The 288,358-nt window shown below is 42.0% G+C and overlaps 5 protein-coding genes across 6 annotated transcripts; 3 read left to right on the top strand and 2 right to left on the bottom strand.

Annotated features, from left to right (window-relative positions):
• Positions 1-167,330: 167,330 nt before the first annotated feature.
• hscb (HscB mitochondrial iron-sulfur cluster cochaperone) lies at positions 167,331-172,678 on the bottom strand. Its single transcript, XM_083979578.1, has 6 exons — positions 172,191-172,678; positions 171,965-172,061; positions 169,016-169,105; positions 168,698-168,842; positions 167,874-167,921; positions 167,331-167,711 (listed from the first exon to the last, which is right to left on the bottom strand). The coding sequence occupies exons 1-6, from the start codon at positions 172,592-172,594 to the stop codon at positions 167,617-167,619; spliced, it is 879 nt and encodes a 292-aa protein (XP_083835704.1). The 5' UTR covers positions 172,595-172,678; the 3' UTR covers positions 167,331-167,616.
• Positions 172,679-173,528: 850 nt separating this feature from the next.
• On the top strand, positions 173,529-179,861 carry lrrc8ab (leucine rich repeat containing 8 VRAC subunit Ab). Of its 2 annotated transcripts, XM_083979373.1 has the most exons (4): positions 173,529-173,638; positions 174,248-174,373; positions 176,854-178,975; positions 179,140-179,861. In XM_083979373.1, exons 3-4 carry the CDS (start codon positions 176,861-176,863, stop codon positions 179,413-179,415), a joined length of 2,391 nt encoding a protein of 796 aa, XP_083835499.1. In that variant the 5' UTR covers positions 173,529-173,638; positions 174,248-174,373; positions 176,854-176,860; the 3' UTR covers positions 179,416-179,861. The 2 variants fall into 2 exon arrangements, with proteins under 2 accessions (XP_083835499.1, XP_083835500.1); XM_083979374.1 differs by lacking the exons at positions 173,529-173,638; positions 174,248-174,373 and adding an exon at positions 175,001-175,078.
• Positions 179,862-184,618: 4,757 nt separating this feature from the next.
• On the top strand, positions 184,619-187,151 carry ppil3 (peptidylprolyl isomerase (cyclophilin)-like 3). The gene is made up of 6 exons (XM_083978532.1): positions 184,619-184,626; positions 184,896-184,970; positions 185,879-185,972; positions 186,069-186,136; positions 186,231-186,349; positions 186,613-187,151. The coding sequence occupies exons 1-6, from the start codon at positions 184,624-184,626 to the stop codon at positions 186,737-186,739; spliced, it is 486 nt and encodes a 161-aa protein (XP_083834658.1). The 5' UTR covers positions 184,619-184,623; the 3' UTR covers positions 186,740-187,151.
• Positions 187,152-187,388: 237 nt separating this feature from the next.
• Positions 187,389-191,027, top strand: LOC310991096 (3-oxoacyl-[acyl-carrier-protein] reductase FabG). Its single transcript, XM_083978669.1, has 8 exons — positions 187,389-187,479; positions 187,646-187,816; positions 188,496-188,674; positions 189,159-189,252; positions 189,327-189,396; positions 189,485-189,521; positions 189,697-189,760; positions 190,558-191,027. The coding sequence occupies exons 1-8, from the start codon at positions 187,456-187,458 to the stop codon at positions 190,714-190,716; spliced, it is 798 nt and encodes a 265-aa protein (XP_083834795.1). The 5' UTR covers positions 187,389-187,455; the 3' UTR covers positions 190,717-191,027.
• Positions 191,028-192,520: 1,493 nt separating this feature from the next.
• col27a1b (collagen, type XXVII, alpha 1b) lies at positions 192,521-268,813 on the bottom strand (the record flags this gene model as incomplete). The annotated part of the gene is made up of 61 exons (XM_083979190.1): positions 268,466-268,813; positions 265,755-265,819; positions 260,363-261,669; positions 255,788-255,841; positions 250,305-250,358; positions 245,725-245,778; positions 245,566-245,619; positions 236,891-236,935; positions 232,916-232,969; positions 231,151-231,195; positions 230,354-230,407; positions 229,364-229,408; positions 227,135-227,188; positions 225,235-225,279; positions 224,510-224,563; positions 224,326-224,370; positions 224,096-224,149; positions 223,860-223,913; positions 222,693-222,746; positions 221,901-221,954; positions 221,763-221,816; positions 221,603-221,647; positions 220,486-220,539; positions 220,205-220,249; positions 219,986-220,039; positions 219,629-219,682; positions 219,352-219,405; positions 218,800-218,853; positions 215,085-215,138; positions 214,558-214,602; positions 213,851-213,895; positions 213,579-213,632; positions 212,817-212,870; positions 212,672-212,725; positions 211,789-211,842; positions 211,460-211,513; positions 208,548-208,655; positions 208,385-208,438; positions 208,050-208,157; positions 207,925-207,978; positions 205,695-205,748; positions 204,608-204,664; positions 204,446-204,499; positions 204,271-204,324; positions 204,108-204,161; positions 203,941-203,994; positions 203,685-203,792; positions 203,493-203,600; positions 202,572-202,679; positions 202,413-202,466; positions 199,459-199,521; positions 199,247-199,300; positions 199,106-199,141; positions 198,535-198,552; positions 198,333-198,368; positions 196,343-196,369; positions 196,163-196,228; positions 195,314-195,482; positions 195,069-195,178; positions 193,479-193,697; positions 192,521-192,667 (listed from the first exon to the last, which is right to left on the bottom strand). Exons 1-61 carry the CDS (start codon positions 268,516-268,518, stop codon positions 192,521-192,523), a joined length of 5,100 nt encoding a protein of 1,699 aa, XP_083835316.1. The 5' UTR covers positions 268,519-268,813.
• Positions 268,814-288,358: the final 19,545 nt, after the last annotated feature.

Raw genomic sequence — 288,358 nt, 5'->3', positions numbered from 1 at the left:
CACAGTTCACTGTCACTGGTTGATACCGTCGACAGAGCACAGAGGACGGTGCAGAAACTCAGATCATAACAATCAGGATGTGTCGCTTCCCTATTGCTGTGCGGCTGCAGTTGAGACTTTCATTTCTGAAATAGAGAACGTTTGAAGTGCTTACACACGGATGTACAATGACAACACGCTGAGGACAGTGAAAATAACACCACTATATTGGTATATAATTAAAATGCTTTCAAATGGAGCATGCAGGTCATAAACTGCAGTTGAAACTAATAACCCTGTTAGAAGAAAGTGCAGAATCATGTTGAGATTTTGATTCTGTCTTAATAAAACCTAAATCTATGACACTCTTGTGGTTATGGTGGCTTCATTTTCCAATAACAGAAGAGGAATTAATGCACATGAGTTAAACTATGGAGCTAGAACAGTCTCATAATGAATAAATGCACACAGAAATGAACAAATGCACAAAAGAAGATTTACAAATGTATTTAAGGATTTACTGTATATGTGACTAAAAACACAAATACATTTTCAATGCCACACAAATATGTTTCATTCATCATTCCATATATAAGTAAAAAGTATTCTCATATAAAAAATAAGATTCATGAAGATATTTCAGATGCACACGCAAATAGGCTACTGTAGAAAAAAAAAGAGAAAAAAAGTATGGTGGATTCACAGTGGCAGTTCCACCACTTCTCCAAACAACTGACTTTGGTGAACATAGTGATGAACAAATGAGATTCCTGCCACCAAGGTCATTCAAACTGTGATTGAAAATAATGATAATAAAGATAGCTGAGGTTTGCCATGAGGAGAATGAGAAATACACAATATGTTTTTATTTTTTCTGAAATTCTGACACCTACTCCCACAAAATCATTTCTGTCAGGGAAGTAAAGAGGTTTGGAGGCGTTATTGATGCTCTGAGTCATATTCAGACATTCAAACAGATCTGTGTGTGTGTGACTGGCATGTCTGATGAAAATATTTTCAGTATTGACAGGGCATGTTGGTGCACCAACATCAAATCAGAGGAGATAATTACTGTAACTGAGCACTACAATAACAAAACAAAGAGGATTCATTGGAAAGTACCAATTTCTGATACTCATGCTAAATGGATTAACCCCTAAACAGTGAACATCCAATCATTACTTACTGTAGCAGATGTAAGCATGCCGAATGTTGAATTAGAAGTATGATGAGTTTTTTATGTTGTTTCCATAAGCAGGAACATATTATCTGTTTATCTTAATGTAGCTCCTGCATGCTATTAAAATTTAAGCTAACATTGTTCAGTAACTCACAGCCACAGCTTTACACAGCTTATGTTTGATAAACACTCTGGTTGTCAACCATAAAACATTATCAAACAACCCCCTGAGCTAACGTTAGCCTAGTTAGCTCGCTGGCAACAACAGAAACACGCAAATTTTCCAGTGGCAGTCAGAAAAATCAACAGCTTCTGTTTGAAATGAATCCACACACTGCTTCAAAAACGTATTAACAATCTCAGATGTTGAATGGTGAATAATGGACAGCTTGACAGGTGTGGCCACCGCAAACGAAGCTTAGCGAATGCTCAATCCCATGATTTCTATCCAATACAAGACAATTTATGTAAAATCAATTCATTAATTAAAAAGAGCGCCACACGCTGTCCATCTCTCACAAACCCTGTGAAGGATGATGACTTATGTCGGCCAAAACAAAGCATTTGGTTTAATTAACGGTCAAACTCGAGAACAGAATATATTAAAGCTGTGTATTGAATATTAGCCTTGTATAAAACTGAAAGGAACTAAAAAAAAACTTTAAAAAAACAGGTTGTTCTCAAGGCCACTTTCTGGAGATGATGATGAAATTTAAGAAATGTTGTGTAGGCTATTTATCTTAGTGTACCTATGTATGTCTTGCTCGATTCGTGGGACGTCGTTATATCTTGATTTTCTTTCAGACCACGGCACAGGAGATCTGTCATGGTCACAAACTATGAAAAGTCCGCCCTCCTTCCACCGCCTCCTCCCATCCACATCCTCTACAGCCTAAATTCTTGCTTTATGGGGCAGAGAGGCTTGTTCGCTCTTGAACCAATGAATAATATTTAAACTGTGCCGTGCTTCACTGCTTTCTTTAGACAGCTGCACTGAGACTTTTATCTACTGATTTGTCCCATCTTGAAAAAAGGGGGTGAGTTTTCAATCCCTAACAAATATATTGTGATCATTTTTAGCTATTTTACAGTAAAAAACATTAAATGTTGCGAGGCAGCCAAAGAGGAAAATCTAAGTTTAAAATATTACCTCTATTCATCGTCGCTGCAAAACATGATGTTTTCTTTTCTTTTCTTTTTTTTCTTTCTTTTAACAATGGGCAACTTCAAGGTTTTCTCGTTGAATACCACCCCTCCTCCACCCACTGACAAGCTGTGGGAAGGAAACAGCAGTAAGGAAACATAGTGGATGTAACAACAGCGGGTCAAAAGTGCCATGTGCCCCTCGGCCACTCGATAAACTCATTTTGCATGCTGACCATGTTGGAGACTGCCCCGGTCACATTTGCATTTCACAGGTGGAAATTGCAGCAACTTCAAGCATGACACATCAATACTTCTTTGTTGCTAAGTGAATAAACCTCTATTCTGCACCCTTTTCAGTAACAGGTGGTCATTGCTGCCTAAAAAGAAACCGATGGAAAGGTGTTAGAGGTGTGTAATTAGCTTATTGGACACAAGTATGTGCAAAAAAAAACAAAAACATTTGGGTGCTGACTCTGGAATAACATCAAGGACAAATACAATGTGACCTGAAATGTGCAAATCTCCTTTTTCCTGTCGAATCCATTATTCATTCGCACACTATTTGATTAGGTAATTAGTATAGGTCACGGATACACTTTGATTAATAAAGAGTGCAATTAAAGTCTAACAATTACAACTATAATGTTGAGACATTTGGTGTTAATGGGTCTTAAATGGAGTAATTGCACAGAGGAGCACAACACAGTAACATACTGTGCTGCATCTCCAAGATAATTATCTCAGTGTCATTATCCAACCTGTTTATGGTTTTCCTCGGTTCCTTTTGTGTTTTGGGCCCTTGGACGCAGCCTTGGTGTGCGCTATGTGAAATAGCCAGGGCGTCAATGAGCTGTCATGTAACAGCCAAGAGAAATGTGGTGCTACTCTAATGCAGAGCTGTTGTCCAACTAAATGTCAACTTACTGTAGAAATCAAAGAGAGATCCAAAACAGGGGCTTTCCTTCGATGGGTAAAGGGGGGAAATAAAAGAATGTGAGCCTCAGTAATATGAGGCCAGATGACTTAAATACATCCTGGCAAGGTGTTTCATATATTACCATATTAAGAGGATTATCAGCGCAAAGGAGATAAACAAGACAAGGCTAGAGGGATGTGGTGAACTTATCTGCAGCAACGTGAAACGTATTCAATCCATGTACCTGTCTTTTAAGAGCATATTTTCACCTTGGTTATGAAATCGTCTCGTCATTTTTAATTGAAATGCATAGGCTAACCTCCAAAGGGTAATTGCACTGGATAGGAGTGTTGTCCTAGCTGGAAAATGTAATCCCTTCAATTCCTTTAATCTATGGAGGGAACTTGCCCTCCCCTTTTGATGTGCACCCTAATAATGCATGGATAGACTGGCCTCAGAATCCACAGTATACACACAATATAGATTTTTCGAGGCACACGAGTTAACTTGTGCGTCAAGTCAGGAAGATGTGGCCAGTAAGCATTGTGGGAGATTACTGCCCACACCATCCACTTGAAGTCGTACACGTGAATCTCAGAGGCGCAGATTCAGTTCCTGCAGCGGAGACGGTTTTCCCTCCGCCCTGTGTCAGGGATTCAGATCATCAGATCATCTTTAAATTCAGAACACAGTCTCTGTGAGCTTCAGTTGGGATTTCCACTGTGGAGAGGTATTTCGGTGGAGACAACACGGGGATGTACTGGAGTCATCCAGCTCTTTTGACCCCATTTGAAGCCTGTAGGTCTTTTTTATTTCCAGAGACGAATTGCTTGAACTTTTGTTGAGGAAGGTCAGTATTTGTGCATTAAGACAGAACATCAGAACTCACAGAAAATACTGATGTATGAACAGGGATTGGTTTCTCCGTTTTGCTTGGAATGAAATGACTGGTAAAACACCAATGTCATTCACAACATATAATACATATGACAAGAAATAAGTTGCATCACCCTTGCAAGTAGTGAAGGACCATCATCCCAATGGGACAAACAGCCACACTCTTTGAAAGGTTGACCCTTTTGACCTGTAAATAGAGTGCCTTTATCTGACCAAATAATAAAGTGTGCGTTGTGGTATAGCTTCCTCATTCATGCATTTCATCTTTACGGAAACTGTAGAGGCTGGAATTCTAGACTTTGTTAAAGAGAACTGACACGAGATGAAGAAAAAAATTATGGATTACACTGAGATTGCCCTGCTGGCATCTTAAACGTCTACAACCTTAACCAAAACTAACAGTATTAGAAAACATATTCAAATATGTCAAATCATTTTCATAAAGATCGAACTGTTTTAGTTCAAAATGTGATGCTAGATCATGGTTTTAAAATGTTTAATTGTCCACTACTTTTTCAATTTCAGTTTAGTTATAAATTGATTTTAGGGGGATTAGGGTGAGCATTAGGTGGGATAGACACTTCATTTTATCCACTTGGATATTAAAACTGTAAAATATTGTGTGCCACAGATAAATATAGACATCAAACACAGCACCCCACCACTTCAGTTCCACCCTCGGGGTTCAATACGAGGACGACAGCTAGTAACGTATGTGGGATAAAATACTCACTTGCTCAATTGCAGGTAATCCTGTTTGTAAATCTACCACATAATGACCATAAAGTCTTCACATCTTCTTCATATAATCAGTTTTACGGCCCGGTGGTTCAGTCAAACTCTTTCCTTCTCTCTGTGGAATTGATTGATATCCAAAGTTAAACAGCAGGGTAGAGTGCACAGCCAATAATCGCAGCATGCACAACCTTTCTCACCTTCCTGCCTCTTTTGGATGCTCTGCGACAGCCATAAAGAAGTCTGTAAAACAACTGCCAGTCTCCATGACCTCCTGCCAGAGACGGCTCACAGGGCCGACTCCTCTCACCTAGTGGGCATGGCTATTTTATCTCCACGGGCAACCTTGACAAATGAATACCAAAACTAAAAGACTGAGGATGAGGAGGGAGGCTGTAGCGGAGGGGGAGTGAGATCGACAGACAGAAGCGGACAGAGAGAATAAAAATGGGGAGTGAGAGAGCATAGGAAAGAAAATGACTTGGCAGTCACCCAAGTGGATCATTACCTTCTGCTCCACAAATGTGATGTAGTGGAGAAGGTGAAACTGATAGTTTGGAAATGAGAGGAACGCGCTGGACTGATACTTAATCATTACCACCACTGCACCATGGCAGATAGCGGCTGCGGGCTTCAAGGTGTTCTCCCCTGATGTTCACTGGAACAGATCGACAAGCTTGTTCTCCGCCTCCAAAATGGAGGAGTGTGGCATGAAGCGATTAAAAACACTGCCCACTTTGTAACTGTCCACTGCGCGCTCGGGCTCTGCAAGAAAATGTTTGCGCTGTTTCTCGGCATTAGTTTGATTTATTGATCCCACAGTGTGTAAACACCACATGTGGTGGACGAGGTACGCGGACCTCTTCATATTCATGTCCATGTTCAGTTTGTGTTCTGCTGAATGCATGTGAATCACCAGTTGCATGTACACATTGTGCCACTGTCAGTGCACAACCACAATGGACATTCATGCAACCGTATTTTGGCAATGCGACAGTCTAATGAAGCCTGTAGGAGAGTTGGCATGTGGCATAAAGACAGAAGCAGTGAAGTCACAGTGGCCTGGATGTACTGAGTGATGGTTGGACAGCGGTGGATTCTGACAGGCTGATACGCTTCAACCTGCTGGGGGTTTGATGTGTGTGTGGACACCCACAACATATGTTGCCCTTCAGTGAATGGAGGAGGCAAGAAACACCAGATATTTCAGTTCAGTGGAGTCAGTTCCTGCTGAGGGTCGGGTACATTTTATCTTTTAGAATTACAATCTTAGAATAAGTTGAAGTGCTACTGTTTTAAATTTAATTTTACCTTAGTATCAAGGTTTATTTTTCACCTTGTGAATACACTTCTTGATTACTTTATTAGCAACCTGCATACCTGCTTTTCCATGCAATTATCCAATCAGGCAATCACGACGCTGCAGAGTGATGCGTACTGTATAATCATGTAAATACAGGACGGGAGAATCAGTTATTGTTGTGGGATCTCAGTGACTTTGACTGTTAACATCAAATGGGCTGACCTGAGTGTCTCTGAAACTGCTGATCTCCTGGGATTTCCACACACACAAGTGTCTGTAGAGGTTTTTATTCGGTCAGGAACCCATAGAAAAAAGAAAAAAAAACATCCAAAAAGCAGCGGTTGTGTGGATGGGAACACCTTGTTGACGAGACAGGTCAGAGGAGAATGGTCAGACTGGATCAAGCTGACAGAAAAAGCCCATATAACCTCTTGTTACCACGATGGTGAGCAGAATATCATCTCAGGATTCACAATACATCAAACCTGGAGGTGAATGGGCTACAACAGCAGGAGGCCATGTTGGTTCCACTCCTGTCAGCCAAAAACATAAATCTGAGGCTGCAGTGGGCACAGATTCACCAAAACTGGACAGTCGAAGACGTCTGGTTTACTGCTGAGGCGGCAGATGGCAGGGTCAGAAATTGGCGTCAACAGCACAAATCCATGGACCCGGCTTGCTTCGTGTCAACAGTCCAGGCTGCTGCCGCTGCTGCTGCTGCTGGCCGTGGTGTAGTAGTGTGGGGAATGTTTTCTTGGCCCCATTCATCAATAATGATTTGATTCATGGTTGAGTCGTGGTTTGGATGCCACAGCTTGTCTGAGCATTGTTGCTGATCAGGTGCAGTTTACTTTCTGCCAGCGGTTGCTCTGTGCAAGATGATGTTCAATCTCAAAAAGACATCTCAAACTGCTTTGATGAAACCACTAACTGTAATTATTGGACAATAACTGGACTTAAAAATACATATAAACATGTTAGTCTGATGATTTCAGTCAAAGTCGGACTTGGGGGTTGACCTGCTTTTGCATATTCACTTCAATCTGCTTTAAATGGTCCAGGCTTTTGACTCAGAGGCTATACAAAATTTGATTCGATTAAATTGCTGGTCATGCTATAATTTGGGCGCTATTGTTGGTCTGTGATGCAATAGGACACGCAGAAAAAAGTCCAATCCTAATAAACTCAAAGAGGTCATATCACCACCTCTCACAGCAGAGTCAGACTTTACTTTATAGTCAATAAATGGATTCCCTTCCTATGCTTGTATACTGGGACAAAGACAATTGTCTAATTAAATGGCCTAGTGGAGCTATAACTATAACTTGATTTAACTGAGCATGTAAATGTTCTGACTATTGCCCTCAAACTCCCCTAAGAGGGTCCCCTGATGGTGTGTGTCTCCCAAGAGAGATATCAGCAGCACAGCTGGCTCTACTCCACCTGCCCAGGTAAATCAGGACATCCAGGTAGAAAAAAATGAACCAACTCAGGTTCACCTCAGGTAAATCTTCCATTAGAAAGCCTCATTTCACCTCTTTCAATCTAACTCATTTTTGGCCTGTCTGAGTCACTGTCTGTGTGTATGTGTGTGTGTGTGTGAGAGAGTGTGTGTGTGTTGTGTGTGCAGTGTTAAGGGGATATCTGTAAATTGTAGCTACACAAAATTACACTCCCCCTCTAAATTGCATGAGTTCTCTGGAGGCACATCGGTCACACACCACGCCACCAGTAAATTCTCAACCTGTGGGACCCGCTGCAACATCTCCTCTGGTTACACATTTACATGTCGCTCCTCTGGGATGTGGTAGGACGTGGAAATTGGCAGCATAAATGTGCAGCTGACAAATCTGCAGAAATGATGTGATGCAATCATGTCAACGTTTTACATCCTTCAAAGGAATATTTCCAACATCTTGTGGAAACCATGGCATGGAGAACCGGGGCTGTTTCGAGATCAAAGCAAGGCCCTACTCACTACATATTAGTATGCTGTTCCTAATAAAGTGCTCCATGAGTGAGAGCTTCCAAAACAATCCTATAAGTCAATGATGGCTCATTAGGTTCTGAAAGCTCCAGAGAAGCTGCCACTGGGGAGACATTGTTCTGCCGTCTGTTGTTGTTGTTGTTTGCTTGTTTCAGATTTGTCAAGAAAGAATGACACGCGCAAGTGTGTGAATAAACTGTGATCAAAGTAAATTAAACAAGTCAAGTCAGTGTTGATAATGGCAAATAGTCAGATTTCCTGCAAAAGAAAAGTGTACGATGCTCTTTTCTTTGTGTAGGCATGTGGTGTTTTTGAGAAAGGTAATACTGATCTTCAGTGAGATTTCATGACAAGAAACTCAGACAATAATCAAACGGTAAACATCTCTTTCTTCCAGTCAAAACCATGCTAAATTTGGAATCCAGGAAGTTTTACTCACAAGACCACTTAAGTTTTTCTGTGATTCATCAGCCGAAACAAGACTCCGACGAGTGGCCGTTGAATTTACCATTCTTGAGTTACCTTCCCGAGAAGATGTCGATGATAAAATGAGAGTAGACACGAGGACTGGTCCCAGCGTGGAGGAAACAGATACCACTGGAATGGACCATAATGGGTTTCTCTAAGCAGGTCTCCCCCCTTGACACAAGGTTGGCTCAATGTGAGCACTAGTCAGATAGCAGCAACAGACTCACTCATCTTGATCATGCTGGACACGCTGAAACTAGAGCTTTGGTCAATGGAGGGATCACACCCGTTAAAAACAAATGTTGACTTCTGAGAAATAGTGCACGTAATTTTTAAATGGCAGCCTTTTGTCTGTGGTTTAAGTACAACTTGTCATTTTTCCAAATGCTTTTTTTGTCTTTGTGTTTATGTGCCATTTACTGAAAACTGCATGGCTACAAATTGGTATTTGGTATTTGAGGCATATGTGCACGTCTGGCAGGTGCAGTAGTTTAGCATTTGGAAATACGAAAGCAACGCTCCTGAAGTAATGACATTTCATGGCATTTAAAAAAAAGGCAGAGAAAAGTCTCTTTTGTCTCATTCAGCAACAAAGAACATTTTCAGTATGTTCGTGGTGTGATCCAGGATGCTGTGTGTCTCTAAGTCTGAGCCGCCACAGGAGCTTAATCAAGTCTGCACTGATGAGCAATCGTGCATGCGATTTACAGGTTAATAAGCTTTGGATTTTGACAGTGTTAGGTCTATTACAATGTGTAATATGACAATCAAAATGAGACACAAAGAAGCTTACGTGGTTTTAAAGGTCCCATGTTTGTACTTTTCCTGTGGTTTATATGAAGTGTTGATGTTAAAGAAGATATATTTGTGGTTTTAAGCACCAAAAACCATCTCTGTGTAGTTTTACATGTTCTTTCTCTTCTTTCTGGAGCTCCTGCAACAACAGTTTAATGAGCCAATCTGAAGAGACCCTGTGCCTCTCTTACATAAGCCCTAATGGGTCATTTCAAGGCTCAGTTTCTGAATACAGGCCATGTGCATTTCTCAGTACACTAAGGCTTTGATGCTTTCACAGTGTTAACATAGAACCTAGACTTTATAATAATAATAATAAAAAAGACACTTAACATCTAACATCTGGGACATTTAACATCTTCACTGGACTCAATTTTGAATGTGTTAAATATAGTTAGAGTTATCTCTGAATTTCTCCTGATTTCTGAAAATATTTTCCAATGGATGTGTTTACATTTTCCAAGTTTCATCATCTTCACTTGCTGAAACTGAGCTGATGATGCAATGTGTGCTATATCGAATCTGCAAGCTCAAAGGTTTTGCAGCTGTGGTCAATGCAGTGCGAACACAGAAACATGCTCCATCCATCACAGAGCTCACTAAGATCAATGTTGTACCTTATCATACCATATCAATCAACAATGTAATTTGGATACAGGGCACATTACCATTGTAGATGAATGCATGCACATCAGACAGAACGTCTAAATGGTCCTTTGCCTTTGAGGACAGTGCTTCTCTGTTTCTGTGCAAATTCCTTTCATCTTTTTTATCCATCGTGTTTCTCTAATGATTGTTGAGCTCATAGAACTTGATTTTACAATCCCTCATTTGATGATGAGTGGGGTAGGGGTAATTGCTTCACTGGGGTCTTTCGGTTGGCACCCTGCTTCACTGGTGTTTCGTGGATTGGCCCACGGCACCTCCACAGGGCTCAATGGCGACACCTGGCGTCCCAGGTGTGCCCCCCTCCGCTTTTACCCCTTGCTGATCACTTTTCTGCCCAGTTGATGTCCTTTCTTTTGATCCACAGCCAGCTACTGCTTCGCTCAGCAGTTTCTGACAGTGTTTTGACGGCTTGTTGGAAGGCCCATCCTCGCACTCCCAACCCCTTCAGAAGCTTGGTTGTGGACGTGGCAAGAAAGCCTCTGCACCCGACCTCAACAGGAAGTACCTGGGCCCGCCAGCCTTGTTGTTCTGCCTCTGCTGCTACTGTATGTTGGAGTACTTCAGATGTTTTCATTCATATGCTTCACTGAGTGCAGCGCATCCCATGGTACAGTGAGTTCCACAATGAAGAGCGACTTCTGTGAGGTTGACCACAAGACCAGGTCCAGCCTGAGATAAGTTGTGAAAGACAAGCTTCTGGTCTGAATCAGCTTGCATTTTCCAGTCCCGGGCAGAGTCCAGGAGGGTCACTTCCACTCTAGCAGATGTTGTTGCTGGGAGTTGTCCTACTGGTGGTGTTTGGACGTCTGGACATCGGGGGAGGAAGAGCATTGTTGGTATCCCTCCTTCCTTCGAGATGTGACAGTAGAGGGTCCTGTCACTATGCCTCCAATTGATCATGCGCCCTGGCTACTTGGCCAAGGGCATGTCCCTTTGGCCAAGTGGTTAGCGTGCATGACTGTTACCTGGGAGTCTGGGGTTCGAAGCCCGCCCGGGCCCTCTTCACCTTGCCACACAGGGTGATTGCCAGCTGTTGCAGGACCTGGTTGTGTCTTCAAGTGTTTTTGCAGCTGACGAGGATGTGCTGGAGTGATGCAGGGGTTTGGCAGAGAGCACAAGCTGGATCCTCTCCTAGCCACTGGTTTAGGTTCTTGGGTGAGGGAGAACACCATAGTTGGCTCTGATGATGAAGCTGAGTTGGCTTCCTTCCATCTCCCAAAGATCCTTCCATGTGAGCTTACGATGCTCCAGGTTTTCCCAGCTAGTCCACTGGCCCTGTTTAGACTGTGAGACTGCTTTTGCGTATCTTACTGCCACTTCCTGCTGTCGAACCTCTGCAACCACCAATTTTCTCTTCTGGGTTGATGTTGCCTTGTGCCATGTGGGTCGACTTACTCCAAGTCCAAACCCACCTCTTCCATGCTGCACCTGTCCTACAATGTCTCCATGCCTGAGAGCAGATTTTGCTTGCTGTACAGCCTCATATGGAGTCCATTTTCTCCCAGTTGCCAATCTGGGAGCAGTCGCTTGGATCACATCAGCCTGAGACTGAGTCAGGGTCATGATCATGATGTTCATGACAAGAATGATGCCTTAAAGTGCACCCAGTGCTGTATTAATGGATGCACGGGTGCCTTCACAAACACCAATCAATAAACTATAGACACTTTAGAAAATGACTTGACCCTGGCCACTCAGGATGTCGTCTTTTCTCCTGTTTAACTTCCCTGTAGTTATCTGTTTAAGTGATTCCCGCCACAGAAGATGGAGACCCTCCAAAGCTGACTTTATTATGCGGCTCCTTAAGTTCAGCTGGGGACTGGAGTTGAGAGTGGACAGCACAAACAAACAATACTGCTCCCTTAAAAAGTCAACATCCTGCTGACTGCCAGCTAAAATATTACTGCAGAGAATCTCGAAGTCTTGAACTTCAATACACAGCATCTAGAAAAAAAATGGCAGGATTGAAAAAAAAACATACAAACAAACAAAAACACAATGACAAAATAAGTTGTTATAATCTCCCAGGAAAAAGGGGCACTTTGCACTCTGGATACACTCGCCCGATGTTTTTTTACTGCACTCAGCGGCATTTCTTTGCCTCTTATTTTCTCCTTTTACATGTCTGTACTTTCAAAACAAAATGGCACAAGGCAATCTGAGTCAGTGCTGAACTGGCTACGTGGCATCTCCATTAGGTTGTCACGCAGGGATGGAAAGAAAAATGACAAAGTGACATGTTCTGAATTTAAATGAGTTTCAAATGGAATCATTAGACATGTAGATTTCCATCCCAGTTCCTTTTTAAGTAAAAATGTCACACCTCAACACATCAGGGACTGACAGACTGAAGTCAGCCGATCAATTTAAATTGCCTGGAGTGGATTGTATTACACTGAAGAACAACTATGGCATTTCGCAATGTTTTAAATGTTACATCACATGAAAGATTTTTGTTTTAAATGCAGATTAAACTTTATCTTCTGCATGAAACAAAGCTGTGACAAACAATAGCTGACAATTACAGTATATGATCTGTAAATTCCCCTCAGTGATTTTCAGTTTCATTTTAAAGTTGGATATCCATCTGGAAACATAAAACTGTACTAACTGTGGGCATCGAAGTAATGCAACATTGTTATGATCAATTAACAGTTTATGGAAACCCAATCCTGAGGCAAGGTAAGGGAAGCACATTTGTAACACAAACAGGTTTTACATGAGACAAAGGCAGAAATTAGACCAATACTGACAGTACAAGACATACAGTATAATATATTGAAACAGAAATAAAGTGACAAAAAAATCATTATGTGCATATTCAAGTGAAGAATTAGGGTTAATAGCCCCAAACCCAGTGCCTCATTGGTTCATCATCTACCACTGCAGAGAGTATTGTGTGTCACTATCAGTGCTACTGTCAGCTCCACTTGTCAAAAGATGATGGATACCACAGTCTTTTCCAAAATCACTGCTGGTAGCACAGCATGAAAACAGTGAAAACAATAAACCCCTTAGCTCTTTCTGTGCTGTATAAACCTTTCTCAACAAGACAAACCTCTATCTTTATTTCATTCTTCTGATCTCTGTCAGAGAAAGAGCATTTGTACAATGTTTTGAAGATGTAGTTTTGGAGGGACGATGCCATGACAAAGCAGCAGCAGAAGTAGCAGCAGCAAATAATTTGAACACTCTAAACTACCCAATACTCTGAACTGGCACCAGCCTGATATCTGCAGGCAGACAAATATGGTCTGAGTTTTTATTAAACAACAAAAGCAATTTTATGGTCGAAAGCATGAGTATGCTTAGCGTGGACACTGAACCCTGGACTAGAAATGCCAAGACTATGATGTCATTTCCCTGTTAAGCTGCAAATATTTGTTGCTGAATATGTGGAAAGTGAATGATATTTCCTAACACCCATAAAAATGTCCTCATGCACCTGTTCACTACCCTTTAGAGTCAAACAATTAATGTTACAGACAACTGCTTAGAGTCGGAAAATCTGGATTTTTTTCTTTCTTTCTTTTTTTGTTTTTGTTTGGAGGCCTGATTTCATAGTAGAAAAAGATAAATACCTGAAGCCAGTCTATTCAGAAAGAATGCAATGTCTCCATGTGACTGACAGCGGACAGAGTCTGCCCCTGACAATTTTCTTACATCACTGTCACTCTACTTAAAAAAAGACAAGGAAACAATCCTCGGGTAATAGTTTCCTTACCTGTTATTCATGTAAACGTCTGGACCGACAAAAATCCAATTTAAAACAAGTGTTGAAACATATCTAGAGTGGCTCTGTGTGTGATTGTCCTGTAGGGAGGCAGAACCGACTATATTGGGTTCATGTTCTGAATATGCCCTCAGTGTTTTCTTCCACTGGGAATAAAACACAATGGTTTTGTAGGCATGACTGCATTTGTTGTTGGCACACACGGTATGCTACTGTATAGCTGAAAGCTTCTTGTGTGGCCTACAATTTAAAGAGTCCCTGCTCTGAAATTGAAATCTGAGGAGTACTCCTGGCCACTAGGGGGCAGTATCTTATTAGTGCTACACTGGCCCAGTTAGTAGTCGGCCATTTTGTGAGTATCTGTTTATTATGTTCCTGCTATGGTGGTTGGAGGTTCATCTCTGTTCATATTCCTGTAAGTCTTAGTATTTTATTTGCATTACTATCAAGCTTGGTTAAGCTCATACTGTTACCTTTGCTACACAGTATCACATATTAATTAGCTATTTGTTTTAGCTTATGTTGCTATTCTGTGTATTGCTGCAGGGCTCCTTCATCGTTGTCATTAAATACCTGACCTGACATCGAGGAGTGTGTTTCTTCATGAAGGAGCCATGGTGATCATTCAGTGCTCTGTTCCCAACTGCACGTTCAAGACCGGTGACGTGTCTGAAGCACTCGCCATTGCTGTGTTGACAAATCATGGACTTGCCCATCAGAACCCACCGCCTGTCATGGCTGCGCTGGCCCAAGCCCCAGCTCCTCAAGGCCCGAAGCTCGATCGACCTAAAGTTGATGTTGGCGTATCGATAGAGGAATGGAACGTGTTCATCCGTCGCTGGGAGGTCTTTTGCACCGGCTCAGGCATAGGAGCGGCCCAGGCCCCTTTCCAGTTGTTTCAGTGCGCTGGGCCTACACTCGGTGATAACCTATTGAAAGCTAACCCCAACGCCACTTCTGGGACCTTGCCGGATCTGATCGCTGCCATGCGTTCACTAGCAGTCATTCCAGTCGCTACATGTGTCCTGCGCACCGAGCTGCTTCAGTTACACCAGGAACGCGACGAAGCATTCCGCGCCTTCACCGCCAGGGTGCGGGGTAAAGCAGAGACCTGCGCCTACAAGGCGGTGTGCGAGTGTGGTAAGGATGTAGACTACACCGACCACATCATCCGTGACGTTTTGATCAACGGGATTTATGACTCGGACATACGCCGCGACATACTGGGGACGCCTGACATCCTGACAAAACCAGTGAACGAGGTGGTCGCACTCGTTGAAAACAAAGAAATGGCCCGCAATGCGCTCCCGTCGTCCACCCTATCAGCCATGTCGTCATTCCAGCGCCTGAAGAAAAATCCACAAACGAGCCCCGCCCCGACCCAAGCCCCTGCAGACAAGGCTAAGCGAGCCTCGTGCCCTGACTGCAGGAGCACCTTTAAGGTCTTCACGGAGGGGCCTCGTGGATGGAATACCAAGCCTCACCAAGTTTGTATCGACTGCTACAGGACCCGCAGACGAAAGAGGCGGGAACAGCCATCGACTGACAGTCAACAGGCCGCCATTGAGTCAGAGCCGATCTCCCAGATTTCTTCAGTTCAATCTGGAGCCCGCCCTGGCCCACACTACAGGAGTCATCGTCGACGCCGTACTCAGACGACACTCAGCAATGTCAACAAACCCACACCCGTCAGGCTCGAGCACCACATTTTCTCTAAGGGAGGATGGAGGCGGGCCAAGCTGAGGGACCACCCCCGCGTGTCGATCACCATCTCGATCGACGAGCCTGTTGGACCGGGAAGCCGACCCAACACCCAGAGCCCGGACCACGAGGCGAACATATCTGCCATTGCAGACACCGGGGCGCAGTCTGACCTTTGGTCTCTGGAGGAGTTCCTTGCCTGTGGGTTCTCGCACGATGACCTGTGTCCAGTGAAACTCAGCCTGTCAGCCGCCAACCGCTCCCCCATAGCCGTTGAAGGAGCGTTCTTTGCTAGGCTCTCTACAGCTCCCTGCAGCGGTGGCGTGAAATCCTGCCGCTCCATGGTCTACGTGAGCAGCTCGGTCCGTGCCATGTACCTCTCCTATGAGTCATTGCTCGACCTCGGCCTCTTGCCTAAGGACTTCCCGTCGAGTACCAGCGCAGGAGGACCCAGAGACGAGCACGGCCCTGGCGCTCCTGACTCAACAAACAAGCCCTCGTCTGTCAATGCTACAAGGTCCACCAACAGCGGCTGTAAGTACCCGAAGGATCTCCATGACGCCCAGTGCTCATGTCCCCTGCGTGCAGTCCCCCCGCTTCGCCCAGTGACATTACCATTCCCTTGCACTCCAGAGAACAATGGCCAGATGAGGGATTGGCTACTTGAGAGATATGCTTCATCTACATTCAACACTTGCCCTCATCGAGCTTTGCCATGCATGGATGGGCCTCCCGTTGAAATACATGTGGACCCTGGAGCCACACCCAAAGCATGCCACACCGCGGCCACCGTGCCTCTGCACTGGCAACAGAGAGTACATGACGACCTCCTCCGGGATGAAGCCCTTGGTGTCATCGAACGTGTCCCGTATGGTGAACCGGTGACATGGTGCCATCGTATGGTAGTCACTCGAAAGCACGATGGTTCCCCCCGTAGGACTGTGGACCTCTCACCTCTCAACAAGTTCTGCCTACGTGAGACTTTTGCCACCGAGTCCCCATTCCACCTCGCACGTCGCATCCCAAAGGACACCTGGAAGACCGTCACGGACGCCTGGAACGGCTATCACAGTGTGCCTCTCCGCGAATCAGATCGTCATCTGACCACCTTTATCACGCCCTTTGGCCGCTGGCGCTACACCAGGGCTCCGCAAGGTTTCCTATCGTCGGGTGATGGCTACAACCGCCGTTTTGATGCCATCCTCTCGGACTTTGAGTGTAAGGAACGTTGTGTGGATGACACTATCCACTATGACTCTGACCTGGAGCAACACTGGTGGAGGACCATCGACCTTCTGGCATGTGTTGGCCGGTCGGGCATCGTGTTAAACCCGGATAAGTTTCAGTTTGCGGAGAGGTGCGTCGATTTTGCTGGTTTCCGGGTATCAGACACTACCATCGAACCACTCCCGAAGTACTTGGACGCCATCCGTGACTTCCCCACCCCGGACTCTACGACTGATGTCAGAAGCTGGTTCGGCCTTGTCAACCAGGTGGCCAACTACGCCCAGTTGCGCGACACGATGGCACCATTCAAGCCGTTCCTGAGCCCACGCTGTAAATTCTCGTGGTCCCCCGACCTGGAGGAAGCCTTTCGGACGTCCAAACTAGCCATAGTTGAAGCCATCCGTGAGGGCGTGGAGATCTACGACATGCAGAGACGCACCTGCCTCCGCCCTGACTGGTCCAGGCGCGGCATTGGTTACTTCCTACTCCAACAACATTGTGGATGCACCTCTGGGGTGCCAGACTGTTGCACGGGTGGATGGAGGATCACCCTTGCTGGTTCACGTTTCCTTTCCTCGGCAGAGCAACGCTATGCGGCCATCGAGGGAGAGGCCCTGGCCGTGGCCTGGGGCCTGGAGCAGACTCGGTACTTCACACAAGGATGTGACAACCTTGTCGTAGTCACTGACCATAAGCCTCTGGTGAAGATTTTCGGCGACCGTACGCTGGATGAGATAACAAACTCACGCCTGTTCAGACTTAAGCAGCGTACCCTCCCATGGCGCTTTGACATCGTGCACCTGCCCGGCAAGAGTAACCATGCCGCTGACGCGACTTCAAGACATCCCTCCCCCTCAGGCTCGGCAAATGGCCTCTCTCTGGGATCACCAAGCGTGCCCGACGCCGTAGAGTCAGCACTTATGGCTTCCATCCGTGATGATGCGCAGGACCTTGGGGCTATCTCGTGGTCCCTTCTCGCACAAGAGACGTCGGCTGATGCATGTCTTGGCCACCTTCTGCACCTGATTGAGCACGGGGGCGGGATCGACGCGAACGACCCTGCTCTGATGGGTCTGTCGCCGGTGTGCGAGTCCGTCTACGCGCAGGATGGCGTCCTACTATTCTGCGACCGTGTTGTGGTTCCTCCATCGCTGCGTGAAAGGGTCCTTCGCCACCTTCATGCCGCCCACCAAGGGATTTCTACGATGGAGCAGCAGGCTCGCGCCATAGTCTACTGGCCCGGGATGTCGAAGGACATCCAAGCCACCAGGCACGGATGTGCAGACTGTAACCGAAATGCTCCATCGCAGGCAGCCACACCCCCCCTACCGTCCTCGCCACCGTCGACCCCATTTGAGGCGGTGTTTGCTGACTTCTTCGACTACGGGGGCCGGCACTACCTGGTTGTTGGAGACCGACTCTCAGGCTGGGTAGAGGTCCTGAGCTCTACAGCGAGCACCGACCTGGGAGGCTCGGCTGGCCTGGTTCGCCACCTGCGCACGTTCTTTGCCACCTTTGGCGTACCGGAGGAACTTTCGAGCGACGGTGGCCCGGAGTTCAAGGCAAGCCATACAGAGGACTTCCTCCGCCTGTGGCACATCAAGCATCGCGTGTCCTCTGTTGGCTTCCCACAGTCGAATGGAAGGGCGGAAGTTGCAGTGAAGGCTGCTAAGCGCCTCCTGATGTCCAACACTGGCCCGACAGGCTGTCTTGATAATGACCGTTTCCTGCGTGCCATGTTGCGGTTGCGGAATACGCCTGACCCCGACTGCAACCTCTCACCAGCGCAGATCATCTTTGGTCGACCTCTTCGAGATTCGTTATCCTTCATCAACAGACTCGAGAAGTTCTCAAACCCGCATGTCCGACCGCTCTGGCGCCAAGCATGGGCGGCGAAGGAAGATGCCCTTCGGACCCGGATGTCCCGCACCACGGAGTCTTTGAGAGCTCATTCAAGGCCTCTCCGCCCCTTGGCGCTTGGTGAGAGGGTGTTCCTCCAGAATCAGCAAGGCCCGAGCCCTCGCAAGTGAGACAGATCGGGCGTGGTGGTGGAGTCGCTGAGTCATGATCAGTATCGGATTAAGGTCGACGGGTCGGGGCGCCTGACTCTGCGCAACCGGCGATTCCTCCGCAGCTACACGCCAGCCTCCTCGTACACCCGACAGCAGCCAGCTGCGCCGTTGCCGCCGCCGCTGGCCCTGGAACACCAGTCCGTGCCTGCCCACCCTGGACCTGTGATTCCCCAGGGGGTCGTCCCACGGATATTGGATGGACCCTGCGACACCGCTTTGGACACCTCCCCGCTGGCGTCCCCTGATGAGTCATCCCCTGGCCATGGGACCCGAGGTGACCCCGTTCCTGCAGATGTCACCCCGGAGGCGTCTCCTACGGTGTCACAGTCGCCACCGTCGCTGCCCCTGCTTGTGCAGCCGGGCCGCACGAGGAGGCCGCCCAGGCGCTACGAGCCTGAGACTGGTCATTGGATAAGGGACTGAGTCCGTTAACCTATTCCTGTTCATAGCTTTACGGACTGGGGGGGATGAGGAGTACTCCTGGCCACTAGGGGGCAGTATCTTATTAGTGCTACACTGGCCCAGTTAGTAGTCGGCCATTTTGTGAGTATCTGTTTATTATGTTCCTGCTATGGTGGTTGGAGGTTCATCTCTGTTCATATTCCTGTAAGTCTTAGTATTTTATTTGCATTACTATCAAGCTTGGTTAAGCTCATACTGTTACCTTTGCTACACAGTATCACATATTAATTAGCTATTTGTTTTAGCTTATGTTGCTATTCTGTGTATTGCTGCAGGGCTCCTTCATCGTTGTCATTAAATACCTGACCTGACATCGAGGAGTGTGTTTCTTCAAAATCTTTATTCTTGCTAACGTGTTTATACATTTTATTTAATTCAATCTTGAGTAACAATACCATGCATTTCCACCTTGGAACTGCAGTGAAGCAATGTCAGCCTCAGGGGTTTGGTATATCATAACGTACAGACCAAATCCCATAAAACTGTCAGAATGGGGGTGGGCAAAAAAACAAAACAAAAAAACAGAATACCCTGTCAGTCACAAACAGCAATAGTTTGCATCGATTGTCTGTTACAAGCTAAGAAACAGCAAATAAAAGATGCTAACTGTGCTAGCTAATCTGATGTGCTTTTTTAATGGCTGGTCACAACAGACTTGTTTCCTCTAACAATGTCTCCAAACACTCTGCTCTTCCGCTGGTCATCAAAACCTCGTTAGCACACTGAGCGAGACTTTGCATTAACACAGCTGCTAACACTGTGTCACTGCCAGTTGTGTTATTTGGTGCACAACAACAATCTCCTCAGGCTCAAACATGTGTGGCTGAGTCTCTCATGTGTCCTCCACCAACCATCCTGATAGCTACTGTATGTGCAGCTCTTTCATCTGACCTAGTCCAAGCGGCGGCAGCGGTTGGTGGTGGTGGGTGGGGCAATATAGGCCTGATCCAGAAAGAGGAAGTAAGCCAAGACGAGCTTCCAGCATCAGTTTCTCTCTTTTTTTTTCTTTTTACAATTTTTATGTGGGGAAGACCATGTAAAACAAAATATGACTCACAGCAGAGTATTTTTACATAGTTTAAATGTCTGGAGAGGAGCTTTAACTAATAAAGCAGCATTGCTTTTCAGGCTTAATTAAAGCAGCATGGCACCAATCTAAAACACTCAGTCTTTCTTTTTTACTCGTCGTCAGCCCATGGCTTGAGATCACTGTATACTCAAGTTATCCTTGCCCCAGTTTTATTTCATATTTCACCCATTCATAATTGAATATGAGTTTGAGAAGCAAATGTGATTTGGAGATGTAAAGATGTACTTAAAAACCAAGAGTGTGGAGCTTTTCTCTTCCCCTGAAATGAAGTAAAATTGGTTCAATTAATCTCCACGATCACACAAGCATGAAGACATCTGATGAGGTGCACGAAAGTACTGAGAGATAAAATTGACAGATAAGATGGATGCATATGAGGCCCCCTAATGAAACAGATGTGCACTTTAATTGGTTCAGTGATATTTGTCAGGCATTTGGAGAGTCTGGCAGTTAAAAAAAAAAAGATAGATTTTGAAACTAATATTGCTTTTGCGGTCTCATCTCGATCATCAGTGTGAAGTGGTGCGGGACGTCAAAGTGTGAGCAATATGTGGTGGTGGTGGTGGTGGTGGTGGTGTGTATAAAGCTCCCATCTGAACAGCACTGCAGCTTTAATCAAGATAGATTATTACACCTGGGAAAAGTTCAGCACAGCAATGTTTCTCAGCAGAAGTCTGCAGTAATCATGATCACTAATAGATTAAAAGCGGTAAGTGTACATGTAGTTGATGAATTTATACCTAAATAGTTACAGAACGCATTTGTAGCAGGTTGTGTTTTGGAAAAAGGTCGTCTCTGTCTTTGTGATTAATATTTTGATATTTGCTTTGTAGAAGGTGACTTGATGCCACTGATGCAAACTACAAACCTCTCTTCATTCTACACGAATAGTTGTGGACTGATGTTTATTTCTACAGAGTTTGCTAGTGTTTTGAGCTGTGAGATACCAGGTTAGAAGTTCATACATCACAGCAGCAGAGATAACTGTAAAAATGAAAATTACTTCTGGGTTTTACTCACTGGAGCACAAGACCCAAATGTCATTGGTTCATGATGAGGGCTCAAAACAGCAAACACTTCTTCACTATGTCTTACAGTACCATTTACCATTTAACCACTTAATAAACAAGTTCAAATGCTATAAATCACCCATGCTGCAATTTTATATGAGAACCCAAAGGCCCCAAAGTTTCCTAATAGAACGGAACAAGCAAAACTTTTCTAATCTAATAGAGTTTAAATTCTTGTACATTTGCTCATTTACAATGCAGAAGAAAAGTAATTATGGACCTTCTAGGTATGCCTTTCCTCTGTGTGCACACGCAGTGAATTGCTCGGTCCAACCTCTTGTAAACTGAACTGGCTGCAAAAAAACAAAACAAATCAAGAAATCTTAAAAAATAGGCACATGAAGCAGACTTCAAATAAAAACCTGAGGCAAAAATCATTAAACAAAAAAAAAAAGGTTTGTTGGGCTAGAGTTGCACCTTTAAAAGTGAACTCTTCATCTGAACCTGAAGAATTTTCTAACTCATTTTGAATATCTGTGAATAAAGACAGAGGAATATCTTTTAAGTAAATTATTAACATGCAATTTCCTCTTGCGATTATATATCTTACAAAATACTATTATCGTAAACACTGCAGGAAACACAATTTATCGCATCATAACATAATCACCTACAGTAATAGAAATGCGTTGACCATTTGCATGAATCATCTTGCCAGCTTGCCAAATGAACTCCCAGTCTGCAGGTTATTTGGCCCCAGGTGGTGACAGAGAGCACCAGAAATGACTGTACAATTCAAATCATCTTTCAGACATTTATAGTCCAGTTTTATGGTACAATTTGGCTGTAAATATGAAAAGTCAGCACCGTGACATCACAGTGAGGATTCAAAAATGACATCGGGTGGTCAAAGGAGAATTAACCTTAAAGCCGTGGGATATAAAATCATGTTGACATTTTTGCAGCTTCTATCACATTGGGAAGGGTTGGGGGGGGTAGAACCCAAGTGAGCGTCCCCCGGAGATCTGTCTAGCATGCTGTTTGTCTCCTGAAGGTAGCTCCAGGAAGTGGGACAGAGAGGCAGAGTTGTGAATAAATACTTGTTCAGAGCATAGACAGTACAGTGTGTGCAGCAGAGTGGAAAGGGGGGGCTCGGGTTTGAAGGTTACGTGGAGAAATGGAAGATTTATCAGTTGCTGTTGCTTAGAAAACAAAGCAGAATGTGTGATGGGGATCTCTTTGTTCATAAGGTCTGCCAGGGCACAAGCACATGTGTGTTTTACTCACCTTGAAGGAAACTACACACCTGTGTTGGTTTTTGTGTCCTTCCCGTCTGAGTGCATCGAGCCCCCCGTGTGTGTGATTCCCATCATCCCTACTGGGAATTTGAATCCCGTGTCTCCTTGTTCCTGCTCGGTTGTAGACTTGAGTGATTTTCAGCACCAGACTGTCTCCACTGCTGACAAACAAGAACATCCAGCGAGAGAGAAGAATAAGCAGATACTGTATGAGAATTCATCTTAATGAGGAAAAGTCTGCAAACTCCCCGGCTGCATCTACTTAAGCACATTTTCATATTCACAAAAATGTCAAAATGAAGTAAAGTTACAAACTGAGTCATGCAGACTCAATGCAAATGTAGGTAATGCAGCTTATTGATCTGGGTGAGCATTACTGTATAGTCCACACATTTCTTTATTCAGTATTTACTGTATATCCAGACTCACTCTCATGAAATAAAAAAAAACTATAGCTAACAACATTAATTTGTTGTGTGTATTGATACTGTATTGATTTTGCTGTCTTGCCCTGCATTTATAGGCTGTAAACTTGCCTGGTGAGAACTAAGCTGCGATTAAAAGTCTGTTTTCGGCTTTTAACACAGAAATTCTGACACTATCTATCTGCTTTGCTAGGAATCACAAACTAGAAGCCTATAATATTCAAAGTTACAGCTGTACTGACGGCACAACACTTGCAACTTTAGAAAACACATGCAAATATTTACAACGTTGAGCAAATAGAGATATAAAGAAAAGCACTAGCTTTATTTGCATGTGTTTTCTAAGGTTGCTTTTTGGTGAGCTCCCAGGGCCACTCTATATAAAAATGTTTACTTTGCATATGACACAAATTATTTTTAATTATATTTGTACTGACAGAAGAGAGGCAATATTATTGGAACTACTATGACTGTAGCTATTTTATCTCTGTGGATGAACTCATATAGAGTTGTCCTCTAGATATTGACTTGAGGTCAATGCAATATTCACTTCCTCAGCACTTATGCCCATTCAATGCCTACTTGTTTACAGGCTCTGATTAAATCTAGTTATAATTGATTAGCTCATTAACATGTTTGGACTGTCTTATCTCTAATTTTGCAGCAGTCATCCTGTGCTGCCTTGTTTCTAATAGCCCGGTTTCATTTGTATTGTTCCGCTGCTGTCTGAACAACATTAGGAGTCTTGGGACGAAGCGCCGATGGACAGCTTGCGATGGTTTCTCTCTGCATGCAGCTTGAATAATTGATGCCCTGATTGCCTGGGTATTCGTAGACACAAAAAGGCTTTTCCTATTCTCTGTCTAACACACTGCTTGAATCTTAAATAGTCCTCCCCGGTGACACGATGCACAGGGAAGCAAGTTATGTGGCTCACAGACAGTACAGTACAGCCAATGTCCTTCATTGTCTGATTACCTCAGCTGCTGTTATTAGGCATTAACAATGTGACGAATTTACTCCATTCAGCCTGAGCTTCTTCATCCTGTAGAACCTCACCGCTCTCAGAAACGACTCAGACTCGGTTACATCATAAACAGTATATGAGATTTTTTCTTTTTTAAATCACAATAGTGATTTTGCAACTGTATCTGTTCTCCCAGTGAAGGATATACTCTGTACACTTAACTGCCTCTCAGGAGCAAATATTTTTGCTCCGCTTGAGATGTCTGCCATAAGCTCCCCGCACCTTATCTGCGGTGACCTTGCAGACTCTCACGCTTCATGGATGCATTAACTGGCTGTGTTTGCCTCTGCTGCTCTATAGTTATTTATTCATGTTCGCACTCTGCTGGTGTATAAATCCCATAATTAAAGGGGATTTGTGTACAAAGAGCAGCAATGTGCTGGAGGCTCTTAATGGAGAGAATTAGTGGCGAAGAGTGCCATGCAGCATGAGGCCCTTTACAGCACACAAAGACAGCCAGTGCTTTATGCGACCGACGGCTCCTAGCGCGATAACAATCTCACCACTCGGTGTCACGGCGTAATAGACTGAATTGTCTCTGTGAGATACGAACATGGTAGAGGCCTCATTGACTGACCATTAAACAATTAAACCATCAATCCTGTGTCCTTAAAGGCCAATTACCTAGCCCAACATTACAGAGCCCATTGACATGTAATGGCTTCCCTATCAAGCCTCCTCCAGGGTACAGATGATTCAGCGTGACACTATAAGCCTTGTTGATGTGACAGCTTTTGCCACCTCTGTGACCCAAAGTGTTTAATTATTGCTCAGAAACAGGGAATGTGTTTGTCGTACAGTACACACATTTAGATGATTCTCACATCACAGAAAATGGAGATTACAAGTTTTCTGAGCTCCCTCCCCCTCTCCTCCCAGTGGGAGACGCTGAAGCTGATTTTCAAATCGTCTGCCTTTTTATTTTGTTTTGTTTTGTCTTTCGCTCATTTCTCCTCCTGCTGAAAATAGTGAGGAATAGTAACAGTGTTACTCCCCAACCACAACCACTGACAGGGGCTCCCAGACTCAACTGTTCCAATTATGATAATAAATAAATAAATACAAATGGAAATTTCTGATGTGATTATCCAAACTGAACTAAATTTAGCAGCTGTATACATTTACAGTCTCTTGAATTGTTATTTAAAAAAATATATATTTTTCATTTTATTTATAAGGCTCCTCGTTAGTGTCACTGAAGTTGTGCCATACAATACAGCATATGTGTGACTAAAATGATGTGATACAAGGATAATTTAAGAAAAGAGGTGGTGTTAGGGCTGTCTTCTTATTCTTATTAAGGAAATCCATGTCAAGGTAACAAGGCCTGGTCGGGGTCTTCTTTTCATGTCTTTTAAGGCACTTAAGTGCCCATTAAAATGACACAGCATTAGGGAGCTAGGTGAGGTGATGTCAGTTCATGTTTTTAGCTCCTCAACAACAATGCCACAGAGATACACAGCTGGCAGTTAATGTCATATTGATAGGTTGTGAGATTGGGAGACCAAAAAACAGTGTCAATATTTTGTTGGTTTTAAGTTTAAGTTGTTTTGAAGCAAACATAATCCAACTCCATCTTCTAAAGGTCTCATGTCAACTCTATCTCGATCTATAAAATACCAGTTTTCTCAACATGTGCAAATCAATCAAACTCAATTCAATTTCCAAACACTCCAGACTCCAAAATCGTAGACGTCTCTCTGGCGCCACAGTATATTGACAACTGATGAAATGTGTTGCAGTAAGTAATTCACAAAACCCTGTTAATGATGCCTCTTGACTTTGTAGATCCAATAACCTTTGATGTAGTGATACCTATGATCATTCACAATATGCTTTGAAATGTCTATTTCATCAATTGATTTCATCACAATTTAGACATCCACAGTCCCTGTACAATGCATGTTACTGTTCATAGTGTTACTAGACCAAATGGGTTAACCATAACTCCACCTTCACCCTCACTGTAACCCTGACCCAGTCCTAACCCTCAACACTGTGTCCAACACTTTGATGCATGACCAGATCCTCACAGCTCAGCAGCCTCAGCTGTTTTCTCTATTTGGTGCTAATAAGCGTTTTGATGCATTGTCTTGGTGCCGCCTCTCAGAACCACTGTGGCTGCTGAGCTGTTTAATGTATAATCCAAAAAAATGAAACACATAAGCCAGTAACCAACCTGTCTGAACCATCCTTTACTCTTTTTTTTTTTTTTACAGAAACAGCTTTGTGTTGAAGTCTCAATTCAAGCCTTTGGAGAACCATTTAAGTCTTAAGTGTCAAATCAGACAAAACCTAAAACCCACCGCTATTATATGGGTGAGGGCTCCATGCAGAGTCAACCAACCATTGGACTTGTTTGACAGTATTCTGGGAAATGCATAAAATAACTAAGTGCAGTATAAATGAAGCCAGCAGAATAAGAGTATAAGCTTAACAAAAAAAGTAAATTACAATATTTCAGCACGAAAAACAACTTCCACATGGCTTTAAATATCAGGGTTGATGTATAACAGAGCGCGAGGCTGGCAGCTCAAACTAAAAAGGGAAATCTCAAGTGTGTTTTCAGGCTTTCAGAAAGAAAGAAAAAATGATTGAGGTCATAAATGTGTCTTTACACGATTTCACTGTATAAACAACCCTCTACCCAATCAGCATCTCCAGTGATAGCTAGAAAAAGATATGACCACACACGGGGAGGTGTTACTCATCTGGGAGAGGAATGAGGAAGAAAAGTGTGTCTTCGCTCATCAAGCCTTGTTTTGGCCTTGGGGCAACTGTGCCACTGTGACTCTCAAGTCAGCCAGTCAAGGCTAGAAAACCAGGCACAAAAACAGATAACTGGTATAGAAGAGAGACACACAGAGAGAGGGAAGGGAGAGGGGGAGAAAGTGGGAGGTGGGTTGAGAGAAGAGGCTTCATCCCAGGATGAGTCACGTCTCCTCCTCATATTGTCCCCTGCACAGTGAGTGAAGGCTGGGGGGAATCGCAGAGCTGGTGAGATGGGAGTTTCCCCAAGCTTGTTGCATGGCTTAGGACAGATGTAGAAAAATACACACACAGAGACAGGCAGCAGGCAGGCAGGCAGGCAGGCAGGCATGCAAGCTGAATTTTGACATACACCACAGATGCTCAGAATTGATCCTCCCATTCGTCACACATATAAATGCAGCAGAAAACTATCTAACACCCTAAAACAGTGATTTTATAGTGACTTTATAATGGATTATGATCAAGCCTCGGTTACAGCTGAGAGCAGGTTACTTAGTAAAAATGCTCTGCTATGACTATTTTTTGATTAAAATTGCTTTCCCCCCAAAAAAGTTGTTTAAAAACTCTCAAAGAGGCTAAAAAGGCCCGACTGGGTGCTCAAAAACTGAATCCAACTTTTTAAAACTCTGGCTTTGAAACTGCAATTTCAAATATAAAATGTTCAGTTATGGCGTGCATTAGCGACTTCGCTGCTGAAATGTCTTGTAGCAGATCCCAAACACTACATTGACATGTTAATAATTTTTAAAAATCAATTTTTAGTTTAGCGGGTCTTTAAGGTTGAGGGGAAAAAAAGTCCTACAACAGCACGTTTACACATAACGTGCTGTAGAGTCCCTCCCCCTCCCTGTGCCCACTGGTCCCCAAGACGAGTCTCATAACAGAAGGTCTTTCTTGGCTGGCTTAGCTATTATTTTCAGCATCATGACAAACTTATGCAGAGACTCATTTCTAAACTTAGAGGGAATGTCTTTCTTTGGCATCAGCAGTTTGCTAGCTGATGCTAAAAGAAGTAACAATCGGCAGCCCCTACTTAGCCAAAAGTAGCTGGCACACGCAGGCTGTCTGGGCTCTCTCCAAAGCTTGTCGGCGCACAAACACTTTGCTCTCCACCCATCCACTCGACTACTGTTAAAATATGTGAGCAGGCATTAAAGGGAAGAGGAGAGAGCTGCAGTGGCTGCTGGGGTAATGTGGTGGCTGCACAGACATGAGGGATCAGTGCTCAAAAAGTAAATCTTAAGTGTTTGATTTGAAGCAGGACAACATTATCTGCAGGCCAGCAAACCTATTGGTTATAAGCTGAACCTAATACCTTAGTTTGTCTTTCATACAAGGTGAAGTTTGTTAAATTGTCACAAAATGTAATGTAGGTATGCATGTTTTTTGTTTTTTTTCTGTAAGAAAGAAATGTGGTGCTCCCATAAATGTGAGATAGAATAGTAGATAGAAGTAGTAGAATATGAATGGATATAAGTTTGAAGATATCAAGTTGGAAGTTGTCACCATATGTTAACAATATAAATACAGTTTAAATGAATCAAGTTTATCAAAACAACATACACATCAAAATTCAGTATGCTCTATGTATGTTTTCTTACCAATTTCTCATAAATTTCCAACTTCCTTTTTCTCATTCTGGGAAAGTGGTGACTTTTGGAGCCAACTGGAGGCCATATCATCTAAATACATTCACAGGCTCTGTATTTTGCTAAGATTTGTCATTTAATATGGACCTCCATTAGCACCAGCAAATTAGCATAGCTATTCTTCCTGGAGTCCAAACATGAAGTCAAATTTGTCACAACACATACGATACGATCATACAGTAGACACATGTCCACACTATAAGCATGGGTATCTGTATGGGATACATATTAGGCTATGTCAAAATATGAACATGTTCCAATTTTGAATATGTTTCATGTCTATTTTCTTTTTCTTTTCTTTTTTTTTTTTACATGTAATTACTTGTAAAACTGCACTTATTAATGGCAGTAGTGTTGCTATACACCATTGTCACACCAGAGACAATAGTGGTTCACACTATTCACACACAGTCCAGATTTAGAATGCAGAGGCTAAAGCTAGTGAAAGATTGATCCATTTACACTAATCAACTAATTACACATTGTAACTATTTTACAAACTGCTGTGAGACTGCATGGGCCCTGAAAGTGTTTATGACCCCGTTAATGAGCCCCTGTTACTTGTGCGTGTCACAGTTGCCGGAAGCAGCACAGAGGAGGTAGAGGAGGAGGAGGAGGTGGAGGACCCAAAGGCAGACACGCATGCAGGCTGATACAGAGAAGAGGCTTTAATTAATGAAATAATATAATAAAAGAAGGCTGATACTGGCAGACAAAATGACAAGCAGTGGAGGAAAGCAGGAACAGGAAAAGGCACACCGGTAGGTACATGGGGAAATCACACACACTGGAACATGAGCAGACGTTGTGACACTGATTGGAGACAAAGCACGGGTTGGGTAGTAGAAATTTTGGCTCTGAAACTGGGAACAGGTGTGCGTGCGGGCAGGGAGGCTCAGGCGATTGAGAGAATGGAAAACAGGTGAGCACATGCATATGGAGACAGGCGGGAAAAAAAGTGCAGGGACATCCAGTGGGAGGATGGAGTATGGCAGTCGTGTGTCCTGGAGGAAGGGGAATGGCAGGTCCAGAGGAAGGAACGAGAGAGCCAGCACAGGGATGGATTATGACAGTTCATTACTTGAAGGCATACTGTAGCTTTAGAGAGCTTTTTACAGTGCTTTTTGTACGGAAGTAAAGCGTGGTATGCGGCTACACCTCAGTGACCTAACATCTCTCTTTGGATGTTGGTTTTGCTTTGGTCCCAACAGGCACATTTACACTGGATTGCACATTTTGTGGATTACTCTGCATAGCACTACAGCTTGTGTGTGTGTGTGTGTGTGTGCAGCTCCCTGCTTAAGTGCCTGTGTGTAGAGTGCGTATATTTGTCTATGAGAGGCCAAAAAACCGGCAACATCTGCTGGGAGTTGTGCACCGCAGATAGCCGAGATGCCTGGTTGCATGTGAGAGGGAGATCTTGTGTGGTTAGACTAATGAGGCTCTGCATACAGGATGGCTGTTGAGTGACAGAGATGATTTACACCAGTAGGATGGACCGTCCGCTGGGAGGAAGCATTCGTCTTACTGCCGAGCCGCTGTCACGGACGGACACGCGGACGGACACACATGGCAAACACACACGAATGGTGACGGACACGCAACACGCGCGCGGTCTTGGTCTCGCAATCAAGAGTCCTGACTGAGCTATCACCAGAGGTCATGTTGAGAGTCTGAAAGCAAACTGACCGCTGTTCAGTGGTGGACTGAGTGTTAAAAGGGGTTTAAGCATAATCACTCTGCATTAGCACTGAGGCCAAAACTACTCTAAGTCTTTGCAGGATGCAGGATGCAGTGATATTTTAGAGACCTTTCCAGTTCAAGGGAAACTCGTTGTTCAAGCAGCACTTGCTGTGTTGTATTCTTATTTTTTGTGTGGCCCGTTATTGTCCATGATAGACATCAGACCATTATTTTAGCTTTTAGCTGCTAAATGCTGCACTGTGTTCATCAGCTTGTCACTACCTTTGACATATGGTGCTACACAGGCAGCAAAATTGGTCTTTCAGAGCCATTAAGTGAAAACAGGGAAATGGGCAAGAGTGAAGTGGCGTAGCAAAAGCAGTTAAGTTGTATAAAAGATGCTAAAAAGCTCCACAGATTCACTGGAGAGTACTACTACTGTACGAATTACCTCTTTCTTATTTCCCATAGTCATTTGATCCATTGCTGTACAGCATCTAATACTAAGAATCCAATCATCTTAATGCCAAGATTCCCATATTCAACTGATCTCTATGTCAACGCAAAGACACAACTGGGTCCCAGTAACAAAATATATTAACCCTAACCCTAACTACTTGTGCAGAAAGAAATGCAATACTGAGATGCAATGGGGAGCAAACAAACAATGTTAAGTAGTAGTTCATTTAATAAACAATGGAATGAAATGGGAATTGGTTAGAGACTGAGCTGTGTAGTGTATCGCTGCACTTCTAATGGATACCGAGATTTCTGTGGATATAATTGAGGAAGAAAATGAACTATTATCTCCACAACAACCCTTGTACAGGAACATGGTTGTCCTTTGTCCTGTGAGCTCTGTGGCTGATGGTCTGGAAACCCTTTTGGCCATAACCCCAAATCAGTCGGTGTAGAAATCTGTAACCTTTTCATGGTGGACTCGCGGGTGGTCCTCCCTGAGGCATCGTGTGGTTTCCCAGGTGACAGGATTTGCCAGCGTCTCTCGGCTGTTCCAGTCTAACAGCAGGCTTTCCTCCTTTGCCACCGCTGTTGATCTCTCAGACGAGGTGTCTCTGTTGTGTGTCTCTGTCTCTTGTGGTTTGATGCAAAATAATGCAGTACTTAACTTTTGCTTGGTGGCTTTAGAAATGGATTGGCCAGATGAAAAAAAAAAAAAAAACCATCAAAAAGTCTCAGAGGCAGAATTGTATAAATGATCAAAAGTGACAAAACATTCTCAGCTATTTCTGATTCAGCTGACTTGACTTGTTAAACTAATAAAAATGAAGATTATGTATGGAGATTAAGGAAAAGTAACTTTTACAGAATAAAAGCACAGTGCAACAAAAGTAAAATGGTAGAAAAAAGAGAAAAACAATCCCACCGGTTTTATTTTACAAAAGGGCAAAGTGTGTACCGGTGCCAGTGTTCTCTCGTTTTGTTTCAACCAGAGAATTGAGTACGACTAATTCCTCCATAACTTTTACTTTAGTTCTCCATCGTGACCCATTAAAGCATTAAATAAAAGATACATAAACCTACTAATATTAATGAAGGGAAAGAAGGAAAAAAATACCCTGTGATTTTCATAACAATACATCATTCAAACCCTCAACAGAGTTTTGATTGACTTAATAGCGAAAGAATCAACAATTTATAAGAGTATTAATAAATGAATGGAGATTACACAGAAGTCCTTTGATTAATAATAATAAAGACCCTGCTGTGAATGTTTAATGCCTGTCGCCTTGTATGGAGGATGTTTGCTGAATGATCGCATGGTAGATGTTCTATAGGATAAACAAAATCTAAGGAGCCACCTGATTTACATCTGTTTGATGTTAATAACTATGTCTTTGTATGGCAGAAATCTTCAGTCTGATTATATTAATAGAGCTGTAATCTATTCACATTGGTATATTCCCTCGGGAAGCAACAATAAATATCCATCAGATATTTTTGTTTTGTTGTTACACAATGACTTCCTTTTTATTCAGCACAGATTTCCGTTGTGTCCATGTCGTTGATCTCCTGAAGCTGCTCATAAATCTTTTTGCTCTTTTGTTAAAAGCTGATTTGGTGGTGAAAAATGAGGCTTTAGTTTCTGTTTCCTGTCCACGTTATAGCATAATCGGTGGCAACAGTAAAAGAAGAGCTTTTGGTTCATACTGTACTCTGTAACAAGTGAATATGCTTACCATGACCTATAATATAAGTTTTAAATATAGTTCATTATATATACTATAGGCTATATGTATGTATGTTATCATTGCAGCCAAAAATATGCTTAGACAACATCTGTGCCTTGTGCAGAGCAGTGATGAGCCTCCATCGCTGCCAACAGAAGTGGTTCTTATGCAGCAAACAGCACAAGTGGGGGCACTGTGGCCTGTTTGCATTGTTGTTGATTCCACCCACTCAGTCCCCTCTGTCATTTCCCCTGTTACCAGGACCACCAGGACAGACTCCAATAGGTTGCTTTTACCAGCCAAGTTTGCATCTTAACCAGCCCTCTCCGGCGAATAGAGGCTGTATTTAAAGACAACATCACATCATCCCAGTGCAGAGAATATGGCTGCCCCATTTTATTGGTGGCAAAGAAATTGCACACAGTCTTTTTCTATGTGCGGATCCTTTACGCATGGCCAGAGATGGACAGAGTACTTGACCCCAGTACTTGAGTAAGAGTACAAATACTACTGGTCAAAGTTCACTCCGTCACAAGTAAAAGTAGCTCAGTCGACATGTTACTCGAGTAAGAGTAAAAAAAGTAGGTAACACTTTATTTTAAAGGGTCCTTGTTCCTGTGTATCTACCTAATTAATTACAGTGTAATTACCTATGTAACCGTATGTAATAACATACTTACATTGTAAATACATAGTGTATTTTGGTGTACTTACAGGTCCTTGTTACACTTGTAATAAGAAATGCCAAAGTGGCCTCTCTCTTTGCACAAGCATTTCTTATTACAAGTGTAACAAGGACCTGTAAGTACACCAAAATACACTATGTATTTACAATGTAAGTACATGTTATTACATACGGTTACATAGGTAATTACACTGTAATTAATTAGGTAGATACACAGGAACAAGGACCCCTTAAAATAAAGTGTTACCAAAAAGTATTTGCTTTTAAAGGTACTTAAGTATCCAAAAGTACATGCTTTTAAATTTACTTTAAGTAAAGATAAGAGTAAAAGTAAATTTCTTATTTTTCTCATCAATGAATTAATTTTTTCTAAATGAATTTAAGGACCTTTTAACTCTTGTTTCTGAGAATTAACTCTTTGAAACCACCTGCACTGATGTGCTGCTTTTAGGGGTTAGAGTTTCCTTCTTTGACAAACACAGCTTTTGTCAAATAGTATTTTAGAAAAAAAAAAAAAAAAGAGCAGACCTGAAAGTAATGAGTACTTTTCAACCTTCCTAGAAATTAACTTGAGTAAACGTAAAAATATTTGTCCTGGAAATGTATTCAAGTAAGAGTAATAAGTACCAAAGAAATCTAATACTCTAGTAAGTAAATTTACTCCGTTACTGTCCACCACTGCGCATGGCACAGCCTACATGAAGTTTCATTGTGATCCAGTAATGGAAGTAATAGGCGACCCGTTAATTTGGTTCATCCCCTATCATCTATGATGTACAAAGGGTCACGCCTTTGTACACAGTGCATCCTATGCAGAGGGCCAAAACGTGTGTGTGCCTGTCAGTCAGGAAGCACTTGAGCACTTGCTCACTGATGTGCAGCTTTAAGTAGAGTTCTTTAGATAATCTGGCCTAAGTCTGTAAGCATCCTGTCTGATTGTCTGACTGCTTTTATTTTTGTTGTCATGTTTCCAGATGACTGCAGTTACTTTGAATATAATGTCATAATAGCCGGGAGAAATGAAGCCCGAAAGTACAAGAATAAGAGCTGAGTTCTAACACACCAGACTTTCCCTCTAACTTAATTTTGTCTTCATCCCCCGTCCTCCACCTGTCTGTCTGTTTACTCCTTTGACTCATATTTTCCATCTTTCCACAGCCTCTCTCCATATCACCACTATATTCTCACTGCACCACCTCTCTCTCTCTCTCTCTCTCTCTGCCTTTGTCTGTCTCTTTTCTCCAGGACAGATGAGGTGAACAGGACTACTCTTCTTTCAGCCCAAGATGGCCTCCTATCCACCAAGGGCATAGTTGTGTGTGAATAATGTCTGAACTGAGGAGTAAATATCTTTTCATGACAAGTTGTTTGGATTGGTGCTCATATGCAATCTGATGCCCTATGTATCACAGCTTAGACGTCCCGGCCGCCTAGCCTTGCAGGAGAAGGGTTGTCCTGTCAGTGCCCCTGAAACACTGAGAAGGGAGAAAAGGGCCTTTCAGGGCAGGCCTAGAAATGCAATGCTGCCTCGAGTGTCACTTTGACTGTGAGTTGTTCTGATGAAGTGCCTCGCTGAGGAAATACATCTGATACGGTGCAGATTTACAAAAAAAAAAAAAAAGGAGTCCATTCAGCCACGAGGATCAATTTTGGGTTTAAATTACTGGGATATTAAAGGCAGCAGATTGGTATCATGTTAATCCTGCAGAATGACATGCTCTGACTAACCGCTGAGGTTAAACTTCACACTGAAGCGTCTTGATATTAGCTTCAATTAGTGTCACACGTTGACCTTGCAGGGAACTGCTGCAAAAGTTGTTCAAGAGTTCATCAGGATTATTAAAATCATCCTCATGGCTTATCCCCCTCAGACCCCCCCTTGATTCTTACCATCATAATCCATGCATTGTTTGCCTGGATATGGTGCAGGGTCTGTATTTATCATTCCATTCAGCAGCCTCCTATATTTATCTAACACTAAACCAATCACACCGATCAGCAGAGGTAATCAACAGTGAAATCGCATCACTCACCTCACTGGAATATGGATAAGCATTCATCCATAAAACTATTTGCCGAAGAGGTTTCGGTTAAGGGCGTCAGAGAGGGCAATGTGCAACAAGCTCCTCCAAAAGCTCCTCACTCTCCCATTGTCATAAACATTCAAACACGGGGGCTTCGGTTTATAGGAGCACTGTTTAATGGGAGTCATCCGCCGCTGTTGCCCGTTGTGCCTTTATAAAACAGCATGCGTTTAAAGGTGTTAGTGGCAGCCACCGGCCACGGCACTTAATTTCATCCTCTGGGTGCAGTCTATTGCTGGTTTAACTGCAGTGGGCTGTGCAGGAAAACACCCACATACAACATAACAACTTTTCAAGTGCACAGGCTGATTATTCAACATATGATTGTGCGTCCATGTAAAGGAAGGTCTCACCTACAGACCTGGGAAAATGTGATTCCCAGGAGAATAAATATGTTGGGTGGGTGGGTAATGCAGGCGTGCAAACCGCAGCGGCAACATGTTTCATAAAGTGAGCCATCGATGTCACTGAAAGACACAAATGCAAGCACATTTCACTGGAAACATAACCTTGATATCGGGAAAACACTTTAATTTCCGCAAATAATCCACCAACAAGGTGAATAAATCACAAGATCAAACAACTTCTTCAGTATTTCTTAACATCAACTTTTCTCTTTCATGTCTGAATTCAAAGCTTTGCAGGAACTCCCACGTATGTCTGATTCTTAATGTCACAGTTCGCCCTCATGAATTGATGTTCACATTCTGCATCCTTAACAGTAAATCTAACACCTTAAGCTTAGTGGCGTCTCTTATTGATCACTAATTAAACACCCATGTGGGGCAACATTTCATTACCCAGTCTTTTTTTTTTTGGCTGTCAGGCTGACACCAGAATAGTTAGACATTTTACCACCTGCAGCTGCTTTTGTTTTAACCTATAGTGAGTCTGCATATGAATGTGTGATATATGGAGAACCCTACTGTGGTGAGAAGTTTCACTTTGGCATGTGTTAAGGTTCCCCTCCAGACATGTTTGAAACTAAAATGCTCTGCTATGATTAATATTTTGTTTGAGATTTCCCACTTCCCACAAAGTTTCTTTCTTTCTTTTTCTTTTTTTAATCAAAAATTTTATCTGTAAGTATACTCCACTTTGTTCCTCCTCATTATGAAATCTGGAACAGGACACATGTTCCACCACCGACCACCACAACTGCAGCTGCCCGTTTCATTTTCATTAGCAGAGGAAATGTGAAACAGACTCTGGTCTGTATTTGAGCATCTGTCAGACCCAGTCTGTTTGTCAAACACCAAAATCGGTGTCTAGAAGACAAATCAGAAAGGTAAGCAGGTTGTTTTTTGTTTGGGTGTTTGGCTGCTAGGCAACATGATTATGTAACGAATGAAACCTTGGGTGTCTGAACCAATGTGCCATTGGTTCCCTGCAGTTCCAAATTCACTTGTATGACCTTGACTGCTTTTGTCCCTGACATGTCCTGTATTATATAGAGACCATCACATCTGGTCCACCAGAGTGTTCCTATCGGGGAATTGAACAACACCAGCTTGCCATGCATTGTTTTATTCCTGTCACTGTTAATTCTCTAAAGGCTTTAGGCAGATAAAGCTGATTGTATTTTTTCTTCATTGTGTTTCCTTTATTGTATCATTGTCTCCAATTTATATCATTGCAGAGTAGTGACACGATCTTAAATTGAAGTTGCTTCAAGTTCCCTTCAGCATAACATGTAATGTGTAATGTCACATGCTGTCTCATATCTTATTGGCTGCACTACTTGTTAACAAATTCTTACAGGAGGCTGCTTCCACTCTCAGAAACAAAATCGCTGAGGTGAAACCTTTTAAAGATTTCAGCTTAGCGACGGATAACAGAGGACTCTTAAAACTCCCAAAGCTTCCCGTCAGTGTTTTGTCCTTCCAAGAAAAATTATACATCCATTCAAGGTCCAGTTAAAGAGCAGGGAAGGGTTACAGATGGTAATCACCTTAGTAGTGTAGCCTGTCTCCGATCCCCCATCTAATATGCAACGTTGATGACTGATAATATATTATTGATGCTCCATCCTGGCTGATCTTGAAAGGCCAGGTTCGACCATGACTATCCATCTCATGGATATTTTAGTACCATTTCTTCCAGAATATGACCACTGCACTTGCAGGGGTTCAGATGATGAACAAATAAAGTGCATTTACTGTTATACTGGCAGTGGAGAGATCACTGAAAATACAGATTGAAGCATTTGTAAAATATCTCGTCCAAATGTTTGATATCTGTGAATCGTATAATGTGTTTGAAACTAATGTAGCCACAGATTTCTCATGAATTAATCAACCAAAACCAGACGAGCTAAATTTTAAACCCGCCAAAAGAGGCTTAATGACACCGGCGACGTTCATTAAATACAATAAATCACTGATAAAGTTAAACCAATGTTCGTAGATGTACAACATAAGGTGTAGCTTTGGTGTTTAAAATGCAAGGAATCTCAAGAGTAGAGCTCAGTATGCTGAGTCACAGAAGTGCAGACGAGGCTCTTCAAACAGAGACGGGGCCATCAAATCATTCAACTGATGTGAAAACTGAGGCATTAAAAAAAGAATCAACAGTATACCTCTCAACTGAAACATACAGTATTTAAATATATGTATAAAGACACTGTACTATACACAGCACATGCATTTTTCATTAAAAGTAAGACAACTTATATTATTAATAAGATATAAGAATGAGATATTTTTTCTTTATTTAAATCTCTTGACTTCATTAGTCTTCTATCAGTGTCTTTCTTTGTATTTCTCAGACTCTCTTTGCTTCCAGATTCCATTCAAATAGCACTCAGAATAGAAACCTTTCCTCTTCTGCTTATGATTTCTCATCTGTTTGTGCAAAATCCAATATGTGTGTCTTCACACTTGTCCTCGACATGTCCTCGAAATATCTGATGTCAAAAGCAGCCTGTGAGATGCAAAAGCCTTGTCTCGCTCCTGGCAAAAGAAGAATTATGAACATTTGTTTTAACACAGCCTCAACTGTCTGTGCATGCCACACTAAAATATTTCATGGCTGCAAATCACTTGTAATCCCATTGAAGCACATTACAGTTCTTGGTGGATCTGAAATAAATTTCAGACTCCAGACAAGCTGCTGGGAATACTCTCATTGTTCCTCTCTGCATATAAATTTTCAACAACGCTGGAGAGTTTAGAGCATTGCGACCTACCCACCAGATGCAGTGTATTCAAGATAATCAGGTCAGGGTATGCTGATAGACCCTGATCCTTAAAGTTTCATTACACCAACCATTTCATGAGCCCCATCCTTCTCTGCAGCTTTGATCTATTTCACTGTCATGCAGGACGGCTGAGTAGCTTCTTCTTTTTCTTTTTTTTTGTTTCACTCCCAGACTCGTGTCCTTGTGTGTTGTTGATTCATTGCATAGAAAATAGCTTATTTTACAGCACGTGATGCTGAAAAGAAGTCTGGAGGCTGAATCCAAGTTGGTGTCTGTCCCAGACAGACTAAAGAAAAAAACCCATCAGCAGAGCTGCTGCAGCCACGTGAAGGTTTTGGTAAGTCAGACATTGTGAAGTGGCCCTGCCATTGATATCAAACAAAAATCCCAGACAGGCAAAGCGGCACTTCTTGAGAGCTTTCTTTTTACAGGAGGGACACTGACTGCAAATATAAATGTACATGTGAGGAATTCTAACTATCACATGTGCTAACGCAGAGTATCTTTCTGTATGATAAGTATGAGCAGTGTTTCTACAAAAACAGTGCTTCTAATAAATAAAAAGGATCAGCTTGGATCATTGGATTATTGACGTTGCTGATTGTTGTAGTTACAGGCGGGGATGACCTGATGTGGGGCTTTTGCAAAGCTGCACAATTGATACAGTATGAGTCTGTAAATGAGCTCACATGTTTATCCAGTACACCACTCCACCTCCTCCACCTCCGCCACCTCTCCCTGAGGTATTGTCCTCTGCCGCGTGCATAACCCTCAATCTGTCATTTAGGTGCAGTCACAGCCGGTACTCTTAGCTCGAGTACAAGACTCCCATTCTTTTGCTTGAGTTTGTTTTTGTTCTTTAGGCAAAATCCAATAAAAGAGGATTCAGTCATGAGAGCGAGGGAGTTTATTTCACCCAGTTGAGTGCTAAAACGCCTCTTCACTTGTACAATTGAGATTTTTCACTTTCAAGTCAGGAATGCCACAAGGCCGAACTTGTAATGAGTTTTGGGAAGCAAAGGGAGGGAAATATTTGATTTCCTCCCTATTAAATTAAGCTTATTGATAATTTAACCATTTTATCAATCTAAGACATGCGCCACATCCTGTGTTCTCACTCTCAAAAGCTTCCAAGGCAAACTTCCAGCAACATCAGTCAATCCACTTCTGCCGTTTACCGCCACTGTCTCGGTAACATCCTCCTCTTATCAGCTTCCTCGTCTGCCCGTCGAGCCACTCATTTCCCGTCTTTATCTTTAGCATGCTAATTGTCTGCCTTATTCATTATACATAACATAATACAGACATGATGGTTGCACAATGCATCAAGCGAACGTGACGCGCCGCTTTGTCAGAGCTATCTACAACGTCATCCCATGAACGAGCTGTTTACTTTTTCCAAGCCGTGTAACTCATCTATAACCAAAAGTTGTTTGTGCCCAATTGAGTAATTGCACTTGAATGTTTTTCACCTCCTCTGTCCATCTAGTACTGACTTAATTGAATCCCAACCCCTTCTGTGATACATTATCACTCAGATTTTGCAGTTGATGCTGATCTCTCTCCCTCTCTCTCTCTTTTTTTCCTCATCATGTCATATTATTTTTCTGCAGCATGACTTGCCTTGCTCTGTTTTTTAATGATGGCCCCCTACCTGTTTCATTGTGCATAATAGATTTGATAAGGTTCCTGGAGCCACCCCTTTGGCTCAGACCATCACAGTGCTCATCAGGATAATTTATGAGCGTCGGTGAAAGATTCCTTCAACTGCTGTCGACCTTTTAGGACTACAGATGTGCTTCACCGCTGCTCCTTGAGCGCAGACACACTCATAAAGCGGTGTCACCACATCTTCATTTCTGATTAATTCCAGTGTATAAAAGTCCCATTATGCATTTGCCGTATCCTGACCTGACTTCTCCATTGACCTTGTAGTTGATTACGTGTCGCATGCTCCAAAGCCTGCAAAGGACGGGTGAATAATTGGACTGGGGTTAGTGTTATTAATCTTTCACAACATTAGGTCATTATTTATCAGATATTTACATTGTTTACCCTAAATATAGCCATGTATCCACACAAATTACAGTTTAAATTATGATGCTGCTATATTCAGAGGCCATTATGAAGCTTAATGGTCTCTATTGCTCACCAGTCTCCTTTTTATCCCAAATCATATCTGTGTTTTGCAGCTTCACCTCATCTTTTTCGAAACTAAAGGAGGCGCTGGATATTTTGGGAAATATGGTGATTTCCTTTCTGGCTGAATGTTAGATAAGAATACAATAATGCTATTCATAAATAAGTCTATTAAATAAGGAGCTCTATACTGTAGTCAGCATCCAGGTAGAGTAAATTACTATTACTGTAGCACAGCTTTGTCCTGTTACTGTCTGGCAGGGCCATGCTAGCTGTTCCCTGTTGTTTGCAGTCTTTTTAACCAGGGCATCGGCCATAGCTTCACATGTAGCAATGAGATTGTTACACATGAAGAGCAGAGATTGAATGTCTCATGTTGTGGCTCAGTTCTCACAGCAAGAAGGGGTCTGGACCGGAGCCATGGAGTTTACATGTTCTCCCTTTTCCTGCAGGTTCCTCCCACAGTCCAGACACATGCAAGTTGGTGGATTGGTGCCTCTAAATTCCCTGTAGGTGTGAATGTGAACGGTGTGCCTATATGTCGGCCCTGTGATAGTCTGGTGGTGACCTGTTCAGGCACAGTACTCTACACTCACACTGCAGGGATAAGTGGTATAGCTATAGAGACAATGGATGGATAATGGATAGATGGATGGGAATGGCTCCAAATGAAAAAAAAGGTAGCTATGTTGTACCCTGGGTTTCAATATCTCCCAGTCTCCCCATCAAAAGCAAAGGGTCTCACACTCGATTATATCCGCACACAGTTCTGCTGTAATTGCTTCCTCAAGCGCACTGGCCACTGCACACTGGCTGAGACAGGACAGCCCATACAGACACTGGAACCCACTTTACTGGGCCCTCATGACATAAGTCTCAAACTGACAGTGGCTGTTGTTTCAGGGTTCCTGCTTGGAGACTTGGTATTGATTTCCTCCCAGTTCTCCTTCCACAAGTAATATACAGCTTTAATCTAATTGGTGTGCTGGAACTTCGGGGGAGTGATGTCTACTGAGACATGTGTTATGTATTATTGCTACCTTCATACTCTGACTCACACTGACCCGGTGTCAGCTGTCTACACTGCTGACAAAGCACCTTTTATCACGGGGGAATAATGTCACACAGGCTCAGAAAAATGGTAAAGAAAGGGGAAAAACACATTATTGGATCATTCAAATAAAGCTGGAAAGTTACATTCACACTTACGGCTTTGTTTTTGTTGTATGTTTCTGCACATCAGCAAAACAGAGGGATTAATGAATGTGGTACCTTATCATGTAAAATATCTTCCAGTTGCAGCCTCTGCAGCACATTAAGCTGTTTCAAGTTATTTCCTTCTTGCATGTTGCTGTGTTGGTGCGGGGGAAAACACCCTGTAAAGTTCAACATACCCTGCAGATGGAGTAAGTTCCTGAGCTTTGAAGATAAAAAACTCTTCCACAGCCTCATGTAGAGAACTCCTGGTGGCATTTTACAGTATTTCACATGGTGCTCGCTCCACAGACTGTACACCCCCCCCCACCAAAAAAAAAAGACTCCCTCTGAAATGTGTCTCACAAATGTACTTCAGACTCTAATTTGTCTTGAGAAGCCTTTAAACCAAAATGAAATCCCTCAATGTGAAGGTACAATATTTTCAAGAGGAATACCAACACTTACACAGAAAGAGTAAAAGTCCAACACACTAACGGAGCACTGACCACGAAACAGGCCGCTTTTTATTGTGTATTCAGCCCTGGGAGCAGACAAATTGCATCAAATGCCAGGTTCACCCAGGGGCCACTGTCTGCCAGACAGATATTCTTCATCCAAGGGCAGTGTGACAGCCGCTATGTCCTGTTTGGCTATTTACATCTTCTTAGCCATGGGTTTTTTAAAAACTATATAAATGTGGCTCCTTCAAAGGGCAGCATAGCTTCATATGGTGAGATGCCAGACGAGTTCAGTGCACATTTCCCCTAAGAATAGAGGCATTTTGATGTAGCCGCCTCCCCATGGCATTAGTAAAAAGTCAACTTTGATAAAAGGCAAACATCTTCCAGATTTACTCGGGCCTCGCCTCCAGATACCTTCAGTGGGTGTCTGTACCATTTCCAATCTCACGCTCTTGTACCCCTTGAATCTGGAGCGTGTTCTTCGATGTAAGTGGGAGACATATTGAGAGATGCTGAGATTTCCATTTTATGTGGCTTAATGCACTTCTCAATGCAGCCAAGCCTGTAATCATCTCCCGGTGAAACAGTGGCTTTAGTATATGGTAACATTTGCTTTTAAAGGCTCTCCTTCAGCTGCCGTCACATGCAGTCAAACAACGATCCGCTGTATTTTCCTGCAAATGTTGTGAGTCAGCTCCTCACTGTCCATTCAACCGTGTGCTGTACTGAAGCTGTGTGGCTCGTCTGCCATGTGAAATGCTATCACTACACCCGGGTCTTCATCAGACTGAATGAGGCCAGGAGGATCAATGCACTTACACTGGATCGCTTTACCCTGCCGTGTGCATAATGGCTTCATAGGTGGTTTCATAGAGCTCTCAGCCTGTGTGTGAGTGTCCTGTGTGTGCGAGAGAGATAGAGAGGGAGCGATGTTTGCATGGCATGTGTGCGAAAGATGAGTCGTGCATGGATGCATGAGCACATGAATGTTTATATGTAAGGGATAAACACCAGCACTTAAAATCAATACCATAACGTCTCAAGGTTAGCGAGCTCTTACTAGTAGCACAGTGAAACGCCGCACCACTGCATTAAGATTCTCATTAAAGAGTGTTTGGCCACATAAATTAAAAGATTTGAATCCAAATTTGCTCCTTGTGTTTGGAGCATAGCCTATTACTCATTAAATCATATAAGCAGGAGACCTCCTCCAGTCAATTAAAATGTAGCCTAATCCTTTAAACCAACATATAGATTCACATCATGGATTCAGAGACACACAGCAAAAAGGGGGAATGGACCCCTGATAGTATTTACTGTGGAGTCTGTGCCATACCCCTCTGTAATTTACCCCAGGAAGCAGGGCAGAGAGGTGGCAGGTGTTAGCAGAAAAGGTAGGCGGGTGGGTTTCCTTTTTTTGTGTTTTGTTTTTGGCACTTGATACAAAACGGGAATCAGCGCAGGGGTCTGCCCAGTCAACAAAAGGACACGCCAAAGGTCTTCTCGAAAGTTCAGTGAACCCGACCTCGCTCGCAACCCGTAGGCCGCCACCCATCTGCACCGAGCGAGCGGCAGGAGCAAAAAAAAAAAAAAAAATCAAGAGCCTGGAAGCAGTGGCGTCGGGCCAGAGTTAGCAGCCGCAGCATTCAGCCTTTTTTTTTTTTTTTTTTTTTTCCTACCACCCAACATGAGCCAGGAACACGTGAGACAGAGAGAAAGCTCTGTATCTCTGTGGGGGAGGGAGGGAGGAAGGAAGCACAGAGAGGGAGATGGAGAGATATGGAGATACGGGGCGTAGATAGAAAAATAAAATATATACTAATACAGTAAAATCAGGGAAACATAAAGTGTTTGCAATGGAAACCTCTTGGAGAAGCGATGCACCTTCAAAAAGCAGAAGCAGAAGCAGTATAGCCGTTCTCCGCTGTGTAAACTTGACTGGATATTTAAGAGCTACATTATACCACCTCAGTGTCACTGCCTGTCTCTTGAAAGGAATCCTCTGAAATACCCATGACAGGCTTTTTTTTTCTTATTCTTCTTTTGTTTTTGAAAGATGTTAAAACGGGGTCTGTAGTCACAAGAGGATGCCCACCACCACCACCACCACCACCACAGCCACTTCTTCCACCATCTCCAGCTCCGCCACCCCCTGCTTGTTAGTGTGATCACTGTCCCTTTGCTGCTTTGGTCTGCACATAATATATGTTCTCGCTGCAATTAACTGCTGCAGGGCCTGTGTAGGAACTTAGAGGGATGTCCCCTCCGCGGAGCCGGCACCCCCCGGGGAGTTCATGTAGGAGAGAGAGATGGAGAGGAAATAAGAATGCAGGAGGAGAGAGTAAGTACATAGAGGGAGAGGGAGAGGGAGGGGGAAGAGAGAGAGAAAGCGGGAATGCGGCGTGCCAAAGCTTCCCACCCACCGCTTGTGTGTCTGTAATCTCCCGGGGAAGGGGCTGGATATCACGGAAAGAGTTGTTGTGTTGTGAGGAGTGCTGACAGCTTCGTCTCTTCTGCCCCCTACTGCAGAGGAAGTGTTGATGGAGGAAGATCTCAGAGAGAAGTGTGGGGGGGGGGGGTGTGGATGTCCAAACGTCTGCCTCATTTCTCAGCAGTAATAATAATAGAATCCCGGCATCACACTTTTGCAATTGCTTTAAATCTGTGGAGGAAGAGGGGGGAGGAGAGAACAGGGTTTAATACTCCAGAACAAAGATTGGCCGATGTATATCATCAACATTGGCTTGTTAAGTTGCTAGTCGATAGCCTTGACTCTGATTACACTGCCAGTTTGCTTGTTTAGATTTTCAAAGGGCCACTGATGAAACAGAAGCGTCTTTGAACTATGTTGTGTTGCCGCTCACTCACTTATTCCAAAGGTTGTTGTTAAGCCAAAATAAAGAGAAAAGTCCATCCATCCATCCATTGTCATTATCATCATCATCATCATCATCATCATCATCATCATCATCATCATCATCATCATCATCAATTACAATTTTAATTAGATTTGTGTTGTGTTAATTCAATGAACTCTTCTTTTCTGTACCTTTTGTTGTTCATGTCTGTTGATTCTTATTTTTTCTCCATTGTTATGAATTGTATTTGTATTTTAAGTCCCTAAAAACACATTAGAAAAAACTGCCTACCATAATAAGTATAGGATTCTTACTGTAGACTGTACGTAGAGGTAGACATCGCCTCTGTGACATCACCCATAAGAGTTTTTTTTTTTTTAAGCTAAGAGTGGGCTGTTGCACTATTGCCATCTTGGCACAGTTTACCTACTGGCCACTGCACAAATGGGCAAAGAGGTGCCAAGACTTTGGTGCATGACAGTTTAATTGAGCGGTGGGTGATAGTATGCTTCAAACAAAGTGGCACAACCTCGATTATTCATAAATTCAAGCCTTAAAAAAATTTAAACCGGTGGGTTTTATAAATATTAACACTTGTAAAAAGAAAAAGAAAAAAGTCCTGAAGGAGGAAGTTAGCCATAGAGACCAAAACTGTCTCTCTGGACCGGGCTGCAACATGTTCATCTCTGCCGTACAGTTTGGCATTTTAACATAGGAGCCTATGGGGACCGACTCACTTGTGGAGCCAGCTTCGAGTGGCCATTTGAAGGACTGCAGTTTTTTTTTTGGCACTTCCCTGTTGGCCCCAGTTCCCCCCATAGGAGGCTGCTTAATTGGCTCTCACATGAGCAATTTTCTGCCAAACTGTGGAGGTATTTCTTATGAACAGCTTTTGTGTTGATTGTTTCTCTCTGGGCTTTTCTCTCTGGAACGATGTGGGTGGAGCTCATTTAGGAAAAGTCACATGCAACCAATCAGGATTCAGGGTATGTCACATGTCATAATCTTTGCTGGGGCTGTTTTGTCCCTGTCAATCAAACGCGGCAAGGCCATCAAGCCACACCCACGCAGTCATGATAAAGCTGATAAATTGAGTTTATGGGAATTAAACTTTATTAAATTATACTCATAATAACATCTCAAGATATTTTTTTCTCAACTTGATTGATGATTATTAAGTTGAGGATATTTAATGATATAGAGATACTTAATTTGAAAAGTTGGTGGAGTGTTTAATTTAAATCAAATTGCTTTATACATAATTTATCAACTAGACTCATCAGAGAAAATGCCAAAAATGCTGCTGTGCTTGTTTTAATGTGACAAGTAGATTTCAAAGATGAAACGCAATGGAAACAGGTTCTCACTTTTCAGAGTTCATACACCAGTTAATATATGTTCCAATAAAACCATTGTAGGAGTTACTTTCCATCCAGCGCTTGTGCTAAAAGAATGAGACTCTGGTTTCCATGGTTGAGAAAACTAATAAAGGTAAATGAGATCAAGAGTATTTGCTAACAAAGCGTTGATGTGTTCCAACAGGGGCTGGTTTGATTAGCGGATTAGCAAGTGTGTTGACAGTATTAAGAACTTAATATACATGCTATCCTCAAACTCACACCTCAAAGGGTATTGTTTCCTGACATATGCCTCTCACCAGCTGTTTCTCCATCTCCTGGGCTGCATGTCCTGAAAATTAAACTCCCATTTGTCTCCTAATTGCTGCCACAAAATGATCTATTTTAATATCTTCATTTGCCCCTCTCCATATTCCTTTGTGCTGCACATCCTCTCTAGTTCCAGCTATACAGTCATAACATAATGTATGCACAACCATCCATTACAGGAAGTCACTGTGGAATACATGTTTGCAAATTGGAACAATATAGCAGCAGTAAGCTAATCCACATGGGGTGATTTAACAATAATTCAGCTCGACTTTGTGAAGGTTAAAATACAACACCCTCCACCGCCGCCATTCCCCCCTCTTCCTTTTCCTCCCCAATGCTTCAGCAGACTATGGTGAACATCCATGGCGGCGGTGGTGGTGGTGGTGGTGGTGGGGTTGGGGGGGGGGGCACCGGTCCTGCCTTTCAGTCCTGCAGAATATTGGCTGTCAAGAGACAGACATGCAATCAATCATGAGCAAAGTCACAGCCAATGTGAAGGATACCAGTCCTGCTTAGGCCTCGTGGCTGTGACAAGGCAGCGGTTGCGTAAGGCTTGACATCGCACTGCTGTAGGTTGAGATTAATGGGCACTGAGTATATGCACTTTAAAGGGCACTAGATAATAAAAGGTGCCCGCCCTCCCATAGGGGGAAAACAGATTTGAGCGCACCTTGATCACCTGTGTCTCTGTGTGGGAGATTAAAAGTGGAGATACTGTAACACAAAATCAAAATGCGGGAGATACTGTAGGACGCCTCGCTGAGATTTTTTTGCTTAATGGGCTCTGTTTCTTGGCGTGTTGTCAGGATCATGCCTCACATTTTATCTTTGTTGCTTTTTTTCCTCTTGAGAATTTGGCATTGTCCAAAGTATAACATGAAAAATAGCATCTGCTGCTCGCGGATTCCTTTGTGTATGTTTGTTCTCTGCGCTGGAGCCCACATACATATTCTTGTGTGTATTCCTTTGGAGTCGTCGTCTTCTTCTTCTTCTCTTTGCTTTGACAAACCAATTCTCTTATTTGAAATTCCCTTACAGTCTGAGAAAAGGATCTGATTTTTTTTTTTTTTTTTTGCAGAAACTCCCATTTCTCCAGCTGAGGCAGTCACTTGATGCTGTTTTTTTGCTTTGGGACATTTCAGCTATAAAATAACAGCTCAGACACAGTAGTTCAGGAACTCGCTGCAGCAGGAAACACCCAACTGTGTTACCATCTCGAAATTCAAGAGTTTACGTCTGTAAACCTGCTATTTAATCCCCAAGTCATGTTGTTCAAATGTCCAGCTAAAATACATTTAAACGCATCACTCCTCCCATTTCAATCCCATCCTGACCGTGCAATGTGTCTTACCTCATGTTTTTTACTGTTTCAAGGGGTTCCAGGACGCCCACGTATTTTTTTGCTTTGATCCTTGCTGGGACTAGCAATAGATTGCTCTGGATTTAGATGTGATCGGATACTTAGAGGATTTATCAAGCTTTCGCAAGCTGCTCTCTACAAACACAGCCATGGTTCAAATCATGGCTCTGTGTTTGCAGCCCTGAAAAAGAACATCATGTAATTCACATCTTTGCCAAATCCATGGACATTGTCAGTTGGCACATTTTGCGCACTAAACTCTAATCCCCGCCAAAAGCCAGTCAGTATTTTGAGAGTCAACACAGCGAAAGTTGTTCACCAAAACATCCTGATTATAGTTCAAGACTGGAGTGATAAAAAAGGCTCAGAGTGGCTCAAAAGTGATGAGTCAGTGTAGAAAGATCGGAGGATATTTCGTTTCACTTTAAATGTAACATAACAGTATTAATTGCAATTAAAATCAATTAATTTTTGAGAAATAAACACAACCACAGTAATAACATCTGTGATTATACCTCCCACTTACTGTATTTACTCAGCTACACAAGTGAAACCAATAAAGAAGCAGATACTTTGTCTCCTGTCAACAATGTTTGCAGGCAAAAGCTCGAGCACCAGAGCAGGTTATAACAATTACAGTAGACTCCACATCGCTGACAGATAATTCAACCTAATGAGCTCATGACATTCGACATCTATAGATAGCAGCGGTGGCTTGTTTCTAAATAAAGAAAGCAAAGAGAACACACAGGTGTTTATAGTTACCTTAGAGTATAGAGAACGGTTGTATACTGGGAAACATACATGTCTGAATAAAATATACAAACATTCTTACATGATCTCAAAATACATTTTTCAGATGTAAAATCATGTAGTCGCTCTCGCTCCAGTGTGCAGCTCACACACACACACACACACACACACACACACACACACACACACACATCAGGAAGTCGACACAGTCCTCTATCTCCCCTCTAAATTAGGCAGAAGCATAACAAATGCACACAGCAGACCGAGATAGTGAGCACACACAGCTATGAGAGGCTTCTATCCATCAGTGTCACACTATCACCACTTACACTGCCCCGCTGTTCAGCGTCGCCCTCAGCATGGCGTGGATATCACACACACACACACCTAACACGTTTTACCTTTACAGGAGAATGTGCAAGAACACAAAGACGTCATTGCTCAAACACACTTAGCTTACATTCGCACTGATATGTTTTAGTCTAAATTATGCATCTCTTTTCTTTGGGAACAATGCCCTCTGATTAGGTTTTGATGGTGAATGCAACGTGGATAACAACATGTAATTATTGCCTTTGTTAGCAGCTGTGGTGCAGCTAAATTGTGCACAACTACTATTACAGCTGTTATTGTTGATCCTCATTTGTAGTATTTTGGAACAGAAAACCTGATGGTGTGAAAGTGTGAACGGAGATAATTCCTGAAACAGAACTTGAGCCATCGTCTGGATGGAGATTGTTGAAAACATGTTTGTGTGGATGAGGCCTCGAGTCTGCCGGCTTAATTACAGTATACTTCTGTTTTCTGACACCGGCAGTCATTTTTGTATTATTTGTGTGTATTTAAAGCAGAAGTGAGTGATCCGGTCGTTTTCGCTAATGCTGCGTTCCAGGCAGGCTTTTGAAATCGTAAATTACAGCTTCAAGTCACAACTTACGACTTTGTAGCGTTCCAGGCAACCCACTCGTGTTTTTCCGACCTGTTTTACCGGTGAAAGTCACTATAACGGCCACTCGTAACTTCCGACCGGTGAACTCGTACCAGATCGAACTGGTACCACTTCACGGTCGGAAAAATACGAGTTTCCTTGAACGCACCATAACAGTCCTCGTCGCTACGTCACCACATTCACGGCGTTCCTTGGCTGCACACACAGCCCTGCATGCCGTTCTCTCTCCTCATTGGATAAAAACTGTAGGATACGATAAATGTTTTCTCCTCGGCTTACAGCAGAGCAGAGTGACTGACAGACCCGTGTTTCAGTCCAAACACTCTATGTAAGTGATTGCTGTCGAAAGATATAACTATTTAAGACTTATATTAACACAAATATATCACTCACTTCTGCTTTAAGGATATTCATCTTACACATTCAGGGGAAAACACACACTTCAGCAATCACCGGTTCCACATTTCCTCGTTCCTGACGTCTGCAGAAGCTCCGCAGTCGACTACACTTACAGCTGTGGAAGGCAGAAATCTTCCCATGGAAAAAAAAAAAGAAAAGCCCAAAAATTGAAGGTAGAGTTCCCCTCCTGTAGCTCTCCTCTAACAAGCATATGCACAAGCACATTTCATACACACATGCAACACAGCTACAGTACACTCATCACCTGCTCTCATGGTGAATCTACCTACGCCACCAACCACCTCTTCAACACGCTTAGATATTTCGCCTGTTCAAGGAGTAGAGCAGAGCAAAGTCTCTCTATGTTGGAAACACAGCCGTCTGAAGTGATGTGCACACAAATCTGCATCTGTAGAGCAGCCAGCCAGCCAGCCAGCCTGGAGTGTGACTGGCCAATGTCTCATGTCACGGACCAGATTTCCTAAAGCCTGAAAACAGGAGCCAAGAGGAGCTGCAGACGTCTAGTTTGCTCTCAGACCACTTGAAGTAGAGAAATGCTGAAAGGTGATTAAAGTGACTGCCTACCTCTGTGATTCCAGAGGGAAATCAAACCACGCTATCTAAACAGCTCCAAACACTCTCCACCCATTGTTCGCCAGGCTCATACTGTGTGTTTGCACTGTATACATTGCAGTGTATTGGGGGGGGGGGGGTCTACTGCTGTGAAAGTCACATGCTCCTGCCTAAAAGTTTCTGCAGCAGTGTCAACAGCGTCAATCCTCTGTCTTGCCTTTGCTGCTTCGGCAGGAAAGTCATAATTAGCATGGATCCATGAGATGACTCACCAGGAAAACATAAACATTGCTTATTTTAAGCACTTGAACAAATGACCACTGCTGTCGTTGTATTAGCGAGGACAAGCTCCACATCTTTGCATCATCTTGTGCCAAACGTGACCCTGCATATTTCCACCGCTCACTCTTCTTAATTCAAACACGGCACGAGGACAGCAGGGCAGCATCGGCGGCATTCCTCTCCCACTGTTAATTAACAGCCCGAACTTGCGGCTAATAAACAGAGCTCCCCCTAATTGAACTGCCAGCTGCATTGTTCCTGGTTGTTTGTAAGGAATGGATGCCATGTTGGCGCTCCTCAGTGTAATTACCAGTGTCTGCCCCACTGGGAGAAGGGATCAATCTGGGGGCGACATCAGTGGTGGATACCACCTCTTGTATCCTTGGGTATTGGTTCTCTGTGGCAGGGAAAGTTTATCATCATGGATAGAGAGCCTCCTCCATGACTACAGGCCGTGCTGCAGCTTGCCTTGACCATTTGTAACACAACAACAGCTTCTCCAGATCACAGTCATTACTTCTGCCACTCAGATTGCAAAGAAAACAGAGTGAATTACAAATTTATGAACACTGCCCTCTAAACACTATGTCATTTGATGGACTCCTAAACGGTTGAGGGAATTCAATTAGGGAAGGAATAGAGTTTTGAAAATGTGGCACTATGCCTGCCAGTTACTCAAGGGATGTGATTGATGTCTGTGAGTGGCATTTAGCACAGCTGACCCTCATTCAGATTACCATCTCATTAGCATCAATAGACTGAGACACACAAAAGAGAGCAGCGCCGTCGCCGGAAAGCCGCTCCAAGGGACCAGCCTGGGGGAATTTCTAGCTACAAAATACTTTAATTCCATAGTTTTAGAGTGACATTAGGGGAGTGGGAACGCCGCTGCATACAAATCAGATACAAAATCCCTACAATGTCAAGAAATATGCCCTCAGCCCCAGATTTCAACGCTAATGTGAATTATGTTTTCGATAGCGAGGCTGCCATGGATGTTTTCGTCGCTTCTAATTATGACAGTGAGTCCCAAGTGGGATGTGAAATTTTGTCTTTGTGCAACATAAGGCCTTTAAATGAAAGTGTTAATCAACATTATGTATGAAAGCAAGTTATTTGTGCATCAATAATTGGGTAATATGCATGAAATGTTGTTTACATGTTCTCCTTAATGCATTACAGCGAAGCAACATAACCCCCCACCAGACTGCAGCCCGTCAGAACAGTGTGTCAGCTTTTTGAGAGAAGCCAGAGACGAGAGGGTTTTTTTTGTTTTGTTTTTGCAATTGATTGCAACAGAAAACTGTATATCTCACTTAATCAATACCTGCCTTTGTTTATTAAAGTAAACACCATTTCTGAGTTTGAGACAATTCAAGCCTGAGTTTTAAAAAAAAAAAGGCCAGTCTCTCACATTCATACATTGATGTGTTTTTGTCGAGACAGCGCGTTATATGAAAACAGGGTATTTTTCTTGTTTCATTTGAGGAGCTGCTGCAGGCCCAAATATGGCCTACTTTTACCTTTCCCACTTCCCCCTGGTGGCGCAGATGTTATAAGACGAGGTTTAAATATAGTCTGTGCAGATGTTTGTGATGCCGTGCGATGTAGGTGTGGATTTTGAATCATCTGTGATTCAATCAAGGTGGTAAAATAAATATGAGAAGTGAAACTTGGAAGAAGAAGAAGAAGAAAATAAAGGAGGGTGCAGAGGAGAGAAGATGAAGAGAGGAGGAGGGGAGACGAGATGAGGAGAGGTGAGAAGCGAGAGAGGAAGTGAAGAGAATAAGAGACAAATGGAGAGTGCAAGAGGAAAGTGTGTGTTTGTGTGAAAGAGAAAATTAAAAGAGAGTAAATATAAGAGGAAGAACTAAAAGAGAGTGGGTGGAATAGACAGAGAGAGGGAGAGAATAAACACGGGTCTTGATTGTATTCGCTGCCGTCTCCTGTCTGTCTCTGATCAATAGCTGCTGTCGCTCAGCGCTGGCTCAGACTCCTCCTGCTCACAACCACAAATGTAACCCCAGCCAGCCTCGCCAGGAGCTTTATTATTCATGTGGACCAAATACAAGACCAGAAAACGGGATGAGCGCAAGCAGAAAGCTGGACTCACTGTCATGCCCTCCCTGACTGTGCAAGCCACAGGAAACCACTGCTGGGACAAATACCCTACGGTGTCTGAATTGTCAAAAAGCCACTGCTCCCTGTGTCAGAGTGAGTGCTACGGCGGCGATGGGAGAAAAAAAAAAGAGACACATATTTAAAGATTTAAAAAGAGTGGGGTGTTTTTGTGTCCTTGTGGTGGTGTTATTTGTGCTATTGCAGGGGAAAGAAGAGGGGGGAAAATACCACCGCCTTAATCTTCAAAACTCCAGTTTCAAAATCCAGTGAATATTGCACCCACCGAGTTTACACATGAAAAGTGCGTATTCACAAAAAGGTGCAAAGCGAGGAGCAAGCAAGGCCAACTTTCAGAGGCCTCGTCAGAATACACAAAACCCCGGGAGCGGTGAGTTGAATGTGAGCTGCCGAGTGTAACGTGAACCAGCCTCAAAGACGGTGTCAGCCTGGAGAGTCATGTGTTGGACTACACAGATGCATAGACGGCCACACAGGCATGAAAATACACCACCGACTTCCCAAGTGGACTTTGAGTTGTGTTTACACCTTGTAAGTAGTTTACGTATATTAAAAGCTGAAATTAAACTTCATTTACATTTTTAAATAATAATAATTAAAAAAAAAGGGACAAGGTTATCCGGAGGGAAATATCTCATTATATATTTTAATTATATCACAGAGCTGGAATGAAATTAATGCACTTGTTGTCCTCCATCGACATCAGATAAGAGCCACTCCACGCAAATAAATGTTTGATTTCCCCCAAATGCTTGAGTACTTTTGCACTCAACACTTATTACTGTTAATCAGCTTGACGTGTGACACCGCATAACCGTCTCAAGAAGAGACAGGGTTATTTCCAAAAGGGAAAAGAAAAATAGATAAAATAAAAATCCCTAAGGTCTATCTAAGCAAGCAATTACTATTTGCTGTGCATCTGTTTTGTTCCTGTTTCTTCTCCGGTGGTAAATGTTAGCCGATGAACCATGTACTGCACTGATATGGCTTCTCTCTCTCGGCTTGTGGACTGTTAATTCACTTTAAACCTCCTCCAACCTTTACTCAGGCAAGAGTACATCTGCAGGCAGATCAGGGGAGGTCATGTGTGCACTGCAGCTACTGTAGTATGTCAGGCAGGCTCGTCCTGGCATACTTCTTATTCCTTTTGGCTGCTCTGCTACGGCATGCACCTCCCATTAAACATGTGAATGTTTTGAACAAAGGCCACAGGCCAACTTGTGCATGTTCCATTAAATGAGAGTCATGCCTTGACGTTATGTCGGACGAGATAGTTCCGTTGCTGGTCTCACGTTTTTCCAACGTGCATCCTCCGGATCATGAATGTCTCTTTTATTGGTCTGCCAAACTGCCAAAAGCAACTGAACAGGCAATTCACCAACTGTCAGTTTCATCTCTAACTGCCACCATCAAAATGTTTTTTTTTTTTTTTTTTTTTTGAATAGTCATCTACAACCCCCAGGAGAAGGGAGATCCATGTCTTAAGATCTCATATTTTCTAGTAGAAGGCTCCTTGAAGGATTGACTCACCATCTTTCCCAGGAGGAAACAGGAAATGACAAAAGAGCATGGCAGTCTGGAGGAGACAGGAAGGAAACAGCTGTCCTGGGACTCTGAACTCCATCTATAATTCAGAGGAGGTATAATAAGATAAGTTTTCCCTTTTGTCATTTGCTGTAAGTGTGATGAAATCCAGCCCAAACGAGGAGGCTGGCTCCAGTGCAATAATAATGAAGACATATTTTTCCCTCATCAGTCGAGAAAGGCTGGGCGCTTGATTAAATATTGACTTGCGATTGTCTGTGTTCTTGTCTCTGTGTAATCAATAATTCATACAAGGTAAAAAGAGATTGTTGGAATCATCTCAGATGTTATATGTTTTGCCCAACATCTGCGCTGTTTGTTTTCATGCCCAAACCCGAACAGAGAGGCGACAGCTAGCCGTAAATGAGCCCTCCTTAGTAGGCTAGCAACAGTGACACTCTATCAACACATTTAGCATCACTTCACCGCTGTCAGGTTCATTTATTTAGCATTCAACGAGAGAGGAACACCTCACAGAATTGGCTCCATTATACTCCATTTGTATACTCTGTTTGAAGTCTGCCATACCATCATTAAATTAACATGAAAATGTAATATTCTCTACCTGCAGTCTTTCCCTATTAAGTTCAAAGTCAATAATGAATCAGTGCTGACAGTAATAATTGATAAATCAATGTCTGGACAATTTATATGAACAATATGCAGGTTTTAAGCTGCACGATTGTCAAGGGAAATTCTATAAACCACCCATGGATGGAGACTTGTTATATGTAAGTGGGGCGAAGCTAAATTGACTGTTATCTACTCAGTTGTGGACTTATATAAACACACAGAGGGTTGCAGCATCCGCGGTAATCCGACCGTCTTATTGGACAAACACTGTTATTGTCATTGTATTATTTGTATTATTCAGGCCACCGTTTGCCTCTCGGTGGTTGCTCATCTGCAACCCTGGCTCCTGTTGCGTTGCCACAGCAAAACAAGCAGTGTCATGAATCTTTTATAAGAGTGTGAAAAGGTTGATGATGAGTACAGTCCCTGAAGCCTGTTTCATAATGCAGTCCCTATAGATTGGGAATAACATCTAGAGCATGCCAATGCACAACGCCCCCGATGCCATTGTCAGTGATCACTCACGGGAGCGCTGGCATGTTTGCAGAACGCTCATATGTCGGACCATTTTGTAATCGCTTATGTTGTCAAAACAAAATAGACAAAACGTATGCAGTGTCCATGACAACAAATTTATGGCATTAGAGGAAGGTAAGGTAAAAGGACAAATGGTGCTATTTTAAAGCACAGCCTCTGGACCTCCCACGGTGATATTCATCCAAAGGATACAATATTTTCACCTTTTACTAGCAGCATATGTCAAATGCATATCCCTGGCGAGCATCCAGGAGCCCCCTCTGCACAACAGGGTTCCTACACACACACACACCGACCGACTATCCTTAACAGAGATACTGACAGCTCGGCTTATTCTCCACTTTCCCCTGATGTCAGGACTTATTTCTGGCTGGCCTCTGACACACACATATTGGATTTTACAACCATGAAAGATGCCTCCTTATTGACACGTGGGGATTTTGTGGCCAAGTTACACCTTGACCTAAAGGGAGAAAAGCACATGGGACAAATTTTAGGTCCTGTTTTCTTAGGTCGAGGTTCATGAGGCAGGAGTCACACCGGATATAAAGAATATAACAAATAATATATATAAAGGTCTAATAACTGATATCACAGTGGCCAAATTGCAGATATTAATGAGTGCATCGCCAGAGGAATTGCTATGTATTTGTGGCCTGTTGTTGTTCAGAGTGTGTCATTTTACTAATTTTGTTTTATATCCCCATATTTAAATAAAATCAATTAGTATGAATTTGTGTAATGCATTACAAATATCATCTGCACTGCATTTCACATTAAATGAGGTTAGTTCATTTAAAATTCAAATCAGGAATATTGATTAAAATTATATAAATAAATGTTTTAATTTATGACAGCTTGAATTTGATAATTGAATGCATTTCAAAAGAAGGACAACTCGCAATTAAATTTGTATGAATATATAAGGAACCAGTATGTAACACAGACGTTGATGTTACAGCCTGTAGTACAAAACGTACCTGTGCCTATTACACACAATGGGCCCTAGTTTGCTGGCGCAGCGCAGGTGGCGCAAGGTAGTGCAGCCGGTCTAATGCAAGTTTCGACCAGCGCAGCCTAGCGCAAAGTCAGATTGGGAGATTTGTAGATCGCGCTGCGCTGAGATAGGCGTGGCCGCGCAGCAGGGGGAGGCGTCACAGATTCAGCTTGGTGCAGTGGAAGTTTTGTGCAAAAATGTCTCGCCGAGGTTGCGCTGAAAGCTCGCCACCTCCAACCAGGTCTAGTCTCAGCGCAGCGCGGAGCGCAGCAGGTGCAGTGGAAGTTTGGCTGACTGACCTGCAGTGCACACACGTCACCAAGACCTCACAGGCAGATCTCCACAGTTCCAGACACATTTCAATGCAATAAATATCCACAATAACCACTATTTAATGCAACTAATGGAATCAACACGTGAATTTATATCTATATAGATTGTCCCGTCACATCTGACGTCAGATCAAAGCAGAGATCAAAGGCTGTGGCACGCGTAATGGAAACTCCACCTGAATTAACACAGCAGGGACGAACTGGCACTGAAAAGCAGCTGTGGATGTCCCAAAAGCAGGACTGAGGGTGGATGACTGCATGTCGCTGCCGTGTTGAGATACCACTCTGCCCTTGTGATGATCGTTTTATTTATTTATTTATTTACTTATTAATTCATTAACGCCAGCGACCGCATCAGGCAGCCGTAATGAAAAACAAAACACAAATCTTCATCTCTCTTAGTCCACCACCACTGCCTCGGTATCAGATAGTCAGTATATAGCCTACTACAGTATACTCTCTATCACAGAAAAAAAAGAGAAAAAAAGAGACGGACAGAGAGAGAGAGAGAGAGAGAGAGAGAGAGAGAGAGAGAGAGAGCGTCCTTTACGCGGATTTCATCCGTTACGCATGGTGTTTGTTTATCTTTGTCTCATCATCTTGCACAGGGTTTGAATAAATGTGAGTTTCTTTATTAGTTTATTAGTTGTTGTTTCTTATACTATTGGGCAGGGGTTCTCAGTGTATCAGATCAAACCTGATTAAGGATATTTGTATTATTATTAGTAAACTCATTGTTGGTCACTCTGAGCTCGGACCTCCGGGGAAACAGCTGTTTCCTCCGGGGAGAGGTTCGGCCTCTGGCGTCGCTGTTTCCTCCGTCCATGTCCAAGTATAAAATGACAAACTTGCAGCGCGCATCGCCCTCCGCGCAGTTAAAGGTGAGGAGAGGAGCTCATTTGATTAGTGAAGATCTGACTCGGCTGTGTCAAACCCACTCCACGCCTTTCTCTCCTCCTCCTGTCTCCCTCCCGCCCTCTCTCCTCCCTCTTCGCCGTTTGCGCCGGTGGGAGGGACGAGGGGAGGGTTTACGCTGGTCTAAGTCTGACTGCGCGGCCCACCAATCTTGCGAAATGGACCTGGACCACACCCCATTGGCGTGGCGAAGCTGCGCTGAGGTTAGACTTCGCGCGGTCTACGAGACTAGGGCCCAATATTTTTACTTACTCTGTATCTTATGTGGGCAGCTGTGCACTTTCACTGTGCCTACAGCAACAATTTTTTGGGAAGATCAAGTGAAAGACTGGGGTGCATGATGCAAGAGGGAGAATTAATGGGTTGGTAGAGATGGTTAAGGGGGAGATGGAGCTGGTGAATGGGGGGAAATGATGAATAGGTTAGAGAAGGTCACTGAATGTTATCAGATTCAGCTACTCAGCCCTTCTGCTGTATTTTCCCATTTAGATTCGTAAAGATCTAAAATTATGGAGAGCAGTTGGGCAGAGAGGAGGCATGCACTGTACAGAAATCAACCATATAACCCCATCAGGAGGCGGAAAGCTGTACCTTGCGAGTTTCTTTTTGAAATATAAAAAAGCTCACTTTGAACTTCTACCTTACAGTCTCTAGAATTAGACACAAAAGGGGTGTGTCGCAACACCTGTCCTATTTTTTGTGTGTCTAGACACCTTGAACTTTTCTGCATTAACCAGGTTGTGAGGTCAAGCTTTGTTAAAAATCCAAAGAACTTTCAGATGCTAAGGCACATGTCAAACTCAAGTATAGCGCTCACACTATACTCACACTAAAAATCCCATATACTGTACAACTACGCTCATGACCAAACAATAGATCAACAAGCATTGTTCCCTATCTGCTGCCCTGTTGACAACAAATCAGCACACAGAAGTTGTCTTACTGATGTGTACCTCCACTCTATCTTGAGAGTTTCCACAGCTCAGAACCTGACCACAAACATAAATGAACTTGCAGCCAAGAAAAGATGCCAATTATCAAGACAAAATGGCTTTTTTTTACGCCCTTTTCTGAAATCACAATACAGTTTTAATGTTTGGCCCATGACTTTGTGTTATAAATGTTGCCCCCTTATGTAATTGAGTTTGACAACCCTGTTCTAAGGGCACACCAATTTTTGAGTTTCTAAGTGTTTTAAATGATAAATAAGAACATTTCTATTTGATGCAATAGTCCAGCTACTAAAATAGGATTTGAATATTCAAGATAAACATCATGTAGCCTTGAACAGTAATATATTTTTTACAGTCCTAACATGAATTATATGGGAAAAATAAACAACATTCTTAGGGGATATGTTTTAGGTTTGCTGTTTCGTAAACTTTAAAGGTCAACTTTTAACAACCCCTGAACATTTTGCTTCTCCGCCCTCAGTGGTTTAATTTCCCATCTGCAGTTGTCAGTACACGGGGATGCGACTGTGTGTACATGTGCAACAAAGCACCTTCAAATGGTAATTGATGAGACTTTATTGGTACAAATGTCATTATCAATTCAAGGGCTGATTCTTTATCAATTCCCTCAAGGATCCTTGATCTATTTTCTGTGTGAAAAACCGCAGGTCTACACAGGTTTATGTCAAGTCACACCTGCCATAGCTTTGGCAGTACAATATAAACATACTGTAAGCCAATAGACTGTGGCTGCAGCTTTATTCTATTTTGTCTTGGCTGGATCCCACAGAGGCTGCTGCTGCTGGAAAGCACAAGTTTCAATTGTGCATATACGTACATGGACATAAGCACATGTGTAAGACGGTTGTGTTTTCCAAGCTGCAGTCTTTTTTCTTTTCTTTTTCTTTTTTACCAGGCACAATTCACAGAGCAGCCCTTGAAGTAGCAAGATACAGACCATAAGCTAACATCTTAAAGGGAAATCTTTTTTCTGGAGGATTTTTTAATGTAATTACTTGTAATCCTCTTCACACCCCGATTGCAACTACTTAATTAAATGCTTTTTCACAAAAATTAAAAATGACAGTCACCTGTGGAACGTAACAATCCTGTAAAAACATCATCCAATCATTTTAAACATGCTAGCTATGCTAGCTTGCTAAATTCAGTGAGGCAGTTGCAGCAACGTTGTGGCGGGAAAAAATAAGCATTGCATGTTCCTGTGCTCTGGAGGTGCAAGGTGTGCTTCAGAGAGAAGTCTGAAGAAAGGGGCTTGGACTTTTGAATTGTGTATTTAAAATGTAGCCAGCTGCTCAAACCGTTTTTCCAGGATCTCCTACTCCACCTTTAATACAGTATTAGCTTCATGTTATGTATTGACAACAATCTCAGAGAGGATGGAACAAGTTTGATTGTTGTTCAAAAGGCAGGTCCACTTTCTCATATGATTGCATAGTCATGCAATTATGATGGTCTAAATAATTGGAAAACTCGATTCCCATCCCTAGTCAGACAAACACCAAACCACAGCCAGGTCATGGATGAAATATATTCTCAAACAGATTTCATTTTCGTCGAAATTATATATAGCCTTTTTTTTTTTTTTTTTTTTTTACTAGTAACATTACATATTTACCATATTCTCCCAACCCTGAAACACATCTTTTATGTTGATGATGCTCTGCTTTCCTTTAAAGACTTAGCTGACTGAATTGTCTGGTGAACACACTAGGATAATGGAAGCTGTGTAGATACAGGGCTTTAGTTTTGCTTCAACAAAGTCAAACAACAGCTCTCACTTATCACACCAAGCAAGATGTCCTCAGAGCCTGAAAATCATTAAGCCCCACTATTCATGCTTGAAGTTAATTCTCCCTCTATTTTGCTAAATTTGCCAAGCTACGGGGATTTACTACTCTTTTCAAAAAGCTACCCCTGGGACTTCCATCTGATGCATCTTTAGTCCACCGGCACAGCTTCACGCTCATATGCTTTTCATGCCACTGTGATCAAACTTTATATTTGCTTCGCACATAATAGCAACCTAAAGAAGCATCTCATGAACGACTTTTCGAAACATAATGAGCAAAAAAGAAAAAAAAGGGGGGAGATATTTAACAAAAGTAGGCTAATCACATTATCCTGACTCCAGCGGTAACAGCTTCAGAGGAGGCTGGTCAGCCATAACACTGCAGTCCGCCCTAATGGTGCAGGAGAGAAACCAGGAAATGGATGAGTGCTTTCCCAGGAGCATCACAGCTGTGGACTAATTAGGGAGCATGGCTCAGAATGGTATAAAGCGTTGAGGCACTGTTACCTGCTGTGCCCCAGCCTCCCCTGCTCATCTCCTCTGAGGAGAAAATAACCTTCACCTGGAGGAGACAGAGTGCTCACAGGCTGCAGTCTCAATGCCAAACATCCAACAAACTGTCACTTTCATTTAGCACGTTTGACAACTCAGATAACTTCTGTGGAAGTGTTAAAATCTGACTGCAGCATATTAACTTTTATAATGAGATTTAAAAGACGGTGAAATAGCTGTTAATTTTAAACAACTTGTCTTTGTTTTATTTGAAATGTCTCTGCTTTGACAGGTGCAAAGTGATTTAATGATTCTATGACATTACACAATAATACCGTTGCTCAGAAAGAGTAACATTCAAAATGTTGACTTGTGATGCATTTATGTCTTATCTTGTTTATCTTATCATCTGACAGGTGTTTTCTATCCATTTTTTTCTAGTACAATCAATAACATCATACAAATAAATATCTGTAAATAAGAAATGCTGCATTCAGAAACTGATATTTGCTCAGTTCAACACTTATTTTTCAGTAAGTGTCTCCTGAAAGCTTTCGGGTTGTGCACATGATTGATTTCTCAACATATCACCGATCACCCTGGGTGGTCTATATACAAATAAAAAAAAACTCTGCTGAGTGGATTCACTTGTCTATGGATCTAACACTCTTGGCCTTTTTCAGTATTCAGAACTGACCTCAAGTCAATGCAAGTCAATTCACTGAAAATGTAAACAAAATATTTCATAGAGACTTACACACTGCTCTCTGATCTCATCTTGTTTTCATTTGAGCATTTGGCAGATGAATGAGGGGGAAAATATGAATTTGACAGGTGATTTTGCCATGTGCAGCAACACAAATGATGCTGAAAGTGAATACTTGACACCAAATATTTATTGATCTTAACTTCTGCTGACTTTGGTTAATAAAGTTAATACCAATTTGATTACAAAGGATGTCAGGGGGGATTCATTTAATGGGAAAAAGTTCAAATCAAATCAAAACTTCTAAAACATCTTCTTGCCACATAATTCACCTGTCCTCTGCTCATTTATGTGCCAACTACATGACAATCACTTGTCATTTCACCATGATATGGCTTTTTTAAAATTTATTATTCAACTATCTCTAACTCCAACAAGGACAATAACACAAGGAGAGAGACAGCGACCAGGCCCAATAACAAAACCTTCATCTGTTGACCGAGGCAACATAGTGTCTGTCAAATGGCCAAGAAGCCCTGACTGGGATTCAAACTCCAAGCCCTCAGCTCCATCATGTTATCAACTTACATTACACTTCCTCATAATACTTATCAGGAAAACAGACAGCAGCCCGCTGGCCATGGTGGAGCCTGCTGCCAGTCTCCCATTTGCGAAAAGACACGGCAGCCGGGCCCAATAATAAACCCAACATACTATCCATGAGTGGGATTCAAACCCCAGTCTCCCAATCCACAGTCAATGTCATCACCCAGTGACCTCCCCAGCTGGATGCGGGGTAAAGCACATCCCATAAAAGCTCTGGACTCCCAACCAGCATGATCATTTACTGTGTCTGTCTGGTTTGTTCCCCCCTTTCTCTTATGCTCTCAAAATTTCTGCAAGGAAATTTTCTTGTTTTCATAATAACTCCATTCATTACAGAATCTATGTCCATCTATGTGATCAAACATCTAAAAGCTAAAAATTCTTATCAAATGGGGGTCAGTGATCTACTTTGCTTAAGCTTAGAGGTGCTGAATGAGAATAATTTTGAGGTGTTTCCCAACATAGAGTTCAGAGTGCCTCAGGACCTCAGGTCACAGGATAATTAACCATTTTACAAAAAAACTGGCTTGCCTCACATCTTTGCTCTTGCAAAAAAATAACGTGGACTTTCACCGGAGGCTTCTGAAAACTATTTAATGAAACAATCTGAGAAGGCAAGATCACCCTGGACTGGTCACAGCTCATGTGGAACAATGAGGGATTGCTATTCTTTAAGCCAGAAAGGGAAAGAAAACCTGAGTGAGATTACATCCATACAAGGGTTATAATCAGCTTTGGAGTATTCTGGTTTTGTGTTCCTGCTTTTGAGAAACATACAGCTGAGCTATAGAGGACTCATTCAGGTGCATCATCAACTCAAGTTAACTTCTAACAAAGAAATATGATCTTAAATGTTGTAATGTAATGTAAAGTAATGATGCTTTTGTGCATGCAAAGGCATTCACCAATTTAAATGATAACCTCAAGCTATGGCGAGCCGGTCTTATTTTCCGTTCTTCACTCTTCTTTTTTGCCACCATGTTAGAAGAGAAGCAGGCTTTACATAATGTGTCAGAATAGCCAGCCTAATGTTATATGAAATAAACATATTGTGCAACACAATACCGAAGGAAACTTAATCACCAGCTTGACTGCATTCAAATCATAACAACAGAGCCCCTGCACAAACACCATATGACTCCTGAACCTAATCTAAAAACAAATCAGGGAGTATCTGATTATGATGAAGGTCTGGCTTTGCATTTCAATTACGGGAGCACAAGTGATGAGGCTGCTGGGAAGGGGGAGTACAGACGTGAAGATTTTCTTCTTCTTTTTTTATTTTTTATTTTTTGCCAAAAGCTGACTTTTGAAGCAAAGAAATGGATGTGGGCAAGCAGCAGTATATAAATAGGCATGAATATTATGAGCCTCTTTGAGCTGAATACAGTACCACTCCGTCAGATTCATTTAGGATTCTATTTAACAGGGCAATTTGAGCTGTGTATAAATGGGTCAACCGATGCCAAAGGTTCCCATAAGTCTTAGCTACTGTATGAGCATCAGCATCTTTTTGTGTGTTTTTCTTTCTTTCTTCATGTTCAGTTCACAGCTGCATCTAAATGTATGTCTACTGAAAGAAATAATTAAATAGAAGAAAGTGCAGAGCGATGGTGTTTGACATAGAAATAAATCATTGTGAATCAAAGGCAGAGGCAAAACGAAACATTTCTACAAGATAAACTGCATATGGGAAACACAGCCAAGACACTATACTAGCCGTGTCCCAATTCATGAGCTCCGTCCTTTGGAGGCTCCATTTGAAGACCAATTGCGTCACAGTGACAAGGGTGTCCCATTTCCAAGACTCTTTCTAATGCAGCCTTCTTTTCCTGGACAGCAAAGGATCCAACAGGCAGATAATTTGTGGCCTGACCTATCCCAAGATTCACTGACCAGAAATTACCGAATGAATGAATGAATTTTAAACGGAAGTACTGCTTTTCATTTTGCAGCTTCATTTTTTTGTACAGCAAAAAGTTAGGCATTGTCAAAGTTGTAGGGTGTCAGGAGATGAATTTTTCAAAACAACAGTAAGGCTGGACCCCACGGGTGACACAAAGCAAAAACACATAAGTCATCCCATCTCATTTCAGTTCCAGCTTTGTGGTTTATGACAGCAATGTAGGGCCACACCGAAGTATGCAGTCACTGAATTGGGACACAGCACACATATAGTCTTATTTAATTTTATTTATTATATAATCACATTTTTTTGTTTTGTTTGTTTATGTGTATTTTTTCAAATTACATTTACCAGTGATACTGAGTGTCCAATATTCTCTCTTGTTTCCCCAAACCATTTATTGGTGTGTAGTTTAAACAAACTTAGCGCTATAAAGTTGACATGGCGTGAAATTACCTTCTGTAGCAATACATTTATTAACAAGATCAAATATTGAATGTGCAGCGACTGTAATTTTTGACGCAGATGTCTGCACGCATGTGTATCCTGCTGAGCCCCACAGTCATGTAGGAATGAGTCTTATTTTATCAGCAGTTGTGGAAATTGGGATTGGGATTTTTTTAAATGGCAGTTTCATTTTATGATGCAATAGCTTTGTGTTGTCCTGTTGCTTTGCTCAGGATTTACTGTGCATTGCACATTAGATTAGCACTAATGTTGTCTGAATGCTGCAGACCAGAACAAATGAGACGTGTTAAACCTTTTTTTTTACATAAACACAATGACAAAACCAAAAAATGTAAATGATTTTTATATTACAATGAACAAAAGCTGATTTTTGTTTACTAAACTTAATTTTCATAGATGTTGCACATACAACACAACAAGAGAGAGGCACAATGAATGCAATATTTACTGTCTAAGCTGTAATTCAAGGTGAAATTCGTCAACAGAATATCAATTCAAAGGTCAAAGTAAAAGCTTCAAAACATGATGTAAAGAATAGTCATAACACACTTCAGGTTTTAGGGCATAATATAGCAAAAGGTTTATTATCTGGAAGATAGTGATTGGCAAATTTTATATCAGGGAAAATAAAGCATGAAATAAAAGAGCTGGTAAAAAATAAATAAATAAATAAAAAACCTATGCAACCTTCTGAATAAAGCAAACAACCCAATTAACATCTTCCTTTATCACAACATCCATGTTTGCTTGTTGACAGCATTGCTGCTGCACTTGAAGGCATCACAAGAACCGTGTTCCACAGAAAATGCCAAATAAGATTAAAGTATTAACGTTTTTTTTTTTTCCTTTTTCTTTTTTTTCTAAACAAAAATTGATATGCATTGAAGCTGTCTGAAGAGCTGTCTGGGAAATGTATTAAAATGGTCAGCACTAATGTGAAGTAAATGACATAAAACACCATTATCCTGCTTTGACGCTGCAAATGCGAAATTAGACACGTGGCCTATGTTTCTGCCAGTCCAATCAAACATTTAACACACAGCCCTGTGCACAAGCCATATCTTAAAAAGTGCATTAATGTGAAAGAGATGCATTGTTGTTACATCATTTTTGCATTAGTAAGTATATGGAATTAATCTTCCACCCGTAGCACTAATCTGTCGGAGCCGCATTGTCAACACCAAGAATGTTGAAGTAATAGAGGCTCTTCGCTGAGAAATGGAAATCTGAATTTCAATGTTATCAAAGTTTTTTTTTTCACAGAGGCTTAATTTCTGATACATATAAACTTGCCGTTACCAGAGAGGGATGCAGAACACATACAACGAACACGCCTCGCATAATGGGTCTCTCATGCATTGCAACAGGCATGCGGTTATAATATCGGTTACACTAAGCCCCCCGTCTCTCATACAAACACATACACGCACACATACAACCAACAAACAGGCCAGTAGAAAATCCCTCATATATGAAAATATGATGCTGATGACTTGTGGCTTGTGCCTTGTTAATGGCTCCAAAGAGCATCCAGTGCCGTGAGCCCGATATCTTTGACATAAATCACACAAACTTCTTATCAGCTTAAATCAGCGTGTATGGATTTTTACTGCATATTACTCTATACCTCTGGGGATGTTATGCAAGAAGTATCCTAATCTACAGTAATACTGAGCATCAGTCAGATCCAGATTCATGCGCAGGCTTTTCCGGCTCCGGGTTTTGCTCAGTAGCCGCCATTGTTCCCTCTCTCTCCCGCTGTCCAAGTCGGCGCTGGGACTTTCCCGGTGAATATGATCGGTCTATAAACCAATGCATCCATCTCTCTGTGGGAATCCAACTGAGAACTGTCACCAAACAATGCATTATGAATCTGGGTTTCATAAATAATTGCTGAGAAAACACTGTGAGGCAATCCGCGGGAGGAATGGAAACGGATATCACCAGACAACCGAGGGAGAAATCCTCAAACAAAAGCTAAATATTGTGGTGAAATAGCTTTTCAAGAACATAACTAATTCAAAACATATTCAGCAACTATTTTGAGAGGGATGATGCCAGCCAGTCTTGCTCATTTGGAATAATTGTTTATTGATGACAACAGATTCTCGCGTGTGAAACAGTAAGCAAAACGCTGCACATAAATTAACAGCTAATCCTGGCAGATCCCAGATTGCAAACGTCTCCCCGCAGTGTAACACCACCGGTGTCACCCAGCCGCCTTCTCATAAACAACGTCTTGATGCATACTCCCCTCCATATGCCAGCAGAGCTGATGGCTGCACCAGCGAGGGAAGGGTAATAAATGTGACAGACAGAGGTGGAGCAGAGATTCAGGTCAGGGTGTCTGTGTACAGGCACATCAGGGCCAGCTCCTCGGAGCATCTCTCCTCACAGCCGTGGTGGAATATATTAGCTTAATGAAATAGCAAGGCACACACTGGCACCGACTGTAAATTCACCGGTAGTGCCCACCAGCCCTGTGCGTGCTGCACAGTGATAAAGTGGCATCTCGCCGGCTGTACGAGGGTCACATAAAAGGGCCTCAGTTTGTGTAATCGACATCATATATCCAATCTCACACTTCTAGGACACAGGTCTTAAATTACTCCGCGGAGGTTTTCTTTTCCTTTTTTTTTCTTTCTTGTTCCCACAAAAGATAATCATGACAGGGTAAAGCACTTATCCACCAAAGTTGATTCCCTTATTCTAAAGCATTTTGTGCTAATGGTGGAACATACTGAAAGAGCCTTGGGTAAATGGTTATAAAATGTTTAGTAAGTGGTTTAAATTGTCTGCAATTTGGCTTTGCAAGGAATCCAGGGGAAAAAGCCAGTTATGCTTTCCTTGAACTCTCATCACTGCCTCTTACTTATGTCAGATGTCTGCCAAAAGAGGCAGCTTTAAGCTGTTTTCCAATTTTTACAACCTGTTTAATGTACATACGATGTAATAAAACTTTGACAATACCAAAAAAGAAGCAGCAATATTTTTCGGCCATGTTACACAATGCACCTTTTAATAGAGTCTATTTTTTTAGTGTCCAGAGAAATGATTAAGTGTCATTGGTGTCTGAAAACTTTCATTTCTTCCACAGTAATCCTTTCAGGAAAAAAAAGTGTGTGACATTTATATATTTCAAACTCACAGCTTTGAGGGAAATAGACAGTATAATGCATTGCTTGGCCAATACAGCTTGACATTGCAATCCCCTTGCCACCGAGTCCTAAATTCACCCGACTAAGTTTTTTCCCCAAACAGAAAAGTAGAGCGGTTTTTATTAGACAGCACGTCTGCACTTTGATCCTCAAAACTTACAGGGTTCAAAAGCCGCCTAAAAACAGGGTGGGGGTGGTTTTGAGTTCCCTTTGAAGTGGCATCTATTTTTAGGTAACATTTGACACTTGAAGAAAAAACGTCTCTACACTGTCCGGTTTCAATGCTAAAGTCATTTAGGAGACTTCATTCTGAGTCAACGAATAAACTCTCATTGCCATGTTCAAAACGAGACAGGAAATGAGAGATTTTGGAGATTAGAGCATGTTTTGATGTTATGAGAAAATGGGCGAGGCTGGCTCGGATGTAGGAAACCCCACAGGTGGTGATGGGAAGAAGAGGATGCTGGGGATCTTAACCTGGTATATGAGGAGGAGAGACAGGAACAGGTTTTTGACAGCGACAACATGACTGGCTGGTTGAGGTTGTGATGAAATCTGCTGGTGAGAGAGCAAGAGAGAGCTATGAACAATGAGGCGTGACAACAGTTCTCCTGATTGAACTTTTTACTGAGTTTCAATTAATTTAAGAAATTGTTAAATGTTAATATTGCTCATGCTCACGGTTTTCTCATCTGAGACTCATGGAGAGAGGAATATATTTGAAACCGCAAGGTCTCCGAAAAGAAAACAGCCACCGGAGAGCTACGCAATCATGCACTTGTAAGTGAATATTTTCTTAAATGTGACTTTGTAAGTGAATATTTTCTTACATGTGACTAAGCTTTTACAGAACTTATCAAATAAATCCAATCGTTCACCAAACAGAAGAAGCTGGGGAACCGTCCCACAACCCTGAGTGCTCCGAGGAAATATATTTAATTTCCTTCCTTGTCATTGTCGTTGAATATTGCAGTGTTTGCCACAAAGAGGAGAGAGCTGGGAACAATAGTCCTGCAGACTCAGATTGTTTACTCAGTGCTGGTTAATTTTCTTTAATGAGCACCAGAATGAGTAATTGTGATGCTCATTAAGGAAAAGCATCCTCACAATTAACCCTTAAATCCCACGGAGGTCATCAAGAGAAACATTAACTCCCCTGCAACGTTGCGACTGCAGAGAAGCAGACAAACTGGGCCGGTTTGATAAGAACTCGGGGCCTTTGCCGCTCCAGTGAAACATCATGCAAATCACATTACGATGAAGAAAGAGGTGTCAAGCTGAACGCTGAAATCTGTTTAGAGCTTCTGACTAACACATGCAAAGGATCTCATAAAACAACTGACCTACATACAAGTTCTAAAGGCAAATAAAACATTACGTCTGTGCTGTGCTGCAGATTTGAACTGCTGTACAAAAAGGAGCACTTTGGGGAGAGGAACACAAACCAGGACATGGGGGCAACTGTCACCCTGGCAACACACACTGCATTGCTGCTGTCAGTTAAAGACCTTTCAAAAATGATGGATGAAGTCAAACAGAAAAGTGAGATGGTCGAGTTAAAAGCCAGTCTCTCTCGTTGATCCTGATAAATTGGCACAATCCAGACAGTGTTTTCACACAGCAGCAGCAGCAGCAGCAGCGGTGGTGGTTGTCATTTTAGGATTTGTCCCGAGCGATATTGACATTCTTGTTTATTTGACGCTGAGAATAACAACTTAAGATGGCTGCCGATGATTGGTGGCGAAGATATCTGTTCTCATGTAGAAGTTGATGTTATTCCTCTGGATCTCCCTTCGGTTTGATCAGGGATTTCTCTTATTCAGCAGGGAGCATGTCCTTCACCGAGCAGCCAGTCTCTAATGATCTCTCAGTGGAGCTGGCAGTCACACTTCTCATTATGAAATAGCTAGAGCCCGCTCACCAGTAGTACTCCTCTCCCACACTTTGAACACACAGGGTATAGTGAATACTTTTTTCCTGGAACTTGTACCTCCAACACCTGAATGTGTCGAGAGAGTAAACACACAGTCCTGAAGGTTATATAGCTTACGCTGCAGGAGCTGACACGCCAAAGTTAAAGTGACAATACAAAATGTTGTGTTTTCCAACAATGCGAGGGCATTGAGGAACAGTTCAGGAGCACGGCGAAGGACTTCCATTTATTTGCAGAGCTCCTCCAAATAAACACTAAACAATAAACAATGAAATACTTTGTCCTCCAGAATTAAACATGCAGTTTATAACAGCAAGTATTTTGGGATCGGATGCCACTATTGACAGGACGGCACTGTTTCGATGTATTTTTTTCTGTTGCGTTTATAATCTGACACTGCTATACCAAGGTTTCTTCAAATAAAGTATTACTTTTTTTATTAAGTATTATAAAGCAAAAAAATGTTGCTAATCTTTAGAAGGTGTTAAAGTCTGACCTTGTCTACAGTTTTTGTATTAAAGTCTTAGAAATCTACCTTGAGATATTAAAGGGATAGTTCACCCTAGAATGATATTTCGCTCATTATCTACTCACCCTCATGTTGACTAAGGGCTGGAAGAATTATCAGAGTCCACCGTCCCTTCTCTTAGTTACAGGGGGTCTCGGCGTAGCAGTGAATTTCAATGCAACGGTTGCAAAGGGACACCGGAGCTCTTCGTAAAAAAACACACACAAAAAAACATCCAAATACCTCCATGATGCTCGTATGTAATGTCCGTCTTGTGCTGAAGCCCCAAATTGCGTAATTGTCCCGAAAAAAATTAAATAAGTCTATATTTTAAGCTTGTTTGTAGCGGAAGCTTCTCGTCTTCTTCTTCTTCTCCTCTTCCTGGTCCGTCCAAATATCGCGTGATTCGCAGTAACCGCACTGACGCCGGCGCAAATCACGCGATATTTGGACGGACCAGGAAGAGGAGAAGAAGAAGAAGACGAGAAGCTTCCGCTACAAACAAGCTTAAAATATAGACTTATTTAATTTTTTTCGGGACAATTACGCAATTTGGGGCTTCAGCACAAGACGGACATTATACGAGCATCATGGAGGTATTTGGATGTTTTTTTGTGTGTGTTTTTTTACGAAGAGCTCCGGTGTCCCTTTGCAACCGTTGTATTGAAATTCACTGCTACGCCGAGACCCCCTGTAACTCAGAGAAGGGACGGTGGACTCTGATAATTCTTCCAGCCCTTAGTCAACATGAGGGTGAGTAGATAATGAGCGAAATATCATTCTAGGGTGAACTATCCCTTTAAGTACTAACTGGAAACATATACAACAATTTTAGTGTGAAAAAAAAAATTGGGCAAGATTGTAAACCACCTGTTTGCTTCTTAAATTTCCTGGTTATTTTCCTTTAAACACAGTGATGATTTTAATAACACAGTTAAAAGTACCTATACATCTGTGTGTGTGATGTGACACAATGAATTTAGCACATACTTCGTCCTCCTGCCCTGGTCCCCATTTTCACACATGATCGCTCCACTTCCTACATTACCAAATAGCCAAGGCAGTGACTGTTGAGGAGTGTCCATCATGTTACACAGAATTTTTCAACAGTTTTGAATGCACCACCTGGGTAGTTTGAGTGTGCTGCATGTTGCCGTACATACTGTGTACATGTGAACATACTAATGCAATCGAAATAGCAAGTGTGGGTATGGAAGTATAGTAATATCCCCATTAAAATAAATAGACTCAGATGGTTTTTGCATTTGGTGTTTGATCCTGCACCACCTTAAAATATGATAGTGTTAGGAAGAGTAATTACAGTGATTTAATTACAGTGATGCAGCAGGAATTATGTTTAGACCGTTCAGATACTCCCTGATTCCTCACCAAATATTTTCTTTTCATCTCTTTTTTTTTTGCCGAGGTAAACCAAACCAAACCTTACCACTGTTTTCCACAAACACAGCGGAAATGCAATAAAGTCAAAAAGTTGAGCTCTTTTATACATCAAAGACCTGAACACCGCTGTAGCCCATTTATTAAATCTAAAAAGTCGATTCATGATGGAGGCCTCTTTGCAGCAGAATGTTGTCTCGGTTTTTTTTTTTTTCCTACGTATTCATTGAGGCCGGTTAGCCTTGACAAGCATTTGAAACACTAAAGGAGAGCCGAGCTGCAGGTTTGCTGTGAACAGCATCCCTGAGCAAAACAACTTAACGGTCTATTCACAAGCTGATACACGACCTTGTCCTCCGTGTCCTCGGAAATTCCAAATACAGCTGGAATCGCCCTTAAAAGCCAAACGGATAGCTTTTCCATTAAAAGTGGAGTGACACTGGTTTTATGTTTTTTTTTTCTTCCTCCTTTGTTACCAACCGTGCAAGGGCACCGTGTTTTTCTAGAGTGCTGCATGAAGTAGATTTTTTTTTTTTTTAAGATCGTTTTGTAAGCACTTCCTACATAGAGTATCTGCGTGAGTCACTATATTATTCCACTCTGGAAAACAGTTTTTTGATTTTTCAATCCTGCAAGTGGGTTAAGTTTAGATTCATGAATTTGGTTTTACAAAACCGCCCTGACTCCCTCTTTGCTTTGATTTATGATCTAAATTTCTTGTTGTTGTGACATTTTGTGATCCTGCACAATCTTCCATGTCTCCCAGCAGAAAAGTCACTAATACCCAACATTTTATTTGGCAATGTTTATCACTGCAAGTAATTGGTAATGTAATATAATTTCTAACCACCCACTAATCCGACTGTAACATTCAGCATTAAGGTAGGACAATAAAGAAAAGATGTCACATGCCAAATCCACCTCCTGTATCTCCCTCCTCACCCTGCAGCTTAACACTTTATACATGCAATTGTGTGATGCTCCCTAGAGACAAAAACACTCCTAAGATGCTCGCTCACTTATCACGATCTATCTCCACACTCATACACACAAACACACACACACAAACACACACACACACACACTATCTGGGTTCCTCATGTGGGTATTTACTGCAGTAAAATGCGTGCGTGCAGAAATGCCAGGCAACTGTGGCTCATTATAATGAGCTAAAATACCTGGGGAAATAGATGGAGGCGCTCTATAAGAAGCAGCAGCAGACACAGGGCAGGTACAATATCTGATGTGTTCAAAGAAACCCCCAAAAAAGAAAGAATTTAAAAAAAGACTGAGGAGGATATACAGGTGTGTGTAATGTTAAATGAATGAAACCGTATAGAACTTCCAAAGGTATACCTGGACGTTGAAACTTTTATTTCAGGAAACTCTGCAGGGTTGCACCTCATCAATCTCTGCAGTGCAGTGTTCAGGAGAAATATTGTGATTAATTGTTGTAATTTACTTTCCAGGTTCACTCGTTTTGTGCTTTGTCTACTTCTTCCACATTTTCTTTTTCTTTTTTTCCCTTTTTTTCTTTTTTTTTTGTAATTCCCACAGCAACTTTTGACAACCTCCAGAGAGCAGACCTGAACTTGTTGCATTAAGCTGTGGGCTGCAGAAATTCAGCGGGTGAGAAGAACACAGAGGAATTGAAGGGGAAAAAAAGTCCCTATCAAAGCATATTGAGTGGCACTGCACCCACTCGCGCACCGTGAGAGGAGAAATTAGTGCCTCTGAGTTTCTGCACTTTTTTTTTTTTCTCCAGATTGTTGGAAATTGCTGCGACGTGATGAGTGCAGTAAAGAGGCCCGCGTGCATTTTGAAAAGGTTTCCGCCATCAAGTTGTGTTGCAGCTGCACTGAAGTTACACCAATAGGACATTATGTCATATCATACATTTGGCTGGCACTGCACAGCAATGAAAAAAAACTACTTAACAGGCCCAGAAATGTAAACTATACCATCAAAATATGTCTAAAAGGCATTTAAGTATTGAAAAGACTAGACACTTAAAGTCCCTCAGATATTTCCGTAGTTTGTGTGGAATTATTTTTGCAGCACTTTAGAAAAGAGCTTTATAAGCAAGATAGAAACCTTGTTAGGTGGCTGGAACAAAGCTGTTGCACCTTTTCTTTATAGTGTCAGTTATAAAACGATATAGACAATTCAGTTCTCAAAATTAGTTTAAACTAAAGTTTTGGCAGCTTTTCCAAATAAAGTCCAGTGTCATCACCTCTCAGTCTATCACGCTGAGAGCAGCACTGCTACCTTTGCTCTGCCAGGTCACTGCAGTGCAGGATGAAATCAATGGTTATTGATAATGACAAATAAAAACGACATGTTTCAATTTATACTTTCATCCAACCTGTACCGCATAGGACATGGACAAACTCTCTTGTCTTAACTTATATTTGCATTTTGATGTTTGGACACAATATTTCTGCTAAATGAATGATTAGTTGAAGTTGTTCATATTTGGAGGTTAAAAGAAAAATGTATGAACACATTCATTATATTGTTGTATGTATACAGCAAAAAACACATATATGACAAATGAGTGTCTTGGTAAGATGTTGAGAATTATTCTACAAGTCTTTTCCAACATATATTCTGTCCTTTTGGGTGTTTTGATGATGGTATTGAGGGACACTGTCCCCATCCACAATATCCTATATAGATGTTCAGGTGCGTTGAGGTAACATAGCATATAATTCACATCACATTCATACTCATCAAACCATTCAGCGACCCCTGTGGATTGGAGCATTATCATCCCGTTCCTCCACTCATACTGTATGTTCATACATCATAACTGAGACTGTGCAGCAGTCTCACCGCTTATATAGCACCTGCTGCCAATTCAGATGCACTTTACTTTATTGTAGCCAACATGAGTTTCCTGTCCTTGGTGAACTGTTCCCTGTGTCCTTAAAGTTGTTTTTTTTTCCCATCCTACCCTCACGCACCTGATCCAAAGCGATCAGGATAAAGTCTTTAAGTGAATCAGCTGAGAGCAGAACTGGAACACAAACTTGCAGAGTCGAAAGTTTGGGAAACGAGAGCAGTGTAAACGTCATCAAAAAATTTGACTTGACCTATTTTCTCCAGAGGCGATGTGACGTTGTGAATGATGTGCCGAATTGAAACCAAAAGAATGTGACTGTGTCTTCTCCAAGACTAGACAATTAAGTAAAAATAAAACTGAGATGTTCTTGTAGACTAGTTGCAATATGAGCTGTGACTGGTGGTTTTAACCAAGAAATGAAGAGACAAGAGCAGGTAGAACAGGATGTCATCTGGACAGGAGGCAGTGGAGGTTATTTTGTCAGGAACCTAATTGTATTAGACAATGAAAAGGTCAAAAGTCGGTGGAGGTAGAGCAGCTGGGTTTATAATACCGTGTTAACCATTGCTATCTGCGCAAATTGTTTAAATTACCCACTTAACTTGAGTGTGAACCCAGTCAGGAGGGAACACACCCCTACTATTAGCCTCCATTTAACAAATTACAGCTTTGGCACTTTCCACCAATATATTAATTTGAGTCTCGGAGTCGAGGCAGGGGTTTGTTGAAGAAGGAAGTGTTTGTAAGAGGACAAGTGAGCCACCATGTACCACAAGACATAATGCAACCAAACTCGAGTCATTAATAATACAGAGGATCTGTCAGGCTGAGGTGGACTGAAAGTCTCACTATAGCTGTTGCATTTTAGGTCCCATTTTGCCACCTCACAGCGAGATTTTTGCTGCCACATTCAATTCTCCCTCCAAGTGCAATAAACCAATTAAGGCAATCCAATTAAAACCCAATTCCAGCTGAGACCAGCATGCCTTGTGCCTAATGGTTATGCTGTAATTAGCTCCAGAGAGATAGGCCTCAGGGATATACCTCTCCGGATTGTTACTTGCACATAAACACACATATTTCATCATTTACTCTGGGCATATGCTATTACAACTCGAAGGGTATTGATCTGGATGAAGAAAAAAAAAAAGTTTTGCGCAAACAATGGCTTTTTTTTTTCTTTTTTTTTGCAGTGTCTTGAAGAAGCTGTCATATTGTCAGAGCTGTAACACTGTAATTGGCTCTCTCATATACACCCACATCCTTTTAAGACACAAGAATATCTGTATACAGCGCACACATACACACACATATACACAGACACCTTCAGTCACTATTCTACAGGAGAAAGAATACAGGGATCAAAAGAAAGCAAACCTTCATATTTACAGCATTCTCAAAGGGCCGTGACTCTTTATGAGGATAGATGACTTTAATGGCAACACTATATGCGCTCTGGCCGCACTTAAGGCTGTTAGACGGCAGCAGCCAAATGGAGGCGAAAATTACATTCTCACCTTTCACATATGTGTTCCACAAAATGATGAGTATTGATTTGACGCCTCATGCACAGCACTACCTGCACAGTGTGCATGATAATAAATTCCCCTCGGGCCCATCGCCATAATATCACTCTCATATTCGCCCATGACCTCCCGCGTAAGGGTCAGGTTTGAACGAGCAGGGATCATAATTAAGATAATTACAGTCAAATGTAGGCAAAAACAAACAAGCACATGATTCACGCCGCTTAGGTGTGGAGTGATCGGGAGAATTCACCGTGCTGCAGCGCGCGCCACATGATCGGTTATGATTTATTGATCGCCTTGCTTGTAATGCGTAATGCAATTGCTTTTTATTGCTTTACATAGACTGGGGCAAATAAAACATCCTGACAGTCCATGTTAAAGGTCTGGGAAAGTGCTGTGAGATTAAGAACTCAGGGAGAGTGTGTGAGAGCCCAGACAGACAAAGGTATTGATTGATCGATTGTTATTAAGATTCACATTGAAATCTGTCTCTCCTTCTGCTCGTAACATTTGAAAAAACTGCCTTAATCTTCAACAAATGTATTTCTTTATTCATTTTTGTTTAAAATATATATGTCCTGTCATTCACAAGTTGAATATTTGTACTTGCTTTACTTTAAATTGGATGCAAAAGTTTGAGCTGATGCTGGGTTATATGAGTGCACGTTGGGACATCAAAAACACTGCAATCATATACCACCCTGCGGTAAATGCTAGATGGACTTCCTTCCTGCATTAAGTTATTTTTGCAAAGCCATTACACTTAATTACTGCCTCTGAAGGTCAGTCACACTTTTGAAATACCGAAGTGAAGTTGTGTTTGCTAACTAATATACTGTATGTCTTTGGTATGTGCACTTAACTAGTCTGAGTCAGTTTTTGATGGTTCAGGCCCCCCTTGGACCCAATTACTTTCAGTGACAGGAAGCCTTAAAAAGGGGACTCCACTGATTTAACACCATAAGACTATAACATGGTTAGACTTTCAATGGACAGTCCTAATTAAAGAAAATAGCATAACAGATGCAGCAGAACCACAGACAAAGTTTTTTTTCTGTTATTCGTATTTTATCCTCCTTGTCAAAACCTGGAGTTTTCATTACCCACAATGCAACAATTTTAATCGTGAGAGCTGTGTTATGCTAGTGGTGGCTAGCAGAGCTTATTTTCCCCCCTTCTTTATTTCCAGGCCTCTTAGATCAGAGCAGTTGTTTTTAACAGCTCCAAGATCGAGGCTAGTGGGTCAGGGAGATTGTTCCTCTGTGGTGGCAGATCCGAAGCTTTGGAATAGCCTTCCTCTTCCTTTTTTTCCCCCATCTCTAGACAAAAACTAAAACGTCGTATAGTTTTCAATGGCCTTTGGTTGGTGATGTTAATATTTCTATGTTCTAAATTTCTTTTATGATATTAAGTGGCTTTATTCTGGATTCTGCTTTACATTTCTTCTGCCTTGTAGTTACCATTCATTGTTCTTATTCATGCTGCCTGTCACTACTTGTTACATGCTTTTCATCATTTTACTCTTTTGCATTGAGCTTAGATAACCATAACCCCGATTCAATGTAAGTAAGTATGTTTTTGATCTTGAACACAGTGTTTTCTTAAAGGGATAGTTCAACATTTTGGCAAATTGGCCCATTGCCATAATCCCTATTGTTTTAGGAGTAGGTTTCTTACCTTTATTTGTTGGTGCAAACTATTTTTAGAAAGCTACAGAGGCTAATGGAAATACCATCAGCCTCCGTAGCGTAGCTCTGAGCAGCTCGTGGGTCTGTTCGGATGTTCTAAAAAATAGCTTGCACCGACATTTACAAACCTACTCCTAAAACTATAGGGATTAAGGCAATGGGTCAATTTGCCAAAATGTTGAACTATCCCTTTAACCCTTGTTTCTGTTGTTGTACTGTAGAAAGCATGAATTTTCAAATTCTTGACAGCATGTTTTAATGAATGTTGTTGGAAACCTGGACATTTTTATTAATCTTCATTGCATTCTACCACAATGTTACAAAAATCAAATGTTTATATCATTAACCTGAGTCCTGAGCCACAGCCCTTCACTTTGTGTTTCAAGCATAATGAAAATATTCACTTTACACTTGATGCTCCCCACAACATTAGAGGCAAAGGTGACATTGACTAACATCTGTTTCAGCAGGCACCGTTTTGGCAACTTGTCATTGGGCAAACTTAGACAGCCAAGACAGAAATAAATCAGATTCCCACTGAAACACGATTACGTGGTTTGTTGCTTGTTTACTACAAATCAGAATTTAACCTCATCTTGACTCCCAGTGGCTCATTTTTGACATTTCATTCTTCGAGAAATGAGGAGCTGTCATGTTTCCTGTGGCAAGAGCGGAAGAGGGCTGAGACCTGCAGGTTCAGATGGTGTCACTGTGGATATTTGATGCTCTGCCAGGTTGAAATAAGCTTGTTTTCAGTTGCTCAAATGGTTCATAGTAAAGGAGCCTTAAGTTGAAGAAAAATGTGCCTGTTGTAAATACACTTGAAGAAAAAAGAAGAGGTTTCCAGGTTTTGGCTCGCTGATAGTCCCCCTGGTTCTCCCTCTTTATTTCTTAAAAATGCTAATGCATCCGTGTCTGATTGTATGGAGGATCAAGAGGAGGATGAGTAGGCGGATAAGGAGCGGGAGAGTAATGAATGCGTCGGTATAGGCTGCTTTCATTTCTCAGGGAGACGACACAGGAGACACACAGCCGTCAGGCTTGGGAAGTTGAGCTTGGGAAAGGCTTGACAGCAGAGCCCTGGGCAACTGAGAGGAGTGTATTCTCTGCAACAGCACCATGAGAGAGACAGAAGAGTGCGAATACAGATAGAGGAGTGAGAAGAGATAAAAGAAAAAGAAAGATGAAGTGTTGGTAGGGGGAGTGTAAGTTGTGGAGGGAAGGAGGGAGAAATGAAGGGAGAGAGAGGGGACTGTGTTCTGCAGCCATCTGGCCCGTTCACTGATCCAGAACGTTGACACTGGCAGCTGAAGAAGAGGAGAGGAAGGGGAGTAGGGGAGCAGAGGAGTCCTCAGTTCTGTGTCTGAAGAGAGAAGTCTGTTTGTATTACTTTAATCTTATTCACAGTGGTACACACTCTCACACACACTCTCAAACACACACACACACACACACACACACACACACACACACACACACACACACACACACACACACAAAGGAACGTATAGTGCACTGTAATAATATTAGCTGGCTTTTTTAATCTTATCCAAAGCTGTGGAAGTACATCCAGGGATAGAGTCAGCCAGACTGACAAGTGATTCCTCCCCCGTCATAACGACAACAAGCTGATCTGTTTTCACAGCTTGCAGTAACTTTAAACTAACCAAACAGGTGAAGATAACGCTGCAGGCTCAAGCATAAACTCAGCCTTTGTGTGAGTTTGAATTAATTCAAATAATGATGCAGCAGTGTGGTGAGGCTGAATTGCAAAGATAGCTTAACTGGAGTACTTTAATAGGTTATTGGAAGTTTTTTTTTTTTCCTTCATCATTTTCCAGACTGTTTTTTACTTCAGAGCTAAGTCAACTTTTTAATACCATTAATAAAAGTTAAATTAACCAAACAATGATTTAATAGGAATACATAAATAAATAGAAAATAGCCTAATTAGGTATAGGCGGGGGGGAGTTGGGTTTGGTATTGGAAATAGTACCTGTCCTTATGTAGCCTATATGATGTGCAATTACAAGGGTTAGAGGAGCTAGCCTATTTGTGCCATTGCTACAAAGCTAACATTATCATTATCAGAAGCTGCTGTTATTGTGAAATGTTGCAGGTTCAGCATCAAACTTTACTCTTTTTACTTTCTATCTCCAGCGGACTGATAACTGTTGTGCTATATCACTTCCTACTAATTGGAGGGTGGTAACCAGTAAGCCACATGTAGCATTAACTTACAGCACTGACCGAAGCTCTTAACCACACGGCATAAATGTCTCTTTTAATTTCCCATGTCCAAAGTTGTTATACTGCTAATATGCATGAATTAATCTTTGGTAAATTTGTCTTTTCAGTCATACAGATACAGTACAAGCCGGCTGGTTTTTGTTATCCCTAACAAACTTGTTCCCAAAAAATATTTTCAAGTTTTATTATTTAAGTCAAACTATTATTTGAGGTTTTCACAGGAGACATTAATACCGGACATGGACCAAAATAATTGATAAAAAAATAATAATAATAAAATTTTGTAACTTGTTCCCCACAGTCTCTCCAGCAACTAATCTCCTCCAGTTACAATTCTTATAAAGCATAATAAAATATATCTTGCTCACTTTCTAAGTAAATCCCCTCCAGTATTTTCATTTTGATGTATTAAAGTTTCCACTTAGTGAGTCTTTCCAATCTTGTGGTGGAAAGTTATTTTCTATTCCTTACTGTAATTTTTTTTTTTTTACTCTACAATATTGAGAAATTTCTTTTTGCCTTATTTCAATTTTTGTTCATCAGGTATTGTGTTGGATATTGTTTTTCATTTTTGTTCCTCAGAATGTTTCATGAGATAACTTAAGCTAAGAAGTAGCCTACAAAACACACTTTAATACTTTAATATTTTACCGAATCAGATGCAATAACACAATTTATTGTTCTTTGTTTGTGCCTGGTGACAAGTTGCATATTTATGACTTAGGATTTATAATCCATTAATGGTCAATTAGGATTTATTCTACGCTTGACTTTTTGAAATGAGATAAGACTGGCAATTAGGATTTTGTTTTGGTAGATAGCCCCAACCGTCCGCATCAGACAGTGCTGAGCCGAGGCTGTGTTGAGGGTTGATCACACACAGGATCGAGAAAAGGTGGCATATCTAGCCCAAACAGATGGCATGTGTATGCCTGCATGAATGAACACACACAAGTGCATACAGTAAACGCCCTCCCCTACACACACAAACACACACACACCACAGATAAAAAAGGTGTAATATCCAAAACGAATTGAACACTGTGATGTATCCAATCGTGAACAGAGGAATGAAAAGAATACAGAAATAAGTGTGTGTAAGAAAATAATTTTTTGGAATACGATACAAGTCAGAAAACTTAATGAATAGGATGCCATGAGATATTATATTGAGATTAATACACAAAATGTAAGCGGAGCTAAATAATGACGGTCATAAAGAGAGTACTCAGCTGTGAACAAAACCATCACTACAGTCAAACTCTAATTGGAAATCCTGGCAGGGCTAATTGTTGAATTACTTCCTGATAGAGAAGATAGGCCTATATGGATGGTTGCTAATCTCATCACACCTGTTTTTTTTTTTTGTTTTTTTTCCCAACCTTATTTCACGGCTGAGCTCCAATGCTAAATGTGCCCTCTCACTCTTTTCTCTACCTGGCTTTATCTAGTATGTTAAGCAGAGAAATGGTTCCAGTCCCATCCAGATCATAATGATGCCAAATCTAATTGCTCATATGATTGTAAATAATTTTAGGAGTTTCATCTTGATAGAGTCAGTTTAATTTGTAGCCTATACCACCAAATTACATGTTTTTTTATGAAGAGCAAGCGTGGAACAAACAAACACACTAGTGCTAGTAAGAACAAGCTAACTACAATAAGGGTTAACTAGTATGGACAAGCTAACCACAAGAGCAAGGTAAGTTAAAGTACCTTGGGCAAGCTGGCAAAAAATATGAGCAAGCTTACTGGAGTAAGCACAGGCTATAGCTCAGAGGCGTTGCAACAGTGCAGGCAACCCAGGCAATTGCCTATAAGCAGAGCTGGAAGGGCCCCCACAGACGGCTAGCACTGGTCCATATCAATGACAACATGATGTTGCCAATGGCTGACACACAACAAGGTTAGTGGGAGGTGCCTCCAAGATGCCTCTTGCCTGGAGCTTCTTGAGTGTCTACAAACACCCCTGGGCTTGCTAGATTACAGTTACAGCTACAGTGTACTGGCAAGGTAGCTAGGAATAATGTTGCGTTCAAGAACTCGCAACAAACAAAAAAACGAGCTACAAGTTGTGAAAAACTCAGAGCATCATCTCAGAGCTCTGATTTTTTTTTGATTTGACATCAGTGACACAACAAAACATCATTAATGGTAAGAATGGAATAGTAGCCTAACAAAAGTTATTTGTTGATGTTTTCACACATCTAGCCTACTTCCAAAATAAGCATCAGTTGCTGCTGCATATGTTTTTTTTTGTATTCAGCAATCAGCCACAATATGTCAAACTTCTTCCGGGCATCCATGTTTTTTCTCCTTCAATTAAGTTAACTTGTAGCATGAACACTATGAGTCGGAAGTTGAAAATTTGGAATTTCTCTGGTGTGGAGCTGTGTTTAAAATAGCCTACTAAAAAAAATAAAAGTAGGCTACTAAACATGCGGTGCACTGAGTAGAGAGCAGTTATTGCTAACCGCTAAGCTAAAATAACTAACAGTTTAATACATAAAAGTGGCTAAAAGAAGCAATTAAAGAGGAGAAAGTGCTTTAACTTTATTGTATGTCTAAATGCACAGTAGGTAATTACCCAGTGTAATAGAAAAAATATCCAAATTATGCTAATTGAGACAGAGCAGTACTATCACAATCTAGCAGAAGTGACACAATGTGCAGCACATCAGCAAACTGATGATGTGCTGAAGGGGAATTTCAATGTATCCGATGTTGTGACACCAATTGAGCAAACCGGTTTTTAGCATGCAAAACCATCCCTGGAGGTCTCACTGGTGTTTATGAAGTTCAAAATCTGAAGAGTTGCAAAAACATTTAATTGACAATGTTCACTCATTAATAAGCTGCAGTGTCCTTCAACTTCCTGGAAAATTTACATGACTAAAACTCACACATCCATCTGCTTGAAAGTTAACAGCTCATGTTTCTGTGTTTATGAGGTATCTGAATCACATGATCATGCTCCAATGTAGCCTAACTGGGGAAAGAGCCAGCAGTGATTCGGTGATGTCTATATCCTCATTAACAGCCCATGGCTAAATAACAACTCATGGGATCCCAAGGAATATGTCTTGTTTTTCTCTCAAGAAACTCTTGGGGGCTGAGCCAAAAAAGATTCTACCAAAAAAATGTTAAGACTACAACTACTAAGCACAAGTTAAAGTCAAAGCAGAAACTGTGTTTGAAGATTTCTGAAAGTTTTTGTCCCCATGCTCTAAGTGTAAAGTCTTTTATATGGATGGAGAATGGTTTGGTTTAAGATATGTGCTAACAGTGTTTGCCACTTTGTACATGATGTGGGGAGATGTAAAGCAAAGGCTTATCCGCACAATTAAAGCTTTTACAGTTAAAATTTGTGGTAATTAGGCTTCAAATGACTACAAAATGATGTATTCATGTCAGCTTTTGATGCAGTATAGAGACAAAAAATTATAGGATCATTTGCATTTGGCTGTAACAGTTCTATTTGAAGTTTCATATTTCTGTTTTGCATAACGACTACACAACTAGACCTACACCGCTCGTGTGACCTTTCAGTTCTGACATGCCGCTGTACTACACTGTCACTAGCACTGCTCTGCTTTTCCTCTCATTTTTGTCTCTTCTGCTCATGTGGGATCAGTCTGTCTTTGTGCATGCAGGCTGGCAGCTCTCAGCCATGTTCACCACCCCTGAAGGAGAAGCAAGCCTGTCCCAAAGTCGCTGAGGCGGATTAGTCCAGCCTCTCTCTCTCTCTCTTTCTCTCTCTCTCTCTCTCTCTCCCTCTCTCCTATTTAAACATTTTGGAGAGGCTAGGGCTGTGGAACAACAACAAGCTTATGGGGTTGCCAAAAGTTTATGCATTTGTCGAGGTGACTGAGGGCCTCTTTGTCTTTCATAACAAATAGGCCAGAATTTGAAATATTTACACAGGTTGAGATCCTTGATCTTTTCTGCCAATATAGCTAACTCATAAGACACATTTATTAGTGCATCTGAACGAAACACTTATATTGCTGCAGGGCTAACTTTTCTGTTTAGTGCTGTAAACTTTTGTTCCCATCAAAACTTCCACTCCGTCCGAACGGCCACAAACTCCAAAGTCACATTCAGCATCATTGCCCTGGCAGCCACAGCTACTGGGTTTTCACTCAAGCCATTTTCAGTCTGAACATTGGGTAACGATATTGTCGAAGTCATGACATCCAAACAGACTTATCAAGATGAAGAATAGAATAAAACATACTGTGAATTGCCGGTAATGCAAGTAGAGAAGACATTTGTCACTCATGCAACTAATTATATCTGCATTGAGTAATGAAAGCAATATTTGAGGCGATACAAAGTACTTGACTATTTTTAACTGCATCCCAGTATAAGATATAACTGCAAAAAGTTAGGAGTATATTTGTCTTTTCCACCCAGAGCTGCTGCTCATGAGCTCAGAGAATGACCTGAACACTTGAAACTGACAAGCAGAGACAGGTGAAAGTCCTTACTCATCTACTTCTTGATGCTGAGCAAAGATTGGGGATTATTTAAGTCACACAAGGCAGGTCTCAGTGAAAACTTAAGACACAAGCATCTCCCTCATATCCCTTCACGTCTCTCCCCGGCGCGAGGCAGAGACTCAGACAGAGAGACAAAATCATGTCAGGTAGTATCTTCAACACCCTCTTTTTTTTTACAGCTGGTGATCAACAACAAAAGGTTTAAAGCTCACAACCAGACAGAGTGTCTCTCCAGGATCTGCTCGCTGGTAAGATCAGCAGGAAGGTCACAAAAAGTAGCTGAGTCTAACACACCGGTCTGGATGAAAGTAAAAGCAGAGCAGGAGCCTCTCACTGTTAGAAGTTCTATAAAAAAAAAAGGGGGAGATCTGCCTCTCCTGCACTGCTGCCATGGGAGCCAGTGATGGACAGCAAGCAGAACAGACACCATGTTCAAAAATGTTACTCTTTTTGAGGCAGCCACAGTCATGGGAGACACATGATTTTGCTGTTTTTCGGTAGAAAGTTTGCTCTTTTGTGACAGGCTGCCACTACTGTCCCATCGTCCCAGCGGAGAAGGGCATAGCATAGGGGCTGGCCTTTGGAGGAACTTTGCTCTCTGTAGTCCCAGAGAAGCAGGAGGACCATCACTTCACTGCCCTCTCTTGGGACATGGGGAAAGACAGCCAGCAGCAGACATAACGCTCCTTACGACCTTTGAGTCGAGACTCGATGACAAGAAGGGTGGGACTGGAGGAAGCTGAAGAGATGACAAAACATCCTAATCTCCACCGAGCAGCATGTCTTCCACGTCATCCCTCCGTGTGGCACTGAGCAGTAGTAGGCTGAGCAGGTCTTTATTGGACATCGAGCTGGAAATGAGGGAGTTAGAGGACAAAGTCAGTGTTGAAACAATGCAGCGAAGGAGTGGGGTGGATTAATTGGATGAGCACACACACCTACTATACTGTAAATGTCACTGCACAAACTGAAAGTAAATCATCACACCTTTTAAAAGAAAGACCAGAAACAAAATACTAAAACTATTTAATTATCTTTGCCGGAAAATTAATATTATCACCACCGGCTTGTCAGTTTTAGGGACAATTTAGGAAAACAACTCAGCTCTGCTATGCTGCACAAACACAGTTTGCATTTAGGTTCACACACTAATTGCGTTTTTTTTCCCCATTAACTGGCACAGCAAGAAACAGTCAGACGGTGTGTCATCATACACTTTGCATTTTCGATCACAGCCACCACTTTTGTACCTTCGCGGCTGCCTGGTGGAGCCGGATTAATGAACGTTCAACACTGAAGTAGGATTTGGAATGGATTACATTTTAATCTCAGTCATTCCTATGATGTAGGAGGTAGCTGTGAGGTTTAACGTAGAATGGGTTGTCTGCTAATCAAAAGGTCGGCGTTGTTCGATCCCCGGCTCTTCTAGTCCAAGTACTTAAGTGTCCTTGGGCGAGATACTGAACCCAAAACTGCCCTTGATGTCTGTTCCATTAGTGTATTGGAATTTGTGAATACAGGTCAATGTGGCATGTATTGTAAAGCACTTAAAACGCAATATCCATCCAAGTCCATTTTTCTTCTCCACTGATTGATTTCTTTGGTGGTCCTGAGTGTCAACTCGAGCAGAAACCAGCAGGAATCATAAGAAAAAAAAAGGCCTTCACTTGTGAGACTTTACAAACTTTTAATCAAAGGCCAAATGAAAGGTTGTGTTGGATTGCAAAGTTGCCGGGTATAACGCAAGCAGAGGTCTGTCTCAGTTTAGCAATCTGTTGTAAGGTTTAGCTGAGCTGAGGTCATCTTAATTCCTCCCTTGCTGTTTTCTTTTCTTCTATTTCAAATCAAGTCCTTCCTATTTCCAATCAAAGCCACAAAAAATGTAATTAAATGGTTGAATATTTCAAATGATATCCCCTGTTCAAAAAGACATACAGTACCACTCCACCACACGCACCAGTTGCTGGATAAATATTACATTAGCTCTATACATCTATTAACCAAGCCTTATGCCTCCGAGCCCCGCCTCCAGTTAGTGACCTGAATGCAAATGTAAGCAGGCTGAGCTCAATATTGTGACCTCAGTTGTCATTATCTTCAGCTCCGGTCAGTTGGACAGGATGTGGCATCACTAGCAAGCGTATCCATAATTAACGACAGGGCCACTATGCAAGAGCACATGTCACACCACACAATTAAGAATAAAAGCTTAAAAGTTTAAAAGGTTCTTGAACTTGGATTGGTTGGGAACCACGTTGAGCTAAAATAACAAGACACAAGTTGGAATAAAAGGGGAGATACTGTTTATTCACAATAGAATGTGCATTTCTGGTGGGCTGGATTTAAGATGCAGTACGGCCGTCAATCAGGGGGGGGCAGCAGGACAATCTATTCCTAAAAGGACACAGCACAGATTAAAACAAGTCCAGGAGATGGTTTATAATAAAACCAAGATTGATAAAACAGAGGTCTCGTTACCTCGACTCTCGCTGGATTCCTCTCATCATGAGGCTAGTAGAACTCCAAGGGGGAAGGGGGTCCACTCCTTCCACAGTACTACACCGTCTGATGCCTCAGCCTTTGTTGAGCTTACTCTCCTACAGCCTGCTGATTTCTAGGAGAGAGTTAGAACCAGAGAGAGGTGAACAGGGAAAAGTATCCAACTTTCCTCTTCTTTAGGGTGCCAGTGATCCTCTGTGAGGGGGGGGTTCCAGGTGAATGGGGGGGAGTCCTCTTCTGCCCAACACAGTCCAGTCCAGCACAGCACAGCACAGCAGCCTCCTCTTCACAGCCAGTCTTCACACTGAACGTCTGAAAAACACAGCCTTCATACCACTCCACACTGATTAGTTAATTTAATGCAGCTGTCACCTCCAGCTCCTCATGGTGCGTTCAGGTGCACTGACACTGTTGTCCAAAACACACTAAGGCTGGTTCAAAACACCATGTTATGACACACACGGGGCCAATCATCTGTGTTTTTTCAGACAGCCCATCTAATGAAGACACTAAGTCGAGTTGTCTGTGTACATAGCCTCCCAAAGTGGTAGTTAGTTATTCCTATGCATGTCCTCAATTTGATTTAATTCACAAGTCTCATTTGAAGGAGATGAGTGGTGCCCTGAAATTCATCTCTCCTCTAACACATCATTTGGCCTGCCACCAATCACATAAATTGGTCAGCAAAAAGTTTCATTTTGTCCTTGTGAAGTTAATCAACTCATTGGAGCACCCATAACCCGGGAAGCAGCCCCATTCATTGTCTCCTAAAGGGATATTTTTCTTTCCACTGGCCTCCATGGCAAATAGGCGGAATCGCACATTAGTTTTCTCCCTGGGTGGACTGCCCGTTTCGTTGTGGGCTGGAGCCTGGAGTGATTGAATAGCTCCCTGAGGAAGAAGCAATTTCACAATGCGAGCTTCTCACCACCACCAAGAAAACGACTGTACAAGGAGGGTTGGGAGCGGCGGTGTCAGTGTGACAGGTGCTGTGTGGTTGCATGTGTGTGTGTGTTAAGTTTAGTTATGGTGGCTGGTGACGTTATCTAAGCCTTTCCATCCAAGCTGGAAATGGACGTATAAGTCTCCTCTGAGGTTTAGAGAGTGAGCTGTTGTGGGGTGCCCTGCATTAGTAGTGTCAAGTGGAGTGTATTCATCTCTGTGTGTTTGGTGTTTTGTTCTTGCTTTTCTTTGTCCCCTTTGCCATGCACCAGTCATTTGGATCAAAACACAGTGACAGCTGTGAGTTTGTTTTTGCGTTGTCAGTCAAAATCCAATCAAACCGTACACACAGGGCTCTGATGAAGCTGATTAACTTCAGTATTTGAAGCTATAAACTGCTCAGAGAAACTTTGATTGATGCTTATTGAAATAAAGTTTTCACTTATTATCTAATTGCGAGGAGCAGAACGACGGGAACAAAGTGACTGCTGGAGCCGTGCTGTGCAAACGCTTGACCGGGGAAGACAGAGAAAAGATGGTTACCCTGCAGCCACACACAATGTGAGAGGCACTGAAGTGGACCCCAGAAGTCTACACCCAGTGTAGCAATGCTGATGCAATGTTGCATAGGATGCCCAGGTATTCTTTGTGGAGGGATGAATGCACATTTTTTATATCCATTTTTTTTCTTACTTTTAGGCACCACTACTAATAGTCAATGCCAACTATTGTCTAAATCTGCCTCTACCACTGGAGCTTATGTAACTGCTTTGTGGCACTATTGAGGATAGACCTATGGTGTTGACTCTGCTTATATTTATTGTTCCTTCTGCATGTCCCAGTGGGATGCCATTGGAAATCCTCCTCTCAATGCCCAAGCCAGCCATCGAATGCAGATATTGAAACAATTCATTTTAACTGGGTCACATTTCATTTGAATAGTATGTACTGTTTTCTGTTTTTTTCCTGCACCCAATAAATCAATTTTAAAGAGGTGTTTTCCATTTCCCTGGATGATTAGACCTCTATTCAGGTGGAAATAAGGCAGAACTACAGTATTTGCAAGGCAATTACAACTGCTATTATTATTTATTATTAAAAAACAGGCCTTCCAACAGAAGAGTGAAGGAGATGTCAGTCAAGTCTTTACTTGTGCATGTAGTTCTTTTATTATATGTAAATGTGCAGAATTAAAGATCCCATATTATACTGTGTGTATTTTTTATTATAAAGCAGGTTGGGTTTCTACATGAATGATGTAAAAGAATCAAAAGGCTCAGTTCACATACTAAAGATGCACATAGCCTGTATTCAGAAACTGTGACTGAAATTGAGCCATCTGGACTTCTGCAGTTTTGTGATGTCACAACAAAGCACTCATCACTAACAGCCATTCACCAATCAGCCCACCATCCAGCCTTGCATGATTCACTTTGTCTTAGTATTTACTTGAAATGTCAAATATTTTATTTGATCAATGAGATAACTGTCAGCCAATCAGGAGAGAGACTGGGAGCCTTCTCTCTTCTGATTTGCCCCCTAGCCTGTTGTTGCTAGGGCTCCAGAGAGAAGCCTTAGGAGAGGAGGTGGAAAATTACACTGAGATGGTTTTTGGTTCATAAGACCACAAATATATCTTGTTATGGATCAATACTTCAAATAGCGCAAAAGAAAAGGTTTAAACACCTGTTTGGGAGAACTGCTGGTGTGTAACGGCTTTAGATGTATTGCATTTTACTGTACATGTTATTTGGACAAGAAAGTTTCCAAGCAGAGGCTCTTTCTCTTCCTGTACACCACATTTCACACCTTAACCTTGGCTTTTTTTTCCAGTTGAAACAGGGCGAAAGGAAATCCTAATTCTAAACTTTTGGTAAATTGTACAATACCACTGTTATCGGGTTGTGAGTGCCTTCCTGTATAAAAGTGAGAACTGAAAGAGAAATGTTTTCTTTTTCCCCTCACAGCCCGATCAACAACTCTGACACCTATGGACTTCAGACTGTTCTGCCTTTTATATGAAATATACCTTTTATTTTGAAAAGAATGAATGGTAAGTTTTATTGCCTCGGGCTTCTTCTGAGAGGAATGGAGACACGATGTGCTGTGGGTGCTTTCCTTGCCCTCTGCACTGACACCTGTTTCCTTTCACCAACTAACCTGTGGTATTTTATCATGTACAAAACACGGGAAAAGGTTTGAACAGTTCAGACAGTAATAAACACAGATCATGGGGTGTACATGATTACTTAGACACATGTCTCAAAAGATAAAGAACACGCTGAAACATCTGTGCCATTATGAATGTGTAGAGCTGGAGCTCAACGCTGCAATATCTGAAGATATCTCAAGTGCTTTCATTCCAGTGTTGTGACAGATCTTTAATTCAGTCAACTCCTCAGGGCGCACCATGCCAACACATTCAGCCTCTATTTTGAAACAAACTCATTTTGACCTTTTTGTTTGGCAACCTCTGACTTTTGTTCCCCTTTCCACCTCGTCCCGTATAGCTGGGTGACAGTTGCGAAGATCTGGGTAGACAGCTCTTCTGGCATCGTAGTTTTTTATTCCCCAGAGGTGCAGAAAAACAGAAAAACACAGCTCCCAACTACGCTCATGAGTAAGATTTGGTGTCCTTTTAAATGGCCTCGGTGACACAGTAAAGTGCTCTGTGCGCAGGAGCTCAAGTTTCTAAATGGGGAACATTTTAGACTGTAGGACTGCACTGGATCCACAGGGGATTTTAACTGAAATAACTTTCAAGGCGTAAAAAAAAAAAAAAGAACTTTCTGAGCAGAACCATAAATTTCTGGCCAGTTTTGCCACTGTCAGGATTTTCAGTAATAACCTGAAGGGGCATTATGTAATTTATTACCTTAATGGGGCCTCCTTTGGTGACTCACAACAGCAGTGACAGAACTGACCACCTCCTGAGTTATAGCTTCCTGTAATGACACAAACATTAAAGTCGCATTTCCTGCACAGATATGACTAAGCAACTGCAACAGATAAGCGAGCTAATTAGAGTGGAAACCCAACAAAAATGCCTAATGAAGGGATAATGTAGCATACCTGAAAATACTCCACCATAAAGCTGCTTCTCTCTTTGCTCTCTCAGCTTTAAACGTGTGACACGCCATCATTAAGTTCTCAGAAGTGGGTGCATGAGCAGGAAGGCTTGGGGGTGACCGAAAACATTTTGGAGAGAGAAGTGATTGTGAGTTCTGGAGCAAAGTAAACATTAACTCACGGTCAGTGATCAACAACCCCATCAAACCCCCTGCAGATATAATATTGTCATTTTGTGCTACGGGGCAATACAAATCAACAAAAGCCTGTTTTGGGATGACAAACCGGGATTTTCATTGCATTATGGTCGGGGGGAGATAAGCATGGGGTCAACACAGGACACTTTATTGCCCTACGAGCGTCACAGTGGTGTGCAAATGTCACTCTCCATGCTTGGGGGGATTGTTTACAAGGCTCATAGTTCAAATATGAAACTCAAAGCTGTTACAGTTCCACTCACCTCTTTTTACCTCTGTTCCCCTGCTGAGAGCCGGAGTAGTTTCAGAGAATGGTTCAATGGCAAGTAAAAGCTCACAACTTCATGCCTCTGCTGTGCTTTAACACTAACTCAGCCTCTGTGGAATGTGAAAGGCTCAGGCAGAGAATACAAAGCTGCACCTGAGCTGCTCTCAAAACAGACAATGATGCAATTGATCCAAACTTTTTTTTTTTTTCCCTGATCTGTGCAGAGATTTGCATCGGAACAACACTTGAAGCGGGGAGCTATGAATTTCAGGAGGTGAATATTTATCAGCTATACACAATGTCTGTTTGCCTTCCTGGCAGAGAAAATGAGATAGATGAAGACAATAGAAATGTTTGTGCAGACGCCGATGACAAAAGAAGATGTGAAACGTGTGTAATCTAAAAGCAGGGAGGGAAGATATTTGTGGGAGGTTTTCTAATTTTGCCTCGAAAGCACAAACCGGCTTTACAACCCAACCGGAGCCTCCTCCTGGTAAAAGGGAAAGCCTGGAAAGCCTCTTTGATGTCGCTGACAACTTAGGAGTAATAAAGAGATTGCTTTTCTCAGCGAAGCATGGCAAATCAAGTAATCAGGGGTCAGTTTCTATCATCAATTAGCAGTCACTTTTGTGAGTTGCTGCAGTGGACAGCGGCCGCCACCAGGTGAATCCCAATGACTTGCAGGCCAATTAATCATTCTTCACAAGCACAATGAAACGCCAAACAGAAGATCACAACCCTCGACAGACCACAGGGTTCGCTCCTCTTGAATGACAGGATGAAAATAACATTTACGAGACTCACTTCATGAAATGAGCAAATGTATTTCATTAAATTTGTTGTAGAAAACTGGAATATTGAGTGTACAGCTCCAGTAATTGATTTTTTTTTTTTTTTGGCAACATGGAGGCCAAAACAAAAAAATGTGGTGAATGGTGAGTTGAATAAATCAGTCTGCAATACTTATTCCAAATCAATTTGGAATAACTAGTATTTTACTTTGGCAACAGAGGTGCCAACCGCTGACTAGTGCCGACAATTCAAACAGTGCCACTGTTGCTGCTTAAGCGCCAATTTGTGCCAATAGGAAAAAAAAAAAAAAAACTTATATTTTTATGCAAAATGCTCCTGCTGGGTGTGAAAAAAACAAGACCAAACCAAGTCCAGATACATTGGCAGTGAATTTGAAGTGGCTCATTAAGTGGAAACATTCGATCAGTGTTTTTAAAGATCTGCAAGCGAATGATTAGCATAAGAAATCATAAATAAAAAGTAAAGACCATGAGCCAGTAATTGCAAAGTTCTTCCACATGAGTCAAACTCACAGCACGTTGAAATGAAACATCTCAGTCTGGGTTTTGTTTTATCTGTTGTTTTAGTTTACTCTCCAGTGTCCTGAGTGTTTCACATATTTATGTTGAATAAACCTCTATTAAAGCTATTTTTAATAGGATGGTGTCTTAGTGTGGGTATTTTGGCGGTCACTGTGGACCGTTGTGCACCCTCAGGGCCAACAAAAGCTAGGCCACAACAACTTATATGTTTTTATTTCTTGCTCTTTAAAGTAAACTCTGATTGTGACTCTATGCAATTTATCTAGTTTGGGAAGCGCCCATTACTGGGGCTAACGACAGATGAGTGGGATGAGACATACTGAAAAAAAAAACAATTCAAAACAAATCATTAACTTTAAACTACTGTAACTCTAAATTGTTAATTATGAGCATGAGCTGGTCCATTTTGACCTTTGTGAATTGAACTTTCTGAACTTTGAGCGAACTCTTGTAAAAGTTGAACTTGAACAACACAGTACAATATTTACATATTTATCACCTTGTAAAGTTGCAACTGCTGGTTGTCTGTTTATACCTGCTGAATCTCCTTCACACTCTGTTTTGGCCTACACCAAAACAGTATAGGCTATGTGTTGTTTTAACATCAGCTGCCTGAGAGTTTCACCTGTCTGCCATCTGGTATCGGACAGGTTGCATACAGTGGGTTTATTGAAGCTTTTTCTCTCCGAACAGCTGTGTGCTGCAGCTGGAAACGTGGCTGATAAGAATTTTAAAGCTCTAAATTTTGAATTCAGGCCAGAAAAAGCAAAACAATGATAAAAAAAAAAAAAAAGACTGAACCGGCTCAGAGCAGAGGGGAAATGTAGAGTCAGTGATAATTCTCTCTGGGTTCACAACCCCTGATCATTCACATATGCAATATAGTGCTAATATGACGAAAGTACAAAGTATGCAGCTTTAGGAAATTTAGACTGTTTAAAATGCATTGAAACTCCACAGATCTGCTGAAGCACTATTTGAGCAACTTAAACTCTTGACTATGATATTTAGCATTGAATTAGGACTCATACTTATTCCATGTATTTCTTAAGCAAACCGGACTTGATAAAAAAATATTCTAAATGGCCAACCAAATGGCTTTTAAAATGTATAGCCTATATCTAAATATCAATAAGTGAAGCCATTGGAATGAAAATTGCAAATTTAGGTGTATTACCTCCATAGGTGGAGTGTGATATGATGACGGTCGGTCGTCTCTGAGAGCCTCTGGCTTGGCTCACGGTAATTTTTAACAGATTCATAATAGCGGATTATTCTCAGTAAGAGAGTACAGCAACAGAGGGCACAGGAGAAGGCTCTGCCATTTACATGAGGTTAGTTAACAGAACAACACTTTGGTTAGTCAACAGACCAGAAAGAGCCGAGCACCCTTCATGCGGCTGAGTTTCTTTATCACAAACCCCCAGCAGCTTGTGGAGGAAACTTAGCGCAGCATTAGCATACTGCAGAGCATGAGTCAATACAGAGTATGAAGAATAAGAGAGTGGAATTACCAGGCTGAGGAACCAATCATTTACAATGTAAAGTACAAAAAAACACAAGCGTACTGTGTGAAGTGCTTCTGCTATTGCTGCAGTATCACTTCAGCTACAGTACAATACTTCAACACAGCCAATATGCTCTGATGTTGTGCTTCCACAGGGTCGGTGTTACTACTATATAAAAGTTGAATAATAACAAGGTCATTATTAACTGTATCACATTACCCTCTGACTTTGTGCAGGGCATTTATCCTCCTGCGCTACAGTGCAGTAAAACACAAATGTCATTCACTCGCACTTTGATTCATAGTTTCAATTAGCTGCTGCTCTTATACATCCTTAGATCAGGTTATTCTGTTGCCTTTGTAAACATAAACAGCTTTCTTTCTTTTTTTCTAAATTTGCTTTAAAAAGGCTCATGATAGAAGTTAATTTACATTTAAATTGAAACAACAATGCCAGAGGAGAGCAGTTACAAACACTGTGCGTTTCTACAAAGAGTGCAACACAGAGCCAATCAGGCTTGAATTTTGTTAATGTGCCACATAAAAACCTAAATTCTTGCGTTTGCAAAGTGGAGAAAAAAATATTGTAGATATAAGGTTGCAACTTTACAGAGCAACGTTCACATGATGTTAAAGGGGTAGTTCACCCAAAATTAAAATGGCACTCATTATCTACTCATCCTCATGTCGACTAAGGGCTGGGAGAAGTTTCAGAGTCCTCCGTGGCTTCTCTGAGTTACAGGGGGTCTTGGCATAGCAGTGCATGCCCATATAAGGGTTGCAAATGGATACCACTTTTCTTCGTAACAAAAAGACACACCAAAAAACATCAAAATACCTCCATGCTGCTCGTATGTAATGTCTGTCTTGTATTGAAGCCCCAAAATGCAAAATTGTTCTGAAAAAAATTTAATAAGTCTATATGTCAAGCTTGTTTGTAGCGAAAGCTCCTCTTCCTGGAAGGACCAGGGTCCGTCCTCTTCCTGGTCCGTCCAATTTGGACGAACCAGGAAGAGGAGCTATCTATTTGCAACTGTTATATGGACATGCACTGCTACGCCGAGACCCCCTGTAACTCAGAGAAGCCACGGAGGACTCTGAAACTTCTCCCAGCCCTTAGTCGACATGAGGGTGAGTAGATAATGAGTGCCATTTTAATTTTGGGTGAACTATCCCTTTAAAAGAACAAACACAGGGAAAATCTATCAAATCTGGCCATAAACCAAATGTTTTTTGTTTTGTTTGTTTTTTGAATTAAAGATCTCATATAGTATAAAGTAAGACACACATGTCAACAACAGGTTTTAATGCAGGTTTCCATAATACAATAAAATCATGTTAAATTAGCAGAGTGCTCAATCTACGGAGCAAAGACCACAGTTTGTATTATGAAACAGTCGTGTCACATCCTGCATTCCCTGTTTTATTTTGATACTCACCTCTCCTCTCAATTCAGATTTCCACTTCCTGTCCTCTGGTGCCCCCCATGCACTCGTGATTGTCTGCCCTGCCCTAATTAGTTCCACCTCTGTCCTGTCATCCCTGCCTCCCTTGTGTATTTAGTCTGCGTGCTCCCAGTCTCCTGTGCCGGTTCATCTCTGTACCTCTGTGTCAAACGTTCCAGCCGTCTTTCCTAGTTCGGTTTTGGTGTTTTTGGTTTTGATCTCTGCTCTTCTGTTTTGGACGCTGCTCCAGTTTACCTGCTCCCTGTCGGATTTGTTTGTTGCTTCCTGGATTGATTTACCTCACTACTGTCTCAGAGTTGTGCTCTTGAGTCCATCCGCTCTTTACCAGCCTTGACAGGAACATGTTAGGACTTCTGTGATTTTGTGATGTCATAACTATGAAACTACCTTGTTATTATTAGAGTAGCACAAAGGGCACAGCAGAGGAGATATTGAACTATATATAGATGCTTTATACTGTATATTTATATATTTGTCTGGATATCCCCATTTCACTTAAATATCAATAACTCTGTAAATGATGGGACCTTTAACACTGGATCATTTGACTGTGTGTCTCCACTTCCCCTCGTATCCAGAGGGCTGTTATTAGCATGTTTCAGTTAATTGTTGTAGTTTAACTGATTTGGTTCACTCACCACTTCATCAGCTTAATTTTCAGCTGCAGCAGGCAGCTGTTTTCAGCCGAAAGCTCTGATAAAACCCACTGTACACTACCTGCTCAACACCAAAGATAGTCAGAGCTGGCAGCACAGTGGAGCACTGAGCAGCTAAACTGACAGATATTTTTTTTCCTCAGGAGTTAATAAGGACAACAACAGAGCTAAGAGGGATAATATTGGACTTAGAGTCAGCAGATGGACAGAAACACAACTACAGATGAATGCTAATGTGGCTCCCTATTTACTGGGTGTGTGAAAACGTGTTTCTGAATATGTTTGCCATGTCGACTTAATGGGTGACAAAATGTCAGTTTTACGTCCATGACATCTTTCTGCTGCCTTCAAGTTGCCAAATGTCAGTCATGCATGTGTATTTGAAGCACAATAATTCATTTTTCCGTTTTCAAAACATCTAAGAAGTGATAAAGTTTCGTACATCGTCTTGTGGTGTCAGATGCGCAACCTCAGCCTTTATGGGAAAGCACAATCACCAAGCTCTAAGGCCACTGCAAGAGCTTCAGTGTCTTGAACTCTTTGCCGAATCGTGATATGCAGCAAAATTTGTGAGCTGTTGATTTTTTTTTTTCATGAATAATACTGGCGTCCTAGTGCCAAGGAGTATTTTTGTACCTTTGTGGGTTGTTATGTGATGTTGTTATGCCCATGAGTCAATGGGAGAAACACCTCACATTCACAGCGCTCAGTGAATTACTTGGCTCTGATTCAGGACTCCAAACTCAAATTTTTTACTGAGCCCCCAGTTCTTTTTAAATAGCTTCAACTGACCTGTCAGGTAACAATTTATCAGTCAGTTCCTGTGCACAATGCACATTTGTTAATAATGTCAAGAACTCAATCCCTCCTTTCTCTAGCTACTGCACATACTCAGAGGGGAAATCAATGCTCTGTGGTTTTTAATAACTCACACAGAGGGATAGGCTTAGAAGAACAAAATCTCACTGCCCCAATTTCTTCTATATTTTACATGTGCAAAGTGTTTGTAAACCAGTTAATAAATTATAAGGTGCAGTGTTTGTGTAGACAAACAGATCTGAGCTATATTTAGCTGATTCGCTGCTGTGAGATCAGTTGTCGGTCCTGTGTTCACTTGCTGGTCAACACATCCTCTGTAATTAAACTGGTGTCATACAAAAACATCTACATGTGTAAAAAGATTTAATCACATGTTTATTTTGGAATATTTCAGTTTTACTACCAACAAATCTGAGACTGAGATCAAATAAAAGAGGAGAACTGCCAGTAATAATGTGGTATTAGTTATTAATGGCTGCAGATTAAAAATTCCCAGGTGGAAATCTCAAGTGATCCAGATTTAATTAAACCTGGGAACTATGAATCTTGGCACAGCAACAAAAAGCACAATTCAATATGATTTAAAGAGCAAATGTCGAACTTTCTAACTCTAAAAGAAAATGTATCTACGCATTTAAAAAAAGAAATTGCAGCAGACCAGAGCAACCTGCACTATAAAGCTGAACTCAGCAGCCATCGATTATTTATTCACACATTTAAGCTGCATCAATATCCAAGTTTGAAAAAAAACCCAAGTAAGAGTTAATGTATGAACAGATCAATGTATACCACAATCTTATTTTTCATCATTGCAATCTTTTCTCTTCTGTCTCCATTGTGCGTTCAGTGCATGTACAAAAAGCAGCAATGCACATGTGTCAGATGAGGCGACATCACACTACATGACGGCGATGACTTGCGCTGCACTCCAGGCCTGAGTTCTGGCTGCAGACAATTAGCAATACTTTAAGAAAAACACACACAAAAAAGCAATGACTGGTTGAATTAGTATCAACTCTAAAGTGAGTCACATGGTTTTGATTCATCAGTTGGCGCACTCTGTTACTAAATGGCTTTTCTCAAAACTTTGAAAAGCCGTGGCTGCTGGAAGAGACAGCTGTTGCCAGAAAAATAAGGCCGACTGCTCATTCAAACAGATATTTGCCTGTTGTTGACAATTGACCTTTTGCAAATTGTCCCGTCTTGTTAGCAAAGAAATAACTAACACAAAGCTATGGCTCTGCAGAAACTCTGGTGTTAGAACATTTTAATACTCCTAATACCTCTAAACGTAATCAACAATTTATTTTTAAGTATTTTTGGAGGCTTTCAGGGCTTTAATGGATTGGACGGTTGGAGAGAGACAGGAGATGGTGAGACGGAGAGGTAGGGGGAATGTCATGCAGCGAAGGGCCGCCAGGTGGAATCAAACCGGGGCTGCTGCAGTGAGAACTACAGCCTGCTCAACCCACTGAGCTATATGATGCCCCTTTATCAACAAGTTTAACTCACCTTAAAGGGATTGTTCACCCAAAATTGAAATTTCACTCATTACTCACCCTCATGTGGACTAAGGGCTGGGAGAAGTTTCAGAGTCCTCCGTGGCTTCTCTGAGTTACACGGGGTCTCGGCGTAGCAGTGCATGTCCATATAACGGTTGCAAATGGATACCAACTTTGTAACAAAAAGACACACTGAAAAACATCCAAATACCTCCATGCTGCTCGTATGTAATGTCCGTCTTGTATTGAAGCCCCGAAATGCGAAATTGTCCCGAAAAAAATTAAATAAGTCTATATTTCAAGCTTGTTTTGTAGCGGAAGCTTCTCGAATCTCCTCTTCCTGGTTCGTCAAATTTGGACGAACTGGGAAGAGGAGCTTCCGCTACAAACAAGCTTGAAATATAGACTTATTTTATTTTTTTTGGGACAATTTCGCATTTCGGGGCTTCAATACAAGACGGACATTACATATGAGCAGCATGGAGGTATATGGATGTTTTTTGGTGTGTCTTTTTGTTACGAAGACAGTTGGTATCCATTTGCAACCGTTATATGGACATGCACTGCTACGCCGAGACCCCCTGTAACTCAGAGAAGCCACGGATAACTCTGAAACTTCTCCCAGCCTTTAGTCGACATGAGGGTGAGTAGATAATGAGATTGAGAGAAATTGAGAAATTTCAATTTTGGGTGAACTATCCCTTTAACTAAACCAACATACCAACGAGCATTGATGGGCAGCAGATTAGAAAATAAAAGGTGTGAGGACAGAGTGAAAGCTGGACTCTGATTGGTCCACAGGGTGTCTGTGGGTAGATTCTGTGTTTACTTGTTACTACTTTCCCAGAGAAAGTTTCCATGCCCGTTATTTCAGCGGTGCTCCGAACCCAGTGATCCGTAAACGTGAAGAAGCGTGCAGCGACTCTCCTCAGCTGGTGGCAGCTCAGTCGACATCTCTTTCTGTGTTTTTGTTATAATTTCTCATGATGAAGAAAAGTGGTTGGAGAGGAGGGAGAAATGAACTGGAAAGCGAAGAACACAGTTAATGAGAGGATACGGAGGGGGAGTAAACGATGCCTGAAGTCATAGAAGACATTTATTTAAGCAATTGTAGGCACTCAGCCACACTTGATCAACACCGTGGCTTAAACCAGGAACACTCCTACCACTTTAGTTTGCCCAAAACCATCAAATGTGTGATTGCAGAGGAAGGGAGAGGCAGACTTGTTTGCACCTGATGATTGAATGACCCCTGTTGGTGTCTCTCTGTAGATCTGAGGTAAACTGTTGAATGCCAGTTAGGAAGCCGACGGAAGAGAGAGCGTGCAAATGTGTGAAAGGTGGGAAAAGGTAATACTTTGCTGATAATAAAGAATCTGACTCATGACACCTCCATTCATTTATGAGCTTGATGTTTGATGGGGTTTGATTTGATGTGACTCATCTCAGTGGCGCTGCAGACAGCGGGGTGGGAATGAAAAGTCGATGTGCCACACTATTAGGACCATAGAGAGGATTCAGTGGGAGATAAGCTATGATTGTGTCTCTGTTGGTGGGTTTATATTTTTTTCTTTATATAATTATTTGTTACATCCCAGTTCTCGGCTTCGGGCTCTTATGTAGCAGTCCTGGATTCAGTGTTTTTTTTTTTTATGGCTCATATGGACGATTGACTCTTTATTTTGAAATCTCTATGTGGGGTCATCATAAAGCAGTGGAAGTAGAAACAACAGAAGCAGATATGATGCCTTCATTAAAATGTTTTGATGACTAAATGCTCTGGGTGCTGGGCTGTTGATTTTAATTTGTCCAAAAAATTAAACCGATCAAATTACCCATTTGACTGAAACTACTGTATACACTCTCGGTAATAAATCAATACCCTCATTCACCAGTGTGGAAAAAAGACAAAAACAACTGTAATAGTGATGATTGACTTAAACTTACACAGTTAATCATATGACCAGACTTCAGAGACAACCCACAGAGAATATTGATGGATTATAATGGATATAATTAGAGCCGTAATTTGTTTGTCAGCATTGTATCATTTCACACATTTGTCATGTCACAGCTATTAATTTCTCATTTAGCATTCTCTCCTCTCTTTTTTTTTTTTTTTTTTTTGCATTCTGCTCACCACATTTCTTCACACTTTTAACCCTGGAGCTACAACTGACAGCTGTCACAGGTTATTCAAAGGTGTGTGACCTGTGGTCCCTGACATATTTGAAAATCATAACGCCCATCTGAAAAGAGCTGTTTCACTGTTATGTTAATGCTTTTTCGTGGCTTTTATTGGGAGAACGGAAAATTAAACAAAATATTCTACTATAATTAATATTTTGTTCAAAATAGTTGCCCTGGCCCCCGCCCATTACTACTTCTTGTGCATGCTCGACAAGTAAAAGAGCAGTGTGTGACACAGGTGGTGACTGGCTACTGATCAGAATGGTTGGCATATTCAGCATCTTCATTGATTGTAAATGCTTTATTCATTTTATTATCCTCTAACTGGCAGTGGCTGACACAGTAATATTAGTTCTGCTAAGGCAAACTCTCTGTACTGACAAGGTCTTGGGATTATTTTTCCAAACCCTCCCTCCAGAGACTGCCATAGTTACACTGCACTTCCAAGGTCGTGGCGTTCGTTCGCTGCTTGTTTTGTTCATGAAATGTCTTGTATTTTATTTAAAAGAACGCCATAAAGACACGTCAACAAGGTTAAAACCTTGATTTCCATCTGAGGGAGTCTGTAATGATGAGATCCATATGGACTGATCAAGGACAGAAGGGAAGTTCACGACCCTCATTAGACCCTGGATAAAGGGAATTACACATGATGCCGTTGCTTTTAAACAGCAGAGTACACTACATTATAGCAAAGTACACATTTATGTTTCCTCTGAAATATTTCTCTAATATCTTGATCGTTTGAAAACACTCTTCTATAAAATATGCACATAAATATTCACAAATTAATCGTAGTTATTTTAAACCTTGTTTGCCATTATGGTGACACACAACAAGAGGTCTCACACAGCATTGATGCATTACAGGACCTCGCAGGTATAGTGGGCACAAACTGTTCTTGCACACTTGTTTTTTTGTGTGTGTGTGTGTGTGTGTTTACAAAAAAGACCATAATACACAGTGGAAATGTAATTTAATGTCACACATGCTGCGTTCAGAATAAGCAGACCATGTGGTTCAGAACACACTGAAATGACCTTGGGATGCTTCATGAAACTCGCCCGTGCAGTAAACTAGTGCACATTCACGGTTCTTATCTCTCTATCTGTGATTTTTCAAAACATTTTTCAAGCCTTGATCCAAACAGCCAATCCATAACAAGATTATCTTTGGGATATATGCTGCAGTCAGTTTATCTCACATGGTAAATTACCATCGTGAAGGTGCTTTTAGATCTGTTATTTAAAATGCTAATGATGTCCATAGAGTGTCCAACCTTGTCTAATGGTCCTGTGTCCATTAGTCCTGTTACAACACTGATTATGGCCTCAGAATATTTTTCTTTTCTTCAGCATAATTCAGATAAAATAACATCAGTGGTGTTAATGTGCATAAAGCAAGCTTTGTGCCAGACTTTCTACCCTGAAACCTTTCCAACACAACAGAACCAGCGTTGTCTTCAATTAGACCAGATTTTCCGTTTTTCAGTGTCCTTTGAAAATTGCTTGTTATGACAGGACTGATGAATAAATGAACTTGAACTTGAACCTAAATGATGGATGCTTCAATACACAGTCCCTAATGTATAACTATAGATTTTTTTTTTTTTTTTTTTACTTGTGCTGTTGACTTTTTCCACTTCACTGGCAACAGGTCTCTTGCTTTATTAAAAATTATCATTGAAGACATGAAGGTGAAAAAACATCTGAAGGCAGACATAAACGTTAAGAGTCTGTCTTTTATATCATTCCTAGTATATTGTTGAATATGTTTCCTGACGACTTCTATAATGAATTAAATCATGCTTTTCCAGACAATGATAATTTTATTGTGCATTTCAAATGTTTCCCATCAATGTTTAGAAATGTTAGGCTATTTGAAATCAACAGTCTTCCTCCTTCACTCAGCAGGTCTCCCTCATTTGAATGAGACGAGACAGTGTTTTGTGCCAGTCAGTGTCCATTATCTTGACTGTGCTGCTTGTGATTTTTCAGGGACAGACTTTTAAAGGGATAGTTCAACATTTTGTCAAATTTGCCCATTGCCTAATCCCTACACCACGCTATGAGATAATAATATAACGTTACGGGACGGAGGTGTTTTCGAGGTAAATTCATGCAAAACCGCTGACACGCATTTCTGTCGGGGGCAGTTTTTAGGCAAGCAGTCTCTTTTCGGCATGACACCAGCTCTGCATTTGCCTTGAAAACAACTCTGTCTCATAGCATGTTGAATGTGCAGGTCACAACTTGTCCACGTGAGCGTTTTGGAGTTGTTGGATTGTGTATTTGATGAGTTTGATGAGGGAAACCAAGAAATTACATTAGCCTCCGTAGCGTAGCTCTGAGCAGCTCTCGGCTCTGCTCCGCCGTTCTAAAAATAGCTTGCACCAACAATTAAAGGTAATGAACCTACTGCTATGACTATAGGAATTATGGCAATAGGCGAATTTGCCAAAATGTTAAACTATCCCTTTAACTCAACAACTGTTATTTGCAAAACATTATGGCCACATGTCCAATCTAATTCAACATAACACAACACAACAGTCCCTTTTATGCATTTTTTAACATTAGATCTTTGGAGAGATGATGTTGATGCAACAGATGTGGCTATTTTTGATGCTTGTGGTGTTGTTTTTTTCCGCACTGTGCTCTGCTCTGTAAGATGTTAATGTGCAGTGCTTCTTATGAAGAAAACAGGATGATCTGTTTTGAGGAAATTACCTGGAAAGTGCCATTAATTCCTCGTTAACAAACTTGGGATATAGCCTACTGTACACTCATCACTCATTTGTGACTGTAATCTCCCACTTATGTGAGAACAAAGGTGACACAAAGGCTGTAATGTCATCTTTACTGGCAGTTACAGTACATCTAAGTGAACTTCAATATCAACAATAATACAATTGATCTTGGCTGATTTAAAGAGGGTATATACTGTTTTGTATCTGGTTGCAATAAGCCACACAATCCACTCCAAAACATGTAACACAGCAGCTAAGCTATCACAGCAGCTAATGCAGGCTATTTAAATGATGTGACTAAAATGCCTGCAGTTGGGGTAAGCAAGCTGGAATAATGTGTGAGCACAAGTCAGAGTCAAGTCAAGTCCATCGAATAAATGCAAAGTTTGACACAGAAGTGCTCTGGGCTAAATGTTCATACTGTCGTAATGGCAATGCTAACATACAAAGCAACCATGTTCACCATCTTAGTTTTGCATGCAATATTTGCATATAAGCACTAACACACACAGTCATTAGTTTTGCACATATTTCTTCATAAATGCTGCAGGAAGAAATTTAAGTCAGAGAGCTGCATCCCCTGAGGACCATGAATGTCTGTAATAATAGTCAATAGCAGTCAGCCTGAACCAATGTAGCCAACCAAGTAGTGCACCAACACCATGGACTTCCAGTTGCAAAAGCCTTACAGCATACAGTATATGAAACTAGAAAAAGCATTTCCAAGAATGGAAATGGTGTGACTGCTGAAAGCAGCTGAACGCTGTTGCAGAATTAGCAAATAGCGCAAGCAGTGATCACCATACAAATGTTTGACCAAGGTCGGAATTGAACCCTCAACCTCATGGTCAGTAGACTTCCACTCTTCCTCTAGGCCACAGTGCACACACAGTTGCAGAGACTGTTGTCTGTTAATGATCTGCACTCTGTCTCACTCTGAAGTTAACGACCCCAAAGCTGCACCTGTTGGAAACACTGTCAACATCAAGAAAGCTTGAGAGTCAAGCTTGAATGACTTAGAATGAAAATTTCTGTGAATTTCAGGCTGAGAGCAGCAGTTTCAACATGAAGCAAGTTATCAGAAGTCAACAGAGGACGACTGCGAAAATAATTCACTATAATTGTTGTTGGGGCAAGATTTGAACCAGCAACCTTCAGGTCTTCAGACCAGCAAGCTAACCACTAGGCTACAGACAGACACAGTATGTGAGGGGCAAAGAAAACCTTTGATAAGAGGATCACTGGCTTCTGCTTAAAAAAAAAAAGTAAGGAAAGTGCAGAAATTAGCCACAACAAGTAAGTAGAGGACTCTTTTGTGAAAATAGTGCAAGCAGTGATGACCATACAAATGGTTGACCAAGGTAGGAATTGAACCCACAATCTCATGGTCAGAAGACTTTGACTTTGTTGTTTCTCTCGAACAAAATTAACTCATTGGCTGCCAGCCATTTTCAGAGCAGAGAGCCCCATACTGCCAGCCGTTTTAGAGCATTTTGAACGATCTTATAAGACCCACAGAATATTGTGTTCTATGACTATATAAACACCGAAACCACCAAGAGAAAGAGTAGACTCTCTTTGTTCAATAGGAAAAAAAAGTTTGTTTCTACCTTTTTCCGTTCTTTTGTAAACAGCAGTAGAACGTAGGCTGGTTTCGCCAAAAACAGCAGTTTTTGACCAAAACACTGAGAAAACGAGCTTTTTGTGGAAAGAAACATGTCAAGCAGAACAGTGACTTTGACGTTGATATTTTTTGCTTTAGTGACACCTCACACATCTGAACAGTGTTCTCCTTCTATAAAACAACAAAAACAACACTGAGAAAGGACTTTTGATGGCAAAATAATAATTTATTTACAAATATCAGTAAAAATGCATTAACTTTTTTGTACGTTTGTAGCTGTCACATGACCTCTGCCCCATGGTCGACCACTGCTCGATCCACCACCTGTAAATTATAGAAATATATAGAATTACCATAAAAATACATCTCTTAGATGTAGTCAAGTGTGATGTGGAGTTTTTTTTTTTTTTTTAACCTTTCCGATCAAAGCGATCCGCCCTTCTCTAAGCAGTAAAAGTTAGCTCGCTAGCAAGTTAGCTCGCTAGCAAGTTAGTTTATTTTATTATTTTTACCATTGATGTATTATATTATTACCTTCATGTCTTTCTGGAGCGTGGGGACGAGGCTCTGCTGCTCCTGGTTGATCCGGATGGAATCGCTCGGGTCATGTCCACCGAGCCGTCAGTTGAGCTGGGCTCTGGTCTGTGGTGACGCACCGTCAGCTGCTGCTCTCACCGGCCGCTCGGCCCGGCTTGATCGCCGGTGTCCAGCGTCGGTGTCGGTCGTCGGTCGTCGGTGTCTTTTTCAATGATCTCCGTCGTTTTCTCACGATCGCGACCCTCTTCCTTTCCGAACTACCGCGACACACACGGTACATAATGTGCCGACGTGCGGAACACATAGGCTCCGTGCATAAGTTTATTTAGCATATCTCTTGTCATCTCGCTTCTTCGTCTCATACCGTAATACATGCTGATATCTCATCCAAAGAGGGCACTGCTGCCACCTACAGGGCCTACAGGGCACCTACACGTCATTACACTAGTTTACAAGCCTGATATTGATGGACAAGCTCCGCCAGACCTTCCTCCAGCCCTTCCCGTTGAAAAACGCAATTGACGTCTATCGACGTCAATGGCAGTGAACGGTTGTAATTAGATTGACGTCTATAGACGTCAATGGCAGCCAATGAGTTAAAAACCAAAGGTGACCGAGCCTTCTCAGTAGCTGCCCCCAAGCTCTGGAACAGCCTGCCACTACATATTAGACTTGCAGGATCAGTGGAGAGGTTCAAGTCCGCCTTAAAGACTTATCTTTTTTCCCTGGCTTTCGGATCATGATTGAATTGTTGTGTTCTCGCCATGGTTATGTGTACATATTTATACATGTACATAGCATTTGTATATTTCTGTATGTATATTGATATGTGTGTGAATTGTTATGTATTTTTTGTCTTTTTACTTCTGCGCTGTAAAGCACTTTGGCTGACCGTGACAAGTCTTTTTAAACGTGCTATACAAATAAATTGAACTTGAACTTGAACTTTGCCTCTAGGCCACAGTGTATACACTGTTGCAAAGACTGTTGTCTGTTGATGAGCTGCACTCTGTCTCACTCTGAAGTTAACGACCCCAAAGCTGCACCTGTTGGAAACACACTGTGTCAACACCAAGAAAGCTTGAGAGTCAAGCTTGAATGAAGCAAGTTATCAGAAGTCAACAGAGGACGACTGGGAAAATAATTCACTATAATTGTTATTGAGGCAAGATTTGAACCAGTAACCTTCAGGTTTCCAGCTCAGCAAGCTAACCACTAGGTTACAGGTAGAGACAGTATGTGAGGGGCAAAGAAAACCTTTAATAAGAGGATCACTGGCTCCTGCTTAAAAAAAAAGGTAAGGAAAGTGCAGAAATTAGCCACACCAAGAGTGGCAGTAGCAATTAATGCCTCTCTTAACGAACACCTGTAACCAATTGAGGGTGGGGGAGGGGAGCAGAATTCAACATCACATAACAAGATTGCTCAGCCTGGATTCGAACTAGTGACCTTGGGGTTGGCAAGCGGCCACCTTACCAACTGGACTACAGACAGAGTTGTGGAGAAGAGAGGTTGAAGAAGATTTGAAGAGTTTCAAGACTGTTCCAATGCATTCTCTATGGGGAAAGAGAAATAGTTGAATATTGCAAAAAGTATGAATAGTTGAAAAGAGAAAAGTAATAGCACACCTGTCCCGAAAAGGCTGAACATTTTGATGTGAGAATTGTTGAAATAGCACAAAGTATGAAGGACTAGTTAAATGCCGAAGGAAATGGCCGAACAGAAGAACAATAGTGTGACTGCTTCCAGCAGTCACACTAAATATAAATATGTAAAAGGCTTACTCCTGCTTTACTGACAATAACACACTCATCACAATCTTATCTTTGTCTGTCTCAATATTATATTTCAAACTCACACTCGCTGCAGATCTTGCACAGACAACCCTGACAACTATATGACAACATAAAAAGCAGGACAGACTTTAAGGGTTTGGAAATTATGTACACAGTTGATTGTAGATATGCAAATTGAATGAATGCATCTGTGAAATCTTTGTTAAAAATGGTTCCACACACTACCTCGACTCCTCATCGTTACACATGTTGACCAAGGTCATACTCAGACGACTGGTACCAACTTGAGATGATCAGAGTAATTTGCTCATTTGCTTGCTACTGCTACTGTACTTCTAAATGTTTTTTTGGGGGGAAAAGACTGTTAACTTCCATATTGATTGAAGTTAAGTCAAGGACAACTTGCCTGTACTGTAGCTAGCTATTATATAGCAAATCTTCTACAATATAAATGACACCCCCCCCAAAAAAATGCAGTCCACCGTCTGTTTGACAAGTCCCATGAGAGGACGGGACAAACCCACTAAAATGACATAGGGTGGTGATCAATCTACAGCTTCCAGTGAGAGTATTACTGTAGCTACAGGAGTGCTGTAAATTATAAGATGAAAACAAACAGGTAATATCAGATCCTTTATAAGTCAGAACGCTGCATGTTCTAACACTTTGTTCTAATTGATGTGTATTTTTAGCTTTAGTCCAGATGGCACAGCACTATACCAACTAAGTCCTACAGTAGATGACAGCAAACTAGAGTCGTTGCTGCAAACTAAAGCTGACTTTAGAGGAGTAAATTGCTGCGTGTAGGCCCAGTGAACCGTGAGGGAGGCTCTGAGATCGGATAAGGCCAGTGATATATTTGTAACTTTGTCTCTGGAGGTGTAAAGGTGACCCGTATAGATATGCTGAAGTGTCATTACTGGCATCATTAGCATACTCCAAGAGGCCGCCGCTGACACTAGCAATGACCAAAGAGGAGTGAGTGTCTCAGTGAATGAATTACATTTGACTCTTTGACCAAAAGAGGCTCAGAGTCTCCCTGAAGGATTTAAGCTGATTTTCTAAACCTTTTCTTTTTCTTTTTTCTTTTTTTTCCACTTTCTATCCAAGGACTGCAAGTGCTCTCAGCCCAGCATGACTGAAGCATCAGCATTGTCTGAAGTGATATATAACTGTCAAAGTTTGGTCATTAGCTCATGTGATGGAACCGTATCCATTCATTTTAATAGATGCTGTTATTGTTTGTCATGCTTTGACACCTTCATGAAAAGGCAGAGTCATTACCTTGAACACAAATGTCTTTCTACAACCATATGTGCTTGACTCTTTACTCTACACTTTGTTGTTTGTGTGACATCATTACTACATCGCCTTAGAACTGTGTTGCAGGTCATTGACTCATCAGTGTCCCCGTGTTCAATGAAACAGGAACCTAATTAGTTCCAAGAATCCAATTCACCACAGACTGATTCACAACCTACTGAGCACAGGAGCCCTTTTAAAACACACTCTCTCACTATGTGTGTTTTTGTTTAGTGTAACAGCAGTATGCCTTGAATGTGAGACAACAGGAACTAATACTGACCCAACGTTACATTATTTTTTTTTATTAATTGCATGTCTAAGAAACTGAATAGTAATGAAGGAATTTTGAAATAGCTTGATGTTGTAAGAAATCAAAGGACAGAATCTGAGTGTGCACACAGCTACTTGCACAAATTGTATGAACACACAATGAGTAACACCACACTGGTGTTTAATGGAAGGTATGCTTAATCGGTATGTTTGGATTGCAGGTCGCTGTGATGCAAATAACATTTTTTATTATCCCTTGTTATTAAGTGCAGACCTCCTGCCCAACATTCACCCATTACTGACTTTCAACACTTTATTTTCCACTACTTAAAGGTCACACTATTACATTTTCTATTGGCACAATTGAACATAAATCATAAGGTGCAAAATTGTCAAGTATGAGTATAATTCCGAGGGAAACCTGCGTGAGCCGTGCCAGTAGTAGTTTTTCAAAGTTTTGTCTCCACTCAATATCGTTGTATAGAATTGAATTTTGTATGCGGTGTTCACAGCAGGGAAAAAATTACATTTAAAATATTCAGCAGAATGATCTCTCTTGAAACACTGTTCCTTCAAAACTCATAAAACACTGTAAGCTGTTTCAATGAGCGCTAGTTCTTCAGTAGAAAGCAAGTGAAACTCACTCTCAGAGCCTGGGTTTATAAAAATGAGATCTGGACTAACCGGCTCTTACATCGGTTTAAAGTTGTGCAAGAGCGGTTTTGTAACACGGATGCACAGTCATTAAAACTTGAAGCAACTTAGACGCGGGCTGTTGGCTCTTCAGGTCGATAGCAGAGAGTGAGAGCAGGTGGGACGATGCTGCAAAGCCCACAAGGGTTTCACTGTGTCCATGTAGAGTGTGTGTGGGTGTGTGTGTGTGTGTGTTGTTGTACCTCGGGGCATAGAGGAGCTGTGACAACGGTGCTGTGCAGTACATCTGTGGTGACTGCCAAGTTCTCCAGGGTCACAGTGAAAACAACAATCAATAATCCGACTATCATGTGTCACCGGTGGGATGCGAGCACACACATGTGAATGCACATGTTTTTTTTCCCCCCACTGTATATCATGCATGACCTGGTATCTTCCTCCTCCTGTCTGTTTTTCTCCCCCCCTCCTCCCACCCCTGTCCTGTTTCCTCTTTCTCTCGCACAACACGTTATTTCCCTTCTCATGACCATCCTGCTCTGAGCCCTTATTACTAGCTTATTGATCGCCCCCATTGCTTTTCTTCCTCGTCCTCCCCTGCCTGCTCTGTCACAGCCGTGTCTGTATACGATAGCACCCGTCGATACCATCGCTTTTCATTTAGAAACAGAAATGATGTGCAGGTGCTGCTATCTCTGTAGTGATAAAAAGAAAAATGCAAAAAAAAATAGCTACAGCAAAAAAAAAAAGAGGGAAAAAAGGTAAGACAGGGTACGTTTGTGTGTGTGCGTGCGTTTTGGCTGCCTGGATGCATCGAGGAAACAGTTGGCGATGCCACAGATAAACAGATGAAATACAAACAAAGACAATATTCATCCATCAAAAAGCAGAGAGGAGAAGCTGTTGAGTTTCATCACATCTTGCGCTGTTGTTTGCTCATTTGCTCAAAACCCGACCCTCGAAATCCTTCTGCAACTCCACTGCCATTATTTTCCCCACATCACTAAAATGCAGGTGTGCATGCAGCTGATTTAACTTTATGGGAATACATGGCATTGTGGGGAGGGTTAGAGTGAAGGGTAAAGTTAGGTGAAGTGGTTCAGCCAGGGTGATAAAAGAAGAAATGAGGATCAGAAAAACCCCATTTTCCCCCATTCCCAGTTTATTCCAACCACTCCTGGCTGAAGGGGGATGCAGCATGGTCTCTAAATGTGACGGGGATAGTGATCCACAAAGGACCTAAGCTTCTCATTCCACCCATGACAGAGAGCACTGGGGAGGTGGGCAGCGGAGAGGAGGTTTTGTGAATACCTGATGAGCTCATCCAAGGAGGTTCAATCAGGCCTGGGAGAGTAGGAGAGGATTGAGTGGTGGGGGGCAATGCCGTTTCATCCTGAAAAGGTTTCCTCCCTCCTACCTCTTCTATATCTCCCTCTGTACATCTCTTTTTCTCCATCCTCCTTTCCCCCCTTTCGCTCATTTATCTGTCTTTCGCCGTCTTTTACAACCTCGCTCAGCTTCCCCCCCCCCCCCCCCCCCCCCCCCCTCTGAATTTCTCTGTCGTTCCATCACTCTCTGTCTCCTCATCCCCTTTGCTTGCCGCAGTCCCAAGAGGGCCACTTTAGCTAAACATGGATTTGAAGATCAGAGGCCAATCTGCAGCGAGGGGTAAACACAGGAGACTTGCTGCTGTCCTTAGAATAGACACGGCAACGGAGGATGAAGGTATCGACCGGCCATATTCAGTCAGTTTCATGTTAAGGGGATTACCGCTGATATGAGTCATTGACAGCTCTTAATTGAAAACCAGCATGAGAGGGGAAATGACTGGGCAACGGCAGCATGTGAATTCACAGCTCTGTGCTTCCATTATTAGGTCAGGCACTGAATGCACCTATTTCTGTTAGACGCACTGCAAAGCAAATAGCCGCTAACAGGGTCCGTCCTCGTCATCAGCAGTCGGTGCAACTGAGGTAACAGTAAAATTACACATGAATTAGCTGTCGATCACACAGAGGAAAAAGTAGCTGCAGCAGATCACGTAAAACTGCAACATGCTCCTATAGCCTTAACCCATCGTCACTCAAGTCAAACACTTAAATGATCTGTGATTGCACAAGCAATGATCTGGGAGTGAGTCAGCCTATTGTCAAGCCTCGTCCTTGATAGAGGTCATGTTTTCTTGTTTCTTTTATGTTGTCTTCCTGTTTTATTTTGTTGTACTTTACCCTCTCCTCTCGTTTCAGGTGTGTTGACTTCCTGCCCTCGTGTTTTCCCATGTGCTGATTGCAGAAGCTCCGCCCTGAATGTTTGTACCTGTGTCTTTGTCTCTCCTTCCCTTGTGTATTTAAGTGTTTGTCATTGCCTCTTCTCTTGTCAGTTTGTCAAGCGTCCCAGCCGTCAAGTCTTGTGCTCTAAGTATTGCTTTGCTTCTGCCTGCAGCCACTGAGTCGTGTCACCTATGCAGTGTGATAAAACATTTTCCTGGAGGGCCATTTAGCTCAGTGGATAGAGCAGGCTCCCCACGAGCAGTGGCTATAGTCCTCGGTTCGAATTCCTCATTGGCCCTTTGCTCCATGTCATTCCCCCTCTCTCTGCCTCCCCATTTCCTGTTTCTCTCAACTAACCCGTCAATTAAAGGCAAAAAACTTTCCTTCTATGAAAATTATTAATCTCTGTGTGAGTTTGTGTTAACTTCTGGATAACTGTTAAACCATCAGCTATTTACTTGCCTTTTAGGCAGAATCACATGCATTGCTGCCATTTTAATTGTTGCTGCATTAGCATTAAAAGCTGTTACATATAGGTATAGAGTATCTTTGGTGTAGGATCTCAAGTAACTCTCTGATTGGTGAGCAAGCACAAAGCCCAAAGCCAACTAGCCAATCATCACCACAGCACTGACTCCATCTTTGAGGTCCTGTTCATCAAGCTAGAGTAACAGGCCAACCCGGCCTGACCGAGTCATATTTTCAGCACGAACCCGACTTGAACCAGCGCGTCCGGTCGGGTTGGGCCATCCATGGTCACTTAGCCCAAAAGAACAAAAGAACGGCCAGGTAGTCCAGTCCAGAGAGCAGAGGAACAGGGAGAGACAGCAGAGTAACAGGTGTGTGTGTTTGTGTGTACCTGCTGTAAAAGGTTGGCTAATTCTCTAATCATAGAAGGCTGAAAATCTCAGGACATGTCTGCTCCAATTATTCAGCAGTGTAAAGCTCAAGCATGTAGGAGCCTCCATTCATATAATAATATGCGAGAGTAAGCTATCAAGATGGAGATGAGAACAGGGCAGAAGTGGTGGAACAGTAAAGAGTGGCCTGCAAGAGGCCCATGGTGAAGCAGAGGAGACAGGGCCTTGAAAGGCTGGTCCTGGCCAAAAGATTTAAAAAATGAGTTTTGTTTTTGCTCACCAGCCACAGCTCCCCACTAGACCAGTTTCATACACTCCAGTCATCCTTGACATTACAACTTAATGTGCTTTTTTTCTTTTATCTGAAGCAATGTGGTCTTTTCCCTTTATTTTCTCCTCAGAATACACCAGAACGCCTCATTTATGTGTAAAAAATCTCAATTTTTAACACATAAATGGGAATGCCCCCAAACCCCCCTACAGTGCTTTACTTTGCAAGTATTGTGTGTGTGAGAGAGCAAGAGAGAGAGAGAGAGAGAGACTACATTAAGTAAATAGTTTGAAAAAGTGTGCCCCCCTGAAAAAATGTAATGCCCCCCCTTTAATTTGTTTCTGCAGCCGGGTCTGGTGAGGACTTTCAATTTATCTCTCTTTTATATGATTGTAAGTTCCATCTGACAAAACCAGGAATTTGAAGACACATCATTGTGGGAACTGAATGGACATTTTTCACATTTTCCCTTTATTGATATTGAGCTAAAAGATTAATTGAGCAATCGAAAAAACTAATGGCCAGATTAATCATTCATATAAATAATTATTATTCCCAATTGTACTGGTTGTTATAGTAATATGACCTTGACACAGGTCACATTAAATATTGAAAACCATAATTATTGTGACATTCATAAAACATTGTTGTGCTACGTGTCAACTTCACAAACTGTGTTGTAGTACTAGATGAAACCGAAGTTTGAGTCACTTGTTTGCAGATTTAAAAAAAGACCAAACAAAACCACGTTTTCTGCCGCTTCATTAAGGAGATCTGCTTTGACATTCTCAGTGATCCAAGATAACAGAAAGAGCACAAAGCCCTTTTGTTGCAGTTACATAAGACCGCTCTACTGTAAAAGGTTTGCCGTCGGTAGAAAGGAACTGCAGTCGCCACTGTGTCGCTGCCATTGTGTCGTGGGGTGCAGCACATGAGAGGCAACGTGATGCAAACGTTGCCTGATGTAGGTAGGTAGCAGCAGCAGCAGCAGCATGCATCACATACTCAAAGTTGACAGTTTACCCGAGGCTCATTCATAGAAGAAAATGCTGTCTGTGTATTTGATGTTTGACTTTTTTTGTGAAAGAAGATTAGCTGTGGCTGCACTACATAAATGTTAAACTCTTTTTTCTGAAGCGTAGCTACTAATGGAGTGGGGAGGGGGAGGGGATCCAGCAAAAACACCTGCCCTTTATTGATTTCCCTTTTTTTAAAAAAAAAAAAAAAAAAAGGAGGAGGAGGATGTAGAGAAGCAGATGGCTTTGAGAAAGATGTTTAATCTTTGAAAAATGTGGATGGATTCAAGAAAAGGCTGCAGCTAAGCATCAGGGATAGACTGTAGCCCACATTGAATGGACTGCATTTATATACCGATTTTCCACTCAGTCCTTTACACCGCACAGTCACATTGACACATATTCATACAGCACTTTTCTACTCCATCACACACACATACAAATGCTTTTGAGTTCAATATCAATATCAATACCCAAGGACTCTTCAACATGAGGAGCCAGGAATCAAACCACCAACCTTCCCATTAGTGAACAACCCACTTTACCTCCTAAACCACAGCCTCCCCATTTACCATGTCACATGAGGACTGAATATTGAGCTCAGTCAGAGGTTTTCAACCTTTTTTTTTACTCTGAGAGCTACTTTGACAAAATAAAAGTGGCTGAGAGAGCTCCTCATGTCTTATACTGCTGGTTACATTTATTCACATAGAATAACAAAACCCTCAAAGTGATCTTCAAACCAAATCAGACAAGTAAGATAATTGAAGTCCTCATCTCTTAACACCCAAAAATTCACATTTTAAACCGAAAACAATTGAAGCTTAAATGAGACATTACACCAGTGTCAATAACTGCCTCATGTCAAATCTGAACTCTCAGATGTGAGAAAAACATCTGCAATAAGTGTCTATAAATCTGCTTAGAAAATGAAGCGATTTTTGTCAGCAGGTACATAACAAACAGGAACTCAAAATAGCTTGTGCAGTGCACTTAATTTCCCCAAAATATAAACAAACATAGGCTAAAATAAAATCAATTGAATCGCACAGCTTAACTCACATAATCCTTAGCAGCATAGTTTCCTGGAAAAGTTTATAGTTTATGTTTGTTCTGTTATCCACAGGAGCTGCTATCGCTGCGCATCATCATCTACGGCATATCTGATGTAAACAAACCTGACAGCATGACTCATTTGACTCAACTGACAAATAATTATTTGGTGTTGTAGATGCTGGCTGGGGGCTGTCTGTGTGTTTGATTTAGCTGCATGTGAGTGAAGTTGTGTTGCTTAAAGTTTGATAGAATAGAATAGAAAATACGTCATTAATCCCTAGGAGGGAAATTCGGATCTTCCAGCAGTTTACATAACCTAAAATAATATGATATAAAAAGTAAAAACATGTATAGCCTAACAAATGGCGTTGTGCATCTTAAAGGGATAGTTAAACATTTTGGCAAATTGGCCCATTCCCATAATCCCTATAGTCATAGGAGTAGGTTTGTTACCTTTATTTGTCGGTGAGAACTATAGTTAGAACGGTGGAGCAGAGCCGTGAGCTGCTCAGAGCTACGCTACGGAGGCTAATGGGATTTCTTGGTTTCCCTCATCAAACTCATCAATTACACAATCCAACAACTCCAAAACGCTCTGGTGGACTGTCGCTGAAGAAACTTGCGTCAGCGGTTTTGCATGAATTTACCTCTAAAACAACTCTGTCTGGTAACGTTCTGTTATTATCTCATAGCGTGGTGAATGTGCAGGTCACAACTTGTCCACCAGAGTGTTTTGGAGTTGTTGGATTGTGTATTTGATAAGTTTGATGAGGGAAACCAAGAAATCCCATTAGCCTCCATAGTGTAGCTCTGAGCAGCTTGCGGCTCTGCTCTGCCGTTCTAAAAACAGTTTGCACCGACAAAAAAAGGTAACAAACTCCTAAAACTATAGGGATTATGGCAATGGGCCAATTTTCCAAAATGTTGAACTATCCCTTTAATGGCAGCAGGAGTGAAGGATTTCCTGAATCTTTCTGATCTTTCTTGATCTATGTGTCCGTAGTTTGCATATATACTCAAAACCTTTGGGTAACTGTGATGATAGATTTTTTAAAAATCAGGAAGAAGGAACAGTGTGTAGGCTACACTGAAAAAGAAAAAAAGAAGAAACAGTCAGGAGGTACAATTTCAATTCAATTCTTCTTGTTCTTAAAAAAAAAAAAAATCAGGAGCCATAGAGAATAAACAAATAAAAGATGATGACTGAAACGTCCAGGGCCAAGAGATTCCACCTTGCAAAGGCCTCACTTCACCTTTCTATCATTCCTCTCAGGCCCTACGTGAACCCAATATGCACTACAGCACATTTTCCTCCCTCTCTTTCCCCCAAATCCACAGAGATGCCAGAACCTGGCCGAGGACGGGCAGAAATGGAAGAGGTGTTGGCAAGTTGCAGATGAGGCATGGAGACGAAACACGCAAACGGTGAGATGTGAGAACACGGCACTGATAAAGGCGGTGAACCAGCAGAGTAGGTGTTAATTGGATACATCTGTGTACTGTTTTTCCACCCTCCTATTACTGCTGCAGGAGGAGCAGTGGCGATGTGACGGCTGTGGACCGCAGCCGGGCATTGATTATGCATCGTTTGATCCTGAGGGAGACGGCGGCTGCAGCAAGAAGAGGCTGTGTTTAAAGAAATGCTCTAAATGCAATCCCAACCCATTTCGTATGTGTGTGTATGTGTGTGTGTGTGTGTGCATTGCTCACACTTTTCCTCCAACCCTGAGGGGGATCAGCCTCAGGACTGAACGGCAGTTTTGGAAAAGCCTCATTATGATTGTGCTCGTGCGCTGCACTCTCTGCGTCTGCACCGATGTGATGTCTGCTACGAGTCCCTCAGCTGCTAATTTTTTTTATCTCTACCTGTCCAGATCGCTATCTTTGTGTAGCAGCAGCAAAAGCGAGATGACACGCTGTAGCAGTCGTAACATATCTTATCCCATAGCAACCATTATTCCTGTGTTAAAGCAGATATCAGCTTCACGGCCGTTTCGGCTAATGCTGCGTTCAAGGCAGCTTTTGAAACCGTAAGTTACAGCTTCAAGTCACAACTACGACTTGGTAGCGTTCCAGGTAACCCGTAGCTCGTGTTTTTACCATCCTGTTGTCTGTGAAAGTTCCCTATAACGGCCACTCGTAACTTCCGACCCGTGAACTCGTACCAGATCGAACTGGTATGACTTCACAGGAAGGAAAAACACAAAGTACGAGTTTCTTTGAACGCACCATGAGTTAGCAGCCCCCGCCCTTGTCAGGCATCAATTGGTCCTCGTGCTACGTCACCACATTCACGCGCATCCCTTGGCTGCACACACAGCCCTTCATGCCGTTCTCTCTCCTCATTGGATAACACTTGTATCCCACAAGGAAAATTTTCTCCTCGGGTTACAGCAGAGCAGAGTGACGGAGAGACTCGTGTTTAGGCTGAAATACTTCATGTAAGTGATTGCTGACGGAAAATAGGACTATTTAGGACTTATATTAACAAAAACATTCCACTGATATCTGCTTTAACAGCAGCACTTTCTTCCTGGATAGTTGCAGCATTGTCTGCTATGTGCAGAAAGCAAAAATAATCAAAGTCACGACAACGGTAAGGAATGAAATCGATACCCCTCGCTCGCTCGCTGGCACGCAGAGGTTTGGGGATTCGAGCGTTCGTTTTGCTTTGTTAATCAGTTGGAGTTTGTGTGACAGACAAGGCAACAACCCAAACCCCATCACAGGTCCCAGTTGCCACATGTCATCCTTCAGGCTGTGGGAAATGGATGTGCTTCATTTCACCGCCTATAATATCTGCAGGGGTAACCAGTCGACTCCCCAGAGGGCACGCTCTGCTGTATTAAAACTGTCCATCGTCTTGGCGGTCGCATCTCCTGCCTTTTTCGGACGATCTACCAGGGGCCCCCGAGAGCCCAGGGAGTTGAAGGTTCACGTCGAGGAGGAGCCCTGTGTCTCTCAGCTCCGATATTGCTCTGGCTGCATGGCAACAGCGGGCGTCGCCTGCCGGATAAAGCCACAGAAAGTGGCAGTGACGAGGCATGGGATTGAAGTCAAAGTGCGTTAGTAAAAAGATGTGAGAATTAGTCGCTTCTCTTAAGAGAAATTGTGCTTTTTTTTCCTTTTTTTTTTCCTCCTTCGTTCCCGGTGGCTTTTGGATTTTATTGAAGTTCATGTTTGAGCATTAATATTACACTGATATTGCTCTGCCGCATCTGCATCGGTGACAGTTGATTTGCTGCAAACAAGTGAGAACATGAAACTGTTTTGAGCAGCCCGGGTCTGCGGGATAGAAAAACGTTAATCTGCATAACTCGCATACGCCAAAACATTTTTTTGTCAAAAAGTTTTACTTGGCAGAATATCCAGTGATGATGACAGCCATGAGCAGGTCATAAGCATCGCTAATACACATAATGAAAAGAAAAAAGAAAGAGAGAAGATAGGTCTCTGAGTCATAAAGTAATAACACGGGTGAAAGCTCTTCACCAGTTTACATGTTGCACAGAGGCGAAGCTGCACAGGAGGTTACTGTACGCACAAACAACACAGCCCGCCTGGCTCTGCATCTACTTTCAACTTTGAACAGCGGGGGGTGCGCGTAAAAATGTTTTGCTCGTTCACATCAGCTGTTTATTCATACAAAGACAGCGTGGCTCGTGAAAAGAGGAGGAGGGGGGGAATAAAAACAGCAAGATTAAAAAGTTAAATTAAAAAGTGTGTGTGTGTGTGTGTGTGTTTCCAAAATGGTCTCTAATTTTTCTTTAACAAAGCAGCACCCCAGCAGGAAGTTGTCTGTGTTCAATATTTTGTTATGATCCTGGATTAAATCTGTCTTTTGATTTTTTTTTTCTCCCTTCCTTTTATTTGCACGTTGTCCTTTGTTGTTGTTACGGTATGTGTTTTTTTTTTTTTTCATTCCATCTTTTTTGTTTCATCAATTTTTTTTATTCCCAGGGAGTAATGGATAACATCTGATACTCATCTATAACTCTCACTGCTGCCCTAAAAATGTCATCGCGGCACCACCATATCTCCCTGAGGGCCAGTATCCTTCCCCACGCTGCACCAGCGAGCGCTTCGTCTACGCTTTGCCTCCTTTCTCATCTCTTCCTTGCCTTTCCCCACCCTTTCAACTGCTGGGAGCTGAGGCCCTCTAACGCTTTGCTCCTTTTCTTTCTTTTTTTTTCTTTTTTTCCCCCCAACCACAAAAAAAAAAAAAGTGCAGCACACATGATCAGACTGGTTTTTAAACAAAGGCTTCAAAATGATGTAACTTAGTTCTTTGACTCGATGTCATCTTTGTTGTTGATGTGAATGCCACAGCTTTGTGTTTCTTGTTAGTGATGTATCACACTCTGAGAAAAGGAGGGGAGAAGTTGCGATCAGGATTTCAGCACTGAAGCAACTTTCGGGGCGCCGCCCACAGAAAATTCCCAATGACATGTTGTTACAGCCGCCTGGGAACAGCAGTGTTTCCTTTCCTTTCTTTATTTCTTTCTTTATTTTCCCTTTATTGACCTCCTGTCCACGCTGCAGCATCCCTGCCTTTCAGAATGACCCGATCATATCAGGCGAGTTCACCAACCCCTTTGCTAACGCCGTCTTCCCGCTCACTGTTAGCTCGCAGCCTCCTGCGCCACCAGCCTCTGCTCTGATCACTGACAACTGCAGCACATCATCCTCTGCAGTGGGAGAGGAGAGGACACCTTGGAGTGAACCATCTCATTTCTTGCTGTGGCAATAGGATAAATTAAACTGGTGGGGGTTTACAACCCATCATCAGCTGTGACACATTTGCACCTTTTTTTTTTTTTTAATTCTATGAAATAAACGCACCACATACGCGACTCCCTGAGGTGATAATGTGTATTTTTAACAGCAACTAAGCCTAACTATTGTTCCCAGAATAGGTTCGTGATGGACATACCCTAACGAGAGACCGGCCTAGTTGTAAGGTTGTGTGTTTTTTTTGGCGAACAGTGTGTGAGCCGGTCTCCAGCGTCGACCCAGTAGGATTCCAATTTATCTGGCACAGCTTGATGTCATTGTTCGATCAGCTCCATGAGGAATGTGCCAGGGCTGACTGATTTCGCCCTTCATCAAGATATGCAGGAATAAAGTTGCAGCGCACCCTGGGGTTTCTCGGTATGTCATGAATAGTGATTCTGTAAATAAACAAGCAAGTTCAGTTAATTCCAGTCACAGACTGTGGCTGGAATATAAGCGCACTGGATATCCACGGCTGGAGGAGAGAAGGCAGAGCAGCGGAGGAGGGTGGAGAGGGAAGGAGTGCAGCTGCAAAATCACCTCTGTGGCCCTGATTTGTCTTCCAACCCATCTCTGTGGCTCCCTCAGGAGAAGCCTGTGCTGCAGTCTCTACCCGGTGTTTGCTCTTGCTTTGTTCTCTTCCTTCTTTTCTCTGGCTCCTTCCTCGGCTCCTTTACACTTTTACACCTCTGCCTCCATCTGCCTTTCTTCATATGCCTCTTCAAGTTTCATTTCTGTCTCATCACACCCTGCATGACTCATGCATGTTAAAAATGTGAGCTTTTAGCGCATGTGTGCTGCTCAATCATGCATATATGTATATATATACCACCGCCTGCAGGAGCATGTACTGCATCTCTCTGATCATTCAGTGTCAGGCCTCCATGTCAGAGAAGATGGTGTGTTGCAAAAAGCAGCCAAGAGAGAGAAAGAGCAGGAGCTGTTGTTTCAGCCAAACATACTTGTTCAATCACTCAAACAAAAGCCTTGCTAATTAAATTTCAAGAAAGAGGCAAGAGAAAGTACTGATTTTCAATTACTTCCAATATGAATCATTAGTCATCTAATTTGCTAATATTGGATTAGGTGGTAGCATAATGCTTTAATGAAAAATGAATACCTCCAGAGGTTTCTCCTCGAAGGGCATTCACATCCAGCTGTATGTGCTTTTTCTTCCAGAGAGCAGGCCTATGTTGAATTTTGTTGAAACGTGAAGAGAGCATCTACTGATTTGAAAGTGAAAAAGATCAACTTGATCAGTGGGTTATTTATTCCTTTGTTTGGTTGTCGGCTTATTTAAACAAGAGTGCGTACAGGCTGAGAGACTCTCAGTGCTCTGTTGTTGTCTGTGTGCAAAGCACATGACAAATTTCCACGTTCCTCTTCTGGAGATGTATAAAGAGCAGATTAAAGTTATCAGTGTGACCCAGATAGATGGACAACAACAAGTGTCGGAGAGGTTGGGCTTGTATAATTTCACTGAGTCATGGCGGCTGAAGAAAAATGCAGGCATTATAAAGAGATAGATCAAGCTCACAAGACTACTGGCTCCCCTGAGAATTCACAGATAGCTGAGGAGAATCCTGTTAACATCCTGGCAAATTACACTTTCGGCTAGCCTCGAGGAACGCGCTGCTCCAAAAATAAGAAACGCCTTTCCTAGCACTCATCAAGGATACATGATTCAGTGGTGATACAGCATAATGACTCTCACTCAAGGAGACTGGAAAATGCTTAGACTATGATGCTAACCTGTCCTAATGGATATTGTTGCGAGGAGCCTCTTGAAGCATGCAACTGAGATAAATGGAGTTTAGTGTAAACTTTGCTTAAGGGAAGTAGCACTCCAGCAGTCGGGTATGTTGGGCTGTCGTCTTAGTTTAGTGTGGTGGGTGAAGTTAACAGAGCTCTCTTTTGGGGAAAGAGTTCTTTTTTTTTGTTTGAGTCACAGGCAAATAACCTCTGACACTAATGATGGGTGATATTAGTGAAACACTGCAAAAGAAATGGTGCAAACCCAGACTCCTCACCTGTGTGTCATATTATAGACTCATACTAAACTCTGTGTCAGGCAAACTCCAAATAAAAGCAGAATCATTTGAAATTTTACTTTGCTTTGATTGTAGCCAACTTTCCAAGCATGTAGGAAACGTCTGAATAAAAACACGTTCTCTTTGGAGCCATTCTTTGGATTGTCCATTATGGGCTACTGTAGAAACATGGCTGTCTGAATGCAATGGCTCAATGGAAGAGAATCCACTTAGTTTCAGGTGATTATATACAGATGAAAACATAATCATGAATTTCCTTTTTCAATATCTGCCGACAGGCTCCCCTGAATCCTACACACTGATCTATTAACTCCAGTTTCAAGGCACATGTTGAAGAGGGATGTGAATTCTGTGATCCTTCAATACGGGTAGAAAGTAGAGTTGAGTTCTGTACGAAGCACTTTTACAAAGGAATATCCATTTTATGTGACTGCATTGTTCTACGACTACATTTCATAGTGCTATATTGTACTTTTTACTCCACCACTTTCATTTGACAGCAGCAGCTGCTACTAAGTAACTTAATTAAACCAGCTAGTGTCAAAGCCATTGAACATAATTTATATTGACACTGTTATTATTCTTATACTGTGCTCGTCTCAAATGTGGTGTTGAGCTGCCTTCTCCTGCTGGAGATGAGGTGAATGAGAACAATTAGTTGTGGCCCATAGTCCAAAAACCTTTAGCTTAAAGCCTCAGTGTGTTATTGGGGTTAAACCGTGACATCCAGCGTTCAGAAAGTGACGGTGGCCGCCAAGGACAAACACAATCGCAAACTAACCACTAACTGATAGCAATATTTTTGACCGATTAATATCATCCTTCAGGCACGAGCCTAGTCACAAACACTCAATAGAGCATTTAAACCAAGTTTGTCAACTTTTGCGTAGCGTATTCAAAGAAGGCGATGTATTTGTAAACAACTCATTCAAGACAGCTTTCATTTGTATGCGATTGTGATTAGACTTCCATAAACACGTATTTATGAAAGTAATATTTGATTTTTGCTAATAAAAAGCCAAAAAAGTTACACATTGTCCCTTTAAATCTTCAAGTGCATAACATCCATTCTCCCCTTCTGGCAGTGACGTAATCAACAAACTGTTGGATGCATCAGAAACATTTTTCAGAAACTTCGTAGGATTTTACACCGGAAAAATAAATAATTGTTGGTTGACTTAAGATGCACCACAACTACAGCACCAGCAAATGTCACAACAAACATCACATTTTACAAAATGATATACTGCAAAATACAGAGAGATTTCCTTGGCAGTGGCGGGCCTAATCAGGGTTGTATGAATGTGTTTGGCAAGGGCTTGAATGTAACAGAAATTCATTCATGTGAAAAATGAATATGTTAAATAAAAATGTAAAAATGGTGATCATTTTGGGGGGTTGCTTACAAAGACTGGCACATTTGAACACATAATCCAGCTGTGTCATTCATTGTCATGTGTCATATGAATATGAATAGTCAAGAGTGCAGTTTATTATAAGTCTATGTTTTCCTGATGAAAATGTATACTTCTTGCATTTCAGTTGTTTCTGGTTTCATCAGAAGTATCGCAATACATTGGTCAGTACATCATCCAATTTTCAGACTGGTAAATCTTGGCAAATCTGCACCATCTTAAACCCGTAAACAGCCGAGGTGTGATCCATATAGAGAACGACCCCCGCAGGAGAGATGACGGACGACGTGGCACAGTGCATTATACTCTCTGATTAGGTTAGACCGCAGACTACAGGAGGCAGTTAATTTTCAGTAGAGCTGCAGCATCATCTGCCTGTGCTGCACATTTATTTGAATAAGCCAACACCGCCGAGCGGCACGTAATGCTCGCTAGCAAACACCAGCGATAGAGGTGCGATAATGAAAGTAAAACAGTGGCGGATAATTCCTGTAAATTGTGCCTGATCCAACCAGTACCTCCTCCACCAAAGCTCCCCACTCCCTCGCTCATCAAGGCCTAATGTAATGTACCGAGCTGAGAGGAACACAACCTGTCTCGGGATTGTTTTCTGCAGAATGGGCGAATATCTCGTGCCAGTTCTCAGAAGAAACTCGGGAAGTTCGGGACGCACAACTCCGGTGACAGAGTAGATGCGAACAACAGAGGCACAATGTTCCACCTCTGTGTCACAAGCTGTTGGAGAGCAAAGTAGTTATTTAAAGCACCATTAAGTCTCTCCACTGCGGTTGCATGAAAGTGTTTTTGGGACAATCTGAGTTTTATTCAATTCATCAAGGGGGTTTAAGGATTTCACCGCCAATTCATCATTGTTTTGAATGTGTGATGAACATGCAATAGAAGTGACAGGTAGAAGATGTTGCTTGGTATGACTTTGAGGGAAAAGCTGGTTCAACAGCAGCACATCAGAGTTTCGTTTAGCGTAGCCTCTTGTCGCTAGACCTTTCTCCACATTGCTGTGTCAGCACCAGGGGAATGGTCTAAATGCTATAATGGAAAAAGAAAGCACTCCGGGTTATTTGCATCTCTTAAACTAGTAGTAGCTAATTGTCTTTGGTGATGCTGAGACCAAAATAGTGTCAGGGACTTTTGTTTGAAATTTCTCACAAAAATTTGCAGACCAAAGTTTTCTTTATAATTTATATCCTGAGAGATAAAATGCAAACTGTATATTTCCACCTTGGGACTGATGGACAGTTTGGATTCAGACAGTTGGGGTTTCAGTCCTGTAAACTTGCAGAAACGCAGGGCAGGCAAAAAAAAAAAAAAAAAAAAAAACGGTGCTGCCAGGCCCAGCACAGACAACAAGAGTTTTGCATTAGCAAAGCCACAAACACCATGTCAGCCACTACTAGGTACAAGCTAACAGACACAGATGATGCTAACTAAAGTAACTGTTTCCACTGTTTCCTCAGCTAATCATCTTGTTATAGTCTGGCCCCTTTAACCTGTCAACTATAGTACAAGTATGAATGGTAGGCAGGGCATAACCTTAACCCTTCGTATACAGGTGGTATAAGCAGAGATGTGCTTCCAGCCATCTTTTCCCCACTTTTTATGTACAAAAACAATTTGTTAACATGAACTAAATATTACAGTAATTACCAGAGCATTTTTATATGGTTTTAATTTTTGGGATGTATGGGATGTGCATGAATGTGTGTATTTAAATATGTATACAAGTACTTATGTCAATCCTGTATTATCTATGATTATGTATTTAATGTAAGTCTTGGTTTTAATTGCATTGGGGACTCAAGGAAGAGTAGCTGATGACACGGCATCAGCTAATGGAGATCCTAAAGATAAACAAATAGCTATGTGATTGCACGATCCAAATCTTCATCAAAATCTTCCATTTTCAGTGTGTGTGTGTGTGTGTGTGTGTGTGTGTGTGTGTGTGTGTGTGTGTGTGTGTGTGTGTGTGTGTGTGTGTGTGTGTGTGTTGCCAGAGTGGAGGTTGTTGTTGTTTTTTCCCATATCAAAAGGGATTTTGACAATGGTAAGAGGCAGTGGAGTGGAAAAGCAAGAAAATGCCACTTGAAATAAGTGCCCAATGCCCTACATCCTGTGAGTCATAGTACATGTAGTGTTACAAATGTCATGTTCAAATAAAGTAATTAGCAGATGGGTCAGCCTAGGATTTCACTCACAACAAAAGCAACAAATTAGGAACAAAAAAAAAACTATTCTTTTAGTGTATCCAGAGTCTTATGAACAGTATGATTCATTAATTTAATGTGAAAATAATATTTCACAGACTGCATAAATAAACTTGTCAACACATTTTACTGTCATACAACCTTGCAACACGTGACGTCTCGCTGGCAGCAAATTAATTGCGCATCCCGTTTTTAGACAGTCTTGCTCATTGTGCGCTGACATGTGAGGGAAGTTGCAACATTAAAAAGACAGTGCCAGTCATTTTTAGCTGAAAACATATCAGTCTCTGTTTCCACTGCTATTACAGTATTATAATGCAGTGTCAGTGCAATAGTGATCTAAGATTTGTACCTGGCAATTTAAAACAAAACGGAGCATTTAGTCGAGCGTCTCTTTCATCTGATCAACATCTAATGTTTGATATGATAAGCCACAGACACAGAATATTAAAGTTTCTGGATATCGGTGACAACTGTGGTGAAAAACTGTAATGTTTGATGATGATGATGATGATGATGTGATGTTTTTCTCACTTCTCACTCTCAGACAGTGTGATATCACATATTAGTACACTGCACTGCAAATAAACTCCTGTTGCCACTGCAGGAAACATTTTTGGATGCGCTCTGCAATTTATGTCTGTCGGGGAAGGATCTGCTCAGCACTGGCGTTTTAAACAAAGTGGCTTTATATTCTGTTAAAGCAAGCGAGAAATAAGCGTTGTTATAGTTACATGAAAATATTGTAAGTTATTGCTGTGAATTGTTTCAATTGCTATGAATTCCCCCAACTGTTCAAACTGGCAAATAACACAGCTCCATCCAGGAAGCTCGGGGCTCCATGTGGTTTACCTCTAGTCCTTCCTTACCTTTCCTGCTACCTTATAAAAGTGATGTTTCCTGTCTGACAGCAATTATCAGATACAGTGGTGTTGCATCTGAAAGTTGCGCCGGCTCAGCACCGAGGGGTGTCCTAGTTGGAGAGTTAGATTTTTAGGAGGTTTATATGTATATATATATAAAGGAACAATCTTGTTTTTTTTGGTTTAATACACAAAACCCTTTTTTACTGCTATACAAATGAGGACGGCTTAGACGTTGGTCCTAATAGGAGAAGTGGTGAAGTTGCATGTTGCCAGAATGTCTCACCATGAATCCGCGGACTACTGTGTGAGTTTGTGAGTGTGAGAGTGAGAGTGAGAGTGTGAGTGTATGTGCGTGTGGTAAAGAGAAATCACAGGTGTGTGGATGTGGGGAATGAAAAGGATCTGGTCTGATAATGGGTTGAGAATGACACCTCAACTCCCCAGAGAGCTTGTCACAATGGCCGTTTTATAGTCAGACCTCCACACACAGACTGCCACCCTCGCTCAACGCCAATATATCGGCCACTGGAAGGAAGTAATTAAAACGACAATCAGTGTTTCTTAATTACTCGACATTGCAGGGAGATATTTGGTCTGTGGTGCATGGGGCCAAAGGGACAATTCTTAAACATTCAGCTCTTCTCCAGTCAATTATGAGGGCGGAGTGTTAAAGACTCGCTCCTCTATTTCCATTCTGTCCAAAAACAGACTTAATGAAAAAGCCCGGCTATTCACAAGCCTGGCGCTAGTTAGTCAAAATACAATCAACAATGGACTCCAACTTTAATTTGTGTCAGGCCTTGCTTTAATCGCCTCTCACAAAATTGCCGTCAACAAAAGCCCGGCTCTATAAACAAGTCTAAGCACTACTCTGGGCCGGCTATGGGAAATGAGCTAGCTATGAATACCGGTAAATACTTTTTCAGTGTTTTTTAGATTAAAGATACTCTGACTTAATGCGTGCAATAAACTCTTGCACACTTGCAGAGGAGCGGAAGTGAAATAAGTTTTGACTTCACTTGCAATTCAATGATCCAGTTTGATTAAACATGGCCTGAGGGGCAGCTGCATAATTAGCAGACATGTCTCAAATATCAGGGGGGGGGGGGTCTGCAGCGTTGCCTCCGTCTCACTCGCAGCCGCTGATAAAACAGAAAGTTTCTTTTCACATAAAGAAGCATACACACACACACACACATGCAAGGATATGTTTGCAAAGAAACTGTGTCCGTGTCTTTATATCGCATTCTCACATTCGGTCTGCATCCACAGGCGCAGCAGGAAGCGTGCCCATCCACACACAGTGCTCGTGTCCTGATTAGCGGTGGCAGTTTCTGTGAGTGCCAGGGAAAGACAGCTTGGAGGGCTTGTTTGGAATAAATGCCCCTCTCCAGGACCAGAGGTTAAAAACCCCATTCAGATAGTCGCAAATATTCTCAGAGTGAGTGTGATCTTCAGTGACAGAGGAGATTTAGAGCACCACTTCCTCGAGCCTCAAGGACATGGCAGGCGACGGTGACCTCCCTGGTGTCAGAATCTACGTTTTAAGAGCCGATCGGGTAAATAATCAAAAAAAACAGCCACTGGTTCATTTGGTGTATACAGTATATTACAGTAATGTATTTTTGGGAACAGGCCAGACCCTCACAGCTGTGACAACCGGCTGCGATGCCAAGTGGACATTTTTTAACACTATTAATTATATGATAATGAATATTTTTTACAACAATGTTTTTATACGGTTGAATTAGACTGTGTTTTCACACTTGAATGAATGGGACACAATGTTGTTGTTACAGTATTATGTTTATTTTTTGGCCTTTATTTGACAGACTAAAGAGAGATAGCACCCCTGTTGACACCCAGTGAGACTGTGACTGGGTGTTACTAATCAGCTGGTGGCCAAATTAGCCAATAAACATAAACATGAATTATGAAGTTGGCACCATAGATAGATAGATAGATAGATAGATAGATAGATAGATAGATAGATAGATAGATAGATAGATAGATAGATAGATAGATAGATAGATAGATAGATAGATAGATAGATAGATAGATAGATAGATAGATAGATAGATAGATAGATAGATAGATAGATAGATAGATAGATAGAGCTCTGTTGTGTTGTGCTGCTGATAGATGAAGCCCTCGTCTCCATCAGCTATTTACTCTCTTTTCAGTTGCCTCAGATTACAATGAGCACTGGGCCAGTGCCTGTCTGTTCACGGCATGAGGCCGTTTTCACAGAAATCCCAGCGTCTCAGCATCTTCACTCCTCTGGAGATGAATACATGAATGTCCAAACACCCTCCTCCAATATATATATATATAACAAAAATAAAAAAATGCAGAGAGTCAGCTGTGTTTTCATACACATTAGCACATTAGGCAAGGTCAAGGTGTAGCCTCTTGAGGAGGAGGAAGGGGTTGGGTTGGGGCGATTATGGTGGGTGCATGAATCCCAAAACTTCATGAAACTCAACAATAAGGCTAATAATAAGGCTGGTGCTCACCCAAGCCGACTGGGTGGGGTTGGGTAGGGGGTTTGGCCTCTTGCAGAAAAGAAAAAAAAAACTGATAAACGCCCATCAAGAAGCCACTGAATTATGTATCACCTCTGCTCTGCTGTCAATTTGTTCCTGCCATTTGGTTTTGCTGTAAATGAAATCTGTTTTGAGCCGCAGATGGAATTCAGACGAATGGCCCACAATATAAGAAGGGGGGGATTACGCCTTTCTTTTGTTTGATTGGGACTTTTGTGCAACATTACCAAAGCCCCTCGGCAAATGGAATCATCTCCCAATGAGCAATTGGCAAACAGCATAGGCTTTACAAGATTTAATTACGTCTAATTGTGTCTGTTTCAGTGTGGTCCCATCAATCAGTCTGAGCCGTGCTCCATCTCTTATGCATATTTAAATAAATGGAATCCCGATTCTTTGATAATGATGAGAGGATGGGAGGAGAAAGAAATAAAAAAGAATTTACGCTTATATAAGATGTTGCAGCTTTGTACTTCTACGCTACATATCAAGCGGCAGTCCTAGCTTTGGGTGAATGTGCCATTGATGTTTGTCGTGTTTGATCACTCGCTGCCATCGCTTTGGATTGCGCATGATGCAAGCGGCGAGAAAGCACATGGCGGTTCCAGCCCACGGGCTTAAAGAGTGGCGTATACCACCAACAACAAATGTCACGGCATCTGACCTCCAGACTGTGATCTGCAAACCTGTCTCACGGCCTCTGCTCTCCGTGCACCACTGTGCCATCTGTGTCTGTGAATGTGAATGATGTCCCCCCGGGCACAGCAACACCCCCCCCCCCCCCCCTCCAAACCCACCCACTCCTGACCACAAGATTGGTTCCACCTCCACTCGCCCCATCAAGTGTTTCTCTAAAAGAGCTTGAGCTGCTTTAATTCAATTCAGCTCCATTCAGAAGCTTTATTGGCATGAATGTCAGGTGAACAGTATTGCCAAAGCACCAAGGTTAATATAATTCAATCTCCCCTGTGTTTACAATGTATCAGTATATATATATGTGTGTGTGTGTGTGTGTGTGTAGGTGTGTGTGTGTGTGTGTGGCAGTCTGGGGCTGTGTTAACCCTTCGGCATTTGTTCATTTCAACCATCTCCATCTATTGTCATTCTTGGTGATGGATCATCAACAACAAACGACTAATGAAAGATCTGTGACAAATTAGACTCTTTTTTTTTTTGTAAATGTACAAACGGTGAACAACATAAAACAAGCAGGCAGACACAAGAAAAAAAAAATCAATAATAATGGCAATAATAATGATGACAATAAAATAAATAAATAAAAAATAACAATACTAACAGAAAAAATAAAGGAAAAAAGAGGATGTATACACATATATAACTACATGTATACACACATACCCATATACAACCACTTATGCTTAGTCAACATTCTTAAAGCAGAAGTAAGTGGTCCGGTCGTTTTCGCTAATGCTGCGTTCCAGGCAGGCTTTTGAAACCGTAAATTACAGCTTCAAGTCACAACTTACGATTTTGTAGCGTTTCAGGCAACCCACTCGTGTTTTTCCGACCTGTTTTACCTGTGAAAGTCACTATAACGGCCACTCGTAACTTCCGACCCGTGAACTCAGGTCGGAAAAACACGAGTTACGAGTTTCCTTGAACGCACCATAACAGTCCTCGTCCCTACGTCACCACATTCACGGCGTTCCTTGGCTGCACACACAGCCCTGCATGCCGTTCTCTCTCCTCATTGGATAGAAACTGTAGGATACGAGAAATGTTTTCTCCTCGGCTCAGAGCAGAGCAGAGGGACTGGGAGACCCGTGTTTCGGTCCAAACACTCTATGTAAGTGATTGCTGTCGGAAGATATAACTATTTAAGACTTATATTAACACAAATATATCACTCACTTCTGCTTTAAATAAATGCATATATCTATACAGTATATACGTATACACAAAAAAGGTCCAAATACATATACATTACATACTAAATCAAGATACAAAATAGACTTTTATTGTACATGTTTTTGAAGTCTCTCAGAGGCCAGACATGCTGCTTTTAACTGAGACTAATGTTTTTTTTACTTGGCTCCGGCCTGCAGAGAGCAGAGAGAGACAGTCTGAGAGCCCCCATGTGGGAGGGGGGGTCACTCAATACAATGGTTCGGTCTCAGCAGCACAGTCGAGGCTTGACAGTAACATCGTTAGGTATTTGGTCATCATAACCCAAATTATCGGACTAATACTGCAAGATGATGAGCTAGGGGAGTTAGTGTGTGTGTGTGTGTGTTATCAATTCATCCTGAGGGCTCATCAATGACGGTGTCAGATTTGATGGCGATCCATCCAAACCCTCATTGAAGCATTTGACTCAAAACCACAAACAAGAAAAGCATGAGGGGATGAACACAGTCATTAGGATGCATCATCTGGTAACCATGAATATCTGTGACTAATTTTTACTGCAGTTTGTCAGTAACACTTTATAATGAGTACACACTAGCATAAACATTAATAAATACTGAATTCTTCATTTATAACGCATGAATACTCAAACACTATTAAGCATTAGTTAAGCATTAATAAATACTGAATTGTTCATTTATAATGCATGAATACTCATTAGTAGGCTATGTAGTTTATAAACACAGTTAGTGCTTATCAATGATGAGTAAAACATGTTTAACTGTGTTTATAAACTACATACTAATGAGTATTCATGTGTTATATATGATGAATTCAGTATATAATTCTTAACTAATGCTTAATAGTGTGTATTTATTATAAAGTGTGACCCAGTTTGTCTTGTGAATATTAAACATTTACCAAAGTCAGATTTTCTGGTTAAATCACTTATAGTTGTCACAGTTCCGTTTTACATGATGTTGTGCAAGCCAACCTCTTTTTCCAATTCCATTTCCTGTGTGATTAACTATGACATTTTCCCATGAATTGTACTGGTTTTGCGCTCCATCGCTTAAAATATTAAATGTTTCTTTAAAACGTTTATTGTGAAGGAAAAAAAATGTTCTCATGCCACTGCTTGTCTTGACAGTGGAGCACTTGGCTGATGATGATGATGATGAGACGTTTCCTCATGGATTGTTTTGAAAATAAAATGGATTGTCATTTCTTTCTTTCTTTCTTTCTTCCTTTCCTCCAAATAAAATGCATGTTCCCGTATCATTGTCTCAACTTCAGTCTCCTTCATTTTAGATGTTCTGTCAGCCGGTGTCACGGTGCAGAGGTGGGATGTGGGGCTGTGAATTGCAGCTACGACTTCTATTACTACAGCTGCATAGTACTTGTCATTGGACCTCTGAGCAGCTCCCTCATTGTAATGATACTGGCATGCTGTCCTGTCATATTTCAACTTACTGGCATTACAAAAAAAAAAAGAGAGAGAGAGAGATGGCTGAGTATTTTCCAAGACGACTTATGCAGCCATTACTTTCATGTTTCATGTGTAGGGTTGAGAAGTGGGGGTGAGGGTTAGGGGGTTGGGGGGCGGGGGATGATGTGCTACAGAAACTGATGGCCATCGTGATATTTCAAAAGGTTACGCTGCATCTTGCTCAGCGATTGTTTTCCACAGATTTATATTTGTTTAAAGGGGGGTTGTGGTTGTCAGCGATAACAAATGCTCTGACAAATAACTGGGCAGTGTGCCATTTGGAATTCATTTAGCAAGACAAGGTAGAGATAAAGGCGCTACCCCGACTGTCTGCGAGCGACACTCCGTAAATCAGGGGAACGGCGTGGATGAATTACACTGGTGAGAAAGTCTCTCTTCTGAAGGACAACAGCAGTGTGTCTATTTACAAGCAGCTGGCCTACAGCATAGGTCAGCGCTCACTCCTCTTTCTCTCTCTCTCTTTCTCTCTTTCTCTGTCCTTTTGAAAATGTTACACGAGGCCAAGTTGCTGAGAGCGATGAAAGACAGAATACCAATTCGGAGTGTCACTTTAGCTGCTTGAAGACCATTGTTAAGGCGCTAATTTAGTGGCTTTGTCGATGTCTTATCATTCATTGTGATCAGGCCTAAATGAGACACGGGCCATAAACTAAGGGAGGTTAGCTGAACAGTATATCTCTCAGTGATGGAGACCTGCTAGAAATTAAGATTTATTACGCACAGCTAGAGTTATATTGCTGTTTCATGCTGTAAAAAGTGAATTGCAGGATTATATTGAACTAATGTGTTGCGGTATTGTTTTACAGCAGGGGCTCTCTGTGGATTTATCCTGGATCTACTGAAAGAATCGTATTAAGGGCTGAGACATATACTCAGATTTATTTACCTGTAATTGCAAACCTATTTTTCAGAAGACTGAATATGGAAAAATAAAAGACAAAGGGTTATTTTTTTTATCATTCATATATAGGAGGAAATAAACAGCTCATTTTGACACTGAGCTCAAATATTTTTTTCTTTTCATAAATCACACAGCAGCTTTGATTTTCCGGTGAATACAAAATGTGTTTAAAAGCCTTTTCATAACATAATTCCCATGAATAATACAAAGCTACCGTGTGCAAATTGAAATATATCAGGGGCCACGCAAAAAGCTCATCAAGTAAAGTACATTACACACAGATACGTTGTGGACTCATCTGCCCACTGAGCAATTCTGACCATGATTGGAGAAAGCCTGGCGGAGATGGGGTAAACTTCCCTCTTTTTCTGTGTGTAGGCCAACCCTGTCAGCACCAAATGATCTGTAATTAACGTTGTGATTTCCATCAACTTTGTTGATCCAAGAGTAAAAGAAAATGATGTCGGACTTTTTCTGGCTGAAATTAGGCGGACACAATTTGATTAACGTTATCTCGACCTGCAGGACTCGGTGGCAATCCGTCAGAAATGTTTAAGGCCAGAAAGTAACTTCTGCTTCTTATAGATATAAACTCAACCTCAGTGGCTCATGTGCTGTGACTGCTCTCTGGTTGAGTCATCCAACACAGATGAGTGAATAATCAGTTATGTAAATTAGTATTAATGAAAGCCGCAATGTATATAATCTTATGTGATTGCATCTTTTATTCTGTTTTCGTTTGTAGAGAAATGAGACAATCCTCAGATTGACTGGGGAAGGGAGGGTGTGTTTTCGTTACCACCACAAGGGGGCACCAAAGCAAAAAATCTAAAGCCCCATACTCAGCCCGATTATCAGACTCAAGTGCATTTTTGTTAAGCTGCATACATCTACCATGGTGTCATGCTAGTAGCTGTGATAGTGGTTGATAGACGGAGTCAAGCTGAGTATATTTCATGAGGATGACATCCCCGCTCTCCATCCTGCCTGCTGATCTCTAATTGGTCAATTGCATCTCCCGTCATCAGGGAACAACATCAGTCTGAATTTTGAGTGATTCAGAGGTCTGGATCAAGATTAGATTCACCATAATGTTATATGTTAAACTTTCACATTACAGAGTTATGTGTACACTGTATGTGAACATGATGAAAAATGTCAGTCTCCTCCATTCGGGCGGACGATGTGTCTGCACCAGATTCATGTTGCTTTAAAGAGACGCTGAACACACAGAATTGCACATTAATGTGGTTAATGAATAAACCAATCGATACCTAAATTAATGAAATCTGTGAGCGATCACATGCTTTGTATATGAACATCCAATATCTGATATCTGACACACACAACATGCGCTGCTGTGAAAACAAAATGCTCATATTACAGCAAACATGTCACGTAACAGGAAAATGTTTATCTTGCGCCTTTCACTCCTGCTGTAAGTGAAAGGTCGTCGCATGTATTTACCGCTGTAATACTGATCCAGACATTGATTTGGGCTGTTTGAAGAGAAGAACTTCAGATAAAATATGTAGATTATCACCCTCAGTGGTATTCAGTTCCATAGGCAGACTATCTGTCAGCTGAAAGCAATGAAAGAGTGAATACAGACATGACTTATCCATATTTCTTTCCTCTGTGTGTCTATATTATGCATGCAGAGTCCAATATTTAACCATGCCAGGGAAAAAAAGCTGAAATGTGCTGAGATATGCAAAAAACTGCAGTGCAGCTTGTAATATTTGTGGTATGATTTATTTCAATAGATATCTTTAGAGGAGAGCGACGCGAGGGGGAGGAATCTGCACTTTTTTATGCAAAGAAAAATGGCAGCGTGGAGGAGATTTTCTTATCTTTCATCATTTTTCCGCCACTTCTTAGCCGTTAGTGGACCGAGCACGTTCTGATGTATTATTCAAAGTCACCTTACCACTCGCTGTTTATAGAAGCTGATTCAGTTTGACACAGTTGCGCTATCGGTGACACAACTTTTGTCAATACATCACTGTAAACTCTGTGGCGAATGATTTCATCTCAAGAGACGTTTTCCAGGTCCCTTTTTTGTTCTGCTGATAATTACTGGCAGGTTTTGCAGACATGAAGTGCTCAGGAGAAACCTTGTAATTTATGTTAGCACAGAGAAAATCTTTAATTTTATCCAATAAAGAGATCAATGGAGGTCAGCAAGTACTTGGCAAAGACTGCCAATTGAAAAAACATTATTTGGCAAGTAAGCTCTTGAAGGATTAGGCTGGCCGGCATTGTTATGTATATTTCATTCATGTCTCATAAATATCATGAAAAGGCCAAAACCAATAATGTGTTAGACGTCTCTCAATACACTTTGAGTCCTCTGCCATGCAACCCCAAGTTCACTGCATGAGCTCTTTTGTAGAAGAGCTTCAGCTATGTAATTTCATTTTTGAAGAGGGAAAAGTGATTTCCTAAAATATCTAGCAAATGTAATAGCAAATGTTCCTTTCTACAGAGTAGATAGCGTTTGTTGGGGACTATTTTCACCTGTGGATTGATATACTGTATATTTGGGGCACAGGAAACTGACCGTGTTAATCAAAATGGGGCAACATGTCAGTCATTTTAACAGTCAGTACGTTTACACGCACCGTTAAGTCGAGCAATGCTCATACAGTAGCTCGAGTTGGGCATCTTATACTTGCCCCAGTTTACATAAGGACCCATTTCCAGTTGACCTATTCCCTCACCTATGAACAACTGAGAGTTTTCACTGACCAAACTGACTGGTCAGGGCCGGGTTCAGGCTGAACATACATACAAATGACTGTGTGGTGTTTATTGTTAAATGCACCAAATAGGCGCTGGCACATCAGGCCTGGCAGGTTTGGGCCGAATTCTATGCTACATTTTGTGCCGGCACATACATTGTCCAGTTTCAGTGTGATTAAGGTGTATACATGCAGAAGAAAATTGGTTTCCAATTGCATTATCTGGACAGTCAGATCTGGAGAAGTCCAGTCTTAGTCGGACTAATGCATTTACATGCACTTAAGTTGTCCAGTTGTAGACAGATTAAGGCCGTAAGTGTCATGTAAACGTACTGAGTGTCCTACAGCTATAGAGTTTTGCTTTGAACTGTTCAGCTGTGTTTTCCTATTCCCCAGTGTGTAAATTCCCCAGCATCATGGAGCGATTAGACCTGTTTTATGGTGTTCAGATGCTAATGAATCTGATGTAGAAACACTATATATATACACATCTTATGTCGTCTTTTTGTGGGGGAGTTAGAGATATTAAGGGGTTTTCTTGTCATGTGGAGAATTATGAACTCTTTGAGAATGTCTTATCACATGTACAAAGACTTCATAGCAAAGGTATCAAAGTTTTGAGGTGTCTTTGTTTCTTTGCCTATGTATTAAAGTGCCAACGGAGAACTGTTGTCTCCTTCATCTTCATCATCGCCTACAACGTTTCTGCCTTGCTCTTACGGATGTGTTTGTAATAGTGTTTGGACACAGATGGAGACGAAGACGGAGCTCTATCAGACTTTGATTTCACAGTCAATATGTTTCTGTGGGAGAAACTCAGTCTTGGTTTCTTGGGTCTCTTCACTGGATTTGCTATCAGTAATTAAAATGTGGAGTATCACCAGCTTTGCGAGACACGCACACTGTAGCCGAAGAAGACACAAGCTGCCAATAAGTGGACACATAAAACAAAGCCAGGAAACAGGAAATAGACATAATATATGAGGCCAAATGAAGACAGAAACACAATACAGTGTAGAGGGAAATATCAAGATCTTTAGAATAAGGTCAGTCATGAAGTCAGTTTACATCAACAGACTCTTTGAAGGTTACCCTGAGTATTTCATGTAGGGCAGGGAAAGGCTTTATTTCCTGAGCTGAGTGGCAGATACAGTACAATGCTTCATTGCGCTCAAAGCACTTTACTCTGGGCCCAAGCATGTGGCCTTGATTTAGGTGAATGATCACATCCCATTTATATTCAAGCAATCAGCCTTCGCTCACAGAGACACATGCACACACACAATCGGCGCGACTCCCTCGCTCACCCCGTGCTCCCTCCTCTGTTCGCTCAGCCAGCAGTGCTCATTACGCAGCTGAGACGAGTGAGAGAAAGGGAAGCAGAGACAGAGAGACCCCCAGACGCAGGGGAGATCTACTCCCACACCAGGCTGTTCACTCCACGCCAGCAGTCAGAGAGTCACTGATCCTGGCAGCAGCTGCATGCATGGTGCTGGCTCGGCCCTCGCTCCCTCCACGCCCTGCCAGGGAGGTCTGGAGCTGAGAGGCCCCCAGACTCCACACCTCAAGCCCTCCCACCTACACCTAGTACAGCCCCATGCCCATGCAGCACAGACCGAGTGCTGCATGTTTTTCTGCAAGGTGTTTCAAAGGAGCTGGGGCGGGTCCAGAGCAATGTTCCCTCTAATTTTCAAAACTCCTGAGCAGAAATTCAACTCCCCTGATGACCTGCTTGAGCGACTGTGAGCAAAAGCTCAAGCGTACGTCCACATGCTGGTGCTGGTGCTATGGCCTCACCTCTCCAACTCCAAATATCAATACAATTGGCTATTACTATAATGATTACAGATTACAACATTACCTAGGCTACTCCATATCTAGGTCAGCTACATTTAATGATAACAAAATACAATATTGTTTTGGCAAAATAGAGTTTGCATGTATTGCCATATGAAAAATATGAAAAAAATAACTAACATCAAGTTGGTGTCATCAAGTCTTGGCACAGAAGCATTCTTGATATGAACAGTAATAATAATTCTCAAGCAAAAACTTAAATCGTAGTTGCACTACAGACCACGGTTAAGGTCATAAATTTCACAATTCGAAGCGCACATTAGGGAGAAATAAACAGTAAACTAGTCGGGGATATTTTAGTGTGCAACTTTTTTTGTCTTCTGGGCAAAGAGGTGGGGAGCAGCGTGCAATTGCACAGTAAAACACCTTAGAGGGAACAGTGGTCCAGAGTATTTTCTGGTGGGGGCCACAGGGGGTAACAACAGTAAATTTTTGGGGGGGCAGCCAAAAGTAACAAAAATTAAGACTGCCACTGATCGTTGTCTTGAATATTTATATTGTACAGTTACACACTGTTTGCAGTATGTCTTCATCTTGCTTTTATTGGCCACATTGAATCTTTCACATTGTAAGGAAGATGCCTATGATGTTTTCATTTTCCACTTGTCAATATTAAAATTATAGTCAATCAATAATCAACTCTATCTTGTAAATAAGAAGTCTTGGCAGAATAAGCAACACAATAAATTCTCACTGTGAACAGAAATATCTTATACTCTTACCCAGTAGTTAGAGCTCAACCCTGAACAATAAATATCTCAGTGTTTCGTGTAACAGTCAATGTATGCAGAATAACCAGAACAAGCATTACTAAAATGGTGAAATTGACAACAATAACAATCTTACACCATGCCTTTTTATTTTTTTACTAGACAGAACAGTGGGATGTTTGCTGTACAGAGTTGACTAAGAGCCTTAGTCTGAAGTTAGTGTTTGTAGCTCTGTACAGTGAACATACTGTAGCAGTGGTGAAGAGCTTTACACAATGATTGACATTGCCACAAGTCAATGACCTTTTGGGCTGCACACAGGGTGGCCAATCAGATTGCAGGAGGGGCGGGTGCCCCCCTGTGCCACCATGGAAGACCCGCCCCTGGGGTGGGGGTGCACAGGGAGGTCAGGCCTAAAGCAACAAGGAGCTTTGTCTGGCCTCAAACTATCTTCAAAATTCAAGTTGTTAATTGGAAGACAAACACTCATTTTAGCAAACTCACCATACAAGACAATGTTAGTTACAGTAACTGAACTACAGCCCTGCTGCAAATATTTTAAAGCTAGTATTTCTTACAAACTTAAGAGTATAGCTATAAATAAAATGTTTTTACATTAATAATGGATCACACTCACCGTGAAAGGGGTCACTTTTACCCAACAAGCACCAGACGTCAGTGGATTTTTGGTCGGAAATTGTTTTGACGTCAGAATCCCACTGTCGACCAACTGACACTGTGGGGTTCAGGACTATAGAGCGTGATCCTGGTGTCGGCGTGCAGACGTTGGGAAGATGCTGGATCTTGGTTACTTAACAACACAAGTTAAACCAACAAAGTATCAACAGCTTTGATCACACACAGATGTTGTTCTGACATTCAAATTGTGGTCTCAACCAGCTGCATGCCTGCTGGGATATTGATGAAACTGCAGTAGTACTATCACTTCACTCAACACAACACAAGCTAAATATTCCCCATGAATTAGTCAAGACCAAACAGAAGTAAAATGAGAGTGAATTGTAGTCTTTAGCCCTATATTCGCACAGGATTAGTATTACCTGGGGACCTCCGGTAATTTGTAATAATTGCGGAGGATGTCTGTGACCTTGATCCCGTGCAAATGCGCCATGTCTGTAATTTGTAAAGTAAAAGTTCCACCACAAATTACCTACCATATTTCACCAAACACAGACATCCCATGATAATACTAGTCCCATGCGAAATCTGCATCTCAGTGACTGGGGGGTATTTGTTGTCTTTATTGCACGCCTTTTTCTACTTCTTTCCCGGTTGAGGCTGCTGTGGAAATCATGAGTGGCAATTTTGACACCAAATACAGGAGTCTCTTCTCGGAACTAGAGACCCTTTCGAAGAAACAGCTCAGATCCATAAAAAGAGCAACATTTTGGAGGATATTGAGATGGATGACATGTGTAGCAGCATGTGGTAAGGAATGTTTTTCTATCTTTCAACTGGCTTAATACAAACGCCACGACGGCCCGTTATCCCGACAACAACTGCACACTGTTCTGAAGTCACGTTGCTGCTTTGACATTTTATTTACAGTTGCTATGACAACTACATACCACCATATTGTATAGGACGAATCGCCTTGTTGTTTACAACTACTTCCGGGTAGAAAACCAGCATTCGAACAATAGTGACGGACGAGAGTTTCGCTATATCTACTTTTTCATGTCACTATATCACCGTTTAGACTAATCTGATGTTTGTAAAGTCTATAAAACCAATGATTGGACAAACATTACTATTTACGTGTGCACATTTTTGTAATTAGTCATGGTTATCAGAGATTAGCCGGGCTAACGGTTAGCTACCTGTTTAACTTTAATAACTCAGTGACTCAATAAACGGTCCATAAAAAAATATTTTCTCCAGCGGATATCTTAGTTACAACATGATTGAGCAAACTGGAGTAGTTTCATGTCGTGTCCGACAATGGGAGGGTTTTAACAGCTGATGTCCTGGTGTTAGCTTAGCTACCGCCGTTAGCTTAGCTACCGCCGTCAGCTGTCCCTGTCAGCTGCAGCCACTGATGCTTTCTAGACACTGTGATTCCCCCAAACTGAATAAATACCACACATAGCAACACAAAACATACACACAGAAATAGTAATGTTTCTTCAACCATTTCAGATTTGTCTAAACGGTGATAGGGCGTGAAAAATATGATATATATAGCTAAACTCTCGTTCGATACTATTGATCTCATTCAAATTACGTGCTGGTTTTCTACCCGGAAGTAGAATGTAAACAACAAGGCGATTCGGTCTATTGGACGTGCACAGCTTTGACGTCACGTCCGGGCCTTTAAGGGGACATTACGAGTCCTTCTGAAGAAATTAGATCCAGCCGAGAGCTGCGTATATCTAGCCTCTAAATAACACATTATCTGCCACAAAACTTGTTAATTTCACCAATATTTTGTTATGATATGCTAGTGCTACTATTCCCCATTTGAGTCTGTAGGTTGACCTACTAACCTCTGGGATGATGTCACCTCTGAGCGCGGCGCAGCTTGTTTACCTGAAAGTTGCTACCGCTAATACTATGGTTCATTTCTAATATCATCCAGGTCAGAGGTGAGTTTGAGGTTTGCTGGTTTGTTAACCCCCCATCCCTGAGCCATGTGCATTTGTTTTCAATGAAGCCAGCGAGAAGGCATGGAGCATGGAGCGGTGGATAACGTTATATATCATATACGATTTATGATGTGCTATATTTGTTTTAGTCTTATCTGTCATAAACAAGAGATTACAGATTATGGGGCATGTTTGTGACGTGGTCCTGATCCTGCAAAGAGACACTGGATGGAAGGCAGAGAGCCTCAACTCTCCCTGTAACAATTCATTTAACTATCACAATTACTCCAAATCTGTTTAAAGTTGAAAAATCTTGCATGATTCCTCTTTAATTTACATGTAAGTTATATTAATTACTACAGTGTTTAAGTAGTTTTTAGACTTAAAACTATGTTTTATGTCTCCACATCAAAGAGTCGGTCATGGAACCAAAACAGTGGGAAAAAAAGTCCATATCCGTATAGCTGCAGTAATAGAGGATGATTGAACACTCTATGACTGCTCTCATATTTTTACATGACAGTAGTCAATTGATACATCATACGGAAAACAATAATTAGTGGAGCTGAGTTACCACGCAGCAGGGGGTCGAGGCAGGAGAATGATGGTGGAAACCACCAGAACTCTCACTTATAGATGAGTTGGAGCCACACTTTGAGATAAAATAGTTTGAACCGGAAAAAAAACAAAACATAAAAAGTGTGAGCTTCACAGAGGAACGGTTCATTGCAGGGTCGCTGTATTGAATTGTATTACACTGTGCAGATGTTCACGGCCGATATGGGAGCTTGGTGCAGATGTTACGAGTCACATGGCTTACATTACAGATGTTGCAAAACACGGCTGTGATGCAGCTTTTGGACAAGTCTAAGTGCCAAGCCGGTGACATTTTACACCGGTAGGGGAGGGAAGGAGCAATGTCAGAGCAGCTCTGTTGGGAAAAAAAACCACAGGAATTAAAAGCTTGTGCTTCTGCAAAGTCAGTGCTGTATTTTTTTTTTCTAATTTGATAGCAGCAGGATCAGAACCACCTTTTTTTTGTGCGTGCGTGTGTGTTTCTCTTCTTTTGACAAAACTCGCTCCAGTTCCTGCAGCTGTCTCTCAAGATACGCACTTCACTCACATACACAGGATTATTATAGGGAGCTGTCAGCGTGGAGGATTATGTGAACAGCTTAATTGGACTATTGCATTGCTTGTAGTGTTGATAATAGCCATTATTATGTGTATGTAATTGTAGCCAGTGATCAATTGAATAATGCATCACACAACACAGAATTACACATAACATTCTGTATTTACCGGAAATGATTATTCTTCCCATCTTAGGTTTTTGTTGCTCTGATATCATTGATGTCACATCAGATGGAGCTGAATGATTCACAATGTTTCCAACTGTTACACAAATTAAAAGCCAGTGGGATGACGGACAGGTGGAGAGACAGGTTGGGATGGAGGGATGGACTCAGATGAGACAACAAGACTTGCAAGGGAGGCTTCATTTTGCCTCAGGGTTTTAACAAAGCATCAATCTGTGCTCGTCCACACTGACATACACAACACAAACACAACAGTCCATACCTGAAGACAGAAACACTGCTGTAAATAATAAATGACACAAACTAAATGAACACTGAGTCAATATATGGTTTTCTCTGTGAGCCAAACATTTCTTTTCCTGTATAGAAAATCACGATTCAACCCTCTTGTAACATTATGCTCCATTCATGTCATGAATACAGGAGAGGGGCGTCTTGTTGACGCAGCCACAGAAGGGCTTAGTCGTTTAATTTGACACTCAACGTGGAGATGGTTAAGGTCATTTGTTGTTGACAAACCAGATTAAAATCAGATGCAAGAGATAGCGGTGGCTTTCAGTGAGCGGACGTGATCACATTAACTGATTATTTGGATTCTTATTGCCTCGGACGTACGGCTGTCGTCAATGAGACACAGAGCGGCCCCCATCTGCAAAACTGTAAGTGTATACAAATGAAGGAGAAGGACAGATAAGGATGGATTGATCACTCTGCAGAGGGGCGGGTGTCACTCACTCACACATGCACAAACAAACACAAACACAACCAGGGCTTCTTTTTTCTTTCTTTATTTATTTTTTATTCATCTGTGAAAACACTCCATGTCACATGGGTAATGTTAAATCCGTCATGCTGGGAGAAAAAACACCACACGTGTATAGAGAGCATATAACTTCCACACATTTTGGCTCCTGCGGTGTTCCCGCTGTGGCTCATACAGGCATGCTAGAGATGCCAGGACCCCCGCAGAGGAAAGATGGGAGCAAATGACATCTCCTGTCAACACTGTAACTCATGTCATAGTGTCAGTAAAGAATGTCAACAGCGATGCTACAGTCTCAAGGTACAGAGCGCCGAGTGTAACAGAAATTGCAAAAATATTGTAAAGTGTTTCCTGACTCTCTGCAATCCTTAAGAACCAGTGGCACTGTTACTTTTTGCACACACCCCGATAACAAAACTATAAAGAGTCTTTTTTTTTTTCCAGTCGTACACAGGAGCCCTCTTAAATGGAAATAAGACTCATTTTGAGAATCCATGTGTGTTATTCTTTTGGCCCTGGAAAGTTCATGTGGGGTTTTGGAAAAACTTTCCTCCAAAGCTTCAAAACCGGAGCGCTGAAGCTCTAATCTGCATTGTCACATCGATGTACAGCCTGGAGCTGCTCCATTAACTATGATAACAGGGAGGAACGAGCTCTTTTCTCTTGTTTCTGTCTATGGCAGACAGCACTCACTGTTCGCTAATACGGGCTGAACTCTCCTAGGGCAACGAGATGACATATCTCAAACCTCAATGCAGTGGTTCTCCTCTTTGTATTTCCAGCACCTCCAAGGCTTTCACACTTTCGCAATGGAATTTTTTTGTTATTTTCAAGCACAAGGCTGAGATTTCCTGGAAGAAAAAGAGAGAAAGGAAAAAAAAAAAAAAGTCTAGTTCATGCTTGAATTTTTTGAGCGTGATTTTTTAATGAGCGTGATTCAAAGTAAACTCTTCCTACCGAGCGAGCCTCGCTGGGAGCTTCCACGAGAAAATCTTGTATCTAATCTTCATTGAAATGTTTCTGTCTCGATGACTCCTCGGAGAGAATGACTCAGCAGTTTGCAACCTTTTTCTCAACTCTCTTTCCTAATTTCTTTTTTTTGGCTACCATCGTTTCAGAGGCAAGAGACATTAGTCAAAACTGGCTATTATTTTTACCAGGGAGAATTCCTGATTTAATATTAATTGCATAGAAACCCAAAAATCCTCTGTCTTCAAACAGAGCAGCAGTTTTAACATACTCTGTGTATCTGGCACTGTTCTAACTCAGCCTCTCTATCCGTCCCAACACTTCCATCCTTCTGCTTTATCTCCTCTTCCTCCTAAATCTCTCTCTCCTGGCTTATTTCTCTCTTTCGTCTCTCCCTTTCCTCTGCCTGTCTCTCTTTCTTCTCTTATCTTCCTCTGTGTCTTCCCCCCCTTTTTTCCTTTACCTCTGCCTCTCCGGTTTGTCTCTCCCTCGATCCCTCCCTCTTTTTTAGTCTTAAGCAAAAATCCTTGCTCCCATCTTATCTCCAGCCTCCATGTAGCTACGCCAACCATGACCAAAAAACAGTAAGGACTTACATGTCCTTGGCTGGTTGCCATCTTCTCTGCCTCTCTCCTTCCCCATGGCTCCCGACAGGGTCATGTATCTGCCTGCCAGCGAGCAGAGAGGGAGGGAAGAAAACAGGCAAAGGGTCTGCTTCACTTTGCCTTGAGTTGGCAGATTAGCACCTTCAGCACCTTATCTCACCAGGACTAGACTCGGCTATCACTATGCATGTGTCTGTATACAGCATGTGAAGATTGGTATAAAAAAAAAAGAAAAAAAAGACAAGTCACATTTCTAAGTGACCCGGGGACACGATCCTTAAAAACTATTTTAAGTGAAGAACTCTTTAAAATGACATTAAAACTTTATAGGAAAGACGGTGAGAGCAACTTTACCTCAGAAAAGGTTTAAATCCAAAGCCGAGAGAATAGGAAAGGCTTTGCGGCGCTTTGAGATAAATAAGGCCTACTAATGGGAGCTTATTTTGGGGCTGCCGCTCACTCTTTCATCCCCATGTTGCAGTGTGGCTGCGGTTGTTTCTGGTTTAACAGCAGCGAGGTGAGCAGGTTACAGATCTGTTTGTCTCTGCTGTGAACGACTTCACTGTGTGGAAAAGCGTGAAAAATACCTGCACCTACCCTCTGCCACCAACGAAATTGGTCAACCACTGGAAAACTAATTAGTTAATTATAGCTGAGGCTGAAGGGAATGTCAAGTGTTGGTCATAAACTAAAATATTCTAGGAAAAGTTTTGATCTAATGATGGCATTAGATACAGAGTTAATTGAAATTCAACCACAAATTTCATGACAGCCCAAGAGATATTTCTCTCAAAACATGAATTTTAATCTCACAAAAGAAAAAGTCGGGGATCTCCGAAAATCTCTAAGATTCATCCTCCAAGGACAATGAATGTCTACACTAAATTTCATAGCAACGCAATAATATCACAGTAATATTTGTGACGTATTTTTCGTGTGAGTAATTTGCACGTTAATATCTTTTTCCCCAACTCTGTTTTTCATAATGAGTCCTTTAACACAGACCATGAATGTTACGCAGCAAAAATGTGACATAATATTTTTTTCAGAGTGAGGTCAGCTTTCGCCCAGCGACTAACACATCAACCAATCATATAGCGGGTAAAGGAGGTATGTCACAACCCTACATATTACTATGACAACAATGTCAGCAACCTGTGTCTCCCACCTCCTCTTGTTTGTCAAGGGGCACAAACATTACCAAGACAACAAAATAAGCCACCGGAACGAATGGTTTTGATGCGCAATATTCGTCGGTGAATTTTTTTTTGGCATTTTTGGTGTCTTTTATTCGTCACCTCCCTGGTGCGTAAGGACCTTAATTAGTTGGAGAAGCTACACTTCGAGAAGTTTGCTTTGGTAATTCAAAAATGCCAGGTTTTACAACTTTGCTTACATAGGTTTATAGTTTTAAGCACCATCTCAATATGTTCTCTCTTGTGTCACTATGGAGCTTTATTAAGGACAGGGTGTATTATTTTAGTCTCTGAGCCTTGTTTCTGATTGGCTGACTGCTTTCTGACACACGGCCAGCCCCACCACAGGTAGCAGATTGCTGTAGCTTACCAGTAAATCCAATAAGTGGGTCAGCGCTGAAATTGTCTAAACCACGTAATCAAATCTGATCTAAAATTATCTGGTGTTTATGAATTCAACTTAAGGACACTGGTGGGGTCACGCTGAGCTCATGACTGAGGGTGGATAGTTGCATATTTATGACATCACAAAATGTCCTTATAGCTAATTGTTGGTTTCTGTAGGTATATGGGCTGTTAGCTGGAATTTTCCCCTCATTCTTTCTTAAATTTATATAATGCCCTGATTTCTGTAGCACTTAGACCTATAGTAAATCTTAGTTTCTATAATATGGGACCTTTAAAAGTCTATTAAACTACTTTAACTTTCCACAGATTATTAAGGAACTAAGGAATTATGATGTGTTGCACTTCAATAAGCCTCAGACCAAAAACCTGCTTCTCATTAGTATTGACATATTTCTTATTTTAGGTTTTTCTTCTTCTTTTTTTTTCTTCTTTTTTGGTTAAACCAGACGGTTAACAGCTACAATAAACTTTTCACAATTTCACCTTAAAAAAATAAGATTAAATCCAAGCAGGACTAAAGGCTAACACAAAGCCTCTTAGCTCAAACGATGTTCTCCTAAGGTAGAAAACTTGTTAATAGAGGGGAGGAGGATTCATACAGAGCTTTAGAGTTTTTTAAGCAAATGCCCTCGGGAAAGAAGAGACAGCAGAACGTGCTCCCAACTCTTAACAACAGGGAGTTAGAAATGTCATTTGAGATGTGTTGGGGGTGACTTATTCACTGTACTATTCCTGTCTTGTCATGAATGTTATTTCAGCCTCAGTATCACCTGACGTGTGCAAATTGCAAGCGAGCAAATCCGTATTAATGGATACATGACGCAGCCCAGCTGTTGTGTGGTGCAGGTCACCGGTGGGACACATTTGCATCATCGCTGGTCTGCTTTTTATTTTTTTCCTCCCCAACCACACTGTCTGTGCATGTGTCTTTTCTCTATGCATGTGAGCCGTGTTCACTACTTTCTATACATATTTAATCACCTTAAATATTTGATAAAGAAGGGTTTTCATTCTTGAGAGAGTAACAAAACCAAAATTCAATATAGGCTAAATTGTGTTATAATGGATTCCTGTGAGCATGTGTGAATGACTGAAGGAGGCATGCTGGGATTTCTTGATCAGCCAACAACAGAGACTGAAAAAGAACAAAATACCTCCTCACTTAGATAAAGGTTTTGTTTCTGCCTCGCTCCACGAGTCTCTCTTAGATCTGAGACACCTTGCTAAGCAATGTTTCAAGCCCGCTGCAGGTATTCTCAAAGTGTTTATGGAGATCAACCCCAAAAAATCCTAAACATATTCATAATAGTGAGAAACATTCCTCATGTTGTGTGTGCACGGCGTCATAAATCACCGTGTGTGCCCTGAAGATCCACGGCGAGCCATGATGATCGATAAATGTATTTACCATGGATGCTGAGTGACTCATGAATATAACATAGATATAAAGTCTCTTTCCAAAGTCAATATGTCATCATGAATAATTCTTTGCATGTGAAATCTCTCTCATGGAAAAAAAAAAAAAGAAATGAGTGAATGGAGAGAGAAAACTGAATCATTATCACGTAGGACTCTGGGAACATACTGGATTATGTATTGACAGATATCCATTCCCGTCCAGAGACAGATATAGTGTTAGAAAATCATGTCTGTCGGTTATTGGTGGTATAATGCAGTCTGCAGACGCTGCCTATCAGTGCTGAGACGTAAAGCAAACAAATGTGTCTGACTCGGCAGCACTGGGTACTGCAACACACGGCCAATACCTTTTTTTCCTGTGTGTTTGTATCAGAACATAATTATGACACCCACGCAGTGACATTATTGCAACCCGGCTTTCTATTCTACCCAAACATCGTGCGCCTCAGCATAATAAATAATAAACAAAACTGAGGAGGGGGGGTAAAAGAGAGAGAGAGAGACGTAGAAAAGCCAAACCATATTTGCACTGGAAATGATGAATAATTGAATCTGGGAGGCATACACACAGATGCAGACACAGACGTGCTTGCATGCGCACACATTCACATGCACACATGCTCCACAGACACACACAGAAGAAGAGGGGGCGTGTGGTGATGGGGGGGGGGCGGTGGTGGAGGGGTAGTCCACTGGGTCTCCAGTGCCATCTAGAGTTGCTTTGCAGAAACGTCCATAAAAAATGCTAATCAGGATTGTGATGTTGGTGGTTCACAGCTACAGAAATGGAGCTTGGGAGTTGGCATGTTTTTTCTGTTTTTTCTTATTCTATGCTGCTGCTATAAATCAACAAGCACTCACATGACGACGACTGTGAGCTATTGTCAGTCGTCTCAGTGTCTTCCACTCAGTGACGCTGCAGCTATTCATGACCCTGAAAGGAACGAGGCAGGTGCAGAAAAGTAAACAGCTGAATATCTTTTCTTTTTTTTTGAAAATGGAGTGCTGAAGCTTTTCTGCTCACCCTCAGCTGTGGCCCCTACGAGCAGCGCAGGGTGAGCTCAGGGCCACCGTGTTCCCGGCCCCTGTGTCTGGCAGCTGTGTGGGCTCCCATATGTTCTCTGTAATAATGAGTAGATGTGTCATTCTTCCGGCTGGCTGCTCCTCACAAAGAAAGAAGAAGCCATGCATAAAGTTTTATCAGCTTGTCAACACCAGCAGTGTGTGATTATCCCTCAGTGCATTGGTGTTGTTACATGGATTGGCTTTTTCTGCATTTTGAGGATTTTAACAGCTTCCACTATAGCGGTTGACACTGACTGCTCTGGGGTTTTCTGTCTTTCTCACACTGCTTGTCAGCACACTAACATTTCTCTCTCCCCTGAATCTGTTTAGTCCAGGGCTCTGTCTGGCAGTGTCATGCTCGCTGCTCTGCCGTGGTGTACAAACGTTATTTTTCTATGTAGTTTTATATAGCTATAATTTTTGTATTCTTTTGAAAATATTAAAGTGTTTTGAGTGATAAGTGACTACATCAAAAAAATATATTGACTGAACTAATTCATTTGAGGTATTCACCACTTTCCGTAGAACGCTGCTGGGGGTCGCCATGACACTCAATTCACCGACAAGTCGGTTGCGCACTTCTGTCTCACTTCAAGCAGAATGGAGCTAGCCTAGCAGTCTGTCTTAGAAGTGTTTTTATTATTATTACAAGTTCATAGAATGTCCTCCGGTACGACATGTGCTGTTGTTGGATGCACAAACAACTCAAGGAAAGTTAAAGATTTTATGAATGGAGCCTGTAACGACCATAAAGCCAATCGCAAGAGTTGTGGATGTCCGGTTGCTACGTTAGCCGCTAGCTGTTGCTACGTAAACAACCGACTTCCGGGGTGGTGTGACGCAATGGATCATGGGAAAATAAAGTGGTGAATAGTCCAATATATTTTCAAAGAAAAATGTTGCAGACATATTGTAAGTGTTGTCAATATTGTAGGCTACTTTTAACTTATTTTAAATCGATTTTAAATACAAAATATATGATCAGCCAGTAGTTTTTGGAAGAATAAACTACCCAACAATATAGAAACTAGTGTAGCCGAGTATCCTATACTAATAAAACAATGTCCAGCAGCTACTCTGCTTCCACTTTATTTTCTAACCTGAGTGAGACACACCCAACAAAACCTCAGCGGGAAAAAAAACCCTGCCAACCTCATATCAGCCCGACACAGCTCCTTGTAATAGCCTACATAATCACAAGACAGTGTGTTTCACTTGGAAACGTTGGCCTACCTCAAATAGCTCATACATTTGAAATCCTATTGTTGTGCCAAGCCAATTCTATAGCCTGTGATAATAAGATTTTATAATATGTAATTAAATGCAATATTTGATATCTTTTAAAGGAGCAAGTCATGAATTTACAACTTTACAAATTGTAAATTTGTTGTATAAGTAGGCCTAGCCAGTGTTAGCATTACCAAGTATTCACTTACCATCTCTCTTATCTCTTTATCATCAAACTTCATTCCTTTACTTACCAACAGCTACTGTATCTCCAGTGGTGGACAGCAACGCTAATGTTTTCCTTTACTGAACTTAGCACGCTAACAAGCTAGCTCTGACCCGTCTAGTCACTTTATGTTAGCGACTCGACTCGCTGCAGCCTCCATTCTGCCCTGAAGACGTAGTAGTACTGCTCAGTGGGCGTAAAATAACCTCTTGTATTGGAAGTGCTTGTCAAGCATCAATCACCACCACCCACTGCAGGCAAGAAACCACGTTCAGCCGTGGGAAGAATTTACAAATTTGTCCCTTTAAAGGTACAGTTCTACATAATGAGCACTTGACTATGAAATTATAGTTTTGAAAACAGTTCTTATACATGCAGCGAGGTCCTCCACATTGTGGTGTCTACGGGATTCACTACCGCTACGGCGGCTGTTTGAATTGTTCTAGTCTGCCAGCAGCAGTCAATAGGTGCATGTAGAGAGCACACACACACACACACACACACACACACACACACACACACACACACACACACACTGGCATATAAATTCCCGCAACTTTCAAAAGCACACATCATATCTGACAACCTTTTTCCCCTATGGGCACTGGCACAGGAACACACAACATAAGCAGCTGTTGTTCTTTCCACCGCTATAGACGTTAATGTCGTGTTTCCCATTGGCAGCACTTCAGATGCCACTGGCGCAACCTGTGCTCTCTAACATGGCACCAATCCAGAAGCTTTCCATCCCATTGCTATATAGTGTCTCTGCCTGCACTCACAGGTCGGGGTCATTTTCCCCCCCTCATGGGAGATCGACTACACTACAGTAGAAAAATGGTACAGCCAGGTAATTTAAGTTAGTTAAAAAAACATAAAAAATCACTGATGCTGTGTTTTGGACGTCCTCCTTTATCTTTTGATGCTTTTTCTTGCACAGTAGAGTTGAAACTGAAAAGGAACAGCCAATACTGAGAGGCAAAGAGGTGGAAGGGAAACTTTTAATTGGTTGCACAGAGCACAGTTGTGTTTTGTTGTGTCCCCCCCACCCCCCACCCACCCCCTCCCAGCCCCAAATTCCATTTGTCAGAAAGTGCAGTGCACTGTAATAGGGAGGCAGCACCTGAAACTAATACTTACAGTAAATACTGGTGGCAGGATTTTCAGAAGGGCGGTCACCTTCCAGAGTCGTCCATCCGATTTCCTGTGTCAGCGACTAACTAACAGAATACTAGAGCAGTTATTCAAATTGTATGGCTATCATGTTTGTGAAAATGACAGCAACTGTACTGGATGTTTTGAAAGGGGGGCGGGGGCGGGCGGGCGGCTGCATCTGACCCAAAATATCTGCACAGGCAGCGATCCAGCGTAACACTTACTTTTTGATATGTTTTATTCATTCTCCTTGACTCCAGAGAGAGGGGAGGAGGGGAGGCAGTGTTGGGAACCAGACCATGTTTCCAATCAGCATCAGCGTTCACTCATTTCACTAATCATTATTCAAATGAGATTGATTTGCTTCCCCACCCCTGTGCCTAGTTTGAGTGTAAACCGGTTCACGACGGAGCTGACAGTCTCCAAAGAAGGATTTGTATCCTACCCCCCCACCCTCCGCCCCCCATCCCCTGCTGAATTGCAGCTGACTGGTCCCCAAGTTTCTAACAATAAGCTCATGAATACTGAAGTAGTATTTTATTTTTTCTCTGCCTGGCTTGATTCTATTCACTGTCATAAAAGAAATGAAATCCACTTGAAAAGGAGGCCTTTTAGATCATTTGCATGCAAGCTCGGCCCAGTAATGGAATGAAATATGACACACCAATTTAATTACTGCTTCAGAATTGTCTCGCCTCACAGTATAAATATTGATTCAGGCTTTTCTCTCCTCAGATTCCCTGCCACTCTCCTCTTTCACTTCTTCCTCTGCTGCTTCCACGCATCTTGCATCTTTCTCCCATCTCTTCTCCCATCTCTTCTCTTTCCAAAGCACTCCTTCTCTTTCTCTGTGCAGTGCTGCTGCCTCCTCTTCAAATTTTTTTTCCCTCTCTCACTCCATCCACCTCTCATCTCCCTTCACCAGTTGCCCAGCCTGTCCATTCCTTATTCTGCGAGCATCAGGTGATGCATGTCGTGTTGTAGGGGCAAAGACTGGCAAAGGAGCGACGAATATGAGATTCTGCCCCGGGTGCTCCTCTGCTCCACTGTGATGATAGCAGTGCTCTATATGCATGCCTGCACTCTCACCGTTAACAGCCCCTGAAATTACACACAATTTCCATAGCAATAGGCTTTATAGAAGGCAAATGGGTCCCTGAGGGGACACCAGCCACGCCTTTACAGTGCTGGACAGTGCAGGGAGAGGGAAGATAGGCAGCGGGTACAAAAGCACAGAGGAGGAGCAGGAGGGGTAATTTCCCCGCAGGCGTCTCCCATGTGGACTTCTATAAACTCTTTGGCCCCGCCACTTCTCGAGTGTGCGAGGGGTCAGCCTCATGGTAAACCTCAGCTCTCAGTGGGAGGGAGACCAGCTCAGAGACAGACGTGGTCCTGACTGCGAATTCGTTGACTGAGCTGTGACTGTGACTGTGGCTGTGTCTGCCCGGCCGCTGCCACGAGGAGGAGCGGGAGAAAGAAATAGAAATAACTGGTAAAGTGAAACATAAAAGGGGGTGGGTCAGGGTGAGGTGATAATGAATAAAACACATTGAGCTATAGATGCCCTTTTAAGCATTTAAATGGAGCAGATCAGAGAGCGGTGCTCTTAGCTCTATGGACCTTTTTTTTTTCTTTCCCCAAAGCTTTTTCTGAGTCAAAGGGAAAAAAACATGAGCATCCTTAAAAGCCCAGGCGTTTTGTAAACAACAGATCCTTCCTCACAAGGACTAAGTGTTTCTCATGTTTTCACAGAGCTCTTAACAGGCTGAATGCCTAACAGGGGTGTCTAAACAAGACATAGAGAATTGAATCCTTGTCGGAGGGTTCATCCATGAAAAGTGAAGCATCAACCCCGAACAGCTCTCGTCCTCTGATTCATGCTGAATAGATTCCATTTTCACAAGTCACACGAAAGACCTGCACTTTTTTAATGAGTCAGGCTCAAATAAAAGCCAAAAGACAATTAGGAGGATGGATCAGTCATAGTGTTAGTGCCATATCTGTCTCACACACACATAAAGAGGGTATATGGGCCATTAGGGCGCCTGCCTTTTAGAAAGCCTGCACTTTCAACCCACTCGCTCAGCTCCTCGCAGGGTCAGGAAAACATCCATTTCCTAATGGCTCACTCATGTGAATCATCGCAATATAGCCTAAAGAAATAGTGACAAAGCTTCCCGGGCTGACGCATCGTTAACACTGTGTAGCAGGAGCAAAAGGGAAAGGCAGAGGCTTGACCTGCCGGCAGATTAATCCACCGAACAATGAAGTTAAGGTCAGCGCCGCAGCCACGGACACCAGCAGTGATACAGCTGTAATCACCGACGCTGAGAGGCAGGCGCACTAATATGACCGAAAACCTTGTGGGTATGTGAAAAGTGTTGGAAAACAAGAGGCAGAAATGTGGAGGGAAAGCAGATGTTTGGCCGCCGTGATTAATCGTCTCAATCTGCAGAGCTCCACGATGATTATGCGGCAACTGCTGTCTCTGGTTTTTGTCTTCATGACAGCTCAGGATGTCTCACGCTGAAATCCTGCAGCTGATCTGTGAATTAGCTTTTTTGCAGATCTGTTTGTGTCATTCACAGAACAGGAGCAGAGGATCAGAGTTTTAGCTGGTGAAGCCGATCAATCACACATTTGCAATAATAAGGAAGTAGCAGCATTTACAACTCACTGCGGCCTATTCTTTCCCAAATAGCCCCCTCACAAACTTCACTCATCTTGGCAGCGAGACGCTGAGATTTTTTTTTTTTTTTTTTGGACGGACAGAAAAGATTTCTGGCTCACAACAAAGAAAGCCCGACTCATTAGAGACCCCAACTATCCCTTTAAGGGGGCAATAAGTATGGTTTTTACTGCCCCATAGCACAAAACGACTATAATATATCTACAGAGGGCTGATAGGGTTATGCTTTAAAAACTCATTTTCTACCTCATACTCTGTTTTAGAGCAAAAACTTTCAACTCCCAAATGTCTACTAGCATTTTAAGGCACAGAAATCCCAAGGTTTAATCTTCTCAAGGCAAACCTGTCAATGACAAAGCACTGTTTTATATTAGTCATTGATGCTGTCTTTATTGAGGTGTATATATCAATTCTCCATGTGTTGTTTCTGAGGGATTTCAGCTTTAACTACCCATTACTCGCGTATCTCTAATGGGAAAATGTGACTTAATTGTTTCTGTCTATTCCGGGCGACTTTTCCCTGGGGGCAGATATTTGTCAGTCATGTTGCTGCCCGCTCGTCTCCAGAGGTGGATTTACATACGTCATCGAGCACTCGACACAGCTTTAGGTTGGTTAAGGAGCTTTTGGGATCTGATGAAATTCATGTTTAGAACATAAGACGGAGGCAATAAAAGCCCTGTCAACGTGAAGCTGTGTTAGTGACACTATTTGTGCATGTACAAGCACAAATGGTTGTTGATGCTGCCCCCTACCAGTCAATCTCTGGGTGTAAGATGTAGTCATTTGTGTTATAAGTATTTTATGACTCCATTTACAACCACATTGACATTGAATGTTGAAAAAATCTGCAGGCCAGCCATTAGTCAGGCTGTTAGATAACATTTAGGTTCATACAATATAAAAACCTATAATTTGATTTAAACTAATGTGTGTTATACGGCAAAATTGAGGGTTTCCTTCCCATCTTAGAAAGAAATTATTTTTTCGTGCTTTCCATACAATCCAGAGGGATGAAATTAACGAGATAAAATTAATAAGGATGTATTTGATAGTGTACGTTTCAATCGAGCGTAGGTGGTTTGAGTTTGGCTCGCGGCTCCCACAAGAACTGAAAGAGCAGAGTGCAAACATTTGGAGTCCACAAAGCGCAACAAATTTAATTCTCTTGCATTCTCACATTGAGACATCGGGGCCCCCTTAACCTTGATGAATATTTAATTTTTCTATTCTGATATACTGTTGAACTTGTTGCACTACAACTTAACACAGAAAATAAGCAGATCTCTTATGGGTATAGGGATTTTTTTTTTTCATCAGCATTTCAGCATGCATACTGATTGTTATGCTGTGAAACTGGACAAGTTGCAGGAGGAATGAATGAGCAGCTTTGGCATTTATTGTAGAGTTCACACACGTTGGAGATACAACTATACCAGCATGTGGAATATCAGGTCATTTTATTGCTTATTATACGAGCTGCTCATGCTGTTGTACAGAGCTCGATCTCCTGCTGCTGGAATAAATACAGACAGAACGGCCACTTGGACAGCTCCTCCTCATCCTGATAGACAGTATATGTCAGTCATACCCTCTACATAAAGTCTAGCCCTGAGACCTGCCAGATAGTATTAAATAGTTGATGAAATGTCACCGAGTTGACTTTGTGGCTTATTTCTCAGTCGGGTAACATATTGCGTGTATCATTCATCCTCAAATTTTGACAAGCATCTCGACATCCTTTGTTTGACATTTGAGGAAAAGTTTTCTTCACAGTCCAAGTTACCAAAGCTTCAGTTTATTTGCATCCCTGTTTGGATGCAGCTAAGTTGACAGCTGGTTTTCCTAAGGTCAAACCCAGGTTGTTACATTTTGCAGGTCTAGTAGGTTTTCACACCTGGTCAAACCAGCTCTCTATCTCCAGCCTTTAAAAATACACGTGGGCAGTAGGCAGAAAATATACTTTGGCTAGCAAGTCAGAAAGCTTGTCTGCGACATAATGAAGCAGGCAACATCCTTAAGCCTCCAAGTTACCAGTGCAGAGCATTTCTCTCTATCTGAGCAGCATGTTGTCCCACGCAGGCTAATGTCATCTCAGCTGTTACATCTGCCCAGGCTCTCCAAATCTCCTCCTTAATTCCTCCAGCAGGCAGCTGGAATCAGCTGAGGGGACATGCCAGAGATGGAGAAGCAGGTGGCAGCCTTGCAGCCATTCACAACCCTTTTTATATTTTCCACAGTCACCAGAGTGAAAGTAAAAGCCTCTTTTTTTTAAACTCGATTTTTCCAAAGTTACTCTCTGCCCAGAGCAGTGATGTATCAAAGGTCCTTATCAGTGATTTTTGATTTTAATGTTTATTGCATATTTATGCAAAAAATAAGTGAAGGATATGCTTGCATTGGCCCTGTCAGGGGACTGGCCAGTGTTAGAAAGCACATCAGTGAGTGGAGCATTTAAGAGATTTCAGAGAGAGCTGTGAAGATAGAGCAATGGCTGTAATAGTACGATAATCCAAGTACAGCTACTCCATTACATTAAATTACAAAATTTCACTTTAATATGCTATATTACCATGGGAGGGGTAACGGTGTGGCAGGGTTTCCATGGCTACAGTCAGCAACTTGATGTTATATGAAATATAGAGTGGAACCCAACGCCCACGCGCAACACTACACAGCATCAAGACAAAATACCCCCCACCCACCCCCACTCCCCATCAACTAGGAATGTATTTGTCAGACAGATAGAAACAGATGGAGTCTCACTAGTGGAAGCCACAGTTTGAGTTCGTACCGTTGATGGATAGGTTGAAGATGCTATTTGTCTAAACAGGCGGACAGTAAATGAACAGGTAAGATAAAAGAAATGAGCACACATTGTATTGAGATGTTCTGAAGGGAGTGAGGAGGAGAGAAAGAGAGAGACGTGGGGAATGATGATGGAGAGAGAGACAGAGAGAAAAAGAGATGGGAGGGAAGGGGTCTTTCTGATAAGCCAGATGAGACCATCTGCTGAGAAAATGTATATTTCCCATGACCTACGCTGTCAAAAAATGCTGCTAAGATCTCACTTAGGACCCGGTGGAAAAACACTAGAGAAAAGAAGGAGAAAAAAAGATATAACTGGCTTCATTATTTGTTAACCCAAGTCCAGTTTTATTTTCCTCGTTCTGTGCAACAGGAACGACTTGCAGTCAACAGCAAGTGTGTGTCCAGTACCCAAAACAACCCCACCACATTGCTCTTTGAGACTAATTAAATTAGACGGTTTGCAAACATTGAGCTTAATACATTATTAATTTTGACAAGTGGTCAAAAGAGGAGGGTTTTTTTTCCTTCTTCTCATTTATATGTATCTTAACGTTTATTTTGGGGGGAGAGAACCATGAACAAGGTAGTTGTGACCGTTCGTTCAGAATACCAATTAAATATAGCAATGATGGCAATTTTTCATCTCGACATATGGCAGAATTAAAATAATAACACCAGTGATTCCTAAATTAAGATTCCAGTGTTTCCCAGTAATAGATTCAATTGTGTGGAAGATAACAGCCATTAATTTCCATTTAGCCATTAGAAAAGGTGTTCTGAGAAAATCTGTGCCAAAGACGGCATCCAAGGAAAAAAGCGGTTACAATTCTGAGCTGTCAAATGAAAAAGAATAAGATATGCTAAGAGTGTTGTTTACCTCTCAGGCGGGCCCCTCGAGAGGCTTTGAAGTGAACATCAAGTTTGTCCAAAGAAAAAAAAAAAAAACCCAAACCAAGGCGAAGGCGAAGGCGGGGGGGGTGGTGGCGGCTCGGCTGGATGTGGAGTGACACCTGCTGAATGAGCTTTTTCTGCTGCAGCTTTGACAAACTATTCTGATGTTTCTCTCTTCCTCCTGGCTCAACTTTTTTTGAATGAACTTTGTTAGCTTGAGATGTGTCAACAGTTTTGCTTAAGCAGCATGACTGAAGCTGATCTGAGGACACGGTGAGCCAGCCAGCCAGCCAGCCAATCCTCAGAGCTGCTCCGTAACTAGTCTGAAAATCAAGCTGAAACTTCCCGACAACACAGCGAGCGGCTGCAACAAACATCCGCGGCCACGCTGATAACACGCCTGAGAGGAGACCGGGTCCGCGCTCAAACAATGATTCATATATATCATCAAATTTCAGAGCGCGCCATTTATCTGTATTGTCTTGTTTTTACACAAGCATAATCACTGTAAAGTTTGAGGGCCACGGAATTACAGGATACAAGCATCATCAATCTGTCACTGTCTCTGAACTCCTGCTCTCCTGGCAGAGATTCAGGCAGTGAATTAATCAAAGCAACCGTTATTGCCAAATTACTGACATGGGTTCAAAGATAAATGTCTCCTGGCTGACGCCAACTGACAGACCCGAGAGTGATTAATTTCACTCCACTCTGGTGATTGGCAAGAGACTCAAACTGAGGATGGAGCATCACCATCATCATCGCCGTCGTGCCACGCATCATCACATGTTGCTTTTTTTTTTTATAAATATATATCAGAATCTGGATTAAAAGCACCAATCCTCATTACTCTGCAACCCATGACAGTGGTGAGGTATTCCTGTACGTTTTTAGCTGAGGAGGCGCTGAGCAAAGCCCGACATTCAGCGGCACTGCACTTTCTCAAAGGCCTCAATTTGAGCTGCTGACAGGATTGAGTTATGTGGTCACTGTCCTGTCAGATGCAATAAGGAAAGCAAGGCAGAGAAAAGCCCAGGTTTTCTTCTTTGGCGACCGGAGCTTCAATAACACACAGATCCAATAGCTGCTGCAGGCAATAACGCAGCTGTTTTCATAACATGAAAAGACAGGTCTGCATCTTTTTCCCCAGAAATGGATTCACCTGGATATTAGTATGTGGTCGAATCCGTGCACGGTCTAACCCCTGCAAAAAGCCCATGTAGTAAAGCATGTCCAATACAATATGACACCTTTGGAAATCCTGTCATAATCCTAACACACTGATCATAAACCTTGAACTGCTGGGGAAAAAAAGTGTAAGTGGAGCAAAAAAACAAACATGATCACCTTTTGATCTTTGCCTGTTAGCCTAAACACCCCTATCAATCTTGATATCAGTCCCGTGGAGAGAAGCAAGATCAATCAAATCCATTATCTGGCTTTTGTGTTTATCACACTTTAAAGTTGCAGCAGGAGCTTGCGTTGTCATAGAAACAGCTGCAGTAGAAAAAGGTTAGCTTGTTGTTGAACTTGGTAGGATGCATGGAGTAACGAGAGTCATCATTATGTGAGATATCGGCAGCACAAACAGAGCAGGGGGACTGTTGCTTCTTTTGTTTGCTTGAAAAGCAAGACCTTACAAATTAATGTGCACGGTTGACTGCAAACCCCCCCACCGCCGCCGCCACAACCGCCACCACCTGAATGGAAATACAGGAGAATGTGGTGAGACTCCTGGACAATATCAAGTCAAGGTAATATACTGCCACAGGTGCAGGGATTTTGGCTGAATCCCTGCATATTAATCAAGCTCAATGATAGAATTTTGTTTTCAGAAGTTCAGAATTGGTTTGTATACCTGCACCACAACGCAATCGTCTTGTCTCGCTCCTTCCTTCTCCTTCAAGAAATGAATCTTGTCCCTGCATGGCCCAGCTGCAGTAAAGCTGAGGCCTGGTGTGACGTCTCTTTACTTGGAGGATTGAACATTAGCATTCACACCGACCGCCGGGCTGCTTACAATCTCTAAGACGTTAGGCTGCTTGTTACAAGTGTTTGCGCCTCAATTCAATTTTGCAAAGATGTGACAGGGAGAGATCTGTGATGTGCCGAGCTGTTTTCACTCATGGAAACCACCAGATTGCCTGGTGTGTTTATCCAGGTTTTTCCGTATTTGATGCAAAACAACCTTAAAACAGGTTTTCATTTGAGCTCCACAATGGGAAAAAAGCTGTCTTGCTCTATGGTTCTCTTTTTAGTGTCTTTTAGCTCATTGTTTCTGTTTTACAAAGAGTGGCAGGTGTCACATCTATGAATATGTAAAATAATAAAATACTAGCACTGATAATGAAATTAGGCTATATAATAAACTCAGTAAAGTGATTTAAAGGGACTACGAGGAGTTTCAGAAGGCAAAGTGTTTTCACATTACATATCCCATTAGCCTCCGCACACACGGTGAAACTCTTGGACCGGTGCAAGACGGACGAAAGCGAAAACATTTGCCGTTAATTTTTAATTTATCAAGAACAAAAGTCTGTAATTCGAAGACGATCAGATACCGTCATAGTTCCGACCATAAACGATGCCAATAGCGATCTGGCGCCGTTATTCCCATGACCCACCAGGCAGCGTCCGGGAAACGAAAACGATATATTTATCGAAAATGGACCCATTAACAAGTGTGGGTAATGTAGATTCGTCCACTTTTTAACACTGTAAAGCACTTTGTGTTGCATTTTTATAGTATGAAAGGTGCTATACAAATAAATAAAGTTTGAAGTTTGAAGTTTGAAGTCCACATTAATATGAGACTCTTTTATAACCAAAAGCAAACTTCTCAGGGTCTCTTCAACTAAATATTAAAAAAATAAAATGTTAACTTAAAATTAAAATGATCCAAATGTGCGCAATGAATAAGGTTACACTGATGTTGCTACATGGAGGAACATTTCACTGCTAACCCATATGGAAATATAATATACAGTATCAAGCAAGATGTTGGTGTATGTCTCACATGTCACAAGGGACATGTTAAGGAAGTATTTATTTATGTATTATACATTATATACATATAGCCTATGTTAAGCATACATATGGTCGAGACATACATGTCACCATATACCATAACATTGTTCTATTTTCTAATAGGTTTCAGAAATTATTATTATATATACAGCATATACGTTTTTTACTTAACATGTACATATTTCATATATGGAAATTAAATGTACATATTTTACATTTGCATTTAAGAACCAGATATTGCTCTAGGGGGTTACTCAAGGACTACAGCAAGGCTATAAAATACTGGCCTCACATGTATAGATGCTAAAATTTATCAGTATCTGCAGGGATGTGTTAACACTGTATGCTAACGTGTTGTCAGCTTTATTAGCTGACAATATGTCATTTATGTGTCTACAGATTTTTTTCTCTGTGCCCACAGGGTCAGAAAAATAATTGAAAGCTGGTTAGACACAAGTGAGTCAGTTTGCAAACAAGAAAGGTAACTTTTACACGGGTCACTGCGGGTCAATGTGCCTTTCACATTCTAAATTAAAAGATGAAAGATATTAACAACAGTGAAAACATTTGAACTTTACAGTGACATTACATCTATGTAAGCATAAAACATTTTTTTTAAATGACACGCTGTAGGCAGCATGATGAAAACGTCCTCTCTCTTTCTTCTGTCAGAATCACAGTTTGAGCTCGGCGTCGATGGCTCTATCACGACTCTTACTAAGACAAGAAGACGCACTATGAAGAGCAGGAGGGAGTGCTTGAGTTTGTTTTCAAAGATTCGTGAAAGTTTTCGCCCTGAGCCATCTGACAGCCACAGTGTCAGAGTGGAACCCAGAGCTCGATTAGGCGCCGAAACACACAATGCTGTGCAAGGTATTCAGATGAGACGAGACACAAACGAGGCCAGATCTGAACCGTGGACAATGTGATTGCTGCGAGATAGGCGGCGGGGAGGATCTGCAGCATAGCAGAGTAGATAAGGTGAAGAGAGCGATCTCACCAGAGGCGAGTGGTTTGCATTCAACTCAGCTGAAAGTGAATGGCTGATCTGTGTTTCCATGCGCGTACACCTTGTTTAAAGCCCCTGGTTCTTCGTCTTCAAAGGCTTTCCAAACTCAAGAACCACAAAGGAGCCTTTTGAGGCAATATCTCCTGGTGTTTCAACGGGACAGCCAAGCACAAAAAAAAATCCCTCTTAATGTTCAGATTCACCCGTAGCCTGCTGCTTTACAGATGTTTAATTAAGACTGTACCCCGCTCTCTCCTTTGGGATTATCCTCTTCAGAACTGAGGAAACTGTTTTTAAACATTTCAGATATTTGATATCTGTTTTATGGGATTACACCTCTTTGTACTGTTGATGCAACAACAACATCAATTTGCTTTTCCTCGCTTTCCTACTTTTGCATATCCGCACCTCTAGCTACAAGTAATTGGGGAAAACAATCATGTATCAAGACCCTAAACAGTTTGAAATACGTTTCCTTTACAAGCTCTGAAAAAAAAGGACCTGTGTGAACCACCTTTTCTTTATCAAAGGGACAGTTCAACATTTTGGCAAATTGGCCCATTGCCATAGTCATAGCAGTAGATTCGTTATCTTTATTTGTCAGTGCAAGCTATTTTTAGGACAGCGGAGCAGAGCCGTGAGCTGCTCAGAGCTACAGTACGGAGGCTCATGGAATTTCTTGGTTTAACTCATCAAACTCGTCAAATACACAATCCAACAACTCCAAAACGCTCTGGTGGACAAGTCGTGATCTGCACATTCACCACACTACGAGATAATAACAGATTGTACGAGACAGGGTTGTTTTTGAGGTAAATGCAGAGACTGCCTGCCGGAAAACTGCCCCTAAAACAACTCATAACGTAACGTTACATTATTATCTCACAGCGTGGTGAATGTGCAGGTCACAACTTGACAACTTGTCCACAAGAGCGTTTTGGAGTTGTTGGATTGTGTATTTGATGAGTTTGATGAGTTAAACCAACAAATTCCATGAGCCTCCGTAGTGTAGCTCTGAGCAGCTCACAGCTCTGCTCTGCCGTTCTAAAAATAGCTTGCACCGAAAATCAAAGGTTGATTGCTATGACTATAGGGATTATGGCAATGGGCCAATTTGCCGAAATGTTGAACTATCCCTTTAACTTCACGGAGCTTCAGTGGAGAAAGGTTGACTTGAGTTGGAACAGTGAGTGACCCGATTATTAGGGAAGTGTGTCAGCATACGTTCACATCTATAAGCGAGTTTAGATCAGATGGGAGTTACCAGTGGCTACATCATAACTCAGTCTTACGTGCACCAGTGGCGCACTAGACACATCTGACTGGGCTGCATCAAGAAGACAGCCAATTACCTCATAAAAATACTGCAGTAAAACAGTAATATTCTGATGTAGGCTGCAACACACAACAGCAAAAGTATTTGATTGGAGCAGTGTACCAGATCAAATCCAATATCATTTGGAGGAATGCATGCGACAAGAGGTTCTAGGGAAGGCATTCGATAAGGGGATTACTTGACAACTGCTTTTTGGCGGGCCCAACGAAGTCAGAGGGATTTGAAGATACGACATGGCTCTTGATTCCGGTCTCTCCGCAAACACATACAGCCTGAGCCGCGTGTGCGCAAACACACAAACATGCCACGTCTAAATGCACAGGCCATCGCCTCATATTGCTGGGGAGAGCAGAGATTCCCCGAGAAATCTCTCTCTGCAGGTCCTATATCAAAAGCTTAGAGGAGCGGCTCATCTGTCACAACGAGGCTCACACCTCTGGGAATTCTCCTCCACAAACGGGCGCGTCGGAGAAGAGAGAGGCGGTTTTATTGTCACAATGTGTTTCGATTAGACCTATAATTACATTCATGGTGGGAAAAGAAAAGCAAGTGTGGAGTGCTTGAGATATCACATCCATAGTTTTAATAAACTGATTCCCCATTAAAGTTGAACATGAGATGTAGACGATGATGAACAGGAGACGGAGAGACAGAGGATGAGTGTTTAGAAGGCAAAGAGAGTAGCAGTGGCTGTTTCTATTCCCCAGTATGTTCATTGTATCACAGCACATTAGTATTCATAATGGACATGGCCAGGTGTTGTGTTGAAGTCACCACAAGTGAATAATAGTAAATAGTGCTGCTGTGTTGTTCAGTTTATATTCAGATTGTAGCTCTGGTGTGTAGAAGATTGCCTGCAGGGAATACACTGTGTAACTATGTTGTTTAAAAGTCATAATCTGACACAGTGTGAGTGAGTGAGTGGAGTCGAGCTCAACAACCACACAGGAAATATATGGAGTAGGAGTCAAAAATTGTAGCCTATTCATTCATAGGGTAACAGGTTTCAGAGTAGGCTATAGTTCGGGAAGCTTTATGGGGAGGCAAAGACACGGCTTGGTAAAGAGATGAGGCAAACAACATAAAAACACGGAACAAAGCCTAATAGTGGTAGATTATAATGGCATTACTACCTGGTGAGACACGAGCGCACACAGCGGGCTCGAGGTGTCTGTGGGATGATGGGACTGACACTCAACAGCTGAGTCACACAGAGGCTGAGCAGAAGGGCGAGGATCATAACGACTGCTGCTCGGCTGTGAGCAGAGAAGAGCTCGGCTCCTAGTGAGTCATCTTTAGGTTTTAACCTCTGTCAATCAAGACCTTTCACCGGGCGGCTACTGACTGACTATAGCCGACCGACCGTCGTCTCTAAGGGACTCTCAGGTTGTTTGCACTTTCTCATTATAAGCCTTCAGTCTGTAATGAGACGTGTTTTTCTATCAGGTTTCTGTCAAGATTGTGTTCCAGTGGCCCACCAACATTTCAGTCTTAATGTGATTAGGAGAACATTATGATTAAGACGTAGGTCATAAGAACACGTTAATCTTATTATGATATTTATTTTTAAGGCCTTATGGAGGTGATTAATACCAAAATTACGACATGCTTTATTAGTCACGTTGATAGAGGTTTATTTCGACACCTTAATCCAGGTAAAATTGTTCTCCTGCGTTTTTTTTTTTCCAAGTAACAAAACACTCATGCTCAATGCGCTTATAGAATGATTTCATTTTTCACGGCTGCTGCACATGGAGATCTTTAACCCAATAACGTGAGTCATTCAGGTTGCAAGTAAACAACATCTATAACACACGGGGAGGATCTGTCTTCCTCCACAGAGATTGATACCGCGCTCACGTGTGTCCTCTAAATGTGGAGCTACAGCCAGCAGCTGGTTTTCAGTTGCTTTATTGTCTTCATGTAAGACTAAGCTAAGCCGTAGCTTCATATTTAGTGGACAGATATGAGAGTGGTTATCGATCTCCTTATCTAACTCTCAATAAGAAATTGAATGAGCTTTTTTTTTTTTCTCCCCCTCCTCATAATACCAAACCACTTCAGTTACTAAGATAACCAAGAGGGATTCTGTTTACTGGGTCATGCAGACCTGTGCAGGATGTCTGAATTAACCCAGGGCACCATGGGCAGTGAGTAAACACCCCAACAGCAGCAGTAAATTGTGTAGTGTGTCTGATTCTGACCTAACTCATTCCAGAGGCTCCATGGTGGTCGCATGTACCTAGTTCATTTTGCCAAGCTTTCCCATCCAAGTCAATTTCACAGCCCGGCTGTGGAGAGTTTTTTTTTTTTTCTTTTTTCCTCTTTTTTTTTGTCTTTCAAACTCAATTTCAAAGAGTTCTGGGAGACAGCAGCGGCTTCAGAGTGTTGGTCGATCACATTTTCTCATTAAATTAAAGGCGCTGTAGATGCCTTTCGATTACAACATGAATAATAAATAGGCCTGTTAGTCTCCTTGGTGGTGGGAGTGGTCCTGTTTAATTCAATGTCCATCTATGCGTATTAAGGAAGCTGCTTCTCCACGGTGAGAAAAAAAACAAAAAAGCAGAAACAGCCTTAGACACATGACATCGTTGTTCCGGACTTAATAAACAACCCGTCAGGATGTGTTATACAGAGGGATGTGCCGGTGGACTGAGCTGCACAGAGGAAAACAGTGCCGGTGTAAAACCACTATTACACGCAGAGCAGTTTAAGGTTGTGGTGCTGGAGTGTCTCAAATAACATTTTTCATATGCTGCGAGACGGGATGGTTCACTTTCTGCAGCGAGATTAAGTGACAGCCCTCCATATTTCAGTGTGATTATCACTGTATCACTTTCCCGGATCAAAAGCTTTGATGCGACTTGAGCTCCAATTTGCAAAGTAATTACAGTTCTTCTCTGTGGTGTTGGAGGGGGGGGGAGTAAAAAAAAAAAGAAGATCCCTTCCCAAATTAAATGAGGGAGAAGGTGGATGAATTGACATTCTGATGCAGAGTCAGTGCGCTGCTGCAGGCGTAGGTGCACAGGGTCAATGTGCATCAATTTGTGAGCAAGACGTTAAACAGATCACAGATCTTTGGCTCATCAAGTCATCGTCATTCACCGGGGTCTTCCTCATTATCATAGCATTAATCCGATGTATGAAACCACCATTAACAATGCAATAGGTTGTCTACCTTAATAAAGCACTTCCTCCTGGTCTCACATCCAGTTTGTACAGCCTGTACTTTTCCTGTGCGTGACGACTGCCGAGGTGTTGTGTCTCCACCTAAAGGTAACCCGGGGAACTGATGGAGAGTCCCTCTGTGTTTGTCTCTAGTGTGTGTGTGTGTGTATGTGTGTGTGTGTGTGCCCCACATGACAAAATGCTGAACTGATAGGCAGGATAATCACATAAACACTCTGAGCAGCATTTTAATCACAACCAATTATAGATCTCTGTCATCTTTAATGATACATTAGGTACAAGCAGATATGATTAGGCTTGTGAAATGAGTTAAATTCAAGGGAGATACTGTATGTATCCAATTACAGCCTCACATCTGTATAGGTTTCCATCAAAAATATCAGATTAAGTAAAAGATCGGCTGTGTTCTGTGCGTTACATATGCTTTATTATTCAGTTGGAACAATAATTTTAACATTATTCTAGACAAATGTATCGTCATTCCTGTGCGTCTGTACAAAAGTGGCTAAAAAATATTAAATATGAAAGGAGAAATTACATGAATTGAGAAAGTTTTTCCTTCACTTTGTCTTGGATGTTTGCATGGTATTTCATTTGGGCGAGCAGCGCTTTGGCAGTTTGAAGCTCCCCTGATAATAAAAGAAAAAAGAAAAAGAGAGAGTGCAAAAGGAAGTTGAATCAATGACTCACTCAGCAACTTAAAGGTAAGCCTCAGCATAGATTAGAAAACAAACAGAGGGGACGAGTGGGAGGAACAGAGAATATTTCAGTGCAACATCTGAATATAATACCTTTACGGAGGGCAGCGTCTGTTTGCTCCGTCAATTCTGCCAGTTTCCCTGCAAATGAAGGAGGAGACGAGTTCCAGCTCTGCACATGTTAACAAGACTTAGCACATATGGTGCTTCTCATTCTTAGAGATGCAAAGAAACAAAAAAAAAACCCACACACACTCGCCTCTGAAGAGTTACTGCTTGATTTGAAGTGAAAACAACATTAGGGGAAATCAAAGAGAAATACTGTGTCAGTCCAACATACCGCACAGACAAATATAGACCAGATCTGTCATGAATGCCTCATTGATTACTGTTAGATTTTGTACCTTCCTTTTTATGCATTGTCAATCAAAGGCAGGCAATTATTCCCATTCTGTCATTAGTTATGCCTTGAATAATGTATGTAATTACCACTCTCTGGTTTTTAATTGTTAGTGCTGGTCTCGTCTGCGTATGCATGCACACCCACGAGGTGGGTTTGTTTGGTTGCACTGTAAACAGATCCGCCGCTTGCTCCTCTGTTGAATTTCTGACAAAGTAGCGGCACAAGGGGTGGGAATTGTTTGTAGTGTTAAACGCCACTTGCTGTTACCATGGAAACCACAGGTTTCACCAAATCAACCAGAACTCAAATCTTTACCCTTTACCACCTGCTCAAGCTTATAAAACCATGCTTCTGCTGCTAATATTGTTTCATTTTAATACAAAATAAAACTACTCTTATTTTGAAATAGCTAAGGACCAATTAACCGGGCACTTGCCAAATTCTCCTCATTTAATTAGCTCAAGTCACTTACCCACACTCTGACTGAATAAACTGATGAGACATATTCGTTTACCTTTGGTGTCTTGGGCGATCTTATTGGCTTCTTCTGGGGTCTGGGCTTCATCAAGAGCTTCATTGATCTCCATCAGCTCCATTAGAAACTCGGCATCGGCCCCGGAGTCGGTGCCCTCCTCTATTCGCATCCCCTGCAGCTCCAGCTGAAACACAGGACGGCAGTTCATCAAGCTGCACGGCGCCTTTAAAAGCATGTCACTACTCCTGAGTGTCAGATGGTAAAGATGGCTGTCTCTCTTGGAGGGGACATCAGACAGACAGGGGATTGAAGTTATGAAAATAAACTGTTCATTAGAGGCAGAGACTTCACACTCACCATGTAAAGACCGCGACTCAAAGGCTTTTGCAGAGTCTTGTATGCTTTGTTCACGAGAGCCGACTGGTTTTCTGAATACTCCTGTTCTTTCTGCAAGAGAAGGCTCTGTTGAGTTTTGCTTCTAATTATGACGAGTTCATTCTGTATTCATTCCTCCGAGAAGGAAAACCTGTTCCATTGTGATTTCTGACTAACATGCTTTGCATTTTGAACAAATAATCCAGATTATCTAGAATTGGATATCAAAAGGGAACACAATGTGAGATATTTTTACACTTTGCCATCCGCACCTATACCGCTGTCAACTTCCTAAACGCCGAGTCCTTGGCGTTATAGTGTCAATTAGATGTATGACGTACAACTTCCCTTTTGCAGTCGAGCAGTTTGGGACCCTTCAAGGCATGCAGGTGCAGGTTTGACACGACAGATGTGCGGAAACAAGACGGGAAGGAAAATATCTTGGAAATGGTTGGCAGATCTGAGTGCATTTTGCAGCTATCAGGTCTGTCAGCTCTCGAGAAAATCAATAGTCTCGAGCTCCGGCCCATGGGCCCATCGTGTGGAGCTGTTTCTGTAATAACAACCAGTGCAGTAGGTGGCTGCCTTGTAGCCTTGTATAAGTAATGAGTTTTCTATATATGATGAAGACCCCCGAGGCTAGAGGATGTCTAATTAAGAAAAAATGGCCAGAGGTGCTGATAAATAAAACAGAGTCAGTACAATATTGGACAGGTTGTGTGTGAGGAAACCATTTAGGCGAGCTCTTCTCTCCCTCACACTCTGCTGAATATGAGTTTAGCTTTCATATCATATCTTGACAACATTCTGCATTGTGCTTTTCCACCCGAGTGTACAGAATAAATTACATGTGAAGCAACAGACCTCCGCTCCTCCTAGTCTCCATAATGTTTATTCTTTCTAAACTGCCGTGCACTTTTCATTTTTGAAATGATTCATGCGAGGGGGAGAAACCGGATGATGTGAAACTTTTTGTCCACTATTTGCTACTTTGTGAAATAACCCTTAAACGTATTTGACTTTAAGCTGCTCACAACCATCGGTCTTATTTTTCAAAGTCGCACTTCCTTCTGTGACACTTTTTTAAAGCTGATTTAGTCGAGACTTTTATGTAAAATATAGTCCTACTTTTCTCATCAGCCCAACTGTGCTTTGGGAACAGTGCAATTTAGCAAGCACCTCAAATCTATTTTCTATTTTTCTGCACAAAATTCCAGCTTCAGAGAGGTTCACTTGTCTCCTTATGAAAACAGACAAACCAAAAGTGAAGAGGAAGATAGAGGCTAATTTATTTCCTCGGTCCTCGGTTTGCTGCATGCATTTTAAGAATCATTTCTTAAAGCGACAGGGGCGGAAATATCCCAACTTTTAGGGTTTAATATGTGTCAAGCTTTGAAAAATGTCCCATAATGCAACTTGATAGCACATATTACTAAGCCTTAAAGCTGCCATTCTTCATAACCTGAAATTTTATGCATTAAGTTAGTGGAATACCCATTAAAAATTACTGTTCAAATGATTTGCTTTAAGATACTTAATTTTTTACATTTATATAAAGGGATGAGGTAAGAGCAGTTCACATATATCAATCAGTCTATTTGTCAATTAATGTATTTGTTGTTCAATCAAGAAGATTGATTTTGATGGTTATTTCAGGCGAAACAGCCGAACATTCATGATTTCAGCCTCTAGACTGTGATTGGAATTTACAATTTTTCTTTGTTGTGGTCATGAATTAACTATCTTTGTATCTGGGGGTGTTGGCCTTATAAAACAAGCAATTTTTTTACAATTTTAATCAGGCATTTTCCCATTTTATGAGCTTTCATAAACAAAATAATTAACTGATTAATTACGGACGTAATTGGTATATGAATAAATAATGAAGGTAGCCCTTAGTTGTCGCCTATAATTAACTTCTCTGGATGGTTTGAGCAGGTAGAATTTCCACTGCCTTCTTTTCCTCCTCTGACCAAACATGTTTTTAAGTCAAAAAATTGGATTTTTAGTTTTAACGGCACAGTTTCTTTGGGACATATGACTCATAATTTCTCCCTTCACCAGATATCGATTGTAGCAAAAGTTATGAAATATTATGGACAGATGGAGGAGGAAAAGGTCTCCATATGTCAAACTTCAATCTTCTCTTACTTAACCTTTATTTTTAAGATTGTTTTAAGTTACGAGTTATAGTATTTTGCCATCGACCTTTTCACGGAAGACATGTCAAGTTGTCAGGTGTAATTAAAAGGATATTAATAAGGGATAGGGGAACCATTATACTCGTGGTATGAGTGCACTGCAACTGCTTTGCAAGGGCCATTGCTGTTGTATCAATCTCCACCTTTATTAATATTATGTGTTTTATTATAGTGTGTGCATTGTTGGACATGTGTTATGTCTTATCAGTTTTTATCAGACAACAATTCAAGTTTCCCATGTCGCCCGCTGGATGACTTAACGGAAATGAGCCATCATTAATGTCTTTCCCCTATGTGTCCCCTATTAGCAATCATACAATAAAAAATATGAACAATTGACCTGTTTGTTTTCACTCTATTTTCATTTTTGCTCATCTATGTGATGGCTTTCAACTTCTCTGTTGTTTAGCTCTTGACTCCGTGGCCTTGTTTGCATGGTTGCATAATGTAGGAAAGTTGCTTTGTGGAGGCAACATTCGAGACAATGTACTTTCACAAAGCCAACTTTCAATTCTGCACAATATCATTTCCTTGACCGAGTCGCAATGTATTATACTAACAAAACAAAAATGCACAGTCAAGTGGCCTAATAGGGACAAAGGGTCAGACCCACTTTCCTGTGTCCACTGCTGCTAATAGATAGGAAAGCTTCCACTGACTCACAGACCATCTCTCACAGCTGACCTCTGCTCAGACCCCCTCCACCCCTCCCCTAACCCCCACTGCCTACCACAGACTTCTGGCTGAAGTTGTCAGGATGTAGAGACCTCTGGAGCTGCAAGTATCTTTTCTGTAGCTTTTGTGTGTCCAGTGTGAATGTGTAGTCACTGCAAAGAGGCAACACATGGCGTCATGAAATGCTTTGCTGAGTGTATCAAATAACAGTGGGTAAAAAAATCAAAACAAACATGAATCTATAAAATAATTATAAAAATCAGAGGGGAAAAGAGACTTACCAATCCATGATCTTGAAGTAAGACGCCCCTTCCTCTGGGGGTTGCACCACATTGCATGACACGCAGAAGAAAACAGGCGTTTTGTCAATAGGCTTTTTGCAGTTCCAGCAGTTCTGTCTGACTTGGCCTGTGCTGTAACTCCTCGGTGAGTTGGCTTGTTTAGTGGAGTAGGTGGTTAACCCTCTTCTCCTCTGCGCTGAGGCTCTGGCGTTCACGTTGCGGTGCCATGCGTGAGCGTCCTTGCCAGGGAGACTGCTGCTGCTGGTGGTGGTGGACATCCAGTGTGCTGCTGGACATGTAACAGCTTTATTATTAACAGACAGGCGGTTCGTCAGCAGCCAGCTCGGGTGCAGAGCGGCGGCCCCGGACGAGCACACAGCCCGCAATGAGTTCAAAGACAGCATTTCTATTCTAATGTTAAAAATATACTATAAAGTGCTCAGTCAAACCATAGGATCCCCCTGTCAAAACATCAACATCTTCCTCTGTGTGAGAGATACAGAGGAAGCAGAGTTCCTCTTTTACCTTTTCCTAACCGCGCCCACAGCGCCACCGCTCGGCCGGAGACCCAGGACCACCAGAGATACACGGTACATAAAAAAGACTAGACGACTCACCCAACTCTGCTGTCCACTGACACGGCGTCGCCACCACACGGCCGCCATCTTACGTCGGTCTAGTGCTCACTCCCTCAGAGCTTTATGCCTTCTTCATGTGCATGTTTTACTAAAATAACCCAGAATTTGACCGATTTTCAAACGGTTTGGTTCGTCATGGACATCAGAAATGCAGTTCGATACTGCATACTTAGCAGTGGCTATACACGGTCAAAATTTCACCGAGTTATGAGTTGTTTTTTTTAGTGCAGTTGACTGGATCATCCACCTTACTGCAGCCAGAATCAGAGTGAGTGGACAGACGCAAGATTTTTATTTTATTATAATGAGCAATTGAAAAATACATATTCTCTATGAGGATAGGGAATACAGGTGGATAAATTAAATGCAGTACAAAAGTGTAAAAACATGTATTTATTTTATGTTTTAAGCCTTTATTTCGAACCTGTAGGTAGTATTAAAAAAAGATACTAACACAAGAAACACAAAAAAGCAAAGAGCAATAGAAAACGAATTAATACACTATATTCCCAACAGTCTTAACATGCTCGAAAGGGATTCATGAAGGAACATAAAACAAAACCAGATAATGTGGGAAGGAAACTGGCCGACCCAAGATGGCCGCCTGTGAGTTACGTCTGTGTTGTCCGATCCGATCCTCCCTCTTTGGTCTGGGACCGTCACGGAGCTGCTGCCGCTGCTGCTGCTGCTGGAAAGAAAAACAACAGCTAGCATCATGCTGAGCTGCTAGCATCAGCAAAACACAGTTTGTTAGCAACCACTGATGTTATAAAAGTAGCGTTGGATTTGATCGCAGCCCACTAAAACGTTGTAAGTCCAACACCTCAGCAGTTTTTTCTTTCCTTTAAGCGTCTTAAGCCGTTTACCACCGCCACATAAAACGTCATGGTCTCAGCAGGATGTAAACTTTGGAGCCGGTGTGTGTAGCTATAGGCTAGGCTAGCTCACTAGTAGCTAATAGCAGCCTAGCTGAGTTTGCTAACGCGTTTTAACAGCAAAATGTGTTGTTATTGTCACCATTGCTGGTGCACAGCTCGCTAGCAGATATTAGTTCGCTTCCATAAATCCAGTTTGTCATATCGTTTACTGTATACAGAGGGAAAACACCCAGTTTTAACTTTCACGAGAAGCTCACCGAGCTAACTAGCATCACGACAAAGGCACTCCATGCTAGGGTGACGAGCGCTGACTGATGGATAAAAGGGGTTTATCCATTTATACCAAAACAAAAGTATCTGACAGCATAATGTATCTAATAACGATAAACCATTTACTCTTTTATAACAGACATAATGTTTATCATATTATACTGTTTAGACATGACTTGTTTCAGATTATATGCACACAGGTGATTTAAAACTTATTAACAGCATGATCCATATTCATGTTTATCTCCTAATGTGTGTATATCATTTCCAGATCTTCTATTAAACTTCATGGCGATGAGTCGGGGAAAGGTCCATGAGGAGTTTTGGACACACAAAGAGTGGCTGGTCCACCAGGGACATCATCAAGCACTGGAGCACAGATAACACCTCCAAACTTGTGAGTATTTCATATATTGAGAGTGTGCTCCATCATCTAGTACCCCATCCATCCAGTCATATGCACAGGAATCTGTATACAGTATGAGATTGGAATAGCTGTTATGTGTACAACATTTTCTTTGAACCGGGGCCAGTCTAAAGTATGCTTATTTGGCCAAGGATCAGACTAGGCGTCTTGACTCCTCTCCGCTTTTTTACAGTTTCCTAACAAAGAACACTGCTGTGTTGAATGCCAGCTCTTGATTCTTGTTGTGTATGTGTAGGTGTGTGTTTAGGGGGGGGCGGTGGCTGGGGTGCAAAAGGTGACGGCAGATTATTCCAGAGAGACACTGGTTGGAGACAGCAGCTCCTATAAGATAAACAGGATCTCCTCCTGAAGGTCGAGGGAGGTGCTTCTCAAGGCCCCCACAGACAATACTCTGGGTATTATTAACGGAAATGGCTAAGAATAGAGAGCAGGGGAGCACGGTGGCTCCTCTGGCGTTCGTGTTGTTTGGGTTAAACGAGCCAAAACGGAACATCATCTGTAGACGAGTGACTTTCTTAAGCTTACATGCAGGGTGTGTCGCGCTCACACAAGGCTAGAGGTTGATTTGGAGGGCTTATCTGGCTCTGATATGTACAGCAACAGCAGCGGGGTAGTTGTGGATTACTCTTGACCGGTTATGTATGGAGTCATTTCATTATCTTACATTTTGGATTTGTAAGTAGAACAACTTTTTCAAGTGAATTAAGAGCCTTTCTATCTTTCATGCACAAACAAGATGTTGTTCAGTTGCTACTTTTTCTTTTTCGCTTTGGTGTATTTTTCACCAGTAGTGGAGTAATGACCTCCTCTTGCTGCCTGTGTCCCGACTCCCAGGTGTAGATTTGAGGTACAACACAGCTACATATCATTTACTACTAAATAAGGTTGGATGATGTGGATAAAATCCTCAATCACAGTAAATATGATTGTATTTCTCAGTGCTGAGCAGTATTGGTCAGTTTGGGTTAATTCAATAAATACTTGTCAACTCAATTCAAGGCACTTTATTGCATTGATACAGAAATTATTTAAAATTCAGTTCAGCCAAGCTGTACTGGTCATTGATGGGGGGGTTTTACCGTTGATTTTTGCATTAAAGAAAAAATCAAGTCTGTGACAGACACAAGTTCATGATATTTGCACATTTTCTTCAGCAGGATAGTCTTCACAACTTATGATCACATTTATGGTTCTGAAACATAAATACAACCACCAGAGTTAAATGCTGCAAGGCTCAACGAGTTACATCACAGTTGCATGAGTTACACCATAGTTGCAAGACTTCAGCATTACCACCTCTAAACTTCAAACTTTTTTGACATGCTTACTCCCTCTGTAAAGTCTTTCATCTTAGAAAGTTAGTGATAGTTTACAGTGAAGAGTGCAAGCATAAACACAAGGAGAATGTAAAAGTGGACTTCCCTTGAACAACGGACCTTATTCCAGACATCATTTTTGGGACGAGAGAACCAGCATTAGCAAAAACGCTAATTTATGCCCCAGTTTTGGGACTTGTTCTTGCAGCATAAAATGTCCCAAGTTGGTAGTTACAAAGAAACATTACCCTGGAGTCAGTATAAACACTATTACAAAGGCATTGGCAATTGTAGGACTGATTTATGGCACTGTGGTCTTATTGCTATTTGTGAAACTATTTGATTTTTCTACCAAATTTTGTGAATACTTGAATGCATAAAAATAAATAAAAATAAAAGATAAAATATTCAAGCCCTTATTTTTGGTCAGAACGATTGTTTTGGTGACATAGTTGGCAATATAATACCAAAACAGGGATTTGTGTGTGTTGGAAAATTAGGATGCAGTCCATATGAAAATCTGATGTATACATTTTTCATGATTAAGCCAATCTTTGCCCAGTAATTTACTAATTTATTATGTTAAACAGCTTGCATAGACATTCTAGGAAAACACTAATTGCACATGTGATGCTTCTTTTTTTCTCTCCACGAGGACAGCCTATTAATTCTTCAGCTGCATCTAACAGGGATCGAATTAAAATGCAGATAAATTGACTTTATTATAATTTGCTGGTTTTCCATTTGGCTACAGCATTTGAAATGCCATGTCCAGTATGACATCCCTTTGAAAGCAAGATTAATTGTGTCTGTTAAGAAGTGGGCAAATGAGCATCGCAGTAGCCCTCCCACTGAAGTCAATCAAGTGGTTGTTTGTCACAACAACAATTGGGAATCTCTATTTCATTGCTCCTGACAGCCTTCAAACTAACAGTGTGGAATGATCTGATGTATGACCTTGTTAGTTATCATTGTAGTATTGATTTGTCCTCTTGGTGCTGTGTTGTAGTCCAGGTAAAGGCTGTTCAGGTATTGATGGGAAGGATAATTTGATTTCTACAACACTGTATTATATCACTCCAGTGATATTTATTTCCTCAAATACTCTTCTTTTTTTCTTTTTTTTTTAAACAGATAAACCATGATCCCCATCACCGAGCTGCGATACTTTGTGGACACACAGCCAGCATACCGCATCCTGAAACCATGGTGGGATGTGTTCACCGACTACATCTCCATTGTTATGCTCATGATTTCTGTGTTTGGAGGGACACTGCAGGTCACCCAGGACAAGATGATCTGCCTGCCCTGTAAATGGGTGGTCAATCAGACCTGCAAGAGGAACTTCAATTCCACCCTCTCAGCGTCACTGTTCATGGAGCCCAAAGGGATCCAGTACGATCTGGACCGCCACCAGTACAACTATGTGGATGCCGTGTGCTATGAGAATAGATTGCACTGGTTCGCCAAGTATTTCCCCTACCTAGTTTTACTCCACACCCTTATTTTCCTCGCTTGCAGCAACTTTTGGTTTAAGTTTCCACGGACTAGTTCCAAACTAGAGCACTTTGTATCCATCTTGCTGAAATGCTTCGACTCCCCTTGGACAACGAGGGCGCTGTCGGAGACGGTGGTCGAAGAGAGCGACCCGAAACCAATGAAAATGAACGGCTCGATGGACCACCACAAGGAGTCGGTCATCAGCGAGGATGTTGAGGCAAGCGTTCCTATGCTGCAAAGGACAAAGACTCGCTTTGAGCAAGGCATTGTAGATAGAACGGAGACGGGGGTTTTGGACAAAAAAGAGGGCGAACAGGCGAAAGCCCTGTTCGAAAAGGTGAAGAAGTTTCGTATACATGTCGAAGAAGGAGACATTGTGTACAGACTGTACATCCGTCAGACTATTATCAAAGTAATCAAGTTTATTTTGATAATCTGTTACACGGGGTATTACGTGCACGATATTAAATTCAGTGTTGACTGCTCTGTGAATATAGAGAGTCTGACGGGCTACAGCGTGTATCGCTGCGCCCATCCGCTGGCTACACTTTTTAAAATCTTAGCCTGTTTTTACATTAGCTTAGTGGTGGTGTATGGTTTGATCTGCATGTACACACTTTGCTGGATGCTTCGGCGCTCTTTAAAGAAGTACTCCTTTGAGTCGATACGGGAGGAGAGCAGCTATAGTGACATACCTGATGTGAAGAATGACTTTGCATTTATGTTGCACATGATCGATCAGTATGACCCTCTGTACTCCAAACGCTTCGCTGTGTTCCTCTCGGAAGTGAGCGAGAACAAGCTGAGGCAGCTGAACCTCAACAACGAGTGGACACTGGACAAGCTCAGGCAGAGGATAACTAAGAACTCTCAGGAGAAGTTGGAGTTGCACCTTTTCATGCTGAGTGGTATTCCAGACACAGTGTTTGACCTGATGGAGCTGGAGGTCCTCAAACTGGAGCTCATCTCGGACGTCACCATCCCCCCGATCATCGCCCAGCTGATCAACCTGCGAGAGATGTGGCTCTATCACACGCCAGCTAAAATCGAAGCTCCGGCGTTGGCTTTTCTGCGCGAGAACTTGAAGTCCTTGCACATCAAGTTCACCGACATCAAGGAGATCCCCTTGTGGATCTACAGTTTGAAGAACCTGAGCGAGCTTCATCTGACTGGGAATCTCAGCTCAGAGAACAACCGTTACATCGTCATCGACGGTCTCCGAGAGCTCAAAAGGCTCAAAGTTCTTCGTTTGAAGAGCAATCTCACCAAGCTACCTCAGGTGGTGACTGACGTGGGCCTGCACCTCCAGAAGCTTTCCATCAACAACGAAGGCACCAAGCTGATGGTGCTCAACAGCCTGAAGAAGATGGTGAACCTGACGGAACTGGAGCTCATTCGCTGCGATCTGGAGCGGATACCGCACTCGATCTTCAGCTTGCACAACTTGCAGGAGATCGACCTGAAGGACAACAACCTGAAGACCATCGAGGAGATCATCAGCTTCCAGCACCTTCATCGGCTGGTTTGCCTTAAGCTCTGGTACAACCAGATTGCCTACATTCCCATCCAGATTGGCACGCTGACCAACCTGGAGAAGCTGTACCTGAACAGAAACAAGATCGAGAAGATACCCAGCCAATTGTTTTATTGCCGCAAACTACGCTTCCTGGACCTGAGCCATAACAACCTGACCTACATCCCAACAGACATCGGCTTCCTCCAGAATCTTCAGTACCTGGCAGTGACAGCCAACAGAGTGAGTGCTGAATATTACAGTTATATAACCATTTAATTGTTTGTCGCTTGTATAATAGATTGTTTTTTTCTGTTTTGGTTAATTTGCAATAATTTGTTTGTTATAAATTACAATCTCTCTCCTTCTCTCTCCCTTCACAACAACCTCCCCGCCTTGAAATACAGATTGAAAGTCTGCCTAATGAGCTGTTCCAGTGCAAGAAGCTTCGCACTTTGAACTTGGGGAACAATTGCCTGCAGTCTCTGCCGTCGCGCTTCGGAGAGCTGACTGGGTTGACACAGCTAGAGCTGAGAGGAAACCGCCTGGAGTGTCTGCCTGTGGAGCTGAGCGAGTGCCGACAGCTGAAGAGAACCGGCCTTGTGGTGGAGGAAGACCTATTCAACACTCTGCCCACAGAGGTTAAGGAACAGTTGTGGAAAGTTGACAAAGAACAAGTTTAAACAGGTCTCAGGTCGCTGTGAGCGAAAACAGATACTCACGAACCAGGTCCTGACACAGGAGGAGTGCCCATACTGTCCCAGAGGGGCTTTGCTGAAGCCGTCAATAGACTGGCTGTGGTGTACTGTCAGTAAGGTTGGGTATCAAGAACCAGTGCCAGTTTGGCAAAACCAAAATATTGTTTCTGGTTGTTTCCTTGGCCCCTTTAATTGTCCAATTGATTTTGTTTATTCCCCTAGAAACACTTCCCTAGGTTTGTAGGCCAGTAAGAATGCTTTTTAGCAACATTGAAGCAGTGCCATTGTGACTGGCAGTGTGTTACACATGAGGTAGGTAGGTATCTCTAAGACTTCTCCTTCCTTATTGCTTTGTAATCACTTGCCTCAGTTGTTTGAGCTGTATAGAACTCCCAGTTGCACCATAACACAAAGAAAAATCAGAAAATTGGAAAAAAAAGACAGGAGGCTGTCCACACAAACTTCAACTCTGGTTAACAGTGTGTGTGTGTGTGTGTGTGTGTGTGTGTGTGTGTGTGTGTGTGTGTGTGTGTGTGTGTGTGTGTGTGTGTGTGTGTGTGTGTGTGTGTGTGTGTGTGTGTGTGTGTGTGTGTGTGTGTGTGTGTGTGTGTGTCTGCCTGCTCCAGTGGGACGAGAAAAGCCTTCAAATACCTTAACGTGTGCTTATATTTTGGAAAATGTCTAATGCAAAAGTGTTAGTATGATGTGAATTCCCCAAATAAGGGAGGTTTAATGATGAGTCATGACAAGAAAGGTTGTAAATTCTGAGATCCTTGTGTGTGAGAAAGTGTTGTGTAAGGTGGGGAGAAGAGGTGTGTAATAGTGCACTGTGTGTGTGTCGATTTCGGTATTGAGAATCATGGACCTTGTTTTGTATTGGTACCAACTACCGTTATTTGTGGTATTGGGACATCGCTCTGGCAGGATGAAGTGGTTGATGGTCTCTTTCTGAGGAAAGATGAGTGGTGTGTTTGAGGAAGGGCAGTTACTGTACTGAATGCCACCCTGTGGACTAGCATAACAAAACAAAAACTCCCACACAGTTACATTATTGAAGCATCTCAACAGGAAGCGGATACCCAACCCTTACTGTCAGTGTACTAAGCAGTGGGAATTGAGCAAATCGTTTTTCATAATCGTGCTGCTGCATTCACAGTTTTTGTTTGCAATGAATTGCACAAACCAAGATGAACAAATATGGGGAAAATGCTGAAAAGGTTTTTTTAATGAGATGAATCATGTCTGCAATTTAAGAATTTATATGAAGCTTGGGATTAACAGTGATGTTGAAATGTGTTTCAAATGCTGACAATGTGTCTGAAACTGAGAAAGCTGCTTGACTGAAACCTAGATTGGTTTTAAATCTTGATCATGGTGGATGCAACCACTGGTCTACATGTATGCCCTGAGAGTTGAGTATTAATGTCTGCAAACAACAAGTTAAAGACGAGACCTGTTTTCTTTTCAGTTGTTTATTATAACACTGTTATATGATGTTTCTAATTAATGGGAAGTCATTTTGTTATTTTGATAAAAAACTGAATTGTGTTGCTCAAACATTGTGCTGAACATTGTGTTCAGTGTTGATGTTGTTCACGTGCATGTGAGTTTACAACCACCTTTAATGCGAACCTTTAATCTTACTGCTACACAATGCATTAGGGTGAGTTGAAAAATAATTTAGTATTTTAATCTGAGTTTTTTCCCCTTTTTTTAATGGAAGAACAATGCAATAAGGTCCTAAATGGCCATTTCTGAAACATCATTAAGTCTAAAAAATTTAGCCATTTGCGTCTAAAAGCTTAGAGCTTTAATAAACAAGTGACATTCCACTTAAGGAAAATAATAAATTTAACTTAGTCATTTCACTGACAAGAAAGATTAGAAGGTGTTTTTTTTAAAGAGCCATTGATTTCAGGTCAGTTGCCTTAACTTTTAATTTTACTCATTTGGGGTTTTGTCATGTTAATGTTGAGTTATTTTTGTCGTAGCATCTGTTCGGTTCAAACTCTTGACCAGGTTGTGATGCAGATACTTGTCTTTAAAGCTGCACTAGACTACCCAGGCCAAAAATGGTAAAGGGCAGTTTTGTTGTTTTATATTTTTCCTCAATTTTTTTTAAATTTTGAGTTTCATCACTTCCTGTGGACTTTCAATAAGCAACCATACTTGACACCAGTAATGGATTTGGGCAAATACGTGCATGATGTCTCAAATGTGATTAATGAGACATTCTTCTCTGTTAAAGCCTCAACTTGTGACAGTCGCTGTGCTAACTTTATTTAACACTAAAGGTGCAGTTTTAGTCTATGAGCTAGTTTCAACGTGCACTGCTGACAGCTACTGAAACGGCTAAAAGTCAGAAGGAAATGAACACACTGATTTAAATGATTCAGTGAAACGTATTAGTGAAAGTGATCGAGAGAAATTTTGCAGTTGGGTTTAGATATTAATCACTGAAGTGACACAAGCTCATTTGGGAATGAACATGGACTTTGTAAGATTCATTATCATGTCATGGGTTTTTATTTGTGTGTGTGTGTTTGTTTTCTGCCAGATACACTCATGTCATATTTGAATCTATTCCTGTCAGGGAAATAAAAAAATAAAAAAGACAAAATACTAGAGAAGTTTTAACGATCACAGAAAATCACAAATTAATATCTTAATTTTCAATAAGAAAAACCTAGAATAATAAGATATTTAAAACTAGTCACCTTCACATGAACAAATGTTGTCTGTTTTTGTCATAAATGGGCTTCCGTAGTTTTCAGGTCAGGTCGTCTGATTGTTCATATTAATGTCTCTGGTTTCAAAGTGTGATTATATTTGTAGAGAAAAGTTAAATACTCTTTGCCATAGAGAGTCTTTTTCTGCACTTTTTTCTGCATTCTGCCACCGTGAACAGCATGACGCTAAAAACGTGGATTTCGAGATCAATCCACAGCACAACACACACAACAGGGGTCTTTGTGTTTACTGTTGAGAATACAATATCCGTTTATGTTTTAATAAACCTAACTGCAAGAAGAGTTGGACCGTAGCAATACACAGTACAATAACTGGGTTGAAAAAGCATAGGAATAGTTGTGTACATTTATTTCACGGACGTGTTTAACTATCCTATATTGTGCAATATTGCCTTTATTTAAACTAATGTAGTGACGTAGTTTTCTAACGTGCATGGGCATTCTTCTTCGTCACAGACATTTTACCAACACAATGGTGAGAATTTCAACATAAATAGATTAGAGAAGATTTTCTAATCCTAAAGAATGCTTTTGCACTACAGCACCTCTCCCACAAGTTAAATTTAGGTGAATGCAAGCAACGGTATACAATTTAAAATGTATACAACGCATGTTTCCTGCTATGGGAAAGGGTCAAGTAAATGACTGCCAGCCATGAGATTAGAATGGTGTTTCGTTAGTATTTATAGAAACTGGACACAGAAAACAAAAATGTATCTTGTCTTTACCTTTTAAATCCGAACTGGAGCATTTAAAATGATATCCAGAATGCCTCAGCAATACACCACAGATTAAGACAATCAGCTAATGTAATTAAATGAGACATCACAATTGTCAAATGTCAAGTCTTGTATTGAGCACTGCAAGTAAATGGTCAGTATATTAAAAAAAAAATTAAAAAGACATTGTGTAGATTGCTGATAAATAGATTAGATTTTTGTCTCACAGTAGTTGTTAATCTTTTTGTTCTCTGTGTTTTCCTTTTTTTTAATTATATAATTTGACTCATTTTATTTTCATTTTGACAGCTAGTAGTGTTATGACAGTATACAAACTAAATTTCTCAGGAAACCAGCTAGTACTCACTTTCTTTTTTGAGTTGATTGCCTATTTTTTTATTACACCTGGTATTTTTATTTATTTAAACAGTTGTGATAACATTTTTATATGCATTTCTATACATTTTTTTCTAGTTTGGTGTATTTAATATTGACTGCTGGTTTAAAACAAAATGTGTTTGTGATTTTAAAGAAACCACTCGGTTTAACCTTGATTCTGTGTTTTTCTTTTTTTTTTTCCCCCATCAATGACCATGTATTAATTGAGCTGTGTCATGTCAGAATTGTTGAACCGTTATTGTGATTAGCACAGATGAAGTGTGTATGAGTGTGTGTACGTAGGTTTGCATAATGGGACTCTGTCACCCCTCAATGTCCATGTTCCTTGTCCTCTTAAAACTGTTATTTTTGGGTACAAAATTAATTTCACTGTTCCCTGACTCATTTCCAGTCATCACTGGAGATGCACTTTTTTTTTTCTTTTTTTAATTTGCCAAAATATTTCATTATAACGTGAATCCTCACTGCAACAGTATTGACATGAATGATGTGACAATGAGTGACTATTCTGTTTGAACATGTCTCATCCTCTCTTGTACACCATCCACTAGGGTAAAAAACAAAATAAAGTTGGTTGACCAAATTTGTATTGGTTTCTGGATGTCTTCTTGTAGGTGTTGAATATTATGACCAGTCAAATCAATGCTGTCATCTGCTATAAAACCACCAAAGATACCAGTCAATCAGATTGTCATAATGCTTTGTTTTTTTAATGCTCAAACATTGTGCAGGGTAGTTTGCCAATCCATGATAACTTTATAAACACAAAGCTAAGATATTTGTGACCATAAATCCACCACTAATACAGTTTCAAATGATATTATCAGAGCCTTACAGTGCATCCCCCTTTATTAGCTAATATTGAGAGTCTCTCTTGAAATTAGCCCCTAAATCCAGTTGGACGACTTGTCATTTTTGTGGTCAAAATAATCACATTGCCCTGGCCTGAAGCAAACTAATATTCAGTCAGAGAAGACCTTGCACGTTAAATGTTCAAATACTTTGACAGAGAGGATTTGGGGCTCTAATGTTTATCTGTCCATGTCATGGATGTATTTTATTATGGTCCATGTTCACTACATACGGTATTATTAGTGGACTGTGAGGTTCACCACACAGTTGCACAATTTATTTCAAAATATGTCTGATATGATGTCAATTTTAAAATAAATAAATACATAAATAAAGAGCAAGAGTAGTTTTATTTAACCACTTTAATGCTCAAGCAAATTTGAAAAATACGTGGCGGAACCTTCGACGTGGAGTCACTGTCTCCACACGGACATATTTCTCCGACACACTTGTCCACAGACGCTCGGTTTGAAATGGTAAATTTCATTGTTGAAGTTTTCAGGAGATTTTTATTGAAATATAATTAACTAAATAGTTTAATGAGTTATTAACTAATAGTGTGTTTTAACGCAGTTATTCCAGCTAGTAGCCGGTTTGCTAACTGTGGCTGTATAGCTTTAGCGTCATAAGTTGTTCGTGTTTAGTAACTGTTAAGGCTTGCTAGGCGGTAAACATTACTGAGCCTGTTGAGCGTTTACGTGTTAGATTAAATTGTGTTTTCCCCCTCTTGTTTATTATTTTTCAGGCTGTTACCCTTCAAACAGATCTGGGAGAAATCAAAATTGAATTGTTCTGTGAGCGCACACCGAGGACATGTGAGGTGAGTGACATATTTCTCTTGTTTCATTTTACTGTAAACCACATGGTTGTAAAGTTCACATTACAGTCCACTGCACATTCAGTTAGATTTGCATTCAAATGACTGAAGCTTCTCATAATATCAACATCCAGCTTGGGCGGTCCATCTCCTCTATGGTTTTATCGCACTTGTTTGTCACTTGTCTTCTGTGGTTTCTATATGTTTGTTTTTGTCAAGCACTTTGTAAACTCGTGTTTTTAAACGTGCTATATATATAAAGTTATTATTATTGTTGTTATTAAAGTTATCCGGTTGTGAGCTACTAACAGTAAAAAGCTTTTTAGGACACTCTCACTCTCTAAGTTGATTTCTTTAGGTTATTGCACTCTGGTTAAGTTGCCTTGTTGTGACATGATTCATCAGTGTGTATTAAAGCTATAATTTATTTATTAAGTTGAAAACTGTTTTAACAGTAGCACAACAGTCGATTGTGGTGTATCAGGGCTCCAGAGTCCAGACTGCCTATATTTTACCCCTAAAATTTAAGACAGTGCAAGTAGCCTAAATTTTTCATCTACTTGCACATGTGCAACCAGTAAATTTGCCGGGTTTTTATTTAACGCCAATGAAATGCGAAAAGGACGACTCAAAGAATCTGGTATCTGTCATTTCAGATGACAGGCCAATGTATGTGAGGATTATGAATGAAAAGAAAATGTTAATATTTGCTTTGCAAGTTGATTTATGGTATGTGCCCCTAAATGTTCTGCTTGCGCTCCTAAAATATTAGGGGCCACTGTCCTATAGAGCCCTGTGTGTTCTCCTTAATGAAGTCATTGTACATCACAACATGTCCCTTGTGATTATTATAATCTTTTTTATTCATTTTTTATTCATCTATTAATTTATTTTTTTCTTTACTTTTACAGAACTTCCTTGCGTTGTGTGCCAGTGGTTTCTACAATGGCTGCAACTTCCACAGAAATATTAAAGGCTTCATGGTTCAAACTGGAGATCCCACAGGTACAGGGACTGGTCTTGTGTCCGCTCAATACCTGAAATGTCAGAATTAACATTTTTTACTTTATGGATTTTGTGCATTGCAATTTCATTATGCAGGCACAGGCAAAGGAGGGACGAGCATATGGGGCCGCAAATACGAGGACGAGTTCAGTGAGCATTTAAAAGTGAGTGCTTACTTTGGATTGTTTCTACTGGAATATTGTCCATTTAAGGATCAATGCTGTAACTTTTGTTTTCCTCTTATTTTTCATATTCCAGCACAATGTGAGGGGAGTGGTCTCCATGGCCAATAACGGCCCCGACACAAATGGCTCCCAGTTTTTCTTCACATATGCCAAACAGCCACATCTGGACATGAAGTACACAGTGTTTGGAAAGTATGTAACCTGTCTACTGATAAATGAGTGTAGCTACATGAGATCAAAATAGTGGGAAGGCTGTGGAGTGATGCTTTGGACCCTAGATAGCTGGTTAGAGCATGCTTGACAGTTATTGAATTTAATTCAATATAATATACAATGTATAATTTAATTTGTGTCTTCATGTATAACTAAAGGGAGCCCAGCCACAGTACATGCCACTGCATCACTGCAGCTCATTTTAGAGCGTCTGCTCACATCTCACTCTCTTCAACATGTAGGATTATCGATGGCCTGGAAACACTGGATGAACTGGAGAAGCTGCCTGTCAATGAAAAGACGTTTCGACCGCTGACTGAAACCCGGATAAAGGATGTGACCATTCATGCTAACCCTTTTGCTGGATAGCTGATTTAGACTTCATGGCCTTTAACACAGCCATGAACTCAGATTTGTCTTCTTTTTTTTTTTTTCCAACAAGCAAAGTGATGCATTGCATTGTAACTTGCCAAAGTTAAAATATCTATCATGAGTCTTCATCACTGAGCCTGTGAATTGTCAACGTGTATAAACAAAACTCACTTGTTGTTACACCAGAATTTTACAGTAGAATTAGAATTAAAATGTCACTTTGAGTGAAAAATATATCTTACAGTTTAAAAAAACGAAACATCTCAGTCACTGTTTCTTAACAATGACAGATTTGCTAGCTTGACGCGACTCTCTAAATTTTAGGAAAAAATATTCTCATGTCACTGCCTTTGTGCATTGTTGGTTTGTTTGTTTTTTACTATTCATTTTCATGCTTTGAACATAAAAATAAAACACAGCTGGATGTTTGCTCTGAATAGACAATGTAAATAAATTGCCTTTTTTTTTTGTACTAAATAAAGATTTTGTAATTATCAATTTGTCTTTATAATGATTCAAAAATATATAGTATTTGTCCAAACAAAAACAAAAAAAGCAAAACAAGAAAGGTTATGGTGAGTGTACTGGAGGAGTTGTAGTTCTGTATGAACTACAAACGGGAGTACCTGTCGCGTCATATCACGTCATCACTAGCGGACGAGTCACTGGTGGTACAAGCACGTTCATGCAAACAGGCTGTAAACTCTACAGAAATGGCCTCAGACGATGCATATAAAGTGAGTTTACAGCCTTTTCTGTGATTTACCATTGTATAACATGTATAATGGCGTTAATATATTTCGAGTATGAAGTTTGTCACAGCTCATTTATTATTCGTGGCTTGGTACTGTGTAGCCTACTGTGTAACACCTGACAGACATTTGCCTTGTGTGTGTGTTTTAGATTTGCTCCCTGAAGGGGAAGGTGACCCTGATAACGGGGGCCAGCTCCGGTATCGGGGCCGGGACCAGCATCCTGTTCGCCAAACTCGGAGCCTTGTTGGCTCTGAACGGCCGAGACGTGGAAAACCTCAGCAAGATAGCCAAGCAGTGCACCGAGTGTGGAGCTGCAGAGGTGCTCACTTAAAACTCACTCACTCACATGTCCCGTTAACCTTTCACCAGTGTATTAACATGTTGACACTGTACAGAGCACACAGCTATTAACAGGTTGTACATTTGTATCTGTGTTTTGCGAGCTGACATCCCCTAGTGATAAACTTGGGATATATGCGAAATGTACAGTCAAAATAAAGAGCCCCAATGCATTATGGGAAAGGAATAGATTATTTTTCTAAACTTAAAAAAACAAACATTTTTTATTGGGGACACATTTCTATATATTATCAAATTGACACATACTCTACAGAAACTAAATGTAAATAAATATGGTGATTTGATGCAGATATGTTATAATGGTATGTCAAGACATGACGACATGCAGTGATTTTTTCAGTATTGCATAAAATAATCAGCCCTAATGCATTATGGGAAGTGTAAAAAGTATATCGACTATATATTTCCAACATGTTCTCAAGTTTGGAGACACATTTCTTTATTGTTAATTGGCATATGCAGAAAGTGAATGTTAATGCATATCGCAATTTGATGCTGACATCGAAGTTAAACATAAAATGGTATTTCAAGACACGCAGGGATTTGTTCAGGATTGCATTAATACATTTTTGACCCGTTCACGTCTTCAGTGTCACCGTCTAATATGAAACGTGTGTATGTGTGCATTAACTGCGCAGCCTTTACTTGTTCCTGGAGACCTGACCAACGAGGAGAATGTGAAGACGGCGGTGGAGCAGACCGTCGCTCACTTCGGCCGGCTGGACGTCCTGATCAACAGCGCGGGCATCCTGGCCATGGGCAGCATCGAGACCACAGACCTGGCCCAGTACGACAAGGTCATGAACATCAACGTGAGGTAGGATTTAAAAAGAGATATGGAGAGATGATGTTTTCTGTTTTGTATTTGCAGTCTGTGTGGAGATTCTTGATTAAATCTAGATATGAGTGTTTGTTTAGAATTGAAAGTGGAGGTTTTTAAGTAGATGTAATTGCATCCATCGCTGCATTAAATTCATTTGTGTTGTCAACAAAGCAGAACATCCGAAGCAAATTCCAGTGAAGGGGGGAAAAGCTTGTTGTGTGCACCCACAGATTTGTGTAAAGAGGCCGTAGCTGTCATGAATCCTCAGGAACATTAGACCAGTGACACCGTTCGCCAGCCGCATAATCTGAATGTAACAGTATCAATATGTGGGTGGAGGTGTGATATTGCTGCTTTCACACTTGCAAAGTCCCATCACAGATCTCAGGCTGCAATTGTCCTTCAGAGATTCAGTGCTCAGTGTATTCTCAGTCATTTTATTGAGTGTGTCTCCTCTAAGTTTTGCTTCCTGTTCCAGATCTGTTTACCATCTGACTCAGCTCTGTGTGCCGCACTTGATCAAGACCAAAGGCTGCATCGTCAACGTGTCCAGTGTCAATGGGCAGAGATCAGTGAGTATTATGCAGCACCATCTTTTATTAATCATGTATCATCACTGATAACTTTGGACTTTTTCTCTCCGTAGTTCCCTGGTGTGTTGGCCTATTGCATGTCCAAGTCTGCTATTGACCAGTTCACACGCTGTGTAGCACTCGGTGAGTTGAACCATTTTAGCCTGGTATGTTAATTTTTTGTAAAAAGTTCACAGTGGCAAGAAATCATACGACTGCCTTTTTATTTCAGAGCTGGCAGAAAAACAAGTCAGAGTGAACTCCGTCTGGTACGTGCACTGATCGTTTTACTTTTGCCTAAATTCACTTTTAGACTTTTCTCCCTTCTTATTTTAGTTCACATACCAACTGTTGTGCAATTTGTTTTTGAAAAGTTGTTGAAATCAGTTTTAGCTTTTCTGTTTTACTGTAATATACAGTATATTTGTGCTTTTATCTCATCAGCCCGGGTGTGATCATCACAGACGTCCACAAGAGAGCAGGACTGGATGAGGAGCAGTACGCTCAGGTAACACACAGCATGACACTGCTGCATCTTGCACATACAACTAAATACTACTGTGAGGTCATCTAGGACTTTATCCGATTGTTTTTGTTGTTGCAAGGATTAAAAGGATAGTTCAACAGTTTGGCAAATTGGCCCATTGCCATAATCCCTATAGTCATAGCAGTAGGTTTGTTGAGCAGAGCCGCGAGCTGTTCAGAGCTACGCTACAGAGGCTAATGGGATTTCTTGGTTTCCCTCATCAAATACATAATCCAACAACTCCAAAACTCTCTGGTGGACAAGTTGTGACCTGCACATTCACCACGCTATGAGATAATAACAGAACGTTACGAGACAGAGTTGTTTTAGAGGCAAATGCAGAGACTGCTTGCCGGAAAACTGCCCCAGACAGCGGTTTTGCATGAATTTACCTCAAAAAACAACTTGGTCTCGTAACGTTATCGTTAACCGTTATTATCTCATAGCGTGGTGAATGTGCAAGTCATAACTTGTCCACGAGAGCGTTTTGGAGTTTTTGGATTGTGTATTTGATGAGTTTGATGAGCTAAACCAAGAAATCCCATTAGCCTCCGTAGCGTAGCTCTGAGCAGCTCGTGGCTCTGCTCCGCCGTTCTAAAAATAGCTTGCACCAACAATTAAAGGTAACAAACCTACTGCTAAAACTATAGGATTATGGCAATGGGCCAATTTGCCAAAATGTTGAACTATTCCTTTAAAATTAAAATTTAAAAAAATGACAAAGAATAACCTTTAAATAAAAACTAATTCCATCCTTGCTCTGTCTTTTTCCTCACCAGTTTCTTGCCAAGTGTAAAACGACCCACGCCCTCGGCCGGCCAGGCGAGGTGGGGGAAGTGGCCCACAGCATCGCCTTCCTGGCGTCGGACGCTGCCAGCTTCATCACTGGAGTCAACCTGCCTATTGATGGAGGTCGCCATGCCATGTGTCCGAGATAAGACTGTGTACTCTAGCAAACAGCGGTCTTGCTAATACAGTGCTTTCAAACTCCAAAGTCCATCTGTGTTTTTGTGTTCAATGAGGGGAAAAGTTTCCGACGGAGAAGAAAACATCACTTCAAGGGCGTGATTTTTTATTTTTTTTCCCCTCCATGTTTACAAAGGCAGTAACTGTCAGGACTTGACGGTCTCCAGGTGTGAAATGAGGAGAAGGGAGCCGAAATGGCAGCGTCGCAAGTAGGCAGTTTAAATGCATTTTATTATCTGGCTTTGCTATGAAGTCGTCTTTGATGAATAAACAAAACAAATTGAAAGCTGCTTATCCGCAAAGTTTTCAGACATTTATTGAATTACCTGTGAAGTCGTTAGGCTTCATTCACACAGCATAAAACGTCTGTACAGACCAAAAAAACACTGCAAGCTCATGTACCGTGGTAGTTTTAATGTTGTGTATTGTACGAAATCCTCTGAGTTTGTCGATTGGTGGGGACCAACCATCTTTGCTGCACATTTTAGTGACAAATGCATCAACAGTAAATAAAAAGGCTGGTGATGTCCTGCTGACCGTAGAATCGTTAAAGCTCCAAATGACCAAAAATGTGCTAGAAACAAGACTCTGATGCCTGTTCTTGAACTGGAAAGCTAATCAGAATTTAAATAATATTTAAATAGAACCCACCGTAGATAATAAACGTTGCATAATCATACATTTTAACAAAAAAAAAAAAACTTAACTTATACTGTCAGACTTGTACAAAGAATATTGAAAATGTTAAAATACTACCTTTAACGAATTTGGCCTGCGTGTTTACAATCTTCCCTTTTTTGTTTTTTTTGTTTTCGTAAAGCACAGACGTCGCGCCGCTGAGAGCTGACGAGAGTTTATCAACTGTTGTGTCGACTGTTGCAGCACCAGGTGTCGCCTCTGGGGGTCATCACACGTTAGATCGGACGACGACTCGTTCGCTGTGAGATGAGAGGCGCAGGGCGAGGTAGCATCTGGACACACTTTTTTTTTCTTTTCTTTTTTTCCTCGGTTCACACTACTACGGAAACCCTTGGCTCCACCTAAACATGGAAAAGTACCACACAGCAGTTGTTTGTGTGAAGATATCTGTAGAAATGTGGGGTCCCTCGGCACTGGACAGTTAGTTAGAGGCTCAAATAGACTTACCTGGCGGCGGCGTGCCTGTGTGTCTGAGGCACACTGTATACCTGAATGAGTGATATGGTGTCGATACTGTGTATGCCTAAAGGCTGTGGAACAATAACTATTGCACTTTATATTACAATATACAGTACATATACATGTATAAATAATACTTTAACATTAAAATAGGAATTATTGCATTTGCAGGTGTAACTGTTCCATATTTCTGTACAGACCTCTTGAAAAAAAAAAAAAACATTTTTTTTAAGGGTTCTTGCAAAGTCGGGTATCAGACCGTGAAGAAAATATGATACAACATGGTCCGAGAGATGACAGAAATGAGATATTACTTCCAAAAAAGGGCCGTTCAGATCTTGTATCGCACAAACAAGTCTCTGAAAGAAGCTTATTATTGTTTTCCATAGGCTGATTAGTGCCAGAAGTCTTATCTCTGCATTTCCAATGGGCTTTCATCCTCTGGTGCCCCCTCCGGTTTCTGCAGTCCAAGCATATTTTGTAGAGAGAAAATTGGAGAGGGGGGGAGAGGGAGGGGGAGAGGGGGTTGGGACGACAAGTCTCCTCCATCCACCTTCCTCCTCCGTGCAGTCACTCCTTTTGGTGGAGTATCCCTGGCCCCACTCCTCCACAGGGCGACTATAAGAAGCACACGGGTCCGACCTCGAGGTGATAGCGTGCGCCCGGTTCTGCCGGCGGTAGGTTGAACACGTCCACTATGGGGAGTAAGTTGGGGTCCTGGGTCTGGAAGATGAAGTGGGTCTGATGCCATCGGCCGTCTTTGATCTGAAAGCGGAGGGTGCAGGAGGTCACGTGATGAACTGATATCAAAGGGTAACGCTCACTCTGCTCTGGCTGTAGCTGGCTGTGCAGATAGTTAAGTCTCTTCTTTGGGACGGTTCTTTCTCTTTCTGCTATTTATGCTGCACAAAGCAATGAAAATTTACCCTTTAAATATTCAACATCTTTCCATTCCCACAAACAATGCCCTGGTTATTCTTCATAATCCACAGACTTCAGTGGGAACAGTTTTTTAACCAAAGAGCTAGTCCCCTCCAGAAACCACTGATCATTCATCTCTGCTGTCATGGATTGGGGGCAGAGTCTGCACAAATAAAACCAAAACTATCTGCATGGCTAGTTACCGCAAGATGTAAGTGAGAAAACATGTTTTTTTGTGTGTGTTGGGGGTGGGGGGCTTGTATTTGGATTTATGACAAGGAGGGAATAAGCTTAGCTATAATAAAGACTGAAGGCAGAAAAAAGTGTCAGCTCGCCTGGTTCACTCCAAGTTCAAAATCAGTCAAACAACAACTCTAATTTAATCGGTGTGAAAACTGACAAGTTGTGGTTTGATGATGAGTTGCGAGCAAAACTCCACAAACTCTGCGTGCCACAAGATCATTAATACCACCAATCAACTTCCTGTAAAAAACCTGCAGTGTTTGTTATCAATCTTTTCATCTAACTCCCCGAAATAAAGCAAAAAAAAAGTGTTTTTTAAATTGTTGAACTATTCCTGGAGGGGCGTATACGTTTCAGACAAAGAGAAACGAGTATTGCATTGACTTAAAGTGAAAACAGTAGCCGCTCGTACCCAGCAGTCGTCCCTGGGTATGAGCGGCTCCAGCAGATCGCCTGCTTGAATCCTCTCGCCGCTCCAGGCCTTGAAGCTCACGGCGCTGGTGGACGGCTGCAGGGACGGTCCTGCTGCCCACACGGGCGCGTTGAGACAGTGGATGGTGACGTGCTGCACGGCCTCAGTGCTCAGAAGGTGGATGAAGTTCATCTGGATACGACCCACACCCGTCTCCAACTGGAAGGCAAGTTGTTGAGGTTTTGTCATTTCAGCCTAAAATGTGGAAGATGCAACACTGACCAGGACAAGTTTGAACTCTGGAAAATTCCTTAAATGTCTCAATAATACAGAATGTACAATAGCATCATGCAAAAGTTTGGGCACCACTGGTCAAAATTCCTGTTCATGTGAACAGTTAAAACAAGTGGAAGATGGAATGATCTCCAAAAGGAAACATGAAACACTCTTTTGCAATATTTTAAGCAATATCTGTGTATAATTTCAGTTTTCTACAGTTTTAAAGTGAAAAAGGGAAACAAAGCAGCAGCCTGCAAAAGAATGGGAAACCCAAGAGACTTGAGCTCTCAGATAACTTTGACCAAGGTATCAGACAAGTCATTTACTATTTACACACTGTGATAGTTTCCAAAGGGGGGTTACTAGGTATTAACTATGCAGTGTGCACAAACCGTTGCTGTGGGCCCTTTTCCTTGTCTGTCATTTTGAAAATGTAAAAGATGAAAATAAAAAAAATAAAATATATATAGTTTAAAATGTGAAGGGAATGTGTCATCTGTAACTTTATGCCTTTTGGAGATCATTTCATCTTCCACTTGCATGCCACTGCAGATACAGATTGTTCACAAACATCATCAGTCATCACTAAGTCCTGTACTTCGCCGTTGGCAAGCGTTTGTCTCCGTAACACAGAAACTAGAGCACAGTCAATTTGTGAATTGATAGCAGGCTCCTATTCTGATATAAATTAGACTTAAGAGTTACATCTGGATCACAGACTCAGCCTTTCAGTGTGATGATCTGTCCCCATTATTTTTATTTACAGTTAATCCAGGAATGGCTCTGGCTATGATGTGCTGCTGTATTGTAGCGTTGAAATATAAGTCCAAGACAAAGGAATGAAAAGATAAAGGAGAGTTTGAGATTTCTGAGCTTTTCCTTTTTTTTGCCAGCTGAGTGTCTCTTTGATGGCGACTTGGCCAGGTCTGAGGACTAAATGGGACGCCTCAAGATTCACTGCATGAACGATCCGTCCAAAATAGTGCTAGTGTTTATCTTATAAGGCCAGAAAATGAACAGCTGTGCTTCTTTATCATGACTGGCACACACACATACACACACACACACACACACACACACACACACACACACACACACACTGTCCATCTTAAACTCTGCGCCTCTACTTCTTGAGAAATTTGCTGTAAGACAACATGAGGAAAACACTCTCCTCAAGGAGACAAGCACTCACCGATTTGATATTCACCCATGGTCTGCACAGTGTCTCTGTCTAAAAGTGATGTGTGTTTCAACTCTATTGGGTGCTTTGCCTATCCGAGGCAGACGGCTAAATATAGCACCGATCCTCACCTTGGATACGGTGATGGGTTTCAGGCACGTTTGTCCTCCAGCAGTGAAGTTACATGTCACCTCGATGGTGTCGGCGGCGCAGCCCAGGTTGGGGTCGATCCAGTAAGTGCCTGTCAGAGAGGAGCAGCAGCAGCAGCAGCAGCAGGGGAGAAGAGAAACGCTGCTTATCAAGAAAAACACTGTGAGATTGTGCAGAGACACAGACAGACAGACAGACAGACAGAGCAGCTCGAGCGTCTCCTCACCGTCGTACATCCTGTGTTCACAGTTGTAAAGATCTCGGCAGATCCTGGCAGGGTTGTCGCGGGTTCCCAGAGGGTTCTTTAAACTCTGGATCAGAGTGCTGAGATGCTGCAGGGTCTTGAAAATCTCTGTTCCCTGGTCTAACATGGGCAGGTCCACGCTCTGATAGTTCTGCTTTTGGACACACAAATATTATGAATTTCAAAGTGGCATACTATTATCCTGTGCTAAAAAAAAACACTTGGTGACCCTTTAATTTACAGGCCGCTGATTATGTGATAATGTCAAGAAATAGCCAAGAAATAATAGTAATTGCGTCATGATGTCTAGAAATAGCCAGAAATAACGGTCAATCGCATAACGGTCCATTTCATAGTAATGTCGAGAAATATATTTAATACCTATTTAGATAGGTATTAAATATATACATCTAATGTATTTTATGTTGTTAATGTTTCTTTTATTGGTTGGTGTGTGTCAGTCTTGTTGAATGTTTATTTTGCATGGAGCTGACTGTTGACATTTCACTGCATTTTATGTATGTGATAAATAAAATCTGAATCTGAATCTGAATATCGCCAAGAAATAACAATTGATTGCATAGAAATAGCCAATAAATAACGGTCAATTACAAGGACTTGGTGGAGAAAAAACACATGAAACACATGAAAAAAGCATGTGTAATCTTTTGCTTTATGGAAAATATGACATTACAATGAAATTGAGCGTTATTTCTAGGCTATTTCTTGACATTATCGTGTAATTAGCGGCCTGTAAATGAAAGAGTTACCAAATCCTCTATGAACCAACCAATGTTCAACAGTGGGGCATCGCTTCCTCTATAAACTGACCTCTTGCCTCAGTGCAGCATGGGAATCGATGATGACTTGAAAGGCAGCACCAAGGGCCTCGTTTCTCTAGCGAAGAGGACAGCGAGGCGATGAGGAGACAACAACCATGATCATTTGCACTTCACTTGTCTCCACATCCCTGAAAACCCTTAATTTGTCAACAAAGACAGAAGTACTCACAAGCGAGAGAGCAGAACTGGGACGACCCTGGAGACAAAAAAAAAAGGAGGAGAGAAACCAGCGTTTCTTTAGCAACGGCCACTCAATTGCGTTTGTGTTCTATAAATCCTAATATACACTGTCACTGGTGGTTGCAGCAATACTGTTATGAATGCACAGCAAATGAGGCATGAAAGAAAAGGAAATAAAGCATTTCAGATGAAGTGAATACGAGCCGCTGGCAAACAGCTGCTTGAATCAGATCAGAGTGGAAAATAAGCAGGTCTGTAACGAGTCAGATTTTCCTCTAAATAAAACACTTGACGCGCTCGCAGTCCGACCGCAGTGTCGACGTTTCAGATGAGTTTTATCCTCTTTGAATGATTCTCCCTGCTACAGTTGATTGTGCTGATTTCTTATTACACTGAACCGTGGGATATGAATTATGAAAAACACTTCCAGGTGTCATCAAATCCCCCGAAAGAGATTCAGCGTCACTAATGTTCCAAGATATTTCATTTTCATTCCCGCTGAGATGAAGCTAGTGTAATACCCCAGCTGGTTTCTTATTACTTCAACTTGTAAAACATCTAAGATCCAGTTTACTTTTCCATGGGCTTGAGCCACAATGGTGCAATGTCATGACATAGTAGTACAGTGAATTGTTTATGTGAATTCTATGTGGTTTTTGTTTTTGTTTTGTCTGTATTCTGATGATTTAGTTTGTTGTTTAAATGTGAAATGTGTCTTATAGGCTGCCTATATTGCCCTTATAGGCTGGGCACCTTAAAGCAGATATCAGTGGAATGTTTTTGTTAATATAAGTCCTAAATAGTCCTATTTTCCGTCAGCAATCACTTACATGAAGTATTTCAGCCTAAACACGAGTCTCTCCGTCACTCTGCTCTGCTGTAACCCGAGGAGAAAATTTTCCTTGTGGGATACAAGTGTTATCCAATGAGGAGAGAGAACGGCATGAAGGGCTGTGTGTGCAGCCAAGGGATGCGCGTGAATGTGGTGACGTAGCACGAGGACCAATTGATGCCTGACAAGGGCGGGGGCTGCTAACTCATGGTGCGTTCAAAGAAACTCGTACTTTGTGTTTTTCCTTCCTGTGAAGTCATACCAGTTCGATCTGGTACGAGTTCACGGGTCGGAAGTTACGAGTGGCCGTTATAGGGAACTTTCACAGACAACAGGATGGTAAAAACACGAGCTACGGGTTACCTGGAACGCTACCAAGTCGTAGTTGTGACTTGAAGCTGTAACTTACGGTTTCAAAAGCCTGCCTTGAACGCAGCATTAGCCGAAACGGCCGCGAAGCTGATATCTGCTTTAATTGATGCATGAGACTTAAATAAATATACATTCATTCATTCATTCATACATACATATTCTGTTCTAGACCAACATTGCATTTGTGCCACCTTGGAACCAGTTTTCCAGACCAGGAGGCCTAGGTCTTTGTCTTTCGAGATGAAAAAAAAACTGCATCCAACTTTCGTACTGGATCTGAACCAGGCCCAGAACTGTCTTGTTGTGACGAGATTCTCGTTTTAGTGATAGTATTATAGTGTAAGTCTGACTTTGATACGTTTATGGAATTTCTTTTAATGTGATGAACTAAAGTGGAGAAGTGAAAATCTTCAGAGAGAGAAAAACTCACATCCAATAACAGATTTGCATAATGCAAACAGGCCGCCTTGTACACTCTGCTGTATATCGTCATTTGCATTTGTTCATTTCGACTCTTGTGAAGATGCAGAGTTTAAAAACTCATCCGTCTGTATTAAAGACAGGAAATCAATTACTGAACTCCAGCATCGCTCTCTCTCTCTCTCTGAAATATCCTGTCCTTGATCTAGAAAGCAGCTAGATGCTCAAAGAGCGACTTCTCACAGAGGAAGACTATCACTGGAGATATATTTTACTTATTAAAAGTAAAAACTCTTCTTTCTCTCAACTTTTTTTTTCTCATTTTTGTGTAGTCTGAAGGAGAGGAGGAACTTACTGGTGGTCCTGGTGGTCCACGAGGACCAGGAGATCCCTGAGGGGAGAAAAAAAAGAAAATCACATGACCGCATTAGACTTCAATTTATTCATAACTTCATGGAAGATGATTAAGAAGTTAATTTCTCTCTTTTCATGCTGATCAGACCACAGGCCTGAGCGCAGAACAATGATTAAGCTACGAGAGGTGAATAATTACTCACCATTGGCCCTTGCAGTCCCTGATTGAAATCAAAGAAAGAGAAATCAATAATCCAACATTAGAGAGCGAGCAGACCAGATATTCCTCTATCATGTGCAGTGTAATGTGCCATCTTTGTGCTACCGTTTCAATACACTCTTTATCGACCGTCTGTTGTACTGCTATTGAGTTGCCCTCTTGCTTCTTTTGCGAGGCTTTTACACTCTGAAATCTTATTTCCACACAGCAAATCCTATTTTCACACAAGCGAAACCTATACATGAGTGTTGGCGTGTTTTTTTTTTTCTTTTTTCTCCAGAGCGAGCCGGTGAATTACGCCCGTGTATGAGCACTCAACAAACCTCTTCAAAAAAGCTCCAGATGAGCATGCAGCCAACATTTATCACCCTGACAGGAATTCCACAGCAGCTAAGTGTTACTGTGAGTGTAACAACAAACAGTGGAGTACAATAGGAAATGAAAAGCGCTGAGGGCAAAAGCGGGCCGAGTGGTGCGCCGTCTCCATACTAAGTATCCTATTCTGTGTTCACGGTACAGACAGAAAAGATTCATCACACAACGGCACCACGCACCGTCTCCCCCCGACTTCCTTTGTCACCCTGGGGTCCCTGATGGAGAGAAGGGGAGACAGAGGATCAACTCCATCACTGCCAGAAAAAGCAGGCAGAAGTCACATAAAGCTTGGCAGATAGGATGAGATATGAGGTACATACAGGATGACCGCTGGGGCCGATGATGCCAACGGGGCCCAGAGATCCCTCCATACCCTGGAAAAAGCAGAGACATGTTAGTGACTGAGGACACGTATGATGGAGCGTCTGATCAAGCGGTGTGTATTTTTCACGGCAAGTGTGCAGCTGCAGTCTGTGAGAGCTGAAGTAGTGCTGCACCGAGTTGACCAAAGTACGATTAATCTTCATCTCACCATCAAACCGCGCGGTCCTCTCGGTCCCTGGATCCCCGCGGGGCCAACGTCTCCGGGTGGTCCCTAGAAACACACAAGCAATTGTTGTTTATGAGTGGATGAAGTGAATCGGATCGGAGGTTAAACCAGTTTTAAGTGTTCAGTGACCTCTGTTGACCTCTGTTGGCAACAGGTGGGGTTTAATACACACACGTTTCTCTGCCACTGGAAATGGTACAAATGTTAATTAGCTGAAACATGTTAATCTTCAGTTTCTCTATTGGCCACTAGGTGGTGAAATTAAAAAACTTTCTGACATTCCCCCAGTCTCTGGACTTAAAGGGATACTTCACCCAAAATCGATAATTCATAATTCACCAATTTTTTAACCGTCATGCCAAGGAAGGGTTTGGAGAACTTTCTGGGCAACCAAAACACTTTTGGAGTTCCAGGGGGGGTCCAGCTGGCAACAAATTTTCATATAATGGCGACGGATAGAGTTCACTTTTGAATCGTCAAGTGAGATTTGCTGCGAGATGTTCGTTCATCATTGTAAACCATTGAATGTAGGATGTAAACACGGAAGAACGTCTTGCAGCAAATCTCGCGCAGCCACTGGGAGCTACTGCTACAACAAGGATAAAAACAGAGATCTAATTATTTTTTTCCAAACAACTATTTCATGTTTTGGCTTCAGGACACTTGGGTCAGTACAGACGAGCAGTATGGAGGTATCTGGATGTTTCATAGTGTGTGTTTTGGACGATTCAAAAGTGAACTCTATCCGCCGCCATTATATGGAAATCCGTTGCCAGCCGGACCCCCCCCTGGAATTCCTAAAGCGTTTTGATAACTCAGAAAGTTCTCCAAACCCTTCCCTGGCATGACAGTGAGTAGAAAATTGGTGAATTGTCGATTTTGGGTGAAGTATCCCTTTAAGCTGCAAGAAACCATTAATCACTGTCAATCAAATCATTTGTCTAGTGTTGGTTTGTCAAATCACAAATTTCACATCACAGTTTCTCAGAGTCTGAGATCTGAAATCCAAGTTTATAGTCAGACCACACTAAGAGATGCAGACAATCCTCATGTTGGACACTGGAAACCAGTGAAGGTTCAATATGACCAAGTCTGCACAATATGCAAACATCGTATATGGGAAGATTTTGCAATTTTCAGTTGGAACTGTCAGTTTTGCTTTTCATTTTCACCCAAAATTGGCAATGCTCTGATGAATGTCTGATTGACTGAAAGCTTTGCACAATAAAGTGAAAACTGCACTGACTAAGTGAGTGGATATCCTTTCGTTTGACACCTAAAATTGATTGAACATTTTTGTTGTGGTTTTGTACCAAACAAACGCGTCTGTTTATGCTGCATGAGAATATGAATATCGTTGGTCGGGGCGTCTCTCTAGCAACATTTATGGTGCTGACAATGTTTTGACACATTTTTACAGTGATTTGGATGTTGCACTTGGCCATACTGCGATATTATGATTACCGGTACATTGTGATTAATTGTGCAGCCCTGATTGTAACACATACAAATTTATCAGTTTTCAAATATGTTTGAATTACTTCATTGACATTGTTTCAGCAATATGAGACCTCTTCATAACAACTTTGTGCTTTGGCTGGATCCAATCTACGCTGACAGCAGTGGGTGGATCGGGTTGGGGGGGTGGGGGGAGGGGGTCACTAGGAGCTGACATACAGGGACAAACAACCATTCACACACACCTACAGGCAATTTAGAGTGGCTCATTAACCTGCATGTCTTGGGACTGTGGGAGGAAGCCCACGCAGGCACGAGGAGAACATGCAGACTCCACAAAGAAAAGCAGAGAGGCTCAAACTGAGTGCCGCCCATGACTGCTTTGACTTAGCTAATTAAAAATGTATTAAAACTTTTTTTTGGAAAGGCGCATTTGGGTTTTGTGTTTGTTTTCCTGCTACCCAGCTTCCCAAGCGTCAGAGCGCACGTTCAGAAAAGCTGTGGGTGGTGTCGCAGATGTTTTTATATGCTCTATGGCTCCTATATTCGTCTTTGGGCAACAACAAAACCAAACAGTTCTGTTCCTTGTAGAAACAAATGTGCTAGCCTGGTGCAGCCAAGATGTAATATTTTCATACAGCGCTCTCAACTGCTGCTTATCCAACTGCTTAACAGCACATGTGCTACCAGTTTTAATCATAACCAAATATAGCTGTAAAAAAATAAAGGGTTTGCAGCTGTGTTCCTGCTACATTTTTGCCATAATAGTACTATAATAATAAAAAAAACTACTCATGTTTGATTAAAGTAGTAATTCGGAGGACGTGGAAAGGTTTTGTGAGGAACAAGAGTAAACAGCTTTATCTCTCCTTGTATTATTCAGAATAAGAATCGATACTGTTGCCATTACGGGATGTTAAAGCCATTTCTTACGGAGCCTTTATTTCTGCAATTTTATCTGATTCTACTGACTTTAATTATCCTCACTCATTGGTTCTGAGTTAGAGCAACTCCACTAAAAAAGCGAACACAAAGCTCATCTGCTTCACGCTCCTGCTCAACTCCCACTGTGGGAAAATATCCAATGTCTCTCTCAGGATTTTAAATTAAAGACTCAGACTCTAGTAAAGCCTCCTCTGTTTCTTCAGCTGGCAATAATCTATAGTGCAGTAAGTAAAGTAGACTTATGGTGTAGCAGATGTTATCCCGGGGCATGTTGGAGTAATACCTAACAGCTTTCATACCAATTATTACTGAAGATAATGTTATGTAATGTACCTCACGACGATTTGGGGGCATCTAAACTTCATATAAGTGACTTTTTGGAGTGTTTTACTGTCTTGGAGTCAGATCACAGCGTTGCCCCGAGGGTTTAGAGCTCCGTTCAGACTGCAACACTATAACTTGATATACTTTTATAGGTCTGAATGACCCAAGGTCATATTTTCTGTTATTACTGGAGCTTAGTGGGGGCGTACCTTTGGCCCAAAAAGACCCAGCACCCCTGGAAATCCTTGTTCGCCAGGATCCCCCTGATGCACAAAGAGAAAGCAAAGAGTGTGGTTGTCTTCTTCACAGTGCACTGTCAACATCGAGGAAATGCAATTAATTCTATATTTTGACACGTCGGTGCTCACTGGTTGCCCTTTAGGACCCTGGTCTCCTTGTTTTCCTGGAAATCCCATCCCACCGGTGAAGCCTCTTTTTCCGGATGGGCCGGTTTGTCCTGGGAGACCCCTGTCCCCCTGGAGAACACACAAACACAAATAAACACACACGCATCCGCCTCACCTCCCACCCAACAAACCTCCTGCGCACCAAACGCAGCTGTAGAAGTGCAGCAACAAGCTCACGATCGCCCACCGATGGGCTCAGCTGACTGCATTTAGCGGGGGCCCCTCACCGATTAGGAAGCACAGCCAAGATCTGACAGTGGATACAAGCGGCGCGCTGGGCTGGTGCCTTAATATCAGTGTTTAAAGTTTCTTTATCACAGGATGCAGAGGAACAGTTAGAATTTAACTGTCCAGCCTCAATAAATGTTTGCATTTACACAGCCAGATCACAGCTTTATGTCCAACCCCGAGGCGGTGAGGTCAACGTCGCCTTATAACCACGGGTTCAATAAATAAAGCCTCTCTGTGTTTGTCACAGTCATGCATATGTAAATTTTATGTAACATTGGCGAGGCCATGGAAATCAATAGTGTGCCAGCTCATTAATATTTTGCAACAGCAATTTCCTGAAATGATTGCAGTGAATATGAGGCCCCTTTAAGAGAGGAGTCTTTGTGCAGACTTTGGCCTTTGAGATCAGAAAATGCTCCAAATATAAAAAGGCAGTATTATGGGGCCGAGGGAGACGGCCCTGACATATTAAAGCTGAGCTGGCAGTTTGTATTTGATTCTGGCAATAAATTCGCCTGCATTGTGATCTATAAAATATGCTTATGCCATAATTTTATAATTTATATCAAGCTCTTTGTGGAGAACTTAAAAACTTTTTTTTATCACAAGCAACTGTAGTTATCCATCCATCCATCCATCCATGGTTCTCACCTTCGGTCCAAAGGAGCCTTGGCTTCCAGGAAGTCCTGTCACACCAGGTTTACCAGGCTGACCAGGTTTCCCAGGTAAGCCCACCTCTCCGTCTTCTCCTTGTTCCCCCTTGAAGACAAAGAAAATAACAATCAGAGGTGAGATTCATTTTAATTCAGTGACAAATACGTAAGTGCAGTGCACCGTCCTCACCTTGACTCCTTTATTTCCATCTGCACCAAACAGTCCATCCACTCCAGGTGGCCCCTCAAGTCCCTCCCTGCCCACGACCCCCCGCGGGCCAGGAGGACCCTCTGGGCCCTGACCACAGACAATCAGAGTGTTGATATCAAAGCTTGAATCGATTTTAAATTGTAACAAGTACTTTCACTTTGAGTTCAGTTTAAATTTCAATTTGCCTCCAGGTTTTTGTGATTATTTCTAGAGAAGAGAAAAGCCTCCTACTCACTGGTGGTCCTTTGGTCCCAGTTGGGCCTGCTGCCCCCGGTTTTCCTTTCTGACCCTGGAGCATAAAGAGTTCATGTTGCACAGTTGTGACACGGTTTCATGACAGACATTACAGTTTGAGTTTTTTTTAATACAACAGAAACACGTCGCTGTTATTTACGTCCTTACTTGATCACCTTTGGATCCTTTCAGCCCTGGTCGTCCCTTTGGCCCAGGATCTCCCTAAAATCATCAACACTGTTTGATTTGAATTACACTGAGTGTGTTTGGGCAGTCTGACACAGTAGCTATATGATTTTACATTTCCAAGAGAAATAAATGGGATACTTACAGGAAGCCCCGGGGCTCCAGCTTCGCCTCTCTTTCCATCAAAACCCATTTGACCCTGGAAAAATGTAATTTTCTATAGTTCAGTGTACAGAACATCATTTAACCCTGACTGACACTTTTACCTGGAGACAAAAGAAAAAACAACAACTTGTCATTGTTTTTGTTATTTCACTTACGATGTGTCCGGGGTCACCTGGCTCTCCTCTGTCTCCTCTGTCTCCCGGAGGACCCTGGATTGATACGGACACAAACTAATTAAAGGATCCAGACCACCACAAACAAACAAGACAAAAAAGAAAAAGAGAAAAAAAAAGAAAAACCACTGGTAAGAAACTCACTCTGTCACCTTGGGGACCAGGAGGACCCTCTGTTTTGCAGTCATCTCCCTGTTCGCCCTAAACAAGCGGCGTAGAAAATACACAAACAAACCACAATCAATGGCATTTCCCTAAAACCCAATGGTCTGTGCAAAAATCAATACAGGTCTTGTTTGAAAGAGTCTAACAATGGGAACACATCGCCTCTTTACATGAATGGCAAATCATTACATTCGCTATTATCCACAATGATCCAATTTCACATAAACGGTGCCAATGTCTGTTCCAAGGACTTTATGGAATTCATTAACCGATAACAACGGGTGCGTGTATAATTTTAATAGTCATGTGTTGTGCATGTGTCAAATTATATAAATAAAAGAAGAGCGCAGCAAGCACTGGAAAGTAGGGTAAATAATTGGTGATGCCAAGGGGCCGAGCAAAACAGACAAAAAGCAATATACTGTAGCATTAGTGCTTTTAACATAACTGCGATTTGGAAAGTTATTTATCTGCAGTGTAGTTTGGCGCCAGCTTTACCTGACTCTTTCAATTGAAAATCATAAATTTTGCAATGACCCGTGTGATGGCATGATATTGATTTTAATTATAGAGCAAGCGCAGCCATTATTTTTCGAGGATATTGGCAAAGAGAAAATAACAAATATCCACTTCCAGATGGCTCCTGCCCAGGGACTTTAAAAAAAAAAATGCTAATTAGCATCTCACTAAACTCTGGTGCAGTGTACTCTATTGTGTGCTGCTCCCCGTCAAATAAACACAAATTATGGCGCTAATATCCCCCCAAAATCATGAGCGGAAGAGTCCAGGTGCTTGGTAAATTATAGACATTTGACAGCACTTAGCGAATTGGAAGTGTCCCGCTTCAAATCATCGATCACATTAAGAATTGCAAGGACAGGGGAGGCACTAATTAGGGACACGGCTAACGTCCCGATGCATCAAATAAACTGACCATGCACTGAAAGACAATGTGCTGTATTGCTGTTATACCTTGTTAAATAATGCAACTATTACAGCCCCTCCCTCCCTCCCTCCCTCCCCCAGAGCTCATTAGACACAATGCGAGTGCAGACGGAGAATGTACCTTTTCACCTTTTGGCCCCGGAGGTCCCAGTGGGCCTTGTGGTCCCATGTGACCCTGTGACAAGACAGAGAGTTTGTGACCGCATCTCATTTCAGGGCTGTGACCTCACACACCTGACACATCGCTCCACCTGACTGCTACTCTGACTAACACACGCAGGAGGAGGAGGAGGAGGAGGAAACTTCTCAAACAGTGTCATCAATCATCACTTCCTATCCTGGTGCCATGAAGAAGATCCATCAGTCAAGTCGTGGCTATTTCTTCTTCACCTCTATCTTATCCTGAAACTGTCTCTATATACACACATGCATGATGTTTTTTTATCCCCTTTGTTCAAGAGATAAGAGGAAGTTTGTTTTTAAACCAGCATTTCTCCATCAGTCCCATATTTGAACTGGCACATGTGGAGCATCTTCTTCAATTGTATGAATCAATGGTGGCTAGCTGCAAGCAGACAGGGAGAGCTAGAGAAAGGAACTATTAAAGGATCATAGGGCAGGATTAATGAGAATGGCTAATAAAAAACGCATGTGTATTTTCTCACAAATCCTGCCCTATGATCCTTTAACTTCATGCAATTCAATGTTTTATGTTCCTTCCTACATCTATTTGTTGATTTGATTTTGGTCATGTCCACTGGGGATCAGATTACAGAGCCATCCACAGCTCTCTCCCACTTTCTGCCCTCTAGTGGTCGGCTCGGCTTTAAGGCAGAATGAATTAAAGACCCCCTAAAGCAAAAATTGATTTTTGAAATAATTAACATGTCCATGTTGTGTTTGGGTTCTGCTACAAGACATTTCAGCAGTGAAGTCACTAATGCACGCCATAACTGAGCATTTTAGATCTGAAAATGCAGTTGGATTCAGTTTTTCAGCACCCAGTCGGGTTTAATACGTCAGAATGCCTAGCAACCAATCCCGTTGATTTTTTTTCGCATCTCATTTGTTGTTCACTGTGATGGTGACACTTCACCTCTACTTATACAGTGAGATGTTCAATAACAGTATCATTGGTTGGCGTGGCCGCGCGGCGTTATTGCCTTATTATTCATAGAACCTGGATTTTTCAGTGAGGGAGAAATAATAAACGTGTTTTTAGCCTCTTTGAGAGTTTTTTTAAAACAACTTTTTAGTGGGAAAGCATTTTTACACATTTTAAAATGCCTCTTTATAATCGTTGTGCGTCTGCTTAATCAACATAAGATCACATGTTGTAGAGTGGTCAGAGTTAAATAATGGGCTGAAGCAAAGGGAGGACAGCTGAGGGAGGAGGAACTTTAATCTGCACTTCACGAAAACAACTTTAACCAACACGACACAAAAGGGTTTGTTGACACATCCGAACGCTAAAGAAGAAAATCGCTCCAACTGTGAATTAAAAAGACGACGACGCACAAAAACACCAGCCAGTTGCTATAATCAACACAACACAACAGTGTGTCATTAAATCCTGTTGGTATGAAATGTAAAACCCAAATCTTTCACTAGTTGGTGGAGGGGAAAAAAATGTGTCTTTGTCTTTGGATCATCAAGACAAAAGGAGGCGGCACGGTGCAGCAGTGCTTTGCATTATCGTCTCAAAGCAATAAGGTTGTGGGTTCCTCCCACAGTGCAGAGATAATATGCACATTAGGTTGATTGGCAACTCTAAATGACCCCATAGGTGTGAGTTTGAGTATATGAGGTTGTTTGTCTCCGTGTGTGTCAGCCGAGTGACAGACCGGAGACCCATCTAGGGCGTAGCCTACCCGCCCACATGCTATCTCAGCTGGGATTGGTTCAAACTCCCCCATGACCCTGCATGGATAAGTAATAAAGCCAATGCATGTGATGGATCAAGACAAAAAAGAAAGAGCCCCACACTCGAAAACGACTCCAAAAATGTTTTCAGCTCCGTTTCAACATTACATCATGATTACATAACATGCCTGTCAACAACATACCCACACACTCATTATAATGTTACGCATACTCTGCCATGTAGCCAAAACCGTAACAATAAAAGGTCCTTACACACAATTTATCAAACAGAAACAGAAGAAACAAGTCCTTTATTTTATTTTATTTTAACTCATGGGCGGAAGAAGGATGTCAGAGTTTTTTTAACGTTACTGCACTGACAGGAGTTTTTTTTTTAAAGTGCTTCAGGTCCTTCACTTTCATAACATCCTGCACTGAAGCGTATTATTATTATCCCACCAGTGTTTTTATGAAGAAGAAGTGCTTACCTCGTAACCTGATAGGCCTGGATCTCCTTGTTGGCCCATTCTCCCAGGAGCACCCTGGGGAGGCAGCATGTATATTTAGCCCAACATCCAATTAAGTCCTTCAGTCCATCAAGTAAAGAACTCACCACCGGCCCGATGGTTCCTCTCGTGCCCTTCTGCCCGTCAAATCCCATTTCTCCGCGCTCACCGATCGGCCCGGTCTCTCCCAGGTGACCTTGGTGACCTTTGCTCCCCTGGAGACAAGCCATCAATGAGCAGGTATGCAGCCAGAGCAACAACAAAACGTCCCCCCACCAGAGCTGTGTGCTTTGTTTGACAATTCAAATATTTAATACTGGAAGTCCATTTGACGAGCAGCAGCACCTCCACATGACCCGCCCGGTGTTTACCACCACGGCGGAGAACTTTTCAACTCTTTTGTGCAAGAGAAACCCCCCCCGAGCAAAGTGAACTGACAAACCTTCTCTCCTCGTTTTCCTCGTTCTCCAATTTTGCCGGATTTGCCCTCCTGACCCTGGTGGTGGAAAATTGAACAAGGGGTGCGTGTTTAGTTGACAAAAACATCTGTCTTTTTACTGGGAACTGAATGAAATTTGAAAAGCTGCCTGCGGAGAGACACTCACCCTGACGCCCGGCAGTCCAGGAGGCCCGGGGGGTCCTTCGTTCCCCCACAGACCGATCTCACCCCTGTCCCCTTTAGCGCCCTCTGGACCAGCCTCCCCCTTTTCACCCTGAGAGGAGCAGCACATCACAGTATGAGTTATTATTATATACTGGTCTATGTGTATATATTTTTTTTTAGAAATTTGTATTTAAACATTTTAAACATTTTACAAAACATTTCCTGACGTATGACTTTGAAAATGTGTGATAGCACCACGCAGGCCGGACTTTGACTTGCTTAACCTGAGATAATATGCTGTATATATAGTAGTTACCCATACCTCACTCCCTAAATGTTCATGTTTTAGTTTTGTTTTTTATGTTCTTTTATTACTAGAAAAAGGACATTCATGCTGATACTTTGTGACTAATATTTGAAATGGATGTACATGTCATATTTGTTGCAGAATGTCAATAAAAAACTACATTAAAAAAAGAAAAGAAAATGTGTGATAGAAGAATGAGTTACAATAAGAATAAATAAATGATAAAATTAATAGATAAATAAAAAGGGGAGAGAAGGAGGGGGGATTAAAATAAAAACTCAATAATAAAAGTTGAAATAAATGGATACAAATAAATAAATTAATAAAATGATTAACTAGGTAAATAAAAATAAAAATAAGTAATAAGACACACATACATCTATACATCAACCTACACATCCATATACTAGTCTATTTTGATGTAATCACAGGCAATCTCAGTTATAGGATCCTGGCCTGTTTGAATAAAACATTCAGACTCATTTTCACAAGCTTAAATCATAAATAAATGAAGTATCTGTCTGTTAGATACAAGGTTTCACATCATCAGCTGACAAAATGTCTGCTGAAGAACCTGGGGGGGGGGGGGGGGGGGGGGAGTTGCCACGACAACAAAAGCTCGGCCGCTCCAAATCTTTGCCAGTCGAACAGTCACCAAGACCTGATCCGACGAACAGAGAATCTCGTCTGTCAAGCACCGGGCTAAGAGTCTGCAGATCAGAGCCCTTGATTTTGAAGAGCGTGGCAGGTTATAAATAATTTTTTTTTCATTTTATCCCGTATTCACAGGGCCACCGGTGACACGGAGCCAGGACAGGAGAGATGTGAGCTCTGAAGCTGGCTCCACATGAAAGTCTCAGAGCTCGCGGCGGTTTCTGCACTTGACAGCTCAGGCATGTAAACACAGAGTTACAGTAGTTTAGCCAGAATGACACAAAACGCATGACTAATTTATCGGTGAGACACAACAGGCTGTAATTTGAAGATATTTCGAAGATGGAGGGGGGGGGGAAGAAAAAGAAAAAAGAAGAAGAAGACTGTCAGAGCGATCTGACGTGTTTTTCAAGGTGCGTGTCACCAGAAAGTGAACAGAGGCTCAGCTGCAGGTTTGCTGCAACACTAACAGAGCATGAAGACTTCAGCTCTGCTGCAGTGTTACTGTAAGAGGCCGTCTGAGAAACTCAAAACTCAAAACATCCTCCTGCTTAAATGATTTAGAACAGGTAAAGCAAAGCCTGTCTGAATAAGACAATGAAGCCATAAGGAAAGAGGAGCATTATAGTGGAGAAAGAAGACTGCACTCATCAGCACAAGTTTTAAATTATCATTAAATCGATACCTTAAACAGTAAAAGGCCACGTCCACCATGATGAGTGGCTCCAAAGATGCTTGTAACTTAATTAGCTGTTGTTGTTTCATAGATATCTGTATTTGTCTCAATCTATCATTAAACTGATTGTGCTTTTTAGACATTTTGCCATCACAGGTGACATTTGTTTCAACCTGAGAAAAGAATAAGAACAGATAATGAAGATAGCTTCACAAACTTAATAAACAGATCACCTGCCCTTGTCTTAATCGTTCTGTTTTCTAAATTGAGGCTCACAAGGGCCACATATCACTGTTTCCTACAACTATATGATGTTTTATCTGTATATAAATATTAGTTCAAGGCCTTTTGGTTCTGTGAAAAACACGTAATAGTCTCTTGACACAAAAAAGAATGACAAGATGGAGCAAGAACGCAGCCGAAATATAAACACAGTGATAACAGCAAGAAAATGATTCAAATGCTGCCTGATAACCTGTCATGTTACTGCGCTAATTACCTTCATGTTTTCTTGGAAGTCAATGTAGGTATTTGTTAAATCACACGTTTTGAGATTTCCCCGGTTTCAGATGCCAATGAACCGTGACAATGCACTGATTTTCATTGTCCTAACAGTTCACAGTCAAAGCTGCAAATCCCTCTGGAGCTGCTGTTTTCCATCCAGGAGCTGCACTCTGGCCAAGAGCTGCTCCGAGTAGTTTACTCCCCTGACTAACAGAAAACGTCCTGTACAGCAGAGTCTCAGGTCGACTCTCTCTCTCCTAATCCGCACTCTCTCTCTTCTCTATACTGTGCTCACTTTTTTTTACCACCTTCTCTAAGCCAAAGGCTGTTTGTGGGTCTGTCAGCCACACTTGCAGCAGTTTGGCTCCGCTGAGTCGGCAGCAAGCGTTTGTGCTTTTTCTGTTTTTTTTTTCTATTGTTTTTTTTTTCTCTCCATCACAATACTTGCCAGACAGTAGAGCTCCTAAAATAGCCACTCGATCTGTTCTCACTACGTGTCAAAACAATCCACCTCCAACTGTACAAAGGGCAATATCTTACAAACAGTCCTCATCTTGCTCTAATTACAGCGAGCTGCTGCAGTAAACACTGAGGTTCACTGGGTCCGTTGGGTTCATTTATGTTGAAATTAGTGACGACAGTGTGGTTATTAGCCAATATCTTGGAAAAATATATCTCCCTTAACTGTGGGATGTTGAAAAACACAGTTTTTTTTTTCAGTGGTGCATATCTTTAGATTGTCACCTACAGTTTGTCTTATTTCCATACTTGCCTTGGCTCCATCGGGTCCGCTTGTTCCAGCCTCGCCATCGATGCCTGGCTCACCCTGATAAATAAATGACAACAAAAAATATGGCTGCAACATTTTTGTGTAACAAAAACACTAATCACAGGAAGCGAAAACAGATGTGCAGCACACACACACACACACACAGTGAAACTGCCTTTTTAAAATATATTTTACTTTTCATAAAACAAATTTACCACTTGGTTTACGCTGCTTCACAAGCGACTTGTTCACTTCGCTGTGCAGTTGCCAACATGTATTCAGTTCATTTTAACTTATTAAGGTGAAAGAAAAATAAAACATGAGACACTCACTCTCTGGCCAATCCAGCCCTGCTCCCCGATGTTGCCGGGCAGACCGATGGCACCCTGTCGGGGGGGGGGGGGAGACATGTGATGCTGGTGATGTTTTGTATCTCTTTGATTTAGTTTCCACTGTGGTTGTTTAACAGTTAGCTTAACAGTAATGGAAACTAGTGTGGCTTTATGGCTTCACTCCAAAATCCAAACCCTGTGCTTTCAAATGGATACTCTGTGTTTTCTTATAATGCCAATTCCCATGTTTTTCCCCAAATAAAATAAAACTCCTGGCTCAGTCAGTACACAGTACACACCCCTACTCAACGGGCCCATAGCCTACAATTTCACATCCAGGTAGATTCTGGCTGTCATTCTCCAGTGTTGGCCAACAGCTGGAAGATTGTGCACCAGAAATGGTCCAGATGTGGGAGTAGCATCTGACGACATGGGCCAGATTTGGGCCATGAAAGGCAGCAGAAGAAACCCAAGCATGTGGCTGGATTAATCTGGCCATTATGTGTATTTTGTGATGGGGCTGGTGATTTCTGATTGGCTGTTGTGTTTCCAATACAGCAATGATTACTGATTATTAGATAAAGATTGTGAACAAAGCAGAAGCACAAGTAAGTTTATACAGTTAAAGTCACACACCTTGTTTTAGTTTGCTCCAATTCAAACATGTTTTTAAATGATAGTCAATTCGCTACATAATTTAATTTATGTGCTTATAAAAAATCTTGTCCCATCTGGCTCCCAGGACAGAGATACAGGCCTCGCCATAACCTCAAAGGCTGCTGTGATGGACTCATCGAGAGAAGACAAATATACATCTGCCTGTCCAATATCTCAATAATCTATGAGCGTTTCAACAGTTTATCAACATCGATCATCATTTCACCTTCTCTCCAGTTTCACCGGGCAGTCCTCTCTCCCCGGGCTTCCCTGCTGGACCCTATCACAAACAGGGACAGCCTTTAGCATTCAGCGCTAACACAACATAGTCAGCAGGAGTTCTTTTACACCAGCTGTGTGATCAAACTCACCGTCGGCCCCATCTCCCCCAGTGGTCCAATCGTTCCCGGAGGCCCTGCTGGTCCCTGCGGTGCCAAAAGAAGAAGCATCAATAAAAAAAGGTTAAGAGCGCTTTTCTAATCTTGGACAAACAGCCCTGAAAGTGACAGTGAAAGGAGAAAAAAAAATTGTGAAAAGAAATAAGAACCAGGCAGAAAAGTGTGGATCTGTGGAGATAAGTTAATCTGTGGAGCTAAGAGCCTTCAAAACACTGAGCCAAAGCTTCTGTAAGTGATGGAAACAGGCCTGCCGCTACAGAGGCACAGTCAGGCTACAATACAGCTGCCTCTCCAGGAAGGAGACGGTGTAAATCAAATTGTCTCAGACTCACTACCTCTCTGCTTGTGTCTGTGAGGCTTGGACAGAATGAGAGAAAGAGGATTAGGTCGTTCGGGGATTTGCAACCAGGGGGCTGTGGGTTTCTAGGATGCACTGAATAAAAAGGTGTCAGGGCAAGAAACTCAGAGTTGATGTGTGAGGGCGCGCAGTCGTGTGCTGGGGAGCCGCAGATCATTATAGATAATGAGACACTATGGTTTATTATGCCTGTATATCCTCTCTCTGTGATTCTGCAGCTTCCAAAACTTCACATATCCAAACCAGATGGAGCAGAGAGCGGGGAAAAAAAAAACAAAAAAAAAACATTACCATCCAGTAGCTCTTTGATAATGAGGTTTATTTTCAATTATGGAACCAAAATCGAGTTCATTCACGGAGGCACATAACGAACTCACAGGCTCTCCTGCTATTCCTTTGGCTCCTGGAGGTCCCGAGGGTCCTTGAACACCCTGTAAATAATACAGCTGTTTATAACACAACACAAACACACACACACACAAGAAAAAAAAACACACTACTGGTATTTATTTATACACATGTCCAAATGCCACTAGAGAAACTAGAGTGCACACAAGACTCTCTTATCCACTACTGTTCCCCAAAATGTCTCCACCTAGAAAAATCAAGACTGACCTAAAACAGACCTCTGTTAGCCCCAATCACTTACTGGAAATCCCTTAGGCCCGGCTTCACCTGTCTCGCCAGGCCGCCCCTGCAGCAGAACAACAAAACCCACCAAAAAATATAAGTACAGTCCGACAAGTTGTAACGCTGCTGTTTGCTCTTATAAAAAAACTGTAGTCAGCTCTGTGCAGATAGGAGAAGAAAATCCTCACATTTCATCAGCTAGAACCAGTGAATGATGGAAACTGGTTGGATAAATGACAACTTGATTAAGTGTTGTAAACAGTAAGACTGTTTTTGCACTAAATGAATAAGTCTGGATGATAGTTGTGGTTGCGCTTAACTAAAAGATCTGGCAGTCATTAAGGCTGAATGGATGAAACTGAAGAAAAACCACGAAGCAGTGCAAATTCGCACTTTGATTTAATAGATTTGAATAGACCTTTATTCTACTTGACCGTACACTGTATGTAAGAGCAGGAACAGAGCTTATATAAAAACTGCAGCTCTGCTCCTCTGGCCCCCGCTTTAATGAGAAGTCTGTCTCCGAGTCAGCCGGGGAAATTCTTCTTCATTAGGACAAAAGTATCAACATCTCTCTCCATTTATCCTCTATTTATACTGGTTCCTGCAACCTTGAGAGGGCGCGCGACCGAATGTACTCCAGTCAGGATTGTTTGCTAATGCGGCTAATAATGTCATTATTACTGCTATACGGGAGGAAAGTGAAGAAGTCTGATCTCCCCCTACCGTCTCTCCAGGGAGGCCCGCTTTTCCTGGTGGGCCATCAGGGCCCTGCAAAGAAAACATCCAACTCAGTTAACTCAGCTTTTTTTTTTTTTTTTTTTTAAATCCCCCTGAGTTAAAATGTTCCCGGCTGCCAAGCACTTCCAGCACCATCAATATTTTAGGGCGCTTTGATTTAAGGTTCTGTTGTTAGATTTGTAGTTAGAATGTCCTCTGAAGAATCCTCAGATGTTAAAAATAGTTAATAATTACAGTCTGCTGAACAAAGCTGCTTAGAAAACTCTCATGTTTTTTTGTTTTTTTTTCCCCCTACCACCCACCCCTCCGTTTGGAGACTTGAGTCATTTTGTTTACCCTTGATTTCCATGGGATAGATTGCAATTATGTAGCTTAAAGCCAGACGTACTGTAGCTCTAAAGGCAGTTTGGTATGTAAAGTTACATTATCAACAATTAGTCCCGAACTTGAACTGAACCGAACTTTAAGAGTCTCTAGAGACGTCAACTTTGACTTTTTGACCACGTGCTCACCTTTATTCCCGGAGACCCTTTGTGCCCCACTGGACCGTCGGGACCCCTCGGACCCTGCGCAAAGAAATTAAAAGTTGTCAGTGATTAATAGCTTTGGAAAGCTTGGCCTTTAACAGACCCGAGGCACGAGCTATTTAATACATTAAGTCAATGAACTTAGCCAGTCAATCGCCATTTTTGTCATCTCCATTTATTGGAGCGTGGGAGGCCGTTCCCCCGGTTTTTATAGCGTGCTATAGTTTAGCCGCCACTGGGGAGACACGATCAAAGATTGTGGCGATTTTGCAAATACTTGGCATCTGAGAATCAGCTCCAAACTGTGTGGACTTTGTCGTCCCCCCCCCCCCCGTCTTTTTTTCACGATCACACACAGTGGTACCGTCAGCAGCACACTGCGGTTATTATAAACACGCCTTGGGAAAAGGTCACAAATCCTGCAGCTGATTCATCCTGGCCTTTAAAAATCAAACCAGACTGCAAACTAGACTGACTGACTGACTGTCGTTGCTGCTGTAAGCATCTCACATAAAAGAGATGCAAACCAAAGCCAGAGCAGAACAGAGCTCCCACCTATGTAAGGCTTTGAAATTTTAATGGCTGCTTAATAGCAAACTTGTGCAAGGCCATTGTTGAGAGATGTAGTCATTAGTTAGGAATAAACAGTTACAGCAGAAATGTCAAATGTGTTTTAACCTTCAAGTAAAAATGATGTTAATTAAATCTAAAAATCTTTCTGATCACGCAATAAATGATTTCAAAGTATCACATCCATAATAAATCTCTTGCCCTTTCCACATGTTGCCTGTTTCTTGATCATCTATGTTGTTGTATACAGACATTCAATTTTAATAGAAATGGGTCATTCCACTGAAAACATCATTTCAATTGATATAAAAAACTATTTTGTATAATATTTGGATATAGGATATTTTACCATTTGTTTTACACAAAGTCACAGCTTTATGCTACAGGAGTGCTGTCTCTGTCTTCTTTCACGTAACTGCCGTGTGAAAACAGTGGATTATTATTACATCTGAATCTGCATGAAATGAGCTCAATCCACAGGCTCTGTTTTTGGAAGGGAAAAGATGATTGACAATATGACTTATTAAAATCAATATGTTTTACTGTGCAGACATTTATTATCTATCCCTCCCTACCCAATACGTTTTTCTTCCATCTCACAGACATAAATCCCACGAAGCTTCAGAGGAGGAGACTGCTTTTGAACAAAACCCCACCACATTTTTCAAAACTGAATAAAGCCATTGTCTTCTCTCCTTTTTTTTTTAAAGGGTAATATCGCAATTTTCAATGCAAAACTTTGGGCACAGGGGGAGGTTATTATCGCCCCCTCCCCCCCGTTCCCGGTAATTGAGAATTACTTTGGACACTGCAATAAGGAGAATGATTTTTAATCATAGTGGTCTTAATTCTATTTTCCAAAGGCTTGATGTAATTTTCAGTTATTATAGTTATTAAATATTACATTTGTGACTGCTTGTGATATTAGGGGAGCCGTGTAAAACCAATCCAGAGAATGAAATGCTTTAATTATACCACTTACTCATGTTAGATCAATTATTCATTCGGTTCAGTCATCCTGCTGTGCAACCAAGGGCTATTTTCACAAAATAGAAAACTCAATTATGGAAAAAGCCAGCGAACACTGGTATTATCCCAGGCTCATAGCAGCCACAGCGACCGACACACGTTTCCATGTTCAGAAACTCCAGGGTATTGTATTGTAAGGAGCAAGATGTTGGGACAAGCTACTTTGCATATAAGAATTAATGTGCTTTAGTAATACATGCTCTGATTCTACTTTGCTGTGTCTACGTCGAAATATACAGTACGGTTTGTTTCCTTCGGGCTTTTCCTCTCTCAGTCTGGTGTTTCTGCCGCTCCTCCTCCTCCTCCTCTGTGGGATTTAAATATCTTTGGATGGCTGGATTCATTTGCTTTTTCATGGTTACACAGTTCCTCTCCCATTTTTAATCCCAATTGCTGCTGCAGGGGGGCAGTAAAATACATGCTCCGCTATACAGTAAACTTTGTTTTGGCTTTTTTCCCAAGGAGAAGTAGAGAAAAATACCAGCAAATGTAAAACAAGACTGTAAGAGCTGTATGACTGACTCTGTGAAGCGATACTTAGCTTAAATGCTAAAGCTAGCAGGTGATATGCTGATGTTTATCTGGTACATTCTTTACGTATTAGTTTAGGATGTTAGCATGCTAACTTTTGCTAATTTGCATGCTTAGTTTTGCAGATATTTAACCAATTAACATTTTCTAAGGTACACAAAGTATCTGGCACTTCATCTAAAAGCTGGTGAGATACTTCAGTTCATACCAGAGTGCTTGGACCACCGGTATGGGCTCAAACTAGGGCCAAAAGGCTTTTTGAGCTTGTAAAGTGATCTTAACAAACAATTTCAAAGTTTGTATTTGTAAATGAACCTTTGTAAACCTGTAAATTAAATCTGCAGGGGAAATACACAAGTTAGCACATGTGTAGACAATATTTGTATTTGTAGAAAAGAAAACTGAGACTGATTAAAATCTTTGAAGAACAAAAACTCAGCGTTCCCACACAGGGAGGGAGGCTGAAGTTGACCCTGTTTTTACACCTGAATCTGAATCACAATTTGACGACCAAAGTGTGGAGCTCGGTGGCGTTTTTTTTGACTGATTACAATTTATGTTATCATGCAACCCTAATTTGAGCCTGTACAACACGAACGACCACCTCTAGATACACTAACTCCATGAACTGGTTGTAGCCTGAACTGTGTCACATAATGTATTGACAGAGATTATTTAAAGGGGGAACTATGCAGGTTTGGTCCTATTTCGCTGTTTTGGTTGCTTTTTTTCCTCCACTGAGCTCCCCCTACAGTTTTGGAGTGCATATTTTCATTGTTGTAAACACTCAGCGCATGTTTCTCACAAGACGAGATCTGGGACACGGGGTCCGAGGCTCTGATCTTGCAAGTTTAGTTTTCAGCCAAGAGAGCCTAAGTGGAAGGCAGAGAGCCTCCATTCTCCCCGTGACAAGTCATTTAACCATCACAATCACTCCGAAGCTGTTTAATTAAAGCAGATATCAGTGGAATGTTTTTGTTAATATAAGTCCTAAATAGTCCTATTTTCCGTCAGCAATCACTTACATGAAGTATTTCAGCCTAAACACGAGTCTCTCCGTCACTCTGCTCTGCTGTAACCCGAGGAGAAAATTTTCCTTGTGGGATACAAGTGTTATCCAATGAGGAGAGAGAACGGCATGAAGGGCTGTGTGTGCAGCCAAGGGATGCGCGTGAATGTGGTGACGTAGCACGAGGACCAATTGATGCCTGACAAGGGCGGGGGCTGCTAACTCATGGTGCGTTCAAAGAAACTCGTACTTTGTGTTTTTCCTTCCTGTGAAGTCATACCAGTTCGATCTGGTACGAGTTCACGGGTCGGAAGTTACGAGTGGCCGTTATAGGGAACTTTCACAGACAACAGGATGGTAAAAACACGAGCTACGGGTTACCTGGAACGCTACCAAGTCGTAGTTGTGACTTGAAGCTGTAACTTACGGTTTCAAAAGCCTGCCTTGAACGCAGCATTAGCCGAAACGGCCGTGAAGCTGATATCTGCTTTAAGGTGCAAGTCTTGCATTGTTCCTCTTTAATGGTTAAGTGAACTTCTCACACAGATTTAAGTCACTCACCCTAATGCCTTTAGGTCCTCTGATGCCGATGGATCCCCGTGAACCAGGAGGCCCCTGAATGTGTGTAAAGAAGCAATCATTAAGCCGGGTCCTGTCAAAGTGTCAAAGCTAAGATACAAAGGACAATTATCTAAGTCTCAAGCTGAATGTAGAAACTGTTATAAATGCTATTTTTCTAACCAACCTATTGTACCAGTATTATATTGAAGCACTCCACTGCTAAGCCTGCATTATTAATGCCTTCTGAGAGATTAGAGCGATATGAAGTGTCAATAATGGATTTGTCTTAAAGAGCAACTTAAATCCTGTTTCCTGTCAAACACCAGTTGCTTGATCTCAGAACTGCTTCTTAAACTGCGATGTGTATCAACATTAGGAGGCAAATGTGTTGACAGTTGTTCCACCTGTAAATACTGGCCATGATGGAGAGGATTAAAAACAAAACAGGGATAACAGTGCAGATTGTCAGACGGACGGTCTCTCCAGAACAACACTATCCAACTATTCATAAAGCTCAGTACATCACTATGACAATGACAAGTGTGAACTTACTGGGATCCCCTGCAGTCCAGGTATTCCCGTCTCTCCAGGTATTCCAGTGTGACCCTGACGGACACCACATCACTTAAATCATATCAATATTATTTAGACAAAATCATGAATCAGCTCCCAAACTGGATGGCCTTGTATTACCGGTAGCTCTTTGTTATACTGTTTAATCTGTTTAATCGGTCTCTCCAAACATACAACTCGCCCCCCCCACATCCCTTACGTATGAAGAATTGAACGCCCCACGGTACGAGAGACGGGGTCCAGACTTACTCCTTACCATCGGCCCCGGTTCACCTGGTGGTCCAGGGGCGCCCGTTTTCCCTCGGTCCCCCTGAGGAACAACAGAGAAACATCTCATGTAAGGATCCATCGAAAAATATTATTTTAACGTCACCGACCAATCGTCCAAAACCTCAAAAATATGAATTTGTGAAAAGCATCAAATTTGCATATTTGAGAAGCTGAAATCTTTTGCCTGATAAAATGACAAACAGTTGATTCTCCAGTGTTGGCTTATTGTCCGAGACCTAATTACATGCTTGACCAACAATAAGCAATAAAACTGATTAAACTGGACTCTGGACAACACCAACTGTGATGCTAGCACAGTGTGACAAATTGAGACCATGCTAACCTTTTCTCCGGCGATGCCCATCTCTCCGAAAGGCCCAATAAAACCAGGCAGCCCCTGAAGAAGAGGAAGCATCCTGTCATAACCGTTTCTTGTTCCTCTTAGTTGCACTGAAACTAGATTTCTCATAATAGGGCTGCTCAGCTTTGGGGCTCGAACAAAACAGACACACACAGACACAAGAGTGAGCATCAAACAGAAATAAGGGAGAGAAGCCTTTACCCTCTCGCCAAGCTTTCCGACCTCGCCAGTTATCCCGGTCTCGCCCTACAGCAAAGCAGCCAATTAGCATATCACAAACTTATTCATGCCTTTCGTTTTTAGTTCAAATCAGTCGAAAAATGTGCTCGGAGCCCCGTCTCCCTGTGGTAACGGGAGAATTAACATCTAATTTACACATATTCAGATGATGCATTATCATAAAAGTAAAACCAAGGGGATGGGGATGTTCACTTAAAGGATGACAGTGGTTCGGTGGTGGTTGTGTGACTGTTAGGTCTGACCTTGGGTCCGTCTGGGCCTGTCAATCCAGGGAATCCCTGCCTCCCAGGCCTGCCCTGAACAGAAAGCAGAAATGACACATAGAAGAGTAACGCAGCTCCTCATAACAAAACTATAAAGCCTCTGCATCTCCGGTATGCAAAAGGTGCAGCCTGTGAGTCGACCGTCGCCCCGAGAGGCCGCGGCAAAAACTAAAAAAAACAATTGATGCCAAAGCAACAATATCCCTATAAGAAACTTAATGATACACAAAAAAAACTAACAAAACAGTCATTTTCAGCATCAAAAGCTTATTATTACTCACAGAAGCCATTGAGTCGTTTTGTGTTTGTTTATGTTGATCACTGGTGGGTTACACGTTAGGGAAAATGGCAGACTGGAGTCAACCATGGCACAAAAAAATAAAAATAAAATAAAAAATAGAGAACTTCACTGGAAAAGCTTTCTCTATTGTTTCGCCCGGGATGATAAACACCTTTTTTTTTTGGACAGAGACACTGTGTCACCGTCACTGTGGACTTCTACTTTAAACTGCTCCACAGTTCAAAGCCGTCCTGTCTGTCTCTTACTAAATCAAAAGTTTGGCGTTTACGGCCACTTCACCCACTATGTTCTGCATCCAGATACTGAGAGATGAATATAAATCTGCGTACGGCGGAGATGCTTTACAATCAAATCACTTTCAATAACCTTAAATAGCCTTTACGGCACATTTGACGGTATTAATTCACTGTCATCAACTTTAGGTGTTTTATGCATCAGTCATCACCACTGACGAGCAGCTATACATTTGATTTAAAACTGAAAGGCAGCTGCTGTGTGTGATTTCTTTTTATGATAGAAAGAGAATAGCAATTTGCGAACCAATCCGGGAATATGAGTCTACGGTGTCCAACAGTTTCTCAAAAACAGCTTCAGAACAATAGATGGAGCAGAAAGCCACTGGACTTGTTGTCTATAATGATCCATGGATTGCAAAATTAGTTCAGACAGACGCGTGTGGGGTTTTTGTGTTGATGGTTTTGTGGTCTGGTGTGTGTAGCGGATCCTGCATGATTATGATGTTATGATGGTTTCTAACTGGTCTGGAGTTGCAGGGATCATCCAATCAGCACTCACCTCGAGTCCAGCGGGTCCAGCTGGCCCGAGCGGTCCCTCATCACCCTGTCAACAGAATTGCCGCATAAAAGGTCAGAGAAAGAAGAAAAACACCTCCTCCTTCTTCATCTTCTGCTTCGTTTTCAAAATGTCAACACACACACAAAAGAGTCAAACCCACCTGGAGTCCAGGTGTTCCTCTTGGACCGGGCAAACCTCTGGTCCCCTGCTTTCCCTGCGGACGACAAAGACCCGAGAGTTAACTGTCACTCGCAAGCTTCAACAGTCACGACTGAAGAGTTAAATTCACTGGACCGACCTTGGGGCCTTCGGGGCCGTTTTGACCCGGGGGTCCGATGTCACCTGGGAAGCCCTGTGAAAACAGCCACACAGTAAAACACCAACTTTCATTTCATTTATCTCCTTTTGACCCCTCCCTGGGGAATAAGGGACAAAAGAAAGGACAACAGATCAGAGCAGACAGCGGCCAGATTACAGCAACATGGAATTAGACAGAGTTAATGAAATGAAATGAGCATGAAATGAACATATCGACAGCTCATTTAACACAAATACTTAAGATTTTCTTCAAGAGTTTAAACAAATAATAAAATCTTTACATTATGAGCTTTTTAAATTTGTAAAGATTTGGATTTACTCTGTAGAACCTTCTGATGAGCTCTTTTTTTAACTGATTTTTTATTTGACATATAAACACATACAAACACAAACTCAACAAACACTGAGGAAATGTATATTATATACTGTACAGTTACACTTACTACGCTGATGAGCTCTTTTATTGGAAAGCTTTTCCTGATTTGATTTGATTTGATTTGATTTAATTGTATTGGTTGTCATTTTATTGGTTGTCACTTTGTTGTACAGCACTTTGTATCATTTGTTTTGAAAGGTGCTATATAAATAAAGTTTTTTATTATAGTTACTATTATTTTCTAAGGAAAGGAAAAGCACATGATGGTATTCATCGCCTCAGTCACCAGTCAAACAAAGACTACTGCAAGATGCATTGAACTAGCACCTTAAATACACTGATAGAGCAACATTCTTTAAATATGCATCAATTCAAAGTACAATCAGCCAATCCTACCTCAGGACCAGGAGGACCAGGTAAACCATCAGGGCCCTTGTCACCAGGTTTGCCCTGAGAGAAGTCACAAATACAGATCAGACAACCTCAAAATCACTGACACATCGCACCTAGAAACAAGCCTTTGCATCTTCTTTATGAAGTCCACAGTCATGTCTAGTATATGCACAGTTACTTGGGAATCTCATTTTCTCAATTCCACAGTATTTCGGCGCACCAAGCTGTTGGAGCCGAGGTACGACGCTGACAGGAGGAATGGGAGGAATGAGGCTGTTATCACTGCTGCACCCATGCAGACATCATACAGCAGGGTCAAGCAAACAAGACAGGGAGTGGGTTTTCCCAGGAATCTCAAATCAGGGATCAGAGAGCAGTCAAGATATTAAGGACACTTAAGAGCACATGAGTGCCAACTGCTGGATTAGTCTTAATGCTCGGGGAGAATTCTGGGCTGGGAATTTCGTCTGCGCCCTCTCTGCTCTTTGAGAGGTTGTTTGTGTTCGATTAGCTAAAAATTTCTTAGACTCACATTCTCCCACAGATGAACGCCTGAAATTTTGCTTTTGTAAACATTGGAAGATTTCCACTGATTTTTATTCAAGCGCCGTCGCTTTTTCTTTTTTTTCTTTTTTTTTCTATCTCGAGTGCATCAAAAGATTTAGTGTACCCAGAGTCTGAGCACAGCCAGCTTTTAGATCAAAATTCTCAGTCGAAACAACTTTCACAACAATTTTTTTTTTTTTTTTTTTTTTTTTTTAGAGAAGCTGCGTCCACTCGCAGCCAGCCTCCTCTGAGCTCCGCTGGACAGAAAGTACTTTATCAATCATTTATTGATCACTCAGGAAAAATACATACACAGAGAAACAGAGGATTCAAGCGACCCAAAGCTGTTGTGCATGAAAAGAAATGGCTGTATAAATAAGCATGACCTCTGTATGAAGTAGTGCAGTGCAGTGCAGTGTCGAGATAAGCTGAGCTGTCAGTAATCACAGATTAACTGTGCAGGCTAATCAAACAGATCCCAGCTCTGCACTACGGTGCTGGGAGCTGAATCCCTGAGCTGTCCGCCTTTAACTAGACGTAGCCTTAGATATTCTGTTGTACCTTTTTTGTTTTTTTTTGTCTCGGCTGATGCTCTGCTGTGTTTGAAAGGGGGATAGAAAATACCTGTGGTCCTGGTTTTCCTTGAGGACCCGGTAACCCAGGTGAGCCACGCATCCCCTGTAACAGGAAAAAGGGCAGCGCATTGTAAACAAAGCCAGATGGAAAATGGTTGGTTAAATACAGAAACACATCCAACTCTATTTCTAGGAAAAAATAGGATAAACTGCTCATCAAACTACCTGTGCTTATTATATATGTATAAAACACCTGCTCCATCACCCACACACACACACACACACCTTGTCCCCCTGGAATCCGCTCTCCCCTGGCTCTCCGGGCAAGCCGACATCCCCCTGAGAAAAACACAAAGCACGACCACACAATAACCAGAGTGTTAGCAGGAAAACGTATTCAATCAACAGGAGTGTATTACAGCTTCGTGTTATCTGTCCGCTTGCAGAGAGACATTTTCTGCAGCCATTCGTGGATTTAGTGGGTGAGTGGTCTAAGAAAGACGTGTGCAGATCACCTTATCACCTTTCAGTCCTGGTTCCCCCGGGTTTCCCGAGACTCCCTGGGAGGGAAAAAGAAAAGAAAACACTAAAATCATTTTTGAATGTTAAGGAGGATTAACAACATCAGGCTCAAAGTGAACAATAATAATTAATAAGACAAACCAGAACCCACATATGCAACATATCCACACTGTTTACCTTGAGTCCTAGAGGTCCTGCAAATCCCATAATGCCAACAGGGCCCATGTCTCCCTGTCACCAACAACACACACACACAAAACATCTATTTACTAAACTCAATGAAGAGATAAAACTGTAAAACCTAAATACATCTCACATGCTCATAGCTGCTTCTATCGCCCATAACTACATCTGAATCTTACATAACTGGTTCTACACAGGGCTGAGTGAATGGATGAAGAATATGAACTGTTTTTGTTTGATTAAGGAGGGTAAATGTTTTTAATTGTTAATGTTATGGGACAGGACCTTTGTCTAAACCAAATGCTTACATTATATTATTTAAAACACCTACCCAATCATCTAATATAAGATTAATTCAATGCTTTGACATTCAGTGCCACTTTATAGTTTTTGTTTCTCTGTGCTGTGACTATATGTCAGTATTCAAGGTTGAAATCTAATCCAAGTGTTTATTATCAGCTACAAAGATGGATTTCTTGAGCTAAATAGTCCTACAGTAAAACATGGGTAAGGAACCTGAAAGTATATCAAGTAAGGAATCGTCTTTCTTTCTTTCATATAGAAGTTTTCAAAAAACAGCTGATCTACTGATCCATCCAACTGCTCTCCAGAAGGATGAGAGGCACAAACAAGGGCTTAAGGAGAAACAAGAGAAACAAGGACATTCAGTACAAAATATAAAGCCCGACAAGCAGGGAGAAGAATACAACAACACTCACAATAAGACCGGGGACTCCACATGGGCCAGGAGCTCCCAGTTCACCCTAGGAGGGAGGGAGGGAGGGAGGGAGGGAGGGAGGGAGGGAGGGAGGGAGGGAGAAGAGGAGGAGGAGGAGGAGGAGAGAGATGCAACATGAGCAGAGGCAGAGAAGAGCAGCAGCAGCAGCAGACAGAGGGAGGACATGTGTAAGCAGCATACAGTCGTGTTTATATATGTTGTTTGTTTACTCGTTTGCCTCCTCCATTCATTCACGGCCTTAATGTGCTTCTCCACTCAGCTCTGCATAGCGAGCCTTGAGCCTTGAGCTAGCAACTTGGCACCGGACACACACGGGCTCGTTGTCCAAATGATCCGCCGTCCCACAGCCGCACCACATGCCATGTCTACATCCTCTCCAGCCCAGAGATGGATGACACACAGCCCAGTGTGGCCTTCCTGTCGCCTCCGCCTTGTTCGTCATGAATGAAAGGAGACGGATTCAGCCAAATTGACCCCCCCCCCCCCACCCATCCACCCACCACCCTCCACTCTTTCTCTCTCCCTCCTTTCCCCCTTGGAGGGAGAGGAAATGAGGCCTGGAGGAGGCTCTCGGAGGTCAGCCAATCACAATCTAACACTGACCCCGTCAATCACCAGTAGAGTGGGTCAAAGTCAAGAGAGAGAGGGAGGAGAGAGAGAGAGAGAGGAAAGAGTGAAACTGCTGATGCTGCCGCCGTATATCAGAGTGGATTATGACGGGTGAGTGAGTTACTAAGTGAACGCACAACTTTGACTCACAGTCCGGTTTGTGCAACGGTGAAGTTTTCTCCAACTCTGTCAGGCCCATTAGGTACATCACACCTTTTCCATCCACTTTTGTACACATACTTATGCAATCTAATGGTTATATTATGTACTAATCTTTTTGAGTCAAAATGTAGTCAGGTTACTGTTTTAAAAACAATTTCAGTTGTCATACTCATTTTTTTGTCGGGCCACATTATGCTGTAAATATGAATGAAACACCCAAAACAATCAATGAAAATAGTACATCAGTACTGTATAGTCCAGGCCTGGATGGAAACTACATTTCTGAAATAAGATTCAGACATGACCCAAGACAACAGGAGGGTTAAAGGTCCAGTGTGTAAAATGGGGGTAAAACCGTGATATCTACTGTAGCGTTCAGATTCCAGTTTGCAGTGCTCACTCACTTTCTCGCTCGTGGCCTCCAAGGACAAAAATACTTATTTGCCACGACTGGGAGTATTTTAGGAGCATGGAGCGATGAGGTGAAGATCTAAACCATTTTACTATATGTCTGCTGTATCCTCCTCGTTCGTCTTTCCTCCCTCCTTCTTTATTTATGAATGTGAAACTTGTGAAACGTGCTCTCTGCCTGGCTGGATTTTCCGTTCGGGCCGCCGTACAAACATGGTGGCGCAAGATGGCGCCACTCTCTAAAGCAAGACCCTTGCTATATGTATATATAAAATAATTTTATTTTATAGCGATTATACACTTATACAAATGTGGCGGATGTTGTCTGGCCTGTGGGTTTCGAACCGGGGTGTCCCGCACCGCCGGCGACGATGCAATGCAAACCGTTTCGCCAAGAGGTCCATGACCACTTGGCAAGTGGGTTTGCACGTCTTTTATGGGCGAGTGAGTTTAACTTCACTACGGCTAAGCGCCACATGCCGTCACTTCTCCTCACTGGTACCTCTTGACCCTCGGACCTCCGTTACACAAATATATACAGTAAATGGGTAGTATATTCAGATTTTGCTTGCCAATTACTACACACTGAACCTTTAAGTGTATTATAGTCACATAGAACGTGTTAAATACCATGTGAAATGCATGAGGTGTAAAGTTCAGTGTGTCTGCATGTACCGTATCTACATAATTTCACTTACTGGGTTCCCGTCGGGCCCTGGGGGTCCCCTCTCTCCAAAGTCACCAGGAAACCCCTGAACACACAAACAAACAAACAGGACAGTCATGTAACCAGAGGAGGAGGAGGGGGTGTGTAGGGGGGGAGAGAGAAACTGAACGTCAATCATTCATTCGGTCCATTATTTGGTTAAAAACCATTCATTTTGTAATTTGCTGAGTTTATACTTATATATCACTTGGTTTTGTCAGTTATCACACTAAACTAAAAGGGAGGAATCAACAAAGTGTTTCCCAAAACAGACATTAGCGGAGTAAAGCCAAGCAAATCCCATCAGATCTGATCCCAGCACTTCATTCCTGGGAGACCAGCAGGAAATTCCATGGTGGAGTGTTTCTGAGCAGCCGAGTGTCTGTGTATGTGTGCGTTTATGTGTGTATTTGTGTGTGTATCTGTGTGTGTGTGTGTGTGTGTGTGTGTGTGTGTGTGTGTGCGCGGGCTGGCAGGGAGCGCTCAGCAGCCTGCGAACCAAACCCCCAGGACTTGCCTAAATGGCTGAATAAAGCTGCTTGGCCCGGGAACTGCTGACTGTGTCTTTTTTTTTTTTTTTTTTTTTTTTTGCTTGGTCCTCGTAATTCCATTATAGAGGCAGAACAAGAGGCGTGATGCAGCCGCGAGGCCACACGCTCAACATGTGCTTGTCAGCGGGCCAAGGTCAACATGGAGCCCGCTGCAACATCACGGCTCAGCACTCGCCCACAGAAGGCGAGTGTTACAGACAGAAAAGAAAAAACAAAAGTGACAACTGGCAGAACGGAGGAGAGATTTTTGATGCGGAAAAACAAAAAAAAAGATCTAATTAAAAACCTGACAACCTCCGGAGATGGCAGAGACAAGTTATTATTTGCGTGGCAGACTGCTCCTTTTCTTTTTTCTTTTTTCTTGAAACATTAGGGCAAATGCGGATAAAGCAATAAGACGTAATTGGCGCGACGTGAAGCCCACAGGAAATGTGGAAAACTTCGCCTCTCGCCAGAAATGTCAATAACCGAGTGGAGGTTTGATCAGAAACACATGCAGGTCTTTGTTCTCATATCGAGAACAAACTCTCAGCGAGGTTGGCATCCACGCACTCATTAGGGAGATCTACACAGTGGAAAACCCTTCCATCCCCGTTACATGCAGAATATAACATGTATTAGATAGATGGATGCATAACGGGATGCTGCTTTTCTGCTGACACAGGCAGAGAGAAGATGTTAGATGTCATAAAATGCCCCCCAAAAAAAAAAAAAAAAGTCTCAGAATTGGCTTTTTTTTTTTTTTTGGTGGTTCAAACTGTTTGAGTCTTTATGACGTGGATCAACGAGACATGCAAACTCTGTCTCTTGTTTGTCTCTGTTTTCTGCTGAGTCAGCACAGACAAAAAGAAGCGTCTTAGACAAAGAGACTGACCTCACTTCACCACAGAGGAGGAAAAAAAACCAACAAAAAAAAGGAGGTTTACTCATGAATTGGCTATTACAAGCATATTTTTTGGACCTCAGTCATGGTCACTGACCATTACTTCATAATAACATATATTGAAAAAAAAAACATGTACAACCAGCCTGAGCATGGGAAAATCAGATTCACACAAGCGGTTATGTGAAGTATTAATGTTTTCCATGTAAGCCGACATTTTTTACTTCCTGGCGCCAATGACGGTAGACTTCCCTGAGTCTGCGGGTAGAGGCTCCGAATCGCCAAACCCACAACTGACACATCGCATTATGATATGAGACTAATTTCAAACAAGCCCAGTAATAAGCGCACCGTGTAACACACTGTGTGATGTTTCTTCATCGACTTCAGGCAGAGAAAATTAGTCATAGGAGATTTATAGATGAGCAGTCACTGACTTTAATATGAGGGCAGTAACTTCTAATTTGAAAAGGGAATAAATTAAGTATATGTGCTCCCAGATTCAGTTACACAGTCTAAAGGTTGCATATTTTCCCAATCCCGGTGAAAATCCCAAGCATCATATATATATATATACACCACAGCTTCTCCTCTCACAGATTTACAGCTAAGGTCAGGAGGGGCTGCAGGGTGACCGAGAGCCCCTGTCAGAGTAATGGTCATTTAGTACATTTTAAAAGTAGCTCTGCAATACAGTAAAGAATCCATAGATCAAGACAAAGCATCGCCCTTTACGAGGCTGCACTAAAATATGTTGTCTGAGAAGTATGTTGAGAGAAAACTTTACCGGCCTACCCATCTTGCCCTTCTTCCCATGAACGCCGGGAAATCCCTGGAAACAGGAAAAAAAGAGAGAAAAGAGATTTGAGAATCAGAGAGAGAGAGAAATAGATAAGGAGCTAAAGGAGAGATAATAAAACAGCATAAAGTAAAAAACACAGAAATCATTAGATGATGGGAACGAATGCCCTTTGAAGCTGTGGTGCTGTGTAACAATGGACTAAAAGAGGCAAAAATGTAAATATTCAACATGTGCAGACGTTTCAGACTCAGCTGAACTGTATTTTCAACCGAATGCTACGTTAGCATGCTAATTTATAAGATTCAATATGAAACGATAGCGTGTAAAAGCTCAAAACACGGCTTTGTTGGACTTTTTTTTGTTTATTATGTCAACGACTCTTCTGTCAGAGTTGACATTTTTATTATTTATCATTCATCATCATGACTGGCACTGGATGAAAAGTCCATCCCTGGGACCTGGGTTTCATCCTCTCAGGACCCGTGCTTGTTCCATATTTCATGGAAAACCCATCCCCATGTTTGTGGCATGTTTTACATTTGAGTAATGGATTATCTGAGGAGACGGGGCTGACGCACTGATGGGCCGACCGGACCACAGCGAGACTTGGCTGAGGAGACTAAAAACACGCACCATACTTCCCAAGAGATTTGGTGCCACTGTTTTTATCCGCTGTCACACTGAGCCCTGGCTGGGTTCAAGTCAATTTAAATCCTCCTCCTACATCATAACCTTCCCCTGGACAGTGGACAGGTCGGGGTCTAGGTTTTCTGCACCCCCCAAACGTTTGATCTGACGCTGTATGAGGCATACTGACTCTGCTTTGGCCTTCTGAGGGTGATTTGATGAGGTGCGCCTGGAGTACCTCAAGAATGAGACCTATTTCTTTTTCATGATTTTTGGCCCACGGACAAGTCATATAATGCAAACCCAGAAGCTATTCACTCTCAAAAAAAAAAAGCCACGAATACTCACTCTCTCGCCATCGGGACCGGGGAGGCCAAAAAGCCCAGGGATGCCAATGTGTCCCTGGGGAGATGAATAAAAGATGGGAGTGGATGGGAGCAGATAAGGCAAAGATGGACGGAGAAGCGAAAAGAAGGTGGACAAGACGGGCCCCGATGAGATGATGGAGATGGACAGCAGAGATGTTAGATGTCAACAACACCAACACATGTCTAAAAATATCTACAAAGAATTCAGCTGTGATGCTTTGATGTGTTACAGCACTGCTTTTTTTTCTTTCTTTTTACACAGCTACAGTGGAGCGTGGACGAGAAGAGCCAAGCCTTGAGGCAAGTGTATATGCCCATGGACTGCATGGTGCTGGCTTCCACGATGTAGTCCAAGGGCACATACCCTCACATCAGGGATCTCTGAAGATCTGTCTGCTGGATCTGCTCAAAGGAGGAGGAAGAGGAAGAGGAGGAAGAGGAGGGGAGAGGTGGCGAAAAAAGAGCAGCGGGAGAAATTACAAGCTGACATTTGAATGCATCATGGCTGCGCTCGGCCGCAGAGCCGTTCAGTTTTATGACATTTGCCCAACATTAACAAGAGCAGAGCGAGTAGAGGCCGCAGTTAATTGTTCACAATGTGTACGACTAACACAACACTCTGTCTCTCTCATTAGTGGCGTTTACGACATTGGTCTTTTTGACATTTACACTGGTTACACAGTACACAACAGTAGAAACATGCTTCTCTCTGCACATTTACCACAACAAATCAGTGTCATGTCAGTTTTTTTTTAGTTTTTCCACTGATCTACTCACCCTGACTCCCTTTGGCCCCAGTTTTCCTATCGGCCCCGGAAAACCCTGCGTGTGAAGAGATGACAAAACACGTTTCAAACAGTAGCAGCAGCAGAGCTACAGTCTAACCCAGGGGTTAAACCAGTGTTTTTCAACCTTGGGGTCGGGAACCCATGTGGGGTCGCCTGGATTTCAAATGGGGTCGTCTGAAATGTGTAATAATTGACAAAAAATTATGATAAACAACTGTATTCTATACTTTCACTTTCTCGAATTTAAATGGAGTTCAAATAAAATGCAGCATATAAAAATATTTGAGCTGATTGATTCATCTTGATTGACGGAGTCGCTAGAAATGTGTGATGTCAAAATGGGGTCACAAGCCAGAAAAGGTTGGGAACCACTGGGTTAAACATCCTCTCATCTTGATAATAAGCATCAACTTTATCCAGATTTTTGCAAAAAAGAAAAAAAGTCCTAATTCTCATCTTGGCTGACATTTTGCTGTGTTAATATTTCAGCGGCGTTTGCACTGCAGAAAATCTCCCCTCCCACACCCACACACACACACACATCCTTCTGAACAGTAAAGATCAACTCTGAGCAACAGGAGCGTTCTTCCTCCTCCAGCAAAGTGCAGCGTCTTGACATAGACCTACGGCCCCGATGATGATTCACAGCGTACAGATGGTAGGGGGTGCTAAAGCCTAATCCATCACGCGCCACAAAGTGTCTATAGGGATCAGAGTCCTGACACAGTAAGTGCGCCGCAGCACCGAGGCTGAACGCAGAGGCCCGTGTCTGAACTCCACCTTATCATAAACATTCAGGGAGCGTCACAAAAAAAAATAAAAGAAAAAGTGGGTGAAGCCGCCGTCCAGCTGCTCCTGAATCCTCACATTTGCTTACAGCTAAAAGGAAACAGACTCTAAATGCAGAGAAGACCATAACGCCTCCCAGCTTTGACTTATCAGACACTTTTTTTTTCCCCTCGAAGGGGAACAAACGACTGACGCTAACGGATCGGAAGGAGAGAGAGGAGGCTTATTTGTACCCGGGGATCTCTGGCATTAGTCACACTTTTATTGCCCTTTCTTTCTCCGGGGCAGCGCTTCCTATGGAAACCTTTTGACATTTTATTTCCTCGCTAGACCGGTGGCGGCCATGGTTTTAAATTCCACCACAGGTGCTTCTATAGTTTAGAGCTGTTGCCTTTTCTTTTTTTTTTCGCCCCCTTTCATTCTGCTGCTATAAACTTTTTATTTGGATTTACCAAATTAGGTTTCTGTGAGGCTGACGCTGAGATGCCGATGGCGGAGATTCTTTTTTTTTTTTTTTCGTCACCAGCCAATATCTTTAAATGTGATTATTTTCTTGCTACAGAAAACACACAAAGGATTCAGTGTTTCCCTTATAATTCCCTTTTCATTCATCAATGTGACAGTAAGCAAACATTACTAGCTGAAATTTGATTTATTAAAGAGGTGAAAATTGCCCCAATTTAAAAAAGAAAAAGAAAAAAAAGGCTGAATTCACAATAAGAGGTGATATCCTAGCCTCCAGTTATTGTTTCTTCTTGTGTGTGTGTTCGTGTGTGTGTGTGTGTGTGTGTGTGTGTGTGTGTGTGTGTGTGTGTGTGTGTGTGTGTGTGTGTGTGTGTGTGTGTGTGTGTGTGTGTGTGTGTGTGTGTGTGTGTGTGTGTGTGTGTGTGTGTGTGTGTGTTTGTGTGTGTGTGTGTGTGTGTGGCCCTGTTCAACCAGCACCGCAAACACTAGATTTACTGCACCTGCCTGCCAGGATAGCCTTTGGCCCCAGGGCTTCCATCATCGCCCCGTTCACCCTGTGGAGAGAAGGACAGACCAGAGATCAGCGAAAGACCAAACGAGGTGAGAAGGGGAAGGAAGAGACGGAGAGAGAGAGAGGACTGAAGGATGGAGGGAAGGAGGGAAGGAAAGGAAAGGCAGCTGCATTCGCTCTTCTTTTCACGCACACGTGGTTTGTGTTGGAGCCTGGCTGATTGCAGTAATGCAAGGTTACTGTAAGACAGACGGTAGTAAAAAAGAAAAATGGAAGGAGAGCAGAGCGCACTGTGTTTATGAAGCAACAGCGAGTCGGTCCTATGGAAGAATTTAAATCTCTCAGCTTCCCAATAAAGAGCTTTTGTTCAGTCGCTGCTCGTGTTGCCAGTAAACGCTATTATGATGCGGTCGAGGCCGCATGCCATTACGACTACTGCGAGTACAGTTCCCCCCCCCCTAATACGCTTATCCTCATCAACGCACTGTATAACTTATGAGTCACTTCTTCCTTGAGGTGAAAGACCAAAACCAAATGCATCTCAAATTCAGAGGAATGTTTGATTTTACATGTATGGGAAAAGTGAAAACAGGATTATCTCGTGAAGGCATGCAAGAAATTACAGGCTTATTTAAAAGCCAACCACGCTCAATTGTTGTGTTTCTGTTTTATACAGTTTCCAGACAAAAACACGGACAGTTCGTGTGCTGAGAGATGAAGATGTTGTTGCACTGACAAAAATGATGTGAAAAGTCTCCAGAGAAGCAGCTGCAGTACCAGTCACCCAGTTTCTCATTCAATGTTTTTCTTTTTTTATTACTTTCTACATTGTAGATTCATACTGAAGACATCAAAACTATGAAGGAACATGTATGGAATTATGTAGTGAACAAAAAAAAGTGTTATATGTCACCTGACCTAAACCCAACTGAGATAGATAGATAGATAGATAGATAGATAGATAGATAGATAGATAGATAGATAGATAGATAGATAGATAGATAGATAGATAGATAGATAGATAGATAGATAGATAGATAGATAGATAGATAGATAGATAGATAGATAGATAGATAGATAGATAGATAGATAGATAGATAGATAGAAAAACCATTGCGTCCAAACTTTTGACTGGTAGGCATCTTTACCAAGCTCATAGTGTTTTGATTTTGTTGACAGAAACGTGTAAATTCTATTGTAAGTGTATTACTGAGGCCGTTGTTAAAGGTGGCGTTGGACTGGTTAGCATTACAGCAGCCTATACTGAGAAGTGTTTCTCTTCAGCCTGTTTACACCCACACACACACACACACACTCACACGCAATCCAATCAATTCCCAATCAATCAACCCAACGACTGGCACTGATTTTAAAGGCACGGCACGCTGTGGAGTTTCTGATCACGAAGCGTTAAGTTGGATGTCCCTGTTTACTGACACAAGGCGCCAGCCACGCAGGTGACACTGTCGGCATTCCTGATGACTGCAGAGGAACAAGATGACAAAATGTGGACTTCATATGCAAGCGACGTCACGTCACGCAATCCCACTGATCAACAGCTGGTGGCAGTGACACTTAATAAACACAGCAGGCGCCAGCAAACAACACAGTAGAAGACTGCTAGCCAATGTGAACAAGGACGTTGTGGTATATTGTTAAAAAAAAAAACTTAGCTAAAAGTAAATATAAGTGACTGAAACTGAGTATATACAAAGGATCTGCCTTTAACTAACACACTAAAGTTTCACCGAATTAACAATCAATCAGGAGAGTGTGTAAAATCATTCTGTCGCCCGTAAACTTCACTGGGCTAGAAAACAAGCCAATCAACTGCACTAACAAGAGCAACAGGCCTCGGAAAAGAACAGGCCAATAACAATAAGTGAGAGTTCGACAGGTCTGCGTGTTAAACCATGTGGTCACTCTTCCAAAGAAATGAGTGCATAATCTCGAGAGAATACCAGAGGAGACAGGAAAGCTTTTCTTTTCTTGACTCATTTTTTTTTATTTTCTTCTTCCTTGTGACACAGCACAGTCTTCTCAGAAACAGTACACAGGATTTGAACCAGGAAGGAGGGAAAGGAGGAGGAGGAGGAGGAGGAGGAGGAGGAGGAGGAGGAGGAGGAATGACCTAGGGTGTCCAAACTATTTAGCCCACTTGCACCTCTGCCAAAAATCTCACTCTCTTTTCCCGCCAAGATTCCCGAACGACTGATGTGTAATGTCTCTACTCTCTAACTGTAATCCCCTCCCACCCATCATCAGCCCTCTCCCTTTTTTTTTTTTTTTTTTTTTAAACGTCGCCGCGACTCTGTGTTAATATTTTTCTCTCTGTCATTCCCTCCCTTTCTTCTCTTTTGTAACTATAAATGGAAAGACACGCCGGAGTCTTATGGGAACTGTCTCTCTCCGTTGCTCGACTTAGCTCTCTCCCGTTCGGTGGGTAAACATACGTTGACATACAGCCTAACGCGCCGCAGCCATCAGACACACAAACAGCATGCGAGCCGGTTTTAGACAGCGTGATAACACTTCAAAGAGACGGGGGAGGGATGGTGTCAGAAGAACCAAAAGGAATCACATCTCGGTTTGTTTTCAGATGGCACGCTCAGAAAATCCTCTTTGGTTGCCTCATGATTGTTTTTAATCCCTGGCTGTGATAAAAAATTCACACTCACGCCTCAGACGCTGATCAAATGTTTAAAAAAGGGAGAAACGATGCATCGCACGCACCTCAAAGTTCACTCTTTTCCCCCCAAACTCTATGAACTGCTCTCTAGTAATCTCCCTGTTACACCCGTTGACCTAAGGGGGCGCCACTATTGCATCATCATTACATTACAGTGCAGCTTGGCAGTAGACTACTGGAGTTATGAAATACAATTTTTAATAGTATAATAGTGTAGTTAACCATTATTAAATACTTTATTCTTTATTTTAAAAGCATTCTTACTATGCAATTCACAACCACTGCTGTAAATGTTTTAACTCTGGATTAATATGTTTATTTATAATGAAACATCTATTAACATAATCACTAACCATTAGTCCATGTCTACATCATTGTAGGTATAAATGCTGCATATATGTTCATCTAAATTGTTTGTTAATCATTTACTCACACTTTATAAATAATCTTATGAACCACTGATATCTCCATATTAACTGTACATTATATAATACGGTAGTTGATTTATAGATACTAAAACCATTTATTAAGCATGAAAAGCAATATACTATACTATATATATATGAGCTTATTAACAGAGAGTTTAACATTTATAAATTGCATACTTTCATATGCTTAGTATTTAATAATGCTTAATAAATTCTTAATAGTGTGAAGTGTTACTACATTTCTTTCATATCCTCACTACTGCCGAGCTGACACTGTACTGGCACACAATGCAGAGGTGTCCCACTCATTTTAGTTCAGGGTCCACATACAGCGCAATTTCATCTCAAGTGGGCCGGATAAGTAAATTAAAAGCATAATAACCTATGAGGATTCAAAAAGTTTCCCTATGCTTTAGTGCAAGGAAGTACAAGTACATTATTAAGATGTTAATGAACTATCCTTTTACAAAACATCATATGAACCAACCTGAAATTTCTTGAGAAAAATATGTGCAACTTTAACAATATTATGCCTCTTCTGACTGCTATGTAATTTTCACACTTGCCAAATTCATCCCGTGGGCTGGATTGGACCCTCTGGTGTGCCGTACGTTTGACCCCTCCTGCTCTAATGCAATGTAATACAGTAATAATGATAATGTAGTAGTAGCGCCCCCTTAGGTCAATGAGTGTAACAGTGAGATTACTAGGGGTGAACTCTTCAGGAGCGTTGCATCGTGAACTAATGCTTCATAGTGTGTATTTTTTGTATGAGCAGAAATGCTATTTATTTTATATTATCTATGAGAGATGATGTAAGATGAATACAGAGGAATAAATTACTCACAGGTTCACCAGGGAGACCAGCGGGACCAGGGTGACCTTTCTGTCCCTGTTGATAGAGAAACAATGAGTTAGAGAGTTTTTGCACATTAAACAATAAGACTCGGTAAAAAAAATAAAATAAATAAATACATAAAACATCACTTTTCAATTTAAATTCTGATCACAAACCCAGAGGGAAGCGCAATGCTAAATGATACGCTGTGGAGAAAGGGATTATGTCAGTCTCGGGGAGAAAAAATATTAAGTCAACGGTCAAATTTAATCTAATTTCTGCTGTTTATCACCTTGTGCTCAAGAGCGTTTCAGTGAACCCCACAGGGACTGAAATTATGTGGAAGGATTTTTTACAGTCGCTTCAGAGAGGACTTGACTTTGTTTCCATATAAAAAAATTTCAATAAAAATAATTTCAATTCACCCAGAAGGTTTAGTTTAAAAGGCTCCAAAGCAAAAGACAACCTTAAAACCTTGAGACACCACGATTTCCAGCTCGATGCAGTTTGTCTATATCGCTGCTGCACGACTGCTTTGCAATGAGTTTGTCTAATCACTGCTGCACTGATAAAACTATTCAGAATAATCTTGCATTAATTAAACCAGTAAACCAATTAGACAGTAACAAGTAAAAACCCAAAAGGGTAATTAATAGTCACCTTCATGCCCCGTGGTCTCAAATGAGTGTGCCAGCCGGTTGCAAAATGTATTAATCTTCTCGCAATCAAAGCCTACAGTGGATAGAGTCATGTGAAGTTATCTCTGAGGGAAGAGCACGTCTACCCCTTCAACTGTGAAGTCATTAGCCACCAGCTGTGTCAGGCTCTCAGCAGCAGGACAAGTTCAACCACAGGGAGCCACAGGCTGATGTAAGCAGAAAAAAGAAATGTACCAGTGTAAACAAACATTTCACCATCAAGAGAGCCATACAAAGCACTCTGGAGCCTGCCGACCACAGAGTGTAGGCTACATGAGGATTACAATCTCCCCCTGCAAACGTCCTGTGAGACGTTTGGTAGCACTGATACAAAGCAGGGCTCAACAACTTTGACGGTGGCGACTGCACTGACTTCATGCACGCCGATGTGACGGTGATGAGGAAGGAAATAAGAATCACATTTTAAAAAATAAATAAAAATCCTCTCTCTTTTTTTGGGATGGTATTCAGTTAACTGAGTTAAGATCAAATTCATGCAAAGAATAAAATAGGATAAAATATTTTTTTTGGCAGGATGTTAATCTGTTAACTCAAGGACAAAGTGACTAAATTTTGTGACTTAGGAGAAAAAACTTTTTAGCAGTTACTCAAGACTTCACTTGTCGGATTTAATGACAAAGTTTTACACGAATGATTCATATTTTATATGTGCCTGAAACTAAACCTTAGAGGCTAACTGTTTGTGTTTGTGCTAAGACAACCTAAGCTACATGTAAGCTAACTGTCTCCTGGCTGTAGCTTCATATCTAACAGACAGTTGTTATAAGAGTGGTATCATGTTGACCAGGAAGTGGAAGATACAGGCTGTGAATAAAAACATCACTCAGAATGCAGAGTGATTTTACCACATGCCCCTTAAAGAGGAACTATGCTACATTTTTACCTTAATTGAACAGCTTTGGAGCAACTGTGATGGCTTAATAAATGACATGTAACTTTTTACGAGGGAGAATGGAGGCTCTCTGCCTTCCACCTAGCGTCTCTCGGTTAAAAAACAACTTTGCAAGATCAGTGCCGCCACCCCGGTGTCCCAGCTCTCATCTCTGCAGCACCGCAACACAAATGCGCCCTGTAACCCGTAATTTCTTGTTTATGGCGGATCAGACTTACAAATATACACGTCGTAACATCGTTTATGATATATAACGTTATGTACCGTTCTATTGATTGCTTTGTCACCGGCTTCATTGTAAACAAATGCACATGGCCTGGAGGAGGGTTAGCAAAACCGTACCGAAAAGTGACTGTACTTGCATAGTTCCCCTTTAAACCTGTATCTTCCACTTTCTGGTCAACAGTCAGATGATACCACTCTTATAACAACTGTCTACAGCCAGGAGACAGTTAGCTTAGCTTAGGTTGTCTTAGCTGCGCACAAACACTAGAAACAGGAAGAAACAGTTAGCCTCTAAGGTTTAGTTTCAGGCACATATTTGTCATTAAATCCGACAAGGGAAGTCGGAACTGCTAAGTTTTTTTCTCGGAAGTCACAAAATGTAGTCATTTTGTCCTTGAGGCTAAGTAAACATTTGTGCAAAATTTCCTCAAGGCCCTTCAGAGATATTGCGTTCACAAAGCCGGACCACACCCACGACCTTTGACCCCCAGTTCATCCATGAGTTGTTATGAACATTTGGGCCAAATTACAAGAAGTTCTCTCGAGGACGAACTAAGATAATGTCCAAGAGTTCGACGGACGACCCAGCATGGAGGCTTAAAAAACATCTGTTAACAGTCGTAGTACAGTCTGCATCAGCTCCTTTCAACACTTTGAAGGATTTATGCTTTGCCAGTCATTTATAGCACAGGTTTTGCAGTAATGGAGCTGGACGTGGGTTGTTGTCTTTGGAAACTTTGGACACTTGATTAGAATTTAAAATGAGCTTTTGCGGGTTTGGCAGCACAACACAAGTGAAACGCTGGTGGGTCAGGCCGGGGCAGGGCAGAGGGGGCTGAGGCCGAGCGAGGCTGACATGCTGGCAGGACAACGTCCCATGTTGATCAAAAGGCTGATATCAGTCCAGTGTACCATCTTAACTCGGGGGTAAAGTAGATTAATAACACGCCATCGGAGCAGTTCGAGTGAATATATCACAGTTATCCCGCAGCTACGAACCAATCAACCGAGACCCGAGCCTGTGACATCATCACCGTGGGGGACCTGCTGATCCTTAAAACATCAACACAAAGCTGCATTTGAACATTGACAGAAGTATGTAGGCAAGATTAGAAACACTCATTGATAGGTTGTTTTTTTTACAAACGCTCAGAGCTCGGTGCTGAGTCCAATAAAAAAAAAAAAAACAGTCCGTACAAAGAAAGAAAGAAAGAAAGAAAGAAAGAAATAAACACATACGGAAAAGCAACTATTTCTTTTTAAGATTCAAATTTTCTGTTACATCCCCCGCAGCTTTTGGACACAGAGCGAAGCCAGATGCCGCTCCATTGGCCACAGTAACAAAAGTATCAGACTCTCTGCTCTACTCTGTTCTGTCAAATGTCTTATTATTTGTCTATTTATCTGCAGAGAGACGACAGTGTGCCGCGGGTATGAAATCTCCGACAGCATTTTTAGGGAGTAGATGAGTGTCCCGCAGGAACCAAAGAGCCGCAACAGCCACGACTGGACAAAAGAATGTGTCTGGGCCTCGCAGCGAAGCCAGTACAGCTGAGTACAGTAAGAGGAGGAGGAGGAGGAGGAGGAGGAGGAGGAGGAGGAGGAGGAGGAGGAGGAGGAGGGCCGGCCCTTAAGTGCGTTATTATTACTATTATTATTACATAGGCTGAGAAAAAGCTTTCACAGTTCTGTAAATCCACTTTGTGACACAAAGATGGCACAGGATCACACATCAGCCCTCCCTCTCTTTGAGGAGCAAACAGTTTTTTAATTAATGTAATGAACGCCAGATCAACCCTGAAGCCAACAGGCAGGCAGAGTGCAGCAGCAGCAGCAGCAGCAGCAGCAGCATCAGCGGTGTCTCCCTTACAGAATAAGTAACAGATTTTACTTGGCAGCTAAAAAAAAAAAAAAAAAAAACTTTTTTTCTTTCCATAGATTTTCATTTTTATTATAAAACAAAAACATATTCCCACCTGGCAGGCCTCGCACTTCTTTCTTGGACAAATCAGACTCAGCAAATAAAGGTATGAGAATGTTATTATACACAGCTGAGGAGCAGCACGCGGGGGGAAAATCTTGAGGGCTGCACAGCTAATAAAAAAGTTGAGTGTTATTCCAGTGTGCCATGATCGGAGCTGGCTGTGTAAAAGGAACACCGGTCCAGGGGCTGGTAATGCTCTCAATGGTGTTTCGGCTTGACACACACACACACACACACACACACATACACATACAGTATGACACCCTTCTTACTTTGCAGTGCTGCACACTGACTCTCTCGGGGCAACCTTCCCATTACATCTTTACACATTTCCCACAGTGATAGAGGCTTTCTCTGGCAGCGGGCCAGGGGGCTGAGCAAGAAAAAAAAGAAAAAAAACTCAGCGAAGAGGGTCCATGAAGCTGCAGCAGCCAGGTCACGGCTTTTTTTGGTGGGGGGGGCTGCTTGGACGAGAGCAGACAAGAGAGAACGAAACGAACCTCCAGCTTCAAACTGTGGCAGATGATGGAATTTCACTGCAATTTGAATACAAAAGTGCGCTGTAAGGAGTTTTGGCTTCAAGTCCCAGAGTATGATCAGAAAAAAAAAAGAAAGAGTTAAGCACAGCTGCAAGCAATGAGGTGTCTGGTGGCTCTCAGCAGAGCCAAGCTCACTGCCTTGATTTTATTAGCTGGATGCAAACTGCATTTCAATACTTTGTATGGCTGTCAGCAGTCACTTGTGCGGAGGCGAGTGTTTTTAAGGTTAACATAGGGATTGATCCGAGGGAAAGAGGGGAGCAAGAGGGGGAGCGGGGGGGGGGGGGGGGGGGGTACCAGAATGAAATCCCACCAGAACTGATCATCAGAGCAGGAAAAAAAAAAAAAAGGAGGATCTGTTAGAGTACGAACCACTCAACCTCTGTGCCAGGACACCAGAAGGTCCGTGCCCTGCGAAGATCCACCATTATCATAAATCGGCGTGAAGAAGATCAGCTTTTTCCCATGACTTCCACGCTCGATGACTCACGAGGCGAGAAGAGGTCTTCCTTTTTTTTTTTTCAAGCTGGAGCGAGTCCTCCCCACTACGACACTCGGCGGCGGCGGCGGCGGAGGAACCTTGAGCGCACCAGATGGTTTTTCACAGTCAGCGCTGTCCGATTGCATAACAGACTGCTGGAGATCCTGCCAAGGCGTTATTGCATTCATATTATTGTGTCCCAAATGAGGACAGAGAGCCATGTGTGTGTGTGTGTGTGTGTGTGTGTGTGTGTGTGTGTGTGTGTGTGTGTGTGTGTGTGTGTCTGAGTGAGAGAGGAAAGCTGCTTACAGAGGATTTCTCATATTGTGTGACAGTTGTTTTCTTGATTAGTGTTCACGTCCCGACCTCTCGGTGACCTTTACTGTACTGATGCATAGTTTTGTGTTTCCTGGCCAAAACTTTTCCATAGGTTTTTATGACTTTTTTTTATCCTTTTCCTGTTGCAACACACTATCAGGTAACTCATTCTCATTTTTTGGTCCAGAATAAAAACAGTCTGAAAACCCACAAAAGACATTGAGAAACTCTTTTCTCCTACTCCAAAAATACAATGGTTCCTTCTTCATTAAAAGCAAATAATCCTAAATTAACTCCACATAGCCTACTTTGTTTTTTTTGTGTCCTACAATGGTTTAAGTGAGGTTTCTAATGTTTTCCCCCACGTTACCAAGACAAATGTTTGAGGAGATGCAGATTTTTGGCTCGGGAAATTAACAGCATGTTTTTTTTTTTTTTTTGCCCTCTCCACTGTTGGGTGGTATCTGGTAGTAGAGATGTAAGAATTGTTGCGGAAGATTTCGTGAGGGCCTGCTGTTTATTGTAATCGGCTTTCACTAGAGACCGTTAATGAACATCTGCTGGACCTGTGATGTCGAGTTTAGCAGTGAAACTAACATCTCGTGAAACTTTACTTGCAGTTCACTGGCTCTTGTGAACACTCAACACTTTAATGGTAGACTGGCGATGTTAAACGTTTTTGCCTATAGCTAGGTTTTTCTAAAGACTTCTTCCTCTTCAGAAGCGTCACTAGGTTATCTTATCTCGCATTATCTTGTCGCATTACATTATCTTAAATTATATTGCACGGTAACACTTTATAATAACTACACACTATAAAGCGTTAGTTAAGCATTAAATACTGAATTCATCATTTATAACACATGAATACTCATTAGTATGTAGTTTATGAATACAGTTAAAAATGTTTGACTCATCATTGATAAGCACTAAGTGTAGTATTCATGCGTTGTAAATGAAGAATTCAGTATTTATTCATGCTTAACTAATGCTTAATAAAGTGTACTTATTATAAAGTGTTACCTATTGCACAATACTATGTGAATACATCATAACGTATTGCAGATTAATGCAAACTATTATTATCTATTCTTTTCTTTCTTCTTTACATTTTATACTGTATACTATTTACTTATGTTTATTGTAGGCTATACCATATTATATATGTGTATAATACCACTCCACCTGCCTTTCATCTACACACTTCACGTCGTTTCCTGTCGTTGTCCGTACTTATGTCGACTGTTTGTATGTTTGGTCCATGTGTTGTAACGTATTTGTCCCTTGTCTTTCACTTCACTTCACCAAGAAAAAAAAAGAAGTGTCACTAGCTGTTGGTGTGACGTGTCTTATCAGCCGATGACACAGTATGAAGGCGTGAGTATCCCTTGCCAAATCTGACAGGACGACCACGCCTACTGCTGTCAGCTCGCTGCGTGCTCCGGCCGTGGGACAGCCTTTGTTCCGGCGGTTCGTTATCTGATGTGGCCGCTTCCTTATTCCGATCGCCTCCGTGATCCAACGCTGGCGCCTGTCTGGATGGTTTTGGCCTTTTCCCAGTCGATGATGTGGTTTTCTCTTCTGCAATGGTCCGTGATGGCTGATTTTGTCTTTGTGTGGCTAAGAGAAGTCACACCAACACCTCGTGTCGCTGTCCAGGTATGTAAAGAACAACTTCTCCTTTGGCTGATATATAAGAAAACCTAGCTATTGAAAATTGGCAGACTACCATAATGAATTCCATCGAGCTAACATTATTGCCTGCAGTATTATTCCTAACCCCATGATACGCTGTGTGTGTGAGTTATGGGGCACAGCTTTCGGTTATTTATCACTGACGTTGGGTCGTCCTCCTGTCCCTTGTTAGTAAGAAGGTAAATGTTTTATGTTTAAGCTGTGATACATTTTTATTTCCCAACAAGCTCCAATAAGGGACGGCATCTCTACAGTACTCTGCAGCACCAGACAGTGGCCCAGTGAAAGATTTTTAAAATATATATACACAGTATATTCAAGGTTGTGTTCATGGTTCTTGCAAAGTATGATAAACATGGCCACCCTAGTCACTTTGAGTCTATCCTGAAGCTATCCCGCCGCCGCTGCTGCTGTAAATACTCCCAACAATACTACACATGTATCGATCCACAGCTGAAGACAGTCCAGGAAACACAGGACACTATTTACTCCTGTTTGAATAATGTTGGCTATAACAACAGAAATAAAGCTGCTGTAATAAATTCTTGTCCCATTTTTTCAACTGAAACTATGAGATTCAGTGAGAACCAATCGGCTCGGGGCTGAGAGCCAGAGACATGCTGCAGGAGTCAAACAATATCAAGAGGGAGGCGGTGAGACATTCATAGTGTTGGTCTTTTCATGTGATTTGTTGACAATAACAAAAATGTTGAATCACTGACTTCATTCTTCCATGGCAGGTGTTATGATTTCTAGTAGATCAGGAATGTTTTGATTAAAAAAGCGCTGTAGTCACAGAAACATTTCATACGTAGCGGGGGCAGGCGGAAATAGCAAACGCAGAAAAACATATACGTGCAAAAAAAAAAAGAAGTATCAGGTCACTACGGAGCACTTTGTTGTTTGCTCCCTCTGCATAGTAGGAAATCCAACAGGCTCTGGTCCACTTGAGATGTGTAATTACTGTGAGCAGGCTTTGGGAAAAGGCCAAGGATAAAATGCACAAGGCCACGGAGAGAAAACACTCTGCTGCTAACCATCACTCTCTGTCAGGATAACCCACACAGCACACAGCACAGCAGCCTGATCCTGCAGCCCAGCAATCCTGAGCAGGACCTGATCGCAGAACGAGCCCACATAACATAATATAACATAATATAACATAACATAACATAAAATAACTTAGGCAGAGCTGCTCTCCGGAGTATGAATGACATAACATGGATTTACAACATGAACTTCACCCAGTAAACTTCTGGTTTCCTCGACTTCCAGTTCCTCCTTCCTTCGTTTTTTGGATACGTCTCAGTGATATGGATGATGTAACAGCAGAGCTATTCAAACCTTTAGTGTTTCAAGCCGCGGGGGAGCCGGAGCACAGGTGCGCTCCCTGACGCCTGCATTATGTTAGGCCGCTTTCCAAACAAGAGCTCAGACATCCATGTTTGGCTGCAGACTCCAAACATTGAAATTTCACAGACTTTCCCCTCCCCTCGGAGTGAGTTCAGTTCAGAGAGGGCCGCGGGGTTTCACGAGTGAACATTTGACTTACTGATCTCTGATATGCTACACACTGAAACTCCAATCATCCACTCACTCACTCACTCACTTTGTCTCTGATTTATGTCTGGAGTCATTCGGACGGCAGGGGAAAAAAAAGAAAAAAAAAAGAACAGATACACACCTAGAATATAAACTTTCACACATCTGGGCGGTAAAGCCAGAAAACTCAGAGCAGATATTAAATCTTTGTGCGATTGCGTGCACACAAACAAACAAACACGCAGCTTGGCAGAGCTTTACACCAACCAAAAATTGATTTTTTTTTTACCTTCCGCCCATGTTGGCCAGGCAGTCCAGGGGGGCCCACGACACCAGGCTCTCCCTGGAAAAAAAAAAAGACAAATTAGGTCACATTCAAATACTTTGCCAGCATATTTACATGACTGTGCCTGCAAATAATCAAGTGGTTTCAAAGAAGGGAAGGTACTTTTTGTCCTTTTGGAGCTTGACCAGGGGACAGTCCAGGATCTCCTTTTTGTCCCTAGAACAAAAAAAAAAGAAAAAGAGTTCATTTTCTTTTTCATATTTTAAGAGACACTTTTTTTTTTCTCCCCCGCACAAGATATTTCCCAGCCTGCACCAGCATATTTCCTGCATTGCCACAGCTTTCCTCTTCACAAGGCGTAGCTGCAGGGACTGTGCAGTTTGCATTTACACTTATCTAAGAGTAATGACTTCACCCTACTTATTGGCGAGTGTAGCGCGTTGTATTTACACAGACGCTCAGTCCGTTTATGCCCTCCGGTTGCTCGGTTTACACCAATCCAGCGAGAAGTGATGGGGAGTGAACATGTACATTCTTCTCCCTTTTCGGGCAGTGGGAATCCTGTCTGGGTCAGCAATTGATGTCCACACAGTCAGTCGCGCTGGCGAACGGAGCTGCCCAGTTATCTGTGCAATTTATAATACGTCAGAAGTCCGTGGAGAAATAGATAATTTCCTGTGTTGGTACTTATCATGAGAAAAAGAAACAAGTATATGAGTAGAGGAAGAATTTGCAGCACTGTGATGGTTGGACTGTTATCAAACGACAGGACAGCTGTTATCAGCTCATTACAAAACACTCTGACACGATTCATTCAGCAATTTGGAGCCTGGGTGTGGAAGTGAGTCCTGCATTGTGAGTCACTTTGGTGCAATCCCGTGGCTAATACCTCCTTTTACAAAGAAGCAGTATGGTGGGGGGGGGACACACACACACAGTTCAGTTTTAAAGTGGAGAGACGTGTGCTGCTTTAACGGAAAAATATATTATTGACCGAGTTAATGATGAAAGTTAGATCAAATTTCCCCATCTACAGTATATTGGCCTATTTAAACCTGCATGTTCGTGTCAGATACAACTTGGCATTGAGCAGTCCGTGGGAATTTTTCTCCAGAATGATTTCTTAACAGGGCCTGGAGTTCAGCTCCAGCCAAGATCAACACACACACACGAAACACTGTGTCTTTTCACCTAAACTAGATTATCCGAAGAGTTTAAGCTCAAACCGGAGTTAAATTAGGTAATTTCTTCTGAAAAGCTCAAGACTTTAATAAGCACTTGCTCTTTTCCACTGATTACATGGTTATTCTGTGCCTTCATTCGTTTTATATTTCCAAGTCTAATGGTAGGCTACTTACAGTAGTAGGTGATTGAACATGAGCTCGACTCAATTTCTCTTCATTAAATCCAGACGAAGTGACACATCCAAAGTAAAAATTAATCAGCTAACGCACTGCATGTTTTCATTTGCTTAAAACATAGTTCCCCTGTGTCATACCAGACAGTCTGCTGTTTGTGGTTTGTGTGCAAATGAGTCAAACTGAGCCAGGCCAGGTTTGGTTAGCCTCCAGCTGACACATATGTACGATATAAGAGATATGGGTTTTTCCCTTTGGCTTAAAAGTAGGCCAGAGCATGGTATCAATTATGCTTTAAATGCCTGAATGCTGCGGAAAATACTGAAATCCAATGCATTTCAATGGAATAGGTGCAGGCCCCCAAATATGAGCAATTTTCCCGTTATATTCCAGCAGCAGTTTTAACATGCGGCCCTCCTCTGCAATATCAGACTGACATTTTATGGAGCTAAGCAACCTTCTCTGTTGACAGTTCAAACCAGCTGGAACACAGACTGATGTCAAGTACTTGCAAATTAGTGAGTCAGAAAGACATGAAACTGCTGTTCTCTCCTGAGCAGAAACAAATGGCTTTGTAAGAGCCTAGAGGAGTCGCACTATAAGAGGATCTGACCTCAGACATGCAAAAACCCCAGTTAAATCGCAAAACGCTGAGTGACAAAGTTAAACAGCGAGAAATAACTTCATTCTCGCTGTTTAAATGACCTCATTACACCTCGGTTGGAGACGGAGTATTATGTCTACAACAATCAGCTGCAACATTGAAACATCATCAGTTGTAATGGTGTAACTGATCGCTGTGTATGAACCATAAAAAGCTCTGCCAGTGTTTTTATTGTTTTTTTTCTTTATTGACGTTATCTAAACATTTGTTCCTGGTTAGAACCACTTGTATCCCTGAGGTTATGATTTACAGCGATGATCCCATATCCCATATATGTACATCTATCCTGCAATTATAAACACAAGTGAATAGTCCATTTGTTAAAGGGGAACTATGCAAGTGTAACAGTGGAATCAACACCAAAACTCTGTAACACAAGTCCGCTCGCTTTTCCGCTGTTTCTGTTACGCTCCTCTCGCCCATGTGCATCTGTTTACAGCGAAGCCGGCGAAAAATCAATGAATGGAGCGGTGGAAAACGTTACATATACGATGTTACAGCGCGTATGTTTGTGTAGTCTTGACCGTCATGAACAAAAGACCGGGCGGTGGCCAGGTACTACACTGATGTTGCAAGGTTGGTTTTCAGCCGTGAGACGCCAGGTGAAGGCAGAGAGCCTCCGTTCTCACTCGTAACAAGTCACAAGTCATGTAGTTAATTATCACAATTACTCCGGAGCTTTTTAATGAAGGTAAAAATGTAGCATAGCCACGGGAGAAATCCTGCTTAGTTCCTCTTTAAAGACCATTTTTACCCATAGATTAAGTCATACTTGTGTTATAGCAGCAGAATGGTCTTTGTTGGATTTATTTGAAATATTGAACACTGTTGGTGTTGACCGGGGTTTGTGCAAATCTGCCAATCTACTGTTTTAACCACATCCTAATGGATATCTACTGGATTCAGAGGGCAACAAAGTTCATTGAGGACATGTTCAGTAAACCAGTTTTAGACGACTTTAACCTCATAATATTATGAAACTAGAAGCTGCCAAGCAACAATTTCTAAGAAAAGCTGTGGCATTCACGCCATGATTTGTTGGTATCAATGGGCCCAAAGCATGTGCAGCCCATTAAACTGCCAGTAGTCCAGCAGCCTGGACTATTGACCCAATGTAGGATGGGTCCTGACCCAACCCGCTGCCGCCTCAGCAGAAGTTCAGCCATCGTTAACAGTTCAGTTTTGGATGAGTGTGTGTGTGCCCGCTGCAGCCTCAGATTTCTGCTCTTGGCCCCCGTCTCCTGTTGCTGAAGCCAATCCACATCATGGTTGGACGTGTTGTTTCATTCTGAGACGCTTCGCTGCTCACCGTCGTAGTAAAGAGCGGTTATACGAGTTGCCGCCGTTCTCCTCTGACCTCTCTCATCAACGAGCCGTTTCCATCCCCTGAGCTGAGCTGAGCTGCTCGCTGGATGTTTTTCTCACTACTCTGACTGAACTCCGGAGGAGAACGTCGTCGTGTGCGAAACTCCCAGGAGATCGACAGTTGGACAAACTCTCAGACCGGCCCCGTCTGGCAACAACAATCCTGCCACAGTAAATGTCACTGCAATCACATGTTTGTTTGTTTTGTTTTTCCATTCTTATCCGTGACGTTTGTGAACGTTGCCTGAAGCTTCTGACCTGTATCTCCTGCATTTCACTGCTGCCACATGATTGGCTGCCTGAATAGCTGCATGAACAGCCAGGTGTTGACAGGTGGAGTCTATCAAGCTGTGGCTACACGATGATACCTGTTTGTCCTGTTGGTTTTGGTGTTTTCACAAAGCTTATTGGCAAAAACCAAAACATAAAATATGACGAGCAATTTCTTACTTAAATAAAGTTAATGTCTAGTGTTAAGTTAATCAGTTGGAAAGGGACAGTGGATCACAGTGTTTTTGTTGCGCGATCTGGGATCAAGGTGTGTTCCTTTAACTCTTTAAAGAGGAACTATGCAAGTCCTGAGTCTTTTCCGCTGTTTTGCTAACCCTCCTCCCAGCCATGTGCATTTGTTTACAACAAAGCCGGCGAGAAATCAATCAATAGAGCGGTAGATAACGTTATCTATCATATACGATGTTACGACCTGTATATTTGTGTAGACTAATCTGTCATAAACAAGTGATTACGGTTACAGGGGCGTTAGTATTGGCAGCCCAAATCTTGCAAAGTTGTTTTTCAGCTGAGCGTTACGTGACGCCACGTCATCGCGCCGGTCGCGTCTCATATCACGTACCAAAACAAAGCTCTGCTTTTATTCGAGACTGGGATCAAAAGATTAAACAACACCGACCAAAACGATTGAAAAACAAAAAAAGAAGGGACAGCCTGTTTAACTGACGTGTTGTGCCGCGGACTTCTGTCATACCCGCGTCAGACCCGCGTTTAAAAAACCCGTCGACCAGCTAATTTTAGTGGGAAAACGGCTTAAGTGACACACATGTGGAAGGTAGAGAGCCTCCATTCACCCTCATAACAAGTTAAGCCTTATTTATTCAACCATTACAATTAGTTTTTCAAAGGAGGTTAAATCAAAAGCAACTGGACTTAGTTATTTGTCTAGGTCTAAAGCTGTTTCTTTAAGGTAAAAATGTAGCATAGTTAAGATATAAATCCTGCATAGTTCCTCTTTAACTTACAAACTTAAGACCTTCCTGTTTAATAGCATATGATAAAATGATAATTTGGTGTAAAGTAGAGTTATATTTCCCATATATGTCACTCTGTTGATGCTGTACCTTCACTCCAGGAGGTCCAGGACGACCAGGGTTTCCGTGTGGGCCGGTGGGACCCTAAAAACAGACACAGACACACACGTGTGATTAAGGAAGAGTGGAGAGTAAAAGGTGATCATCAGGGTCATTGAGCAGGCCTCCATCTCAGCTGCAGGAGGGGGGGGGGGGGGCGGTTAGTGCTATATGTGAGGTATTTACAGCTGTATGCACATATTGTTCCCTCTTTCCACTGCCTGTGTTACGGGACAGGTCAGCGCTGCCCCGAGGTCCCTCTGTGTTTGTGTATAGGTGCTCTGTGTCTCCTGTCTGCCTTGCCTGTCCAAGTTATGACATATGGATGTGATTTTCCTCATCCTTACACTTTTCCACTGTTTTTTTTCTGGGGTCCCACAAAGTGAAGGCCACTCATCCATCACACCGTATCCCCCCACCCCCCACCTCCCACCCACACCCCGAGTCGCTCTGTGCCACAAATTAGCTATCCACGTTATACTGTATATATATAACATGCTCAGATGTAATTTTGCGGAGGTATCTGCGCCAGGATGTTTTATCAAATCGGAGAATCTTCCCGCAAGTCCGGCCGAGCGGGGTAGGATGTACAGGAGCGGAGAATTAGAGAGACAAAATCTATTTTTTTCTGGTTGAGAGGACGATAAATTCAAGCAAGCTGCGCGGAGGGATTGTTTGGAAAAATAAAGCCACAACTTCCTGAGGCATCCAACACAAGAGTCAACTGCGTTCAGCTGCGCACTTGTGTGGAGCGAGGCTGAAATGCTGAGCATGGAAAAATCTTTTCCCAGCAAAAAAAAAAAAAAGAAAAAAAAAAAAACTGAAAGCACTGAAACATGTTGAGATGACTTCGAAACAGGAAGCTACTGTATCTCCGTCCCTTTTTCTTTCGACTTGTTCAGACTTTCCGTGGGTTGTGAAGGGAGAGAGAGAGAGAGAGCTGGAGGTGAAAGTGAGGGATAGGATTACTCTGAGTCAAACAAACCGGAGGAGGCCAAGAGGTGTAAGTGTACGGTTGGGTGATCCAGCCGCTCTCTGTCTGTCTCTCTCTGTTATTTATCTGTGCTCTATTATCAGGCTGAGGAGACGAGTCAAACGGCCCCATTTCCCCCCCCCTCCCCTCCCCTCCAACTGGCCAGACCTCTCCCCTCGCGGGCGCTCGCTGTTGGACATATGGAGACACTTAACAGAAGCTCATCTACAGATTTCCTCCTCCTTCTCCTCCTCCTTCTCCTCCTCCTCCTTCTTCTTCTTCAACTCCCTCCTTCACTCACTCAATATTAAAACGTATGGAAATCATTATCTCCTCTCCAGTTGGGAGCAAAGGGAGGAAGAGGCATTGAGAAATAAGGAGGTAAGAGACAGAATATTACAAATTGTATCCTCCTAAGTACATAAGGTGAGAAGCCGCGGTGCCGATGCCGATGCCGATGATGATGATGACGAGGTGGGCGGGTGTTGTCCCAGCGGAGGCGGAGTTACCGGGGCGGAGAATGAGTCACTTTGTCCATCCATCTTCGTGTGGGTGCAAAGTGGGATAAACATCCTCTTTGCTTAATTATCCTGACAAGAAACCATTTACAAACCACCAGCAAATAAACAAACATACATAATGAGACCTAACCTAAACCAAAGTCAGCACACACACACACACACACACACACACACACACATATAAACATACACTCTCTCACACCTGAGGCCGGCCCATGAGGCGAGGGGCACCTGTATGCCAGAGTCGTGACCAGGTTTACGATGTGGGCCAATGACTTTTACAGGAATGACGCGTGTGTGGAGCCGCGCTACTGTTTTTACAGGCTGTTAACCCGGAGCAGGCGCGCTGACACCTTCTGTGGACTGCACGAGAGGAGGAAACACTGACTCTGTAGCGCAGCCATTATTCAATATAATGTACATTAAAACATATTTTAACTCCTCGTTATAGTGTAGCTGGCACAAATATTAGTGGAAAAGTAAGTGGCAAGTGCTTCTCTGAGATCGTGACAGTGAGAAAAAATGGTGTAGTAGACTGAGGTTGGAACTGGCCCTAATTTTCTTAATGATTAATCTGTTTGTTTTCAATCAAATAATTAAATGTCAAGTCTATAAACTGCCAAATAAACGGTGGAAGATAAATGCAAATGACAATGCAATGGAAAGAACAGACAATGATTCAAAGGTTTGTTTTAGAGAAGCTGCAACCAATGAGTAATGAACTGATTTTGGTTCATTAACTCATTGTTTCAGTGCAGAAAATGATCTGTTATGGGCCTTTGGTTTGGGTTTTCTTCGTAATGGCGATGACTCTTTTACTCTGTGCATTCCCTGGTATCACTGAATGATAACGACACACAATTAGGCGTTAGTTAAGCATAATTAAATACTTTATTCACCATTTTTAAAGCCTACATTGATAGCAATTAGTCTGTGATTTGTAAGCAGAGTTATACATGTTTAACCCTGGATTAATATGCATACTGATAAGCTAATACTAATTAGTATCAATGTAAGAGGAATGCTTTATAAATGGTGAATAAGGTATTTAATAATGCTTAAAGAGATAGTTCAACATTTTGGCGAATTGGCCCATTGTCATAATCCCTATAGCCATAGCAGTTACCTTCAGTTGTTGGTGCAAGCTATTTTTAGAACGGCGGAGCAGAGCCGTGAGCTGCTCAGAGCTACGCTACGGAGGCTCATGGGATTTCTTGGTTTCCCTCATCAAACTCATCAAATACATAATCCAACAACTCCAAAACGCTCCGGTGGACAAGTTGTGACCTGCACATTCACCACGCTATGAGATAATAACAGAACGTTACGAGACAGAGTTGTTTTCGAGGCAAATGTATGTTTGTATTAATTTACCTGTACCATGTTGAACTATCCCTTTAATAGTATGTACGTACTACCAGTTTACTACTTACAATAATCAACTGTAGCAGCAGCTGGAAACATAAAATGCATCACTTCCATACACCAGAGGTGCTGTGCAGTGGACAGACCCACCACATACTTCTATATTTACATCTGCCAGGTATTGTTTGACTGGTGCTGTGTTACAATAACCATAATGTAGAAGCAGCAATGGAAAATTCTTTGGATTCAAAGGTCTAAATAATTTGTTGTCAGTGCTCAGCAGTAATTCAGCGGTGGTGAACAGACCGACTGTTGCTGGCATCTTGTGCAAACCCACTGTTATTTAACCTCAACTCCCCAAATGTGCTGCCGATTATCTTAAGTACAGGCACTAGTGGAAAATGTCTATGTGACTGATAATGACAGAGAGAGCTCTAATAAAGCCCAGAGAGACGACTCATTTGTCGCAACACGTGTAGTTCATTTCAGAAGAATCTAAATTTTACAACATACATAAATTTGCTCAGTTTTCTGCCCCCGATCGAACGGCAGCAGAACCAGAGCCGGGGTCTCCTAAGTCTTGTCACAGAGTGTCAGCCATTACTTCAGCAATTATGCAAATGTAATTTTCACAGAAAGCCGGCATCGCATACTGCCATGCGCGCTGGCAGGTCCTTTTTCTCCGCACAAAGCCCTCTTTGATCCGCTCTCGAGCCCTGCCCTTCAGGGCCGCGTGAACTGCGGCGCTGTGCCGGGGGCTTATGGCTGTGTCGGGGAACGTGGACGCTCTCACGTGTGTGTGTGTGGGGGGGGGGGGGGGGGGGGGGGGGTGTAGCAGCTCGTCAGGTGTTCAGCGGTGGTAAGACTGTCTGACAGCGAGGTGTCATGTCTGACTGAGGAGAGACGTAAAAGCCCTGATGCTGCTGTGTCATTCCAACCGCTGTAAAAGAGAGACCACACATTCTCCGCAGTTTGTTTCACATCCGACCTCCCTGGGACTTTTTCTTCTACATCCGACGTGAAATGAGATAAGGAGGACCCTCCAGAGACGAAGAGTTACTCACGGCGAATCAGACAATCCAGAGGAGAATAAATCCATCATACATGCCCTCAGTTTCTTGAGGCCTTTTTAGCTTCACAGAACAAACGCTGGCTGGTGTCTCACTCATTTGGATGTGGTTCTGTTCAGTCTGTGTGTGTGTGTGTGTTCAACCATCAGCCATCAACAGTACAGAGGAGCTGCAGTCCTTCTCTGCTGTGTGTGTGTGTGTGTGTGTGTGTGTGTGGCTGTGTGGTATTTCTTTCTAATCACATTAACTATCCAGGAAAATTCTGATGGTTCGAGAAAACAATCGTCGAGAACCTGAACCTGCTTGCCTTTGGTTTTTTCTGAGTCAGCGCGGCCTGCAGTCGGAGTCTCATGAGCTTGATGATGAATGAACTCTATAGAGGTTGGTGCACTACTTGATGGAGCTGCTGAGCTCCAGACAGGGTCTTAAATGCCTTTAATAAGATGGGGACAAAGCCTTCTTTCTTCCTTGTTTAAAGAGATTGGGTTCCCACAGCCCACCCCTCTGAGGCCCGACCACAGGGCGCAGTCTCACGGGCTGCCGCAGGTAGCTCACACACACACACACACACCCACACACACACACACACACACACACACTCCCTTGGTAGCACAAGTGCTCTGCAGGAACACTTCAGTAGCAGCAGCAGCAGCTCTGCAAAAGAGCAACCAAAATTGCCATCTATCCCTTTTTTTCCCCCCTACTTTAACTTGGAGTCTATTTATTTGACAAACACAGGCATCAGTAATAGGGGCCTTAGAAAAGAAATCAAAATAACAAAACCGTCACTCGGGACAAATCATCGTCTAATATTTTCCTTCGTCTTAAATGTCTTCTGAAAACACGAGCTTAAAATAACATCTGTATTCACTCTTTTGGTTCCACCAGGAGCTCACTGAGTCGTGCACTGACGCCGCGCCCCCAGAACGAGGGACATGGCACCGGAGGCTCCGAGTCCATTACACTGGAAGCATTTAGCACTGTTAACCTAGGACGGATGCCTAAATTTAAGGAAACCTGGTGCTGTTAATGAACGGGGATAGAAAGTACTTGTTCTGGAAGTCCGTACTGTACATACGTAAGCTCTCATAAGTTACCTTGTTTTTTCATCATGTCCATCTAATACCTGCTGTATGCGTTCAATTAATTTTAAATTGGCAGCCGACAGATTTGTGGCTTATGGTTGTTTGCTCTCCAGCTTTACAAATGGACTTTGGCAGCAGAGAAGCACAGCTTGATCAAAGCCAGAGCCAAAGCAAACTAACGTCTGGCTGAATAATGCTCTGTAATCCAAAGATGTCACCGAGTAGTGCTTGATCAAAATGCTGGGAGATCTTCCATGTCAGTTCACTTCTGACGGTGTTATCGCACCATAATTCAGGATCAGGCTCAGTGATTAAGGCATCATTAAGATACTGAAAGAAGTATCGTGCATATGGGAGATTGTCTGGAGTTGGAGTTAAGAAAGGGGAATAAAAAAAAAAACAAGAACTGTAGGAGGGTAGATGGTGAAACTTGTGGCTGGTTGGGGGACACAACACTCACCCGTGGGCCTCTCTTCCCTGGCTTTCCTGGTAAACCTGGAAGTCCTTGAAGGCCCTAAAAAAAACGGGAATAGATAGAAGATGTCAGTGAGACCTATAAATACAAAGCAGGAAATAAAAGTTGCTGCCTTTTTATTGTGTCACTTCATAGAAGCCTTGAACAGTCTTTGAATAGAATAGGAAATAAAAAAATCAGATAAAAGTCACTTGAGCTGGATATTAAATCAGTAAATGCATCTTGAACTTTTTTTTTCTGCGAAGAAGTCCTCTGTCAAGCGAGATGCTGGCAGGCATGAGGGTGTCTTGTTAGAGAGGCAAGAGCAGCCCTGTCCTTCTGCAGCCAATATTATTTCAGTGCAAAACCACTACAGTGCTCTGACTGTAAGTCTGACTCATTGTACTGGCAGGGAGGTCGACTCGGCGGCGATTCCAACCACGGCCAATCACATTAATTATGGGCATCAGCTAGCTTTAAAACGATTTCATACATGGATTAGCAAAGCTCTTAAAGGTCATATCTAATGAGGGGTCAATCTGAAGGAACCTGAGTTTTTACTCGAGATGTTGGGGATTGTTGCTTATTTTCCCATGGCTCCAGAAGTTTAAAGCGGTCAAAGGGGGGGGGGGGGGGGGGGGGTCTAAAAACAGCTCCGGGCGCTCCGAGCTGAAATTGGACTACTGTAATAATGTCAGATGTATAGAGCACTTTTTGTCTTGACTTGGACAGGATCAATATTATAACTCTTTCTTTCAGCTAGAGCCTGTGTTTTGAAAAGCCAAACAGGCTTTCAGCAAACCTCAGGACTCTTTAGGCTGCAACCGTCAGCCTGTCCACACATGATAAGCAGTCTGAGCCGCTGGGGGAGGGGTGGGCGCCTGCCAGAGCCGGATCTCACATCTTTATACAATTCATATAGTTTATAGACAACAACCATTCATGACTTAAAAACCCCAACGTCAAGTCAGTATGGAGGTCATTTTGTCTTGAGTAACTTCTCAAATGGAATAACATTAAGATTGCAAACTTGACCAACACTTCACATTTTTATCACGTTCTCTGTGTTTTTTCCTGCACAACAACAGAAAACGGATTATATTAGAGATTCAGGTACTTTACATTCAAGGTATAGAATATAAAATCCCAGCAGTGTGCAACTTTCAAGGTAGAGCTTCTGCAAGGTTGGGAACATCTCTCTTTCTCCCTCTCTCTCTCTCTCTCTCTCTCTTGCTCCAAAGGAATACAAAAGTTCAAAAGGGCACAAAAGGATGCATCAACTTTTCTACTCACAATACCAACAAGAATAATACACATCATGTTTAGATATTTCCACAGTACAGCATTAACACAGGTATTCAACCAACCAAATCACATGTAATTGGTCAGGGCAGCCATGGGGCCAGCAGTGAGTGAGTAAGTGATGAAGTTACAACATTGGCCAATTGGCCGAGTTTGAGACTTTGGCTGCTGCTCTTTGAAAATGATGCGGCACAATCAGTTCCTATTACATCATCAGGAGATGTTTATAGTGGATCCACAACTGCGCATCTCCACAAACATAGTGACCCTGGGTCTTTATTCACTTTAACTGCAGAAGGCAGCTGGTTTTCTGATTTTGCTCCGCTCGATGTGCAAAATTGGCTGTTTCAGAGTTTTTTTGAACAATGTCTTGTTTTGATCCATGTTAATACAAACTCTCCCTGTGTCTGTAAGAAATTAAAATCATTCCTGCATTTCAGTGGACAGAGACAGGGTTGTTATTGCTGTGTTGACGAGCTGCAGTGAGCCTTTTGTCTCATTTATGGTTGCTGACATTTCGGATTTTAGTCAGATTAAATATTGAACTTAATAAATGATAAATTTTGGCACAGCAGCAGGCCAAGTGGCACCATCCATGGGACTGTAATGGGGGGATTATTTCTGACAGGTTGAATTAACGTTTAACCTTTTGTCTTTGTTGTTTATGACTGCATCCCCCATGTGTCCGCATGAGGAAAAGACAAGTCCACATTGAGAGAGAAATTCTGTCCCTGCACTTATCTTTTTCACATATTACACATCCATACACGGTCCAGTTGGTTTATATCTCGCTATGCTGTGAGGGAACATGAGGTTTGAGGATTGCTGTGGCACTAAAAGGCGAAGTAAATGAGCCATGAGTGATTGACAGCAACTGAAATAGTGAATTTTACGATAATATTGTTAGTCATTGTCAGTATTATACATAATACGTATTCTATTAAGCCATATACCTCAGCGGGAGTCCTTATTTTATTATCTTTGCGTCAGAGTACAAAAGTTCATCCGCATCAGATCCAACTCTGCAACTGCAGTAGTCTGTCATATTTACCTTTAAAGGCAATCCTGTTATTGTTAGCAGTTGAAACATATGCCTCCTTTAATGGTCCATAACGTCAACCCTAATCCCAGCAGAGGAAGATTAAACTCAACAAAGTGCTTCAAGTCATAATGAAATGACTCACAAGACAATATGGGAAGCTAATTTTACATCCTACACTTGACTCAGCGATACATTCAGACTACAATATTAGCCAGTGATGTAAGTCGTGACGAAAGCAACCTTTCCAAAACATCACAGATTGATTGGTATCAGTTACTTCCCCAACGCAGTAATGGTCGGAGCGGCTTCAGGGGCCTGAAGAGCTGTGGTCTCTCTCACTGCCAGAGCAGGAAGGCTTTACTTAAAACATTCATTTTGGTCAAACACGACCTAATACAAGACAGAGATGTCCCTTTAATAATGGAAAATGTGGGTAACCATCTGTGTCAATGTGAATGTATACAGTCTACAGTCAACAGTGGTGGGTAAATGTCAAGATAAAATACTTTGTGTTCATTGCTAATGCTTTGTTCTGAATTTAGAAAGGTCAGTCTGAAACTCTACAGGCCCAAGTCAGCAGTAGATTTTTAATTGTAGCATTTTGTCACTGACGTCCGCTGCAGTATATAGTAGATTACATGAGTTTTTCTTTTTAAACAGAGTAATATCTCTGTTGTTTTTTACATCAGTCTCACACAGGTGCACATGTTTTGTTTTGTAGGGCAGGACTTTACAGCACAGCACACTGGATCAGCTGGGAAGATGATGATTGGCGACAGATCAATCTGGTCATCCCTATATCAAGATCCCATAGTCATATAGTAGCAGTAGGTTCGTAACCTTTAATTGTTGGTGCAAGCTATTTTTAGAACGGCGGAGCAGAGCCGCGAGCTGCTCAGAGCTACGCTACAGAGGCTAAGAGATAATAACAGAACATTACCAGACAGAGTTGTTTTCGAGGCAAATGCAGAGACTGTTTGCTGAAAAACTGCCCCCGACGGGAACGCGTATCAGCTGTCCTGCATGGATTTACCTCTAAAACAACTTTGTCTGGTAACATTCTGTTATTATCTCATAGCGTGGTGAATGTGCAGGTCACAACTTGTCCACCAGAGCGTTTTGGAGTTGTTGGATTGTGTATTTGATGAGTTTGATGAGGGAAACCAAGAAATCCCATGAGCCTCCGTAGCGTAGCTCTGAGCAGCTCGCAGCTCTGCTCCACTGTTCTAAAAACAGCTTGCACCGACAATTAAAGGTAACAAACCTACTCCTAAGACTAGGGATTATTATGGCAATGGGTCAATTTGCCAAAATGTTGCACTATCCCTTTAAATAAATGTGTATAAAGACAAGTTTCTATTTAAGTTCCCAAACATCATGCTATTGTCCAATCAAGGAAGTCTACATCATTCTCAACAATGGGGGATGAGGTACAGCGTTTATATTTGTGTTTGTGTATTGCTATTCTCAATAGTTAATTCTGCTTCCTCCTTGTTTACCTATGACCCTGCTGTCAAAGTATCCATTCTCTGAGCAGCCACACACTCTGTCTCTGAGGAATCTGACACCTCGCCGCCAGCCTCCGCACTCAGACAAACACCAACTGGCATGAACCTGACTATTTCTACCGCCGCTGCTAAAAAGGGAAATCACACTGCAATCAGCACCAATTTGAGCAGAATAGAAAATTTCAAAACACCAAGTCAGGAAAACAAAAGCAGAAGTACGCAAGTAAGCAACTAAAAAAAACAAAAAACATTGATTAACAGACACAGCAACACCTCTATTGACTAATTAGCAAACACTTTAGAGGTGCAGCGCTCGATGGGCGGGATTTGCAAATCCGCTCAGCCGTCAGCGTCCACGTCAGCGGCAGCTCCGATCATCAAAGACACGCCAACCAACGCTGAAACAACAAGCTGTCAACCTTGTATATCATCGTGATCCAAAGATATATTAGGAAACTCGCCCAAAGCGCAGAAGACTGGCAGCCAAGAATTAAAAACATGCATCTGTTGCAATCCAACCGCTCTAATTCATAAGACGTTCATTCATAAAATAAACAGTAAAACATTATACTATACACAAATCATGAGATAAACAAATACCCCAAGCACTATAAGACGCACTCCTCAAAGGGTTTGATAAACATGCTTGTATTCATATGTGGGTTTCAAGGGCAAGTTTTTTTTTGTGTGTGTGTGTGTTTTGTGTTTGTTTAGAGCTCACACACTCACCGGCGGTCCTGGTTCTCCCTTTAGTCCAGGTGGTCCAGCCAGCAGCGAGAAGTGGGTCGGTTCCAGGTCAAATGTTTGGAAGCCATCTGTTGCAGCTGGAGTGACTGGAATAAGCGAGGTGGGTTCGACATCCTGCACACTGGTCACTCTTGGCTCGGGTTTCTTAGAAGCTACTGTGCTCGACTGCTTTTTCTGGGGAAGGTAGTAGGCGTTTGAAGGAGACCCCTGTGGTGTGGAAGCAGCTGCGGTCTGGAGGTTTGGCCCGGTGGTGGAAGCAGGTAAATCCTTAGTATTCCCAGAAGGGTTCAGGGCATTAGTATCTCCTTGCTTTGTGGTCTTTCCAGCACGTAAAGTCGGGCTCGGTGGTGTCACGCTGATCCTCAGAGATGTGGTAACGGTTTGAGTCGGAAATTTTAACGGGTTTTCCAACCCTGGATGAACCGGTGGAGAGACAGACGCGGCCCCGGCTCTCGGAGGGCTCGCGGTCTGACGCGCAGATGTTTTGATCTGCATCGGCAAGCGGTCAGTTGGAACGAGTATAGTAGTCCTGGTGTTTTCCTCAACCAAGGCCAGAGCGGGTCTCGGCCCGTTTTTGGAGAGCTCCGTTATTGACAGCGGAGTTAGGTGAGTGACAGTAATATTCGGGTCTGTGGAAAATAGAGGTAGCAGGGGTGGAAGCACAGGCCGATACGTGTCGGCTTCTCTGCAGTGTTTCTTTATGTAATCACAATAGTTATGAGCTGCCTTGGCAGAGGGATAAATGTCAAACTGACAGATGGCGCCTTCAAACGGCGCAGAGTTGTGGTTCATTTTGCCCAGCAGGAAAGAGCCCTCCGGATCCAGGGCCTCCACTTTTTTGGAGCGCAAATCAGTATGTACGCTTCTCTGTCCACAAGAGGTGTGTAAGAACACCTGGTTGCCTCGGATATCCAAGGCCAGGCTGTGCCAGCGGCCATCGTGGACGTCGTAGTCGAAGCTCACGGAGCTCCTCTGGCCGACGTGGACCACGACCTTCCCCGGGACGAACTGCACGGCGAGCTGCACTTTCCGCTTCTTGGACAGGACCGAGAAGAGGAAAGCGCTGTTGACGCGGTGGAGAGACAAACTGAGGATCAGGGAGAGGTTGGCGGAGCTGTAGTCGGCGGGGACGACGCTGCGCAGAGGCACCTGGATACGAGCCCTCGGGGTGAGGATGATCCCGGACTTGAAGGGGATGACGCCATTGGGGACGAGGGTTCGAGCGCTGGAGGAGGACGACCCGCCCGCTCTTCGCCCAGAAAGCCCGAGCTGCTGCAGAACATCCACATCTTTGTAAAAAAAATAACAAAAAAAAAAACACAGTAAAGTCAGTGACTCTTGGCTCAGTCGACATTAAACATCTTTCAGCTTTTTAACAACATAATGATTTAAGCTTCTATAGCATAATAGAACATATGGTGCCTTTATTCTTTCCTAATCGTCTAAAAGTAAAAGCTTTAATATAACACGCTGGTAAAAAGCCTTACAGGGGGCATAAAAGGAAAACTATTACCATATATAAATGTTCAAATTAAAGAGGAAAAGGGTCAATTGCATTAAACATTTCACTTTATGTATGCACTTAATGAGCAATTTAAAACAAGATACCATATTAATTCGTGTAAGACATCTATTAACAACCTCCCACTTCCACTCAACGCCACTGATCCTCATCAAAGCACAAACACAAGTGAGGCAGTATAAGTGACAATTTAATATGTTGTGATGCCAAGCAGGGAGTTCACAAGTTTAAAGTTAGACTAATGGAAAACATTGCAGCAGAAGCAATTAAAAAAAAAAGGAAAAAAGGGATGCATGAAATTTTCAATAGGGCCAAACATTGACATCCAGCTTCGGAGATTGCCACAAATTATGTAATCATTACATCAGTCTTAATTAGAACAATCTCAGGAAGCGGAGACTGAGCATGCAGCAGCTCCCTGGAGAGGACAGTCGAGTGGGGGGTGGGGGGTGGAGGGTAGTGGGGGGGTTGTTAGGAGGTATATTATTGCAGAGATAGAAAAGTCATCCCACTTTATATCTGGTAATGTCTGCTGATTAAAGATGATCGCTCTGACAGGGGCCCGGGATCATGAAAACGTACCGCAGCGTTTCCTGCAGGTTGTAATTACTACTTGCATCTCATGGGAGGAAAATGCAGGTAATTTTTTTTTTTTTTTTTTGCACATTACAGTGTTGTGTGTACTGTATACTGCTCCTAATTGGATCCACACCTTTGTTGGGTTTAATTAAATCCACCATTCACTGTAGCAGGAAACAGCTTTTTTATTCTAGAGTTTTCTTATGCACAACAAATGCACAGTCCTGAGCAGCTGGTGACCACCCATTAACGCACACAGAGGGGAAAAAGGATAACATAACATCTCCTAGTTATGTTACTGAATTGACACTATTTAGTATTTCACAAGAAGTAAAGAAAAAAGTGTATTTTCACCTCTAAATCACCCTAAAAATCCAAGAAACTCTGTACTTGTTGACCTCCAAACCCACCCTGACCGCCCCAAACCGAGAACCACTGAACAAACAGCACCGTGGTTATTTAAATCTAGGTATTATTTTCACAAGTATAACATCCAGTGCTGTTAGAAAGTCAAATCTGTTTTCGGTTCCAACATCAAAACAGATTGGAAAGGTTCCCGTTGTCATACTATTGTCTATTGTTAGGCACCGGTGCAAGTCATCAGCAATGTCAAACAAAGGCTTTTTTGTTTAGTTTTAGCAAGGTTTGGAAAATAAAGAATTGATCATCCCCAGCCAATCAGCATCCCCCTGAATACAGTACAGTGCATTAATCCTCTCAGTACATGCAATGCAGCTTATATATGGATCTCAAATATCCATCTTTTTCCATAGCTACTAATGCAAAACAAATGTGGGCAATGCTGAAATGAGCTGCTAAATGATGAATGATGGCTCAGCGGAGGAGACAGGGGTATAGATACTATACATTCATGCAGGCAGTGGGAGGTCAGCTCAGTACCAAAGACGAGAAACATAAAACACAGAAACTGAACCGAGAACAAAGACTTTCTTCAGTTAAATTACCAACACAGCACTGATTTGAAATGTTAATATGGTATGAGGACAGCAAAACCGTTCTTTCACTTTGATTTCTGATCTACTTTCACAGCTTTTTGCTGCGTACCCAAATCTAAGCAGATAGGCAGAACGCCCGAGGCTTTCTGTGACCTCCTGATGAGCTGGAGAAGAAGAAGAGAAAAAAAAAAGAAAGGAAAAACTAAAAGAAGAAGGAGGAGGATAAAACATCCTGGAGACAAAGAACAAGTGCAGCAAAACAACATAACTTTCCTCAGACATCTGGCACGTGCAGAAAACACAAGTGTGTTTCCATTATTAGTATGCTGTCAATGCACACCCAAGGTTTCCTCCAGCTGCTTCACACTGACAATCCCGTGGAGACAAAACACTTGATTTGTTCATTCAGGGGAAGTGTTGGCATTAAATAAAACAACTAGCTCTTTCAAAACAAGTGGATAAATCACAACCTGTGTTTCAGGGGTGTGTTGCTGGCCTCTCTGACTCACACACAAGTCTGTCTAGCGGTGACCAGATAGTAGCAGAAGTCGAAACCTCTCCCATTCCATATTCAAATGTGCGATTTGAGAATGGATGATCTATATCTTTACCTTGTTATATATCTATTATTTACAACCATCATTACTATTCACACAGTTTGCCTTCTGTCTGTAAGGCCTCCAAAAGGTGCTGGGTCAACCGGTATAAGGTATAAGTCCTGACACTGACAGGTGAGCCATCATCTGGAAGATAGCTGGTATTACATCTGCAGTGACTTATTGAGCCCCCCCCAAAAAAAAAAAATCTGCTCCAGCTCCAGCCAGGGATGCTGCACCGTGGCTGACCTTGATCAGACCCTGAGATTTCTGAGGAAATGTGTTGGCTGCTAATCTATGTGTAGCCATGGCAACTGTGCAAAAAAAAAGACCACATTTAAATTGACAGCTAAGTTTCCTTCAGGTGTCTGAGATGAAAACGTAATAGACCTCTGATGTCTGCATGGAGGGGAAGAAAAAAAAAAAAAGGCGACACCACACCAATCCTTGATTCGGTCCTGGTCTTTAATAATGCTGCGGTAGGCTACAGTCAGCGCCGTGCAAACAAATGACACATCAGACTGTGATTGCACCGTCATTTTCCATGAGCAGGATTTCCACTTCAAGCCATCTCCTTATGAAAAAATTACATAACACACATGCTCTCTCAAATGATCCTGGAGGTTGGTTTTTTTCCTCCTACGGTACACTAGCAGGGCTGGAGTTTTTTTTTTTTATTTCTAGTGCAGCCTGCACAAATTTATAGTCTCATTAGGATCTGAGAGTTTGCAAATTAACACATCCTCACATATGAAAATGTCGGTCTCTAGACGCTCAGCAGACGCAGAGGGAGGAAAAAATATCAACTGACAAAGGCAGAATTACAGAGTAAGAGCTAGAAGCAGTCACCAGTGAATGCAGAGGCTTAAATTATCAAAAAAAAAACCTTTTCTGATTGAACTCTTTGTTGCAGAGAGTTAACAAGAAGCAGGAACAACATCAGGAGACAGGACTGATCACCGGGGCATCAAACCTTTATGAGGTCTGAGGTTTGTTCAGGCTTAGAGACAGAAGAACTGAAGGTTTTTGAGTTCATCAGGTTCATCAGTCCCAACGTAATAAATGTCTGAAACGCTTCTGAATATATCTATAAAACAGACTTTTTCTTTTTTTATATCTTATGTATATACAATGAGTGCTGTTCTTTCAGTAAAATTGCTTTCAAATGGACTCTACTGACGAAATAGGATGTAGAAAAAGGAGGAAATGAGGCTCTAATTCTACCATCCACAAACAGAAAACAATGCCTTGAAAATGAAGCTATATTCTGAAGTTTCGTACAAATCCTATTCAGCCCCACAAAGACCACTTCAATGGAAAAAAAAAAAAGTTCTGGCCATCTCCTCCTAAAGTTTCCAGAGACAAGTAAACATACTGGATCAAGAGGTGCAGCTGCCCGAGCTGGGGGGGAAGTGTAGATGCCAGTCATAGATAATCCCTGGATAACTTGGACAAACATGTGCACAACAAGGGGCCCCGTGTTAAGGTTATACTTTTCTCATTGTGTGGTCCACTGCTATGTAACTACAATGGGTATCCTATCAATTGCAGTGAGCAGGACACACCTGAAAGTGTCACTGTAACCTCCTATAAATCCATTTTAATTCCCCGTTCCTTCGGAGACATAACGCTGCTGGTTCGACACAAAGCATGCTTGCATCAGCGAGGTGTCATCAAACACAAACATACTGTACACCCACCTCTGTCTTCTGTGTGCTTACCTTGAGCTTGTGCGAGCCTCAGAGAGCAGGTGCAAGACAGTATAGTCCAAAGAATCAGGACTCTCCTGCAGAGAGAGAAAACAGCTTGAGAACATCATAACTGATAACGATGCTGCATGTCATCTTAATCTTTCCAATAAGTCTTATTCTCTATGAAAGCAATGATAAATTCCCATAAAAGGTGGCGATTTCTATCCCTTCGTTTTCATACTTAGTCTGAGCAGCAGCAACAAAATGATTCATTCATTTATTCAAGTCTAGAAAATGGACAAAACAAGGAAACACCAGATTGTCTTTGCATTTTTGTAGCTGTAAATAAGCTCATCATTAAACTCAGACTCGTGTAGTTGCAAGTCACATCAGAGGTTGCAGAGCTAAGTTGATGCACCAAGAGTCTTAATGCTAATTTTGCTGTTAAAGGGATAGTTCACCCAAAATTCAAATTGCACTCATTATCTACTCACCCTCATGTCGACTAAGGGCTGGGAGAAGTTTCAGAGTCCTCCGTGGCTTCTCTGAGTTACATGGGGTCTCGGCGTAGCAGTGCATGTCCATATAACGGTTGCAAATGGATACCACTTTTCTTCGTAACAAAAAGACACACCAAAAAACATCCAAATACCTCCATGCTGCTCGTATGTAATGTCCGTCTTGTATTGAAGCCCCGAAATGCGAAATTGTTCCCAAAAAAAAAAAAGTCTATATTTCAAGCTTGTTTGTAGCGGAAGCTCCTCTTCCTGGTTCGTCGGGTCCGTCCTCTTCCTGGTCCGTTCAATTTGGACAAACCAGGAAGCAGAGCTTCCACTACAAACAAGCTTGAAATATTGACTTATTTAATTTTTTTCTGAACAATTTCGCATTTCGGGGCTTCAATACAAGACGGACATTACATACGAGCAGCATGGAGGTATTTGGATGTTTTTTGGTGAGAAAAAAAACCCGAGACCCCCTGTAACTCAGAGAAGCCACGGATAACTCTGAAACTTCTCCCAGCCCTTAGTCCACATGAGGGTGAGTAGATAATATGCAATAAGTGCAATTTGAATTTTGGGTGAACTATCCCTTTAACTCTGATTGTCCATCTACAGTACCGCTGCTGCAGGAAGAGTGGAAGCATCAACAGCTACTCTGTGTTGTTCAAGGAGTCAAACATCTGTTTCAGAAACAACAAGCTTTGTCTTATCTTCCAGCCTCTGATCAGATAAGACACTGCACACTGTAGCAGGGCTGAGGTGAAGTGTTCACACCGGACCACCTCTGACATCCCTACGCTACACTGCAACACTTTAAAACCTTCAATTTAAAAGTTGAAGATAAGGTAATGATGCTTTTTTTTCAGTAACAGAGAAAAAAAAACACTTTGACTGCAGGTTTCAAAAGGATTTCATGGACGTAAGAAGGTGCAGAATTTTCTCAGCCCACAAAAGACCATGTAATCCTTTCAATTGGAATTATATCGACCCCCATTTTCACATGACAACAGTGACATTTATCACCTCACATCAGGCAAACGCACTGCACATTTTCCACCATTGATTTCTCGGTGACATTTATATCTCTAGACAGGTGATAACAGGAGTGTTGACTGCTCACATGTAGAGCCGATGTGGCCCTAAAAGGAGTTCTTTTATCGCAGAGGAGTGGGAACTTACGCTATCGCAAAGATAATATTGGTGTTTTTTAAGTTCCTGGAGCAGTGACTTAACTGTGTGCACTGCACGCCATAAAAACTGGACGCTGGTTGAGCTTAGGGGAGTGGGTGTTTGAAGTGGTGCAGGCACAGTGACAAGTGCCATAATGAAAGCTGTTAGAGGAAATCTTTTACATTTGTGGTTTTCCAGAAAGCCACAGAGAGCCATTGGTCAACCACTGGCACACTGACTGCCAGCTGAAGCTCTTAAAAGTTTCCCTGCTTCCTCTTCATGTCCCACTGCTCTCACACACTATACAGACATTAGCAACAGACACTAAGAAGAAAAATATATATCAAGGAATCAGGATGGGATGTGCAGTTTGTTACCAAAATCTGTCATACTATGTCCAGCAGGGTTATATGATTATATGATGCAAGATTTTTTACTTTTCTTTTTTCTTTCTTTTTTTTTTTTAGCTCCCCTCCCATTGGACCAGCCAGCCAACCAGCTGAGTGAGATGCAGGACAGGGAGGAGGAGAGAAAAGAAGAAGGAGGAGGGGGAGGAGGAGGAGGAAGAAGAGGGGAAGAAGACTTTCTCCTCCTCTCATACATCTCCCTCAAATCAGTCCCAGATATTCTGGCAGCCCATTCTGATACAAGCTGCAAAGACACACAACCCCAGAGAAACTGTACAGCAAACCACACAGACTCCTTCTGAACTGCTGTCTCAATAAACCGCCCCCCTGCAGCCTGTTATTAACCTGCACCACCTGTTCCAGTTTATAACCAATTGTTTCAGGTATTGATTCATAATAAAATAACTAAGAAATACAATTTAAAAAAACAGGATATCTGTCAGCAAACTGTGCAGAAAGTTTTACAGACCACTTGTGTACCATAATACAGTTTAAATCAATAGTTGTCACATGTAGCTACATGATAGCCTGGATGCAGGTGATGTTCAAGAGCGTATGAATGACTTCCTCTTGAACCTGATAACCCATAACGAGACAGAGAGAGAGAGATAGAGAGAAACAGATATTTAGTATGAACTTTAAAAAATATATATCGACTCACCCCCCGACTCCAGTGGTTTTGAGTTTGGAGTACGGGGCATTGTCCGGCTCCATTGCGGTTACTTCATTCTTTCTTGGGAGTTTTTACTACAGTCCAGATGAGCCAGATAAAGTTTTTCCATTCCAGGTGTTCCTTGAAGGGGCCGCGCGAGGAGAGAACGTGCCAGAAAACAAAAACAAAACAACACATCAAAGAAACTGTGGGATTAACCGGCAGTGAGGAGGCAGCTTTGACTCATTGTCTTGTCCCTTTTAAAAAAAGAAGAAAAGAGAAAAAAAAAAACATATAATATCCCTGTCGACTCCTTCCAGAAGATGCCAGCGGTTTCTTTAACAGACGCTCCACCTGTGCAGCTTCCTATGTTTTTTCGTCTTCCTTTCGCGCGTTTTGCAAAGTACAATGAACGTCAAGTCAAGTCCAGTCCAGCTTTCCCGGGAAACAGATGCAGGACACGATGACGACCGCCGTGGTGTGTGTGAGTGTGTGTATGTATGTGTATGTGTGTGTGTTGTGTGTATGTGTGTGTGTGAGTGTGAGTGTGTGTGTGAGTGTGTTATGTGTGTGCCGACTTCCCAAAATGAAAGTTTATTGTGGACCGAGGGAAATCTTGAGAACCGGGGGAGGGGGAACACCTCCCTCTGTCGCCCTCAGCTGACATCGAGGGAAACTAAATTGGAGCAGTTCGACCGAGCAGTTTAGCTGCTCCAGCTGAAGGTGTGTCTTCTTCACAGAGCAGGCTCTCCTCTCACATGAGTTACTGTATGTGTGTGAGAGAAAAGTGTAGGCTATGTTGCATGTGTGTGTGTGTTAGTAGGTCAGTCAGTGGCACAAATGCTGCAAATGACTGAACACAGCTGCTTGTTGCAACTGGAGCATTTTCAGGGCCGTACACAGGATTTTGGAAACACTGAGGCTCTAAATTTGCGGTGGCCCCCCCATAACCACCCTCAACACACACCTGCAGGAAAAGAAACATCAAAAAAGTTCAGCAACTTATTTTGAAATAAGTTTCACTTTTTATTACCAAATATGTAAGTTTAAATAATAAAATCAAAATTTGATTAAAACTGTACAGAAAAGAAAAATGAATTTGATTCCACTATGGGTCATAAAATTAGTGTAATAACTCATCTATGAGACGTGTAGCCCAAACTTTGTGCAAAATTCTATTTTCGAGCAAATCCGGGATGAAAGTGGGGTAGTTTCTTTTCACAATTGATAATGCAGGCACACGAATTATGCGTCACGTTACACACGATTCATCAGCCACTGATATTGGATCCGTCATCCGTCAATCAAACGTCTGAAACACACACACACCGAGCTCGGTCTCGCCCCTAACATTGAATATCCCGCCCGCTCGATAACGACCAATCAAATTTGTTTTCCTTACCCCGGTAAACTCGTGCGGCAACTCGTGGAAACTCATAGAAGGAAGGAGGCATGACAAACAGGACAAACAGCCATTTCTGAACACCTTTAAGTAAATTTAGCTGTGTCAGCTTTAGGGTCCTACTGTTGTGTATATAGCCGATCTGTGGAAGACGTGGTCTACATGGCCTATGGAGGAGGGAAGTGCAGCTCCTGTCGCCTAGCAAATTTGACAACACCTAACTCTTTTCAACAGTGTAACAGCCCTGGCCGTGGGTGGCAACTAAGCTTAAACCCAAGCTTAAACTTCAGTGTGCGTTGTTTGTTGCCATATTATTCATTACCAGTGTGCAATGAATCCTGGCTCATTGGGAATGGTTTAGCCATGAAGTAGCAATCTGTTGGACCAAAGGTATGGGGGCAATTTTTTTTTCCGGAGCATTTTTTAGTGTATTGCTTGAAATCCTCTTCACAAACGGATTGCAACCAATTAATTAAATGCTTTTTCACAAAACTTAAAAATGTCAGTCTCCTATGGAACGGACAATCCTGTAGAAACACCATCCAATCATTTTGAACATCATTAAAAAAAAATCATTGGATAATGATGCTTCTATCAAATCATCTGCCCCTCCCTCCCCCCTCTCCGGGCGATAATTGTGTGCGTGCTCAGAGTCTTCAACAACTTACGATATGGAAAAGACGACGCTAGAGCCAGAGCTTATGCTAACTTGCTAAATTCTACGAGACAATTGCAGCAACGTTATGGCAGAAAAGAATACGCATTGCAGGTTCCTGTGCTCTGGAGGCGTGGCTTCGGAGAGAAGTCTGAAGTTTGGACTTTTGAGTTGTGTATTTTCAAAACGTACCCAGCTCCAACCATTTTTCCAGGATCTCCTACTCTCCCTTTAATTGCACAGGAAAAGCAGGTTGGATTTCTCAGATGTATTCCAAGGACTTTTCAGAATAGGATGTCCTAGTTAAGCCGCTGTGACGCAGTCTGCGCAGTCTGTGCAGGCTCAGAAGGATGCAGCACCTGAAATAAGACTCAGCTATTGTCAGGGGTTACTGTCATTAACAACACCTAAAAAAACTATTTTCATTCATGAGAACATTTGGTGAATACAGCGTGGTGTACGGGAGAAGCCTAGCTGTGTGTGTGTCTTTAAATGTAGTAATAATTTTTGGCCCATAAAAGTATTATTCAAATCAATCATCAACAGATCTGGGTTCAGGCACTCACGAGTGATTACAAGGTCAAAAATGATCTTGGCTTGGACATTTGTTTTTCCTGCTCTACACTACTACAACTGAGCAAAATTTAGCTGAGCATGCAATTAAGTGGACCCAGAGTAGTACTGTTTCTAAACTGCACAACCAGGTCTTTGATTTTTTGATCATGGCATGTGTACCTTTCATGTTATTGATTATGGACCCAACTTGTCCCACCATGGGCAAGCGTTACCTGTCAACACACAAAAAGCCAGATATCTTTGGAAACCAAAAGCATGATTTTGAGATCGAGAGCTTGTTTCTTCTTTACATAACATTGTTCAGTAGAGGTGAAGCCACATCGAAGAACCTTTGTGGAATCATCTCGCCAAATATTCAGACAATCAGATATACAATCAAATTTTACAAAATAAACACTCCTATGGGTTGTACTTTACAACTACTGCATCAAGTTCCACCAAACTATAGAAGATACAATGCCCATGATTCAGCTATAAAAAAAGGGGCCAATTAATGTAATCAAGTGAAATCTAAACCAGTAGACCAGCTCTTTGTGACAGCCTTCCTTCACCTCCTGCTTCACCAACATCAACTTCCGTTCTCACCAGAGCAGCAAGGATCTGGGTCGGATTGAGGGCTGCACTGGTTCCAGTGTGTGTGTGTGCATGGGTGTGTGTGTCTGTGTGCATGTCTGCGCTGTCGTGTGCTGTGAAATTCCTCTGCCAAAGAAAGTCCTCATTGACCCGCCTTCAGCAAACACGCTATGACAGTGTCCAGGGGAGACCCAACAGAGCACCGATTCAGCCGCCTGCAACTGGATCCCTCCTGCTCACACAGAGCCCCCTCACAGTCCGTCCTCTCAGGGCCAGGAAGTAAGGGAGCTCACCGCTTTGAAAGAGAACTTCCCATGTACCTGTCTGAGCTACGTCGGATGTGAGCTTTTGTTTCCGCAAGTTTTAGTTCACAGACAAGAAGGGCAATGTCCTCGCAGCCTGTGGAGGAGTGCATAGGGAAGATCTCCAATCGGGGGTGGTGGTGTCCAGTTTCATGGGGGTTTGTAATGACTATTGAAGCAGCCTATATGGAAGTGGTTCTCAAACCGAGAACCAGGGATGCCAAGTGGTCTTGAGGGCATGCCAAGGGAGGCCAAGTCAAGAGGAGGAATACTTTAAAGGAGTAGTTCAGCATCTTATGAAATACTCCTGTTTCCTTTCTTGCGAAGAGTTAAAGCAGAAGTAAGCGGAATGTTTGCGTTAATATAAGTCTTAAATAGTTATATCTTCCGACAGCAATCACTTACATAGAGTGTTTGGTCTGAAACACGGGTCTGTCAGTCACTCTGCTCTGCTGTAAGCCGAGGAGAAAACTTTCCTTGTATCCTACAACCTTTATCCAATGAGGAGAGAGAACGGCATAAAGGGGCGGTCCTCTCTGTGTGTGCAGCCAAGGGATGCGCATGAATGTGGTGACGTAGGGACGAGGACCAATAGATCCATGATGTGGGCGGGGACTGCTAACTCCATCGGCTGACAAGAAGTTAGCCAAAACGACCGGATCGCTTACTTTGATGCCAACGATTAATGTGGCGCTACAGCCGGCATCTGGTTGGCTTAGCTTAGCTTAGTTTAGCATTAACACTGTAAACTGAGAGAAACAGCTAGCTCAGTTCTGTCTGAAGGTAACAAATCTGTCCAAACCATACCATTAAAAACTGTATTTGTTTCCCCAAAAGTCTTTCACATTCACTGAAAATTAGGCTGGAAAAAATGCTGTATCTAGTCATTGCCAAGAACCAAGAGTAACTATTAATTTCTCAGTCTCTCAGTGCTTCCTGTCTCCCCTCATCAGTCCTTGGCACCCAGGAAGTCCTTTAATTCCCATTGATGTACAACTTTAAAAACAGGTCACAAATACTTAGATTCATTCATTAAATGGCAAACCATTTCACCAAACAGCTGGGTGTTGTGTTTTTCAACAAATATCACTAAAGCAGGATTAAAAAATGGAATTTGTTGGGGACTATTGTCAGCCGTGGATAAATGCTAGCACAGTCTATGGTGTATATGGGCTACAATGCCATGCCCGTGTTCATGGCAACAAAGGAACATATTGCCCTTTGTAACTGTGTGGTTTGTGTGCTTGTAATAGTTTTTCAATGGAGCTCTATGGCTCAGCAGAATGAGCTACACAAGGCTAAAATTACACAGATACTTTGGTCTTTTCAAAGGATTTGTTGACGGTAAGGAAAATGGAAAGCACAGACAGACAGATCCTTTAATGCACATTGGTAGAAGAAAAGGGCAGAGTAATAGCTGTCAGCATCCATCCATTCCCATGCAACGTAGGCTGTAAGTTATGTAATTGTTCTGTAAAGTCTTTCCAGATATATTTTCTTGGGACACATAGGGGGTTTTGCGGTCTGATACCTATGCTGGTGGTCCTTGAGCTTGAGAGCACATTTCATGTTGGCCTTTGGGACACAGCGCCTGAAGGCAAGAGCACCGCAATTTTATCACAGATTTCCTACCTGACAGCAGTTCAACATGCATCTCCTTCCAATCCAAGCAAAGACCTTCCATTCTGTATTCAGGCCAAGAGTCGGCTTCATGGAAACCCTGAATGAGCTCTGGTGGAAACAGAAATTAAACACAGTAGATTAAAAAAAGAAAAAAAAAAGCAATCCAAGTTTCTCTATTAGTGTTTTATGAGTTGATTTTCTTCCACTCATCACATGCGACTGCCATCCAGGACCTCATCTATAACCATTGACAGGTGTGGACAGACACTGTGACTGTTTGTACTCCAGACCAGTGGTGGGTAATAGAAGTCAGCTGGCCGGTATACCCCAACATTACAATGGATATTAGAAGTTCAGCGTCTGCAGGAAATTGGAGGATTTTCCTGCAGACAGGCAGTGTCAATGTAACTCGCGTTCCTATACCTTATCCATATGAACCATCTTTAGCTAATAAGAGAGGTTACGTTCTTTGTGGTTTTTGTGCATAGTCCAAGAATTATGCTGATTTATTCCATAGACTGCGGCTGTAATGTCTGAGATTAGTGAAAACATTCAAAGACCTGAAGGGATTATGATCATTTTTGGTTATCCCCTCTCCCTTATCTATTTTTGTAACAAGCCTTGAAATACAAACTTATGAAATAGCACATGTATCCTTTCATGTCACGCTCTAGTGATGGAAACTCTTGTCTGATAAACACAGAGTCTTTTGTTTTACTCCCATGTCTTGGGGAATTGGGGCCAGCTGAATGCGGCAACCTCTGTCCAGGCCCAGCTGGATCCAATAAGAGCATGCCCTGGTGCTCTGTTTACCCATTCCATACATACAACAGGAAATTTAGAGAAAAGTTCTATTCATTCATGTTGGGTAAGTCCAAATTTAGAGTGATGTAATAGCATCTCTTTATTTCCAATGAGTTGCCTCGATGGGATGAAAGAATGTAGCTTCCTGTGAACATGTTAATAGTTACATAACAAAATCTCAATGGATTGACTATAAACTCAAATTACAACATACAGTACAACAGTTTTGTTAGATAAAGGGTAAAAGTAAATGTCCAAGCATGTATGTCAAACATTCACTGGTTCTTGTTATTTAATGTGCTAATTTCTTTAGTTTTCTATGAATAAAAACTAAAACAAAATAAATTTAAAAAACTTGACAAAAAATTTGACAGGAACAGTTTATGGTCATGTTCATACAAGTAATCAGTAATAGAATATCAGGTCATTTAGTTTTATGAATGGCAAGACTGTAGACCCGTTGATTACTGACATGTTTTTGGGGTCAAGCTGCATGTTAAGTAAATGTACAGTATTTGATATTTTCTTTGCAGCCACAGGTCGGTAACGTACATCAGTCACCTGAGGCACCATGCTGTGCAGCAGCAGTTCACACATTTCCTACATTAGGCTTCTCTTTACAACTCATTTAGAAAAAAAGTCAAAGCACTGTGCACAGTAGTGCAGTGATGCAGGTTGCCAAGTTTCTCATTTCTTTCCTTACTTCTCAATAAAATGGTAATAATAATAATATGAACAGCAAAAGCGGTTGAACACAAAGTCTAAATCTTTCTGAAGGCCACATTAGATGTGGTAATTATTGCCAATTCCTTACCCCGCAGAGCTGCAGAAAGACAGACGCTGCTGCCAAGTCAGAGGCATTGTTGTGGTGACATTTGAGTGGAGGATCAAACCGCTGATGAATAATCCATATTGAAAAGCTGCTCTTTCTGCCAAATGTCAAACAGCAGCGGGAGCCATTGTTCAAGGAGCGGGTTCTAAAACTTTTCTTTCACCATCATCACATTGCTGTGTCACATAGTGCAGTGAATGTGGCAGTGGAGAGTGCGCAGAGCATGAAGTTGTCTGAAATCTGAAGATTTTGAGAATAGTGGTGTAATCCACACTCCACAGACCTTCTTCACTCACTGTACTATACTTTTAAAGGCGATGACATGAGCCAAAACAAACAACAACAAAATACATATATATTTTTTTTAATAATATAAAAACGTATTATTTAGGTAAGTTTTAGTTTTTAAGCTTCTTTGTATGCACTTAAAATTAGCCAAAGAGCTGTGTGAAACCCCTGTTACAGTTGTAAGGGGATTTTACCGTTTGGATTGCTTATTGATCATTTTTAGAAGTCCAAGAGGATTGTCTGAGTCTGACTTTCAAGAAAATAGATCTACTGTAGAGTAAGTTTTTAATTATGTTGTCCATTATCTTTGATGGATTTTGGGAGCTCCTTACTACCCCCTGATTGCAAACCTGTGGTTTAAATGCTGTCGACTCCCCCACTGACATGGCTGTAAAATACAGGGGAAGGGGAAATACTGAATACTTTTCAGAAAATTTGGACTGATAGTGATCAACCTTCAAGAATCAATCCAGAAATACTGATGCTGGCATTGCTCTTCAGGATGCTAACGCAGTCTAAGCACATGGGACAGATTTGTTTAGCCTGCAAGATCCAATAAAATTCATTTCACAGATAATCCGAGTCTGGTGCTGGATGAGGAAATTCATCTTGACAGAAAACACATTTTATGTAAGAGTATGAAATCTACATTTTGACTATATCTGACTTGAACTTCAACTCAAGTTTCTTGAATGCTCTGTCACAGTAATAAAAAACAGTTTGCTTTCCTGTAACTGTAGCTTTGCATGCGTCGTTGTCACAACAGTACCCAGTCTATAAATGGCTGTCCTATTCTTGATGATAAAGGAGACCTGTTATGGAGAGGTCTCACTGCAGCGCTACATCTCACAAATCTAGAAACCTTCACTCTCATCCTCAGCCAGGCCTTTCCACATTCATCTTCTGCTACAGCGTGTGTAGCTCTACTTTGAGCCAAGGTCAACTTCCTGCTCCCTTCTTACTATCTACTGCAACAGTTGAGTAGATGAAGACAAAGATCTTCATGCTGCTGTTAATCAAGGACACGTTATAGTTTTCTGTGGGGGCTGTAACTTACCTGATTAGCTTGTCACCATCATAAACTGGGTGATTCTAATTAGCCGGATACAAAGCCAGCCAATGTCTCAAGGCTTACAGTGAGTCTTCAGTCCTCGTGAAAAAAATATTTTTGAATTAACAACAAATGGCCTCCAATTGGTCAAGGCGTACGTAAGTAACATCTGATCCTGACAAAACGAGACAAAACAAATTAGCCTGTGCCTGCGGTCGGCACAGAACAGACGTATGGGCACAACAGAGGGTCTGCTGTTCTGACAGACGTCCACCGCCCCCGGGCTTTCATAAACACAAACACACCACCTGGGTTTCAGCGTGGGTTTAAAACTGGTCCACTGTAGTGTACACAAACATACACCCCTGCCCATCTATTCCCTCATGTTATACACTGACTCAGACTGTTCTCATGGCAGAGATCCATAGAGAGGATACAACGTGCTGTTAATTTTAGTCTTGGAAGACATGATGCAGAGTGGAAGCCTCACTATATTGGTATTTACCGTTTTGAAACACCACATGTATTTTATTTAAAGGGACAACGAGGAGTTTTGGAAAAGCGAAGCGTTTTTACACTACATCTATGAGCCTCCGTGCGCACCGTTGAAGAAGGACTCATGTTTTCATTCATCAAGAATTAAAGTCAGAGGTTCAAAGACGATCACATACCGTCGTAGTTCCGACCATAAACGATTCGGCTGCGTTATTCTCATGGCTCGCCACGAAACCGAAAGTAAGGAAAGGCTGGTTGGCTCGACCAGCATCTCCGCCACCACTAATAATAACAAAATAACGATAGAGACAAAACGATATATTTATCGAAAATGGGCCCATTAACAAGTGTGGATAGCGTAGATTCATCCACATTAATATGAGACTTTTTTATAACCAAATAGAAACTCCTCGTTGTCCCTTTAAAGGCTTTTAAAAGTGTAGATTTTAGGCGCAGGCAGATGCTAGCAGCGCCATGATGAAGCTGTACTGGCCAGATGCTAATGTCAGCATGCTAACATGCTCACATAATGATGTTTACCAGGTACCAAGTTTCCCATATTCATATGAATGCGTAATGTGAGCATAACACAGTCAAAAGTACAGATCAGGGGCAGCCCAAGGCATAAGCAGCATAGGCTGTCCCCTGGGCCGCAAAATGCCAGGGGGGGCACCGCAAGAGAGGTACTTGAAACTTATTTTTATTAATCATTATGCACTGACATTATCAAGAAAAAAAATACAATAATAGAAATACTACAATGCACAATTAAGGGAGCAAGTGGTTCAAAGAGGAAGAGGAGAAGAAAAAGAACAAGGTAAAAGTAAGAATCACCAAGATTGAAGGCTTCATTAACTGTTAGTTAACAATCTAAATGCTCACCTGGGGGACCAACCCTGGTACCTACAGATGAATAATGATGGGATGTTATCAGTTCTGCAGGCATTTGTACAGATTAGCGTTTTTGACCTGACGATGGCGCTGGATGAAAGGTAAAGGTGAAACTGTAGTTATTATACTGACTCGTGATAAGATGATCAATGTCAGCAGTAAATGTCATGACAGAACATTCAATAGTCGTCGAGCAATTCCGCTGAAAATGGCGGCGTCATTGTGTCAGTGGAAGAAAAGTCACCCGATCGGAAAGATGCCGAGCCCCAAAATTGATTACATGTCATTGGTGTGTAAAATGTGTCTGTGTATAAATGGATAGATAAATGCCGTGCATCCATTGTAAAGTGCTTTGTGCACTCGATAAGGCTGGAAAAGTGGTAAAAACATAAATGCACAAAACTCTGTGAAATATTTGTCAGGATATTTCCGTTGTTACCTCATGTATCCGTGTTGCAGTCAGGGCTAAATATTCACTCTACGGTGGAAAAAGTTGCACCTACAGTACCAGAGGTGTGTGTGTGTATCCAGAGGTACACAGTTACAAAGACATCAAACTTTAATGGCCCTGTGAACAGACACTGACCCTATATGTGCCGTAACTGGAAATAAATTTCATCAGCCTGCCCAGGAAACTTAAAGGAAGTCTGAATCAGTGAACTTCCCATGAGTGCCAGTAACCATTGTTCACTTCATTAGTTTGGTTTTTGCCTTAAGTCACAGTAAAGAAACTCAATTCCCAAGGCTTTCCATTCTCTATTTTCCCCACAGCGCAGCAGCCGGTTGTGTGTAACTTAACCCTTCAGTGTATCAGATCTGTGTGCCTTTAGTTTTGGCTAGAAAAGATGAATAATTCTCTGTTTTACAAAGATTCAGGTGAATAAAAGTTCACCTGTTTGTCACATAGATAAATGATGTATTTAACCTGATTATTTCTGGGCTGCAGGACGGTGGATATCGCAGCGGTGGCGAGGTTTCATGTGACGACAAAAGGCCTGAATGGGGAAACTGTTTCTTTACTAAACCTTTAAATTCCTAACAGACTGAGCTTCTATGATTTAAGGCCATGTTTTAGGAAGATCAGTTGAAAGAAGCTTGTAACACTGCGGGATTTGTTTCAGGCCAAGTGCAGATAACATTAGCAGACGGACAATGGGGTCACTGATCTGAGTTTTACATGTAACAGAGAAGCACGAAGACCTTATCGAAGGAGTCTGTGAATTACAGAGCGCCTCTTGTTCGAAGGCTTATGGTCAGCCAGGCATGGTGGTGTACCACTTAGTTCTGTATTCAATCTACTACAAATGTGACTGTTGAGATTGCAGAAGATGAACAGTCAAAGAGAAAAGAAACTCTCAGTCTTTTTAGTGCTGATAACCGCATCTTAATCTGATCGCATCTGCAAGATGCTTAGAAAATACGACAAGGTAAACTAGTCGTCTTCTCTCCGCCGTGCAGAATTTTTTTTTAAATGTTCTGCGACACCACAATACAGTACATACAACCTTATTCAGAGCTGGATAACTTCTTGCAGATGCAATCTTCAGGTGCACCAGTCTCATTCATCTGTCATCATCCCGGGGCTTCGGAGAGCGTCTTTATCGGGCTTCCACAGACAAGGAATTCGCAAAGACTGCAGATGAAATATGAAGAGATTGGTTTCAGCAGAATCGCTACTGGCAGCTCTGCTAGGAGGAGATAATTACCACTCTGACAAGCTTTGATCACAGGTACAGTTATTCTCAGAATGTCTGTGTTGATAGAACAATGAGACGACGGCCTCGAAATTCAGATGCATTTGCCACAGTCCCCCACCGCCCCCGTGCATCCACTCTGAATAGGACTACTGTCTGGTGCATGGAGAGAACGACAAAGTGGAGATAGTTGACGTGGCACGGTGTAGCTGTCCATAACTCTCTTTTGATTTGTAGAAGGGGCTCTAATAGGCGCTACTGAAATGTTCCGGGGGGGGGGAGAAGAGAAGAGAAGAGAAGAATAAGAAGAAAAAAAAAAAGTGGATTAGTCATCCATGACCTGTAAATACTGTGGGTGGAATGAATCATTGTGGTTTCTTTTTTGTCGAGAGGCAGAAAATTATTCAATAAAATGACAGAAGGATCAGTGGAGCCCTGCGCTAGAGTCAGTTTTTTTAGCAAAGTAGGAGGTGTAGAGTCATGAGCGGTAACACCGGTGGGAAGAAAGAGGAAGAAAAATCAAGGTGAAGATGTAACCGACCTCACCACAGAGAAGAAAGCTTCAGTTCATTGAGATCGCTTTGAAAATGCATCCAGACCACGGTGCAGCCCTAAAGCAAACATGCCTCCTACACCACCTGCCTGGGCTAAACTAAGATGCAGCATTTGTGAGCAGGGCCACCCAGTTATAGGAAGGAGGAGATCCGTGTGTGTGTGTGTGTGTGTCTGAATGTCAAACAAGTCAAATGAGTCAGGTTTTTTTCCTTTGTGACCTCAAGATGTAAACAAAGAAGGCCATGAGTTCTCGAGTCAGAGCTTTGTTTATTATGTTACAGAGCGTACCATTCTCGTTGTGGTTTTTAAAGTGTCCTCCTCCACTCCTCCGCTGCTGCAGCAGGATTCAGTCAGATCTTCACCTCCTCCTGGATCCTCCTCATCAGTCCTTCACTGATGTTGTTCTCCTGGAGGCTCAGATGCCTCAGGCGGAGCTGCGTCCTGCAGAGCAGCGCCCCCATGATGTCGTTTCCTCCCACGTCGCTGATGTCGTTCTTGTCCAGATCCACTTGCCGGAGACCGGCGTTGACTCTCAGCATGTCGGCCAGCAGCCTCACCCCGGGGTCTCCCAGCTCGTTCTCGTCCAGGATGATCCGAGTCAGCGAGGCGTTCGCCCTGAGGCTGTCGAAGAATTCCTTCCACGCCGACAGGTCGGTGCCGCCGGTCTGCGCCAGCCCCAAGTAGCGGAGATGGGAGTGGTGCTTCATGTACGACGCCAACACCTTCACCCCGTCGCCGCTCAGTCCGTTCCCTCCGATATCCAGCTCCGAGAGCGCAAAGACCCTGAAAGAGCTCCACCCGGTGGGGAGCTGCGGGAGCACGTTCTGCTCGGGGGGGAGAAGCATGGCCTGCTGCTGGATGGCAGCGGCAGTTCTCGCTGTTTGCTCCTGCAGCTCAGCTATTCCACTCAACAGGGTCAGCACTCCATGGTCACGCAGTTTGTTTCCAAACAAGCTGCACAGAGAGAGAGAGAGAGAGGGAGGGAGGGAGAAAAATTGGTAACCACAGAGACAGGAAGCATATTTCTCAACAGTCTGACAGTATATAGTAGGTTTTGTTTGTCCTTGTTTAAAGGGATAGTTCACTCCAAATTCTAATTTCACTCATTATCTACTCACCCTCATGTTGACTAAGAGCTGTGAGAATTTTCAGAGTCCTCCGTGCCTTCTCTGAGTTACGGGGGGCGTAACCCAACTTTCTTCATCCAAAAAGACACACCAAGAAACATCCAAATACCTCCATACTGCTCGTGTGTGATGTCCCTCTTGTATTGAAGCCCCAACATGAGAAATTGTTCTGAAAAAAATTAAATAAGTCTATATTTTAAGCTTGTTTGTAGCGGAAGCTCCCAGTGTGTCAGTTCACTGCTCTTCCTGTGTCAGTGCAAATCTCGCGTGATTTGCACTGACCGGCGGAACAATTTCTCATGTCGGGGCTTCAATACAAGAGGGACATCACACACGAGCAGTATGGAGGTATTTGGATGTTTTTTGGTGTGTCTTTTTGGACGAAGAAAGTTGGTATCCATTGACAACCATTATATGGACAAATACTGCTACGCGGAGCCCCTGTAACTCAGAGAAGGCACGGAGGACTCTGAAAATTCTCCCAGCCCTTAGTCGACATGAGGGTGAGTAGATAATGAGTGAAATTTGAATTTTGGGTGAACTATCCCTTTAACAATTATATCTAATGGGGAAAAAAATTACCTAGGCTACAGTATATGTTTGGGTGGCTTTTGTACACATTTTCCTGTTACTTTTGTGTCTTTGTTCAAATTCAGATGCACAACAAGTGTTTGAACTGATGCATTCAGGGGGATCGCTGAGATTTAAACAAGCGTATTCTTCATTGTTTTGTCAATACTTTCAGCCATTACAGGGGCGCGTTGGATCTGCTGTTCACATTAGAGGCGTCGTTTTGGCATTTCAGGGAAAATACACTTATTTGCTTGCTTGCAGAGAGGTAGTAGATGTGAAGATCAATACCACCCTGTCTGGTTTGTTGAATACGAGGCATGCAGCCAGCGGCTCGTTCACCCAGCTCAGCATAAAAACTTGAAACGAATCTTACATCAAGTTTGTTTAAGCCGTACAAAAAAAAAAAAGTGTAAAATCACAATTCAACATTTTATTATGTGGCGTACTGTTTCTTGGCCGAGGCCTGGCCAGTTACTTCCTGGAGTCTCTGCTGGTTGCCTGGCAGCTGCTCAGGGCAGTTGTGCTTAGCGAAAGTTAACCAGCTGTTGGACAGAGCCTTACGTTTAATGGGTTCATGACATTTTCTCACCTAAACTTTGCCAGAACTTTCCCCAAATTTTTCCAACTATCCCTTTCAGCACCACACTGTTCTTTTGTTCAGTATGTGATGTCCAGCTGTGCTTGTTATGCTGTGTCTCACACTTGAAGTTTCTAAATCTGTCAATATTTCTCTGTTACCAAGACAAGCTCTCAAGCATTTACTGTATTTAGCTGGGAAAAGGAAACAACTCAGAAAGGTAAGGCACTGCAGGCATTTCTTGTACGCATAAAAAAGATGGATTGTGTAATACAAGAGCTGAAAGCTAAGATTTTTCACTGCGGTGAGGAGGCCGTCCTTGGATTTTCTGTGCCTTTTTTCTGCTTTGTCAGTTCTATTATTCTCTTTTATAGTCATATTAGAGCATTTAGGCAGATGTTCTTGGATCTGCTTGTTATTCAGTATGCTTTCAGAATTTAGATTGTCAGATTTTGATTTAGCGTGGACCACTGGAGCCTGGGACTTACTGTAAGCCTTTGACCTGAGGCTTCACTCTCAGAACGTCCAGCAGGATGTGAGCGCCATATGGGCCAATGAGGTTGAGGTTGAGGTTGAGCATCGTGACCTCGGACAGGCTGGTCTGCAGGGCTCTGGCCAGACTCAGCAGAAGGTCATCTGTCAAGTCGGTGTTCCTCAGAACCAGCTCCTCCACTTCGTCGGACGTGCTCAGCACCGTTATCATGGCGTCGAGCTGCAGCCATAAACCAAGGAAACATCATGGAAGAATTTGAACTCTGCTGTTATTTTTGGATTTGGTTTGGCTTGGTGCAAGATATCGTTTTCAAACGTTAGGACATATCTGACTCCAAAAGGTCATCTTTTCCCCCAAATGAAAAAAAAAAAAAAAAAGATTGGTATGCTACTGGTGTGGAATTAAAGCCAGTGGGGTTTTGGAAAGTTTTCAAAAGACCAATGGTTATAGAACTATAATAAAAAAAAATGTTATTGGTGTTGGAAAAGATTTTGCAACAAGACTGAGATATTTATTTATCTCTTTTCTAATGCCATATTGTAGTTTATAATCCTGGTGGGAAATGGTCGTCCACATGAGGATACAAGACGGCAAAAAAGTGATATAAACAGAAAAATCTCATCTAACTTCTAGTTCACCTCAAATCGCCAGACAGCAGCGTGTTCTTATGAAATACAGAAATCCCATTTTGCAGCACAGACAAATTATTTTTCTCCCTGACAGAAATAAATTTTGCATCACTTCCCTGAGAATCGAGTATTGCGAGCGCCGTGGGTGTGGGAGCAGCGTAGCTCCAAAATGTGTTGTTGGCCGGGACATGTGAGTGGGGCAGGTGCTGCAGGTTTTGCTCAACACAGACACGGGGTGAGAGACCAGAGAGACATATGGTCTGGTTGTCAGCCACGTCCACTGTGCCACTTTGCTAGACCTTGAGGAATTTTTCAGGAAAGGTTGGAAGCTTTTTCATCATGATGAGCACGACCGAGCCAAACGGCTGCCTGTCCCAGATAAAACCCAGCGACCATTTGTTACAACTCTTTGTGCATTGACCTCCTAAACAATACAATAATTCTCTGGGTCAATTAATTAACTTTATTATAATTAAATAGATGTTTCACACCAATGACATGAAGCCATTTGCTGTTGTTGCAGAAGATTATGTTTTTTTAAATCTTATGAGTTGTCTATCCAACTATCTTACCTGCATGTTAACTATAAGAACATACCCATTTATTTATTTTAATTACATGTATTGATAAATACTGTGGTGATGGCATCCAGCCCCAGATGTAACCCTTCTTATGGATCAAGACTTCAAATGAAAAACACGGTATAAGTGTAAAACATGGGACCTTTTAGTCCTAATCTGTGCACATCTGACATTTGCACCTTGACTTGTATTTTAAAGGGATAGTTCAACATTTGGCAACAACAATTGGCCCTTTGCCATAGTCATAGCAGTAGGTTCGTTACCTTTATTTGTCGGTGCAAACTGTTTTTAGAACGGCGGAGCAGAGCCGCGAGCTGCTCAGAGCTACGCTTCGGGGGCTATTGGGATTTCTTGGTTTCCCTCATCAAACTCATCAAATACACAATCCAATAACTCCAAAATGCTCTCATGGTGAATGTGCAGGTCACAACTTGTCCATGAGAGCATTTTGGAGTTGTCGGATTGTGCATTTGATAAATTTGATGAGGGAAACCAAGAAATCCCATTAGCCTCCGTGGCGTAGCTCTGAGCAGCTCGCGGCTCTGCTCCACCATTCTAAAAATAGCTTGCACCGAAAATTTAAGGTAATGAACCTACTCCTAAAACTATATAGGGGTTATGGCAATGGGCCAATTTGCCAAAATGTTGAACTATCCCTTTAACAATCCCATTAAGGCTGAAAGCTAAATAATCAGAGTCTGACGTCTGAATATAGCAGGAGGCCTCTACAGTCATCTGGTTTGTGCACACACCTGTGCCTGCAGATCTTGTTCTTCACTGGGCTTTTCTGCAGCAGTGCTCTGGCTGTCCACGGCCTCTTCTTCCTCTGGTCCTTCCTCAGGCGGCGGTGGAGGGGTGTCACTCTCTGCACTCAGCTCCACATCTGAGCTTGGAGCTTCAGGGCACTTTGACAGCTTCCTCTGCAGCCGACACCTCTGCAGGACTTGACATACAGAAAGAAAAAATGAAAAAAAAAAAATGCTCAGGCCTAATTCAACCTTTTCTCTTACAATTAAGTGCACACAATGGTGTTGATACCCTATTGGTGTGAGAATATAAATATCTAAAATTCTGTATGAGGCTAGCATTCTTGTTCAGTCAAGAAAACAGACCTGCTGCAGTGAGGTTTATGTGTGCAGACATCTGTTTGTGCATCTGTGTGAACAATGTCTGCACAACCTCTCCCGCACCTCATCCATCTTCCCTCAAATGGACAATGTTCAATGCGTCACTTTCCTGCAAATTCAACCCTCTCTGCTAAAGTGTATTATGTAAATCTGTTACAGCACTCTAGGGGGATTCCAGTTCGTTCCTACTGTTCTGCGGTTTCTTTACTCACTGTTTGCCTTGAACCAGTTGTGTTTGTTCGGGCCTTGCTCCAACGCGGCACTCATTTCTACGCATTCTTCGTAGAAGTCCTTCAGTCTTTCCCCATCTCTGTTTTTCCCATTTGATTCCCGTCCATGCTGTTTCTCTCCACTCTGCTTAGTCAGTGCTTCCTCATCCTGCAATGAACCTTTAAAAAGGAAAAATTCATGTTCTTTCCAATTTTTTTTTTTTTTTTTTTTCCACAAGGAGTATTCAATTGAAATACCACATGCAGATGGACTGAAGGTCATTCACATTGCCACATATTTTTCCATCTTCTCTGACAGGAGTGAAACCAGATAAAATGAGTAGTAAAACACTGCTCACTGAGATCTTTGCTTGTCTTGTTCGGTTGCGGCTGCTCTGTCTGTAGCGTAGCCGTGACATCGCTGGCTGTTTTCTGTTGTTTCTGCTTTTGCTTGGCCGGCGATTTTTGGTCTTGACATTTTTCCGTTACCGTTGACCTCTGCGTGACCTCCACCTCCTGGCTTTCTTGCCCTTCTTCTGCTCTAGTTTTTCCAACTGTCTTCCCTTTGCTCTCTTTCTGATTAGTTGGACCCTTGCGTCGTTTCTTCATGGAGGTCTCCTTAATCCCGGCTGCAACATGGCCCTCGCTGTCTGTTGATCCTCCGCCACCATCCTTGGTGTGTATTCTAGTCCTCCTCACTGATTTCTTCTCTGGTTTGGCCGGGATAAACAAAGGGGATGATGGACATGACTCAATGGGGCCTGCGTTGGAGACATACGAAACAGAATGAAAGAAAAAAAATATTTGTGGGATTTTTTGTCATTAAACTAGTCCACTGAAATCATGGACTGGGCCTAATGTCAAAAAATATGTTGATGAATAAGCTTTAGGAAATAAGGGAAAATTGAGACACTCATTTCCAGGCTTTGTACCATTGCCAGGGTTCTGCTCTGGAGGGAGATTTGGGCTCTCCTTTGTGCTGTTGTTCAGCTGCTGGCAGGAGCTGAATTTGTTTCGGAGACTTGTGCATCTGAAAAAGATGAAAAATGTGCTTTCATCATGACTCCCATTTCCTCCCCCTGTACCACCACCAACATCAGTCCCTTGTGTCATGCAATATGCATCATTTTCCCTCCTTTGTCAACACACAATGCATTATATCTGCAGAGCAACGTCTCCCTGATCTGTTTTGACGGGTAGTTATTTCAAATTTTCTGCCAATGTTACGCCGACCTTCTCCCAGAGGTTGAAATCTAACCTGTAACAGGGTATCCCACCAGCCAGCCAGGCAAGTCGGAAGCAGCTCTTCCTGCCCTGCTGGAAGCCGGGACCGTAGCGGTACTCACAGCAGGAGCTGATCCTGGCTGCCATGATGCCATTAATGTACAAGGTGGCGCTGAATGGATATCCGCGGTGTCTCTGGGAGATAAACTGGAACTGCTCTGAAATATGCAAAAGGGACAAAATTATGAAACTCTGGAAGGTTGAAGATGATCATGTTTGATCTTTCTGATAGATTCAGCTTGGTTACATGACTAATGCTGTGAGAAGATTAGCAGATTCGGGGGTGGCGGCATCAAGGATATAGTGTATAGGCAGAGGTTCCTGTTGTTTTTGGCATGTGGCTTTGATTCATTATCACTCTCATATTGAAGGTTACTAAGACTGTAACTACAACAGTGTCAAATGTATTAAATTAAGACTGTTTGTGTGGGTTACATTGTCTTTAACTTTAAACTCAGCTTTTTAACAAGCAGCTGAGTTGACAATATTGCAGCCAGTCACTAGTTGGGAAACTCAAATGAGAAAAAGCTTGTGATCAAACAGCACCAATGATGATTTAGTATGGCCAGTTTATCTTGGTGTTAAAAATTTCTTATACTGTGTACATGTGTGGAAAATCTGTGTTTCATGTGTAAATGAGCCAGGAACATTTTAATATCAGTTCAGAGGGTCAAACAGCAGAAAATGTGTTTCTTCCTCTTCTTTTCTGACTTGTTAACTACCTTATAACCATGAAAATTGGTTTTGTGATTCATTAAAGGCATCCTGAACACCAAAATTGCTAGCACATTGTATAGCACATTATTTTAAAAGGAAATCAAGATCAAAATCAGACTTTCTCAGCTTTGTTTAGAAAACATCAAATTCTTGTTTTATCGATCCCAAAATCACAAGAAACACTGTTTTTTCTGGAGTCTGTTTCTTTAGTTGAAAGTAATTCCAATGAAAACGATTCACAACAAGGCATGCCAATAAAACCAAAACCATGTGAATAACTAAGTGTCATTAAAATTGAGTGAGAAATTATGTTTTTCTGTCATTTGGGTTAACCGACCCATAGCTGCTTTCATTTTCCAGGTACAAAGTCAAAAATATTGTTGATTCCAACAAAAATGTGAAAATAAAGAAGAGGAAGAAAAAAAAAGTGCACCTCTCACTACAGCAGACTGTGCAGTCTACACGGCGTAAAATCAACTGTGCAATAAAGCACGGAAGAAAAAACAATAACTATGATGATTTAGTAAAGATAAAAAGTCATAAATCCTACACAGGCTGTTTGGATTGTGTTTCCATGTGCACTGTCTCCACCTTCTGTTTTATTCCTTTAGCTTAGACACCTACAGTACAGAGGACTTTGTTAACAGATCACATACAAAGTTTCAAGCAGAAATCCATAACCTCTTTCTTGTACATCTGCCTGACACTGTGATTCCCTCTCTGGAGTGACGGCTGTACATCGTGTACCAACATGTAGCACCTGCAAAGATGAAGTAACTTGTCCAGTCTGCTGACTCTTTTTGTCTTTTGAGATGCTATAGTCTATCAACTAACACGTCCTCTT

Source organism: Trachurus trachurus (genome assembly GCF_905171665.1).
Source record: "Trachurus trachurus genome assembly, chromosome: 9".
In the NCBI taxonomy this organism is placed as follows: domain Eukaryota; kingdom Metazoa; phylum Chordata; class Actinopteri; order Carangiformes; family Carangidae; genus Trachurus; species Trachurus trachurus.
Note: the sequence above shows the minus strand (reverse complement) of the source record. Positions and strands in the feature narration are given on the sequence as shown.

Excerpts from the sequence above, each read along its gene's own strand:
- hscb (XM_083979578.1), bottom strand. The coding sequence starts at position 172,594 with ATGCTGTCTTTGAACTCATTGCGGGCTGTGTGCTCGTCCGGGGCCGCC. Across the intron at positions 169,106-171,964 it reads ACTTCAGCCAGAAGTCTGTG|AAAGAACAGGAGTATTCAGA; the intron begins GTAGGCAGTGGG and ends CTTCTCTTGCAG. Across the intron at positions 168,843-169,015 it reads TGAGTCGCGGTCTTTACATG|CTGGAGCTGCAGGGGATGCG; the intron begins GTGAGTGTGAAG and ends CCTGTGTTTCAG.
- lrrc8ab (XM_083979373.1), top strand. The coding sequence starts at position 176,861 with ATGATCCCCATCACCGAGCTGCGATACTTTGTGGACACACAGCCAGCA. Across the intron at positions 178,976-179,139 it reads TGGCAGTGACAGCCAACAGA|ATTGAAAGTCTGCCTAATGA; the intron begins GTGAGTGCTGAA and ends CTTGAAATACAG.
- ppil3 (XM_083978532.1), top strand. Across the intron at positions 185,973-186,068 it reads TCAAACTGGAGATCCCACAG|GCACAGGCAAAGGAGGGACG; the intron begins GTACAGGGACTG and ends TTCATTATGCAG. Across the intron at positions 186,137-186,230 it reads AGTTCAGTGAGCATTTAAAA|CACAATGTGAGGGGAGTGGT; the intron begins GTGAGTGCTTAC and ends TTCATATTCCAG.
- LOC310991096 (XM_083978669.1), top strand. The coding sequence starts at position 187,456 with ATGGCCTCAGACGATGCATATAAA. Across the intron at positions 187,817-188,495 it reads CCGAGTGTGGAGCTGCAGAG|CCTTTACTTGTTCCTGGAGA; the intron begins GTGCTCACTTAA and ends TTAACTGCGCAG. Across the intron at positions 189,397-189,484 it reads CACACGCTGTGTAGCACTCG|AGCTGGCAGAAAAACAAGTC; the intron begins GTGAGTTGAACC and ends TTTTTATTTCAG.